This window comes from Bos grunniens, chromosome 14 (assembly GCF_055505025.1).
Source record: "Bos grunniens cultivar Pamir isolate PY7600 chromosome 14, Bosgru_T2T1.0, whole genome shotgun sequence".
In the NCBI taxonomy this organism is placed as follows: domain Eukaryota; kingdom Metazoa; phylum Chordata; class Mammalia; order Artiodactyla; family Bovidae; genus Bos; species Bos grunniens.
Window position 1 is genome coordinate 55903362 of NC_141178.1, and position 244705 is coordinate 56148066.

Below are 244705 nucleotides of genomic sequence, written 5' to 3' on the forward strand. Positions count from 1 at the left end.
TAACAGTGCGAAGCTCGGGAAAATATTCGCATCCAATCGTGGATCTGTCCAGGTCCTAGTGTGCCAGCCGTATTTCTCTCTCATGTCTCAGAGCCAGCAGCCTGGAAGCCTCACCCCCTGCCTGGACTGCCTCCTCCAGGCTCTGTACTATTCTCGCCTGATGAGAACGGACCAGTGTTTTCAGGACAGGCATCAGCCTCGTTTCTGTGGGACTTTCCTTGCAGACCAGTCACCCCAGCCACTTCCTCAGTGCTTTTCTTTTTTAAAAAAATAATTTTTATTTATTTTTGGCTGTGCTAGGTCTTCAGTGCTGTTTTCTCTAGTTGTTGTGAGCAGGGGCTACCCTCTAGTTGCGGTGCACAGGCTTCTCATTGCAGTGGCTTCTCCTGCTGCGGCTCCCGGGCCCTAGGGCTTCAGTAGTTGCAGCACAAGGGCTCCATAGTTGCGGCTGCTGGACTCTAGAGCACAGGCTCAATAGCTATGGCTTAGCTTAGCACGGGCTTCACTGCTCAGGGATTGAACCCACGTCTCCTGCATCGGCAGGCAGATTCTTCACCACTGAGCCCGCAGGGAAGCCGTCTCAGTGCGTTTCAACTGCACCTTCTGTGCCGCTTCGCTACATTTCTGAGGGTGGTCTTAAAGGCATCCTTTGCTGCTGCTGCTGCTGCTAAGTCGCTTCAGTCGTGTCCGACTCTGTGCGACCCCACAGACGGCAGCCCACCAGGCTCCGCCGTCCCTGGGATTCTCCAGGCAAGAACACTGGAGTGGGTTGCCATTTCCTTCTCCAATGCATGAAAGTGAAAAGTGAAAGTGAAGTCACTCAGTCGTGTCCGACTCTTCGCAACCCCATGGACTGCAGCCTACCAGGCTCCTCCATCCATGGGATTTTCTAGGCAAAAGTACTGGAGTGGGGTGCCATCCTTTATTGAGTGTCAATTCAATGACAGGCTCAAAAGACTCTGCACAGTCACCATTTCTAATCTTCACACAGCAGTACAAGGAAGGCATGATCGTTGTTGTTATTGTTTTTATTCCAGGTTTACAGATGAGGGTGGTAAGGCTCAGAGGGGAGCCGAGCTCTGGCTGAGCAGGGCGGCCACACTGTACAGAGTGGAGTTGCCTGTTGGCTGTCATAATGTGGTAGAAAGATCTCTGGGTTTACAGTCCAAACACTTGCCTGTAAGACCCAACTAAGCCACCTCCTACCTCTTGGGATGGCTGAGCCTTCATTTCAGTTCAGTTCAGCCACTCAGTCATGTCCAACTCTTTGCAACCCCATGGACTGCAGCATGCCAGGCTTCCCTGTCCATCACCAACTCCCAGAGCTTGCTCAAACTCATGTCCATCAAATCGGTGATGCCATCCAATCATCTCATCCTCCGTCATCCCCTTCTCCTCCTGCCTTCAGTCTTTCCCAGCATCAGGGTCTCTTCCCATCTCTAAAGTCACAACTAATTTGTGGTTTCAAAGTTTTCTCAGTTAAGATAATGCCTACATACATGCTTTAAAATCTGTAAGCTGCAAGCAGATATGTGCTATTTACACAAACTATATCAGCAACATGCTAAGGGCCCAGACAGCAAAGACCCTGACTACATTCTTTGTCCCTTGTCCCAACCTTAGGCATACCCTCCAGCTGCACATTAAATATTTTCCAACTGATGGCTCGTGCTCAGTCGCTAAGTCATGTCTTGCTCTTTGCAACCCCATGGACTGTAGCCCACAAGACTTTTCTATTCGTGGGATTTCGCAGGCAAGAATACTGGAGTGGGTGGCCATTTCCTTCTCTAACCGTAACTGACGGCTACTTAAGAACAAGAGTGATGCCTATTATTTCCTTTCTCTAGCAAGCTTTACATAAGTGTCTGACCTTCATACACAAAAAGACTCCATAACATTTGTCCTTGAGAGAGAGGAGGCTTCATATAGAAAGCCCAAGCACCGAATGGCTGCCTGAATCCATTGAACAGGGTGTCCAGGTCCAGGAAGAAGTCGGCTGTGGACACGGGCAGCAGGAATGTTGTTCTCAGCCTTGATTGCCATCACTTTCAGATCACTGCCAGTGTGCCAACAAGAGGATTGACATCATGACTGTGTTCATGCAGGAAGGGCTGATATGTGAGCCATTTAACTGAAGTCTCTATTTTTGGGTAGGGGGGGGGCACCTGATGCTTAGAAAGATTTAAGGCAGGAGGATAGCAAGGTGACAGAGGATGAGATGGTTGGATGGCATCATCGACTCAATGGACATGAGTTTGAGCAAACTCCAGGAGATAGTGAAGGACGGGGAAGCCTGGCGTGCTGTAGCCCATGGGGTTGCAAAGAGCTGGACATGACTGAGCAACTGAACAATAATAATTCAAAAGTCTAGATGGCCTTGCCTTCGAGTTAATCAAGATCAGCTTAAGCTGCTCATACTCTGGAAATGAGGTTGTCAGGTGCAGGGAGCTAAAACTAGCTGGAGCTGAGGACAACCCACCTTGTCACCTGCCTTACTCCAGGGTCTGTGGGCTTAGGCTCTCCTTAAATATTCAGTACACTTAAGAGTCAACACATTTACAGCTGTCAATCAACCAGCTAGAATATTTTGGCCTGGAACAGCTAGTAAAACTCTAAGTCCAGGACTTCCCTGGTGGTTCAGTGGTTAAGAATCCGCCTGCTAATGTAAGGGACACACGTTCGATGCCTGGTCCAGGAAGATTCCACATTCCACAGGGCAACTAAGCCCACATGCTCGAGGCCCATGGTCCTCAAAGAGAGAAGCCACCACCGCAAGAAGCCTGCACACCACACCTAGAGAGTAGCCCCCAGCAGCTGACACTGGAGGAAGCCCGAAAGCAGCAACAAAGACCCAGCACAGTAAAAAATAGACAAATAAAAATTTTAAAAAGCAAACGTAAGTCTGTCTAAACCCTCAACATACAGAGGATTCCCGTGTCTCCTTGAGGTCAGGGAGAGACGTTGGGCTCCTGTAACCCACGAGCCTCATCAGCAGCATTTTCGATGATGGGGGCAGGGCGATCAGCAGCGCACCCGCCTACCATGCACCCTGCTCCCTCGTGCCTCAGTGCTACAACATCTACAAAATAAAATCGTGCGCTTTCCAATGTACACAAATGTACATAGAGAAATAAGTTTGAGGATGTTGAGAACATGTCAATGGGGAGATGAGTTTTTGGTCATTTAGTCATTTGAGTTCCAAATACAAGGAGAAATTGGAGAAGGGCATGGCAACCTGCTCCAGTATTCTTGCCTGGAAACTTCCATGGACAGAGGAGCCTGGTGAGCTACGGACCAGGGGGTCGCAAGAGTCAGACGCGACTGACCACACAATAGCACAGAACAAGGAGACACACCGAATGAACTGCAAACTGCTTTCCCTCCTGAGTCTGTTTGTCTGTTTCACACCTTGGTCTGCCAGTGCCCTCTCACCTTTCACAGGTCAGAGCTGTTGTGCTCGGTTGGCCTGCTCCCAAACCACATTAAAGAAGCAACAAAAACATAAACACAGAAAGCTTTTATTTCCCTGACATCACAAATGGTATTCGGGGTTTTGCAGTGACTGTCCCCAGTAGGAAGATTTTAATGGTAATAAACAAGTAACACCTGAGCGTCTCCTAGCACTAGGCAGCTTTCCAGGTGAATGGTAAAGGCACCCTTTCTGCTTTAACTGCATCCAGCTGTCGTGATGCCAATGGTGTTTTTTCTCAAGAGCCGGTGGGAGGCCCAGGGGCAGAGCCCAGCACCTTGTCCTTGAATTGCTACTGCTATTCTACTCTCGGTTTTCTCGAAGAACACACAGGTGCTGCACAGAATGAGGCTCGAAAGAAAAAGGGTTTGGAGTTGGCCTGTAGCCTTACATTTTGGAGAGTGAGGGGGAAAGGGAGAATTTTCAATGGTTTTATGTAACTCTTTGGGCTCCTGAGTCACCCAGCAGCTCCCCAGGCTGAGGCAGCAGACACCTAGAGGCTGTGAAGCAGGCCAGCTCTGTCCAGGCAAGAACAATGCCTCTGCAGTCAGACACAGAGGCCGCTCTCATTTTCCAGGGACTCTTAAAATCATATGGAAAGGATCCTGGAGGTACCTCAAAGGGCTTCCAGCCTCGAGAGAGCGAGCAGGAGCTGGCAGCTATATTTATGCAAATCCATCCTGAGAGCCACAGTTGCCCAGAAAAGTCCTGTAAGTGGGGACTGGGGCCCGACCAAGCTGCTGGGGTCATATCCACCCTCACAGGGTCTGCAAGTCCTAGACTCAGCTGGGGCAGCTGGTTCTGGGCCATTCAGATACACGACTCACGATCCAAAATCTAGAGAAGCTTCAAGAATGCACAAAGATATGTAGCCTATCAGCTGCCTAGGTTATATTATCCAATCAGCAAGAATGTAAATAAAGCAAGCTTGCAATTGCACACTTTTTAAAACTTAAACACCTTTCAGTCCTGTCCTGGGGTACTTTTGTCTCGTAGCATGAGATTCTAGTACCTTCTGGCTTGTTCTTCAGATCATAGCATTAGTTGTTACTAAAAGAGTGTGTAGCTTATTCTACCTTAGGTTGGGGGATTTTGTTTAAGATTGTAGATGTGAATTAATGTGAATGTCAGGTTTATACATAAGATGGACACCCCACTGCTGGACACAGCTTACACTGGAGACGTCTGAATACTAATTCTTGTCACCACACTTGTTTCAGCTCTAGACTTGAGCAACTGATCCTATCTCACCCAGTAAACAGGTGGTGGCAAGAACTTGGAACTAACTAGGGTGTGGTGTGGATTAACTCACAAGTGCCTATTAACAAACAAAAATGCTGAATTCTAAAATGGTAAGCGCTTCCTGATTCCCAAAGAAACATGGGGAAACATGTTAAACCAGATGAATCTTCCATTCTCAAGTGTGATGTGTACTCCCCCAAACTGTTACATTTACAGCCAGGTTAGGTTTCAGTCATTTTCCTACATCTAAGTGGAAGTCTCTTTAACTGCAGCGGACAATTAGGAGATGGTTTGGGGCTGCAAAGGCTGCAAACGCTGCAATATCTGGCTTGAGTCACAGAAAAGAATCAGGTTTCTCTCATTGATTAACTTTGAAATTGAGCTTTCAGATCAAAATGCAGAGGCGGGCCAGGGACAATGAAAGAAGCCACCAAAAGTGGAGTATTAAGTGATTCCCAAACAATATTTTGACTTAGCGTTTCTCTTTATTATACCTTAGAAACCTATTATGCTGTCCTTCATCTATAACTCAAATTCACCCGTGATATATTTCTCTCAGAGCTCAGTAAAGAGTGAGGGAGAAAGATTCACAGGAAGAAACCTACCAGGAGATGCCACTACACTTAAATAACATGTCTGTAGTGCCTTTGGAGATGGGTTTTGCCATCTTTGTTCAACTGATGAACATTTATTTCAACTGGTTTTCGAGCTACACAAATGATAGGAGTCAGTTGTTCTGGAGAGAAAGATGTCAGATGAAACACTACTTGAAATTTTAATTGTCGTTACCCTATTCTTCAATTCCATTTAAATGACATAGTAACCATTCATTAAGAAGATGCAAATTAAAATTCAACCCTGCACTGGTAGACTCAGAATAAGATCTACCGACCAGCAAGCCCATAAGGAGGGTGGAGCTACATTGCCAAGGCATACACACAGACAGTGTTTTAGTTTTGGCTTAGAGACTCAAGAATGGGAGTATTAGGAAAGTTCAACAGAAACCTTAAACACAGAAATGACAGTCGTGTACAACTGTTTGCTACCCCATGGACCATACAGTCCATGGAATTCTCCAGGCCAGAATACTGGAGACGGTAGCCTTTCCCTTCTCCAGGGGATCTTCCCAACCCAGGGATTGAACTGGGGTCTCCTGCATTGCAGGTGGATCTTTATTAACTGAGCTAACAGGGAAGCCCCCAGAAATGACTGGGAGAGCCCCAAATACTTTGAAAGTCACCATTCTAACTCCTACAAGAAAAATCTCCAAATTAGGTAACTCTCCCAACAAAAAAATGCAACAATGAAATACTCCCACAGAAAGAAGTCTTACGTTAAATATTCCAAATGGTAATTTATTCATCTATTTTGTCAAATGTAGTTTACTTTGCCATAAAATGTCTATAAAACCATAGTAAATTTTACCTGTGCTAAGAAGATACATTAAATTGCTCATTAGAGAGCCAAATTGAATGAGTAAGATATATTTCTACTTTTAAGTGCTTGTTAGTAGAGGTCATTTACATTGTTTTGCTTCTTAATTTAAATTTATTGGTGGCTCTGGAGACACACTCATGTTCATTGCACACACACGTCACTTCAACAACACACACGTCCATACCTCCACTATCTGTTAGAAATCATTTCTAAAAACTTTTCTCAAAGATGATTAAATAATTTTCACTTAACTGAAAAGATAACTTTCTAAGAATATGAATGGGTTTCTGTTCTTTGGATCTTCTCTATTAACACTAATCCTGGAATTTAAAAACAAAAGCACTGTGTACATTCTTCATCTGTTGGTTTAACCTTTGGGTATAATCCAGTAGGAGCAATCCTGAAAAGTTAATTTGAGTTATTCATGTAACACAGATTGGAAGCTCTATTTCTTTAAAACATATCCCAAATCCATTTACTGCTTTCCATCCCCATGCTGGGCTTGTCAGGTGGCTCAGTGGTAAAGAACCTGCCTGCCCAGCAGGAGACATGGGTTCAGTCTCTGGGTCGGGAAGATCCCCTGGAGAAGGAAATGGCAACTCACTCCAGTATCCTTGCCTGGAGAATCCCATGGACAGAGGAGCCTGACAGGCTACAGTCCACCGGGTCACAAAGAGTCAGACATGACTTAACAACTAAACAATAGCATCTTCGTTGTTACTGACTGCCTTAACCCAAGGCTGCTCTAGTAGTCTCTCAGATGGAGTTCCTGATTCTTCTTTGCAAGCCATTTTTTTCCCACATTGCAGTCACAGTGATTATTAAAAACAAACAAAACAAAACATGAATATGATAGCACATCTCCGCATAAAACCTTCCAAGGACTTTCTACAGCACTTAGGAATCAAATCCTCCATGAAGATCGGTTTGGTCGCTCTCATCCATAACTTCCAGGCAGACAGCTCCCTGCCCCTGCTTCTTCCAAGCTGTCAACTGTGGACCTTTGCAGTGACTCTTTCATTTGCCTGGAACAGTCTCCAACCAGCTTTGGCCATGGCTTCTCATCGTCCAGCTGTAAACAGAGTCATCCCCTCCATAGTGAGCTCCTGCCTGACTATTTCCTATTTAACAGTATGCCTCCATCTACAAGATCAAACCAGTCACTCCTAAAGGAAATCAACCCTGAATACTCATTGGAAGGTCTGATGCTGAAGCTGAAACTCCAATACTTTGGCCACCAGATGTGAAGAACTGACTCACTGGAAAAGACCCTGATGCTAGGAAAGACTGAAGGCAAAAGGAGAATGGGGCAGCAGAGGATGAGATGGTTGGATGGCATCACTGACTCAATGGACATGAATTTGAGGAAATCTGGGAGACAGAGAAGGACAGTGAAGCCTGGAGTGCTGCAGTCTATGGGGTTGCAAAGAGTCAGACTTGACTTAGCGACTGAACAACTCCACCTACAAAAATTGTATTTGTATCTGTTTATCATCTTTCTTTTAGCATATTAGTGCAATGACAACACACCTCTAGTCTATTCTTATTCTGTTTTTCATTATATTCTTGCCACTAAAACAGTATCTAACAAACACCCAGTAAATGTTTGTGGATGAATGTTAATTACCCCAGCACACAGGTTAAGTGCTTGGGCTCTGGAGTTAGGTCAACCTGAGTTGAAATACCAGGTTTGCAATTTACTAGCTTTGATGCTCGGTCTTTTATAAAGACTTGATTTCTTCATAAAATAGAAATATTCACGGGGCAAGATAAATCCAAATTTAAGAGAGGTAACTGAGATTCAAGTTTCCCTAGTCAGAGCTCACAGTCTTCCAGGATCTGCTTCATACAGACTGTCTCTTAAATCCCAATCTGAGATTTAAGGTCCCTTATGAAGGGGCAGGGCTTCCCAGATGGCTCATCCAGTAAAGAATCTGCCTGAAATTCAGGAGATGCTGGTTCGATCCCTGGGTCAGGAAGATTCTCTGGAGAAGGGAATGGCTACCCACTCCAGTATTCTTGCCTGGAGAATCTCATGGACAGAGGAGCCTAGTGGGCTACAGTCCATGGGGTCACAGAGTCAGACACAACTGACCGACCAACACTTGCACTTCATGGAGGGGTAAGAGAGGGGATGTAAAAATACAAAGCCCTAAACACTTCATTTTCAGAAACCCGAATGTGGTATTTCAAGAAACTATTAAGGAGGCTCTACAATCGGCCTGCCTAGATTCAAACTCAGCTTCCTGTATTTACTGTTGGCCTGTTACTTAAAGAGTCTCCAGGTCTCATTTCCCTCATGGAAGAACAGGACTGCCTTCAGCAATGCCGTGGAAAACACTTAGCACCTTAGTTCTTAATTTATACAGGGCACCCAACCAACAGGAGTCATGAAGGATCAGACCAAATTTAAAATATTTCTTACTTAGATAAATTCGAGATCTCATATCAAGAATTCATTCCATTAAAGAGAGAGAGAGAAAAAAAAAAAAAGAAAGAAATGCATTTTTCCCAACATGGAACCTTGCATAACTTTAAGGTCACCTTCACAGATCAACCGCTGATGACTCAGAGCCAGCCGCTGACCTACCTATCATGGCAGGGTTTCTTCTGGCCACAAGCAGTTCATGCCTCTGCTTTGAAGATCATCACTGCTCTCAGCATCTTCCTACAACAGGACAGAGTCACATCGTGTGCTCTGTTTACCGGAGGTCATAGGAAAACTTCGAATGCTATAACGAATTTCCGAAGAAGACTCTTTGGGACTCATTTTATGAAACATTTTCTCCTTATCTAAGGGCCTAAGTTACAGCTTAAAAAATCTTCCAGTTAGTTAAGTATTTAAGTTCTCTATATTTAGTGCCGTTCTAGTCTTAGTATCCATGATTTAAGAACTCCGCTCCAGGAGCCATCCTCTTAGAGGCATTGATTGTCTTCCCGTGCACAACGCAGGCGCTTTCAAAAAAAACAGAAAAGTCCCAGTGATGGATGAAACCACCGTGGGGTCTCTAAGGTGGAGGCTTCACTAAGCTCTTTTTCCAGAATCATCACGGGAATATTTTCACCTTGGGATGAGAACCCACAGAACCTCATTGTCTAAAAAGAACTGGGACAGTCTGTCTCATTCCACGTGGGGCGGGGGATGAGCTGTGTGCGTCCTGCCGGAGGGCGTGGAGAGAAGCTACCCGCAGACAAACGCCACCCGCTCACCAACCCCACTCGCTCTTCCTCTGCTTTTTAATGGCAAGGACAAGGCGCTTTGCGTTTGCTCAAGTGACATAACAAGATGAAAACAGTGGATCTCAAACTTCGGTTTACCTGAAATATCAAAGGTCGTACAGAGGTGCACCAATCAGCAGCTCCCAGGCCCCGCGCGTGCGCCCGAGTGTGTGAGAGAATAGGCATGCGTGCGTGTACCTGTCAATATACCTGCGCACGCTCGCAGCACTTGCTGAAACGCGTCTGTGTTCATTCCACGTTGCCTCTCCACCGACCTGGCTCGCAGCCTGGGTCCGCGGGACACTGGGGAGCCTGCCTCTGCGTCCCTTGCTGATCCCACACCTTGTGTTTTTCCGCCCATTAACTGGGGATAAATGACCCAGATACCGTGCCTATTAAAAGCCTCATTTTTCTTTTGCCCTTTTGTTCCTCGGTGTACCACATTATCAGATGCTGCACACGTGTTTAAGTGTTCTCAGTCTTGGATGCCCTTTTGAGGACATAATGGGAGGTTTTTGCATGCGGTTCTATTGAGATATACGGAGTAGAATTATGTAAAGGCAACTGATGGTTTTTCTTCTCGTCTAGTCTGAAGACAATTACTAAGAGCTAATCTGGTATAGGAGGATATATCAAGAAACTATACAAAGGCCAGAATGCTGTATTTGCATCTATTGCGAATACAAAAAATAGAGTGACCAGTTCCCCTACCCTACTACATTCTATAATTACATCTCTGGATATCGTGGGTCACTTTTATTAAAAGCATCATTACTACAGTTGGCAGCAATTTACATTTTATCTTACATGATAGCAGTTTTCAAAGAAAAAAAAATAAAAGGACATCACAACAAAGAAAAACAATACATTTACAAAGTCATGTTTGTAAACTTCAAGGCTAGTTTAGAGCTGAGGTAACGCTGTTTTAGCTTTGTGGCTAAAGTAACAAAGTCCTTTAATTTAAAAAAGGTACCTGATTCTCTCTTCTTTCACTCTTTATTAATTTCATCTATTTATTTTGTTTATACCAGTGCATTACAAGACCACGAGACAATGGAACTGCAGTTCTGTCTGGCAAGAACCCTCCCAGTAGGTTAATTTCCAAAGGGACCCTTCACATTCAACAGCTGCCTTATTATTGCTGCGCCTCGGGACAGAGACGTTCACACTAAGGTGGAGATTGTCAGAGTGTATGGATGTGTGTGATGCGTGAGTGTGGGAACCCCCCCCCCCATCCCCGTACAGTCATAAAGGGAAACAAATGAGCAAGTATGATATGTATGGTAAATTTCATCTTGACCTTCACAGCAAAAAAAAAAAATTAAAATTAAAAAATTAAATATATAACTTCATACTTCCTTTGAGCAGCACTTCCTTCCATGAGTGCCACTCGGTTACAAATTGCTCTTTATTATAATACCAATGGTACCAAAAGAAAAAGTAGAGAACAAGGGAAGAAAAAAAAAAAAAAAAAAAGCAGAGCATTATGTAAGTTTCCTTAAAAAGACAGGATCACCTCTCAAATTTCATCTCTCCTAGGGATAATAAATAATGCACTGCACAATACTTAATGACCAAGATACCTTTTGACACACCTGTATAACATGACTTGAGACTTTTTTTTTTCTTTGCTACACTATGTTACAGAACAGCTTATAAAACTAGGTATGAACATTAACTGTGAGTGTAAACAGTAGGACTACCACTTGTCAAAAGTTTTTAAACACTTTAACTGGAAACTGGTACTGGTTATTCGTCATTTTCATTGTTTTCTATTTCGTCCCCGCCGTCGAGGGAGTCCAGCTCTTCGCCCTGGGCGATCTCGTCTTCCAGAACGGAGGACTCGGCCGTCTTGTCCAGGCTCTCCTCGGCGTCGCTGCCCTCGAGGGGCTCGTCTTCCTGAAATGCGGCCCCCTCGGCTTTGTCGGGGGCCTTGTCTTCGCCGGCACCCACGGCGCCCTGGAGCCCCGCAAGCGCGGGGAAGCCGGGCAGCGTCAATCCCCCCAGTCCTGGAGGTAGAAACATGGACGGGTAGAAGAGGCCGGGGGCCATGGTGGACAGCAGGAAGGGGTTGAAGGCCAGCGGGTTGGAGGGCAGGCCGGCCGGGCCGGTAGCAGCACCCACTGATCCGTTCGCGGAGTCTGGGCCCGGGGCGGCTTCTGTGCTTTTCTCCGGGTCCTTGCTCTCGTCCTCGTGCTCGCCACCCTTCTCCTCCGCCCTGGATGCACCGTCCTCAGGATCCGTGGGACCGGCCGTGGCCGCGGGGCTCCCGGCGGCAGCGGACAGCGGGGCATTGAGCAGCCCCCCGAGCCCGAACATGCTGGGCAGCCCGGCCACGCCCGGCAGCATCAGGGGCAGCACGGCCGCCGGGTTCTTGGCGTCGCCTCCGGCCGCCGCGGCCGTGGCCAGTCCCGGAGGGAAGCCCATGAGGCCCGCTAGCTGGAGCGACTGGAGGCTTTGGAGGTTCTGCAGGCTTGTCAGGTCCATCCCTGCGAACAGGCTGTTCACCAGCAGCGGGTTGATCCCCGACGTGGAGGCCACTGCTGCGGCTGCCGCGGCAGCCCGGGCGATTTCGCTCTTGGGCCTCCTTCCGCGCCGGCTCGCCCCTTCTCCCCGCACCACGGGTCCAGTGAGAAGCCGGTCAAACATTGACTCGGGAACGAAGCCCTGAAGGGAAGGGAGAGGCAAACAAGGGCTGTCAAAGTTGGGGGACAAAACCTCATTTCCACCTGGGCCTTTGTGATGAACTGAACACTGATGGTTCAGAATGGAAATACACAAGCAAATTATTCCCATTCAAAAAGCTCAAGGATAGAACCTATGAAAGCAAAGCTTCTCTCTTTTCGCATTATACAGCTCGTCAGATTATGCTGAATTGCAGGAAAAAAAAATGTGAAAGGGTACTCTATCAGTGGGGGTTTCCCTGGTGGCTCAGTGGTAAAGAATCCACCTGCCAATGCAGGAGACCTGGGTTTGACCCTTTGGGTGGGAAAAGGAAATGGCTACCTACTCCAGTATTCTTGCCTGGGAAATCCCATGGACAGAGAAGCCAGGTGGGCTATAGTCCATGGGGTCACAAAGAGCTGGACATGACTGAGTGACTAACACTTTTCACTTTCAAGTACTACTTTAGTATTTATCCTGGAGAAACAAAAACTCATCTTCACACCAAAATGTATACACAAGTGTTATACAGCAGTTCTGCTTGTAACTGTCACAGTCTGAAAACAGCCCAGAGTCCTTCCACGGGTGACAGGGAACCACACCCAGGGTTATATCCAAGCACAAGAGTGTATCAGCAGTGAAACTTCGGACACATGTAACCACTTGGATGAATTTCAGTATGATGAGTGAAGGAAGCCCTATCAAAAAGGTTATGTAGTTTACACTTCTGTATACCTGACATTCTCAAAAAGACAAAACTCTAGGAATGGAGAACAGATAAAGGAGTGAGTGCCCTGGGCTGGGGGTGGAGACAGAGAGCAATACAAGGAAATCTGGGGCAGTGATGCAACTGTCTATATTCTTCTGATTATGCTGGCTGTTTAAGAAACTATCCACGTGTGAAGATGAATAGAACTGTTCACCAAAAGAAAAATAAGCACTTTTACTGTATACTTTGGACAAATAAAAAGAATCAAGACTTTATTAACAAATTAATTGCAAAAAGAAATAGTGAAATAAATGTCTAGGCAGAATTGCTGTATTTTTCATTTATCTTAAAACCAGAAATCACAGTTAATCTCAAGGATCTTAACCACCATAAACTCCATTCCACCGATGCTGTTAACCAGGTTTACCTGGGGCCTTTCTCCCTGGAGTAAGTCTGCCTCTAATACCGTGAGTGTGTATTTCTATACAGTCCTTTAAATCACAGCTGTCAAATTAATCCACTTTGGATTAATGACATATGGATACAAGGAATGATGATGTATTAATTATCTATGGAAATGATGTACTGTATCAATTCTTTTAAGCCAAGAATAAATCATTGAATAAGTAATGACAAGCAGAAAATAAAGAAAAATTCAGGAAAACAATTTTGTACAGATACCTTCCTGGACAGAGAGGCAGAGTCTATACTTACAGACTGCTTGACTATGTCCGTCCAGTCTGGGGCCACTGCAAACTCGGGGTTTTCTTCCAGCCACCGGGGCAGATCCTTCATCGGAGGAGCCATAGCTCCACCCATCTGGGGAGAGGCATTTAGGAAAAGACTTAGAAACTGACAAGTTCTTCCCTTTTCCCCCCTCCCCATTTGTGTATCTACACAGATACATACACACATCACATGTATTCTGGAAGAAATATTAACTTATAAAAGAGGTTGGAATAAAACATTTCTTGCTGGGAAAAGACATTCCAGAGAGATCAATTCTCTTTCCCAGGGTTTACCTTCTTCCCATTTCGTTTGTTCACGACAGGCACCCTTTCTTCTCCTGTCAAAGTGTTTATATCCAATTTATTAGGGTTTCGACATCTGTGTCGTTTCTGTTTCGGTTTCTGAAATGAGGAAAACAGCACATCTGCGTTCTTCTGCAAAAAACACAAAAATACAAAAACAAATTGCATTTAGTAAAACCATAGTTAATACTTATTCTTTCCTATATGGATGATAAGCAGAACAGTCAGGCCATTTTTAACTACTATGGAAATTTCAACAATCATTTTAAGGATCAGAAACCCCAGTTTTCTTTGAAAGGAAAAACTATTCTCCTTCTCCTGTACTTAAAGAACAAACTTGAAAGCTGAGAATATGCTTTTCTTCTCATCTCCCAATAACCCGCTTCAAGTCTTGTCTTCAAACGTTTCACTGAGTCATGGTATTTTAAAAGAAAACTTTCTCTAGCTCCTTTGCTAATCTCTACTTGATGATGTGAACGGATACAGGGATGATCTCATGTCTACGCCATGAGACTGTGCACGAGGAGAAACAGCCCAAGGGATAAGAGAGTCTATGCAGGAGGGTGCATTCTGAGTGGCAGGAACTCACCAAAATGCAAACTCCCACACTTAAGTTTGAAAAAATTCAATCACATAAGTATAAGACATAAAACATGCACTGTTTAAAGCTAGCAGCAGCTTAAGTGACAAATCATCTAGGGTTCCTGTCTGATGTTTAATAAATGGCATTGAGTGTTAGTTGTTTAAGAAAGACGCCAATAAAGCCTCAGGCTGCGTTAGCTGCTCACATCTCTTCAGGAACAGCTTCCTAATATTCTGTGCTGGGCAGACTCAGTCCAGAGACCAATTAAAGTGTGTTGGCTGGGGGAGGGGTGTGTGTTTTTCTATTAATGGGACCACCTGGAAACCACACCATGTGAAGAGCAATGGAAAAAAATCACATCTATTTGGTGGGAGAAGGAAAAAACAAGGAAATGCGTCTTCAAATAGCTACAAGGCTGCTCTTCACACTGGACAGACCTGAAGTTAGTTTCTCTAATGTGGAATTTTTGATGTTTTTGTTTAGTCACTAAGCTGTGTCTGACTCTTTTGTGACCTCATGGAGTGCAACCTGCCAGGCTCCTCTGTCCATGGGATTTCCCAGGCAAGAATGCTGGAGTGGGTTGCCATTCCCTTCTCTAGAGGATCATCCCAACGATCCAGAGGATCGAATCCACGTCTCCCGAGTTGGCAGGTGGATTCTTTACCACTTGGGCCACCAGGAAAACCCCTAATGTAGAATACAGAGTGATGAAAGCTTGAAAACGTTCACACTGACAAGACAGACTGAGGGACCAGGGATTTCCATGTTGTACGGGAGAAGGAAAAGGACTGACTGGGCAAGAGTCCCCTGAAACAAGTCTCTACTCAGTGATACTCACTGGTACATAACTTGGCATATCAACAGTATAAGTGGGATGCAGCTTCAGCCATTCAACTAAATCCTTATTTTTAGGCGCCTCCTCCCCCACCAGCCTCGTCCCATCTTCGAGATTTATAACAGGGATCCGTGTGTCTGGGTCCAGGTGTCCAGGAGAAGGAATGTTTCTTGTAGGTGGGGTCTCTATATCCTCTTCAAAAGCTTTGGTCACTTCAGCATCCTCCTGCAGAAAGAAGACAATGTTCTCAATTCTTGAGTGGAGAGAGCGGTCCTGACTACGTCCTAGCCCAAGAAAACAGGAGCTTAGTGGGGTGGGTCTCAAAAGGGAAAAAGGCTACTTGAAACAGTGGCAGTTTGGGAACAGCAATTAAATCAGAAGATGTAACTTATTCTTCACACTGTATAATTAGTAATAAGGTAGAAAATTCAGTCCATCTCTGTTCCATGTTTGAGACCCACTAGGAACACGACACAGGCAGTGGAGTCTGAGCCTGGTATGCCCTCAAGGCGTGGGTAGCCTCTCAGTCTTTCTTGGGGATCCCTGGAGAGTGTCATTAAAGAAATGAAAATTAGGGGACTTCCCTACAGGTCCAGTGGTTAAGACTTCCAATGCAGGGGGCACAGGCTCAAATCCCTGGTTGGGAAACTAACATTCCACAGACGGCACAGTACAGCGGGAAAAAAAGAAATTATCGAAATTATAATTCACGGAATGTTCCAAAAGCCAGTTCATTGTAGCTTTTTGGCTTTCTGTGTTCAGTACAATTTTGTTGGTAGTACAATATTTCATATTAGGCATGTGTGGCAACACTGGAAAGATGAATTAGTTGAAGCCGAGACCTGACCATTGCCCAGCCACTGGTCCTCAAACTCTGCGTTTCAACCTGCAGACGTGGTTCACAGGCCCATCTGTCCAGCCATGCTCCTGCTTGGGTTCAGGTCTCCGTCACTGGCCCCTGCATCACTGAAGTACTCCTAAACGGGCCCTCTGATTCTACTTCCGCCCTCTTTAATCCAGTCTCCACTCTGTAAGGAGGCAATCTGCTGAAATGCACCCTTCCTAGTTCAAAGATTATGTTACATCACTTCCCCTAGTTAAGCTAATTTTGCAATTGAATTCCCATCACCTTCAGGATAAAATCCAAGTTCTTTAGGTCGCCTACCAAAGCCCTCTGTGGTTTACACCTCACCTTGTGCCCAAGCTCCTCTCTGCTGAAGCTGCCTCCTCATCAAACTCCCTGGCCAGTAACTTTCAGTTCATCGGACACAATGGGCTCTCCCTGGCCACGCTCCCTTTGCACATGCTCTCCCAGCCCCCTCTTTTCAAATGACTTACTCCCATACAACCTGCAAAATTTAACTGAGGTAAGACCACCCATAGGGAAACTTTCCCACTTGTTTCTGCCCACATTCTCCTCCTTCCATTCCCATTCTTCTTTTGGGTTCTCAAAATATCCCAGGGGCACCTCACGACAATGAGAGGTTGTTATTTATCTGTCGCCCATCTTAAACACTGAGTTCTCTGGTGTAAGCACCTGTCAGGCTTTTATTCTCTGCATCCCAGTACCTGGCACAGGGCATGGCTGACTCCCACTATGCTGCTGATTGCAGAACGGCTGCATCCTTACTTTTCACAACCGCACAGTGATCTCCAGCATGATGCCAACGTGAGATTTTAGGATTTGCCTCATTCCACACAAGTAACCTTGCTGACCTCTACAGCTCTTCACTACTCAGTTTATTTATAGATTCATTCTCCTCCTGTTTTATGTGCTCACACAAAACCCTCTATAACACCAAATGAGGAATGTGAAATTCCAACATTTAAAAGTAAAAAAAAATAATTAAAATAAACATACATTCTCTAATATCTGTTAAGAGTTTTGAGCTAGGTTGCTAATAGGATTTTAGGGGAAAAAAACTAATAAACTCTCAGAGATAGCTTAAAATACGTGAATGAATAAAGTCAGTCGTAAGTCTAATACGGGGTTTATAATTACAATAGGAAATTGTAATTGCTAATTCCTGATTCTGGGTCCACAAAATGAAATTCAAATGGAAAGATGATTTGTTGATGTTCCCGGAGAAAGGATTTTCAGTGAATAAAACCTATCAAAGCATTAGGGTGGTTCCCAGCAGGGGACCACACACCTAGCAATGGCCTTTCTTTAACTTGGGGAACAACTAGTCAAATTGATACACTGTACGGCGTATTTTTACAAGATGCTAAAAGTAAATCACATGATCCACAAAAATGACAGTTACTATGACTGGTACATTTACAATAAGTTTTGAAAATAAATTACCTTTTAACCACCTGGATGCTTCTGAAACTCAGACGCATGGCTAGCCCACTTCAGTGTGTCTACTCTTTGTGACCCTGTGGACTGCAGCCCGCCATGCTCTTCTGACAACAGGACTTCCCAGGGAATACTGGAGTGAGCTGGCATTTCCTGCTCCAGAACCAGACCCGACTAGGGGACAAGTTTCAATGGAAGCTTGTTTGTTGTCACTTCTAGACCCTAACTCCACCATGTCTCCCTACTCTTTTAGGTTATTACGCTTCCCTTAAAAATGGGGAAATAATAATAGGGATGAAATAAGGGAAACATATTTAAACAAACTTCTCCCCTTGGTGTTTCTTAAACTGTGTCTATCGCCTAGGGGATGGGCCCACCACCCGTGTGCCGGCTTATCAGGCACCTCTGTGCTGATTCGGGTTTTGAATCCACAGGCTCACTGTGGTGGTGTCGTTTAATCTCTTAAGTTGTGTCTGACTCTTATGTGACCCTATGGGCTGTATCCCGGTAGACTCCTCTGTCCATGGGACTTCCCAGACAAGAATATTGGAGCAGGTTGCTCTTTTGGTGCCTTGTACCAGTCTCAGTGCTTTAGAGGGGACTTCCTTCGTGTATTCTGGTTCCTGGGAGAAACTCTCTAATTCTTAATGGGGTGGCACAGTTTTAGGTGAGCAGTTGAGATGGACCAGGAAACAGAGATATTTTGATTACATTGCACTCATTTCCTTTGAATTGAAGAAATAAATGCCAAAATCCACTGACACATGTATTTCCTGCAAACCTAAACTAGCACAGACCTCAATTCAGTTGAGATTTTTAAAATATCCATTTACAGAGGTGGGAGAATTTGCAATCACTAGCTTTGCATATGAACACAAATCTTCAGTCTGAAGCTGAACAAATCTAATAAATGCTGGGCCCCAAACATATTGATACTTCTAAGAGCAGAAGTGTTTCCATTTCGAAGTTCACAGGTTATAGGCTCAGAAGAACACATGTTTGTTTGAGGCTAGTCTGCTGAGAGTAATCAATACATTAGGACCTTGGGAAGAATAAATCCTCAAGCTACATGTGGTTCAGGCTGAGTGATCTGTGCCAATGCTTAGCACAATATTCCGGCTCAGAACCACGGCTCTGTCCACTGTGGCTCCTTTGGTGGGAGGAGTGGCTTTCACACCACATCATGGAGGGGCACATGCCCCGGCCCGGGCAGCAGAGCCAGGCCTCGGCTGCCAGTATGAACACCTGGGTGGGGGTGGAGGGGCACCATCCCCTGGACTTACTGTACTCAGTGATGTCCGTTTGTGGCTCATAAACAGCAGGTCAAGGCCCTCCACGTTTTTCCTCCTTCCCCGCCTCCGCTTCATGGGGGGCTCTCCGTCCACGAGGGAGCCATTGAGCAGATGTCTGGTGGGCGTGCGGGACAGGCCGGCCTGGAGCAGTTCCATCTGAGTCTTAAAGGCATCAGACACCGGCGTGGAGACGTTGGGCAAGATCAACTTTGAAGTGAGAGATGAAAAGTTTGAGGTAGAGCTTGCTGCCTCTCTCGAGGCCTTTGATAAATCGACCACTTTCTCTTGTCCATTCTCTGAGACCACCTGAGACCCCCGCAGCTGCGCCACCATCTCCATGAGGTTTCGCCGCTTGGCAGCTCTCTCCGCCTCGATTTCGATCTTCCTCCTCCTCCTCCTCCGCTGGCGAGGCACGGAGAGGTTAAGGGCATCATCCTGTTGAAAAAATCCCCACAGAAACAGTGAGCCCAGCCTGCACCTGCCGCACAGCAGAAACCAGGGATGAGAAGTTTAAGGGATTAAACGTCTGAGGCCAGAGCAGCCTTCTTATTTCAAATGGGACCGGCCAACACGAGCTTCCGAACTGAGTCAGGAGAGCTTATCTCTAGGCTCCCCGGGTAGGGCGCTCTTACTGACCTTGGACAGCTGAGGGGAGGCGGTGAGTTCCTCGCTCCCGCTGATGCTGGCCTGGCCCACGGCAGACAGCTCGGCCAGGCTCCTCTTCTGCAGGGGACTGTCGGCGGTGGGGGGCGTGTAGCCGGGGATGAGGCCTTGGAAATCAAACATCTGGCGCCTATTTACCGGCCATTTGCCTTTCAATACTGCTTCACAGATGTTGTCTAATCGGTTTATCATTACTCGGTCCTAGAGAGAGAAGAAAAGTCACACGAAACCGTAACAAAGACCTGGTGAAAATGACGAGATGGATACATCCACCAAGATGCCAAAGAGTAGAAAAGGCTTAAAAGTAAGCAGAAAGCAAACAAGCGAGAGAAGAAACCAAACCCACCAGAACCGCTTTAGTCTGCTGCAAGGTTCGAAGGTGGCCACAACACAGACCACTCAGTATTTCTCAGTTATGAACACTGAGGCGCATAAATGAGAGGGCATTACATAACCACTACCTCTAAAACGTCCCCGAGCTTTACAAGTCACTGCTGTTCGGGCTACATATTGCTGGTGTGTGTCGGGAGGTGACCAGGGATGGAAGCCTGCACTCAGACTTCACCACGTGCTGGTGCTGCAGTCCTCGGGCTGGACCGCAGCCTCTCCCAGGAAGTGGGACATCATTAGCGTCACTATTAATAAAGTTCAGCATTACGAATGGGCACCAACCTAGGAACACCTAATGAGTGTCGATTTGCATCCTCTACCTATTATCACTTCAAGTTTCATTGAAGCGTGGACGTTAAAATTTTCTAATTACAGCTCTTAGACCCAGTTTCCACAGATTAAAAGGGCCTGCTACTAGGGGCCTTCTGGCTGATCTGGGAAGCTCTCTTCTAAACTCAGTAAGGGAGATGAGCAAAACAAGGGAGATAAGGGGAGTGGGGCCAGGGGACAGGGGGCAACGTCTCTGATAATACAGTCTTCAGTTAAAAATTTCACATTGTTTCTTTCCAACGGACACCATGTGAGACCAGCCTGGGGATGAGTCCATAGAGACCTTTTTTTGTGTTGTTTGTCTTAAACCAGACAGCCCTGTTATGGTGATTAGGAAGATTATTTCCCCACCCTGAAAAACAGACCCAAATTACACAGAGATTTATTATAAAATTATACTAGTTAGCCAAAAGAGTAATTTCCACTTTGCTTTTGGTTACAGATAACTACATTTGTGATTATCTCATAATGTATTTGAGCAAATGGGTCAGCAGCCCATCCTCTCCCCAGTTCCGAAGATTACAGGGTTCCAAATATATAGCAAGCTGTCTTAGATCTGAAAGTTCTGCTTCAGGATATTAAAAACAAAACAAAACACAGTTTTAAAAGTCCACACATATTCCCTTGTGCACTGTTGCTGGGATTGCAAAATGGTACATCTGCTGTGAAAAACAGTACAGAGGTTCCTCAAAAATTAAAAACAGAACTACCCTATGATCCAGCAATACTACTTGTATGTATATACCAAAAAAAAAAAAAAAAAGCAAGCCAGGTCTCAATGAGATATCAGTAATTCCCATTTATAGCAGCACCATGATAAGCTAAGAGAAGGAAGGAGGCCAAATGTCCCAACGATGGACAGATGCATAAGGAAAATATGGTACAGACACAATGGACTATTATTCAGCCTTAAAGAGGAAGGAAATTCTGTTACATGCTTTCCCAAAGATGGACCTTGAAGACATTATACTAAGTGAAACAGGCCAGTCACAAAAGAACAAGTACTGTATGATTCTACCTATGTGATTATGTCAAGTTCACAGAAACGGAGAGTAGTATAGTGGTTATCCAGGGGCAGAGAGGGAGGGGAGTTGGATAATGGGTATAGAGTCTCAATCCTATAAGATACAAAAGTCCTGGAGATCCTTTTACAGTGTGGAAAAAAAAAAAATATGTATATATATATGATGTGAATATATGAATGTATTTAACACTATCCAACTGCACACTTAAAGAATGGTGAAGACTGTAAATTTCATGGTGTGTTTTTTACCACAATAAAATTTTTTTCAAAAAATCCACACATTTCGTCAATGGGTGAGTCTTCTGAAGCAATAATCCATAGACTGTACTAGACAAATAACCTAAAAGACCTCAAGGAACCAAAGAGCCCTATAAACAGTTCTTTTTTCTTACTTTCTTTGCTTCTTGTCACCTTTCCTATCCTATATGAAAGCATTCTACAGAATTTTTTTCTTTGTGCTTTTCCAGATCATTCTTGTAAGAAAAAAAAAAAAATCTAGTATACAATCTTCATACACTATGTCAAAGTTCACCTGAAAATTATTTGAAAAATCAAGCTAGAATGATTTTCTTCACCCCATTTATTATTTTGGTCATCAAATAACAACAAAATCCCACCAACCTTAGGCCAAAATGAGAAGGCAAACGTCCTTTCATGAAGGAGCTGAGCTACAGATGGGTCACCATCCTCCATGTAGAATCCATCCCGGGTCTCATCCCTAGCAGTGCTCATAGAAGCATTGCTCTCTTCATCAAAATTCTTCCCTCTAGAGACAGCCCCTGCTGAGAAATGAGTTACTGTGCATCACCCACAACCAGAATCTTTCTGAAAAGAAGTGTAGAGGGGAATGGATTTAATGTCTGAATGCTGACGAGCTCCTCTGTATCTCGTATCTACTATGGCTAGAATGGTATCCGGGATTTTGCAAATTCTGTCACTCAAAGCTTGCAAGGGCCCTTGCACGTAGCTGGTGTTACTCCCGTTTAACAGATGAGGAAGCGGAGGCTTGGGGGGCTATGTCACTAGTCAGCAGGCATCCTGCTGCAGACAGGTCTCAGGGGACGGTGGTGACAGCCAAGCCTCTGACCCACAGGACCCTCTACTCCTCCATAAGAAAGAGGACTAACGTGTTGGCCACGATTCCGAGCTGAAGCTCAGGTAGAAAAGTGTAGCGCATGTTTAATTTTTGTTTCATGGCAGGTACGGCAACCTACCTGGGACTTAGGAAGACAACTGGTTCTTCCTAGATTCTACTCCCACTCTTTATTTCTGAATGGAAATTAAATTAAGCATCATCTGCCTTAAAATTGTTATTGACTGTAAAACCTGAGAAGCTGCTGAAGTAGTGCGTTCACAGGTCACAGCAGGGCAAAACACACATCTAAGCATTACCCGTTATCATCCTAATGAAAATGTACACTCATTACCCTTTAAAAACCCAAAGAGGACACGGATCACATGACATGAAGACAGCTGCTGGGGTGGGCCCAAGAGAGGCCTGAGGGTCAGTCAGGTCTTACCTTCAGGCTGGGAAGACTCTTCTGACTTGTCATCATCTTCCAGCTTTTCCTCTTCGTCCTCCTCAGAACCCTTCTCAGAAATGGACTTGGGCCCGGAGTCCACACCGACCTCCACCCCTCTGGGCTCGCTCTTCCCAGCCCCCAGCTCCGCCTCGCGGTCCTGCCTCTGGTCCTTCCCGCTGCCCTCGGCCTCCTCTTCCTCCTTCCCCTCGGGCTTCTCGGAGGCCTCCCTGGCCTTGGCCTCGGCTGCCCCGGCCTTGTCCTCCTGACCCGGGGCAGCTGGGGTGGCGGCGGGGGTCTGGCCAAAGCCCAGGGCCAGAGGGTTCAGGGCAGGGGCGCCGCCCGCCCCCCGGGCCTGGGCGAAGTTCTTGTGCGCGTCCAGGAAGGAGAGCTCGGGGTCGTTGAGGATGTGGTAGTCGGTGCGGCTGACGCCGTGCTTGGCGGCGCCCACCAGCAGGTCCCGGTCATGCCGGCCGCACTCCCACCACTCGGGCAGGTCCAGGCTGGGTTGGCAGAGCTTGAGCCGCTCAGCCAACTGTGGGTGGTGCAGCACCTGCTCGCGGATCCTGCGCAGCAGCTCGATGCGGTACAGCGTGCGGGAGGCGCGCTCCTCCGTGATGGGCTCGATGGCCGACGACAGGTCCGGTGGCTCTGCGCAGGAGGACCGCGTGTCATCGAGGGGAGCAGCGGGAGGTCCCCGAGCCCGCCCAGCCTCTCCCATCCCAGGCTGTCCACGCACGGCCTGCATCCCTGGGGAACCTTCCGCCCCTTCCGGTCCCCGCCACGCTCCCATCCCCACACCACCGGCATCCCTGGGGAACCTATGCCCGGCCCTCCCGCCTCTCTGCATCCCTGGGGACTTACCGTCATCCGGCTTGGCGGGCATGCGACACACCCGCCGGCACATGGCCACAAAGCAGCTGAAGTACTTCTCCAGACTCTCGTCGGACTTCTTGTCAAGCCTGGCAAAGGCTCGGAACTGGTTCCAGTCGAACTGCTGCTTCGCAGGGTCAAAAATGACCCCGAATGTGGACACCACTCGATAAAAGTCCGCCTCCTCCCGCCTCGTCCACCTGTCAGAGAGATCTTAGCTGTGGACTGGTACCCGAGTAAAAAGGCTTAAAGGTTACTGCTGCTTATCCTTTAAACTGAATCCATAGTGCTTTTTTCTGCTTTGTTTTGTTCTGGGGCGGGGGGGGGGGGGGGGGGGGGGGGGGGCGGGTTGGTGAGGGGGCTGGGTTTGATGGCCATCCTCTTGGATGTGATTCCTGCCTCTGCAGGCCAGGAAGAGTGGAGGAGAGAGGAAGGTACCAGGGACTAAGGAAACCCTAAGACGCTCACTTCTGCCGCTTCTCCGATATGATAGCCTCCCTTTCGGCTTCCAGGGCCCGCACTTCCTCGCGAGGCCGCCGCCTCCGCCGGTCTGTCTTCATCAGCGCCTCCTGCCGCATCTGCTGCCGCTTGTAGCTGCGCTGGTAGGCAGTGATGAGCCTGCGTAGCCGGGTGGTCAGCGTGGAGGTGCTGGGCCAGTACAGCTGGCCTAGCTCAGTGCTGCCCTCGCTGTGCTTGCCTGGGGAGGCGGGGAGAACATTCCTGAATGAGAGAACATTCCTGAATATGTAGCTATGACCTTTGCCATAGGCAGGGTTTCCCATCCAAACAGGATGACTTGCTAACATTCAAATGATAGCCTGGGAAAAATGATGGTGGTGCTCTCTTAATACTTTCCTGTAGCCCAGATGGTAAAGAATCTGCCTGCAATGCAGAAGACCTGGGTTCGATCCCTGGGTCAGGAAGATCCCCTGGAAAAGGGAATGGCAACCCACTCCAGTATTCTTGCCTGGAGAATTCCATGAACAGAGGAGCCTGGTGGGCTACAGTCTGGTATATGGTGCCCAAAGAGTCAGACAAAACTGAGTGACTAACACTACTACTAAGGAAGTATGGAAGTTTCATATTAGTATGAACTTATAAACCATTCTTTCTCAACTCCTTAGGGGGGAAAAAAAAAGCCAAGTTCATATATCAATCATACATAAAGAAACATACTTTGTGCCACAAACTACATGGTGATAATGCAATACAATAATCTTGAACATAAAAACCAATCATATAATTGTTACCTAATGATTTTATATCAGGGAAAAAGTAGGGTAGTAGTCTCAATAAACTGGCAGTTATTTCAGATATTTAACAAATTTCCTGCTTCCATGAGCTATGTTTCTATAGATGCTTAAGAGCTTTCATTAACTGGTATAAATCATAAATATATAAATTGTCTTTGTCCAAAAAAAGTTATTTTATCAAAGAGATTGAACATAATGATTAACCAAGAATCAGCAGGAGTTCTTCACATCAGAGAGCAGTAGATGAAATGGCATTTGGAGACACCACCCTGGTGAAGGAACTGCAGCCTGGCCATGGGGCCTGGCCTGAGTCCCACTCCTCAGCTCTGCTCCCCCCAGCTTTCAGAGTTGTACCTGGGGCGCGTATTTCCATGGGCTCTTCCTTATCTTCCGGAGGAGAATTTGCAAATTCCTCAAAAGCAAAGCAAGAAAGACAAGTTATTTTAATTTGGGGTTCTATTTTGCTTTGTCTTTTAAAGGAAAGGCCGTTATCTATAAAGTTTAATAAGTCTTATATGGGCATATAATATTTTACTGGGGCCATAAAACTGAATGTACTCAAGTTCTTACATCTATTTCATCCTTGAACGGCGTTCTGGTTGGTTTATATTCTGGGTCTTCATCTTCTCTATCAAATTCTCCCCTGTATGAAATGTTTTTAAAAAATGTTTAAATCACACTGATTATCAAGACACCGAAGGAGCCTGATAAAAAGGAACAGCTCGCCTCATGCTGCTTTGAATTCTGAGCCTGACATCCAAAGCGACTCTGTCGGTATTTAAAATGTGCAGCCATGAGGGGCGGAGGATGTGTGTGCACGCAGTGGGGTGTGTTCGGGCGGGGGGGGGGGGTCATGATCATTTGAAAAAGACAAGTTACAGATTATCTAGATCCTATATTGTGTTTAAATAGTCATCATGATACATAAACAGACTATACTGGTAAACACCGCTCAAGTCCAAATCAGATGCAGCACAGCGCGTGGTGTTGTGTAAGGACTGAACCCTGCCAGTGGATCTGACACTCTGACACTGACATAAAGTTTATTAAAATTTTAAAGTGTCCTTCTTACCCGTCACCGCCATCTGCTAGCATGTCTGTTCCTCTCTGCTCGGCAGCGATGGCCTTGGCATCGGGCATACCAACTCGTTCCAGGAAGCACAGCGCGGGGTCAGCTCGCATGGAGTTGTACTTCTCGTACCCTGCGCCGTCCCCCCAGCCCAGAGAGGACACACACAGAGACCACGAAGGCCCGTCACTCACAGAACCACAGCATGGCTGCCTCACACCAAGGTCGTCTCTTTATAAGATGATGGTTTATGCCCTATTTAAACTAACCAGGCTATAGTAGCCCATTCTTGGAATGCTCTTCCCGGGGCAGATTTGGGGGAGGGGGAAGGCAGATTACATTTTCACGGATATTATCAGAATGACCTTAGTAAATACTAATGAAAACATAGGCTCAGGGTAACTGCAAGATGCCCGGGAAGAGGTCTGACCCTGTTGTCCCCAAGATCTAATTTTGCTTGGCATTTAAAAGGCCGCATAATGTTCTTCGATGACCTCTGCAGTGGTCCATCCCACCCTCCCTGTGAGCGGCTTCGGTCCTGCAGGAAGTCCACTGCCGGCTGATACATCCCTGTCTACGTCAGGCCAACGAACCTGTCTGATCAGGTTTAGGATGATGCGTGTCAGTAAGATGACACTGTTCCCTCTATGGTTTTCAAACTGCAATTTGCTTTTTGACTGCCCAGGTTGACTAGATGGGAAATGGCAGATCCCAACAGTGCACTGCGGGAAGATGGTTTTTGAGGCTGAGCTCACAAAACACGGCTGCAGTACACAAGCAGAACGGCACAATTCAATTAGGGTGTGTACGACAACACCCCGGCTCCTAACTGCTGTAGAGCCGCCAGCCAAACTGTAATCATGAAAGGTTTTATAAGCCATCATTCTCCCCCTTAGTCAGGCTGGGCTGCCGAGAATACCTCAGCGACCTCCAGAGACTCGGGATTATAATCAGGAATCGTTCACTGTATATATCATGCCAGTTCTGCATCCCCGGCCTTTCAAAGTTAACAAGGCTGCGTCCCACTCAGGGGAGCCGCGGGTTCTCGGCACTGACATTTGTGAAATATTGCTTGGAACAAAGCCCAGGAGGCACTTGTACAGATTAATAGCAGAGGTTAAGCCCACCGTCCACTTTGACATGGGCTGGCAGAGCGCGCAAGGGGAGCCGTGCTGGAAGTAAAGTTTCCGAAGAGCTATAGGACAACTTGGCTATTATTAAAACAAATATGGTTTGGGTTCTATTTACAGCCAAGGAAGAAATGTTTTCTTCTCAAATACTCAACAAACATTCAAAAACAGCATCTGATATTTACAGTTCATATTAGATTTTTTGTGCGGGGAAACCGTAGACGCCAAGAGTCCTTTGGAACTAGCCTCATTAATATTATGACTTTGGAAAGAGTGTGCAGAGAGCTCTAAATAAAGACAAAGACACATGGTCAAGATGGGGTCTGATGCAGACGCCCCTTACCGTGCTTGAACACGCCAATGAGGAGGGACTTGTCTGCTTCCTTATCCCACCAGTCTGTGGGGACTTCCGCATGGAAAGGTTCAGGTATCCACACGTCAGCTTCACTGCAAAGACAACCCCTGACGTGATATTTACAATAGACCCCACTGTTGGAAAAGAATGCTAAGTGAGGAGCATGACACTCGCCCCCTTCCCACGACAAGCACCTGAGCATCGTGGAGTGGGGTGGGGATGCTGGGGCGGTGCGAGCCAAGGTTGCAGGAAAGGGCAGAAGTCGGCCGCCTTCTGCTGGGACCAGAAGTAAACTTTATTCCACAGGACCCTGTTTTAAAGGTCACCTCACAAACACGAGTCATTTAGTTCACACCTTTTTGTACGTCCACACAGACCTACAAACAGGCTTCTCCCGATTCTCCTCATGTCCCCAGGCTCGTAGGACAAACACTGCATTCGAGATGCAGAAAGAGAGATGTGCTGAGGATGCAGGAGGTTTGAAGCACGCCCCCCACCCGTGACGTGGACTCTGACTGCCTGGATGGTCACTGCGAGGAGGAACACAGGCGCGTACCCACCTGGAGTCGGCGCCCTCCAGGATCTTCTCTGCCTGGTCTCCTATCACTTCTTGTCTCAGGTAGTAGAGCATGCGGACACGCAGCAGGACCCTGGAGAGGGAGACGGGGGAGGTGGGGGGAAGTTCTTAACTTCGGGACTGTTTGCCAACAGTGGCTTTTGGCAGCTGCTGCTGTTCATCCATCATCCTGCCAAGGCTGATTAGCCATGCTGTATGGTAGGCTTGAAGCGTGACAGATGGTGCCACATAATCACCTCTGCGTGTGCTTTCTGCTGGCTTCCAACCGGCCTGCCTGGCAACCGCGCCCCCTGCACGGGAGGGCCGGCGCTCAGCCCGGCCCGGGCGCACTTCATTTAGTCCTACCTAGCGCAGCTTGTGAAGTTTAGACACGTAGCCCACCACTGCCTCTGAAGTATTGAAGCAAGTTTGTAAACAACTGAGCAGATGGCTTTCAGTAACTGTTCTGCTTCATTATCTCATAAAATTTCCTCAGCTGCTGCCTTAATACCATTTTTGGAAGCACATCACAAGTTGTAGGAATAAACGAGATATAAAATCTGGTTTTACTACCTGACAATAAACCCTCAATACAGAATGTCAGGTTTTCCAGATTATACAACTTTGCTTCCGAGGAAGGAAGATGGTGGTGGGGGTGGATCCTTGCCGGGCCACCCCTTAAGGGGCTGTACCCATGTTTTATTCCTTCTAGCTTACATAACCTGGAAGCCCAAGTTGTCACTTAACAAATAATAATACAACATCACAAAGGAGATTAAAGTGTGTCTGGTTTGCTGAAGTTCTGAGTCATTTTCAAGGAATTGGTTTTTAAAAACTCATGGAATTCTAGGAACCAAATTTTCAATCTCATGTGGATTTCTTCAATGGTGTAAACTAATTCTTTGGATAAAGCCCACCTGGTAAACACCCCAAGAACTCTCAAGCCTAGCGTCTCCTGGACCGGCCCTGGTGTGCATTCAGGACAGACACCTGAAGACCACCGCCTTGTCCACGAGTAGACAAAATCAAGTGCGATTCCCACCACACACTTGGAGAACACTTCTCAATCCGTGTGTCGCGTGTACTACCACTAGTTCATTTGATCCTCACAGTAACTCTAGGGCAAAGTAGGACAAGTTACGATTTCCATTTCCTAAGCTAACAGAAGACAAGCGACAGACTTCAAAGTCCCAGAGTCACTTTAAGCACGGATCACTCAGAATTAGGCCATCTGACTCCACCTCTTTGTACTGTCTCTAGGGATATGGACCCTGTCCTTGAACACATCAAAATGGCAAGTAGGGGTGGCTTCACCACGACAGACCACTCCTGATCACACACAGACATCCTGTGTACCACCTGCCCCTGATCGCACACAGACATCCCCTTTGTCACCCGCCCCCAGTCACACACAGACACCCCCTGTATCACCCACCGCCGATCACACAGACACCCCCTCTACCACCCGCCCCGATCACATACAGACACCTGGTGTACCACCTGCCCTGGATCACACACAGACACCCCATATACCACCTGCCCTGGATCACACACAGATACTCCCTGTATCACCCACCCTGGATCACACACTGACACCCCATGTACCACCTGCCCCTAATCACACAGAGACAACCCATGTACCACCCACCCCAGATCACACATAGACACCCCCTGTATCACCTGCCTGCCTGTCCAGCATGGGGGCTGCTCCTGGCCAGCCTGGGTTCTCAACAGGCAAAACACAAAGCTGTAAAGACCTGAATGTGCTCCAAGGTAAGAGATCTTTTTGGAAAACTGGTTTTTATTAAGATTTCTTTCTCTGGATAAGATTAAAAATTGACTGTGCCACACTGAACCTGCAGAAGCGAAGTCAACACTGTGGGCAGCCGTGCCCAGCATGAGCAGAGTCTGCAGCCCAGGTCTCCTCACAGAGGATGCTCAGCCAGGACGCACCTTCCACCTTTACCTGGATCTTCTTTTATGCACCAAACCTCAGTGCAGCATCAGTAACCCTAGCAGTTTCTCTCCCTTCAGGAGAAGACAAGGTTTTCTACCTCATGAGGAGTTTTAGTTTTGTGGATGGAGGCTTTAACGAATGATTGTAACTGTGAATGTCATCTTTCTTCTAGAGGAAAAAATTCAAACTCGTGTACAGGCAAGCTGAGTGCCCCTGAGGAATATATGGTGGGTCCTGGCAGGATAACGAGGTGATGGAAGGTGGCCTCGGACTCTAAGGGGTTTGCATGTGGTGAGTCAGGATGCCTCTCGAGTCCCCACTGTTAATCTTCATTCTGGTGGCTGGTCCCACTAGGGTCTGTTTTCTGGACGAGCATCCAGGTCAGGACCACAGGTGCACTGAACTGTCCCACCCCTTCCATCTCCTTCAACCCAAGACAGTTCCTGTCTTTGTCTCCTGAAACTTTTGAAGAGGACTGGCCGGATATTTTCCAGAAAATCTCACAATTTGGGTCTCGTTTTTCTCTCTGACTGCTCATCCCAGAGAGGAGGTGGAGACATGGCCAGTTCTCTCGAGACCCAGGTAAGATGTTAAGAGCATGAGTTATAGCTCACGTACTAACCAGGGAGGGTGCCCTATGGAAGTCTGTGATTGACGCGGGAAATTAAAAACTGCTGTCTCAGTGAGGCCTGGGAACAGAAGCCTGCCCCCACACTAAACCCCTTCGGTTACGGTTTGTCTGAATCCAGAACTCCTAAGGTTATGGACCCCAACTTCACAGAAACTACAAAGAAATAGAAGTTTTCTAATAGCTATGAGTGGGGCGGGACTTGAAGGAGGACCACTATGCTATGACAGTAACAGTGGTTTCTGAGGTGCTAAGATGGTTTGAGGTAATGGTTTTGAAGACTCAGAAAGGAAAATTTTTGTCAGTCAAAATTTAAGAATCGTGATCAAAGATGGTCCCTGAAAGTACCATTACATTTAAAAAGGGATGAAAACCATGAGTCAGGACAACCCAGGAGAAGCAGGTGTTCTCTGGGAAATTATTTCACTGAGGCTTTAGACAACTCTGAGGGAAGACAGGCTTCAGACATGGGCGGGGGTGGGAGGGTGGGGGGTGGTCGAGAGCAAGGGCGGTGTCCCTCGACTAGCTGAGGGACCCTGAGTATCCGAGACTTGGTTTCCTTGTCTGGTAAAGGGGGGATAAAAGAGCAAGATGACTCGTCTTAGACAATTCAAACAGAAAATCCATAGGAAGCGCTTGGCGTGCTGCCAGTAATAGGTACTCAGACTTTTGTTGCTGCGATATAGACAGACATTTATTGAAGTTCTATTTGACAAGTAAGGAAAGCGAGTCTGAGAGGATGAGAAGCTTGCCCCAGGTGGCCCCAATCAGGAAGGGTACAGATGTGCACTGGCTGTGCTGCTGAACCCCAGATACTGAAAACACACGCTCAGAGGAGGGGAAGCACCCACAGGTGGAGGTGCTCAGCAGCTCACAGAGCTCCGAGCAATGGAATTAATTCAGGTCCAGTTCCCTTCAGCTACGTATAATCAGGTTCTAGAAATAAAGGTGAGGAATAGGATTCTAAACCTCGCAGGTAAGAAAAAATGGACCCAACAACCGAGGAGTCGTGCGAGTGTGTGTGCACAGGTGCACATGTGCTAAGTCACTTCAGTCGCGTCAGACTCTTCACGAACCTACGGACTGTAGTCCACCAGGCGCCTCTGTTCATGGCATCACAAAGCAAAAAATATCATCTAAACTCCTCAGCCCCTTCATGGGAAGCAGTCAGTTGAAGGCAGGATTATATAAAGCTAACCACAATTCTCTAAACACGTTGGCTAAAACTCAGTTATCCACATGTCCACAGCACCATCATTCACAACAGCCAAAGACATCCATTAACCCAAGTGCCCATCGATGCATGGATGAATAAAATGTGGTCTATACACACAATGGAGTATTACACAGCCATAAAAGGGAACGAGCTTCTGTAGAAGCTACAACATGGATGAACCTTGAAAACATTATGTTCAGTAAAATAAACCAGCTACAACAAGGCAAATACTATAACAAGATACCTAGAATAAGCCAATTCTTAGAGACAGATGGTGGGACGGTGTTGTCAAGTGCCGAGGGCAGGAAGGGTGAGAAATCATTTAATAGGAACAGAAGTTATACTAAGGTCCATGAAAAGGTTTGGGTTCTAGACAGTGGTGATGGGCACACAGCAATCTGAATATAATTATTGCCAATGAACTGTATACTTACAAATAGTTAAAGTAGTAAAACTGTGTTTATGCATCTTTACTACTGCCCCCCTCCCCGCCAAAAATCAGCCCTCTAAAGTCAGGCTTCCACCTGACCTGACATCATGTTTCAAGAAAAAAAAACAGTAAAGCTGCGCCACAAGAGTGCACTAGTCTTACTGATGGATATCTGGTGTATACGCATACTTGAGTACACGTACAGTTAAGAACCAGAAGGGCTGCCCGCTCCCCGCACCCGCCCTCCCTGACGTACTTGTTGCAATGGTGCTTCAGGTGCTTCTTGTAACTGTCCTCCTGGAACAAGGCGTCCGGGTTGCAGCCAGCCAGCCAGTCGGCATCCTGCACCACTGGGTGTGAGCTCTGGGCTTTCACCTTCTTGCCCTTCCTCCCCCTGGGCACCGGGGCTGACAAACCTAGAACCAGAGCAGTCATGATGATAATAACAATAGACACTGTCCACGACCCCAGTGACCGTGTCAGGGTCAGGAGTCAGGGACACGCAGGGTCTGGGGTGCCTCCGAGCTCCCCGGAGGCTCCCAGGACCCCGAGAGGGAGGTGCAGACCCACCGGAATGGTTGACCAGGGCCCGCGTCTGGCCATCAGCCGTTGGTGTGATGAGATCCCAGATGAAGCTCTTGATGTTCTCGTCCCCCCGGTAGTGGTTGAGGCAGTACACAAGGATGGTCCTGCAGATGGTCTCCACGTCCTGCTCGCTGAGTGGGCGCTTGTAGCGACCATGGGAGAGGATGTCCGTCCACCGCCCCCAGCTGCAAAGCAAATGTCCACATGTGGACGGTGCCTCCGACCTGAGACCTGGGGCTCTGGTTTCAGAGGCAGGTGGCAGCCTTAGGAGGGCCTGGGTCAAAACTAGCGACAGCAACATCAGGCAGTGGAAAAGCAATCCAGGTGCAGTAGCTAAACACACACACACACACACACACAGCCGCAGGGTGGGAGCTGACACCGCGTTTCCAGCAGGGATCTGAAAGCCCTCTGCTTCCCCTCCTCGAGGGCGTGGTTTCCATGTTCTGATGCTGACCCGTCATCTGAGATGGAAGGTGACAAGTGGCAGGTGTGACCACCCCCACATCAGGAAGCTGGTGGCTGAGGGTGTGGCCACAGAAGCAGCTGAGCGTCGTCTCCCGATACCCAGACGTGAGGTGGTCTGCTGGCTCACATCGGACCCTCGGCCCGGAGTGAGGAAGATTAACGACCAACCACACAGGAAGTTATTAGAAGCATCATTCATTAGAAGCATCATCCATCAACTTGAAGAAAAAAGTTATATGTGATTTTCATTTTGGTAAGATGCTCTGTAATGTGTTAAAAGGAAATTATAAGCACACCTCAATAATTAATGGAAAGCCACAAAAGATCTCCCTCTGAAACCAAGTCCCAAATATAAGCACTTACGTGTCCTCCTGTGAAACAGGGAGAGAAAGGGCCGTGGACAGGCCCGCATATGCAGCCCACAGGCAGGTGCCATGTGAGCACACCTTCCCCAAACTGCAGGTGCTCAGGGCAGAAATCAGCCCAGGCGAGGGGCCCAGCCTCACCGGTGGCTTTGCCTCTGCCCCACCTGGTCCTCCAGCTTCCAGATTTGTTCTCCCAGTTCCATAAACCACAAGGTTGGCCCTAGCCTTTGGGCCTTCGGACACACAGCTCTTCTTGCCAGAAACTCTCTTCTCCCTGTCCAACACCCCACCCTTACTCCTACTCCAGCTAATTCAAGATGTTTGTTCATGCCACCTCTGTGAAATGCCTTCTTTGATTCCCCCACTTAGAAGTAGGAAACAGCACCCGAGCTGCCTCTTAAAGGAGAGAGGACCTGTCTTCCTGGGGTGGGGGTGGGGGTGGGGGTGCCATGACCATCCTGCTCACAGTCGAGGAGGGAAGGGCTCTACAGAAAGACAGATAAGCATATCTTCCAGCTTCGGCAGAAATTAATATGCTCTGTCGCTAAAGTCAGCAGCAAAATTCTCAACTTTGACGGCTTAGATCATGGAAACAGGTGAAGTAGCAAAAGGGTCAGGTGGAGGGTCTCCACCTAGTAAAGACGGCCAGGAGTGAACCGCCGGCACGTGGAGATGACGAGGAGAGGGGACCCAGCTACCAGGACATGGGACGGGCTACAGTGCATCTGCCTTTACTGTAAGCAACCACTGACCCAGCGTGCACTGTGCCTGCTGGCATCACACTCTGCCCTGAGGACAAAGAAGGAGCCCTAGGCCTCAAGGAGTCCTTCACTGGGGCTCCAGCAGGAAGGGACCATTAAGAGCAATCACCTGACGAGCTGAGTGTGACAGCACGTGCAGGAGACCCTTAGGGGTGGGAGGTGGGACAGGAAGCTGAGGTGATGCCCACTAGGAGGTCAAGTGCGGGAGGTGGTAGGCAGATCAAGTCTGGGCTGGCGGAGTCGGGGCAGGGCTGCTTGTGGAAACAGGGTGGAAAGAGCAGCCCTGAGTGCCCATGGGAAGACCCACAGGACCGACAAGGGCCAGGTAAGATCCCTGTCGGCCACGTTAGCAGCATGTCTGTGTTTCTTCTGAAACTAATGATGATCTATTAGAAGAAAAAAATCACAGAGCAGAAGTCATCCGATCTATAGAAACACTGTTTTCGTGGCAGGTTTTTCATTTGAGCGGTATTTGCTTACAGTCCCACCAGGTACGAGAGCATGCTTGTTTAGGAATTCTGATTTATGCCGAGCACACTGCCTTTGGAAGCCCTGTGCCATGGAGTTTCAGAGATGGATTCAATGTGGATCCTGAGATTGAGCAGGAGAAATACGACCCATTTAGATGGCTGAAATGGCCTCCACATTTCAGACAGGCAGGAAGAGCTTTACAAATGAGACCACTGCCTTTAACAAATTTTTATAACAGGAAAATGATGAAAGAGTACCGAAAGTGATGACAGAGCGGTAATTTTACGTGAAGGAGCCCTAGAAAGACTTCTGAGACTTCCTTCTGAGTCCCAGTGATCAGCAAGCGAATCTGAGCCTGACGTGACCCCTCAAAGGACACACCCCCTTCAAACCTCTGAGGATCTGCACAGCTTTGAGTTCTTTAACCACCTGGGTTGTGCCAAAAGCATTTGTGTCCTGGGCAGTCACAGAAACCCAAACATAAATTAGAGTTTTTCCTATACCACTTGGAATTCTAACCATTTTTTGAATGAAATTCCATTTCTCACGTGAGCTTGACTCACCCATAGACGAGCAGGTTCTTCTCAACTCGGAAGCACTCGCTCCTGGCATAGCCCTGGGACCTGTCTGGTGGCCGCCGCGGCTTTGTGCAGGGCTTCTCCTCTGAGTCGCTCTCCAGGTCTGAAAATTCCATCAGCTCGTCCTCCTTCACCGCGCTGTACAGCCTGGTTTGCTTCCTCACTCTTGGAGTGTCAATAACCAGGTTGTTCTGAAAGACAGCAGATAATGTGAAACTTCTGAAAAGGAAGCCCTGGGAGAGGTCAGACAGGGAGTCAATGAGACCGCTCACTCACCCTTCCGTTTAAGGCATCGATATCCAATTCTGCCTTCTTCGCCCACTTTTGCCAGAAATTTGGATCATCCAAGGAAATATCTGTCCTATTTCCAGATGCAACAAAGCTGGCCTAAAGGAAAAAAATGTTCATTACTTTGCGATGGTTTTCTCAGTGAAATGCAAAGCAGCTTTCACTTTCATTCACCCAAACACACAGTCATCCTTCCACTGTGTGCATGGCAGGTGTTATGGTCAGTGGGACTGGGACGAAGGACTGTCCCTTAGGCAGCTCACTGTCCAGGGGTTGAGACAGATCAGGAAATAAAAAATGGCAGCACAGCCTAATAAATGACAGGTGACAGAGGTGTGTACAGGTGCAGCCAACGTACGGAGGGGAGCCCCAGCCAGGCTTAGGTGGGGTGGGGGTTCCTGCTGGGAAGAGAGAATATGTCCTCCAGAACACAGTGCCCAAACCAACCACAGAACAGGGCTCCCCTGGTGGTCCAGTGGTTAAGAATCCACCTTGCAATGCAGGGGATATTGGTTTGATCCCTGGTCCACAGAGATTCCACATGCCAAGGGGGCAATGAGCCCTCTGCACCACAACTACCAAGCCTGTGCTCTAGAGCCTGGGAGCTGCAACTGCTGAGACTCTGAGTCACAACTGCTGAAGCCTGTGTGCCTAGAGCCCGTGCTCCACAAACAAGAGAAGCCACCACAATGAGAAGCCTGAGCACCGCAACTAGAGAGCAGCCCCTGCTCGCTGCAACTAGAGAAAGCTCAAGTACAGCAATGAAGACCCAGCAGAGCCAAAAATTAATTAATTAATTAAAAAAAAAAGGCCACAGAACAAGAAAGCAAGTGGAAATGTCCAGGATGGAGCATGTGCAAAGGCACAAGGGCGAAGAAAGGTGATTGTGTCACGTAGCCGTAGCCGGGGCTTCGGGTGGCCAGGGGGGTGTTGCCCAAGGTCAAGCTGGTGAGGCAGGCAGAAGGCGGGGCCGGCAGGGCCTTGTGTGTCCTGTTAGCAGAGTCCAAATTCCATCCTCAGGCAGCAGGAAACTCTTTGAAAATGGAAATAATCTCAAGAGGAATGAGACCATACGCAAAGTCACCTGTCAGAGGGACCACACCAGTGTCCTGGAGCAGGGGCTGGGGTCGGGGGAGTGCAGAACAGAACAGAACAAGCTGCAGCCAGGGTTTAGGGAGGGAATGGGGAAGATCTGCAGAAATGAAGAAAAGGAGACAGGCTAGAAGGTGGTCTTTAAAAGGTAAAATTAAAGGGGTTAGACTGTGAGGGCATGTAAAGGCTGAAGGAGGAGGAAGCCATGAAAACCCCAGCTTCAATTCTGGCATCTGAGAGGTGTGACTCAGGTGAAGAAAACAGGGGTGTGTGCACGTGCACACACGCATGCACAGAGGTGGAGGGGCAGAGATAATGACCCTGTTTTGGTACCGAATGAATCTTAAGTATCTGTGGGGACGGAGGAAAGAACCTGAAAAGAAGCTGAAAGATGTGAGGGAGAAGGTGTTGGGTCACTGAGCCCAGACAAGGAGAACCTTTCAAGACTGGAGTAGCTGTGCGAAGTGGAGCAGCTGAGACAAGTGGAGTAGTTTCAACAAGTGGAGCAGGTGGGACAAGTGCAGTAGCTGGGATAACTGGATATCCATATGCAAAAGAAGGGAGCTGGACCTCCATCTCATCACACACAAAAATTCACTCAAAAAGGGATCGGAGACATAGAAGTTAAGAGTGAAAACTGTAAAACTCTTAGAAGAACGAACAGGAGCAAACCTTTGCAATCATAGGTTAAACGATGTATCAGAAGCACACATGATAAAAGAAAAACATGGGTAACCTGGGCTTCTTAAAATTAAGCATTACTTTGCCAACAAAGGTCCGTCTAGTCAAGGCTATGGTTTTTCCTGTGGTCATGTATGGATGTGAGAGCTGGACTGTGAAGAAAGCTGAGCACCGAAGAACTCATGCTTTTGAACTGTGGTGTTGGAGAAGACTCTTGACAGTCCCTTGGACTGCAAGGAGATCCAACCAGTCCATTCTGAAGGAGATCAGCCCTGGGATTTCTTTGGAAGGAATGATGCTAAAGCTGAAACTCCAGTACTTTGGCCACCTCATGCAAAGAGTTGACTCATTGGAAAAGACTCTGATGCTGGGAGGGATTGGGGGCAGGTGGAGAAGGGGACGACAGAGGATGAGATGGCTGGATGGCATCACTGACTCGATGGATGTGAGTCTGAGTGAACTCCGGGAGTTGGTGATGGACAGGGAGGCCTGGCATGCTGTGATTCATGGGGTCACAAAGAGTTGGACACAACTGAGTGACTGAACCGAACTGAACTGAAGAAAGGACTATGAGAAATATTTGCAAATTACCTAATGAGAAACTTATATTTGGAATACTTAAAACTCAATTAAAAAAAAAAAAAAAACATAACTAAAAAAGGTTCAAAGCTGTTCAGAATATCTGAAGAGACATCTCCCCAAAGATTATATGTATCAATACTCGGCCAACAAGCACATGAATAGATGTTAAATAGTATCAGAGAAAGGCAAATCAAACCAGAGTGGGCTATCATGTCATACTCGGTAATAGGGTGGTCATTAAAAAAGACAGACAACCAAAAGTGTTGGTGAAGATGTGGACAAATTAAAACCCTAACCACTGCTGGTGGGAAGGGGAAATGGTACAGTCACTTTAGAGAAGAGTCTGGCAGTTCCTCAAAGGGTTAAACACAGAGTTACACAAGACCCAGCAATTCCATTCCTGGTATATAAGCACGCGAGATGAAAACAGACGTCCACACAAAAACTTGTACATAAATGTTCGGAACACCATTCGTCATAACCCAAAATTGGAAACAATCCAAATTTCAGCACCAGCTAGTGGATGGGTCAACAACAATCCAGGTCTATATTCAAGTGGTAAATAAGGTGGAGCCATAGAGTGGGATGTGGTTCAGCAATAAAAGGAAAGAAATTAGTGATAACGTGCTACAACATGGATGAGCCCCCAAAACAGGCTAAGGGAGTGAGGCCAGACACAAAAGGCCACATGTTGTATGATTCCATTTATATGAACTGTCCAGAGTAGGCAAACCTAGCGAGACAGAAAGCAGAGGAGTGGTTGCTGGGACTTAGATGGGGAGGGGGTGGGGGGAGAACTGTTAAAGGGTGATGGAAATGTTCTAGACTTAGATGGTGGGATACTTGTACACTTCTATATATGGTAAAGGTGCTGGATGGTACACTTAAAATAGGTGGTTTTTATGGTAAGTAAACTACATTTCCATAAAGTTGCTCAAAATGAAAGTGGAAAGTGTGGCACTAGGCTTGGAGGTGGGTGGGTGAAGCCTCAGAAGGGGCAAGGAGGGAGCCGGGGAGTGGGGGAGGGGTAGAAGCTGGAAGTTAGGAAATGAGTAGAGTAAGGCAGTACAGCAGCAGGGTCAATAACGCTGTGTGGGTTGCTGGTGTGGTTTTTAGCTACAAAAGAAGTTATGGGGTTGCAGCCAGAGACGAAAGCAGATGGGGGACTTTTTCAAGATAGAAGTGAGATGATTGTTCTCAAGGCTTGATCAGGAATCAAGATCCCAGGAAAGGAGGAAGGTGATGACAAAGCAGAGGCTCAAGAAGTGGAAGGGAGGGGGGCCAGGACACAGAGAGAGGACGAGGCTGGGGAGCCCAGAAGCAGGGACGGGAAATGTGAGGGTGACTCCGATGCCAGACACGCTGAACATAAAGCACGTTTTGTGTGTCAGGGGCCCCAGGGGGATTAAATCACTAATTTCTTAACATGCGACATAAAGCAGCTGTTATGTGTGCTTCTCACGAGCGCATTACACAGCCTCTGTTCCGCTTCCCCAGAAGACCTGCCTCCTGGGTGGGTGCGCACCTTAGCAAACGTGGAGCCTTTGCCCTCGGACTCGATGGTGATGGTGTGGGTCCGCCGGAGCAGGATCTGATCGATGTCTTCTTCGCAGAACTTGGAGCCCTCGTCCTCCTCATCCATGAGCGCACCGTAGGCCCCCTTCCGGAGAAGATCCTCTATTTCTTTCTTAGAAAGCTGTTGTACCTGTGTTAGAGAAGTATTTGAAGTGATTTAGATAAAGGAAACCAACCCTGAATATTCATTGGAAAGACTGACGCTGAAGTTGAAGTTCCAATACTTTGGCCACCTGATGTGAAAAGCTGACTCACTGGAAAAGACCCTGATGCTGGGGAAGACTGAAGGCAGGAGGAGAAGGGGATGACAGAGGATGAGATGGTTGGATGGCATCACTGACTTGCAAACTCCAGGAGATGGTGAAGGACAGGGAAGCCTGGCGTGCTGCAGTTCACGGGGTTGCAAAGAGTCAGACACAACTGAGCTACTGAACAGTAACAAAGAACTGAAATGTCTGGAGACTGAACAAACGCTTACTTTTTTCTCCAAGACAGTAAACCTCAATTATGACGAAGTAAATGTGACCAAATATGCTTAAAATATTGAGGCCAAAGGATAACCAGATGCGGATGGTTTCTCACTGGGAGCTAAACGAAGCAAGGAGCAGGAGTGAAGCAAGCAGGGCGAGGACAGCACAGCTTACCCCGTTGGGAGCATTCTCCCGTCCGCTCATGGACTGCAGGACTGCCTTGTCCAGACCCAGCTTCAGGCTGGCCTTGTCAAACATTTCCCTTTCATAAGAATTCCTGGTAATCAGCCTGTATATCTTCACAGATTTGCTTTGTCCTATTCTGTGACATCTAGCCTGAGCCTGAAAGAAAAAGGAAATGCATGGCCACCAGAGAAAGAGAACACACCACTGCCAGTTACAAGAGCATCTGTTCTGATAAACAGGGGTACCATTCAACACTGGAGGGTTAACACGCCAAGAAATGACTTTCACATTATCCATCAATTGATTACCGGTTGGTTCATTTGCCCCAATCATGGGACACTGCCTGAGCGACGGCAGGATTTCAATTTATTGGTCTGATGTAGCGGAACGACTTTCTAAAGTGGGGGAGGGGGGTACCAGGAAGGTTTTCTTGCATGTTTACCTGGAGATCATTTTGGGGATTCCAGTCAGAATCGAAGATGATGCAGGTATCAGCAGCAGTGAGATTAATGCCTAGGCCTCCTGCCCTCGTACACAGGAGGAACACAAACCTATCGGAGTCAGGCTTGGAGAACCTGTCGATAGCTGCCTGACGGAGGTTGCCTCTGACCCGGCCGTCGATTCTCTCATACGGGTACCTGGAAGATGTCAGTGTCAACAAGGAGGCCTGGCAGATGGCCACAGGACATGTGTTCCTTTCCTGGTGCTTTTAAAAACGTACTACAACATGGGATATAAATTTACAGGATCGGGCTTCCCTGATGGCACAGTGGTAAAGAATCTGCCTGCAATGCAGGAGACACAAGAGACTTAGGTTCCATCCCTGGGTCGGGGAAGATCCTCTGGGGAAGGAAATGGCAACCCACTCCAGTATTCTTGCTGGAGAAATCCCAGGGACAAAGGAGTCTGGTGGGCTATAGTCCATGGGGGTCACAAAAGTGTCAGATGCTACTTCAACATCAAGAAAGAGCTGTCCTCCTCTAGCCCAGAGAAAGAACTGGAAAAATAGAACTGCCTGCAAAAGCTTGCGTCATACGGGACAACTGCCGTGCCCATCCACAGCTTTCAAGAAGAGCTAAGACACAAGCCCCCACCCATCCCCTTTATCATACAGGCCACTTGGAGATGAAGCGCGTGGAGCCCAGTCCCACACCCCCCACCCCCGACCCCCAGGGCCTGGCCCTCACCGTCTCTGAATGAGGTAGTCTTCCAGGATGTCCAGGCAGCGCACCATCTGGGAGAAAATGAGCACCCTATGGCCACCGGCCTTCAGCTTCGGCAGCAGCTTGTCAATCAGCACTAGCTTGCCAGCAGCCTGGATCATCGCCTGGAGCTGAAAATCTGGAGAGTCGGCATTGTGTGTTTCTTTAAACTCTTCCAAAATTTTCTCTTCAGCACCTGCGGAGATTGGACAGCATAACAGGAATACTGTAAAAGGTTTTTTTCTTTTATTACTGAAAACAACGAACCTGCTTTCAACACCCACTGCAAACAGCAGGGCCCAGAACAACGCATTCGCGTTCACGCACACACATCCGTCCACCGGCTCAGAGTGCGGTCTGCAGGAAACCAGGGAGGTAGAAAAGGGATCAGAGTTTTAAGCACAACACATTTTCAAGCGTTTGGGGGGGGGACCCCCACATTTTCCAACAAACAAATGTTTGCTGTCTGTAGAAACTGAATTTCAACAACAGACTGTCAGAGCTAGAAGTGGCAGAAACAAGCCAAGGGCCGGATACCTACAGAAAATTTGGAACCTAAAATGCTAAAGAAATGAAGAGCTGTTTACTCACGGAAGATAAACACACATAACAAAATCTGTTCTGAAACCAAGAGGCAAGGGAACAGAGTTCTAACAATTGCTGTGCAGGGGCAGTCGTCTGTGTATCTAAACTGCCTATTAATATGGCCAAAAGCACTGCAGCAAAAGGGAGTCCCGCTTCGAGGATAATATTTAGAGATTTTTTCAGGAGATCTGAGCACACACTTTCACTGCAACCTCTCCATCTCCCTCTACATTCATTTTCATCTGATTAATTTCCTAAAGTACAAAAGTTCTATCTTGAGTTATCCAAAGCTTTAAACAACCAACCTGTTTCATGAAAGACATCGATACCTAACCCTCTTTTCTATTAGTCCCACAGAGACTTCTGCTTCCTGAGGGTGCATCAGAGAGACTGTCACCTTCCTAGAGACCGAAACTCTTCCCACCTCCGCCCCTGACCCCAGACACACTTGTCCAGGGAGTAGCCGGCTAAGCTTCCTGCAGCTGCTTAGGTGGCTTAACTAGAATTAGACAGCAGGGGTCCGGGGTGGGGTGGGGAGGTTAATCAGGGTCCGGCCACTGTGCTCCACCCTTGCCCTGGGGATGCAGGGTAGTCACTTCTTTGGGAAATACAGACAGACAAATCCATCTGATAGGATTACTTCCCAGCCTTAAACCACACCAGGAACCTGACTTCTTAACCACTGGTTTTTAAACACGAAGGCACTGTACTGATGGGGATACGAGACCCAGGTCAGGTCACCTGGGCCATCAGAGCTGCCAGGACGGAATGGGGGCATGCAGCCACAGGCAGGACGGCAGTGCCCCCACTTCCCTTTTCAGAGCACCTGTGGAAATGAAGTCATGACCTGGTCATATGCAGAAATACTGCCTGTTTGTTATTAATCAACAAAGAATCTTCCTGAGACCGGATTACAGTCACTAATGCCTGGGCCAGGCCTGGAGGTCTATGCATAGCAAGCCACTGCTGTTTCTCAGGAATGGCCCGGCAGAAAATGCCAGTGGGCTGGAAACTGCCACTTCTCACTCCCTCTCTCACATGAATAAAAGGCTAGTATTCAGGATTTCAATCTGAAGGGAATGAAAGGCAAAGGTTTCGCTAGGAAAAGGTAAAAACCAAACTGCTGTTGAAGAGCATCAGCACAAATACCCTTGAATGAAGCACGGTCTTGAATAAATGTTCTTGCATCCTACATACTTGCTAAGTCGCTTCAGTCGTGTCCAACATTTTGTGACCCCATGGACTGTAGCCCACCAGGCTCCTCTGTCCATGGGATTCTCCAGGCAAGAATACTGGAGTGGGTAGACATTTCCTTCTCCAGGGGATCTTCCTGACCCAGGGATCGAACCTGCATTTGTTATATCTCCTGTGTTGGCAAGCAAGCTCTTCACCAAACATCCCTGTATAAAGTCAAATAACGTTTTCCAAAACAAAAAATTTAGAAATCTAGGTTCTAGATTCAGGACAAGAAGGTCCTCAGGAGACAGGGGGAACTGATCATATCCACATATTACATTAGGTTTTTTAAAAACATTTCTTCTTGTTGGATAATATACTACAAGCAATTCAGAACCACACTTCACTTATAATATCTAGGTAGTTATTTTTTGTTAAAATTAAGATATTAATATCAATCCATAATCAAAATACACTATTTTAGATATTTTAGTGAATAGTTTTCAAAAATGAAATAATCATTTTGACAAAATTAACATGTTTGAACTATTTTAGCAAAAAATTTGAAAATATAAATTCAGTCAAATCAGTGGAGAAATTTTTTTCATTTTAAACTTATTTAGATGAGAAAAGTAACTTTCCTGCCTTTTCAATTCTACCAATAATACATCATCAAAAACTGTCAGAATTAAAATATATTATTTCTTATCTGACAAAAGTTCTTACTGAATTAATTCAGCTCTTTGCTGTGAATTCAGGCTCTTAAAGTGGCAGCCAGTTGTCACTAGTAATGCTTCCTTTAAATATATCAGCAAACATGTTTCTTATGTGATGCTTTTAGCTATAATTATACTTTGTCCGGGCTTCCCCGGTTGCTCAGCAGTCAAGAATCTGCCAGCAATGCAAATCATATAGGACATGCGGGTTCTATTCCTGGGTTGGGAAGATCCCCTGGAGGAGGGAATGGCTACCCACTGCAGTATTCTTGTCTGGAAAATACCATGGACAGAGGAGCCTGGCGGGCTACAGTCCATGGGGTCGCAAAGAGTTGGACATGACTGAAGTGACTGAGCACATATTTTCCAGAAAAGCTGAAGAAAGAAGGGCAGGGAAGATGTCCAGGAGGAAAACTAAACTGACCTCTAAGCCATTAGAGGGCCAAATTCTCAAGGTTATCAATTAAAGATTTACCTTGATGCTAGATCTGTAAACATCAATCAGAAAATTAAAAATTGGAAATAGGCTATAAAAAGCCCAAATACTCCAATAGTGTTAGTCACTTAGTTGTGTGCGACTCTTTTGTGACCCCATGGTCTGTAGCCCATCAGGCTCCTCTGTCCATGGGATTCTCCAGGCAAGAATACTGGAGTGGGCTGCCATTTCCTTCTCCAGGGGATCTTCCTGATCCAGGGATCGAACCTGGGTCTCCTGCATTGCAGGCAGACTCTTTACCAACTGAGCTGCCAGGGGAGCCCAAAAAATACTTCAATGGCACTGCCCTAAATTAAAGTCCTGCATTTACACTTAAAAGTGTGTTTGTGCGCACACGTGTGTGTGTATGTAGCAGAGACAACTTAAAGGAAGTACGGAAGTCTGTTCCCTTAAACAGATGGTCACTGTGAGGGCAGGAGCTGCAATGTTATCTAGTTATAGTAGCCGCAAACAAATAAATTATTTCTTTTGAAGATTACCCTTTTGCTCTCTGAAATTCATTCCATCACAAGCTCAGCCTTGTCTTCTTTCTGCCCACTGTTCTCCACATCCCTTCTCCCCAACAACAAGGAGGACTCATAAGTCAACCCAAACCATCGGGGACCCCACCAAGTCTTCAACATCACCTTCACTCTCACATGTGCACATGTGCTCAGTCGCTTCAGTCACATCTGACTCTTGCAACCCCAGGGACCATCATCTGCCAGGCTCCTCTGTCCATGAGATTCTCCAAGAATACTGGAATGGAGCCTCTTGGAGGCTACTGTTCTCTTGTCACAGACATCAAATGAAAAAACTTTGTGTGTGTGTGTGTGTGTGTCTCTCAAATTACACACACACACACACACCCACACACACACACAGCTTTACTCATACCATTGACCACCTTCGGCTCAGCTCCATCTCCTTAGCTCAGGACCAGGCTGCAGACACCACAACGGCCTCACGGGCTCTTACACACATAAGGATGAGCAAGCTGCAGCACTGAACATACAACAGTCACGTGTGAGTCTCACTTTGGAAGACCAACCTACAAGCAGAAAGTCTGAAGCAGAAATGCACCAAGGTCACAGCACAGCCATAACCTCAGGTGCTCCGGTGAGGCGGCTCCAGGCAGGGACCGCTCTGGCATTAGTAACTGCAGATTCCAGAGGTGAGCTGGCCCAAGGAGTATAGATGACAAAACGGGGAGAGACCGGGAACTCCTGACATCAGCTGCATTTGAACCTCACGGATTGTGATAGTGACAAAACAAACAAACGAACCTGGCTTGGTCCCTTCTCCCCTGGAAGCACCCTAACTGCACTGCTGGCCAATCATAATTGCATGCAAACACCCCAATTTAGACCGCCACCACTTTTCTTTAACCCATATTAACTCCCGCCTGGATGACAGCAGTAGCCTCCTAGTGGGGCTTTCTGTTTGTATATCTTTCCCTGCTCCCATCTGTTTATTCATATGACGTTTCCAGATCAATCATCTTGAATCCCATGTCTAATCATTTCTTAGCTCCATCAAGATCCCACAAGCTGGCATCTAGGCTTCCCATAACCAGGTTCCACTATGTCTACGGTTCACTGTCCCATTGTTTCACACACCTACTTTATATCCTGGGCAGGTTCCACTTTGTTCTGCCTCCTTCTCTTGTCTCCTGTGGTTACATCAGCCTAAATGCCCCTTCCTTTTGTAACTCTGATGGCAAAAGCCTGTCTCACTGTCATCGCTTTTGAATGGCTTTCCTGCTCTTATGTCTCCGGAGTATCTTACATGTCACAGGCATGAATTCCTCTAATGATTTCTGGAAGAGTACAATACAGGTTCTTACCCATATCAGTTACATAACACTATCAATTTAGTTAAGAAAACAGGAAGATCATGAACCATGATCTTGATTATCAATGCTCGAGATAACCTCTCGCTCTTAGAGAATAGATGCTGGAGGCCTCCAGACTGAGAGAAGTTCTTTCCCATCAAAGTTTTGAGGCATCCAACAGCTGCCTCTCACCCCAAAGGTGCTCTTTAACTTCTCTGATCTAAACACACACAAACACACACACACACCCCATTGGGGTCTAATTTTTCTTTAACTGTTAGCACGTTTGATGACTTCCAGCCAGTGGGCACCGACACCTCCTTTCAAGGACTGAGATGCAGATGCAGGACAGGTGATGTGAGGTCCTGCTTCAGGGACCATCGGGGAAAAGATGTTGCACCTACAGCTTCACAGAGGAGGCTTTGTGAAGAAGAGGAAGATGATGAAACTCACATTGGGGCAACTACAAACCATACAATAACACGAGTGAAGGGAGGCAAGGATTTCTGGGGCTTTGACAACGACTGAAACAAGGTGCCAGGCTTACCGTTGATAAGGTAGGGGTGGTTGCAGCACTTCCGTAATTCCATCATAGTGTTTAAAAGGTTGGGCACGTTAGCTTGCCCACCACCTTTGGAAAGAAACGCGAAATTCTTCTCAAGGATGGCTCGGTAATATTTCTTCTGAATGTTTGTTAGCTCCACTTCAATGATAGTTTCTTCTTTGGGGGCCAAGTTCTTTTCCACGTCCTCCTTGAGACGTCTCAACATCATTGGCTTTAGAATAGCCTGGAGTTTTTGCACCTAAAAAAGGATCTTAAGTAAATACTGGTGTTGGGACTTGCTAGCATGGTAAAACATAGTCTAACATAAAAAACCAGGAGTCTCTTATTTATCTACCTTTCACTTTCATTTGTCGAAGGGTACGAGGGAATTATCTTACAGCTCTCATAACAGGAGCACATGAGGGTTGAATGTCCAGTTTCTGATGGGCTAGTTCACCTGGCCAGAGAGTCCTGAACAGCCAGGAGGCTTGAACAGAACACAGCAGAAAATAACCCTATTCATTCTGTTAGTTTTCCCTTCTGTTTGTCTTAAGCCTTCGGGATGATGAGGAAGGAAGGGAGAAAGTCGTAGGAATGATTTGCTTCAGTTCTCTTCCTTTCTAGAAAGAGCTGATAGAATGTGTGAGTAAGCCAGGAGCTCTCTGGTCCCTCTCTGTTCTCATCTCTGTTGACTGGCAATAGGACACTGCACACCAGACAGCTCTGATTTACTCTATGAAGGGCAAAACAAAACAGACTTCACTTGAACTAAGAGAAGAGGTTTAGATGGTAAATTAGGGGAGGGGGCACGTGAAGACTAAGATTTCAAGTGTCATATTTTGTTTCAAATAGAGCTTAATAACCAACACCTACGTAACTTGAACGATCTATAAGATAACTGGCACTTTTCATACCGGATACTGTATTTATTTCTCATAGAAATCCTGCAAGGTAGTTAGGAACCATGTTTCTAAATGAAATATGTAGACTCAAGAAGAGTAAGCAATGTGAGCAAGCAGGAACTAAGACTAGAACTTCGGATCTCCAGGACGGACACAGCTTGCGAAATTTCAGCCTCTCCTGACACTACCCCCAAAAGCACACAATGAAAAACCACTGAACTCAACAGGACAGCAGCTGAAAAGTAGGTGGACAGGTACGGAAACTCTGTAAATCTCAACAGCCCTTCAGGAGGGCAAAGAGACCAACCAACCAGCCAGAACATCACCTTAATGAAGACTCAGAACATCCAAGCAAAGGAGGTGTAAATCTCTCTTGTCTACTAGGTGGGGGATAATTGACATAATTTACATTTTTAAAAACAATTATATCAACACTTTGGCCCTTTGGGAGTTAATCCTCAATTCAACGACTGAAACACAAAAGGAGCCGTGGTAAGTACCTGCTCTTCAGTTTTCAGATCACCAAATTCTTGCATAAAGGTGGTTTCCGAAGGAAAGCGAGTGGGTTCTAAGAAGTGAAGCAAGCTGAAGAGCTCTTCCACCGTGTTCTGGAGCGGGGTCCCCGTCAGCAGCACTTTGTGTTCCTATGGGGATGCGAAGATAACTGAGCAAATCATAACAAAATCATAGCCATGCCAAAGCCTCTCTTGGGATCAGCATTTCCCCAATTCCACTCGTGGTCGCTGAAATTCAGCATCCACCCAGCATAAAACACAGGAATAAGATCCGAAAGCACAGATACAAGAAATGTGGTCTCTGTCTTAGATTCCAAGACCCTGTAAACGTGGTCTGCTATTTTGATTTTTCCTGGGATGTTTAGGTCAATGTTTTGGTGGTGTGGTTCTGCACTCTCCTACGTCTTGTGGCATCTTTTCCCACCAAAGTTCAAGTTCTGCCTAAGATCCCTAGCTCAGATGAAGCTCACGTGCTCCTTTTCTGCTCTCTACAGGGCTATGCCCTCCCCATCTGCTTCCTGCATGACTCACTTAAGAGACAAAAGGTTTTCTACAGGCAACAGCACATGAAAAACTATTTTGTTCAGCAAACATTTCAATCTAGCAAAGAGGTCAGCTTGGTTTTAAATGCCATAATCATGTTTTGTTGTTTTTTTTCCCCAATAGATGCTATTTCTTACTTTGTCTCTTTGAACCAAGGTAGGTATTTTCTTTAAGGCACTTCTTCCTGTTAACGAGCTTTTTCTTCAGCTTTCTTTATGGATCCATACCCTTGTCCTCTTATTGCTATATATCCAACATGGTGACCAGTCTTAATGAATTTATTGATCTTAAAGGCCTTATTATGTTCTACTTTGGCCTTCTAGGACACCGCACAGTTAATAAAACTATTTCCAAAAGTGGCTACACCTTCAAGGAGGTTCAAAACAGATATTCTGACTTTACTGGAAGTCTGACAAGGCTTGGTTGCTGAGCAGAGTCTGTGCTCAGTAGATACTGGATGGCGATTCGCCTGAAGGCATGCTCATTTTTTCAACATCTGTTGAGTCTTATCTGTCAATGAAGCTCTTCGAAAACACGGTGAAGCAGTTAGATTTGCTTTTATTCTTCCTTTGGTTCCTTTTGAATAAAGAGGGTTCTGATTCAGGAATATACATAGATCACTGTCATCTTCTAACTCATTAAATTCATAAAGAGTAAGGAACTTGCAAACCAATGCAAGATTTTCTAATGTATAAGCATACTGGTGGGTAACATGGGCCAACGCCCCAATTTGTTCAAGTCCTGAATTACTTTACCCAAGAATTTTAAAAAATATTGCCATAGATTCAGGAAAACTGTTACTGAAGTGGAAGAGCTGTATCAATACTAAAGATCGTCTCTCAGTTTTTTAAATATCTTTTATGATCAACTGAAATACTGAGCTGCTAACCAAAATACTTCAGCAAAAGTCTTTTAAGTTATTAATTTTAAAATTAACTTATTTGAAAAATAGGAAAAGAACTTTTTTACGCTGCTTCCGTTCAAGTTCTTTTTAAAGCCAGTTCTATCAGTTACACAGAGGACCCTTTGGTAAGGTTGCACAGGTAGCGAAATTAAACCAGGTTTCCCTTTGAAAGTCATTATTAACATAAATACAAATAATATACAGGTGTCACAAAATGTCAAGTAAGAGACGGGCTATCAGGCTTATCACATCCAAGCTCAACTTTGCCAGCAGCTAAGTTTTCGGCTTGAAAATGTTACCATTCCTTTTAGCTCTGATGGAGTGACATTCACTTAATTTCATTTCAGCAGAGTCTTTAATTTGTGTGAGGCCTCTTGACAATGAATGATGAGCTAACAGAATCCATGAAGACCCTCCACCACTTTCAGAGGGTCCCCTCCTGTCCATAAGGGACAAGGAGATGGCCCTGCCTCCTGCGCTCCCATGGAGGGGGCAGAGAACACAAATGCCCCTCAGCCCAGCAGCTTCTCGAGCGTCTCCTTGGTGACGGGAGAGTTGAAGACACTGCCTGGTCCTTGCTTTCTGAGAATCTACCACTTTGATCATAAGCGCATCCAGTGCAGGTAACAGCCATTCTCTGTGACCTGCTCTGTGTTGGGGTAGAATTATTATTTGCCATTTTCACCATGATTTATTCCAGGAAAGATGAACAGAGACTGGTCAGTAGATAAGTTCTTGTGATGTATATTTGAAGTATGGATTTAAAGACTAGGCAAAGAGCAGACCCCATGGACTATAGCCTGCCAGGCTCCTCTGTCCATGGAATTCTCCAGGTCAGAATACTGGAGTGGGTAGCCATTCCTTTCTCCAGGGGATCTTCCAACTCAGGGACTGAACCCAGGTCTCCCACACTGCAGGTGGATTCTTTACCATCTGAGCTACAGGGAAGCCCAAGAATACTGCAGTGGGTAGCCCATCCCTTCTCCAGCTGATCTTCCCAACCCAAGAATCTAACGGGGGTCTCCTGCATTGCAGGCATTTTCTTTACCAGCTGAGCTACCAGGGAAGCCCCAGTGAGCAGTTCAGAAGTGGACAAATGTAATTATATTCTAACTCTGAACAATGATATTGCATTCTATCAACAACTCTTGATCGTTGGAAAAAACAATTATTCATTTGCTAATCAGAGCTTTCCGTGGTGAGACATGAATGAGTTATAGGTATGCCAGGTCCTTGGGGCAGCTGACAGGCTGAGAGTCAGGATCCCAGGACTGGTCACCTGTGGCAGTGGCCAGCCTTCGTGGCTTACCCCAGTATGATACACAATTATTATCATTTTCTATACGTGCCATTGTGTGAAAATGGTTAGGGAACACTACCGTATATAACAGAAAAACTATCTGGATAACAGATTCTAACCCATTAATAAAGTGTTGTATAAACAACAGAAAATCCTTTGGAATCTCCCAGTGACAATTCGATTACTGGATGTTGACAGTTAAACAAACTGTACTCACCAATGAAGGGCTATTTTGTAGTAAGAATCCACTATCTGGGAGCACAGAAACTAATAACAGACAACTCAGATGAACGCAGATGACTACACCTTCAGGAAACGGTGCCATAAATGTCTCTTATATGGACCACTGTGGAGATGGGTCCCTACTCAGAAGGCACAATTACGTTTCATAAGAAAATTAGTGTTCACCTAAACCTGAATGGGTTTCTGAAAGTGTGTTAGTCATGCAGTCAGTCCCACTCTGTGACCTCATGGACTGTAGCCCAGCAGGCTCCTCTATACATGGAATTCTCCAGGCAAGAATACTGGAGTGGGTTGCCATTCTCTTTCTCCAGGATCTTTCTGACCCAGGGACTGAACCCAGGTCTACTGCATTGCAGGCAGAGCCTTTATCGTCTGAGCCATTTCTTTAATTTAAGACTAAAACTACCATCTGGAGAGACTAGTTACAGCCATAGTGTTTCTCTTCCTCATGTTTTCAAGATTATTCTAAGTGTTCCAATTTGTTTTGTGGATTGAACACCAAAATAGTACAAACTGCTCTGAGAAAGGTCTTAGGGATGGAAAACTCCACCCTAAATAGGATAATTCAGTCAGACTTTTTCCTTTAAACAGAACTAGATTTTGTTTGTTTTTAATTAAAAGAATAGCTGGCTAATCCAATCCCATTAATTTAGGAATAAAAGAAGCTAATTCAAAGAACCAGCTGCAACAGAAAGCTTTTAAGTGCTCTTTTTGTTGGTACCAGTCTTCAGTAAAAAAATTTACAGCCATGAACGTACAGAATATTCTTTTCCATCTCAAACTCTCAATTAATAAGAGATCAAATTAATCTATAGAAGTCAACATTAAAGGATTTAAAAAATCTTTTTGTACCTTTGAAAAACTCATCTAAACACCCAAGACATGCTGAATAACAATATCTTTGCTTCTTAAATGTACATTAAAAATAAAAACAAGTGATCAAAACCCATCTTGTAAACTACAGAGTGAACAGAGGCCTGAGGGTGACAGAGTCACGTCATGTCTGCTAGGAAACCATACAGCACTGTGGAGAGGAAAGCCAACCAAACTCCAACCACTGCTACAGTATGTTATCCCAAGATACTCCTACTGGGGGAAAAAAAAAAAATCTAAAAAAAATCACAAAGTCCTGACCATCTCTTGGGAAGAGTATGTAATAGACCTGGTCTAAAACTCCAGATCAAATTCAAGGCCTTATCATGCACTAAACTTCTAAGTGTCTGCACAAATTGGGCCAATTCCAGATATCCACTTAACTTAGTGAGAAAAACTGCACCTACAAGCCCTTGGAGGCAAAAACCTACAAACCCTGGAATATAACTGGATCATCATCATGGAGCTAAAGTTTGGCCCAACGGCTTACAACACGGCAGTACTTACAAACAAAAGGGAAAAGCAAACACTTGAAACTCAGTGCAAGTATCATGAACGTACTCTGCTGTGATAACAAAGACACCAGCCAACAACAGAAGAGTCAGGAAGATAGCAGCAACTTTTAAGTAAACTCAGGAGCAAACATGTCACAGGATTTGACAGGCTTTGCAAACACCCTTTAAAGGGATCTGCTGGACTCAGAGCATCAGGAATACTGAGTCGGTTAACAATTTTATCCAGGTTCAAGGTAAGCACCAATATGATCACTGACCAAGTCCATCATCTTGAGTCCCTCCAAGAGCTTGCAGTTCCTGTTCTTCAGCCTGTGGGCTTCATCGATGACTACACATCGCCAGGGAATATTCCGCAGCTCAGGACAATCGGTCAGAATCATCTCAAATGTAGTGATGATGGCGTGGAACTTATATGACCCCTTTATCACTCGACCCTATAATAAGGACTCTGTGTTACTGTTTAGCATTGAAGATTACGTTAATAACTTTAAGGATGAATAAACAGCATAAGATAGATAGATAGATAGATATGTTTATCCTTTTGGGAACATATTTATACTTTGTTTTCAAGTTATTTTTGGAGATTTTAAGCTCTCACGGTACAAGAGAGTTTTAAAATCTTTCCTTTTTTTAAGGAAGTTTGCAATTTGTTGGTAAAATTTCCAATTGAGTTTTTTATAGATAAGATGCAGTAAGTGCGCCTATTCTGGTTACATCCTATAGACTTCAACAAGCGAAAGGCCAGAGGGACTATGTACTAAGGCAACGGTTTTAAAAATGCTTTTACTTTTTAAACTTTTTTTTTTTTTTTCATTTTGTGACTTAGTTTTCACTTTTAACGTGCTAACATGAAAAAAGGATTCAACTCAGGACAGAACTTTCAACAACTTTCCAAATGTAAAGATAAACACCAAAACACATTTTAATATTCTTCTCCTTTAAGTAATTGTAGGTCAGATTTTACAGTCAAAGCAAATAAATATAGAACACAAAACTCTGTCCTATTTCCAGTTATAGGACTTGCATTTCACCTATTGCTTAAAACTATTTTATTATAGCACATACTATTTATTCTTCTTTCTCTGTCACTTATAATGCTTCAGGGTCAACATCAAAGATAATTTCATACAGATAACTAGAATTAGTTAAAAGTCATAGCAACTGGTACTAAGAGCCACAGTATAAATTATTCCCTCTGGGTATATTCAATGCACCAGTTAATGTTAGGTGCCTAATATTTTTCACTTCTAGAAACAATAAAGAACACAATATTCTTCCCATTCCCATTTAATAACTCTTTTTTGGTTTCACTTTCTTTTAGGGTTTAAAAAATAAACCAAATTAGGCTATCAATGCATTGAATGATTTTCAGCAGTCATCCAAGGTAAAAAAAATTTCACGTGTTCTAATAATTAGAAAGACCAAGGCTATAAAAAGAAAGACCTGTCATCATAAGATAAGGAATTATAGTCCAAACATAAATTGAGTAAGAAATCTAAACAAAATTTCTCTAGTTCTGCAAAATCTAGACGTTCCCCTAAAAGGTCTGAAAAGCATTTGAACATTCAATGTGTTAAAGCGCCCCTATGTGTAAGGGCGGTGCGCCTGAGACACTTTACCTGGGGATCTTTGAAGTACATTTCATACAACTGAATGGTCCGACGACTAGCTTGACTCCCATGGTACACAACCACGTTCAATTCTGTCCAGGTCCGGAATTCCCTTTCCCAGTTGGGGATTGTGGACAATGGGGCAATTACTAAAAAAGGGCCATGGATTCCTTTCAAATATATCTCATAGAGAAATGTAATGGACTGGATAGTTTTTCCCAAACCCATTTCATCTGCTAAAATGCAGTTTCGCCTTTGGGAGGGAAATAAAACAAGGAAACTTTCATGAGTACACATACAAGACAGCACTTTCTCGTCACAAGGTAAGTGTATATATCCATTAAACTCATAAATGCATGCCTTAAATGCTTCTTTAAATACAATGAAATACATTTTCAAACAAAATGTTCGGAGACACAGAAAATTACTTCTACATACTTCAATCAGTCTCTACATTAGTACATGCTACTTAGACAAACATTAAGCATACGTCCAGTGTTTGCTTTTTTAAATAATTTTTATTAGCAAGTTAAAATGTTGCTATATTTGATCAGTATTCTCAATAACTGCAGAAGAGCTATTATAGGCTTTCTTTAAAAGGTGAAGAAAAATGCATTTTACATACATGTTGTACCAATTGAAAAGTAGCCAGTTTACTCCCTCCAACTGGTATTCCCTGAGTTTGTTATTGTTTTTATACTCCCTGGAACTCTCCGATTTCTTCCAGTCATCAGCAGGGGGTCGCTCCTGTTTCAAATACAGGAAATCCCGTTAGTGGTTTCTCACAGACCACACCACCTGGCTGTGTGCAAATGCGACCCTCCGCCACCCGCCAGTCCTCACCACACGCTCTGTCTCTGGCTCCCGGGACATGAGCTTTTCAAACTCTTCGATCTTGGCTTGGTCTATGTCCTGCCTCAGCTCCCACGTGCTGTCTTCATAAGGCAGTGAGCACCACTTCACCAGATAGTGAGTCACAGGCTGGGCCGGGTTTAAACACAGCAGAATGATGTATGAAAAACACGCACTCTACTTCACTTACGGACAGACACTATCCCAGCAACAGCAAGACGGAGCTGGGAGATGTTTTAAAACAGTGACCGCTGAATGAGGAGCCCTTGGTTAGTGTCTAAAGGAACTAAAAATACAGGTAAGTCCCCACATATGAACGAGCTCTATTCCAAGAGTGCATTCATAAGTCCAACAAAGTTAGCCCAAGTACCCAACTTGTGTGTGTGTGTGTGTGTGTGTGTGTGTGCATCTACTCCACTGGCAGGTGGATTCTTTACCACTGCGCCACCTGGGAAGTAGACTAATACAATAAGCTGTATATACCTCTGCTTTTACACTTGCTTCCAAACATCCTGGGTTTGAAATAAAGATACTGTACTCTATAACAGTACTGTACAAAAGGTCAACCATTTGTCGAGGATGCACACACATGACAACATATGCCAGACACATGAACTAACCTATGTGACTGGACATGCAAACACACGTCCACACCTTTGAAAATTTGCAACTTGAAGGTTCGTATGTAGGGGACTTACTGTAATATTATTAAATATTGTCAGAACAAATTCATTTTTATCTAAGCCACTGGTTAAGTCATGTTCAAAAGCCAAAAAGTATATAGAAATAGCTAGTAAATAACAAAGCTGAATCTGAACCTTATTATTATTTGTGTGATCATTAGGCAACTGATTCAGACTCACAGGGTAACTCATCTTGGTGTGTTTACATATTTACCTAACCGGCTACTTTCTTAAACAATGAGAAACAGGCTTGAACTTATTAGAATTTCTTCCTTTTTCTTAAAGGGATACTGTCTGCATGCAATTGCTTTAAAGTAATGTGTCTGAGCTCTAGAAAACTGGAGAGCAAAATACCTTGGGTAATGCAGACCAAGAAGATCTCCTTTGCCTTTCTTCTAGAAAACATTTGGGTTTTTGGATCTTCATTTTAGGACAGAGGTACTGATTATTAAGCCCTAAAACTAATAGTAAATTGATAAATCTCAGCTAAATTTAGACCAAGGCTGTGACCTGGCTGTGATGTTACAAACATTTGCTGTACTATATAAATATAATATGGGGGAAAAAATTTTTTTTTAAGTACAGCTAAGCAAAACAGAAAGGTAAACATCGTATTACAGATATGGTCTTTGAAACATCATGGACCCTGTGATACAGAATTTGGAGTAAAAATGGGACTTCACTGCAGACTCTCACTAGACAAGCAAGATTCAAACATCCAAACACTATGCAGTTTAATTTACAAGAAGAAGCTAAGTGACAGACCTCATGGTGGGTAGGCATATCCTTACTAAGACACAATGCTCAGAAGTCACTAGACGCGTGTTTATTCTTATGCGATGAGTAGGGTGCCTACCCTTTACTGCCCTTTACAACCTCTTTGGGTTCTTCAAAGAAAAACGGGCATGCTGAGACTCAGATCTCACAAAAAGAAGGATTCTATAGCATCCTCCATGTACCATGTTAAATGAGGCCCATCAACTTCATTAGTGATGTCTTCTGTTACTTAACACTGAACTGTGTTTTTGCTACAAGAACACTCTTACAAGGGGAATTCGTGCTACATAACAGATTTACACCAAAATATAGTAAATTCCTTATTGATTGTATCTGGAACTGTGCAAAGTGTCAGTGCTCTCTGCTTCACATTGAAAACTGATTTCTTTTAAAAAGCTCTCAGACTAAAACAAACAACATTTTTACTGTGATTATTAAGTCCCAAAACTAATAGTAAGTATATTTCAGTTTGGTTTAGACCAAGTGTGTCATAATACAAGGCTGTGAGCAGGACCAGATCTTGGGAGTTCATGATGGTTCTCCATAAACACACGTAAGCCGTCTGAGCCACTGCCCCCTAAGACAAACGGTCCTCTGTTACCTCTCCCCGGTCATCTGTGCTACGTGCAAAGTCCATTATCCGGTCAACCTCCACATAATCTGGATTAAAAAGCTCATCTTCAATCTACACCAACGGAGAGAGAAAAAAAAAAAGTTAAAATGTTTATTTAACTCCTGAGAATAAACACTATTTCACTTTTCATCAGGCAGTACTATTTGGGGTCACAGCAATACAAAATTTATATTTGGCAAAGGTCTGTTATATTAATTGAAATGCTATAATTTAGCAAAATCACTCCCCATGAGGAAATCAAGAGTTCTCAGACTTTGTTAACTGGGTCTTTTAATTACTGTGTGAAACCTTTTTACTGTGAGAGAATGTTTAAGAATATTTTAAATCAAGTGTGAAATTACAATTCACTAATGAGCAATCCAAAAGGCTTATGGCACGCAATGCATGTAGCATTCGAGACTGTAGTTTGCAAAAGAGATCAGAACTGTGCACAGTAAGTGCTACCAGAGTCTTGTAACTGTCTGATGCCTTACAGCATCATTTGCAGAATGTTATTCAAAAGCTAAAAACACTGAGACCAGTGAACTCCACATTTAAGCATGAACGGAGTTTATGTTGTTTGGTCACCTTTGCCAATCAGTATTAGTACCTTATTTGAATATAATCTTGGCGTACATCGAAGTGTTCTCACATGATTTATTTGTATTGAACACAGAGCATTTGGCTAAAAGTATTGAGGATAAAGAAATGAGGCTTTAAACATTGGGTTCTCTAGCTGAGACATTAACAATCTTTACAGAAGTCAAGTAACGCTGCTTGTCTGCAAACTGATCTCACGTAAAAGAAGAGAATTTGGCTCAAAGGGAAGTTACAGACTAAGCCATACTTTAAAGAAGTCAGAGTCAGATAATTTAGAAAAAAAAAAAAAAGACACATTACTATGTGTTCCCAAAGATTAATTTATCAGCAACATAACTTCATTAAAATGCTTTGCAAAAACATTAGATACTGTCCACATCCCCAGAGCTGCAGGTCAAAGAGCCGCCTGGTTACAGTCAACTTCAGGATAACAAACTTCCTCTGGGGTCCTGTGCCCACACACGCAATTTGGATGCTGTGAACTATGAATCATGAAACAAAACCCAGAAATACCAAGAGTGTGTTTCAACTGCCTCAGGTCTTTACCTGGAGTTCATGACTAAGGCAACAAAAACCTCTGAAACAGTTTGTTAATTTGAAGTGTTTATATATTAAATGCATTGGCTTGTCAAAGCTTCTAGATTTAGGTGCCCAATATCTACGTATTATTCATGTACAGCATAAACACTAAACCTTTCCACAAACTAGGATTTTATGATAAAAGCTCTAAGGCAACTTGTTCTTAAACAGAATCCTCTATTGAATCTGAATTAAAATCCTTAACTTTACTCCTAAACATATTTATCCTTCAAGCAAGTAATCAATGCCACCACACCTGTGATTTCCAGTCTTAATAATTTTTCTAAATAGAGAGTTATAGTTGCAGTGACTTAAAAGGAAGCCTAAGTAACCCCATGGATGGAGGAGCCTGGTGGGCTGCAGTCCATGGGGTCACTGAGAGTTGGACACGACTGAGCAATTTCACTTTCACTTTTCACTTTCATGCATTGGAGAAGGAAATAGCAACCCACTCCAGTGTTATTGCCTAGAGAATCCCAGGGACGGGGGAGCCTGGTGGGCTGTCGCCTATGGGGTCGCACAGAGTCGGACACAACTGAAGCGACTTAGCAGCAGCAGCAGCAAGGTGAATCAGAAAAGGCAAAAGTGGTCATGACTAAAAATCTCAAAGCAGCAGAACTGGTGCCTGAAGCCAGGACCATCTCTAGGACACGACAAACAGGTGAGTGAGTGAGTGAGTAAGTGAGTGAGTGTGTGTGTGTGTGTGTGTGTAAAGGATCCAGAATTGATATCCTTCTCTGTTAAACCTCAGATCCTCTTTTCAGACACAAGCTTATGCTCCTATTCAGGACAAAGCTTAAGATTTACCGTTACCAAGTTACCAGGAAGATAATATATTTCAACCTTGTAATTGTCCCGTCGCTAAATGTCTGATTATTTGCAACCCCAGGGACTGTAGCATACCAGGCTCCCCTGTCCTTCACTGTCTCTCGAGTTTGTGCAAACTCATGTCCATTGAGTCGGTGATACCATCCAACCATCTCATCCTCTGCTGCCCCCTTTTCCTCTTGCCCTCAATCTTTCCCAGCATCAGGGTCAGGTGGCCAAGTTTACACTACACCTTTGGGGGCATGGAGTTCAGATTCCAGGAGACCCCAGACTTGTCACCTGAGAGGATAAGTCTGGACTCTATGACGTAAAAGTACCGCACACTCATCTGTCTGTGACCCCCTCCCCCATCTCCAACAAGGGGTCAGGGTGTGAAGTTGGCCGTGAAACAGGTATGATTTTGCATCAAATTTCACACTTTTTTTTTAACAGTTTACATTCTGTTAAACTCCTTCATGGAGAGGAAAATGAATGAGTCAGCCAGGTTAGTCTTTCAATGTGAAGGTTTCTCTTTTTATCTGCTCGAGGCTATAAATGAAAGCAAACAGGTGATCATAGGTCTAGGGACCCCTGGAGGCAGCCCGCGAGAGTCTTGTTTATGTAACTGACTATGCTGGAAGAGAACCATGGCTCTTCCTAAACTATGCAGGCATTCTTTCCTGCCCTAGATATTAGTCAGCCAGTCAGTGTTCGTTGCTCAGTCGTATCCGACTCTTTCATGGGCTGTAGCCCTCCAGGCTCCTCTGTCCATGGGATTCTCCAGGCAAGAATACTGGAGTGGGTTGCCATTCTATTCTCCAGGGGATCCTCCTGACCCAGGGACTGAACCCGGGTCTCCCACACTGGGGGCAGATTCTTTACAGTCTGAGTTACCAGGGAAGCCCTAAGTATGGGTACCTTGTTATCTTAATTGATAATCTAGGATAAAGGGGAGGGAGGTAAAGATATTAGATATTGTATCAACTTCTGTACCACAGCGTATCATCTGTGAAAAGGTCAGCAAACTCTCTGACTTTAACAAGAGAAATGTCACACACCTTCCCCAATCGAAACAAACATTTACATCCTAGACCTTAATACTAATCGTAGAGTTTTTGAGTTTGTAATCTGCTAAACCTTTTTTTTTTTTTTTTAATTTTCTTCTGGATGTGGACCATTTTTAAAGTCTTTACTGAATTTGTCACCATATTGATTCTGTTGTTTATGTTCTGGTTTTTTCACCACAAGGCAGGTGGGATCTTAACTCCCTGACCAGGGATTGAACCTGTACCTCCCGCAGCAGAAAGCAAAGCCTTAACTGGACCGCTAAGGAAGCCCCTCACCTGCTACATCTTAGTAAGCCTTGTGTCTACTTATTTTTTCACTGTCTATTAAGTGTATTTTCATTACAAGATTGAATCATACCACCATATTTCCACATAATCTCAGAAGGACCAGTATCTTCTAGACTAAGCAACAGGAAGAATGAGAAATTTCCTGTTTACAAATTATTTTAGCAATAACCAGTTACCAATATGCAAGTAACAGCACCAAATGAGGCAAACTAGTTTCTCTTAATAATATGCTGACATGAAATTCAAAATTTAGAACACTTTAAAAATGTAAATATTTTAGGAAATTAACCAGGTTTTCCATACCTCTGACAGGAATTTGTTCTGGCCTTGCTTTGCCTTAAATCGCTTAATCTTTTGCTGAATTCTCTTATCTTTTTCCAGATCTTCTATGGACGCCCATTGACAATGAAGATAAGAGCTAAAAAAATAAAACGATATACTTGAAACAGAAAATAATTGATCTTTATGATACATGTTCATTATCATTCTCCCCACAAAATCAACTACATAAATGATTAACAGAATAACCTGTTTAATTACTTACTCATAGAGGCTGCTGAGGCACATTTCAATATAACTACTAATGGTTAAGAATAAGAGAAAATAATCAATAACAGATACTAAAATTTGCCTTCTGTGCTGGGTCTGCAGTTCTCTTACCCATTTCCCATTAAAAAGAAAGAAAGAAAGAAAAAGACCTAATAACAAGCTATTTTCATAAGTGAATGGATTTTACTCCAACACAAAACAATTAGCACTACAAGGTGGCTTTAATTATGGATTTGTTTTGAGCCTTTTATCATTAATTGAGAAATAAAAGGTTTCTGTCAAGTTTAAAGAATTCAAATTTAAAACAGCAAAGGTAAACCTCATTTCCTCCTTCTAAAACAACTGGGGAGAAAAGGACCCCCCAGCTCTAGAACACCAGTACCCCCAGCCCTCTCCTTGTTAGTCCTTCTGCCAGGACCTCTGAGATGATGCCCCTTGGGTCCCTTGTGAATTGTTCACTCTCCAGTGGCTACTCTCTTCTCTCACTGGTTAGTCTCCTCCTGTTCAGACTCACCACCAGCCTGCTCTGAGCAGGTGCTGGGTCTTCTCTAACCTGAACTTGAATACTCCCCACCCCACCTTTCCGTTTTCATCCCCAAGACTCACAGGTATACAGTTAATGTTGTATGGTACCTTTGACTTCTTTCATTTAGTTATTTCAATATCCTTTAGTACTATCATCCTCTCCCTACCCCACACCCCTATAACCTTGCCTGTCTCTTATTTCTCTTTTTAGTGATGACATTTTAAAAAATGAGGTGCTTTCAAAATCAAGATACTACTACTCTTAGAAATTATGTGGCCACTACAAAAGTCTTTCAAAAAATGATTAATGATATGGAAAAGGCTGATGACATTAAATATCATATCATTTTTATTTATATAACATCTAATATCCATTTTCATAGGTAGGACAGATTTAGTCCTACAGTGGACTGAGGGAGATAAGGATTTTAAATACATATGCCTTGTATAGATATGAATTGATAGACGCCCTGTATGCGTGCACACACACACACACACACACACTCAGGGAAAAGACTCAATGAAAATGCATCAAAATGCTAGTAATGATCATTCTGGGTGGTAAGATTGTAAATATTTTTTACTTTTGACTTGTATTTTCCAAATTTTCAATAAATAATATGCAATACTGTTATAACCAAAACTAAATATTATAAACATCACCTAGTCTAGTTTCCTAATTATTGGATAGAAAAAGGTATTTGAGCACTCAGCACCTTTGTCCTGGCTGAGGTGTACATGCCTTTAAAAGCGCTGCCAGGCCAGCCACGAGGGAGATGCAGGCCCTTCAATAGCTCGTCCAGCCCTGCTCCCCCTCCGGCAAACTAAGCTGAAATTTTGGGCAGTGAAATCAGCTCCCACTAAATGGAGAAAAACCACAGGCTTCTCCACCAGGATCACAAACAAGGCAAAGATACCTATATGTCCTCTACTGTACAATATCACATTCTAGGCATTGGCCAATGCTTTTAGATGAGAGAAAATAAGAGGAGTGGTAATTGGAAAATAAGAACTCTATTTGCAGACAATATGACTGCATAACTGGAAAACCCTAGAGGATCAATTAGGAAACTAATTCAAATAATAAAATAAAATAATTCAGTTACATAGCAGAATATAAAATTAACAGACAGAAGTCAAATGCCCCCATTTACACAAATAAAACAGAAGAAATAATGACAGTGAAAACCTCTTTTACAGTATCAACAGAGAAAAAATACTTAGTAATAAATTTAATAAGGAACATGTGAAACTTGTATAAGGAAGCATTTAAGATCCTCCTAAAAGACACAGAAAGCAAGTTGAGCCAAGAAAGACATACTTGCTTTCAGATAGCAAGACTCAATATCGTAAGTCATAAATTTGTTATTTAACACAATGTAAATAAAAATATAAACAACTATTTTAATGGAGTTAGACAAGTGAATGCTGCATTTATATATAAAAATCAACATGCTAAACATCCAGAAAAACCATAAAAAGGAACTGTCTTAGGGGAAACTCCAATAAACTGGATAACAAAATACTTATAAAGCCTCTGTAAGTAAAATAGTATGCTATAATGTGTGAAGAGACAGATCAAAGGATTAAAGACAGACATGGACCCAATAAATATGTATCTTTAGTCCATGATAAAGGTTGCATCTCAATCACCAGGGCAAAGACGGACTTTTTAATAATGAGGCTGAAACAACAATATTTGGAAAAGAATAAAATTAGAGTTATGCTTTACACCATGTACCAAGTGAATCAAGAAACTAAACAGAGAAGATAAAAACATGCAAATATTACAGAAAAACACAGAAAATTCCTCTTTAGCCAGGGGTAGGGAAAGGATTTCCAACTATGATTCAAAAGTAAGATCTAATAAAAAGAAAGATGAACAAATCTGAATATAAAAAACTTTTTTAAAAAAAGTACAACAACAAATAAAGTCAAATGACAACTGAAACTGGGAAAAGATAGCTGCAATATACAATATAGATTAAGGACTAATACCGCATACATATAAAGAACTGTTAAAAACTGAAGGAAGCACAACAGAAAACTGGGCAAAAGATCTGAACACATAACTGACAGGACAAGGTACAAAAATGGTCATTAAACTTACGAAAAGATGTTCTAAATCACTCACAATCAAAGAAACTGCTACTTAAAACCACACTGAAATACAATTTCCCACAAAAAGTAAACACACACAAACACACACACTCTACATTGGAAATGTTGTGCGGAAATGCGTGATCTCACACTTAAAACCACACTGAAATACAATTTCCCACAAAAAGTAAACACACACACACACACACACACGCTACACTGGAAACGTTGTGCGGAAATGCGTGATCTCACACAGTATTGGTAGGAATGCAAACAGAACTATTAGACATTGCAAAATTCCCTAGGAGAACTGCATTTATGTTTGCCTTTTGATCTAGCAATCCCAGTTCTAAAAATTCACCCTGAAGCTATGCCTCCAACAATTCAAAAATATGTAGGCATGAAAATATATATTGCAGCATTATCTGTAACTATTACATATCAGAAGCCATTTACAAGCCAGCACACATGGGAGATTGGCTGGGTAAGTTATCACGCAGATGTGCAGGGGAGTACTAGGCAGCTGTAACAAAGAATGAGGAAGACCCTATGAACTGATGTTGAGTAACGCAGTACTCGTAGTATTGTGAAAAAAGCAAAGTGCCAATGTGTACTGATGCTATTCTTTTGTGCTTAAGAAAGAAAGGGAAATAACATATAAAATAAACCAACCTATCGATTTGCCTATCTCCATATTCATGCCACAAATTACAGGAAAGATAAATCTGAGATTAATGAGAAGGTAAGTAGGAATGGGGTGGCAAGGAAGGGAAGACGGCACTTCTTTGGGTATCGTCTTGTGTACAATTCTGACTACTGAACCGTGTTAGTATTTCATGAACTTGAAAAAAAAAAAAAAATCAAAGGATGGCTGCTGCTGCTGCTGCTATGTCACTTCAGTCATGTCCGACTCTGTGTGACCCCACAGAGGGGGTGGAGCCTAAAATGGATTACAAATACAAACAGAAACTAAGGAGCCAAAAGTAGTGTTAGTCACTCAGGTGTGTCCAACTCTTTGTGACCTCATGGACTGTAGCCCGCCTGGTTCCTCTGCCCATGGGATTCCCCAAGCAAGAATACTGGAGTGGGTTACCATCCCCTCCTCCAGAAGATCTTCCCGACCCAGGGATCGAACCTGGGTCTCCTGCATTGCAGGCAGATTCTTTATCGTCTGAGCTACCAGGGAAGACCATAATGAGAAAAACTGAGTATCAAATAAATAACATCCCACTGAAGCAGGGCAGGAAGGAGAAGGACTAATCTGACCGAAAAGCACTTAGACAAAGCACTTAGACAACAAAAAATGCTAACAAATACTGAACGAAGCTGCTGCTGCTGCTGCCGCCAAGTCACTTCAGTCGTGTCCAACTCTGTGTGACCCCACAGACAACAGCCCACCAGGCTCCCCCGTCCCTGGGATTCTCCAGGCAAGAACACTGGAGTGGGTTGCCATTTCCTTCTCCAATGCATGAAAGTAAAAAGTGAAAGGGAAGTCACTCAGTCGTGTCTGACTCTTTGTGACCCCATGGACTGCAGCCTTCCAGGGTCCTCTGTCCATGGGATTTGCCAGGTAAGAGTACTGGAGTGGGATGCCATCGCCAAAGCTAGCAGGCTTCATTTTCACATAAATATGGTCTAATAATTCTGAATCCATTTCTTATATATTCCAGGATTAACAAATAAGAAAAGGTATTATGGATCCTATGTCTACTGTGACAGGTTTCTCACAGTAAAAAACAGAGAGCTATTAATATTAGAAGGGGAAAGAACAGAATGAATCCCGTGGTATTGAAATAAAATTGGAACTATCACTATAAAGACACTGTTCTTCCTTGTTGGCAGGTAGGCAGGTAGACAGAAATGTGTGGGTACATACAATGAACATTTATGTGTGTAACATGTTATGTGTATATGTCATACACACACACATTACCATATACACACGCACGTGGATGCCCTTCCTAAGCCCAGAAGCAATGACTCCCCAGCAGCAGTGAACACACCTAGTTAAACCTTGGTTTCTACATGCTCTTCTCCAGTAAAAACAACCAAGGCACCTAAGAGAAAGGACCAATTCCAGGACTTGAACAGGAAGTTTCGAGATGCGTCAGGAACATCCTCTGGTGCCAGAAACTAAGGAAGTGCTCGAAGAAGGACAGGGACAAGGTAAGAAGGACAGGGACAAGGTAAGCGAGGGAAGAGACAGCCCGATGGGCTTCCACCGGCCAGGTCTGGGATCAAGTGAGCAAAGGAAATAATGCTATGACAGTAAGGGATTATGATCCCCTGAATAACATAAGACTCCACACAGGAATTTTGTACTGCTGTTGCAATTTTTCTGTAAATCTATTTCAAAATTATGTCAAAATGAAAGGTTAACAAAAAGTTTTCATTTTATGGAAATTTTAACTTCCTTTAGAGCTCTATAACATCAGAGAGGAAAGCTATTTTTTAGCACCACGCTGCTTCATCTCACATGACTGATGACTCATCTCCCTGGCTGGCGGCCACGGCGGCACCTGGGTGAGGCCCTACAGGGGCCGGGGTTGGTTACAGGCTGGTTGAGAGGATTTCTGAGAGCCAAACACCACGGGCCTCGGCACTCCACACTGACAGGGATGGGTGTCTATCCAGTGGAGCTGTTTCTTGGCAAAAGATACTTAAACTTCTTGACTTGGAGTGCGATTTGATAAATCCACCAGAGCGCCTTCTCTCTGGCTTACTTGGTTGTCCCCTCCTTATCTAGTCTTTCCACCCACCTGATAAGACTATATGAAGCCATGTCATGTGCATCCCCGGCATGTGTGTGAGCTTCTCACGCTCTGAGTATAAAATGATGACGGCATCTGATGTTTACTGGGCATTTTTCATTTCACTGAACTTTTACAGTAACACTGATAAGAGACTCCTTCATCTTTTTACCTGGCGGAAGGTTCTGCTCACAAACGTCAGAAAGATATCCATCCATTAACACAGTGCCAAATGCGACAGGGGGTGATGACAGAAACCATGGGGCCTGATGCTTTTTTGAGAGTAGGGTAGATTTTCTTAGGCTGTTTTGACAGCTCCCTGAAGCCTCTCTTGAAACCCCGGAATTCACTAATATGACCCTTGAGTTCCTGGCCTTAAAAAGTTTAAAGTACATTTAACATTTACATTATCAATAAATATTTTTTTCTTTATTCTGTGATTGTTATTTGCGTTAGAGAATGGCTGCGGTCTTTCCTCGGCAGGATGCATACTGATGCTTCAAACTAGGCTGTCCCATCAGAGTGTGCTTGGTCCTAGCACCCTGCCTCCATCTATTAGAATCAGAACAACAACTCACAGTGGTTTGTGACTCAGTTTTTTAAAAGTTAAGCAATTCAAATTCACTAAACACAAATCAGAAATAACAACAGGTCATCGAAACCATAGCTCACTACATTTCAAAACGTGAGATGATGTCACGATTTTTCTAGCACTTTCACCCAGGAGCGGAGTTCTCATTTGGGCACAGATGAAGGCAGGGTACCTGGCTTCACAGAGCAAAATTCATCCTCAGAGGTCAAGCAGGTATCACTTTCTCTGTTATTATATGAGTTTTCATCTCCTCTAAAAAGAACTTGGTTATGCACAAAAGCTAGTCAACCTTTACACCAATTATACATTTTACAGAAAAATAAAACTTATCAACTATTCAAGATACAAAAGTTAGGAGGCAATGGCCGCCACAGCACTGAATAAATCATACCAAAATTTTCCCACTGCCAATTAAAAAAAAAAATTCCTGATTACTTTTTAATTTGGTACCTTGAAAATATACTCCCCCATTCAAAAAAAAAAAGTCACAATTTACTTACAAGTTTTTATATTTCACGTAGAACTCCTCAACTTCTACCTCCTCTCCGGATTCCTTCTGCAACAGAGGAAAATTTCAGGCATATACTTGAAAGCATCTACTAGAATGCTCCGAAAGTAATGATTTACTCCCGTGTGGACACACATAAGGCATCGCAGAAGTGGCATGGGACGTTCCTGGAAGGATGAGCACGTGGTGAGCTGGTGGGAGGCAGTCGGATGAGGACGGGCCAGGCGCTACCCGACCGGCTCCGGCTTCTCAGACATGAATCACTTTAACTCCTCCCTAACCACATGCAGCTTCATTCACAACAACCTGACCCCAAATCTGGCTTTCTGCCAAACCCACAGTGTTAAGTAGACGCCAAGTGTACCATTTTCGCAGGCAGCAGCCAATTAGCAACTGCTCTCCTGAATGCCATATGTATTATTTTTGGCTGCCTCATGGCAACTTTACATTGTGGGTTTTGTAATGTTTTAAAATATTTAAAAGACATTTATTCGTCCATATAGTTAATAACTCTAAACAAGAAACCATATAAAACTAAACCTTGTTCCTAGGCTGTAATTTCAGTGCATCACTATTGAGGGTTTTAGTTTGACTCGATGGTACAATTAAAATCTCTCAGACAAGATGTCTCACACACGTAGCAGCCAAATAAAATTAACACTCCAAATACGACGTTGAGGTAAGGTTAACGTGGTGACCCGTCAGCCAGACCGAGAGTGCAGTGGGCAGATTATCTAGAATCTCTCCCTTGATCCTGCCTACCGTCATGTCTGCAGAAGACACCACGTGGATGATATTTTAAGCATCTCTTTCAATATTTTTTTTTTCCTTTTGGTTTTAGGCTGTTAAACAAGTCGTAATATGTAATTTTCTTCTGGAACATTTGATCAGATAAATCAGGGATGTAAAACATAAACACCACTTACAGATGTTCGAAGATTGCTTTTTACACTGTTACGAGAGCACCTGCCTGGAGGGTCGCATTTGGCTGCTAGGCGGCCTCAGAGATGCCGCGGAGAAAACTAAGGCAAGTCAGAGCATGACAGACGATGAACAAAGGAAAAGACACATTTACTGGGTGACAGACTGGCACCAGGTCCATTCAAAGACACTGGGCTCGCCCTCAATCCTTAGCCGCCTTCTTCAAAACTCTTACAAGTATCAGTTAAACTTAAATACCAAGCAGCTTTTCCAGCTGCCAAGAGATCCCCAATAAGGACACTGAGAAGTACGGCCAAAAGCCATTTACACGTGGTCCTACCCTCCCTATAGACTGTCATACTAAGTGAAGTAAGTCAGACAGAGAAGGAGAAATACTGGGTGACATCCCTTATATGTGGAATCTAAAAAGAAATAATATGCATGAACTTATTTACAAAACAGAAAGAGACTCACAGACTTAGAAAATGAACTTATGGTTGCCCGGGGAAAGACTGGGGGAAGGGAGAGTTAGGGAGTTTGGGATGGGTATGTACACAGTGCTATATTTAAAATGGATAACCAACAAGCACCTACTGTACAGCACAGGGAACTCTGCTCAATGTTATGTGGCAGCCTGGATGGGAGGGAAGTTTGGGGGAGAATGGATACGTGTTGATATGGCTGAGTCCCTTTGCTGTTCACCTGAAACTATCACAACACTGTTAATCAGCTACATCCCAAAACAAAAAGTTTTAAAAATTAATTAAAAAATTTAAAAACATCTGGTCCTGCCCTATCATCATCCTAAAACATTTTCTTTTTTTTTAAGTATCACCAATTTTATTTATTTATTTTAAAGATTGTTTAAAATGCACACTTATTTTTTAAATTTCTATTGAATTTGTTACAATATTGCTTCTGTTTTAGGTTTTGGGTTTTTTGGCCTCAAGGCCAGTGGGTTCTCAGCTCCCCGGCCAGCATGAAACTCGCATCCCTCACACTGAAGTCTTAGCCACTGGACCACCAGGGAAGTCCCTACAGCAATGGCAGTTTCTTTTTTCTAAAAAAAATAATAATAACTTTGTTTATTTACTGTTGGCTGTGTTCAGTCTGCATTGCTGCATGAGCTGTTCTCTAGTTACGGTGAGCAGGGGCTACTCTCCAAGTGTGGTGTGCAGGCTTCTCGCTGCAGCGGCTTCTCTTGCTGCAGAACACAGGCTCCAGGGTGCGTGGGCTCAGCAGTTGCACAGGTTCAATGGTTGTGGTGCATGGGCTTAGTGGCTCTGAGGCATGTGGAATCTTCCAGGATCAGGGATCAAACCTGTGTTTCCTGTGCTGGCAGGCAGATTCTTTACCAGTGAGCCACCAAGGATGCCCCTAGAGCAACTTTTTAACCGATCTGCACAGAAAACCATCTGTGTCCCAGATTTTATTTACTTTTATTATTTTTATATCAATTTTTATTGGAGTATAGCTGATTTACAATGTTGTGACGTGTCCCAGACATTTTAGTTGTCCAAAATGAAATGTTTGCTAGATGCCTTCAGTATACACCAGCAACTACTGTATCGATAAATTCTGGTTGCTTCGAGTCCGACCGTCCCGGACTCATCTTACATTTTCCTAGCCCTAGTATTACCCGGTTCCACGCCCACATTTCAGCAATCATTTCAAGACACATTATCTTGGCATACAACCGGAGATTTCAGTAGAAAGCCAAAGATAAGACAGGGGCCATCCAAGGAGAATGAGAAGCCAGGAAGAGCCTAGATCTCATGGTGCTTCTCATAGCATATCATGAAATTTAAACCTCGAATGGAATTCAAATGTCTGGCCTGCTGTTTTAACCTTTTGATGTTAACTCTATTTCTTTCAATTCTGAAAAAGGTTTCCAAAATTACATACCTTGGAGGTAGTAAAAAGACAAGCTTTGTCCCTTCCATGCTATGTCATTTCCTGACTTCATTCTTTCAGAGTCTTCCTCCTGTATTGTCATTCCCATCTTACTCTTAAGCGGTCTCACCAACTGGAACTGCTAAGAGGGTCTCAAAGCCCACAGGATGATCTCTTGAACAAAGAGGTCATTTTCATTCTGCCTCAGTTCTGCTCCAGAAGGCTCAGACTCTTAAAGGTGTCAACACTGTGTCCCTGACTGTCACATAGACCCATTTTCTTCTTGGGATCAGCAATGCTTCAAGGGGGCGTGCTGTGAAGATCTCAACAAGAGGGTCTCGAGCTCTCTGGGAGCAGGTGATCGGGTTCCAGACCTCACTGAGCAGCAGCTGGAGCAGGTGCAGAACTGTTCCAGGTCCTAGTTCTTTGGGATGTTCTGAACTAGAACTCTGTGCTCTGTTCAGTGACCATTCATGTTGGATCATCTTCCTGCTCCCAAAACTGTAGGTAGATCCTCTTCCCGCTCCCAGAACTGTAGGTAGATCCTTTTCCTGTTCCCAAAACTGTAGATAGATCCTCTTCCCGCTCCAGAACTGTAGGTGGATCCTCTTCCTGCTCCCAGAAATGTGGGTGGATCCTCTTCCCTCTCCCAGAACTGTAGGTAGATCCCTTTCCTGTTCCCAAAACTGTAGGTAGATCCTCTTCCCGCTCCAGAACTGTAGGTGGATCCTCTTCCTGCTCCCAGAAATGTGGGTGGATCCTCTTCCCGCTCCCAGAACTGTAGGTGGATCCTCCTCCCGCTCCAAAACTGTAGGTAGATCCTCTTCCTGTTCCCAAAACTGTAGGTAGATCCTCTTCCCTCTCCCAGAACTGTAGGTAGATCCTTTTCCTGTTCCCAAAACTGTAGGTAGATCCTCTTCCCGCTCCAGAACTGTAGGTGGATCCTCTTCCTGCTCCTAGAACTGTAGGTGAATGGCCTTCCCGCTCCCAGAACTATAAGTGGATTGTCTCCCTGCTCCAGAACTGTAGGTGGAGAGCTAGAGAACTGTTTTGCCCTTCATATCATATAAATATAATTACACTGGCCTCTTCTGTTTTACTTACAGCAAAACAATGAACAAAAGTGTGTGAATTCATCAGCCCTAAGGGGCATCCTTTTAATTATTCACTAAGTGGCAGTCAGTTTGACCAGACTCCTAAGACAGTTGAAAACAGCCCAGTCCCCTATCTTCACTCCGCATGTTCAAAACTCCTTCTTCAATGGGCATATCCAATGAACAACTGAGTCCAGGCACCACCACTGTGCATGCACACACACACACACACAAAACACTCAAATTGACCGGGTGAGTCCAAAGGGCCTTTGGGGTTTTTCCATAGTCTTATGATGGAAAACCCCCACCAACTTTCTGGCCAACCCATTATCTCTAGGACAGTTACCAGTAAATTTGAGAGTGCTCTGAAGTAATTTTACATACTCAGTAGACTAGTTTTGAGAAATATGTTTATCCTTTTATTAGACGCCTAGAGTAGTCTATCAAAATCTTTATTATTCACTTGAAATTGAAAGTTCCAAATATATTAAGTTATACTTGTCCCACTGTTGCCATGAAACAGAACCTTAACCAGGCATAAATCAACTCCTCGGCCACCTGGATTCTAAAACTGCCATTCAGCAAATGATAATCCAAGCCTGAAAGACCTTTCCCAAGTACCCTATTACTAAATTAAGCAGTTGCATTGAGGAAATAAAGCTAAACTTTAGGGTGAAAAGGTGAAAATCTTATTAAATAATGCAGAAAAGAATGAGAAAGTGCCTGGATAAAAGTAACAATAAATCCATTCTTACTTCTGGCCCAACCTACTGTGTACTCTATCAGAGGTATCAAATCATGGTTTACTTAGGAAAAAAATAGGACATCATAAATACAGAATTCACTTTCAAAACTGTTTTTGACCTGATACAAAAAGGATATGAATTGTTTTCCCCCAAGGACAGATGGCTCAAGGCAGAAAGGGCTATACTATGACTCACTGTGCAAAGAGCATTAACCTTTACACAATCCAAAAGTCCATTCTTAAACCTATCTCAATATCCAAATACAAGTACCACCTATGTTCCTTCTACTGGGTCTCACGCTTGTGCATTTGGGTTTGCTGTTGTTGTTTAGTAGCTTAGTCATGTCTAACACTTTTGCAACCCTGGACTGAGGCCTGCCAGGCTCCCCTGTCCATGGGATTTCCCAGGAGAATACTAGAGTGGGTTGCCATTTTCTTCTCCAGGAGTCTTCTCCACCCAGGGATTGAACCGGTGTCTCCTGCTTTAGCAGGTGAGTTCTTTACCACTGAGTCATCAGGGAAAACCCAATGTGGGTCCAGAACAACATAAATGCCTGAGCCATCCCCATGTAACACGAGGTGCTGAACTAAGGAAGTTCTGCCAGATGAGTTCTGTGCGTTTGTATGGCTCCATCATAAGGGATGATCCTTCAGAAGCTACAGGGATGAGGTCAGCGGATTGTAAAAACCATTACCTTAGTCCCCACTACGTGTCAGCAGCGCCCAGGGGCAGCTCTGCAGCCCTCACAGCTTCCATAGTGCTGCCAGGGGGAGACAAAGGCACCTTCTCACAGCCACATCCTCAATTATTCAAGGTAATAGGAAACAGACTGGCCGGGCCAGCTAGAATCCACAGGAAAATCTCAAATTTCCTTTTGTTTCTATTTGCCACACTTTCCTCCACTGTTACTAAGGCTGATAACCAAAGTAACTATTTCGAGAACATCAGCAGTTTAAAAAGTGAGTACCTGCTAATGTTTACAATTTTCTGATGGTTTTTTATTGCCCTTTATGAAATACCAGTAATCTACAGGTAAGTCAATGAGCTCCATATTTCTTATTTTAAATCATACCTCAAGGCATGTCTCTCCTTCCAGAGAAAATTTCCCATTACTTTTCTTCATCCTAAAATTCACCAATTCAACAAACACTCTACTACCCTCAAATACAATTACAGTGATTTTTAATCTCTGGTGATAAGATGAGCCTGGTCATCTCTAAATGGTAGTAATACCTATTCCTAAACTGGGGGTAGCTTTCTTTTAAGGGTAGGAAAGAAGGAAAAAACTAGCCCTATAGTGCGCAAGACAGAAAGAAAAAGCAATGCCCTCCATCATGTATAGTCTAAGTAGCTCTGAGTAATAGAGCTGATTATAATTTGCAACCCCCAAACCTGCTGACTATGCCTACCAAAGCACTATCAATTGAATGAAAATTAATATATCCCATGCAAACCACAGGTTATTTACTCAAAACAAGTCACTTCCATTCAGTGAAGGGGATTATGCTTTATAGTATGTCAAGCATTTACATTCTGCCATATATCTACAATTCACAAATTAACAATTCTAGAGTTATTAGAAGGACTAAAACACAACCTTTCTAATTAGGTTAATAGTGCTCGTTTCTGCTTGAACAGGAGTGAAATTTGGTTGAGATCTTATATTCATCAGAGAGGAAATTCTCAAGGTCAAAGAGTCACCAGGTAGGTAATTCCATATATCTTCATTCTCTACACTCATTTCGAAAATATCTTTTGTTTTAACTTTTTATTTTGTATTGGGATATAGCCAATGAACAATGTCGTGACAGTTTCAGGTGAAGAGCGAAGAGACTCAGCCACACACACACATTCTGTGCATGGGATTTTGATCCGATGACACCCTCGGTTGGTAATAAAATATCCGTTCCATTTCACTGCAGTGAGCTGGGCTTGTGTCTCCCTGTCTGACTGAATACTCTGGCTCAGCATCACCCAGCAGAGCTCTCTGCACCATCCTGAAAATATCCTGACATGTTGCTTTTATTTTCATATGAACCAGAATGCTATCTTCTGATAAAAGTCTATGCCTTGAATAACACAATAGAACAGCAAAACAGTACTGGAGCAAAGGCAAAGAAGAATTTACCACTGGCACAATACCATTTCAAGGATCTCTAGAAAGTATCTGAAGAGTTGTTGTTAAGTCACTAAGCTGTGTCTGACTCTTTGTGACCTCCTGAACTGTAGCATACCAGGCTTCCCTGTCCTTCACTATCTCCCTGAGTTTGCTCAAACTCATGTCAATTGAGTTGGTGATGCCATCCAACCATCTCATCCTTTGTCGCTCCCTTTTTATCCTGTCCTCAATCTTTCCCAGCATCAGGGTCTTTTCCAAAGAATCAGCTCTTCACATCAGGTGGTCAAAGTACTGGAGCTTCAGCTTTAGCAACAGTCCTTCCAATGAGCATTCAGGCTTGATCTTTAGGATTGACTGGTTTGATCTCCTTGCTGTCCAAGGTATTCTCAAGAGTCTTCTCCAGCAACACAATTTGAAAGCATCACTTCTTTGGTGCTCAGCCTTCCTTATGGTCCAACTCTCACATCTGTACATGCTTCCTGGAAAAAGCACAGCTTTGACTATACAGACCTTTGTTGGCAAAGGGGTATCTCTGCCTTTCAATATATTATCTAGGTTTGTCATAGCTTTTCTTCCAAGGTGCAAGCATCTTTTAATTTTGTGGCTGCAGTCATCATCAGCAGTGATTTTGGAGTCCAAGAAAATAAAATCTATTACTGTTTCCGCTTTTTCCCTATCTGTTTACCATGGATGCCATGATCTTCCGTTTTTGAATGCTGAACGATTTTTTGAATGCTGAGTTTTAAGCCAACATTTTCAAAGATTTCACCTTCATCAAGAGGCTCTTAAATATTTCCTATCTGATAAACCCAGGAGTTCACTTTAAATCTTGTAATTCCTCCACTCCTCATCTCTCTCACTGGAAGTTACACTTTGTATACACTTTACATTTTTTTTCCCCCCAGGAAAAAAAAAAGGCTTATTTTACATGTCAAAACAATGAGGCTATACTTCCACACACCTTGAAAGCGAAGAAAAAGAAATAACTGTGCACTTGATGATGATTCAAGCCGGAAGACAGACACTTATACCTAAAGGAGACCATCTCTAGAGACAAACAAACCAAACACCGTTTGCTAGAACATGTAAATGACCTGGATGCCTATGTACTCCTTCAGACTAAAGCATTTTCTCAAACTGATGGAAAACGGGAAAGGTTGACAGGGAGTCTCCCTCAGTAACAGGCGCAGTGTTCCTGGAATTCATTGTCACAGTGTGTGTGCCCCTCAGGGACAAGGGCACCAGGCTAACAGAGGATACTTAGGGCTCGCCTTCAGGAATCAACATGAATTTCAAACAATTTGGAAGGATAAGGTATATTATCTTCAAAAATTATACTTAAAATATTTCAGTATTTCACTTCTGCAGTAACAAAAAAGAAATACTAGGGAATATTTCAATTGCATATGAAAGGACTTTCCTGGCAGTCCAGTGCTTAAGACTCTGCTCTTTCACTCTAGGTGGTACAGGTTCGATCCCTAGTTAGGGAAACTAGGATCCCACGCACTGCAAGGCACGACTGAAACAAACAAACAAAATCCCCCATCAAACAAACAAGCAAAAAAAGAAATTAGAATTCAACTGCACATGAAAAAATACTGTGAAAAGTATGAGAAAACAGCTACTTGCTAAAATGATAAAGAGAGCTTCCAGGGTTGGGGAGTGGGAGTAGGGACCTTCCTAAGAGAGATGACAGATTGATGTCTATGATTTTTTTTGAATAATATTTATGAAATAGGCAGCCTATGAGTCCTATACATTTCTTTTGAGATGTTTTGAGTTCCTGCCTATTCTAAATGCGGTAGTAAAGCACTGACTGATACATCTTAATTTCATTTGGGGTTAAATATCCCAAAGATTGATATTGGACTAATATCAATTAGACAGGATTAGAACCACCAGCAGAAGTTTTATTTTACAATAGTGAAATTTTTAAAAGGAAAATGTAAAACAAAAAATAATTTTGAGTCACACGCACACCACAAGTTTTGATGACTCCACATGGCGCTTACCTGTTTTTTTACTGAACGACTGCTCATAATTTTTTCTACCACTGGACCATCTGCATCAACAGATTCCTAAAAAATAAAGCAGAAGGAATGACTGCAAACAGAGAGCATGTCATTCTAAGCTATAAAAGTGAGAAACCATTCCCTTTTGCATCTCCCTCCAAACCCTTTAAATTCATACCCTTTAAATCACTGGGCAGGATCGCCAGTGGGAAACACGATTGAAAAGAACAAAAATCTCCCTCTATAGAAAGGCAAAATGGAAGATCTGTGTTTATTACTTCGCGATTATGTGGTTTAATTGCATGGACTAGCATGGGTCCCCAAAGCCAAGGAGCATTCAGAAACTCCAGCTGCCAAGAGAAATGATCTCTGCATGATGGCAAAGACCTGCCTTCTCCCTGTCTGGACCCATGGGGTAAATATACTCATCATTCTGTTATTGTAGGCAGCTTTGATCTACGGAGGTCACACAAAACGTTACAGAACAACCTGACAGAGTGCAAATTACCAAATGAATTACAAAACTGCATTTAATATATTTTTCAGTGGGTTACCAGTTTGTTAACTAAAGCACAGTGATGGTAGGAAGAGGACTTTGGGGGGGGGGGGCGGGAGATCTTCACAATAATCAATCCTCCATCACTACCCATATTTTACAAGCTCTTTTATCCATCATTTACATTGCATGGAGAATAAAGTATGCCCTGCTGGGTACTACATGGCAGTAATTTCATAAAGGGGTTCTTATGATGCTGAGCAGCAGGAGACAAGCCTGAGTGGCTTATTAAAGTCCCAGAAGCTATACAGCACTGAACTCTCGAAGGGAAATTCAGTCTCCCTGCAGCCCAGCTCTGACTCATCCTCAACAGGGACCATCAATTCTCCAAAGCGGTGTCAAATTGTGTATCACAGGCTCACACTAAAATAAATTTCAGTGAACAGAGTTTTTTAAAAAACCTACTTCTAAACCACTGATTTCCCAAAGTATGTTCACCAACACGAGACGGATGTCCAACACTTCAAATGAACTTCTCAGATACCAGCTATAAAATCTCCAGCCTATTCTTTGAAATGTACGCGGGAACCCCACACACCTGGTCGCTCACCTGTGGCTCTGACTGTGAGGTGGTGGAGGGGGAGTCTCTCCCAGCAGCATCTGCGTCATCGGCCTCCTCATCAGAGATCTTGAACTCCAAGTCCTCGGTGTATCGCTTTCTCTTCACTTGCCTGCTGGACCGTCGTTTCTAAAACAAAACCCACCCGGGAGGGCTTAGAAAGCTGATGCTTATTTCTGTTTCTTAGAATGGCAAGGGTATATTTATATTATAAAACAACAATGATCTTAAAGAAAAGTCAGTGACTATAACCTTGTAAATCACACAAGACATCACATTGGCAACAAATATGATGGGAAAGGGGTTAATCTGAAGTCAGACACCTGGCAGGTCAAGGTCCTGCCACTTCCGGCTACGTGGCCTTTAACTGCGCAACGGTAGTAACACCACATCTTCCTCCTCATTCAGGTGGTGAGTTGCTCAAAAGTGAAGGCAATACTGAAGCTGGGTGGTGGATATATAAGACTTCATTAGGCCATCCTATTTTTGTATATTTAAAAAAATTTTTTTTTCATGATAAAAAGTCTAAAAAAACTGAAGGCATTAGAAGATACTTTGTGAATTATAAAGTTCTATATAACTACAGTTAGGTTATTATCCAAGGTACCAATAAGATTTCAGAGGTCCATTTAAATAGAAGGTGTGCATTTTAATCTTGGTCCTAAAAGAACATTTCTGAAGAGATGAAGGACTGAATGGTAGAATTTATGAGCAACTATGATAAGGAACTTTACTTTTAAAAGTTTGGACTGCACTAATTAAAATGCAAAGGACTGTTAACAGTATTAGTAGGAACACTGGCAAGATGCTGTCTCATCCAGTGGTCAAAGTAGAACCTAATACACTTTTGCAGGACCAGTGTGGTCAAAATGTAAAATCTGCCCACTCATCCTGGCAAGCAAACTCCTAGGAAGCTACAGGATGCATCCAGAAGACAAATGATTAACTAAAAAGAAAAGCAAGTCACATAACAATTGGTTGCTTACAATTCTAAGATTAGAAAAACCTTGTGTATCTATCTGCATGTGTGGCCCATCAATATATTAACTCCTCCAGAGAAACACACTGCATATCTTGTTTACTTTCCTATGACCCAATGAATATTTGTTTAAAAAAAATTAATGTATATGTGCATGTTTTCAATAATAGGAAAAAAATCTGAAAAGACACAACACACTGTTAAAGCTATTAATTCTGGGGAGTGAAATAAATGCAGCAGAAGGAAAGATTCTGCACTTTTCGTTCAAAACAATTCTAGACTGCTTGACCTATTTGATATACAAATAGGTTTGTCTGTTAATTAAAAATGGAGATAAATAACTTTCTCATTAATGTGTGTATGTGATAAAATCTAAGCTAACTCTAAAATGACTTGTGTAAGTTTTAAATCACTGACCAAGACAAGACTATTACAGATGAGCTGGCAAAGCACACAGAATAAAAAGAATATGGAGAAAAGTAACACTGATACAAACTGCTTTCTAAGAGTTATGAAGAAAAACTTTCTGAAGAGCCTTGTAAGGTTTTTAAAGTTGGGACAGTAAGGCAGAGAGAAGCAAATCACCCCACCACATGGACCTCAGGAGGTATGGGCCAGAGACCGACAGGGCCCAAGTCGGGACCACCAAGCTCCAACACCCTGTACCATAGAATGGGACCCACTGCATTTTACTGTATTAAGTCTGTGATTCCCTTGCTCTCAAAAGAGGGTGGGAGGCCGCTCACAATACAACTGGTACAACAGGAGCAACAGATGGGTCATTGGAGACTGTGAACTTTTAGCTCTACATCTAGGTATTGGGGGGAGTTGGGGGGGGCATCCAAATTCTGACTTTCCCCTTTGACCTCCCTCTCCTCTCCGGAATAACCAATTCCATGTGGAGGTGACACAGAGGCCAGCGGGGGTCCTGCCACAGCCCATCCTGCCCCACGTCACCTTGTGAGTCCTGGCACTGTGTGTCCCCATGAGAATGAGCCTGGTCCCTCACTGTGTGACCTTAAGTGCATTGTTTTAGGGACCTCAGTTTCCCGATCTGTAGAATAGGGGTAATGGTAGTAGCTGCCTCATAAGTATGCTGTGACGATCACAGAAGGAAATTCACTGGAAGCATTCAAAATGGTGCATTCAAAACATGCTAATGCTACATGCAATCAGTAGCATTACGGTCATCAGCAACTAGCTCCACTTTTGCAAGGAAAGTCAGGAAGCAGTGAGGCTCTAAAGCCAGGCTGCATTACACAGCCTCCTTCCTCTCTTCCCACAGCTCATCTGAAGTAACTCCTCTTCTGCCTCATTTTATCACCTCCCACTTCTGGCTGTCAATTTCTTTAAGATGCAAGAGCCTATTATCAGGAACAACATTTTAATTTGGTGAGATTTAGCATAATCTCTGTATTTCATTTGATGTATCAATTTCGCTAAATGGAAACGGATTAATCTTTATTTTCATCTTTATGTCATTACTGTAAGGAGAATGTGCTACGAATGACACATCTGTGATGCTTTATCAGGTTTCCGTGGCTGGGGCCATTCTGCCCCAGGATTCTTTCAGTGCAAGTAACTAAACGTCCTTAGTTTAGTTAGAGTCTAAGACAGAGTCTAAGACAAATCCACTTTAAACCCCACTTTGATAATGAAGAAATGTTCCAGTGCAATAAGACAGGGACTTTTTTTTTATATAGAAATGTATGTATGGTGAATATAACTTTTATAATCAAAGTTTCTCCTCATATCAACTTTGTCTTACATAAGGGTAAAAAATATACAGTTAGAACTCAATTTTCTCAACTGTTTAAATGTTATATGGCTTCTCTACCTTTTAAATAATAACTGATCTTAAGTTCATTTATTTTGGGTATCAAGGTTCCTTTTCCAATTTCCCAACATAAAATAATTTATTACATAATAGGCTTCTTTAAGATCTCTTAGATTATTATTTAAAAGATTTGGGGAGTATGGATAATTCAGTTGATGTTTGAGAGAAAACAACAAAATTCTGTAAAGCAATTATCCTTCAATTAAAAAAGAAAAAAAAAGATTGAGAGGGGATCAAAATAAAATGTAAGAATTGCACTTAAAGCTCAAAACTTTTGAATTAACACAAAAATAACTTGTTAAACTTGGATTGTTTTAAGAATTTTCTTATAGCTAAAATAGGTATACTGAAGAGGAGATTTAAATGTGTTGTCACAATCTCACTATGGCAGTACTTTGTGACAATTTTCAGTTGGGTAAAAGAAAAAATAAGACATGGCATTTACTGGAGTTTAAACAAATCAATCATAAAACTCAAGAACTACACGCCCTTTACTGAAGCGTGTGCGACAGGAAGAAACACAACAAACCAGCAGGCAGCATCACTTCCTGTGCGGAGACACAGGAGGGACACTGAGAAAGAGTGACTTGTGTAGTTACTGACTTCAGCTGTGCAGCCCAGGACAGTTCAGCACCAGCCAATGAGAAAGGATGCATCGATGTCCCTTTGCATTGATTAGCATTTTCTATAAGTGAAATGCAGAAGGGGAAAAAAAAAAACACAAAACACTGGTATTTCATAAAGCCCATTTGGGTCTGCATTAATACAAATGGATTTTTAAGATTCAGTAGTGTTTGTGAAAGAACTACAGAATTTTCTTGACCTGTGTGAAAGTCTTCTTCATATTGTCCAAATACTACTACATGAAGGTCCTAGTTTAAGCAAAGACAATTCGGGGGGAAAAAAACTACCTGTGAGCATAAAAATTAAACTCAAAATCATTAAAAATAGCTTAAAACTCCCTAAACAATTAAAATATCTACTCACCTCCCCCATATCCTTTCACTGACACACATTCATTCATTCATTCATTCATTCATTCTCTCTTTCCCCCTTTCAGGTCCTCTTAGGTTAGGTCATTCTGTGACTTTATCGGTAACAGGGAGTTCTAGTTAAACACACACACACAAACAAAAGCTATCTGAAATTCTTTAGCACAGAGCTGTATATTGCAAGTACTTTGTTTCTAACTTTGAAGCAAATTAGTAGGTACAAGGAGTACTAAATATGCACCAAACCATTAGAAAAGGTCAAACTTGCTTCCAGGGGCTGCTTTCTATCCTGGCAGGATGCTCAGTAACTGCTCCTTGACAGCGGAGATGTCATTCACAGAAGCCACGTTCCCAGGCACCCCAGAGGACCACGCTGGCATGCTTCCAGGGAACGTAACAAGGAAATAATGTTCAACAGTCACGTGGAGGGATCCCTTACTTACAGTCCTCTCAGTGGAGGCAGTATGCTTTATACGCAAGAACCTGAATTCCTGATGTTTATTTCAGGGCCAGTCTTTCGACTGATTCCTATAACACTGTCCAAAAGTCAGAAGAACCTAACACTGGACAATTGTGCAGAGCTGCCATCCAGAAAGTCACTCAGTTGGTTCACAGAAACTTTAGTATTACACAAACACATCTCGACTCTGACCGTCGGATGTCAGAAACCTTAAGATGAGGTACAGATTACATCTTCAACTTTGTTCTGCAATATAATTGACAGGGAACCAAACTTAGGAGAAATTTAGAAATGTGGATGAAGCTCTTAATGAACCAATGTATTAAGAATACATTAACACTAACATATACATAAACATCAAAAGATACCTTCACAGAAATAAATGTAAAGAGCCTGTTTTATTTATCATAGAGTCAAAGATGGCAAAAACATGAAGTCAGGAGTTTAATTTCGGGCAGGCCGCCCAGATCTCATCACAATGGATATAATGTTCCAGACAACAAAAACCCATCTTTACAGCAGCTCTATAACAAAGACAGGTAGGTCCAGTGCACTTGATATGCAGCTACAGTTACCCACGCTCAACAACCATGGCTCAGGATCAGAATAAAGGTATTACCTGAACACCTGGGTCTTCATCGTCTTCGGGAGGAGGGGATGGTGGGGGTGTTTTGTCCAAGTCTGAATTTTCAGAACCTTCTGTTTTTCCCTTGTTGACCTTTTTCTTCAAAGCACTTGCTTCTGCATCAGGTTTCTTGTTACTAGAATTCAAAGTGGATCACTTAGTGTTCACTTTTTCATGAGGTATCCACACGCCCCATGCCTCTGTTTCCCACACAAACATCCCCGAAGTATCAATAACCGTGGATAAATCAATGCATGTTGGCCATCGAGAGTTACAGTACTTACTCTCAATTAATTTTTACAGCAAAACCCCATACCCATGACCTTCGGCAAATATCTGACCTAATTAAAAAGCAACGGCATGCAAAAACTGCTAATAGTCACACAGAGTACATTTGTTCATCGAGACAATGAACAGTCTCTGCCAATACAGCAAGCCCTGATGAAAAATCAGATTAAGAAGTTGTTTTGCTATCAAGTTTTTAAGGCACCAGACTATGTTTTTAAAACTTTCAAGGAAAGCTAGAACATAATGATCATTTCTTCGTATCTCCTGCGGATAGCTTTAAATACTCCTAAGTCCTTTTCTTGACCAGTAGTATTGCATGTCCTCTTTTACATCATTCAGCTACATTTTAATCCAAGTTATAATCTTTTAAAATATAACAAAATATATAACAATTTCCTCTTCTACACAGTTTTATTTAATGCTGTGTTCTTAAGTAAATATAAGCTTTATTTTGGTGCTAGGCGTTTTTTTTAAGGTGTCACAATAGCCTGTTTTTCAAAAGCTAGGTCTCCAAAATACAAAAACATAGCAGAGTGACCCCAATAATTCAAGTTCACGATCCATAGCATGTTTCCATCAAAGGTTAACAGGATTTGAATGTTACCAAAGTCAAAAGACAAGAATGAACTGTAAGAAAAAGAAAAAAAAGATTTTAAATTTAAGTCTAACATCACGTTTAGAACCTTTATTTGCCATTCTTTTAGAATGCACTCTGAGTGCCACCTTTCACAGCAATTTCCAAACCAGCCTCAAGGTTTCCTAACATTGTTTATTATCATTTATTATCCAACATTTAAAACAATCCAACCTCAGTAACTATTACTTTTTACCATTGAAAACAAAAGATACATTTCAAAAACCTTTAAAAAGTTTGAGCTTGTAAATTCCTAAAAAAAATATGCTGCCAGAATGCATTAAGTAGCATTTCTATTTCAGTCCCAACTATTACAAAAGGAAAAGAGGCCAGGATACCTACATGCTTTAATTTCAGTAAAGCACATGTCATGTAAAATATTTCAAAAGTATGTGTTAATATAATTGCACACCTAAAAGGGATTTTTGTAACGAATAAATAAGATATTTGATAATACTAAAGTAGTCATTTTCAAATCCTCAGAGCTTGTTTTTTATTTTGTGGTGTTAATATCTTAGCCTAGTAAATAGCCACATAAGGAAAAAACTTACAACGATTCAAGATTATAGCAAACAGCAGTTAGGTTTACAGACTTATTTTTAATTAAAAAAAAAAAAAGGCAGTGTCCTAAAAACTTTAGGCCCCCGAAAGATCCACAGAAAGCATAACATTTTTTAAATTAAAAAAAAAAAAATCCATACAAGAGTTCCTCATCCAACTATCCCAGTGTTTATGCTACACATGGACAGCAGTCTCCCCTACTATGAGGCTCCATTCCCAGCATTTATTTCCGCTCTAACTGCCACAAATTATACAATACTACAGCTGAACGCTGGGCCCCTTTCCTTTCATCTGCACGCCAAGAGCAATCAGATTACCCTGGTAACCAGCGGTCACATGACCAGCACCTGCTCTTTTGGCTGGATGCCACTGACTAAAGCCATCTGCTTCCCTCAATCAGCTTTCAAACATTCTCAACACCTGCGCTGCAGTGTTTTGTGGTTTCTTTTATCAAATCAGTGCAAAACTGCTTCCAAAACTTTACATATTTCTCAAATTTGTTTAATCAGAGGTAGGCCTGTCACGGAGTTGAACAGCTGCCAGGTAAAGCAAGTTGGCGGCTTGTCCTCTGCCCGTGCCCTCTCCACCCTGGAGTGCAGGACACCATTTGATTTACTGGGGTTACTGCACCCAGGGTGAACCATCCTCCAGGAGAGAAAGGCTCGCTGTTCCGGAGCCTGCTGGAGCCCAGGTCTGAGGAGATGTCAATCTGCCGAAGAAGAGACATGCGCATGCTTTTCCATCTGTCCTTGGCTGGGGACGCGCCCCATGGAAGCTCTGAGACCACCCGAGGTCGGACAGGACCCCTCCAAGCGCATGGACAGATCGCCAGCAGCACAGGGAAGTGCCCACCCCAGCTCCGATGACTGGAGGATTTCTAATCTCAGTAGATCCTGTGTTGTTCATGCTGCTCAGAGGCAGCTAAGCGTTTCCTTGCTAACATCTTCTCATGACATCAACATATAAACCAGGAACACACGAAGAAGTCAAATGCTACAAAGTCTTCATGTCACCCCAACACACGACAATCAAGGACCAGATTGCCTTTGCCACTATTTTGCAGTAAGCTCACTTGGACTTTCAACTGTTACATTAAAACTGCTTTGCCCCCAAAAAACCAGAATCAGAATTTTTTTTTCCCCAGCCAATGAGGGTAATCAGAGCACTGATTTCAGACAGCCCTCAGTTCACGTTCCAACTTTGTCACTGCTAACCTGTCTGTGATCCTGGATACATCTTTAAATTTCCCTATGTCTTTCCCTGAGCTTCAGTTTACTCATCTACGAAATGAAGTTACTAATTACACCCTGCTCCAAGACTTGATCTTTCCAGCGCCTGGCACCCACGGCTGAGAACTGTTCTCTGACTGTGGCAGAATAAGCAGAGGACACTTAAGGACAAGCCACACCACATTGTGACCGCTTCATCTAAGCCACTTGAAGAGAAGGAACATCCCGTATCAACAGAGCTCAACACCAGCTCAAAGGACAAACGAGCAGACCAGCCCAGCAGCCACTGCTATAGTATAGACACATATCACATCCCACCGTGACTATCACAACACCCAGACTCCTGGAAAAAGGACACAAATCCCAGGGCCACAGCCGGGACTCAGATGTGTGAGGTTCAAAACTGATCTTTCGTGATGTCAAAACCAAAACATACACATTCCTCTTCCAAGTTATAATCCAGAGAGTTTGAGCGCATGGAGAGGGCAGCTCTTCTGGTAGGGGAGAAGGGAATGGTATTAACAAGGATGTTACACCCCTTGACCAGACACTATGAGGTGGGGGAAGAGACCCCTGGGCTACTTGGCGCAGATCTACAACCTTACGGCGCCTCCAACAGCTGCAGTGCTGGCCTTGGCCCGGTGCCCCATCAGCAAGGATGGTGAGGAAAACTGGGCTGCATGGGGTCCCCCTGAGTGGCCTCCATGGAGAAGCCACATCTGTCCTCAGGCCTACCCTAGACCAGCTCTGCCCACCTCCTTCCCCGAGCTCTGAGCTGCGGTCCTGCCACCTGAACAATACCTGCAAACCCATCCTCCGGGCACCACCAGGGCAGCTGGCTCACAGGCAAACCTGACCGAGTCATTCTGCTGAAGTCCAGTCCCACATGTATTGACGTCTGAGATTCTGCACGCAGCTTTTACAGTTGGCGACGTCAACTTTCTTTTTCTACACTTTCCCACATCCTAAACCCCCCATCCTCCACCCTATGGATACACAGAAGCACTTTTGAAATCATACACATGTCTCCTCAACCTCCACTGCCCCTCGCTTACTCATCCACAAGGCTCAGGTGGACATCACTCACTCAGAGAACCATTTTCTGGCCACCAAAGTCTGGATTAGTCAGATCGCACACCCTCTACATGCCACACGACACATCCCACACACAAGGGATATTTAAAACACAACCCTGGGGGCTAACATGACTGCAATGCAGGGAAACCGAGGCACTATGTGGGTATGTTTTTCTCCAAATATCCTGTAAGCTTGAGAAGGAGCTGTGTCTTATTTATCTCTGTACTCCTCATGTCTGGTCAGGTGAGGTTAGCTGAGTGATTTAACTAAACAGTAAAAGTAACAGGGAAAACAACAAACACCTACACAGTCCGGACTATTTGCAGCTCAAGCTCTCTGGTTGCCAACGCATTTACGATAACCCCACACAGATTCTATCTTTACGAAGCTCAGTAAAGAGAGGCTAAAGTACTGCCCAAATAGAGTGAAACCTAGCAATGCCTCAAACCCTGTACATCTTTATACTTCCCCTCTGTACTCACACAAGTTCTTTCATTTCCTGATCCTTATCGCCCATCATTACTGGTGTGGCCGAGATGTAGGGCCGCCCCTTCGTCAAGTTGGGCGGGCCCCTGTATTCTTGGAAAGGGGACTTCTTTCTGGGGATGCTGCTGGCGGTTGGCAGGGCCACTGTCCCTCCACCAGCTTTACTCACATGTCACGTTTCACCATGAGAGGCAGGTCATGGTGGTGGGCAGAAGGAAGTGCTCAGGGTCGATGGCTGAGTGACACTTTGGTCACCTTGACAGACTGAGCTCTAAAGTTCTGTTCCCCGCCCCACGTGATCAAAGCCTGTACCACCCTGATGAGAACTCCGAGAAACAAGTGGTGGGTTCAGAGAGGAGGAATTTACAAAAGAGGATCAGCCCCTCAGAAGGATGGTATTCAGCATGTGGCTGTAAGAGTTCACAGCCATGGGCCAAGGGATGGTCCCTGGAAAGGGGCTGGACACATAAATCCCAGCTCAGATCAGCACATGAACAATGAAGACTGTCTTTGGTGAGAAACAGTACAGGTTTTTTAAACAAAACTTTTATGCAAAGGACCAGGACTTATAGGAAAGCCAGCTAGCTGCCCTGGTTTGTTACAGAGTGTAAACATCGATTAACATTAGCCTAAGGATCTAAGTCCTCCAAGGAAAGAAAGTTTGAAAAGGAACAATATTGTGGAACCAAATGGGATCAGAGGAAGACAGTCAGCTAGTGAAGCGGCTGAACAGCAGCGGGGATTCACCACACAGACCCTCAGACAGGACACGCTGGCAAAGGTTCTCCTCACACTGGGAAAAATCAACCATGAGGTTTGTGAACATTAAACAGGCCTGTTTTCAGGAAATCAAGCCAAAGTGTCACACTACTACTGTCTTTTAGGAGAACAAAGAGTATTGAAACATATCCTTATATTTTACAGACTCAAAAGGCTTTTCCGTAAGAAACCAAATGTCATAGATGAGAAGTGAGCAATGTTCGTGGCACAGGAAGTGTGTGACTTGTCATGATTCAGAAAGATCACATATGATACAATCCCTGAGCCACTAGGGTTGCAGGCTCAAGGCTGCTGGGAGGAAAGTGTCTCGCCTCTCAGCCTCACGTTTTCCTCTGAGTTTTTAAACAATAAAAAAGAAAATTAAAAGATAAAGAGGAAAACTAAAAAAGGCAAGATAAAGGACTGAAAGTTCAAAAGGATCAATGAGGGCAACATAAAATATGATGTATCATGAAGTAAGGCCAACTCAATAAAATAAAAATGTTAAACTCCTAAGACGTTTAAAATTTTTTAATTTAATAGCTAAACTGGGATGTGATAAAAATGCAAGTGACAGAATAAATTAATGAGGTTAAGCGTGAAGACAAATTCTGCACGACAGACAAGAAAACCATACATCACCACTTTCATAAGAAGGCAATCAGGGTTCCCTGGACCAAGGGCTCAGTGGCGGTCAGCAGCCAGTCCAAATGCTTGAGACTCCCCCCCAAGGAGAGTACCAGGGTGGGATGGGAGGACTGGAGCAAGGACCCCTTTGCCCACAACCTCCCAGCAATCGGCCCTCAGGTGCTGAGCCACCCCTGACTACTCCTCAATGCCACCCACAAATTCTTCATCCCATGCTCCTGTTTGAGAAAGAGAAAGTTAGGAGAGCTGAGACGTGAACGAGAGAGGGAATTAGAAAAAGGAATTCTGTTTTACTTCTGAACAACAAACTTCAATGACAATCATAAACTTTTTTAAGTTATTGATTACTTATTTATTAACTTATTACTTTAAGTAGCTTTTAGAGCATCAACTACCCCCTAAGTACCTTAACTGTGCTAAGTTTCTAGAAAAGGAATAGCAAAGGAGGATGGGAAAGATACAGAAACCTAACCTGCTTTCATTTAAAATGTCTGTTTCAGACTCAATACCACTCACCCTCATATCTTACTACCAAACTGTAACAGTCAAAGCAGATACACGCTCAGCCTAGTAAGCAGCCATCCCAGGACCCGCCTGGCTCCAGAGCCCAGGTTCTGGGGAAAACCTCTCCTGGTGAATATCTTCTGTTACTTGGAATCATCCCTGGGCAGGTTCCAATAACATCAGAACTCTGCCCTAAGGAGGGGCTTCCCTGGTGGCTCAGATGGTTAAGAATCTGCCTGCAATGCAGGAGACCCGTCCTGGGTCAGGAAGACCCCCTGAAGAAGGCAATGGCTACCTACTCCAGTATCCTTACTTGGAGAATCCCATGGACTGAGAAGCCTGGTGGGCTATAGTCCATGGGGTTGCAAAGAGTTGGACACAACTGAGTAACTAACACTGCACTGTCCTGAGGAGAGCTCCACCTGACCATTTTATAAAGAATGTTGCAAAAAAAAAAAAAAAGAAATGAAACAGAAAGTACAGCAGAAAGTCCTCCTGAAAGAGCTAAACCCGTTTTTAATGTTGAATAGATTCCAGGTGTTGGGGGAAAAAAAAAAGACATCATGCAGTCACAAATTATCACCAAAAGACTAAAGGCTATTGAATTTTATGGACTGAATCAATAAGGGCTTCCCTGGTGGCTCAGTTAGTAAAGAGATCGCCTGCAAGGCAGAAGACCCAGGTTCGATCCCTGGGTCAGCAATATCCCCTGGAGAAGGAAATGGCAACCCACTCCAGTATTCTTGCCTGGTAATAATCCCACAGACAGAAGAGCCTGGCGGGCTATAATCCATGGGGTTGCAAAGAGTCAGACACAACTGAGGGACTAAACCACCATCAGAAGTAAGACGGAAGCAAAGTCTAGTAAGCTAACGTGTCATCGGATCCCAGAAGCTCAGCAAACATCAGCATCAGCCTGCGGCTCTGCCTGGCACTGAGATACAGCGGAAAGGATTGGGCACACCACCCATCATACAACAAGGGCAGAAAGCAGGCCTTTCACTGCCCTTCTACCATGGGATATTCTTCCAAGAGCCAAACAGCAGGGCCGATATTTGGCACCTTGTGCCAAATCCTAAGATGCTTGTCTGTTTCATGAGCAGCATTACCATGACCAGGACGGGGACAGTGTGGGTGGTGGTAGCAGCCAGAGCCCAACTCCCCAGATTTAAGAGCATCTTCTTTGATGCGCCAGGGTGGCTAAAATCAACCCGGGAGATGGGCAGCCCACTCTCGATGTAACTGGGTGAGGTCCAGAGGTGGAGAATTCGGCTCAGTAAATTTAAGGCCCATGAGGAAAAAAAAATAAATCTCACCACCCACCCAGACAGGAGAGGCAGAACTCCCACGACATTACACTGTTCCTACAGGAATCAGGGTACACATAAAATTAGTCATCTAATGGAAGTTCAAGGGTGTTGTTTTTCTAAAATTAAAAGACAGAGAGTGAGAAACAGAGAAAGCAGTGTCTTTTTTCTTAATCCTGTACCCTCCAGCTCCCTATTCAACAGTGAGAGCTCAGTCACACGGGCATCTATGGGGAGGAGAGCTGATGCAAAGACTGGCCTCTCACGTGCCTGATGCTCTCACAGTGGCCGCTGGGCAGAAAACAACTAGCAGGGAGAGCTTTACATATCACGTGATTACATATCTGCATTAGTACAAAACTTCATACTTCTCAAGAACGTTTTCATAACCATAGAAACCTTTTAACAATAATTTTGGCGCTAGTGGTAAAGAACCCGCCTGCCAATGCAGGAGACTTAAGAGATACCAAGTTTGATCCCTGGGTTGGAAAGAGCTTCTGGAGGAGGAAAAGGCAACACACTCCGGAATTCCCGCCTGGAGAATACCCACGGACAGAGGAGCCTGGAGGGCTACAGTCCATGGGGTCGCCAAGAGTCTGACACGACTGAAGCGACTTAGCATGCATGCGTGATTCCTCCTGCTCCTCATCTTCCAACTCCGACGTCACCACCATGTCTCCTATGCTCCACCCTAAAACCCCACTTAGAAAAGACTTCAAAGGAATGCATCCCCAGGAAAACCACCCTTCACAGCCATCCCTCTGCCTTCTAGGGCCTCCTCACCTCTCCTCTGATGGGTGCAGTGGGACCTACTTCACCTCCCCCACACAGACCACAATGCCAGCAGGCCTCCACTCTGAATTCCGCTGCAGCTCCCTGGACAGTCAGGGCCAAACCCCCAGCAGGCCCAGTGCGGTCCATGCCTGCACCAGCTCAGAGCATGAGTCAGTGGAACTTCTGTTAAGGGTCAGTGTTGCAGGGCCTCCCCTGTCCCCAGGAAGTGTAAACGGACTGAGGTACTGTCAGACGTCCGTCTGTACTGAAAAGCAGCTGACCACTCTCCCTCCCTGCTTGTCTTCATTTAAGATAAACCAGAAGGGGGAAATGTCCTAATGTGGCCTGTCACTGGCACAGGAAAGGCTCCCAGATGGTTCTACTGAAGGAAAGAAGGATTTGGGATTAAGGAGACCCCATGGACATGTTTGCTCTCTTCTCACTTCTGAGTCCTTTTGGCTTCCCAGGAGGCCTTACTTGCCTGCCAATGCAGGAGACATGAGATATGGGTTTGATATCTGGGTCGGAAAGATCCCCTGGAGGAGGAAATGGCAACCCATTCCAGTATTCTTGTCTGGAGAATCCCATGGACAGAGGAGCCTGGCCGGCTACAGTCCATGGGGTTGCAAAGAGTCGGGCATGACTGAGCGACTGAGCACATACATGGCCCGTTTATCAAAGAGAAGACAATCTTTGAGATCAGCAGGTAAGGGGGTACCTGGCTACACCCCTGGCCCAGAGCTTGGATGTACTGACCAGGAGCAGACAGTGCAGGCCCGTGGGCAGGCAGATGGCATGACATTCATGAGAAGTTCTCAATCCTCACCAACACCGAAAGGCTCAACAGCCCCTTTGTGACCACATGCTAGAGAAACCTGTACACACTTGAGGCACAGCATCTAAAACACCTAATTCCGTCTGTACAACTATTCAGTGTCTTAGGTCAAAACCAAGTCACAGCACGTGAGTAGAAGATCAAATAAAAAGAAGAAGAAGAGCTGCTGGCTTAATTCAGTTTATCTGATGGGGAGATACCTACTGAGGAACTCTGTACTTATTAGTAAAATGAGTTTAATTGCTTGTTTTTGTGTGCAAGTAATTTTACATGTTTAAGAGCACATTATAAAATATGTATTAGTTGGTTGAAATACACCACCACTGGGCTTGCTGACTGAATGACTGAATAAAAGTATTTCTCAGGTAAATGCTGCTACTCTCTAGGATCATAATTGAGAAGACAGTATCTTAAAAACTACAGTTGTTAGAAGAAAGTCACAACATAAATTTTAATCAAAGTGTGGTATGCAAAAAAATACACTTTACCTGTTTACTTAATATATCTTTCTAAAACAAGAACAGTATGGTTGCTTTCCACTTTAAAATATCTTCACTCTTAATTGAGAAGTAGTATTTTTAGCTTCCTACTAACTTTAATACTTGGTGGTGGAGTGAGGGGGAGCGGGGGCAAGGAGTCAGATGAATTCCTAGAAACTGCACCAGAAGTGAATCTCCATGGCTTCTTTGAACTGAAGCTTCAACAGTCAAGTCACACTCTTTGGCCAAGTTCCCTTCTTTATGTACATTCAAAGAATCTTTATATAGCTAAATGTACCACTAAATCCTTCAAAGTCATTCAAAGGAAGCACTTCCTCCAAATTCTCTCATTGCACAAGGCCAGGCACACACAACAGAAAACGCATTGAAGGGAAGGCCACAGATCCTCCAATTTCAGCGTCGTGACCCCTTCCGTATGCAAAAAAGTATCCTTTCCAAGCCACAAATGTCTTAGCCCTTATTTTCAATATTAACTGACAACATTAGAAGGCTATAAAGACACCTGGAGAGCTCACAGGAAAAACATGTGGAAAAATATATATTTAAGGTAAAATGGAAAGGGGGAAAAAAGATATAGCTCTAATTAGAAAAGAGGAATATGGCCCGTACTTTTTTTTTCCTATCATTAAGATATTAAGTGACTCTTTCTGAAATGCTGACACCTTTTTCTGTTTCACTACCGTTCTATTATGCAGGGTTTCCCTGATGACTCAGCAGTAAAAGAATATGCCTGCAATGCAGGAGACGCAGTTTCGATCCCTGGGTCGGGAAGATCCCCTGGAGAAGGAAGTGACAACCCATTCCAGTATTTTGCCTGGGAAATCTCATGAATAGAGGAGCCCAACGGGCTAAATTCCATGAGGTTGCAAAGAGTCAGACATGACGACCAAATAGCGACCACCACCATTATATGTAACAGCTCCTGGACAGTTGTTTTAGGTTCTCCTGCATAGGCAAGACAGATTCAATCATATGTTGTTGCCAAAAGGGCCAGTTTGCTGGGAATGGCCACAAATTTAAACCTCAACAGACTCAAAGGAACGAAGTGGGATGATAGGTTGAGAGAATGAAGCCGTGGAAGCACGCAGGAAAACTGGTCCCACTGAAGACAACCATCCTTTCTCACGTGCTATGTTAGCACGAGTGTGTCAATGACGCAAAGCCCGTTCTCTGCTGCCTGGACACAATGCAGACCGCTAACGGGTCACTGCTGTCACCAGACGCTCAGAGCCTGAGTTTGTTACCAGAAATCTTGTGAGTGACCCAGTAGAGAGGGCCAAACGGGAGAGATGTGAGCAGTTCTACAGTAACTGTTTCCTTCCATTTCTGTTTATCCCTTCTGTTCCAGCCCTCTGTAGGAGAATTATTTTCTGTATAAACAAATTCATCAAGTTAACTTATTCAAGGATGGAAATAACTGGTATCACATAACGTTCTGCAAAACAAAATTGCCACTGCTGTATTCCAGGGCTTACAGCAACCTGCTCCAGCAATTCAACCCCAGCACTGACATAACCCAAACCTCCCATTACCTTCATCACTGCATATTCAATTTACATAATTATTCTGCTATGCTATTCAGAATTTACATGCAGTTGTGTGCAATCTGCTTATCCTTGCTTGGGGGACACTTTTTCCTTCCTAGCCTTAAACGAGACCACAACTCGAGTGTGTCTGTTCACCTGGCCAGCAGAAACACTGCAGCTCAGCAAAACAATGGGTTGGCTTGTTAATTAAGCCAATGACAATCTCTGTTCGGTTACCATATTCTCAGACAGCCACGCTCATCAGACCATCAACAACAGGAAAACCTCTCTCAGGCACGTCCTCACCACACTTCATCCTAAGTCGGCAAGTGGCCGGTTAAGAAGTCAAGTCACTGGGACCAGCAAAGGCACCACCGACGATCTTGGTGGCCCTCCTGGTGGCCACCCATACCTCCAGGGCATGGCCCTCCCCACTGGCAATCTCCAGACACTACAGAAGGGCCCCCGCATCAGTTACTGTCACACCACTTGGGGGAGAACAATTGTCACCTATGGCAGCCATTGACAGAAACTACTAGTCACAAGAAGAAAAAAAAAATACTAAGCTTTCTTCTTGGGAGAAGATAATCACACACCTTCCTCCTGCTAAAAGCGTGTGACTCTAGGGCACGGCTGCCACTCAGTCTCAACCATGCTGACCTCTCCCCACACACGGACACACACATCAGGCTGCGTGGCCAAGGCCACAGATGAGCATCACCGAAGGGTCTTCTGAGGATAAAGGCAGAGTCTGTACCTGCACCAAGGAGGTGGGGGAGGGGCCTGGAAAGACTGAATTTGATGCTCCAGGCTCCTGAAGGTTGTTTATGGCAACTAGGGATATTTCAACAAGTTTCACTGTTAAAACAGGATAATTTAGTACCTTCCCCAACCTTGGAGAAGGAAACAGCAACCCACTTCAATAATCTTGCCAGAAACATCCCATGGACAGAGGAGCCTGGCAGGCTACAGTCCACGGGTTCGCAAGAGAGTAGGATATGACTTAGCAACTAAACAATGTATCCTACATGGCCTAAGGATGTGCTAAAGTCCATTTTTAAAGACAGGGTCCGTCTGAGGTAGACTGAGAGCTTCAAAGAATACAGCTGGGAATTGATGACCAGTATCCAAGATACAGTGGGGTTTTTACATCAATTATTACCACTAGGTAATAAACTCAAAACACTAAGATAAAAATTGAAGACAGATATATTTTGAGGCTAGTTTTGGTGATATATTTTCTGAATTCCAGAAAACTTCTTGAGACTATACACTCTTTCACATTTTAAGTTAAAAAAAAAAAATCATTCTTTTTAGATTTTGCAGAAATAAAGCACATGCCTCTTCCTACCAAAAGCACAACACTCAGATTTAAGCAACTGTGTATTTTTAAAACCTCCTTCATAAATCAGACCGAAATTCTAACAGCATCCTCTTGGCTCACATCCCTGTCTTAACACAGTATCTGCAAATAGTAAGCCCCCAATAAAATATTTCCTAAGTAAATGAAAACGAAACTTATAATGGATTGTGAGTTTAGAAGAGTGTTCGTATGGAGAGAAAAAATAAAGGCTTTCAATTAAGAAACCGTTACCGAGGCATCAAAGAATGCTCGTAAGTAAATGCAAACATCAAGTTACCTATTAGACCCAATTACTGAATATATGGTTCTCCGTATCTACAAGGAAGTGGGCCCAGGATCCCAGCATATACCAGAATCCGAGGATACTCAAGTCCCTTGTGGAGGGCCAACTGTAACTCAGTTATTTGGGCACCATATAAAGTACTGACAACAAAAGGTTTTCTTTTAATTACTATGATTCAAATTTTCAAAACACTACAGAATAATGCATTGGGTTGTTTAGATATTTTCAGTGGGAAGTTGAAAATCCCAGTTTGTCCTTCCGCTTTGCAGCATCTCTCCAGCCACAGAAACCACACCCTCTTTGTGTTCCTGCTCTTGATACACAGGATCGCCCACAAGCCCAAGGCTGCCTGGCCCGTAAGCTCGCAATGAGGGGATCCAGCGCTATCAACCTCAGGGCTGACTACACATGAGCGCCACACACGTGCACATTCACACGTGGGGGGTTATGGGGGGTGCGTGCTTTCTACACGAGTTTTGCAAACAGGTTCGGAGTAACCAAGTCTGACCATACTTCCATCTGGAAACTATATTTTATAACATGAGCCATATTCTGAAAAATAGATTCAGATGTTTGGAACTGGTTCAGAACAGTTGTAAGAAATGTTCAGTACAAATGAAAAAAATTAGTCTTCAATGTCTTTTCCTCTCAGTTTTTCTTACTGAATAAATATGCCTCCTGGGGGGTCAGAGAGTCGGTGGGGGAAGTACGGAGGGGAAGGAGGGCATGTAGGAGGTTTTTCCCCTAGAACCTAAACTACATGGTCTTATCCAAGGCATATCTAATGGGTAACTGCTCTTTGATTTGTCCCACGTCGCCCGCTAGGATCTCTACCCTGCCCCTGGAAGGCTCACTCTGCCTGCCAAATGGGGAGAATTAATTCTCCTGTTTCAACTTCTGGGAAGCAGGACTGAAAAGCCTGCTGAAATATAGTGACTCCCCTGGCTTCTATAATCCTTCTTACCCGGTTTGGCATTGCCGCTGAAAATGAGGTTGGTGGTCTAAGCTTACAAACAATTATGCTGGTAACCTGGTTCTATTTGTTAAACGCCAGGTTTTCACAAAAATATAAGACAGTGATTTTAAATAAGAAACTATTCTTCACCCAGCAACATTTCTAAAAATCTACCACCCAAATCAACAACTCATAATAATGGGAGTCCTAAATTTTACAATGCGTTAACACCTTCACTTGCTAGTTTGGGTGTGAGAGAAAGAAGCTTAACAGTGAGGACAAAAATCAGAGTGACCCCCACCCTTGAGCTGCCCCTCTCCCCCCAATTCCATAGGTTGTAACTGTTTGGTGCTTGTGTCTCTACTATTTGGTGGCGGGTGTTTCTGCCCGCAGCCTACCTTGACTTTTTGCTGGATTTGGGTTTTGGCGTGGCAGTTTTTACTTTCTTTTCCTTTGGCTCTTTGGGAATCTTAGGGGCTTTCGGGGTCTTGGGTTCCTTGGGCTCTTTTTTCTCCTTGGGTTCTTTCGGTTCCTTGGGATCTTTTTTTGCCTTCGGCCTTTTCTTTTTCTTTTTCTCTTCTTGGGACCCGTCTAGTGAGTTCCTGTTTAGTTCTTGGTTATCAACCCCACCAGGGAAGTCATCTTTACCAAAGTTTTTACTGGGATCCTCTGCAACAATGTGGTTGTTCTTCTTTTTCTTCTTCTTTTGCTGTGGCTGCTGTTCTATCGACGGCAGGTAATCATCACTCTTCACTAGCTGAGCGTTCGGCCCACTAACCTGAGTCATATCCGGCACTGGTTTCTCTAGAAAGGGCTCCGATGGAGAATGCTAAGAGACACAAATAGGAATTGAAATTAGTTTATCATTCTTCGTAGTTTAGAAAGGAACTGAAAGTTAGTGCTGATAGTTCTCAAACTTACTCTATACTCAAGGTAGCAAACTTCACCCACTATACAGTTGTGAAACTTATCATTTTGTCTCATCCAAAAAAATAGATTTCTTCAACAAGAAAGCTTTTAAATGAATAGAGTTAAAGAGAGCAACTTAGTAATACAGTTAAAAAAAAAAAAATCTGTTCAGGAGAAAGAAAATTTCTCATTCAATTTAAAGACATCTTCCATGTCCTTAGCACCTGTGTAGGAACTGAGGAAGGATGAAACAGCAGCAAAAGCTAAGCCACAAAGATGGAATTCAAGTGGAATTTTCCCCATATAGGAACGGGAAATTAAAGATGGATAATCAAGTCACTTTTAAAAACAGCAGGCAAACTGAGCACTGTAAGAATCAAATACTGTGAAAGTTTGAAGTCCGAGTATAAACACACAAATCTTATACAGTACAAGTCATTTCTAATTTAAATGACACTCAAATGTCAAATTAAAAGCATATATGCCAGCCTATATGCGGACAGGGCTTCCCTCATAGTTCAGTTGGTAAAGAATCTGCCTTTGCAGGAGACCCAGGTTCAATTCCTGGTTTGGGAAGATCCCCTGGAGAAGGAAATGGCAACTCACTCCAGTATTCTTGCTTGGAGAAACCCATGGACAGAGGAGCCTGGCAGGCTACAGTCTATAGGGTCTCAAGAGTCGAACACAACTGAGCAACTAAGCACACACATACCAGCTTAATGACTTTGGGTTGGTTAGGTTTCTGGTACTGATAGGAAAGGCAGATAATGTTTTTATTAAGTTATTAAAGCTTTACATTTCCAAATCTCACACAGAGGAAGGGAGGGAAGAAGGGAGGCGGAGGCAGAAAGAAAGAGATCCCCCCCAAACAGTCAATCTGACATGACTTGAAGATTTTTGACATCCTCTAGGACCGTATCCTGGAGAAGGCGATGGCACCCCACTCCAGGACTCTTGCCTGGAAAACCCTATGGACAGAAGAGCCTGGTGGGCTGCAGTCCATGGGGTCGCGAAGAGTCCGACATGACTGAGTGACTTCACTTTCACTTTTCACTTTCATGCATTGGAGAAGGAAATGGCAACCCACTCCAGTGTTCTTGCCTAGAGAATCCCAGGGACGGTGGAGCCTGGTGGGCTGCCGTCTATGGGTTCGCGAAGAGTCAGACATGACTGACGCGACTTAGCAGCAGCAGCAGCAGCAGCAGAACCGTATCCAGAGATGGTCATAAATATGGTGGAGAATACCAACACCTGGGACAGGATGCTAACAACAGGGATAGAGGACAACCTGTCTCCACTGTGAACTATGACATCTAATGCGCCTTTACATTTCAACGCAATCCTTGAAAATGTTGCATCTGCAAGCGTCATTCATTTTCTACCTTTTTCATATGCTTCTCCAGACACTGGATAGTAACTATAATATAAAGAGCAACAGTAGTAACAGGCACAAGTGTGCACAGAAAACTCCTACCACACGGTGGGCCTGTGCTAGGTAAGCACTGTAGTCTGGGACACCGTTCGATCCCTGCGCCAGCCTGGAGAGCTCTCTGTGGACACAGAGGCACTCATGTGATGCATGTGTCCAACAGCTACAGAGGCAAGTGACAGAACTGGAGCCTGTGCCCGCCCACACGATCCCCAAGAGAGGAGCCACCAGAGAGGCCAGGTCTGCAGAGGATGTAAGAGGAGCTCAGACTGCAATTCAGATTCCAATACAACCAAAATATGATCATTTACCCCTGTTTTTCAGAAAAGAAGTAGAATTTGAGGAGGCCGGGTGGCTACCCGAGGCCACAAGGGTGGGGGGGCTCGAGGTGTCATCTGAATCTAGGTTTCCTACTAAATCCAGTGCTCTTCTGCCTGGCTCCTGAAACCTCACTCAGAGGCATCCTCCTCATAGGAAAGGTACTGCAAGCTTCACTTTCTTTCCAGTGTTCAGTGACCCTCCAAAAATTCAAAGAAAAGAAACCACTGCCAGGAAAGAAACTGGTTGTTCTGTTCCCACTCAAAGCTACTACAGTACTCGAAGAGCCTACATTCAGTTCTACAGCTGCGCTGGTGTAAGAGAAAGAGCCAGGGTTAGAGTTGTGAGATGAGAGAGAACATTCTAATCCGAACCCTGCCATGAGGTATATTATCTGGGGGGAATCATGCCACTTTTTCTTCCTCGGCAAAAGGAAGCATTTATCCCAAAGTCTCTTCCAACATCCTACGATACTAGAAAATCTTCAAATACATATTGCTGTTTCTTGGTCAGAGCTGAGAGGGGAAGACCCTGAAGGACAGAGGGGAAGACCCTGAAGGAGAGTGGGGAAACCCTGCAGGAGAGAGGGGAAGACCCTGAAGGATGCACAGGAGGAGAGTGGAGCCAGGGCAAAAGAGTGGGGATGCACGCAGCTGCAGGGCATGCCCAGCGGTGACAAAATGAGCACGTCCTGGGAAACATCACCCACCTGCCCTAACAAACAAATGCTTTCAGCAAACACCAACCGAGGACCTAACCAAACGGTCAATGGCTGGCATTCGCAGCAACACGGATGAACCTTGAGATCATCATACTGAGTGAAGTAAGTCAGACAGAGGAGAAATATTGTATGACATCCCTTATATGCAGGATCTAAAAAGAAATTATACAAATGAACTTATTTACAAAACACAAGAGAGACTCACAGACTTAGAGAATAAACTTACGGTTGATGGGGAGAAGAATGGGGAGAAGGAATAGTTCGGGAGTTTGGGGTGAAGATGTACACACTGTTATATTTTAAATGGTTAACCAACAAGGACTTACTATTTATTTAGCGCAGGGAACTCTGCTCAATGCTATGTGGCAGCCTGGATGGGACGGGAGTTTGGGAGAGAATGGTGTCTATGGCTGAGTCCCTTTGTTATTCACCTGAAACTCACAACATTGTTTGTTTATCACCTATACCCCAATACAAAATTAAAAGTCTTTTTTAAATTTTATTATCTGAGAATTAATGGGATCTGATTCAACAGTTTTACTATATGTAAGTTGCTGGAGTAGAACTAATTGTTAAATATTATTTCCTCATGTAAATACAATGGAAAAAGCCAGATCTTTTCCTAAGACACATGGAGATCAAACTTATTTGGAACAAGCTGTTTGTCCAGAAATGGAAGACAAGGCATTTCCTGGAAGGGGAAAGAAAGAGGAAAGTCTCTGAGTAAACAGTGCTTACAGCTTAGAATGGTGAATTAATTCCGGGTATGTATACCTTTTTCTAATCTGCATGGCATTAACTCGGGTAACAAGATGCCAGCTTCTGATGAGAGATACCTGTTCCACGGATGCGAGTCAGAAAAAGCATATAACACATAATACCAGAAGTCGGAAAATTCATCTGCACTTTAGCATACAAATCATTTTGGACGCTCCCTTCAGTAACAAATGAAGCCATAAATTAGTATCCCTTAAAAATTTAATCTTCTGTAAGAAGAGGTAGGGGGGAATGTAAAGACCAAATACAAAAAAGATATGAAGGCTGTTTGATAGGCAGCAGAATTCTGTTTGAACACTGCTTGAAGTCGGGTGGGAAAGGTGCTCGGAAATATTATAGTGTTTACCAGACCCACATCTCCTTAAATCTTTTAGAGAAAAGCTGTTTTTGTAAACATTTAACAAAGAACAGATGGCCTGCCTTAATCATGCAGGGGAAAAAACCTGGAGCTCAGAGTAATACCCTGACAAAGTCTCCCAGGTCCAGCCCCCTCACCACCCCCCCAACCCAAACGCATGGTACAGTCTTCTCTAATGCTATTTAATTTTACAGCAGACATTTTCCCATCATTTCCCACTGCCTGACAGGTAATCAATGCCATTAACATCTGATATCACCATATAGGGCATTCCTAAAACCTCTCATTTATTAGGGCAAATGCAGAGAATGTTAGATACCAAAGGTATTTTGAAATACACCCTTTAGGACTTCCTGCTTGACGCATTTTCTATCATAGTTCCATGTGCCTGTTGGAGAATTATGGAACTTGTGAGGACTGTGCCATGCGCTTTCGGAACTGAAACAGAGTGACTGATATTTGAACAATAAATAAAAATCATCCAAGGTGTGTGCTATCCAAAAAAATTACCATAAACTAAAGATGATCATTTTTATCAACTCTATGTTTCATAAACATATAAATTAGGCAAACACATTAACAAGTTTCCTCATGTAAAACAGCTGAACAGACTGTAAATTTAACCAAAGAAGAGATGGGTGAAGGAGGCAAGGCCAACCCCTCTGTTACCTTTAAGCAAAGGTGGCCCCAAAGGCTCAGGAACCTTCAATAGAATGTTAAAAAAATGCACAAGGGACTTCCCTGTCGGTACCGTGGTTAAGATTCTGAACTTCCCTGCAGGGAGCCTGGGTTCTGGGTTCAATCCCTGGTCGGGAAACCAAGATCCCACATGCCACTCAGTGTAGGCAAAAAAAAAAACCCCAAGAAGACACTTTACATCCAACTCCGCCGTGTTTTCCCTCCAACATGAACCACCATTTTTTGACTTCAAAGCCTATCTTATTTAACCATGTTTTTTCTTAATTATAGTCTTGAAGCCTCAACTTGCTCTCAAGGCCGATGACCATGAGTCAGTAAATAGCATGCAATGTTTCCAACACAGACGATCCCTGCAAACCCAACACCATTAGTAATATCGGACGTCTGTGGGCAAACATTCTACTCAGCGAGTGACACGATACATATAAAATCAAAATGCTACTTTATAATAAACAGAAGATACTACCAACTAGATGAGAAGACACAGCGCTTCCGGGGGAAACATCCCGCCCCACAAAGTAGGCTGAAGGCAGGCAGGCACTTGGGTGCTCAGAGAAACTGAGATCCATGGGGAGAAGTGGCAGGAAAACTGAGCTGCATGTGACAACAGGTGCAAGCTCAAAACATTCAACTATGATTGCAATGGCTTGTAAAAATACAAATATTAAGTAGCCATTTAAGACTAAAAAGTACAGGGACTTCCCTGGCAGTCCAGTGGTTAGGACTGTGCACTTCCACTGCAGGGGCACAGGTTTGATCCTTGGTCAGGGAACTGCGGTACTGCAAGCCACATGGAGTGGCCAAGAGGGGGAAGAAAAAAGACTGAAAAGTACAATTTGGTTGTTGGAGATTTTTTAAATGGCTTTGGAGACATGTTCCCATTACTGGTTTTCTTCACTTCTACTTTTCCAGTATTCCACAGGCTCTCAGTCCTTCCACACTCTTAAAAATGAATTCTGGTATGAACACTACAGCTCAATCTCCAGTCTAAATGTACCAGGATTCAACAGAGCATTTAGCAAAGGTTTCGTAAATTCCACTGAGATTTAAACATCTTTTTCTGGTCAATGACATTGACAGAAAGACCATCTCAGTGATACCTGGTGCTCAAATCACTTATTCATCCAACAAACATTTGAGGCTGTAACAGTGAACCAGGGAGCCTGGGTGCCTGCTGAGGGAAGGCAGAGCACATCACCCAGCAGACACCAAGGAGGCTTCCAGGTAAAAACATGGTTCAGGGAGGCAAACACTGGCCAGGGGCTCCTTCCTCAGTGGACCAGCTGGAGCAACAAACCACGCCTAGGATGTGGTGGACTAAAGACACAAAAATGCCTCACAGGGAGCTTTCAAAACTTTCCAACAGTTTTCAAAACTGTTGGAGAGGAGATCAAGATGAACAGGTATTAGTCTGAATGGTCACCTGAAATAATTTTTAACTTTCATCCTTTGATATAAAATTACAAGGACAGGAACAATCTTAAGAATCAAGGATCGGAATATTTTCTGTTGGACCAAATTTGCTATCAAGAGTCAGGGACTCAAGCTCAAGCCTTTCCTATACCAGTTAGTTTTATTCAGCTCATTTAAAAAGAACATTTCTAGGGAAAAAAATATCAAATGAACACTTTTATGAACACAGACACAAAAATGAATAGTGTCACACTTGTTGGTCATATGACTTGAGAAGGCAAAAAGTATAGAAAAATTTTTTTCTAAGTTTGGGATTTTAAAAAGTGTTCCGAGAAAAGAAGACTCTAGTCATGGGAGTTTTGAGAATTCTGGGTTAAACAATGTTAAGCATTTTTCTTTACTGCAAAACTCTTCAAACCCTTACTACACTCTGAAGAGGGACGGGATACAGTGTACCATACAGATATTTAACCATGGCATTCTTTGTCCAAGAATATCTTGAATAAAAATGTTCTTTAAAATGTACTCTGGATTTAAGCAGCTAAAGCAGAGCAAATCCATCACCTCTGTGGGAGGAATGTGAGAGAGAAAAAGGGCTTGTCTTAAAGCAGTGGTTACCAAATATTTTAAAAGCTAGTATATGACTCTATGAATAAATACAATTTTATATAAATGCACTGAAAACTGCTTACTCAATTATGGTCATATGTAGGAATAAAACAGGGACATTAGTATAATCATATAATCAACTGACTTATACAATTTCCATTATAATATATATATGCAGAGAAGATAAGTTAAATAAAATTAATTTTAAAATATAATAACTTATCTTAGTGTGTCCCTCAGAATCATTAATTTTAGACTTGAAAAAGAAATTTAGTTACTGTGATGTATCTCATTTAAAAATAATCCGAAGGCATTTTGACAGCATCTACACTGTAAGTGCATTTTGAATGAGAAGAGTCCAAAACAATGAAAATGTTGAACCAACTGGGCGTGTGAAATTCAGTGTTAAATAACTTCCCATCACTCAGTGAATCCTGACCACCCTGCAGTGCTAAGGGTGAAACTGCATCACAGGCAGCGTCACTGGCCTCTGTAACGCGTGACAGGCTGTGCTGTGGTGTTTCTACGGTCAACTGGACCTCAACAGCCCAGCGGAGAGACTCCATCCATGCTGACCCCCTTCCTAAGCGTCTGAGAAGTTCTGAGTGGCGTGCACTCCCTTCCAGTGCGGGAGAACAGGGCGTCTGGCCACTGTTCCTCCCTGTCGCCGCCCTCTCTCCGTGTCCATGCGACCAGACTGTCACGCTGGGCTGGGTGCCGCCCTGCGGCTGAGCGAGGTGCCAGCCGGAGGGTGCGGCTCTGTGGCCACCATGCCAGTTGGGTAACAGGTCAATTCTACTGCTTAGAAAAAGCACCAGACCAAGTAATCACCTTACATTTAAAAAGCATATAGTGAGACAACATGTTTGCCCCATCCAAATCACACACACACACACACTGAGGGCACAGAGTTAAAGTGATGTTAAAGTTTCAAACTTTTGTTTTGTTTTGTTGTTTCTCCATTGCTTCACAAGTGCCTGGGAAAATTAGCTTAGCTGTTTAGACAAGACTTGAATGTTGTGTTAACATGTGTCAGTTCACCAAAGAGCCAGTGCGCTCATCAGACCATGCCCCTAACCTTGAGAATCTCCTTCCCCAAAGCACTTGTAATAGAAGGGAGATGCAGAGGGGTTGAGAAGAGCCTCACTCCTCTGGGCAGGGGAGAGACAGAAACCAGCACAAACACAACACGATTCAAAGCCGTTGAGTGACTTCCTGGGTCGCCTGGACGGCACACAAGGGGACAGTCCCTGCAGGCAGCAGGCCCGCCCACCCACCCATAAGGATGACACCCACTCTCCTCCCACAGCTGCCGCACCATCCCCCCACCAAAAAGAAACAGGGTCTGCAACATCACAGTGTCTCTGACTTCCAGTAAGCAACCCAAACTCTGACCCCATTAGAGGAATCTGAGACAGGGCCAAACTTTCACCCTCTTGTTCCAAAGGTCTTGCTTCCTAAAAGCAGTAAATCCTCAAGTGTTATCTGTTACTGGACATTACTTCCTAGAAGTAAAAACAGGAAAGATAACTAATATGCTTGGGGTCCTTAACAAGGTCAACTCTACTGTCTCTCTTTTCCCTCCCGTTTCTTCCTTCACCACCTTACACAGGGCACCCTGCCCTTAACAGCCTCCACTCCACAATCACCAGAGAATGAGAATCTGTAGAACTAATCCTAGTTACAGGGGCGTTCCTCTTCCTTATTTCCAGTTATCTCTAAGGTCTGTAATGTTCTCAAAAGGCTGTCTGGATGCTTGAATTTGGCAGCAGACACCCAGAGCTGAAGCCACCAAGCTTACTAGGGCTCAGGCTCAGCAAAACACAGGACAACAGTGCTTCCGGGCTGGTGAACATGTTTTGCATAAATAGATCCTATTCAAGCCACTATGGACAAAGACCAAATTTACATACCAAAAATAGTTTAGTTCAATTCAATCGTTTGGTTTTTGTTTTTTTTTTTTACTGTACACTTTCATTGTTGTTTTCTTCTTCTTTTTTTTGGCTATCACTGGTATACCTAAAGTTAGTTGATCCTTGAGTTAGAAAGGGGGAATGTATGGAGTTTGGCTCTGGAAAAGCAATTCATTCCACACTTGCCCTTTATAGACTTCTACTAGCCTAAAAAGGTCAGTGTTAAAGGTAGCTTACAATGCTGCTCCTATGAACTTAAAAAGTCAAACCTCAATAGACTGAAAGGAGAGGGTGTCTTTACCCAACACAGAACAATCCCAGGGGTTTGTGTAGAAATGTGAATAGAACAGTCTTTAAGGGGGAAAAAAAATCCATTTGTAAGGAGCTCAGTAATAAAGCTAGTTTACACCCAGTAAGTTCTCCAGGACTCAGAGCTTGTGAGGCTAGCAAAAGATCTAGTTGGCAATAAATGCTTAATGATAGACTACTTTGGTTCTATTAAAAAAAAAATTGTTCACATCTTGTAGGAGGCAGAATTCTAAGGTGACCCCACAATCTCCACCTGCTAGCCACGAGGGAGACCCATGGCTGCTGGCCAGCAGACGTGGCCAAGCTGAGAGGGACTCGCAGGTACGATTAGAAACCCCAAATCAGTTGGCTTTGAGTTACTCAAAGGGGAGATGACTTCGGTGGGGCCTGACTTAATCAGAAAGCTTGTAAAGAGGGTATGGGTCCTCCCTTGAGGGCCAGACACTCCTTGCTGCCAGCTGGGAGGAACCCACCATGGTCAGGAGCCAAGGGCAGCCTCCAGGGGTCAAGGGCAACCCCAGGCTGAGGACCCGAGTCACACAGCTACCCAAAGTGAATTCGGCCCACAATCTCAGTGGACACAGAAGTCAATCCCTGCCCAGCCAAGACTCCAGATGTAAACACAATCCCGACTCCTGATGGTAGCCTGAAGAGGCCCCAAGCATAGGAGCCAGCTGAGCTGGGCTCAAATCCTGACTCACAGAAACAGGGGATAAGAACACAGTATTGTCTGAAGCCACAAAGTCTGTGGCGATTTGTTATGCAGCAACAATGCATACCTTAAAATCCCCAGCCACTCACATCTTTATTTTTTTTCAGTCTTTCCCCCTCCCCATCCCGGATCTCCCTTGCATGTAGACATCCTGCCGACCACAGGAGGACAGATAACACAACAGGACTTGTTCATCCCTTCGTGATGCTGCTCGGCTCCCATTGACACTGAGCTCTCCTGTGCCAAGCACCACTCCAGCCTCACAACCACCTGGGGAAATTATCTCCATTTGATAAATGGGAGGACTGAAGCACACAAAGAGGTGACTTTTGACTTGTCCAAAGTCACAAAAAGCTGGTTACAAGAGTCAAGATTCAAGCCAGGTCACCTCTCTGCAGAGCCCACATCTTAGCTACTACACCAACTGTCTAATCACTGCAGCTCACCCATTCCTGTGAAAATCGCTCAGTTGTATCTGACTCTGCGACCCCACAGACTGTAGCCCGCCAGGCTCCTGGAGTGGGTAGCCATTCCCTTCTCCAGCGATTGTCCCGATCCAGGGATCAAACCTGGACCTCCTGCACTGCAGGCAGATACTTTACCATCTGCGCCACCAGGGAAGCCCATTCCTGTTGATGTGTCTTCAGAGAGGAGGAAGGCGTAATGACACAGATAGCTGTGTGTGAGGTACCAGCTAGACAGAGGTGGGACCCACTCCGACAGGAAGAACCCAGATGAAATGAAAGGTGTAGGTGCTACAGGCAGGCTGGAGTCTGACACTCTGAGATAGTCAAGCAGCACTGAAACCATCACAGGGAGAAGTTTTTTTTTTTTTTTTAAATCGCTTTGTTCAAATTTTAAAAAAGAAGGGAAAAAAAGAAAAGAAACTGCATTACAAGCAATATTAAAGATTCCTGATGTGTATTTTAACAGAAAAGTTTCCTGCACCTTAGGAACAGTCGGTTTAACACTTAAAGGGGATTGTGTCCCCATGACTCCTTCCAGCTGGAATTACACATGAAACAGAAGATACCAAAGCAATTAAGTATTTTATAAACACTGCTGAGGGGTCAAAAAGAGGGAGGTTCATTCACTGACTAATAACGCAGTAATAAACAAACAGCAATGTTATGCAACTGAGAAAATTATTATAATTGAATCTACACAGCTGGGCAAGAAGAGAAGGCTGGTTATGTATATCAGCTCACAATTGCTTTGTGTGGGTAGGTTTTAGTTTTAGAGCTGGTTCAGAATGGAGACCCTTCTACAGTCAAGATCTTTTTTTTCTCTCAACCAAACACGATTCCACAATTACACCTGCAGGAGGGAAAAGAACTCAATGAATTGCCCACCAATTATTTGCTCCCATTTGTACTACAGAGGGGTCCCTATGTACAGAGTGGGCAGGAGGTGAAGCTTTCTCGTGATGTGCTCATTTCAGATCTCTTCCAGAGACATTTTACCTTGTTTGTGCACGGCTGTATGAATAATGAATGACTGTGACTGGGGGCCACATTGAGGGAAAGCAGCAGAACAAAGTCGCTTCTCACATTTTAACATTTGGCTCCCACTGTGTTCTTGGAGCTCCCTTTCCACCTTGATATCTGCCCCTTTGCAGAAGACAGGCAGAGAAACACCACCAATTACTGCACTTAAGTGTACACAGGTGTGTCTAACAGGGTCGGAAGAGCGACTGGTACATTTCCCTTGAATTGTTGAAGTTTTAGCATCAGAATCAGAAAAGCATCATTATTCTCTTGGGTTCAAGAATGAGCTGAGTAAAAATCCACCGTCCATCAGTTAAATGCATTTAAAACACAAACCAAAGCAAAAACAAGCTTCTTTTCTGAGGATATTTCTAACTAGATGTTACCCTTTATTACTACATGAATTCTTTTCTTAATTAAGTGACTCCATCTCAACAAATCTGTGATCTATGTCAGGTTCCCATCTGCCTAAAACCTAACTCGCCTGAAGCTCGGAAGGATGATTAGCTAACCACCAGGGCAGAGGTACCAATGTATTTTCGACAGGCACACATTTTACATCGATGATATCTATTTTTATGAGACAAAAGTACTAAAGCTTTAATGGTGGCAATTAAAACAGCCAAGAGTTTGAGCAGCTCGATGGCTGAGTCACAGACCTTTTACCTATAATGGGATCCATTATATCCCTGAGCTCAGTTTGAGGGAGTAAAAGAGGAACGGATTTTTAAATGTGGTGATAAAACAGCAGTACCCTCTGAACTAAGCAGCTTTAGTTTAAACTGCTGCGTGACCTACCCTGCGCCTAATGTCAACATCCAGTCGAGCAGCCTTCTTCAAAGTTCTCAGATACTTCTGCCTGTTTGAAACTATTTGAACACGCTACAAAGATGCTGTTACATCATGATGAACATCTGAGTGTATCTGTTTCTATTTTAACTTATCTGTATTTAAAAACATCACTTTTTTGAAAATGCGTAACTTCAGATGACTTATGACAAAATATCAGTTATGTCTAAAATAATAAATATTTATATTGATATTCCCTTTTAAAATGTAATTTAGGGGTGTGAATAAGAATGTAATTATTCACAAGGAGATGGTGTAAAGTTTGAGCAGTATTTATGGATGAACATCAGCAAACAAAGGAGTGGGGTGTTTTTCATGGCATTTTAACATTATTTGAAAGTATTAGGATCATAAGCTCTGTACTTGCAAAAATGTAATAATCGCCCAACATCCAGTCCAACACTGACCACTTCTCTAATTCAAGAACCCTAAAGATTTTCTCTTTTGCTATTATAGCACATTCGGAAACAGAAATGGAAATTATCTTGGGAACAATCTCACTCACAAGTGTTTGTATCTGTTACTATCTTGATCCCTAGAGAGAGCAGGCAAACAGGAAACAACATGCAGAAGGGATTTACCCCTGACCAGAAAGGATCCAGCTAAGGCTGGGGCAGCCATGGAGCCACCCTGGCCCAGGTGGCCTGAAGGCAGTCAGCCCCCTGGGGGCTGATGAGGATCTGTGCCCCCACCAAATACTCCGGCATTAGCCAGGTGCTCACCTGGCCGTGTTCCTCTGGGTGCTGGCAGCTCTTTCAAGATAAATCATCTGAAGGAAGAACAGTAGGGTGGACTAGTGGGTTCACTATTAGGCTTGGTTTTGAGCATTTTTCTCTGTGGGGGCTTTATCAAGTGTGAAGACCGATTGTCTCAAGATGCCTCAGCTTCCTGTCTACAAGACGAAGAAGTGGAGGAACTGGTCTGTAATGGCTTCCAACTCTAAGACTCTCTAGTCTGATATTCTCTACTGTTAAAATCTGGCGTCAGCCCTGTTTAAACTACCACCCCACCTGTCTAACAAGAAATGAGCACTCATAAAGTGAAATGGGAAGTGAAGATCGTTTCAGAGGGAAGTATTAAGGAAGTTTTGTAGATAAACACAAAAAACAAGTAAGACATTTAAAAACCTACAATAGAAAGCCCAAATTAAATACGATATACCGGAATTAGAGATGCAAATGAAATCTTAACATAAACAATTTACTTTCCCCATTTATAAAAACGAGAACTTTCAGAACTTCACTGCAATAATTCGTAACTTCATTTCATAGATACCTAATATCTACAAGGTTTTCTCCCAGTAAGTTTAGTCTCTGCTCAATATAATGTGTTGCAATATTTATTCAATATCTTGTGCACGCATGCAAGCTCAGTTGCTCAGTTGCGTCGACTCTTTTGCAACCCTATAAACTGTAGTCCACCAGGCTCCTCTGTCCATGGGATTCTCCAGGCAAGAATACTGGAGTGGGTTGCCATGCCCGACTCCAGGGGATCTTCCCAACCCAGGGATCAAACCTTCGTCTCAAGTCTCCTGCACTGACAGCTGGATTCTTTGCCACTGAGCCACCGGGGTATGCACAAATAATACTACTCAAGTATAAAAGAATCATTCACGTTTGTGAATCCCTGAAGTCATAGATCCACACCAAATAAACCACGGGCAGGTGACGGGAAGGGGAAGAACAAAGAGGAGGTGGGGAGGACAGAACGTGTCGTTCACAGCAGCCACAGGACCTGGAGAGGAACACACACGAGGAGCACTGGGCAGGGACCTCTCCCAGCCCTGGAAGGTCCGCTGAGAACTTCTGAGGGGAGCACTGTTGACTTCAGGGAGGTGGGGACCCCCAATTCCTCACAACACAGCTGACTGCAGCGTGTAGCACAGATGCTCCTCACCCAGGGCCAGGCCACACCAGGGCTCCGATCACCCGCAACGAGAAAGCCTGGGAGCGACCCTCTTTAAAATCATCATTTATAAGAAGCAGGCCTCAGGAACGATTTAAACAGCGGCAGCCTCCAAACCTCCGTCCCTCCCCACTCTGTCCCAGCCTCCTGCCTCCCACATTGGTCTCTCCACCTTGACACCCTCCACCCCTCACCCTTGCTCAGGTTCTCAGTGACCTATTGAACCTTTCTGGATCCTCGTTTCCTCCAGCTTTGCCGCCTCTCTTTGCTCCCCTTTATGACAGAATGCTCCAGGGAATGACAGCATTTGCTGCCTTCCCCTGGTAGGCAGAGTTCACACTCATATTCCACCTGAACAGCCAGCCTTCCTCACCGGGAACCCCCTCCCCATGCTCCTGAACTGTCAGCAGGAGCTGACAGCCTTACCCCCAGCTTCTTCAGGGACCTCACAGACCTCACAACAGCCTCCCCACCCCTCATGAGCTCCTTCAGTGCTGGTTTCCCATGAACCTCTCGGCCCATAACTCCCAAGGTGCTCTGGACCCTCACGTCTGGATCTGAGATCTCTGCCTTCTCCCTCAGCAGGGGTCACGGCTCGAAACACCACCCACCCGTGGCTGATGGCTCCCAAGGTTCCTTTGAGAGTCCGGGCCCCTCCCCTGAATTCCATACGGCCCCATGCAACTGGCAACCTGACCTGGCCACCTGCACGCCCCCGACAGGCATCTCACACTCCATGAATTCTAAACCAAACTCCTGATTTCTTTACTGACTCCAGCTCCACCAGCAGCAGAAGCCAGATATGGGGAGTCTCCCCTGACCTCTGCTTAGTCTCACCCTCCACTTTCACTCCACTATGTGGTTCCTCCTGGCTCCACCTGCAACACAGACAGGACACACCCTCTGACGACCACCCCCTCCCCCACTCTACCCTGCTAAGCACCAGGAGACCTGCCTGGACCACTGTTGCCACAACCTCTGTAACTGACCCCTATCTCCCAGGCTTGCCATCCAGCCCAGTCTATTTCCTACACAGTCCCAGTGATCCTTTAAAGATGTAAATAGGACCACAACACACCTCTATTCAAAACCACTAAGACCTTCTCCTCTCATTCACAGTGAAATGGCAAGTCCTCAGCATGGTCCACAAGGCCTCAAATGGACCCCTGCCACCTCCAAACCTCATCTCCTGCAGACCCACCCCCCAACCTGCTCTAACTACGCTGATCCATTGTCGCTGTTCAGTCACTCAGTCAAGCTAGACTCTCTTGCAACCCATGGACTGTAGCCCGCCAGGCTCCTCCGTTCATGGGATTTCCCAGGCAAGACGACTGGAGTGGGTTGTCATTTCCCTCTCCAGGGGATTTTCTTGACCCAGGGATCGAACCCGCGTCTCCTGCATTGGCAGGTGGTGGGTTCTTTACCACTGAGCCACCAGGGAAGCCCACGCTGATCCCTTGCTTACTGTCAAAGAACAAAGGGCAAAAGCTCTCCACCTCAGGATCTTTGCACAGGCGGCCTCTGTCCTCGGAGGACTGTGAGGCTCTGATAGACTGTTTGTCTATATACATGTTACCCTTGACAACGTGGATTTGAAAAGTGGGGGTCCACTTACTCGAGGACTTTTTTCCAGCAGTGCACATCACAGTACTACATACACACTTGGGGTTGGTTGAATGTGCAGGTACAGAACCATGGATACAGAGGACCCGTGGACACAGGGAGGACAAACGATAAGTTATATTCAGATTCTCAAGTGTGTGAAAGGTCAGTGCCCCAACCACCGAGTTGTTCAAGGGTCAACTGTATACATAGGCATATATACAAGAATGCGTGCCTGTCTGTCTCTCTCTCCAACACCTAAAGCAGGAACTGACACATACCATAGGCCTAGTATTTACTGATTATGAAACCTTCCCCAAATGTTAACACAGACGTCACACTTCCAGCCTCTGTCTTGATTACATACATGCTCTGTGGGAGCTCCTGGTGACTGCTGTACCGCCAAGGTGCCCACAAGGGTATCCTAGGACACTGTGGACTAATAAATGTGTGAGTGAGTGAGTGCACATTCTTCTGCCTGGTCTGAGGCAATGTTGAAACATTTGATGGCCTTTGAAAGCCGCACCATCTGCCTGCTGTCTGCACAAATTTCTCCTTCATTTCTCCTCTTTCCCTGACTTAAGTACCCCCTTTCTTCCTGACCCTGAAACAATTAAGTTGCATATCTGCTCCCATGCAAGTCTGCGCTTCTCTCTTCTCATTGCAGGGACACCACTATTTAACTAGACTTCTTTTAAGGAGAGAATACTTTCTTTTTATATCTCCATGACCTCACGGAGTGACTGGCACGTTACAAATGCTCCAAAACGCTGCCTGATGAATAAATGGAGAGTGGATGGATGGGTCGACAGATGTATGAGGTTCTCACCCTATCTTTAAATAATATCTTTAAAGAAGTCTCAACAGGCCCCAAATGCTGTCCCTCTGCTATGAAAGGATCACCATCCCTCAGCTCATTTCCAACAAAAGCACTCCTGGGGAACAGACCTAGAAAGAGTTCTCAGAATCTGGCCTCCAAAAATAACGTTAGTAAGTGCTGAACTACATTGATTGTTTATTTTTATCTAAGACAGCGTATCATTTTCCTCTATGTACATGTTTAAAATAAACTTTAAAATTCTAATGACTCTGAGCTGTGAAATATTTCAGTTGCTTTAGGTGGAAGGTTAAGGCATGGTTGCAAATTTTGACACACGCGTGCTTCTCTTTTTTGCTCTGACCACAGCCCATCTCCTGAGGGGGTGGGGGAATGATCATGTACCTTCTGCTGAAGCCCAGGAGGAGAAGCCAGGAGGCTGAAGGAGGCGTTTGAGTTGGCTGGAGGGATGAAGGACCCAGGGTCTGCACTGGGTTTAAGGAGCTCTGGTCTAGTCCCCAACCACAAGGTCATGAAGCTCTAGACCAGGCTGTGTCACCACGAAGCCCAATGACCCACCTGGCCACAAACTCCACAACTTCACTCACCATCTCACCTCCTCCCCCTCCACTGCTGAAGCAAGACATACCCAAAAACACTGTGCTCTCTTTGCTGACTTCTTCCACCAACCTGTGAGGCCACCACCCACCTGGTTAAGCAAGTGAGCAATGCGGGAGCCCAATTCTCCCTCCCTGACCCCAACACGCACACTGCCGCGGTCCTGTTTCCAGGACTACCTCCCACCCACCTTGTCCTGAGGCCTGGGGTGTCCGAGGCAGCGGCCACCAGACACACGCGGCCTTGGAGCACTGGAATCATGGCAGGTTTGAGCTGAAAGGGGCTCCACGTGTAAATCACACCAGAGCTCAAAGGCTTAGGAGGAAAATATGTGGATGATCCTGTTAATATTTTTGTATTAAATATTATTTGTTGAAAGGATATTCAATTATTATATGCTGAAACCATATTTTGGGTATCTTACATTAAATATGGGCTTCCCCAGTAGCACTAATGGTAAAGAACATGCCTGCCAATGCAGGAGACATAAGATACACAGGTTTCATCCCTGGGTCAGGAAGGTCCCCTGGAGGAAGGCATGGCAACCCACTCCAGTATTCCTTCCTGGAGAATTCCATGGACAGAGGGGCTGGTTGGACTATAGTCCATGGGGTAGAAAAGAATCACACAAGTGAACCGACTTAAACACACATGCACATTAAATATACAAAAATGAACGTCGCTGTTTCTTTGTTTCAATGTGATGAGGAGGCAATTTTACTCAACACCTGGGGCTCACATCCAATTCCCCCCTGGGCAGCACTGCCCAGGGAAGTCCTCAGTTTCTCTGCTGCCCGCTCCCCTCATTTCCCCACCCAGGGCATCTGCTCTTTCCTGCCTGATAGCCCTCCCCGGAGTCCTCAGGTGAGTGCTCCATGACCCTCGGATCTGGCTGCCCTCCACCCAGCAGGGACGACTCAGCCCAGAAGGCACCTCCTCCCACAGGACGCCCTCCAATAGCATTCTCCCCATGCCCCTCATGGCCCCGCAGTGCCCCTCTCTCCCAGGCTCTGCCTTGGGTACGGAGCACTGCATGGGCACCTGCAGAACGAATGTGCCCTGCCCTGGGGATACGGCACAGAAGGTGATGGACAGGAACCCTCAACTCACGCCACTTAGAACACAGAGTGGGATACAGAGTATTTTAGCAACAATACAGTCACGGAAGTAGTAATAATATAATAATGAGGCATTAATGGCAGCACTAATTTTGAACTGTGGTGTTGGAGAAGACTCTTGAGAGTCCCTTGGACTGCAAGGAGATCCAACCAGTCCATTATGAAGGAGATCAGCCCTGGGTGTTCTTTGGAAGGAATGATGGCTAAAGCTGAAACTCCAGTACTTTGGCCACCTCATGCGAAGAGTTGACTCATTGGAAAAGACTCTGATGCTGGGAGGGATTGGGGGCAGGAGGAGAAGGGGACGAGAGAGGACGAGATGGCTAGATGGCATCACCGACTCAATGGACGTGAGTCTGAGTGAACTCCGGGACTTGGTGATGGACAGGGAGGCCTGGCGTGCTGCAATTCATGGGATCACAAAGAGTCAGACATGACTGAGTGACTGAACTGAACTGAATTTACAAACAACGTATCATTGTTTGTAGGCACAGTTCTAAGCACACTAGTGTATGATCTCAGTCCCCCTAACAACAGTATTTGTTAATGTTGTTAAGTCACTAAGTTGTGTCCAACCCTTTTGTGAGTCCACAGACTGTAGCCTGCCAACCTGTTCTGTCCATAGGATTTCCCAGGCGAGAATACTGGAGTGGGTAGGCATTTCCTTCTCCAGGGGATCTTCCCAACCCAGGGACCAAACCTGTGTCTCCTGCATTGCACGCAGATTCTTTACTGCTGAGCCACTAGAGAAGCCCCAACAACAGCATTAAACAGATATGATTCCTACTGTATAGATGAGAAAACTGAGGCCCAGAGAAGCTATGTGGTTCACCCACAGTCACACAGCTGATTCCATAGTGATGAAACCAGCACTCCAAGGCCATGCTCTTCCACGCTGCGCCTGCTGCCTTCCAAGACGAGTGATTGCAACGTAGAGAGAAAAGACGTTACAGAGCAAGTGATCTCTAAAACTACAGGTGAACATTCTGGACACAAGTCCGGGGTGAGAGGGTCTGGGAGAACTAGGATCAATTCACCTTCTCTGGGGAGGTGAGAAGGAGAGAAGGCAGAGGAAGATGGGGCTCTGCTCACTTGCAGCTGCAGAAGGAACTTTTCTATGGGACCTGCACAGGATCCCTGAAGACACGAGACAGGATGACCCAGAAGCCTGGCCCCTTGCATCGCCCCTGGACACAAGAGCAGGGGGCCTGTAGTGCTCACTCCTTGTCTGATGAGTCAGCCTGGACCTACTGTCCTGACCAACGAGAAACCCAGTCGCCCTGGGAGGAATTCTCGAGGCCCTGCCTAAGGGCTTCTCAATATTGTACTATCTTCATCCAATGGACAGATACACTTACCTAGACATTAAGGAAATTTCTGATGACAAAGTTACAGAGTAGATATGTTACAAAACCACGAGCCTATGAGTTTACCCAAGCGTACATGGCAAGTAGCCAACAGGGATCCAAAGTAACCCCAAAAGCACTCCGTCCTTAAGAATCAGAATCGCTGCTTAAGGGGTTGTGGCCAAGGGCGAGTTAAATGATCAAACAGCCAAGCAGACATGACATACTTGAGTAGACTGCAAAGTTCACATTCATTGTAAAGATGAAATGTGAGATTTACAAGAAATGCTTATCTTGTCAATTCAAACAACATCAAAGGACTTCCCTCCACTCTTAGGTTCTCTTTTTTCTTTTTCCTTTTAGTGACAGCAGACAGCAGGAAAGTGGGATGAGCAATAAGCAAAGATTTCCACTGGTTACCTGGGAAGAACAGTGATTTTGTTTTTCAAGTGCAAGTCCTCCCATAAGTGTCTTTGTAAACTTCAACACTGGATACTTTTTACAGTGTGAAGATGGCTCTCGGCGGAGGAAGGAAAGTAGAGACTGTATGTCAGGTGATTCCGGTCTCAGCACCACCTCACTGATCTGTCACTAGCTCCTCCACGGCACTCAATCCAGCCCCGAACAGTTATCACACCAAGCACGGCACTAAGATGCTCAGGTACCTTCTCTCCTAAGATTGCAAGTCCGAGAAGTTTACAGGGGCTTCTCTTATCCACCTTCGACCTCAGGAGCCAACAACACAGCCTGGTACATGGTAGCTGCTAAGTGTTGTTACAACCATCTCTGGGTGCACTGCAACATCCTATTCAGAAGTCCACTAAAATTTCACAACTTAACAATAGGAGTTATGTAGGTGAGAATTATATAAGGGTATGAGAAGAGTTAACCTTTGAGACTGAAGCTGGTAGGACTCAGTCCTCATCTTATGGGACACCTCACAGTAAGACCGTGTGACCCCATCAAAGGTTCCCTGCTGGCCACTCTCTCCTCGCCTGGGATCTAGGACGAATGCCTGGTGGTGGTCTCTCCTCACTGCAGGTCCTGGGACCCTCTAGCCTAGAGTACCAACGATGGGCTGTACAGGGGCCCTGGCCTCACCTTCCTCTTCTAACCCTGTCAAGGCCTATGGCAGAATATTATCTACGCAGGGCTTCTCAAGTGGCGCAGTGGTAAAGAATCCACCTGCCAATGTAGGAGACACAGGTTCGATCCTTGAGTCAGGAAGATCCCCTGAAGAAGGAAACGGCAACCCACTCTAGTATACTTGCCAGGATAATTCCATGGACCGAGGAGCCTGGTGGGCTACAGTCCTTGGGGTCGCAAGAGAGTCAGACACAACTTAGCGACTAAACAACAACAACATCTATACAATTATAACTGTTAAACTCATCCCCAAATTCCCGTATCCAACTACCTATCTGAACTGGAATCTAGGAGCACCTCCACATTAACATGTCCAAACTAAACCTGAGTTTCTTGCACTAACCTGGATCCTCAGATCCCCCAACTGCTCCAGTCAGAACCATGATGGCTCTCATTCTCTCAAATCCCATTTCCAATCCACTGGCACAATCTGTCACTTCCTACCGCCAACCCCCTAGTCCAGGCCACCACTGCATCTTGCCTGATTGACAGCCTCTTTGTGCGACCGAATTTGCCCTTCTACCTATTTCTCCTATTTCTTAGAGACGCACAGAGAGAGCCTGCTAACATACATAACACCTCGTACCACTCTCAAGCTCAAACCCTTTGACAGCTTTGCCATCTCACTCGTGGTAAAACTCAGAACTCCTCACCATAGCTCACAATACCCTGCTTGATCGAAAACCACCCAGTCCCCTAAAACCACCCCAACCCCTGCTTTATTTACTCTTCTAACCAAAGTTCCTATCCCTCCCTCCCTCCACTCCAAACACACTGGCTTCTTTGCTGCCCTCAAGCGTTCTAAGCACACTCCTGCCCCAGGGCCTCTGCACAGGCTATACTGGCTTCCGCCAGGCGTGTATAAGACTTGCTGCCTTTACTCTACTGGGGTGTTCTGCTCAGTGTCACCTCCAGGGCAGGAGAGTCTTGGCAGCAAAGAGTTCCACTAACAAATATCAAAGCGGGCAGCGCCGGGGTAAACGTCTGCTTAGTGGTGACAGTCATGCAGGCAAACACTTTTTAATGTATTTATTTGAACTTTAAAAAAAAAAAAAACTAGAATTTTTGAAAGTTTTTTGTTTCAAAATTCTTGTAGGGAACAAAACATTTGAATACTTCTGTCTTATCAATTACGACTCTACAATTGCTCTGTTGGATGCAGTAGTCACCAGCCGAATGTGGCATTTAAATTACTTAAAGTCAGAGAAGGCAATGGCACCCCACTCCAGTACTCTTGCCTGGAAAATCCCATGGATGGAGGAGCCTGAAAGGCTGCAGTCCATGAGGTCGCTAAGGGTCAGACACAACTGAGCGACTTCACTTTCACTTTTCACTTTCATGCATTGGAGAAGGAAATGGCAACCCACTCCAGTGTTCTTGCCTGGAGAATCCCAGGGACGGGGGAGCCTGGTGGGCTGCTGTCTATGGGGTCGCACAGAGTCGGACACGACTGAGGCGACTTAGCAGCAGCAGCAGCAGCAGATAAAATTTAACTGTTCAGTCACACCAGCCACGGTTTAAGTGTTTGTAACCAACATGTCTACAGGCTACCATAATGGACAGTGCATAAAACACTTTCATCCACCAGAAAATTCCACTGGGCAAAGCTGCTCTGGAGTCTTGACTGCTTAACTGACTTTGTTTCTAGAGGAAATTCTGGATTTTCCCACAACCATTTTTATGCTCCCAAATGCCAGGAGCAGGTGAGAGATTTCCATCCAGGTGACAACGCCTACTAGGAACCCAACTTTCAAGACATAATGTTCATCGGATAACCCTCTTATCTGGTTTCTAAAGAATAGGGCTCTGGCTTTCCACCATTAAGATACAAATTGGTGCTTTGGACTCTTTTTTTAAAAATTGAGTTGAGACTCATGCATATAAAATTCACTATTTAAAAATGAATAATTCAGGGACTTCCCTTTCAGTCCAGTGGTTAAGAACCTGCCTGCCAATGCAGAAGACATAGGTTTGATCTCTGGTCCGGGAGGATCCCACATGCCATGTAGCAACTAAGGCCGTGAGCCACAACTACTGAGGCTGTGTCCCGGAACCCAGGAACTACAACTACTGAGCCCATGAGCCACAACTATTGAGCCTGTGGGCCTAGAGCCTCTGCTTCGCAATAAAAGAAGCCAATGCAATGAGAAGCCTGCGCACTGCAACTAGAGAACAGACCCTGCACGCCACTAGAGAAAGCCCGACTGCAGCAACAAAGACCCAGCACAGCCAAAAACAAATGAATATAAAACAAATAATTCAGTGGCACTGAAGATATTGATAATAATTTAGATTCTTGATTACCTAAACAACTTAACAATCTTCTGTCAAAATAATCTGTCAAAAGCCTATCCATGACCTAATTAACAGACCAGAAGTCTCGAAATGTGGAGATACCTCAGATGTGCAACCCATCACCTCAGGCATCCTTGGTCCGTGTACACCTCTGGGAGTGTCCCCTGGGCCACAGCACCCAGCCTGCGCCGTGTGGTCCTGAGCGCCACCCCCGCGGGCGGAACCATCCAGGGTAAAGGGAGGAACCATTTTGGAAGATGAAAAACAACCAGAAAAACCAAAACTATCTCCACACTTGTTATAAGACTACTCTTGTCAAGAAAGTATTTGTGATGCCTGTCAACACCTCCTATGTATAAAATACACCAAGCAAAAAGTTTCTCTCAGGATTTCATGCCACCCAAAAAAAAAAATCTCTGAGGAAAAAAAATTTCCTTCTTTCTGATGATGAGAGTGATCACCTCTCCGGCTTCCCTCTGTCCGCTCACCAGGATGCCCAGCCCAGCAGCTGAGGCTGTAATTAGCACGCTTCCTTGGTCTCCATTTCAGAACCCAATTTCCTGTTTCTATTTCTCACACACACACACACACACACACACACACACACACACACACACATTTTGTCAAAATGTCTCAAATCCTTTTTGGAGAAATACTAACTAAGGACTATAGCCTAGATTTCTATTGATTCCATTTACCCTCTGCCACTAACCATACATTAGAAAATTTGAGAACAACAATATTAATCTTAGGATAGAACTAATGCACCCTAAAGTAACATCTTAAAACAACTCAAGTTTCTCTGTTTGTCTTCAGTGCCAAATGAAGGCCTAGGGTCTCTTGGATCAAGAGATCCACGCAGGTACACATGCCCACCCCGAGGCGTGAGTTCATACACCCTTCAGGGCTGATGGTCAAGACACAGCCAGCAGTCACAGCCCTGGAGAAAGCATTCTGAAATTTCTTCTTCCAGGAACCAGGAGACTGAAATTTTACAGTTCAATAATCACATTTAACATAAAATTGTAAAAAACCTTTTTCAAGGGAAAAAAACAATTTTACCAACTGTAAGAACAGCTTTTCAACCAACAGAACAAGTAACAGCACACATTTTATACAAAGTACTTTCGACTGGAATGTTTTGGGGAAGAAAATTTAAACAACAGCTTTCTAAAAGATCACTTATACTTGAAAACAAGATGCTCTCCTCACATTACTAAAGAGACCACATCATGTTAAGCGACAATTGGCAAGTACGAAGCGAAGATTTACGCCAAGGATCACGAGGTGAACCTCGTCGGCATCGCCTTGCGTGCGTGGCTCTCTCTCACCGTATCATCTCACCATCTAGCCAGGCCCACGTGGTGAGAGGTGAGACAACAGCAGCAGAAATTCAAAGCTGACACCAGCTACACACCCAACAAAACACTGCCCTTTCTAGGTCTACGCACTACATCTAATTTTCCTGTGATTTAAATAATTTGTCTTGTTTGGTTATATACACTGAGCTGTCCAACATGCCTGTCACTAGCCACATATGGCTATCTAGATTTAAATTAAATAAAATTAAATTAAAATGTCCGTGCCTGACTCTCACTCGCCTCTTTTCAGATGCTCAGGAGCCCTACATGGCTGGTGGCTTCTGTACCAGACAGAGCAGAGAGTGACAATTCTCAGCATCAAATCAAGTCCACAGACAGCACTAGGCTAGACATTTTCTACCAAAAGGTTACCGTGAAACATCCAAAAACATGGCAAACTTTCTTGCAAAAATAATTTGGAAAATACTACTTTCTGACAAACTTCGGTACACAGCTAAATATACTTAGAGACACCCCCCGCCTTAAACAATGAATTAAATGAAAGAATATGACATGCCTGGATTGCAGCCACTCTACAGTAAATATTTCCACAATGTGAAGGGAGGGCTTCGCAGGTGGCTAGGTGGTAAAGAATCTGCCAGCCAATTCAGGAGACGCAAGAGAAGTAGGTTCGATCCCTGGATTGGGAAGATCCCCTGGAGTAGGAAATGGCAACTCACTCCATTATTTTTGTCTGGGAAATCCCATGGATGGAGGAGCCTGGCCGGCTACAGTCCAAGGGGTCGCAAAAGTCGGACACAACTTAGCAACTAAACAACAACAAACAAATGTGAAGGGAGCACATCATTTTACACACAAGTTGTAGAATATGGATCAAAAAAGTAATATGTATACACACCCTGCACATGATACTGTAGAAACACATTATATCTGGACATTAGGTAATAACCAACAGGTTTTACATTTACTTTTTTCCTATCTCATTTTTCAACCAATACTTTTATAAAATGTAAAAAACTGTGGTGCATAAAGCTTGAATATGATAAGCCAAGGGCTTCTTCTTTATCTTCAAATGGGAGCTAAGATGCAGCTGTGATCTTTCCTGAAGAACAAGACTGGGGCTCCAGCCTCTTCGGGGCTCTAAAGTTTCACAGCTCAAAATAGCAAACTTCAAAAAGTGGCTGCAGTGTTAGGAGTTCCATAAAAACCGTCGCCAAAGTTGCAGACCTTACATACTCTAAAATGTGAATTACCTTCTTAGGCAAAGCTTTTAAAATCCAGCTACTAAGTCAAACTACAACAAATTATTTTGTGACTGTTTCACTGTAAAACATGAAGTCACGTTCAGAGCTTCAGACGGTGCTCCTCCTCGGCGACTGGTACACACTCACCAAATAAACTCAACACTGCAGCTCAAGGTGGGTCAGAGCCTAAGGTGGAGACGCAGCAAGATATGGGCCAGGGTGACAGGGTGAAGAGGATCGCTTCAAGTATGGTTAACAGCTGTAAGTTTACATTTGTATTTAACCAGGTCAAGACTTACTATATATAGGTGTAAACAGAGGTCAGGGTTAACCGCTTGGATGCTGGAGGGAACACTAGTCAACTTCCCTCACAACACAAAACAGGATACTGGCTTCACCCCAGCAGCCTCAAGGTGCTGATCGCCAAGTGATGGCTTTCACCTTGGTTACAACGGAGAAGAAATTCAACACTGAGAAAGCAGTCAGTCTTTTATCTACAGTATCCAATTTCCTGGGCTTTCCCAGGAGGCTCAGTGGTAAAGACTCTGCCTGCCAATGCAGGAGATGAGGGCTTGATCCCTGGGTCAGGAAGATCCCCTGGAAAAGGACATGGCAACCCACTTCAGTACTCTTGCCTGGGAAATCCCATGGACAAAAGAGCCTGGTGGGCTATAGAGTCCATGGGGTTGCAAGAGTCAGGTGAATTAGTGACTAAATGGCAACAACAATCCCATTTCCCTGAGATTCAATTAAAAACTGTAATGTGGTAGCAATTTTTGCCCCCTCCCCTTAAAAATATTATCAATTTGCATTTGCTTTATGGAGAATCTGATATCTTGGGTGTTAAGACACTGACACACAATGTTCTATTTTACAAAATAAGGGAACGGTTTTCTACTTTAAGATGAAAGAGTAGACAATGGGAGGAAAAATTCCAAGAGCTCATTCCAATGACTACATTTACAAAAGTTATAATAAAATAGTTAACACTCCTTGGGGACTTAACTGCATGCTGTGTACTGTGCTAAAAAGTTTCAGTTCAGTTCAGTCGCTCAGTCGTGTCCGACTCTTTGGGACACCATGAATCGCAGCACGCCAGGCCTCTCTGTCCAGCACCAACTCCCGGAGTTCACTCAGACTCACGTCCATCGAGTCAGTGATGCCATCCAGCCATCTCATCCTCTGTCGTCCCCTTCTCCTCCTGCCCCCTATCCCTCCCAGCATCAGAGTCTTTTCCAATGAGTCAACTCTTCACATGAGGTGGCCAAAGTACTGGAGTTTCAGCTCTAGCATCATTCCTTCCAAAGAAATCCCAGGGCTGATCTCCTTCAGAATGGACCGGTTGGATCTTCTTGCAGTCCAAGGGACTCTCAAGAGTCTTCTCCAACACCACAGTTCAAAAGCATCAATTCTTCGGCACTCAGCCTTCTTCACAGTCCAACTCTCACATCCATACATGACCAGAGGAAAAACCATAGCCTTGACTAGACAGACCTTTGTTGGCAAAGTAATGTCTCTGCTTTTGAATATGCTATCTAGGTTGGTCATAACTTTTCTTCCAAGAAGTAAGCGTCTTTTAATTTCATGGCTGCAGTCACCATCTGCAGTGATTTTGGAGCCCAAAAAAACAAAGTCTGACACCGTTTCCACTGTTTCCCCATCTATTTCCCATGAAGTGATGGGACCGGATGCCATGATCTTCGTTTTCTGAATGTTGGGTTTTAAGCCAACTTTTTCACTCTCCTCTTTCACCTTCATCAAGAGGCTTTTTAGTTCCTCTTCACTTTCTGCCGTAAGGGTGGTGTCATCTGCATATCTGAGGTTATTGATATTTCTCCTGGCATTCTTGATTCCAGCTACAGCCATAATTTTCTTTAATCCTCACAATAATCTTATGCAATTGGTACAAATATTATCCTCAGGAAACTAATGTTTAGGGACGTGTCCAATTTTAGGCTAAGTCAAAATTTTACTAAGCAAAACACTGGAGAAGCAAGATTCAAATGCAACTCCTGTGTCCTGAAGCCCATGGTCTTCAGAGCTCCTCGTCCCTGTATGTCACCTTCCCCCCTCCGCAGCCCCCACCACCACCTCCTCCCACCCCAGCACCCTCTCCCCACCAGGTAGCCTGGTGGGGCCATGAGACCCAAGAGCAGGTGTGAAGCGTCTAAACAATGAGGAGGTAAACTCTGGATGAAACAAGTAAGCTGACGCCTCTTCCCATTAACTTAGTCTTGGAACTATATTTATGTTTAATATGAATTATTATTCTAGCAGCTAACGCGGCACAGCATGGAAAGGATGACCACTCAAGTCTGCAACAAAGGAAACACGAGGTTTGTCACATTTGGCTCATTTTTGCTCTATAAATGACTAGTTTCTTACTGGGTTTTTTGGTTATTTTTTCCTTCACCAATGACACCCTAGCTTAGAGACCTTATTTATGAGAAGTTATCAGTCATTCAGTCATATCTGACTCTTTGCGACCTCATGGACTGCAGCCCACCAGGCTCCTCTGTCCATGTGATTCCCCAGGCAAGAATACTGGAGTGGGTTGCTGTTTCCTTCTCTAGGGGACCTCCCCAATCCAGGGATCAAACAGGGCTCTCCCCAATTGCAGGCAGATTCTTTACCGTCTGAGCCACCAGGGAAGCACACTATTTGTAAGAAAGTACTGGTTTTCAAATTGCTTGCAAAAACTAAATCTGTGAGCTTTATGCTCAGCTCTACTAAGAACAGACCTTTTCCAAAATCAGACCCTGGGATGTTTCCTTCCCTAGGCTAGGTCTCCTACCATCATTTCCAAGGCAGACAGATGCCAGGCGGAGTCAGAGACTGAGTCTAAGACGCTGAGTATACCAACCACTGTGGCCTCTGACCCCAGCACGGAGGATGAGGGCGCCCTGTTAGCACCGTCAGAGTCTGAGGTAATGCGGTTACAGTGAAAAGGATCTCAGTCATTTGGAGGAATAGCTGATAAAGATAAAATGCTACCGAAGTTTTCACCAAATCACCACACTTTTTCCCTAAAGAACTCTTGCTTATCTCCTTTAATCCCTGGCACGCCTCCATGCATCTCATGGGTTCTCCTTCGTGAAAATGTCCTTGCAGCATGAGGAGAGCCAGAAACAGAGTGAGCTTAGCAAGGGGTCGATTTAAAGCAGCAGCAGCAGCAGCAGCACATTATAGCGGTAACTGTCCCAGAGCCCCTGCTGCCCACGGCCACTCCCAGGTCATCCGGAGGCTTACAGCCTGGAGCTGCAGAGGGGCACAGTAATGGCAAAATGCCAGGATGAAGGTAAATTCTCCATAAGTTCCCACCGTCCATTTCTAGCCACTTCTACAGTGCAACTCAAGTTTGGCCACTTCACACTGACATTTTGAGGGGTTTTTTTTGTTTGTTTGTTCTTTTTTTAAGATTTTTTGACGTGGACCACTTTTTAAGTGTTACAGTATTACTTCTATTTTATGTTTTGGGTTGTTTTTTTTTTTTTGCCAAAGGCACGTGGGATGTTAGCGCCCCCACCGGGGATTGAACCTGCGCCCTCTGCACTGGAAGGTGACATCTCAACCACTGGCCTGCCAGGGAAATCCCTTGAGGTGTTTTTTGCATTAACAGTGAAAACAGATACATCATGTGCTCAGTAATGTCTGACTTTGCGATCCTGTGGACTGTAGCCTCCCAGGTTCCTCTGTCCATGGGGATTCTCCAGGCAAGAATACTGGAATGAGTTGCTATGCCCTCCTCCAGGGGATCTTCCTAATGCAGGGATCGAACCCAGGTCTCCCACACTGCAGGCAGATTCTTTACCATCTGAACCACCAGGGAAGTGCACATCTGAATAATCTCACAATTTTATATAATTTTTTTCTTAAAGAGAATGTTCACATTGTACAAGTCCATCTAGGAGCCTGACCTAAAAAATGAACTTTAACTTCAAGTATTCCTATTTTCGATAAGAACTTTAAGTCTACATACCATCCCTTCATTAAAAAGTACATCCAGAAATACCATTTCCTTAACATCTGGGGAAAGGATGATCTGAAAAGTCACTGCCTATTCACTAGTAGGGAAGATCCCCTGGAGAAGAGCATGACAACTCACTCCAGTATTCTTGCCTGGAGAATCCCATGGACACAGGAGATTGGCAGGCCACAGTCCACGGGGTTGCAAAGTCTGAGATGACTGAAGCGACTTAACACACACACACACACACACACACACACACACACACACACACAGAGTCAGTCATAGGGAGATCCACCCTGCGATGCTCGTAACACTCTACAGTAAGCATGAGGCAGGGGCTTCATAGCCTATCTCAGGGAGAGAGGATGGGATTCTTTTTTTCTTTTCCCTGGGGGTGGGATTCTTATGCTAACGCTGCCCACCTGTCCAGCCAGACCATGGCCAGGGAGGCAAGCGTAAGTGAAAAGCATTAAAGGAACTCTTAACCAGGTTTTTCCACCACCACCACTTGCACCGCCTTCAATATTCTCCAGCACTTGATACCCATGGCCAAAGCAAACAAACAGAACAAAACAGCTCTCAAGATTAATACCTCTTCCTTACAACTTAAAACAACTGATTTTGCTTCCACCCGGTTAGCATTCAAGTCTAAGAATTCTCTTGCAATCAGTGGTACAAAATTGTCTAGAGTTAAACACAGTAGGCAACAAAGAGACCAAAAACACTATAAAAGCAGATCACGAACACCATGCTCTTCACAAATGGGCATCGACATGACGTGTTTCCTTCAAGTGACTGCCAGGGTGCTGATTTTAATTCAATCACTGAAAGAAGAATTAAGGATAGGGGGTCTCATAGAGTCGGACACGACTGAAGCGACTTTGCAGCAGCACCCAGTCTTACAAGATCATCATTCTCATCACTCAACCCAAACCAGAGCGCAAGCTAGTAGAACCATAGGCGCCTCTGTGCTGACTTTCAGCTTTTTAAAGTGCTGCTGACAGCTTAGCGTTTTGCCAACTTCCTTTAAGTTTGCCACCAGGACCTGGACCTAGTGCCATGGCCCAGGCCCTAGAAGGTCCTCTGTTTTTTTGTTTTTTGTTTTTAACAGTAAGTGAAGAAAAAAATGAAACCTCCCTCATGGTGATGCACCATCACCTACTAAGGTTTCGCAAGGCAAAAGCACAAGTTTGCTACTGACTTCCTTCGCTGATAAAGAGCTGCAGCCAGTAACAAGGGCAGAATAAGGGTCAGCTCCCTGTGGTTACCTAGAGATTATCTGCAGACTGACAGCTGTAACTGCAGAGGACAGAGACTGATATTGAGATGTCAAGATTAAGGTAAATTCTCCAAGTCAGGACCAGCAATGCTGTTTTCCTAATTGTCCCCCTGAGCCTTCTCCCAGCTCTCCTTCCCTGGCCAACTACCTCTCTGCAGTGCCAGAGACTGCCTTTCTGAACAAATGATAAAACGAAGAAGAAAGAGCAGCAGAGAAGAAAAGGTGAAAGGAAAAAAAGAGTGGGGGTAGAAGAGTGGCAGTGCATGCGTAATAGTGAAAACGAAGGACCAATTTCATAAAGAAACAAGCATTAGACACAGAGGGGCAAAGAAAAGTTAAAGGGGAAGGGAGGAGAGAATAACTATGAAAAGTATCCCCAAACCACTTGAAACTAAAATCTTAAAAATGGCTATAATTCATCTTTCTGAGAAAAAATGTTATTTTTACATTATTTTAAAATAAAGTAGAAAGATAGCTTTCTCTGAAGTCCAAATAAAGGAAATTTCACTTTGATAATCTATCTTTTTAGGAACTGATACTAATACTACACACAAACACATATACACACACACACACACCCCCCTGCAACAATAACACGTACTGTTTATACCTTTAAAAAAGTTACTAATTTCCCAACTTTACGAGGAGGGTGCTGACACCTGTACTGGAGGCTGACTCATTATTAGACTGAACAATTTTAAGTTTATTTATATGTGCATTAGTTTTTTACACTCTTGTTTTCCAAGATAACCGGAAGCAGCTGCTGTAGAAAGAATATAGTGCTGCAGTGTTCAATATGGCGGCTACCATCCACATGGACTACTGGTTTGCTTTATGCAGATACAAATGCAGATGGGCTCTGCCTGTAAATACATCCTAGATCTCAAATAGTCTGTAAAATACCCCGTTAGTAATTATTTATGCGTTGGAATAATATCCTGGATATATCTGGTTAATTAAATACATAATACTAATATATCATTTCTTTTTTTAATGTAGTGACTAGAAAATTTAAAATAACACATGTGGCTAGCATTCACTGCTCCTATTGTATTTCAGTTGGACAGCACTGGTCTAGAACATAGTAAGTACACAAAGAAATGATGGCCAGGAGATTGCACCTCAATGACAAAACTCCTATCCACCTCAGTGAAGGCCTTGGCCTTCTCCCTGCCTCCCGCCACACCACCAACCTTGTCCTTAAATAGGGCGTGGCACCTAAGAAGCACTCAATAAATATTTCTTTGATGGAGCTGAATGAAGGCAACCACGGTACATCGTAAAAAAGCAGTATCTAAAAGTGACTTCTTAAAAGTTAAGAAAATTCACTGGCTGCTTGGGACAGTTAGCAGATGGATCATATGCAGGCTGATCCATAAAGTCAATTTAAAAATGAACTTCTCGTTATCTATGATGGTTTTGAGAGTCGCAGAAAACAATACCCCTGTAGAAAATAAAAGCCGCTCAGAGGCAAGGCTACCTACCATTTAGAATTCGGCTCATTTCATGCTTTCAGAGTGTGGGGTAAAAGGACAGATGGGGTAGAATGTTTTCTTTGCTCTAAGTCTACACTTGGCATTTTCCATTTTAACCCCCTGAATCGCTGGCCTCTGGAATAAACCAGCTGTGCTCAGGGGAAATGCAGGCGGTGCTCACTGAGCAGTAAAATATACGGATAGGAGTGGTCAGAAGAGACACCTTCAGTCTTCATGAAAGACAGGGGGTTACCAGGAACAACTGGGGAGGGGATGGCTGCCCTAACCCCAGGTGTCTGAAGACCAGTGCCTGGGGGAGCGGGTGGGCTCCCTCTGAATTCCTCTGTGGGCTCAGCAGGGCCGCTACTCCAGCAGGCCTGACCCTGCGTGCCTCTCAGTGTGGACACACTGACCATAGCCCCCGGGCGCCACTCAGGTCAAATACACGTTTTCTTCGGAGCTGATCTGTTTCCCCATCTCCACCAGACGTCATTAGGGGTGTCAAAGTGTAAGTCTGTCCAGAGTGGTATTCACAGAGACACATCCACTCTCAATGAAAAAGGTCCTTTTCTCTACCCCTGACCACAATTTTCATAAATGAGGTAAAAGATGCAGGTTCACTTTTTCTATGACATGTATTTAGTAGTTGCCAATTACTCTGCTTGTGTCTGCAATTCTGTTATTTACCGGGTGAACTGAGAGGATTTCTCTATTTGACATTTACCAGGAAAAGGGTTTCCCAGAAAGGCTATTTTTTTTTTAAGCTATTCATAACACATCACGGAAAGACAGAATGGGAAAAGCTGCAACACTGATTCTTTTGGATCATTTTAAATCTCCCATGGGAAAATTAGGACACAGGAGTTATTATCCATCACCTCAATCTAAGTGGTCCTTTAAAGATGCATTCTGCTTCTGTCCTCCTTTACCATGACTGTATTTCAGGACAAATTAATGAGAGAAGCACAAACGCATCCAAAACATACTTGTTCTAAGGGCACAGTGGGGCTTCCTAGGTGGCACAGTGGTAAAGAACCCGCCTGCCAATGCAGAAGATGCAAGAGATACAGGTTCAATCAGTGGGTCAGGAAGATTCCCCTGGAGGAGGAAATGGCAACCCACTCTAGTACTCTTGCCTGGAGAATCTCATGGACAGAGGAGCCTGATGGGGTCACAGACTCAGACATGACTGAGCGTACACACACAAACACATAGGGATCCTAAAACTCTCACAAGGACTTGCCCACCTCAGAGTATAGTCAATGAATCTACACCTTTGTAGATTTGAGCAGGATGAGTCATTCAGAAACTCGGAAGTTCACCTGTGACCTGTAGGACAACCCACAAGCTCTTCAAGAGAAAAATGATATCCGGAGCTTTCCCTCTGGGTAGTTCTCACTGGCGTCCACCTGGCCCCATTCTCCGCTCTCTCCCTCCTCCCAAGGATGGTGCTGGGTCCCTCTGCACCTTCCCAGTGCACCCGTGGACACGGAGCCTGGTCTGAGGGTCATGCTGGAGAGAGGGGAGCCCCCTGGCCCTGGTCCCACCGTCCAGCAACACTGAGGGACATGCAGAGCCCTGGGCTCACTCTCTCTCTCTCTCTCTCTCTCTGCCCTCATGTCTCCTAGGCTTCCAACTCTCACCTTGCCTGCGTTTTCCCACCCTCCACTCAACTCAGTTGATGCTTCACAGCTCAGCAGACACAGCACCTGCCCAGAACACCCTCCCAGGCCCCTAGCTCGCCTCCTAAGACTGGGTGCCAAGCTGCCCCCCAGCACACAAGCTCACCACCGCAGCGTGCCTTCCAGAGGCAGCCCGCACCCCCCTCCACCCAACAAGCCCTTTTCCTCTTCCCCAGGGAGCAGCATGGGGAGCCTGGGCGTCTGTGAACTGCTCCAAGGAACCAAGGGAAGGGATCCAACAGTTCTGACCACACACAACCCTAGAATGAACGCTTGGCGTCATCCCCCAATTCCACAGCAAGCAATTCTAATGCCTGCCTGATGACAAAGGGTCACTTTTGAGTCCCTACCGTGCGTCTGACACCAGGTTAGATTCTAATGGATGCTACCACTCCTCTCCCTGTGCCTCTAACCAAGAGGGTGGGTCACCCCTCATTCTGGAGAGAAGGCAAGGGGCCCTGAGGTGGAGTCCCCTGGGGTCGTGGGGTCAGGAATCAGTTGGTAGTTCTCCTACCAAGAAACTGTAGACTCCAAGGTCTACACTCCCGCCTCCACACGGCTGGTTCTCAGAGCGGGGCTCCAGGAGCTCGGGGTGTTTTTTTAGGTGACACTGAGATGTCACCAAGCCTCTCACACTTGTTCTCTCCGAATGCACATGGACTTGGCCAGAGGCTCATGACTTGCCTGCAGACTGCACGAGGAAACAGCTGTTAGAACGCAACATCTCAGAAAAGGTAAAACAATGCCACTGAGGTTTTGTTCTCTTGGAACACAGCTGCTTCTCAGTTACAGATGTGATGAACATTAACACATAATGGTTTACTATTTTTACTCGTTTTACAAAGAAGTAACAAATATTTCAAACTGTCCTCGCTTTGAATTTCCAAAACAACAAATATTAACACATAAAACTCACGTAAAGAATCTTGAGAGTCAACTATATACGGCTGAGTCCCTTTGCTGCTGCTCACCTCAAACTATCACAACATTGTTAATTGGCTATATCCCAGTATAAAATGTTCTTGGTGTTAAAAACAATAAAAATAGAAAGAATCCTAGAGTCACCAACAATTTTAAGGAGCGTAAAAGGGACTGAGATGCAGAGAAAGACAAATCCTATATGATTTCACTTACATGTGAAATCTAAAAAAGCCAAACCAATGAACAAACACAACAAAACAGGAACAGAGTCACAGACACAGAGAACGCACAGGTGTCTGCTGGAATGAAGGGGGTGGAGGGGAAGAGAAATAGGTGAGGGTGACTGAGAGGGACAAACTCCCAGTTACAAAACAAATGAGCCACAGCTGTGAAACGTACAGTGTGGCGGATACAGCCCACGATTACCTAACATCTTTGCGTGGTGACATATTGTAACCGGACTTACTGTGGTGATCAGTTTGAAATGCACAGATATTTCAAAGCACCGTGTCGTGTAACAGAAACTAACACTACAGTGCTATAGGTCAATTACACTTGAAATACAAACAAAAATTCATAGAAAAAGAGATGAGATTTGTGGTTACCAGAGGCAGGGGCTAGAGGAGAAGGAATTGGAGGAAGGTGGTGAAAGGTACAAGCTTCCAGTTATAAGATAAATAAGTACCAGGGGTACAGTGTACAACATAATAAACATAATGAACACTGCTGTATATCATACGTAAAAGGTGATACGAGGGGAGAGCCTAAGAGGCCTCATCACAAGAAAAAAAATTTTTTTCTGTTTCTTTAATTTTGGACTTAGATGATGGGTGCTCACAAAATTTATTCTGACAATCACTTCATAACATATGTAAATCAAATCATTATACCATACTCCTTGTACACTTTATACAGGGCTGTAAGTCAACTATATCTCAACAAAACTGGAAGAAAAAAATTAAAATATAAATAAACTATTTAACGATTGATAGGAAGGAAGGAAGGAGGGAGTGTGGTCTGAGATGAAGAGGGAAACTACTGTCCTAAGCAGCTGTTGAAAAGAAAGAGAAGCTAGGTTTTCTCTTTCCCTCTAAGTTGTATCATCAAATCATCAAGCTAGTCTGGAGCTAACATTAAAGACTGCGTCCACACAATGAACATATGGCCCGATGAACTATGGTGTCTGTTCTAATATTCTCCTTTGCTGACTCTTCATTATAAAGTGACTTATCTTCAAAGATACTTAAACATGTGATAGAATTTTTAAAATATCTGTTCACTACCCATGAAACATCCAAAAAGCATAACTTCTATTAAAATGTAAAAAAAAAAAAAAAAAAAAACACTCAAGATAAAAAAGTCAATAATCCTATCTGAATGTGCTAATTCAGCAAATTACATCAATATTTCAACTTAATTTGGTAATTTCCCTGCTACACAGCACAGTTTTGAACGGCCATTGTGTCATATACGAAGTGTAAAATAATTTTAGTAGTTCTAAAGCAAAACATAATCAGACAGATGATTTGCTTGAAACGTGTGAGTCAGTCCCGGGGAGAGAGAGGTGTTGAGGTTACTGAACGATCCACTCCATTAAACTCACCACACCCAGAAACACGGGCTAAAAGGGGGGTGATATTTGCACAAGTCAAATTTAATGTTTCATAACTAAGGCCATATTTCATAACATGTAACCTGTTCCTTAAAAACAAAAGTGACTTTTTACTGTATTTAGTACACGTGAAATGACACGAATTACAAAGTAAGGTTCTCACTGCAGCAGATCAGAAAGTAGAACCTAGAAGAAAATTGACATGTACAGGTTTCCCTGATATATCGCTCAGATGGTAAAGAAGCCGCCTGCAATGCAGATGACCTGGGTTCAATCCCTGGGCTGGGAAGATTCCCTGGAGGAGGGCACGGCCACTCACTCCAGTGTTCTTGCCTGGAGAATCCCATGGACAGACGAGCCTGGAGGGCTAGTCCATGGAGTCACAAAGAGTCGGACACAACTGAGCAACTAAGCACAACAAGCATGCCCCATAAGCTAGAGATCACACTCTCACGATATGAGTATATTACCCTACTTGACCTCAAGGCCCTTTGAGATGGGCACTTTTTCCTCTCTTACTGATGATGAATCTGAGGTTCAGAGAGGGTAAGAAATTATCTCAGGTCACCAAGCAAATAAGGAGAGCTGTAATTCAAACACTCTTCTGATTTCAAAGTCCACGGTCATCTTGAGACTTTACGCCAGTATGATTTTCAGAACTGAGTGCTTCAAAAGCTGAAGAGGTTCTGTAAAGTTGAGGAGAAAGAAAGAAGCAAATACCATGCAAAAATGTTCAAAAAGGCAACTAAACTTAGATAATAAAAATACCTCAAATCTACTTGTTTAATATACCTCATAAACAGTTCCAGGTTAGTCTACGATGCTGTGCTCGAGAGGATGGAGCTGGAGATAAAGAGAAATGCATTTGGTGGCCACGGTTATCTACCAGGGCACAGACCCCAGGCACTAGGAGACTCAGAGCCCACATACTCATCTATGTCCTCTGAACCTCTGTTAAAACATCTGAGCTCTTAAAATGAGGGAAAGCTGGAGGAGATCAGCAGTTTCCACCCAGGGATGGGATTACTGTGCTTGTCCTCCAGGGAGGAGAGAAGATGCTGGGACCAGGAGGTGTCTAAGGGCCACTGCTCTCAGAAGATCCCATGTTCTGTAAGAAACTTTGGGGGAACAAGAAAGGACTACTCCCTGGAAACTAAGTCAAGCTCCTTTCTGCCCTAGGAGCCACCCAGGTGGGCCAAGGCCCCAGCAGCTGGTGGACAGCCCTCCTGCCCTCCCTCCATGCTGTCCACGGTCTCCGGAGCCCGTTGCCATCACTGCAGGTGAGGCTCCAGGATGGGAAGTGGCTCTCTCTGGGGGAGCACAGGTCAGGTAGCTGAGACCCTTGTGGCCCCCCAACCTCAGGACCCGTCCTGAGAATCCCCAAGTGCATCGGGCCTGTAAGCACAGCTTCCCCAAACCCCCACTGTGTCCTAAGGTCCCCCAGAGACTTCCTGATCTTCACTTCCCTAGTCCCACCAAGGCAGAAGCGTCTGAGTCTCTGATCTAAATGCCTCTCCACCCACAATGCCCCCTAAAAGGCTCTGTTTCCAGACCCCACCCTTTTACATGCATGTAGCTTCATTCTCTCCCATTCCCATTCCCCAATCCCTGGTCACACTGTCCTCACAAGGCCTGGGCTCCAGACTCACAGCTCATTTCCAGGTTCCCCCACCAGCCCAGGCACTGTCTAGTCCATTATCACTGGTGAAGTCCAAATTCTTTAAGCATAATATAGACCTCTATGCCCAGGCCCTGCCGGCAGCAAACTCAACAACCCATGCCCCCTCTGATGTACTTGCAATGCATCCTCAGTTCACACCCCTGGCTAAGTCCTAACCAGGTTCCAAGCACCCTCACCAACAGGCACTGCCTCTCTCTGGACACCTGTCACATAACCATGCATGGTCTTTCCCTCTGATTTATACTTTCACATATCAGTCATGGTTTCCCAAATTGATTACAAGTTCATTAGGAACGAGCATTGTGCCTTACAGCTCTAAAACCACATTGTGCCATCTACGCTCAGGGCTGCAATCACAGTGGAAGATCAATACATATTTCTGAACAGTACTCCAAATACTCTGTACGTACAGACATTAATTTATTTTTCCTAGACCCAGGGCACAAACACCAACACTGATAATGGAAAGATGTCTTTGGGAATACTAGAGCTTAAAACCTAAATCTGTCTGCTTATAAATTCTGTAAGATGAAATCCCAGCTGATAAAAAGGAAGACCTCTGCATTCAGTGCTAGGTATCCCAATCTGTTAAGAGACTGAACACTTTCTGTGGATTGTCGTTTCCTATGATTTTCTTCAGGGTGCAAGTTAAGTTCACACTAACATTCAACAACTGGTTCAGAAGACCACATGTTGTAAGGAAAATAACAATAAAATAAAATTTAATGTTTATTAAAAATATGATTTTTAATTTTTAATTAAATCATCACCAACTCAATGAACATGAGTCTGGGTAAACTCTGGGAGTTGGTGATGGACAGGGAGGCCTGGCCTGCTGCAGTCCATGGGGTTACAAAGAGTCTGACATGACTGAGCAACTGAACTGAAAATATGATTGATAAAAATTATTTTAAAATAATGATTTCCTAAGAGGTGGGAGGCACTACCACAAATACATGAAACATTGCTGGAAACCAAGGCTCAGTGTATTTTTAAATCGGAGAGAGGGGTAGAGAGAACAGCATAGAAAAATAAAGAGAAGGGAAAAACACTTGGGTCCAATATCCACCTCCCTGCTGGCAATGACAACAGAGCTCCTTGCAAGCAGGACCTGGGTTTGGCTTTTCTATGCACTCTTAGCTCCAGCACAAGTCCTCGGGCAGGGGAATTCAATATTTTTTATTTTTTTGAAAAAGTGGATAAATGCACAAGCAACTAAGTGAGAGAGTAAGTTAAGGAACTAATAGAAGGATGGTGACTGCAGCCATGAAATCAGAAAACGATTACTTCTTGGTAGGAAAGCGATAACAAACCTAGACAATATGTTGAAAAGCAGACACATTACTCTGCTGACAAAGGTCCGTATAGTCAAGGCTATGGTCTTCCCAGTGGTCACATACAGTTGTGATAGCTGGACCAGTAAAGAAGGCAGAACGCCAAAGAATTAATGCCTTCAAACTGGTGTTGGAGAAGACTCCTGAAAGTCCCTTGGACCATAAGATCAAACCAGTCAATCTTAAGGGAAATCAACTCTGAATATTCACTGGAAGGACTGATGCTGAAGCTGATGTTCCAATATTTTGGTCACCTGACGCAGACAGACAACTCATTGGAGAAGTCCCTTATGTTGGGAAAGATTGAGGGCAGAAAGTGAAGAGTGTGTCAGAGAATGAGACGTCTGGATGGCATCATTGATGCAATGAACATGAACTTGGGCAAACTCCAGGAGATGGTGTAGGGAAGCCTGACGTGCGACAGTCCATGGGGTCACAAAGAGTCGGATACGTCTGGGCTACGTACGTTCAGTCGGACACGACTGAACAACAAATAGTAGAGGGAAAAAAAAAGATTCCGGAGCAGGTTTCAAGAAAACAAAGGACCTGGAGTGAAGCAGCGTTCCCCCAAGTTAATGAGAAACCTCGCGAGAGCAGTGCATCACCGCGAGGCTGCAGGCCCCGCCCCCTCTTACCTGAGGCACAGGCACTTTCTGCGGGGTGCTCTGGGGCGAGGGGTGGAGCTGCGCCCAAGGCTGGTGGTGCGGGTGCGGGGGTGAAGACTGGTGGTGCAGGCCCGGGTGGGGCTGCAGCGGAGGGCAGCTGGGCAGCTGCTGGAAGGCCGGCTGCGGCCCGGGGTGCTGCTGGCCGGGGAGCAGGCGGTCCTGGACGGCCTGCGGGTCGGCGAGAGTCACACCGGGGCAGCCGTTGGGCCTCAGGTGAGGGGCCGGGGACATCCCCAGGAATGGGCGCGCCGGCGGCAGGCTCCGCGGGCCCAAGCTCCTCGGTCCGAGCCCCAGGGCGCCGCCGGGCGGCTGGTGAGCTGGCTGCGGGTGCGGCATGCTCGGGTAGCCGCCCACGTCCATGGGGGCGCTGCCGGGCCGCACCTGCGGGGGAGGCGTACCCGCCGCGCTGCTGCTCATCGCTTTCAGGGGTGACATGGGAGGCGGGGAGGCGTACGATCCCTGAGGCTGCGAAGGGTGCATAGTTTGCGCGTTCATTTGGTTCAGTGAGCCGCTGGGGTGGACGGGCTGCTGGTGCAGGAGTCCTGGGGCGCTGCCGGGCGGGAATCCCACCGCGCTGGGGTACCTCGGGACGGACTGGTTCAGGGGAGCGCTATTGGTAAGGCCTAGGTTCTGGTTCATCCCTGTACTGTTAACTAATCCCTGATTTAGGTTGCTGTAAGGATAGCGGGAGTACTGCCCTGAGTTGTTTATAGTGGGTGAGGGGACTGTCTGGCTCCGAGAACTAAAGGTGAGGGTCTGCGGCCTCACGGCCCCTTGCGGAGCAGGGTTGGGGGAGAACCGGGGGCTGTGGGCCACCGAGTCCCCGTGGAGAGCGGTGGGAGGGTGGTGGTGGAAGGGCTGCACCGCGTGGCGCAGGCTCGGGGCCACCCCGGGGCTCTGTGGGGGGCCGTGCGACAGGTGGCCCGGCCCGGGGCCAGCGATGAAAGGGTTTCCCTGACTCAGGCCCTCTTGGCCCGGGGGAAACTGGCCCATCCTCGGCTGTGGCTGGCCATGCTGCGGCATGGAGAAGTCCCCCCGGGCCAGGTAACCGCCTAGCTGCTGCAGGTGTGGGGGGTGGCCCTGCCCGGGGGGTCCCGATGGGGCCGGCTGGGGCTGCGGAGGAGGCGGCGGCGGCGGCGGCTGGTAGGGGGCTCGGATCTGCTCGGGCACCTGCACGGCCCGGGGGCCCCACATGGAGCCGCCGTCCACAAAGGACTGGCCCCCGTGCCTCTCGTTCTGCAGGCCCGGGTAGACGCCCATCTGGCCGCCGCCGCCGCCGCCCCCGCCGCCTCCATGAGGGACCTGGGGGACAGGAGGGGTGTGGTACTGCGAGTGAGGAGACGCCAGTCCGTTCCCGGGGGCATTGCTCAGCATTCTGTTGGGCTGGTCCATCAGGTGCATCTTCTGCGGCTCGTACTGGTTATAGTGATCGAAGTGGGTCAGCTTGCTTTGATTCTGGTTGGTGGAGGGATGGTGGAGGGAAGGCTGCAGGGAGGCGAAGCCTTGGTCTATAGGCATCTGCTGACCCATGGGGTTCACGGGGTTTTCAGGGTAACCACATTCGCCCAGGCCTTCCAGGCCCTCATTGAAAATATTCCCGTCCTCGCCAAAAAGACTCATCATTCCTGGATCCGCCATCTTCTCCCAGCACACGGCTGGCTCCTCCAGACCAGAGCGCGGGAGCTCGTCTGTGCTTCACTTCACTGAGGGCTTGTCCTCAGAGCCTATAATCCTGACTAATCTTCTTCATGTCACTCCATATTTCTTTAATTCTCTTGGACCCTGCAGTGTCAGGCAAAGTCTGGATCGAGGTCCTGGAAGGGATCGGGAGGTAGTGGGGAGGAAGGAAGAAAACAAAGAATTAGGGACAAATGATTAAAACAAAAACAAAAACCTGCCAGCATTTTACACGTTTGAATTTGGTCTCCACCAACAATACTAATCTAGCCCCCTCACTGAGCCATATTTTATAAATCTAGTTCACTTTAAGAGAAACTCATTAGCTTCTACCAAAAGCATTGTTATGATCGGTTACTTAGAAAGCAAGCAAAACACTAACCTTAACCTTAAATTAATCCATTCACTACACTTCCTCGCGTTCCATTCTTGGATGGAACAGAACAAAAGAACACAACATGAAGCAGCAGCAGCTGCCACAGCAGGCCAGCAGATGCATGACTATCGCCAAGCAGCCCATCTGCTGCACTAAAGCCCTGGAAATGCTCCGGTTACCAACAGCCCGCCCTTAACCTTATTCCCCTGAGCGGTGTAATCAGATGAGCAGCCGCTGCACCGAGGGCTGTGAAAAGCTCAACTTAGTTAAATTGACTAGAGGATTATACAAATACCAAAATCAGTCATTTCGTACAAATTGGATATTTACGGCCCACATACAACCAACAAGGAAATGGCAACAGGGGTGTCGAAGGAGACAGCAGCGGCAAAAATACTGGAAGGCCCACTTGCAAGTGGTGTGACCACTCATCACTTCCTTAAATCTGATGGCAGGAACAGACGAGGCCAGAGAGACCCTGGAAGGAAGACTTTCATTCTCCAGCATCCTCCACTCACCCCCACCAGAGGAAGACCTATCAGAGGTTCATCGCTCACCCACCAGCCCTGGGCTCTAGGAATGGGCCACTGTGTGACTGCTTGGACAAACTCTAGTTGGATGGACAGTTTCTAGATAATAACCGTTCTCCTTGGTAGAGACAGAAAACCTTTACCCAAACCGTTCAAAACTGAAACTTTTAACAGAATAAAGTTCAAAATGTCCCTGCAGCCCTCTCCCTCGCCCTGACCTCTTCTGGGACCAGGCAGGCCAGAGCAGGTGAGGGAACAGGGAGCAGGCCCACCCATCTGCATCCCAGGTTTACAGCACGTGATGGATACCAAGTAACACTCTGCTTTATGCAAACACTTCCTAAGGATTCTGTATCAGATGAAAATAACCAATTTAAACAATGTTTCCACAATCAAAACAGGAAAGTTTTTTTTTTCAATGCTAATTAAATCAACAGGCCTAATAAAGAACTAATTCACATAGGAAAAATGTCCAAAATCTTAAACATCTTTGGAATTTAACTCATTTTTTCCCCTCTTTCATAAGCACACGAAGCATTGTGTGATACTGCCCAACTTGAAAAAACAGTATCTTCTTGAAGAATTTCAAAAAGGATGTTATAAACAGGCCCGGCCATAAATCCTACTGACACCCGTCCACATAAGCATGGGAAAGGGGCCGGCTGGAGGGCTGGCCAGCACCTCCAGCACCGTTGAGAACTCACCCCAAGACAGATCGAAATTCAGATTCCACCCGTCCTATTCTAACACACCCCCAACAAGGGGGCGATCTTTGCCTACAGAAAATGTAAACAGCATTCCTGCTTGCTGTCAGAGCTATAGACAGAACACCTGAGAGGGTCTCCGGGTCGGCTGTGCTCAGGTGACAGCTGTCAGCTGAAGCCAAAGGTCTCTTCACTTGGCCGCTAACTGCCGTGAATTTTCTGATCTACTTTCTCCAAAAACAGGGGTCAGACGGGTGGAAATAAGGTGAGCGTGAAAGCCATTTTATTTACAGACACGCTGCTTCACTACACAGCTGCTTTAAAATTCAAACTCAGGAGCAGTCGAAATCTCCAGTGCCAAATGAAACAAATATTTATAAATTGAATTTACTCCTAAAAAGCCTACGCAGTCAGTCTTCATTTATTCAAGGCTCATTCTGGCTTTCAAGGAAATAAATACAGGGATGGACTTGATAATAGCTTAAACCAGCCGTGCAGACTAACCACTTACCAAAATAACCTTTCAAATTAGCTTAAGGAAGGTAGCATCTAAGTTGCATGTCCTGGATGGCCTTATTTTATAGGATAATGGCTTCATCCTCCCAGGCCCTCCACGTGTCACAGGAGGGCTATATGGGGTTCTCAGCCAGCCTCTAGGGAAAAACAGTCCCGAGGAGTGGATGACCTGGGACACCACACTCGAAGCACTGCTGGCCTGGAGAGGCAGCCGGGAGCTGGCATTCACTTTAGAAGGCTAAGGAGAAAGGGAAAGAGAACTTGCCTCCAGGCCAGGGAAGCGACAAAACAGAACACACACTGCGAGTAATCCTAGCCAACACTTGGGTCTCCGGTTCCCTGAGCCTCCCACCCAGGGGCCACCTCCCAGCAGTAGGGAAAACGGCAGTTACGGGACACAGTGAATGTGCCACCTACCAGAGCTGCGGCCCCAGGAAGGTGAAGTCCAGGCAGGGGAGCCCAAACACTAGGCTCCAGTCTGCCGCTGGTAACCACTCGCGCTTGCTGGGGCAGCCACCACCCAGCCTGCCCCTTTCCTGACCTCGAGACTCACTCTGCTGGCGACTATGCGAGGAATCCATCTGGTAGCTGGACTTCATATTTCTGATCTGAGCTAATCTAATTAATTTATTTTGGTCTTTTTTTTTTTTTTTTAATTTGATCAAGACCATTTGAATGCCCACTTTTCCCAAGTCACAGCTGCAACACTTAATTTTGTTCCTATCAAAGATATTCATATAAGCTTCCTTTCCGGAGGGCTGGCCCTTGTCTCCATTCACAGTCAAGTTTTCTGTGTCTACACCGGCACTGTCCAACGAAGCCACATAGGTGATTTTGAATTTTATAGTACTCACATTTAAAAAGTAGCCCCCAAAAGAGTGAAATTAATTTTAATAATTTTTATTTATCCCAACATATGCAAAATATGATCACTTCAACATGTAACTGATATGAATGAGAGGGTTTATATTTTCAGTACTGAGTCCTTGAAACCCAATATGTACTTCACACATACAGTATATCTTAATTCCTACTAGAGCCACATTTCAAGTCAGAAAGGTACATGTGGGAGCAATAGCTACCCTATAAGATGGCACAGGTATAGATTATTAAAAATAAGAAACAGAAATACAAGTTATCAGTGTTATCAAATAATTCTCATCATTATCACTTCGGAAGTAAATTTTCAAGTTGTATTTACATTTCATTTGGCTTTAAGTAAATATCAAGCTAAATCTCAAATCGCGTTTATGTATTCGAAACAGATTTACTGAGTCCCTACTGTGATCCAGGCAACTCATCACAATTGCCAGAGATGTATCAGTGAATAAAAACAAAGTTCCAGGACTTCCTTGGTGGTCCAGTGGCTAAGACTCCGTTCCGTGCTCCCAGTGCTGGGGGCTAGGGTTCGATGCCTGGTCAGGAGAACTGGATACCACATGCTGCAACTAACAGTTTGCCCACTGCAACTAAAAGACCTTGCACACTGCAACTAAGACCTGAAGCTGTCAAATAATAATAATAATTTTTTTTTAAAGTTCCCTTTTGTCCTCTTGGAGGTTACATTCATCTGTAGTTTAAAAGTTTATTTAAAACTTTTTAAATAAAAATTAAGATTCATGGGTTATGGTATAAAATTTAGGATACCATTTTACAAAATATTTCTTGGTAATTCATGATGACAAGTGCTTTAACTGTCTGATAGTTATTTACATTTTAGTACAGACACCTATAATGACACAATTACGTCCTTCTGCTCAGCACTCTACTTGCAAGTATTTCTGAGTTCAGAAGGCATCTGGAGGTGTGTTTGGAGTAAAGAGAGGCACAAGGAGACAGCCCTGCTGAGGGCGTCACAGACACCGGACCAGAGGCTCGCTGTGCAGCCAGCAATGAAAAGTTAGAGCTGGCCAGTGCTTTGCAGACCTCCTAATCCAAGCCCCTCTTCATTTTACAGATGAAGAACACTTCTATGGACTGAGAAGAGTAAACCTCTGATACAAAATATTTTAATGACAAACAGTTCCCAAAGACCAAAGAGAAATGTACAGATGAAATGTCAACTCGCCAGTGAGGGCAAAAGATTAAAGGTCTTAGACAGGGTCCTATTTATTCAGAGATTGGTCACTAAAATAACTGCTGAAACCACTAAACAGAAGAGAGTTTCCTCTCAAGAAAATTTTCACTTATACTCTCTGTTACGTTTAGGAAGCAAGCCCATACTAGCACTGTATTGAGGCTATTGGTTAATATTTTGGGGAGTAAGTAGGATGCAAACTAGCAACTCCAAAAAGCAAGTAAACAGCACCCAGAAAAGAGGGGTGGGCAAAAGCAGGGAGTAAGACACACCAGAATGAAAGAAACAAGCTGTCTGAAAATACACATTAATATTTTGAAGGGAATCTCTGACTTTCCAAAGCTTACATAAGCAACAATTTACTGCCATGCTCTGGTTCAAGGAGGATGGCGTCTGTGTCGTCAGGTGTTAATTTGGTGTCTCAGTGACCTGGAAAGCCAGACAGGAGAGAGGTGAACACAGAACACCTTTCATTTCCCCGGACAAAATACTCACTGCAGCTCAACCACTCTGTATCCGGCTGTGGCAGTCAAATGCCATCCGGGTGCCACCCACTTTTTCATAAAAATCCAACCCATGGGGCAAGTGTGAAGTCAGAGGCAGCTGCCCTGTAGAGGCCAGCGACCACCTTAGTGTAATGTGGCTTGATTCGCTTCCTTCTCTCTGCATTTCTCTCCCCCACCTCTCAGGAGCCTGGGGTTTGCAACATAACTTGATTGCTGTTCTCAGGACTCGGGCAAGCATGTGCCAGCATTTCCAAGGGAGTGTGGAGCAGCAGGAAAAAAGGCACCTCCCCACCCTCAGCACAGCCAGGGAGATACCTCAGACCACCAAGGCCACAGATCACACCAGAGGAGGGAAGGACCCCCGGCCAACAGCAGGGATGCACAGAAGAGAAAAGGCTCCAAATGGCTGGGCTGCTCCTCACAGAGAATCCTTCCAGCTCCATCACCAGGTCTGTGGATGGTGATCCCTGCACCCCACTATGGGCCCCCAACAACCACCAGGGAAAGCAGGGGCCTGCCCAGGCCGCCACTCGATGTGGGAGGAGGCACTGAGCCCACACACAGAGACCCAGAGGGAGCGGCAGGAAGACCTCTAAGTGACCAGCATCAGCTCCCCGCCAGTCAGCTCCAGGTTTGCCTCCTGGCTGGACCAAAGGATACCGTTCCTGGAGCCCCCACCCCCGTGGCAAGACCACATTTTCTCCCTTATTCGTGTGTCCAGGCCATGACTGTGCTGAGCCACACGGCAGCTACTGGCCACATGTTGCTATTTAAATGAATAAAAACTAAAGAAAATTCTAAATTCAGCTACTCGGTTGCACAAGCTGCCTTTCAAGTGCTCAACAGGCCGGCGTGGCTGGTGGCTGCAGTACACACGTGGAACGTTTATATCAGGGCAAAAAATTCTATGGGCGGCAATGCTACAGAGTTTTCTTCCTAGAGGTAATGTTCTTAGACGAAGACCATATTAAATAGTAGCAAATCTCTTTGATGAAAAAATATTTTCTACTGCTCAGAGATTAGTGTTCTTTCAAAGGTCCATACCTATCCCTTGTGATGAAATTCATAGTATTCTTTCCATATATCATATTCTATGCTAATTAACTCTTTTAACTATACAATTTACCCTTTCTGTAATATATACCAACATATATTTCTATTTCTTAATAACTCGGCTACACAAAATTCATACACTTAGGAATAATTAATTTCAAAGCCCTTTTCACTTATAGCTGTGCTTACATAAAGTATTTGCAAGCTTAATTTTAACAACCAAAAATCTAAGCCACTCCCTTTCTTTGTGTATTATGTATTGTGTATTATTTCATGAACTATTGTAAGAAAAAGATGCAGAAAGAATGAAAAAGGATGTGAAGTCTATGTTAGTCCAAGAACCACATGAAAAATAAAACCAAAACCAGGAAATAAGAGCTGTGTTTAGATCCATTTATATCACTAGGTAGCCTCCAACACTGCTGATAATAGCTGAAGAGACACATTTTTCGTTGTGTGGCTCAGCTCCCTCCACCCACCTCTTCCACCCCGCCAGATGATGGAAATCCACCCTCGATCCTTCCCAGCATTCATTCATTTAAAAAATATCTAATGAGGACCTACTTTGAATAAACATTTAATAGACACTGGGTAACAGAGTTGAATGAGCAGACGTGGCCCCTGTTCCAGGTAGCCTGCTGTTCTAATAAAAGCCCCGTGGACACCCTGCCCATCCATCCCCATCCAGCCTGGGGATGCTCCTCTCAAACACCGGACAGTCTACTGCCTCCTCCGGTTCACTGTCTCTGATGTAATCAGGCATGGTGGTTTGGTGAAGGATAAAACCTTAAAGGCTGAGGGTTCTCTGGAGTCAGGTCTCAATACGCTCACATGCCTGACTGAAGGATCTTCGAGGCCACGCCATGAGTCCTCTCTCGCCCCGGTTAAAATCCTTAAAGCAGTTCCCCAGCTCCCGGGATGGAACCCAAAGGCTCCAGCAGATTGCATGGCACTCTGTGATCAGACCCCATTGGCCTCCCCGTCCTCTGCTCCCCAGTTCCCTTCCCTTCGCCCCTGAAACCTTCACCAGCACCCAGGCCGGGTCCCTCAAAGCACTGCCAGTGCTGTGTTTTACTTTACTGGCCACCTCCTCACACCTGCCTCACCTCCACACCTGCCTCCTCACCCACCGGCTGTGACCGCCTACCTGGGAAGTGTCCTGCCCTTCAGCCCTCCCTAGAACTCCCACCACACTGGGGCAGGAGCTACAAAAGCACCAAACACACCTTGCTCTGGTTTCTCTACCTGCCTCTCTCCCTGCAGACTGCAGCCTTGCCATTGAAGCAGGGTGCTGAGACATGTGGAATCCTGAGCCCACTCTGACCTCCTGCCCCAGGGTCTGCATGTTATTAAGTGATTTCTGCACTTGTGGAAGTTTGGTAAGTCCGGCTCACAGACCCTGAGTGCCTCTTGAGCTACAGCTGTGATTCTCCTCAATTAACATAAGAAGGAACCACAAACAGGTTGTTGTTGTTTAGTCACTAAGTCATGTCTGACTCTTTGGCTACCCCGTGGACTGTAGCCAGGCTCCTCTGTCCATGGGATTCTCCAGGCAAGAATATTGGACTGGGTTGCCACTTCCTTCTCCAGAGGATCTTCCAGACTGTGCTGATGGAATCTGCATCTCCTGCATTGGCAGGTGGATTCTTTACCACTGAGCCACCTGGGAAGCCCTCAACAACAGGTAACAGGTCTCAAAGAATTACCACGCAAGTAAAACAAAGACATGCCGTCTTACATTTAAGGGAAGCATGTCCTGGCATTCATGACACACCAAGAAGCAAGACTGACCTCACCCAAAGGACTAGGAACAACCCTTAGTGACAAGTCTTAATCTGTAAGGGTTTACAAACAGTGGACACCCAAAAGTGGTTTAATTTTCAAGATATATCCATCCACCTGGTTGACAATCATTTTTGCAAGACAAAGAAAAAGTGCAGTTAACATTAATATCTAATGCTATGTTACATAACACACTATTTCACAGGTTTCTTGCAGAAATACTTCAGTTATTTCTACATAACTTTGAGGAGTCTGGACATTCTGAGCTGCCTTTCAGATAAAGGTAGGTTTTTTTCTATGTAAGAGTCCTGGGGCTAATAAATTTTCTTTCAAGGCAAGTAATTAAATAGCACTCATCTCACAGTTTATACTAAGTGCCCGGTCTCAGCACTTTTTTTTTTCTTTTCTAAATTGGTCAAAAGATGCACAGTATCCTATACGTAAGCTGCCCACTAAAGCACAAGAATCAGTGTCCTTTAGAGAGCAACCTTTACTACCTGTGATTCAACATTGAAACATCACCCCCTGAAATTAATCCCTTCCAAGACTAAGGCCACTGAGAAGACAGCTGAGCTGCTTGTCTCGCTGCAGACACTAGAACACATTCAGCGTGATCTTCCCACATACAGCTCAGAGTGCCCCGAGACAGAGCAGTTCACATTCCAGTAACACTTCAGATAAGCAGCATTATATGCAGACAAGGGGTGAGGACAGTGCTCAAACACAGAGCTGCACACTCCATGTCCACACAGGCAGACATCCATGTGAAAGAAGTATGTCGATCCATCCCTTATCTTTTTAATGCTACCTTAATTGTATTGTAGATAAAGGGGAAAACAAGAGAAGAGAAACCAGGTCCAGAAATAAGAAAATGGAAGTTCTGTGTGTGATTTATTTGGGATGGGGAAAAGGTCAACTTCAGAAACGTACTTCAACCCATTTGGCAAGGATGTGCGTGGGGCAGACTAGGGAAAGAGTAACACAAATTTTATGAAATGTGGTGACCGCTTACTGTGCCTTGCTGAATACTGTAAAAGAACCTGGGATAGTTTAGACAAAATCTGACTGGTGTATAAAGGTAATGATGCCATGTGCTTATTAAATTATTAACCCACTTTAAAAAAAATGGCATTTGAAAATGTATCTCCCCACTCACTCTAGACCTATTTCAAGCTACTGACTTGGCACGCACAGGTGTGCACACACAGACACACACATCTGGGTGGGGCCAAGCCTACAAGGAGTGAGAATAGGAGAGAAGGAAGGAAGGAAGGGGCTCCCGGGGACCACCTGATCCAGGGTTGCCCCAGTAAAGAGACCCTGAGTCACAGGAGGACGCCAAAGGCAACATGCTGAGCGGCTGGCTGAGAGGACAGTGCACGCCAACTGCTCTTGGAAGAATATTCGTGTATTCTTCCTGCAGTTGCCACTGATTAACTAACTGACCTGGCAATTCCCTGCATGCTTTTGCATTTTAAAAAGTTCTGGAAAGCTGTAAGGGGGATCCTGTTTCAGAGAGTTTAAAACTGTACCCCAGTTCAGCCTGGTTGAAAGGTAGGGAGACAGAGTGTGGTTAAACAACCTCCTCTGACACACACCTCCAACGTTCTTTTCCTTCAAGGAAAAGAAGGAAAAAAAAAAAAAAACTTCAGCAATACCGCAGCTGAAAATAATTTTTCTATTTTCCTGCGAGAACAGAGCACATGTGATGAGCAGGGAGTCTTATCCATCAACCTGAGCTCAGAGCCAGGCCGGGCTTCCTGGTGGCTCAGAGGGTAAAGAATGCAGGAGACACAAATTTGATCCCTGGGTTGGGAAGATCTCCTGGAGAAGGAAATGGCAACGCACTCCAGTATTCTTGCCTGAGAAATCCCACAGACATGGAATCTCAAAGAGTCGGACATAACTGAGCAACTAAACAACACAGCCAGGCCAACTGTCACAGGACACTAAGGGCAGAGGTCTCAGGGTAGCCTGGAGGGCGCCCTAAGGTGCCAAATTGAAACGGAGCAGCGCCATATAGTCCTTGCCCCTCAACCATGTCCTCTGCGTGCCTTTCGCCTGTGAAAAACTTTAGTCAAAGAGGAAGTTTAATCAGAAAAATGAAAAATGTGGGAACAAAAAAAAAACTGTCTAAGGACTAAATAATAATAATATAGGCATCAAGCATAGTCAAGGACCTTTAGTTCTTTCTCAAGGGCTATAGATAATATTCTGAGCCATATCCTGTGAGTTGTCTTGTAGAAATTAAAGTACCAGAAGTTAACTACATGATGACCAGACTGTACCCAGGACATGAGCTGCCACAATTCCAAGAACTGACCCCCCCCCCAAAAAATGGAAACAAGTGCATCCCAGAACTGAAAATTAACTGAACCTAAAACAACCAAGATGATGCTAGTCACACAACTCACGGCCAATCGAAGATGGTTAGAGATGACTGTACTATTTCTGCATGGACCCCCCACCCCCACCCCATTATGTCTATAAAAGCTCTCATACCCTGCTTGTCAGGGCAGGAGTAGGCCTTCGGACAATGTCCACCACCCTCCCCCCAGTTGACAGCATCTGAAATAAAGCAATCTTTCCTTTCCACCAACCTAGCCTGTTTATTGGCTTTTGAACCAGAGGCCCTCCCCATTCCCCGCTGTGCCCCGCCACACACACACACACCTCCTTTTGGTAACAATATTACAAACAAAAGAGAAATACAAAGGAATTACATAAATTCAAATTTCCATCTTGGAAATGAACAATATTAAAGGGAAACAGAACTGTTAAGGTTGAGAAGGGCTTTGGAAGAGCATTACAGAGAGTATTTGGGGAAACTACACATTGTTTCAAAAAGGTAAATCTACAGACAGAAAAATGGGACCAAACAAACTTTACTTACTCCGTGACTACAGTATTAAATTACTCTTTTAACAGATTATATGTGATGAAGGAAATGGAATTAAGGCTGGAATATACAGCAAACAGTTTGCATTCATTATTTCATAATTATTCTGACTTACATAACAAAGTTGGAAACTTTTTTCCATAAGTACACTTATGAATACAGATTCTATCAACACAATGCTACCATAAAACTATTTGCCAATCAAAACTATTATCAAAAACTATTACAATAAAATAACTATTGTTTATGGAGAAGGAAATGGCAACCCACTCCATTATTCTTGCCTGGAGAATCACATGGATGGAGGAGACGCGGGCAATACCCCATGGGGTCACAAAGAGGCAGACACAACTGAGCAACTAACACACACAACTACTGTTTAAACTATCCACTGTGTACAGCTAAATAAAGCTAATACCTCTTCTAGCCAATTAAATGTCTTCACTCATATTTGCATATAATAAAAGATGAAAGCTTTATCCATAAACTCTGCATGTGTGTATCTCCCGCACTCAGAGCAAAGGCTCAGCCCTAACTTGACCCCTCTCCTCATTACCCTGAAACCTTCTGAGCCTTTTCCCCAGTGAGCTGTGTGCCATGGGGAAAACTCACTTTCTGAAATACTTTTCATATTATTCTTAGTAAATTAATTCACACCTTATATCTGTTTACAAAAAGATTACAATATGCTCATAGCACATTCCTTTTATGGTCTGACTGTACCACCAAACTCTTCAGTGTCATTGACAGCCACCTGTAAAGATCTGCCTCACATATTTCCCCCCCCAGAAAATCAAAATCAATCAAAAGTACTAGCTTTAAGTACTTCTTACCTGAGCTTCCCTGGTGGCTCAATGGTCAAGATTATCTGCCTGCAATGCAGGAGACCCAGGTGCAATCCCTGGGTTGAGAAGATCCCCTGGGGAAAGGAATGGCTACCCACATCCAGCATTCTTGCCTGGAGAATCCCATGCACAGAGGAGCCTTGCAGGCCACAGTCCATGGGGTCGCAAAGAGTCAGACACAATTGAGTGACTACCTGAGTACTCTTTCACTTTCACACTTTCACTACCTCAGTGTGCAAGATCCCTCACAAGAGGACCTCATTCTAACTTGCAGGTAAACCTTACATTTCAGTTTGAAAGGGGATCCTATTATATAGTTATAAATTTCAAAACTGTGTCCACTTCGATCACAGATCGATAATAAGTTCACCCCAAACCAGCAAGCAGACTGTAATGGGCAAAGTGGGAAAATGAGCTACGACCAGGTGTGACGTTTGTTTCACATAATGAGGACAACTGAGATAATTTAAGGCTACCGATGACGCCTTATAACTGAATTTTGTAGATGGTTTAATCCAAGAATACAAAAACGACCAGACACCTACCCTGCTTTAAAAAGAGTCTACTGAAGCATCCACCTATCTGTACGGCTTTCATGAGCTTAACTCCTCGACATCAGTTGCTAATAAAATGATGATTCCGATGAGGAATCTGCGTGATTACGTTTCATGATGGTGTTCAGATCCATGGAGCCCACCCTGCACTGCTCAGGCTTCTGTCCCATGTCTAGGAGGCCTCCAAACACACCAAATTCTCTACTCATGCCTAGTTCTCAGAGATGGTTTGAAAATCTTCAAAATTTTTCCTATAAAATAATTCTGAAGAATAAGAAAGGTTTTAAACTATGCTACCACCGAGAATTTAGTGTCTTTAAAGATCAGCGGCTATGACAAAAAAGACGGCAGATTTTCTAAAACAGCCTTCTAGATTCTGAATGTAAATCTGAGTGCCCCATTAAATTGAAAACTGCCTACACTGTACTTTGCAGACTGCACCGCACACCTAGAAAGAGCAGAAAATGTTCTGACAGACCACATACCTCTTGCTTCTACTTCAGAACTACCCTCACAAGCCCTCGGTGCTCTGGTCTGGTCACTTGTCAAGTGCTCTGCACGTTCAGTTGCCAAGGATGCTTTGTCCTGGAACAGTGAGGACAAAGGGATTTTCTGACCACAGTAAAGGAGAAAATCTTCACCGACAATAAACTGCTTAGATCATCAATATCCAGTTAATTTTTATGGGTTGCCTATCAATTTGGTAGTTAAGTTTTTAACCTACCGGAATCATTTATCTCTTTTTTTATATTTTACCTTTTTTTGTGAAATGAATTTAAATGCTGCTACTTTACCATTAGAAGAATTCTTTCTGCTTTTCCCTATTTTTCTCTGAATAAACAGTGTCCTGCTGAGCGCCTTCACTTTCACTTTTCACTTTCATGCATTGGAGAAGGAAATGGCAACCCACTCCAGTGTTTTTGCCTGGAGAATCCCAGGGACGGGGGAGCCTGGTGGGCTGCCGTCTATGGGGTCACACAGAGTCGGAGACTACTGAAGCGACTTAGTAGCAGCAGCAGCTAAAAGGTTAACTCATGAATACAGACTGTATTTCAGTGTTTCTTTCATCATAAAACATCTAACTGTTGCCCTGTTGACTATAAATATGCCCAGCAATGCCCACAGAGGTGAGTGCCTCAAACAGGACTCTGCATTTTACATCTGTCATTTTACACCCCCAATGCCACACCAGGTGCCCCCAAAGTGTTTAAGGAATTAGCTCTTATGTGTAACATCCCAGTATATTCCTAACACCCCCTCCTCCCCACAAACTTTATAGGGAGAAGTCACCACGCAGCACTGCTTCCCAAGGTTCTGTTCACACAAGGGAGGCTAGAGGCTTGGGCTGGGGCAGGAAATGAGAGCACCTTCCGTCTCTCCACGGATGCTGTGCCATTTAAAAGGAGAACCACAAGCTACTGACAACTGTCTAGCTTTACAACTCCCCGTTTGTGTAAGGACCTGCTGCAGCCTTCAGACTGACCCTCCCAGAGCAACGTGACCTGGTGTGTTTCCCATCAACAGAGCCCAGAGGACCCACAGTTTCTTCCCCCTGCTTTAGGTGCTACCTGTGTGCTGTGCGCCCAAGAAAGGAGTGCATTAACCGCTGCTGTAGTGCTTATCGTAGGTGAAACACCTTTTCTCCAAAAGTCCAAAGTCCACACACTGCCTTCTCACCCATTTTAAGTTCCATCGATATATGCTAACAATCCACTATCAAGTACCATTAAAACCTATAATGTTACCTGGCACCCCAAAGCAAAATGTTTGAAAGAAATTATGATTATTTATTTCACCTGGCCTCTTTGGTCCGCAGCTTCTGTATAAGCAGTTCAGATGTAAATCTAGTATTTAAAAAGTAACCACGGGGACTTCCCTGGTGGTCCAGTGGCTAAGACTCTGTGCTCCCAGTGCAGGGGGCCTGGGTTTGATCCCTGGTCAGGGAATTAGAGCCCACATGCCTCAACTAAGAGTTTGCATGCCTCAAGGAAGACCCAGCACAGCCAAATAAATATTTTTTCTTTAAGTAACCCTGTGAACATGCTAAAAATAACTGGTACTGGATAAATCACTTTTCATAAAATTATTTTGCTGCATTATAATATTCTTGTGTGCTCATACAAATACTTTGGATTCTTGAGCCTGTTTTCAGTGAGTTTCTTCCAACCCCTCCAAGACTATCAGCAATTGTGCTGCTGCTGGAGAGGTGTTTTGGTGGAGATGAGCAGGAAGATCAAATACCACTCAGCTGCCCCTCCTAATGGTCCCTGTATTTCCAGTATAGGAGCCAGAAGCCCCATGTACCTGTGTAAATTTAAACTAAAATTACATAAAATTTAAAATCCAGCTCCTCTGTCACCCCAGTCACATTCAACTGCTCAGCAACCACGTGGGGAGCTACATGGAACTGGGCACAGCAAACACGGAGCTCGGGGGACTTGTCATCATGCCAGAAAAGTGACAGGAACTGAGACTGAGACCTAAAGGGCAAATGGGAGGGTGACAAGTGGAGGATCTGGCAAGAGGGAGGCAGAGAGGCCCAGAGGGTCCATGCCCGAGGCTCAGGGAAGAGAACACACACGGAGGTGTCTGCAAGTACCTCGATGTGGCTCAAGTGGAGGCCAGATTGTGAAGGGTCTTGTAATCATTCTGAGTTTGTGGAGAAGTCAGTCTAATGTTTTAAGCAATACTGTTTAGAAAGATGCACATTTTTTTAATTGAAATATAATGTATAATACTGTTAGTTTCTGTTATGCAGCAGTGATTCAGTTATATAAATGTGCGTGTGTGTGTGTGTGTGTGTGTGTGCGCGCGCGCGCGCATGCACTACTCAGTCATGTCCTACTCTTTGAGACCCCATGGACTATAGTCCACCAGGCTCCTCTGTCCATGGGATTCTCCAGGCAAGAATACTCACATGGGTAGCCATTTCCTTCTCCAGGGGATCTTCCTAATCCAGGGACTGAACCCAAGTCTCCTGCACTGCAGGCAGATTCTTTACCATCTGAGCCACCAGGGACGCTCCATACAGGAGGTACAGTTGTTGCTTATTTTACATACAGCAGTGTATGTCTATTAACTCCCAAATCCTAATCTGTCCCTCCTCCACTTCCTTTCCCCTTTGGTAACTATAAGTCTGTTTCCTTCCTGTGCCTGTGAGTCTGTTTCTACTTTATATATACATTTGTGTGTATTATTTTTTAGATTCCACATGTAAGTGATAGAATATTTGTCTTTCTCTGACATACTTCACTTAGTATGATAAACTCTAGGTCCATCCATGTTACTGCAAATGGCATTATTCCAGTTCTTTTTTACAGTTGAACAATATTCCGCTCTGTGTGTGTGTGCGCGTGCACACATCACATCTTCTTTACCCATTCAAAAAAATGTACATTTTAGAGAAAGAAAAAAAAAAACCTTACTAAAATACGGATCACATATTGGGAAGGTGGGACTAGGGCCAAGAGGACCAGTTCGAAGGCTCTTACAGGAACTGAGGTAAGAGTTGCTGCTACAGAAAAGAGGGAGATGGAGCTACCTGAGATAGGACTACCCATCAGCCAGCTGACCTGGCTTCTGCCTGGATGCTGGAGGATGAACAAGAGTCTGGGAGGACAGCTCTGACCTGGGTACCTGAGCAGACGGTAATACCGTGCACTGACATGTAGGGGACAGAAGAGAAAGAGAGTTTTGTATAGGGTGGGGGCAGGTGGAGAAAGTCCACCAGGAGCTGCGCAGTTAGCAACTCAATAAATATGAGTGCAAAGAGCACCCTAGGGAGAAAGCAGAGCCAAGGATATGACAACTCAAGTCACTGACAGACAGAAGAAAGGCAAAGTCTAGGAGCAGATGAGATTCCCCGGAAAGAATGACCAGAAACATTCTAAAGGAACCAGAGAAAAGACCCATGGCAAAATCCTGCAGAACACCAACACCAATAGAGCGGAGAGAAGAGCCAGCTAGTGAGATGGAAGCAGACACCCTGAAAAAGCTGCAAGGAGGAAGTGACGACAAAGTTCAAATGCTACAGAGAAAGAAGTGGCCACCAGACTCTATCAGTAGGAGGTTAGTCACTGTTAAGAGTGTTTCTACGAAATAGTGGAGGCAGAAGCTCAAGCACTCGGTCACAGCGATGACGGGAGGAGGGAACCAGTGCAGAGGCTCCCAGCTGTGGACTGAGAAGCTGGAGACCAAGTCAGGCAGTTGTGGAAGTGGACGGATCAAGGACGAGAATCTGTCTCCCTGGTGTGAGAAAAATGGTGCTGTGTTCCATCACAGGTCAGGTAACCCTTAGTCTCTCTGTGCCTCAGTATGGAAGAGGGATAATAAGGGTATTTATGTGATGGTGGGGGGTGCGGGGGGGGGTGTCTTAGAATTAAGTACATGAATATTTGCAAAGCACGTAGAACAGTGCCTGCTGCTCAGTAAAACACAAATGCTAACAGGAGGCGGCATGGAGAGTAAAGGGGCTGAGGAGAAGCACACGGAAGGGGAGATGCTAGGGCGAGGTCCAGAGCACCGGAGACAAGACCTGCCTCCTCTGCCAGGACAGTGAGGGGAGGGTGTGAGGCTGAGAAGTAAACGAGACAACGTGGTCTCATCCCCGTGGCCTCAACTGGCTTGAGTTCGGAGGGAGGCAGTGGTTGTGAAAAAAGAAACTGAAGAAGACACAATAAATGGGAAGCCAATCTGTGCTCATGGATCGGATGTATAGCTGAGATCCTTTGCTGTTCACCTGAAACTATCACAACATTGTTGACTGGCTAAACCCCAATATAAATAAAAAGTTAAAAAATAAAACAGATAACCAAAAGGACCTACTGTACAGCTCAGGGAACTCTGCTCAAGGTCATACGGCAGCCTGGATAGGAGGAGAGTTTTGGAGAATGGATACATGTATATGTATGGTTGAGTCCCTTCACTGTTCACCTGAAACATCACAACATAGTTAATCAGCTCTTCAGTTCAGTCCTCAGTCGCGTCTGACTCTTCGCGACCTCACGGACTGCAGCACGCCAGGCTTCCCTGTCCATCACCAACTCCCAGAGCTTGCTCAAACTCATGTCCATCGAGTCAGTGATGGCATCCAACCATCTCATCCTCTGTCACCCCTTCTCCTGTCTTCAGTATTTCCCAGCATCAGGGTCTTTTCCAATGAGTCTGTTCTTCACATCAGGTGGCCAAATTGTTGGAGCATCAGCTTCAGCATCAATCCTTCCAATGAATATTCAGAACTGATTTCTTTTAGGATTGACTGGTTTGATCTCCCTGCAGTCCAAGGGACTCTCAAGTGTCTTCTCCAACACCACAGTTCAAAAGCATCAATTCTTCAATTCAGCTATAATTGAATAGCTGATTCTATTATCAGCTACACCCCAATACAAAATAGAAAGCTCAAAAGAAAAAAAATACTGTTAAACTGTTCAGTTTGCCCAAAGCAATCTACAAATTACACAGTCCTTCTCAAAATTCCAATGGCAGTTTTCAAAGAAACAAACAACCCTAAAATCCGTATGGAACCATAGGAAACCCCAAGAATTGACAGAACCAAGGGGCAGGGTCAGAGGGCACTGTGAACCTGAGGTCTGAAGCCAGCTGTGAAATGACATCCTGTTCTCGAGCTTCCTTTTCTCATCTGTAAAGCACAGATGAGACCACCAACTCTAATTCATCAAGACTGGAGTGTATACGTAAAGCGCCTGGCACTGCATCTGGCACACAATACATTATGCACATGAGAAATTTCAGATACACAGACTATGTTGACCAGGCTGAGTGACCTTGACCCAGTTACTCAGCCTCTCTGTTCCGGTTTCTCACCTGTGGGGGCGGGGTGGAAAGGGGGCCCTCCATTCGAAGACACTAACCTACGTAGCTTTGCAATGAGACTCATGTCTGTACTTAGAGTTAGCTATGCTTAAAGTACAGCCGTCCTCTTCTGAAACTCACACTTTTAATGGGAGAAAAACAATCAAAATTTCAAGAAGCACAGATAATTGATAAAAAGCGATTACAAAGATAAATCAAACACACATATACTATGTAAATAATTCAGTGAAGCTTCAGTTCTCAATGTGAAATTGCCTGGACTCACTAGTAATCCTAAAGCAACTGCTCCCCAAAGATAAACCAGCACCAGTTTACACGGGACTGTAAATTTCTCAGAACATGCTCACTCGTCATGCCATGCAGGGGCATCACAGGCAATCCCTCAGCCTCAGCCCCCCTGGAGAAAGGCAGCGGGGGCTGCAGGGCACCAGCCGGCACCACCTCCACGAGAACAACCTCAGACAACCCCTGGATCTTTCCTAAATGTGAGGAGCCCCCGCAGCCACTGGAAGTGAATTTTCTAGAAGAAGGAAACCTTGCACTTCCTCTTCTCCACAGGACCAGAGGCGCACTCTCCAGGCTGAGCACCACCACCAGACAAAACTGCCCACACAACTGCAGCCTTCCCACTGAATTACCAACCCAAGGGCCCAGAACACAGCTTCGAGGCACCAGAGAGCTCTGATCTAAGAACCGGGCGCTGGAATATTGTATTTCCCATTCATCTGCTGAACAAACCAATACGAAGTGAACTAAACTTCTTTAAAAACCTCCTTTTCCAGTAACAAGGCACATTACCGTCAAATGTCTTCTTCAGGGATGCCATGAGGGTGACTTAGCCAATAACACATTTCATTGTACAGAAACTGTACTAAAATGCTTATTCTCCACTCGGATTCATCTCAGAGGTCTAACCTGGGATGCTTCTTTCCTCTGATGCCCTGACCACGCAGGTGGGAAGCCTCCCTCGTCAAGAAGCCATAGGAGATGAGATGTCAACTTCAAACCATCCTTGACCTCAGCTTCCACTCTTGTAACACAGAAGAGATCACAGAACATTTCTTTAGAGCATCTCCTTCCCTAATGACCCACGATGACCAGATGTTTCCCCAAGTCTAGAGTCCAGAGCAGGTCACCTCTGCTTGATGGGTCCCTGCATGGATCAACCCCTCCCAAGGAGCTGGGAGACCCCGGGCATGGCCCCCAGAGCCCCGCACAAGACTTGTCTCCAAGCTCATACTCAGTTTTCTGTGTCTAATCATCCTGGGTGGACCCCATTTCAGCACAAACTAAGTCATGTACAGATGTAAGAGTTGGACCATAAAGAAAGCTAAGCACGGAACAATTGATGCTTTCGAACTGTGGTGTTGGAGAAGACTCTTTAAGAGTCCCTTGGACTGCGAGGAAATCAAACCAGTCAATCCTAAAGGAAATCAACCCTGAATGTTCATTGGAAAGACTGCTGCTAAAGCTGAGGCACCAATACTTTAGCCACCTGATGCGAAGAGCTGCCTCACTGGAAAAGACCCTGATGGTGGGAAAGATTGAGGGCAGGAGAAGGTGGTGCCAAAAGAAGATGAGATGGCTAGATGGCATCAATGACTCAATGCAAATGAGTTTGAGCAACTCCTAGAGACAGTACAGGACAGGGAAGCCTGATGCACTGCAGTTTATGGGGTCGCAGAGTCAGACACGACTTAGCAACTGAACAACAACGGGTTCACACAAACATTTACCATCTTTAACTTCTACTGACTATTCTCAAACTTAAAGGTCGTTTGTAAAATTACCACCTCTCATCAAAGATGAACGATGCCCAATAGTGACATCTCTCTACACGTTAGAAAAGCCAAGAGAAACAGTCACAGAGAAATGAAGGAAGAAACGTTGGGGCCAAGGTGGGGAGGCAGAAAAGCAGCATCAAGAAATCTGGGGAAAACCAGCTTCCTCCGGCCCCCGACACTCTCTCTGCCCCAGGTAACTTAAAGCAGCTCTCTGGACCTCAGCTTCCTCCTCCAGGAGAGCATGACCATAACCATGCCCTCACTGCCGTCAAAGGGCTGCTTAAACATGATCTTGTTTACCTGCCGCAAGTGGCTCTTCGCAGACTGCCTGGCATGCGCTGGACGGACACTGACACCGGCTGTCCCCCAAACACAGGCACCCACCTTAACCTGCAACTTCCAGGAGGCAGACACAGGGCTGGCGGGAAGGGACAGGAGGGCTGCAGACGAGCCCCGCAACAGGCCACTTTCCCAGAAAGGCGAGGGGATGGAAATCTTGCTTTCACGTCTCCAGAACCTGGGAAACCCCAAATGGGAGCACTGAAAGACTGGAGCCCTAGTCCGATTGCTTGACCCTACACAGCAGCGGTGAGGAGGCACCTGCTTTGTTCAAGGTCACCCAGCTAGTCAAGGTCAGAATGAAGACTCGGCCTAGTGCTCAGACCCCTAGACTGGGTCTGGTGCTGTTGTAATGTATACCCCATAGGGCAGAAGAGCGAGCCCCCCATTCTCAGACTAGACAAGCAGTATTTGTAACACCATCGGGCCAATGTTAACAGGCAGGGGAAGCAATCCGGTTTTAAAACAGGACATCCAGACACAACCTGTGGCGTGAGCGCTACTTATAACTTGCAGCAACTCCAAATAAGGCGGCTTCTCAACGTCCTGGCCATCCTGTTATCACTGACCGCAGCGTTCTCTCTCCAAGGTCACTAAGCTGAAGGAAGGAACGTTCATTTGCATAATGTCTGGTGTATTGAGTCAACTGTGTTAGGAGGATTTTTTTCTTTTAACCAGCAGCGTATACTTGCTTCTCCAGAATGCTTCTGGGAAGCCCTTTATACACACACAGACACCTGCTCTCTGCACCACCGCTCCTGAACCCCTGCACCCCTCCAGAGGGTGCCCGGAACCACCAAAGCTTCCCTGGTGGCCCAGATAATAAAGAAAACATCTAATTCAGGGCAGATACAGAAAGAGGTCGTACAACCAAGTTGCAAGCTTTTTTTCAAAGAGCACCATTTTGACTTGGAGTGGAAAGGAAACTGTCAAACTATAGCTATTCAGGCATTTGGCAGGCGTTCTTCTCAAAAGTGAACAAAATAAGTCTGTCACTTCAAGGAAAACAATTGACAGTTTTGTTGCCAATGATAAAATCTGAGCTTCCAAAGCAAAAGCCATAATTTTGGAAAATCTCTATCTACCATGATGAACTTGACAGCCTCCCAGAACTTAAAAGACTTTCCTGATTAAATGGGTACTGATATTAACAAATGTGATTTTTAAAAAATACTGTCTAATAAAATGTGTTGACATATGAAAGATTTGTGTAATTCACTGAACCAATATTTTCCAAATTACCAACACATGATGTTACAAAACCACGCACAGATAAAAGGCCCATTCAAAGCGCAAAACACACCAACGAATTTTAATGAAACCAGAAACAAAAATTTCACTCATATGATTTCCGAGTCCACACTGCAACTAACCTTTAAGAAACTACTCCTTTTGGTTTTAGTGTAGTATCAAATTATCTGAAAAGGCTATTCAAATATTCCTCCCTTTTCAATTACAAATCTGCATACCAGATTTTCTTCATGTTCTTCAACCAAAACAGCATATTACAACAGATGGAATGTACAGCAGCTATCAGACTCTGTCTTGTCTTGAACCAGACATTAAAAGAGATTTACAAAAATATAAAGTAATTGGGGTAGGGGCAACATACCAGGCAGAGGACTAAGAGGTGTAAACCATTAGGTATAAGATAAGCTACAAGGATATACTGTACACTGAGCCATAAAGAAAAAAGGAAATAATGTCATTTGCAGAAACACGGATGAACCTAGAAATGACCATTCTAAGCACAGTGAGCCAGACAGAGAAAGATAAATATCATACGATATCTGTTATATGTGGAATCAAAAAAAACCACCACCAGAAAACAGGAACAAACTTATGGCTACCAAAGGGGAAAGTGGGTGGGGGAAGGATAAATTAGGAAGTTGCAATTAACATATCACACTACTGTATATAAAATAGATAATCAACAAGGGCTTACTGTATAGCACAGGAAACTATATTCAACATTTTCTAATAACCTATAAAGAAAGAAAACCTGAAGAAATATATATGTGTGTTGGTGTTGTCTAGTCACCAAGTCACACCCGACTCTCTTGTGATCCCATGAACTGTAGCCCACCAGGCTTTTCTGTCCACGGGATTTCCCAGGCAAGAATACCAGAGTGGGTTGCCATTTCCTTCTCTCTATATGTATAAACAATTTCTGTGCTATACACCTGAAGCTAACATACTAGTAAGATATGTAAAGCAAAACTATATACTTCAATTAAAAATAAAGGATTTTTTATAGAGGATATAACATACAACATAGGGAATATAGCCAACATTTTATAATAACTATAAATGGAGAATAATCTAAAAATTGTGAATCACTCTATTGTACACCTGTGACTTATACTGTACAGCAACTATACTTCAATTTAAAATATATTTAAGTAAATATAAAGTAAAGCCCTTCATTCTCACTAAACTTCTGTTTGGGAAAATAATTATTTTTCATAAAAATTATGTTGTTTATATTAACATGCCATGGATTTAATGTTATTTTAAATTAAATAAAATGTTTAAGCAGTTTTCATTTCAAATACAGTAACTACCAATAGATATAACCTACGTAAACAGCAGCTCTTTGGGGTTCTCAATAAGAGTGTAAAGTGGCCGCAAAACCACAAAACTTGAGAACCACAGCTCTAACTTGATGATGGAGACCCTCATCACTAGTCACTGCTCAAAATGCCACATACCAATAACCATATACACACCTGAAACTTTTATACCATGACACATTTTAAACATGGCAAAACAAAAAACACCTTTCAAATACAATACCTGGCCATGGAAAGCAAGACTTCTCCGTGGAGAACTAGAAACTCAGTAGTTTCCGATGCTATAATTGCCAAAAGGACCAGACGTCCTCAACAAGAGAGAATCAGACTGTCTGACCCAAGCCGCTTGCTTGGCTGGGCTGCCTGGCTGTCAAGGGAGGTTGGGTGAGAGATGCACAGAAGAGAAGTGGGAGAAGAGACAGTCCCCACAGCCAGCAAAGCAAATGCCAGGGCGGTGTCCAGGGTGTAAAAGGAGAGTTTACTATTAACATCCTCAGGCCTCCATCCACCTGCTCTTCTCTTTTTACAGGAATGTGACACTTCCTGCTCCCACCTTCTTGTCTGAAAATCGGGAGGACCCGAAGCTCTGATTCATGTGTCTTAGCATCCGTAGGCCTATGAGATGAGTGATGTAAATATTATCCCCATTTCACAAACAGCAGAACTGAGTTTAAAAGGACTTCTGTAACTGGGTGGGAGCACCCACACCCCAACCTCAAGTCTCTTGGGGTCTTGTCTGAAAGCCTTCCACACACTGCTTAATGGTTCTCAAGTGTGGTTCTACTCCAGAAGCCCCAACACCACTGGGAACTTATAGAAACTTGACCTCCCAGACCAACCAAACCTATTCAGTTCTAAGTTCTCAGCAGAGCCCAGGAGTCCGGGTTTCACCAAGCCCTCCAGGTGGTTCCAACGTCTGGACTAAAGGCCAAGAAACCACGATGCCACAGGCAGACACCCACTGGCCAGGACAGTGATCTCAGGTGTTAGAACTGCTACCGTCAAGTATCAATGCCACAGGCTGGGGGCCGGCACTCCAGGCAGACGGCTCACAGCTCTGAGGGCCAGAAGCCCAAGACTGGGGAACTGGCAAGGCAGGCTGCATCCTCAGGCTTCTTCCCTGGGCCTGTAAGCGGGTGTCATCACGTTGTGTGCTCACGTGACCTCTTTGTGCAAAAGAAGGGAGAGGGAGAAATAGTTCTTCTTATGAACCACTGATTCTACTGGATTAAGGCCCCAGCCTTGTGACTTCATTTAACTCTAACTACCGTCATGAAGGCCCATCTCCAGTCACACTGGGATTGGGGGTGGCCCTCAGCACACTGATGTGGAGGGACACAATGCAGTCTGGGGCTGACTTCAGAAGGAAGAATGCTCAGGCCCCAAGTGAGGCTGGTACTGCTGATCCAGGCCCTTGGCCTCAGAGCCTGCAACATGCCAGGACGAGGAGAAAGGGGTCACTTGCAGCTGCAGCACCTGCCGAGGGAACCCCAGCCCTGCGGGGACCCAGAGTGGCTGAGCAGGACACGGCTCCCCCGGGAGGCGACGAGGGAAGGAAAGGCACCCCTACACTGGTTCCTGATGCTGACGGTGGGCATCCACTCAGGTGCCAGGCCCTGTGGGAAGGCCAAGATGCCCTCGCTTGTTTCATCCTTGTCACCCCGTTACAGGAAGGAAATGGGTGGCTTAGAGATCAAGCAGCCTGCCAAGGCCACTGTAGAGGCACCAGCAGTGTCAACAATCGTGAGGCTGCTCTCAGAGCCACGGCCTTAACCTCTGTCTCCCCTAGAAGGGAGAAAAGGGTTCCAGCTCACTGATGATCTTCAATCAGAGAGGGCCTCTAGGCACCAGAGGCCACACAGCACAGGGTGCCAGGGACAGGCGCTAAGGCAACACAAAAGACCGAGCCACACAAGGAAAATACCTGACTTCACTGACAATGGAAGAAGTGCACCAAACTGGCAAAGGACAAGAAGTCCCACGATGGCAAAGGCAGAAACAATGGACAACCCCACACCACGGAAAGGACTGAGCTTGGAGGCCAGGCACCCTGCAGAAAACTGGCAGCCTGGGACCCCCCTCCAAGAATATGCCCTAAAGGGACATGGAGGTGGACGAGAAGGGCGCATCCTCACAGCCGCATGATTTCAACAGGGAACACGGGAAATGACCTAGATGTCTGTTAAAGGAGGATGGGCAGGTGAAGCGGCATGGCACAGGATGCCGCTGTCTGAGCTCTTTGAAAAGATGAAATAGAGCTGTATGTGTTGATATGAAAAGATCAGCCACCGTACTGTGAGAAAAGGGAGTTACAATGTGTCTGCACTGTGATAACCTTCCTCCCGCTAAAAACCAGAGGAATAATTTGTGGACCGGAGTTTACTGGGGTGGGGGCTTTCACCTTCTACCTTATACATGTTTTATGGTGTGAATATTTTGGAATGAGCACACTTACAATTAGGCAGATGGTAGAAAAATAGTTTATTAAAATTCTTTTTCCTATGTCAAATTGATCTAGCTTCCCTCCAAGTTCTTCAAACTAGTGATGATGTTGGCTAAACCTCACAAAGCCCTGTAGTCCTCACAGGTCAGCAGGGGCACCTGTGCTCTGCACTCAGCGCCCCCTGCTTCCCTTCACTGCACTTACACGCTGTGCAGGGTGACGAAGGTCTGTGGGCAGGGAGTCCCCTGAGCGCAGACCTGAGTATACAGTGGGTGTTAGTCGCTCAGTCCTGTCCGACTCTATGCAACCCTATGGACTGAAGTTTGCCAGGCTCCTCTGTCCATGGAATTCTTCAGGCAAGAATACTAGAGTGGGTTGCCATTCCTTTCTCCAGGGGATCTTCCCGACCCAGGGATCAAACCTGGGTCTCTCGCATCACAGGCAGGTTCTTTACCATCTGAGCCACCAGGGAAGCCCAGTGCCCCTCTGTTATCCCAGGGCTCCCTGAGTGCCTAGCACAAAAAGTTGATCAAGTGAACAAGGCAATCTACAGCTAGCATATCAAATCAATACTAGTGATATAAGAACATGTCAATCCAAGGCAGAAACACATTTCACTTTCAAGGGAATTTTGGAGAAAAAGGTTTATGAATCTCTGAAATGGCCACACACACTCCAAACATTCTAAAGGTACAAAACCGATCCATCTGTCTAAATTTCTTAACAACAAATGATAGATGTCCAAATTTTCTACATTCCTGCTCTGGAAACTTAGAAAATATTTTCAGTCTACTCATCTGAAATCATAAATCAGGCTTAATTGAATCAAAAAAGAAGTCCATCAACTCCAAAGCTTCCTACCGTGACTAATTCTTTCCCAAATACAAAGTGTTACGCATTTCTCGAGGGATGGTCCAGAATGTGAGGCATTGTCCGTGAACCTATAATCAGACTTCCAACTCATACAGTTAGTCAATTCTCACTTTGCAAGTCCTCCCACCCACCCAGCCCTGCACAGCTAAGGTCTAATTGCAGAAGCAGTCACATGACAGTGAGACCAGAGACAAGTGCCAGGGAGGACACTGCAGCCACTTACTGAACCATCACTAAGGCCTCATCCACATCAAGACCCCAGCCGCTCTCTCTCCAGATGAACCAAACATACAGTGAAATAACAAATGCAAAATTCTTTTGAGTTTTTAGAGGAGAGGTTCTCCACAAAGGCATCAGTCACCAAGTCCAGGAACTAACCAAAGTGTTTATATTATAACCAACAGCAAGTAACTAAATGAAAACACTACAAGGACACACTTGCCTTCATTTTCAAGCAGGCAAATCACTATAATTCTAATTTGACCATAAACTAAGGCTGTGTATGGAATTCTAATAACCTTCTTTTCAAGGCAGAGTGATCAAATGATCAAATCAAACATCAGCAGTAAATGGGACAAGAGATATCATGTTCCCTGACACAATGCCCTGAAGACCGACACACCATTGCTCAAAGGTTACTCTGACCAAAAAAAAGCCTTAACCTAAGTCTAAACAGGGTGGGTGTGTGTTCCCAAAGTGTGTTAGTTGCTCAGTCGTGTCCAACTCTTTGCAACCCCATAGACTGTAGCCTGCCAGGCTCCTCAGTCCACGAAATTCTCCAGGCAAGAATACTGGAGTGGGTAGACATTCCCTTCTCCAGGGAATCTTCCCGACCCAGGGACTGAACCTGGGCCTCCTGCATTGCAGGTGGATTCTTTACCATCTGAGCCACCAGGGAAGTTCCAATGTCAGGAGTATAATTTGTTAATCAGGTTGCTATTAATAAGTTGACTTATCACAAAGAGAAGAAATTCCTGATTTCTGAAAGTCACCACATCGTAACTTCCATGAAGTTTCACCTGCTGCACATGCCAAAAACATGACCCACAGAGCGGCACACTGATGACCTCGTTCCCTCCAGTGATGAACTCCCGTGAACTTTTATGCAGAGCCATGTCCAGAGTGCCTGCCCCAGGCGTAGCACTGTCCCTAGCGCTGGAAGACAGCAACTTCCTTCGTGGAGCTCAGCTGCAGTCCAGCAAGGAGTCAGAGTCAACTAGTAAAATACAAGTAAAATAAGTGAAAAGAAAAACAAGAGAATAACTACAGCACCAGAAGGGAGACAGGCAATTTGGAGGAAAGGGCACGATCTTAAAGTGGGGATGGGGAAGCCCCCAGAAGAGGACTCTGAAGGTCTGAAGTAGAATGAGGGGTGGGGGGTCAGTGGGCAGAGGGTGCAGGGACTGAAAGCTAGGTCCTCTGCAGTTTCAAAACAGTCCAGAGGAGGCAGGCGGATGCGGAGTCCAGGCAGGGAGCTGCTGCAGGAATTCCTGCAGGAAGAACAGCCACGTGGGCTGGTGGCAGAAGAAGAGCCAGGCGGTGTCGGACTCTGCACATAGTTCTGACGGCAGAGCCGAAAGGCTCTGAGGACACATCTGATGCAGTGAGAGAAGGGGGAGCAGGGGAGGAGTCAAAGAGCATCCCCAGGCTTCCATCTCAGACAGCTACTGCCTCCGAGAGCAGCCCAGCTCTGGCCGCACACAGGACGCACAGTCTCGGGAAGCAGGCTGTGAGGGTGGTGTTCCCTCCCTTTATCACCGCAGGGAAGAAGCCTGAACTGGGAAAGGTTTTGTCTGTATAAGGTAGTGCTGGAAACAAAACAGGAGCCTGGATTTCCTTCCCAAGTGTAGGGTTTTTTCCACTATGTCATGTGGCTTTTTTTGGTCTTCCGTTTGTTTCTTTAAGGTAGAGTGTTACCATATATGGAAGATGGAGAAGCCTTGTTCCGAGGCATCTCCGAAGCTGGCCTGGACCCACAAGCCGCCTCACCTGAGCTCACCTGCAGCTGGCTCTCAGGCAGCTCCCTGTACTGGGCACAGGTGGGCCCTCTGTATGCTCGCCTCGCGCAGGGGAGGACCGGCGATTCTGAAAGGGAGCCACATAACTAGGAGGACAACGACGGCCCATCCAGCCCTGGGAACCGGAACACGCTCCAGGGCTGAGACTCGGGCATCGGCTCCCAGCTCTGCGCTCCCTGAGGAGGCCGGTCTTTCTCACCATCACCTATGAAATCCTCACATCCTTCCCCAGACACGTTTCTCACCCCAGGAGACATGCACTCAGCTAATCCGTAAACTCGAAAAGCAAATGTTTCAGACAGGATGTTTCTCTTTCTCATTTGCTGCTGCCAGAAGGGTGTCCTTCCTTCTCCCTCCCTTCTGTGTCACCTGCACCCTCCACGCTCCACCACCGCCCTGCTGGGCTGGTCAGTCCCTCAGTCCATCTGCTCACCCGGACAGAGAGGCCAGTTCTGCCTAGCGCTAAGCCACTCTAGTCACTGGTATGTCCATCTCCATGTGGGTAATTAGAGCACAATGGTGGCTAGGAAGGCAGATTAGGGTACTGAGGCCAAGAGGAGGGGGCCTAAGCAGGGCGACAGACAGCCAGGGTAGGTCTCAGGAGCAAAGACTGTGGCTGGAGGCAAAGGAGGGGCAGAACCAGCAGGGAAGCCAAGGCAGGTGGGCGGGGCTCCGGTAGAGGGCGTGGCCTGCACAGCAGCTGGAGCAGAAAGCAGGCAGAGGGTTCAAGGCCAAGGCAGAAAAACCAGGGTCCTGGAGGGGCTGAAGGATGAGAAAGTCTTAAGAATCACGCCCGAAGCCCTGGCCTGTGTGAAGACAATGAGAAGCCAATAGAGGGTATTCAGCAAAGAAGTGACAAGATGGGGCTTTGCAGGGAAAGGTCACTTTGAGCGCAGTGCGAGGCTTACTCCTGATTCCTTCTCTGGGAACCTCTGCTGTGGTTGCCCCCGAGAGAGCAACTGCTGCAGAAAAGGTCTCATCAGCTGTGCCCAGCTCCCTCAAAGCCTCTGGGCTCCAAACGGTCTTGACACCCTTGTAAACAAAACAGCATTCTGATCCCATTGTTCTCATTTCAGACAGAATTGCGGCAGCTCCTGAAATCAAACGAAACCTACTGCTCCTAATGGTGTCACAACTGCCAGTCACCCACTCTGTTCCAGTACAAGGAAAAAAAAAAGGTGTTTGTACACTCTTCCTGAAGTGCAGGATGGTCTTTGAATTAAAATGAGAAAAACTTTCTTAAAATGTCCACACGAGCTTCTACAGTAATTTAGAAAGAATTATTTCCTTTCAGTGATGCATACTGAAATACTTTAAAATAAAATACTGTGCTGTCTGGGATCTGTTTCTAAATAATACAGAGCACAGGGCAAGCTGGTGAGTGTGAATGAAATAAGACCAGCCTCGAGTTAATAATGAAGCTGGCGGAGGGTCTGTGATGGCTCACATGAGCCTTCTGTCTACTTTCATGTGTTAGAAAGGCTCTACTGCTTAGGCGTCCCAAAGTGTTCAGACTTCATACAAATCCGTCTTCATTTGTTCTGTTACTTTTCCCTATAAAAGATGATGACACCAAACATTACCCTCAGAGGTTAAGCTACAGTGATACACCAACACATGCTTCAAAAAGGAAAACTGACTTTAGAGCAAGTTGCTCAATGGTGTTTTTGTATCTTCAACACCGAAAAGAAACTATTTCAGTCAAACAGTTCTACTCAGCACTGCCAGGTGTGCAAAGCTAGAGGTGATTGTATTAACACGTATTACAGCGTCTCCAAACCACCTCCTTACATTCAGAATACATCTTCTGCTTCATTTGTTAACTCCCAACTCTACATAGGAAACATGTTCAGTAAACGTGACGCTATGACTTTCAGAGTCATTACTTTCAAGGTTGCAAAGGACACTGGAGGTTCAAGTCAGTCAGCCATTTGAGGTTTTTGTCTCTAGATAAATGTGCATGTGTAACCTGCCAGGATTTAGATGGTAATCTAGTGGCTCAGAAGGTAAAGACTCCAGCTGCAATGCAAGAGGCCAGGGTTCAATCCCTGGGTGGGGAAGATCCCCTGGAGAAGGAAATGGCTACCTACTCCTTATTCTTGCCTGGAGAATCCCATGGACCGAGGAGCCTGGCAGGCTACTGGGAGGGGTTGTAAACAGTCAGACATAACTGAGTGACTTTCACTTTTCATTGCTGCCTATACCACACACAGTAGAAAATGGGAAGACCCTTCCTAGTATCACTCTGAAGAAGCATCACTTTAGAAATTAAAACATTAGTATCTCCATGTTGTGTTAGAGCTTCTATCATAGACAATCACAGAATGCAACAAAATTCTGTGCGCAACACTTTTCGAAAAGCAAACTTCCCCATTTTGCACTTCCCCACGATGCGTGTGCAGTGTTACTCCTCACTCAATGTTTAAAGTCAAAGTCATCAAATAACGAGAGATTTCATTACCACCCTGCACTGACAGAGACCAATATTAATTATTGTTTGAATTAACCTCTGAGCCGTGGTTTTCATCAGCACTCAGAAAAGACAGGGACGATTTCTAATTACACGCCACCCTCATTATAAGTCACCAGGCCGCAAAGCTGTATCTGATGAGGCTGCCACACTTTTGCCTTGAGACTGCTTTGGACTCCATTATAACCTTCTCCCTGAAATGGAATTTGAAATGGGATTTGGCGAGCCTCAGAGATGCTCTCCCCAGGGGTGACCATGTTCGTCCCTTAGGACTGGGATGTGGGACTGCATGGGAGTCTATGAGTAAAAGTCCTATGCTGTGCTAAGTCGCTTCAGTCACGTCTGACTCTTTGAGACCCCACGGACTGTAGCCCGCCAGGCTGCTCTGTCCATGGGATCCTCCAGGCAAGAATACTGGAGTGGGTTGCCATGCCCTCCTCCAACTCACGTTTACACTTTGCCATAAAGATGGGCAGCAGTGTCTTCTCATAGCACCACGTGGACAAGACTTTGTGGGTCCAATAAGTGGAACAGAACTGAAGGGACCATTGCTGTATCACACTGATTGTTTCTCCAAATGTTAACTGGCTCTGGTTGATTTTGTGTGAAAATAACCTGACGTGACAAGGGAAAAAAATCCAACAAGAGAGAAGATATGTGGTGTGTGCACTCACATCTGGTGCATGCACATACATACATCAGAAGAGTATGACCTAATTTATTTTTTGGCTACACCGAGTGGCATATAGGATCTTAGTTCCCAGATCAGGGATCGAACCTGTGGCCCCTGCAATGGAAGTGTGGAGTCTTAACTGCCAGACCACCAAGGAAGTCCCAAGAGGAATAAAAATTGAAAAATGAGTTTCAGTTCTCTCTCCCACCGCCAACCCTGATCTCATCCCCCAAAGACAATTCAGTTTCTTGTGTACCCTTTCCTGCCTATGTGAGCACACAGATGTGAGTGCACACACCACATATCTTTCTAGCCTTTTCTCAGGTGGGAATCTGGGAGGCAGACATCCAAGCTGCCGGTCAGCATGCCAGCTGCAGCCACTCCACAAGGCAGATTCAGTGCTGCCTCTGGCAACCATGCCGCTCTCTGAGGGACACATTTCATTCCATTCTCAGAAAACTGCATCGTCTTTAAATCCTAAAGGTGTCAGGCTCGTCATCCATGACATAGATATGCACACCTAGAACACCTGGAGATTAACGACTCAGGTACGGCCTTGTACGATTGCTAAGACGAGGTCAAGAGCAGTAGAGGGCAGATAAAAACAGACCTGCGAGCTCAACCCAAGAAGACATCGAGTTTCCTAATCTTGATTAGAACTGGATTTTAAATTTGATGAAGTCAACGCTCCGTTAGCATGGCAGTTTACCAGCAGTAGCACAGGTGGCCCATTAGAGACACACAGAATGTTATCTCCCACAAGGCAGGCGGAGAGAGCTGAACGGCATGCACACCACTCGGCCGTCCACATGGTGGTCACAGAATCTGTCCCCCATCAGGCATGCATTCGGGGTTTTGTTACTGAAAAGAACACTGCTGCTGGGACTGCCATCGTCAGGGAGATAGTGACAAGGTTTTTAAAACTGAAAAGCCTACACGAGAATCACAATGAATTAAGAACATGTATTTTGGGACTTTCCTGGTGGTCCAGTGGCTAAGACTCTGAGCTCCCAGTGCAGGGGGCCCAGGTTCGATCCCTGGTCAGGGAGCTAGATCCCACATGCTACAACTAAGACCCAGAGCAGCCAAATAAATAAATAAAATTAAAAAAAAAAAAAAACATGTATTTTGATATCTCAAATGTATTCAAATTTTGAAACACTGTAAGAGAACCCTTCAGGGACTTCCCTGGAGAAACAGCAGGTAAGACTCTGCACTTCCAACACAAGGGGTTCGGGTTCGATCCCTGGGCGGGGAACTAAGATCCCACATGCTGCACGGCCAAAAACAACAACATGAGAACCTTTCATCTACACAAAATATAAAGAAGAAACTGGTATCTGGAGAATTCTTTCCCCAAAACTAAGAGTGAATTTTTTAAAGCCTTTAAGAACAACAAGCATGAACAATATTACTAAGGGAATTAAGACTGCACATTTAAAAGAATTTCTCAAACTACTCCTACCAACCTGGATGTGTGAATCTCCAGTCTTAAATACTCCAATGCTAATAACAAATTTAAAATATTTGAGTTGATGCAAAGTATTACTAAAAGACACTTTTAAACTCCTCTATAAGAAAATTCTTATCTTTAGATGTCAATCTCTATATTGCTGCTATTAGAACTAAAGTTTCCTTTCACCCTTAAACACAGTTTCAATTTCTATTTAGAAACCTAATAGTGTACAGGATGTGAGAGACATCATGCTTGGTCCTGGGAATAAAAAGTAAACAAGAAATTCCTGATGAACCCTAACAGGACACAAGACGATTTGGCACTCTAATAACTCAGTTACAAAATAACAGCGTTTACCTGAGTTGTTGTTTCTGTTTTGTTTTGTTTTTTTTTTTCAATTAAATCAAAACCTGTAAACCTACTCCTATAGGTTGTCTGCTATGGGATACAAAAATAAGATGAAGATGAAACTTACTGATTTCAACTTATTGATGATGAATGCTTTTTATACTATACTTATCTTCGCCACCTTCTTCTAACTTCACGCTGAATTCTATCAATTCTAGACACAGGACTGACCCCTCTAAAGGAATCCACCATTTCACAAAGTTAATCAAAATATCGCAAGCTATACAAAAACATCTTGGTTGCATCTTAGGGAATGTACAATTCAACTACCTATTTTAGAAATCAAACCTAACCCTTAATAGGCACAATCAGGAAAGTATTAATAAAAAAATACTAAAATAGACGTAGACCGTCTTCAAAGAACTTATAAAACAGGACTCTAGATCTATCAGGGCAATGTCATCTTAAAAACTGTGCAAAAGCAGCATGCTGCAGGCAGAGCCCAGCACCAAGGAGAGAGAGGTGGTCCTCCAGGGGAAGGATCAGGCAGCGAGGACCCCATGGGGGCCTTTCGAGCGACTAGAAGGCAAGATGATGCTACGTCTCACCTGTGTGTTTACTGACTGAGTCATCTACAAGTGGACGTGAGCACCAACAACTAGATAGAAGATGATATAAGGGAAGGACACTGGATTCTTTTGCTAAGAATCAGAAATGGCTTTACAGAAGTAGCACTTGAAACAGAACCTGAAGACAAACAGGATTTTGACAGGCGAAGGGGGAGGGGCGGTGGAATGGATGCAGGGCAAAAGAGCACAGAGGCACGGAGGCCAGAAGCTGCTGGGTGTTCATGGACCAGGCGAGCCTGGTCACAAGACCTGTTTAAGAACAGCAAATACCACACCCACAAAGCCAGGCTGGCATTAAGAACGAAAGACCTGAGTCTCCTGAGGGCAGTCTCCTGAGTCTCCTGGGTGGCCTCCTGAGACTTCACATCTCCTCTAAATTCACCCACACCACTCTCTTCCTACTTCCCAAATTCACAGCTTTGTTTTACTCCCTCCCCTCTCTCGGACCACTCTACTTCAATCCTGCGTGAAAACTATTGCCTCCAGGAACTCTCCAGATCTTAATGGTAAACAATGTTTAAAAGAACTTCCCTCTTCTTCACATATGAAAATTAACTTTCAGCATGTTCACTTTTTCTCACGACAAAATATCTTCACTGACAGATTTAAGATATCTTAAATCAGCAAAGCATAATGAAATTACTATACTTTTGTCCTCGTAATGTAAAGATACATGTGTGACTCTCTAATTCATCTTTTTGTGTGTTACAACTCTAATTCTTACTTTTTAAATGACTCTTCAAAAGTTAGAGCAAGACCCGCCATGAACAAGGCCTGTAACATGCGATTACGTAACACGTGGCCCAGGATAACCCACGCGGTCCTTCCATCACCCAGGCTGCTCAGACCCGGTTTCGGCGTATGGTTTACATTGTTCCTACTTAACCAGAAGTGGAATTCCAGTCAAGCATAAAAATACTCCCTGGCCTCATAAAATTCACTATTTTATCAAATGTTTAAAAATATTATGTACTGTAAATAAGTGCCATACTAAATTATTCCCGTCTACTTCATGAATGTCACACCAACTTAAGCAATTCAAAATGACTCAACTACCTAATCCACATTCAAATTTGAACCATTTTAAATAATTCTGCACAGAGGTAATTAGAAAACAAATAAAAGATTAATCAGAAAACTTGCTACATCACCCAACAACAATCAGATGGAATGAGTATAATCACCACATAAAAGTCTGTGGGTTTGTATTAAATACTCTGCTCTGTTTGGAACTGCAGAGCTGGAGTCTGCTGACAAAATGGGATTCATCCTTTCAGGATGCTCACAGTGAGGAGGCACCTGACTGTTTTGGAGTCAAGAATGTCTCCTTAGGACTTCTCTCCTGGTCCAGTGGCTAAGACTGCGCTCCCAATGCAGGGGGCCTGGGTTTGATCCCTGGTCAGGGAAAAAAAGGGGTGAGGGGGAGAGCTCACGCGCCACAAGGAAGATGGAAAGTCCGTGTGCCAAACAAAACTAAGACCCGGTATCGCCAAAACAATAAAAATAAATATTAAAAAAAAGTCTCATCTACCCACTGTGTGTGTGGCTCTGGGTAAGTCCTAAATTTCTTCATCTATAAAATGTCATATGGATCACAATGCCAGTGTTAAGGCGCCTGATAAGCAATAAAACACAGTACAAATGTGACTCACTCTATTACATTAACGCTGATCAATGCACACGAGTTGACGTAAAGAACCATGTGGTTTTCCTCCCTGTTTCCTACGCGTGTCATCTTCGTCCTTGTACTTTAGCTCGACACCTCAGTGAGGGGGTGGCGTGCATTTCTCTGAAGCCCATGGATCAAACCATTAGGAAGAATCCTGCCATTTTCACTCCATGAGGTTTATTTATGGATACCTCACCATAAATTAAGTCGGTAACACTCAGGAAGTAGTTAGGAATAATGGAGTATGGCTTACATTAACAGCACTTAATATTTTTTGCAAACTTGGTAAAACAGCAAGTTATCCTGAACATGTAAATTTTGTGTGTAAGCCCAAGTCTAAACTTTCAATGAGCCCAATTTCTCAATGAAGCCCAGCAATTCAGTAACCATCGATCTAGAGCTATGAAAGAAACAAATAAGCATGTTTACACCTATACACCTCTTCGTCCCCAGTGAATTTATGCTCTGGTTGAATGGGCAAGGCCTAAACAGGTAACCTCACTTCCTACTCTGTGGGGCAAACAGACGCCCCCTCCCATCTGCCCCCATCCACTGCTCCTGCCCGCCTGTCACCACAGGATGGCTGGGCAGGGCCCAGGTCGGGCTGGTCCCCCACTCCTGGCCTGCGTCCCTTCCCCACTCTCGGGAATCTTGCCCTTTGCTCTCCCATACTGTCCTATACAATCTCACAAATGGATCTTTCCCAACTGTTAAGTCTCTGCCATCTGATTCTAGAAAAAGGAGAGAGAAACGTCGCCTGGTTTGGAAGCAAAGGGAGAACACACTGGTGAGCCTGCCCCACGGTGACTGCTACAGCCAGTGTGTGACTGTGCGGACCCTTCACAACCCAGGCGGCTGCAGGAACAAGTGGGCCTGGACATCAAGCCGGTACTCCACCAGCCCAGGCATGCACCCTAGAGAAAAGGCCTCTCGTTAACATCACAGGCACCCCAGGTGCCCGGGTGGCCCCAAGGCTGTCAGTCCCCAAGTAAGTTGGCCAGGCCCAGAAGCTGGACCAGATGGACCAGAAGCCCGGGAGTCACCCAAGACACCTTCCTCTGACATCTCCCACCCAACTACCAAGGTAACCTGTGAAATCCACCTCAGCCCACCCACCTCTGTCCACATCCACACCCACCACTCGAGGCGGGATCACCACTTCCTCTCATGACTAGGCAGTGGTTTCCCCAGCCCCTCGAACCCTGCCAACCTGTGTGCAGCAGAGTGACTGTGGGCTCAGGCCAAGCAGGAGGACCCCAGCTCATGCTCAGCTTCCTCAGGTGAGCCAGTCATGCATCTCACTCAAGCACCCACTACCTGCCCCGCAGCACCATGCACTCCTCTTTTTTTTTTTAAACAATTGTTACAGTTGCAGTGTTACATGTGTGTGCCGCTATCTGCTTAATATCCATCCATTCCACTGGCTGTGGGCACCTGGTATACTTCTGCCCACCTCTGTATGCCCAGCATTTGGCACGGAGCCCTGACAACAAACAGTGTAACTACTCTTCTGTATCAGTCAATGAAACAACTAAAAGAAACAACTAATTCTATGGCCAATACTTTAGGGAGGGTGAGATAAAATACATGATCAAGCATATGAGCACTGTGGAAACTCAAACAAGGGAAAAACTTCACAATGAGTGGTGTAATAAGTTTTAAAAAGCGGAGGGGACCTACACTATTGGTGGGAATGTAAGCTGCTGCAGCCACTGTGGAAAACAGTATGGGGAGGTTCCTCAGAAAACTAGACACAGAATCACCACACGATCCAGCAATCCCACTCCGAAGCATATATACAGACAAAACCATAATTCAAAAGATATCTGCACCCCCATGTTCTTAAGAGTACTAGTCACAACAGCCAAGACAAGGAAGCAATCTAAATGTCCAACAGATGAATGAATAAAGATGTGATACATATACACAATGGAATACTACTCAGCCACAGGAAAAAGGAAGAATGCTATTTGCAGCAACATGGACACAACTAGAGATTATCATACTAAGTGAAATAAATCAGAAAGAGAAAGACAAATACCATAGGATATCATTTATATACGGAATCTAAAATATTACACAAATGAACCTATTTATGAAACAGAAATACAACTGGGGACACCGAGAACAGACTGACAGTTGCTAACGGGGAGGAGCAGGGGAGAGGACTGGATTGGGATTTGGGGATTAGGAAATGCAAACCGGTATATACAGAATGGAAAAAAAACAAGGTCCTGATGTAAGCACAGCAAACTATATTCAATATCCTGTAATAAACCACTATGGAAAAGAATATAAAAAAGAATGTATATATTTATGTATAACTGGGACTTCCCTGATGGCTCAGATGGTAAAGAATCTGCCTGCAATGTGGGAGACCTGGGTTCGACCCCTGAATTGGGAAGGGCCCCTGGAAGAGGGCATGGCAGGCCACTCCAGTATTCTTACCTGGAGAATCCCCAGGGACACAGGAGCCTAGCAGGCTACAGTCCATGGGGTCACAGAGTTGGACACGACTGAGCACAGCACATATGTATAACTGAGTCACTTCGCTGTACAGTAATCCTTAACACAACATTGTAATTCAACTATACTTCAATTTTAAAAAAAGCAGAGGGGAGAACCAGGAGGAAAGCGGGCCTAAGACTACACCAATCAGAGAGCAGCAGGAGATCAGTAGTGGTGATGAGCTCATGCGAGCGGAGGAGAGTCAGGTAAGGGGAGGGTGGGTGGCGAGAGTCTTCAAAGGTAAGTGGAAATTTCACACTGTCGACCCAGGAGCTGAGACAGACTGAGATCAAGATGAATCTGGCAGAATGAAGTCAGATGCAGGAAGAGGCAGGGGTCATGGGCTGTTTCAGAGAGGAGACAGAGCAGGAGCTGGAGAACTGACTCAATGCGGGGGAGGAGGAGGGTCTGGGAGACTGCAACCAAGGTGGCACCAGGTGGCAGGAACACAGGCAGGACGGCCCTTCCAGGAGGGGCCAGCAAGGCAGGCTTCAGCTCGCGGAAGACAGGAACACAGAGTGAGCTTGACGATGCAGCTAAACAAACACCACAAGGGCCAAGGCCCTGCTTCAGTCACTGGGGCGTCCTGAGTCTGTCTCTGACCTGGGGTGATGCCAACGGGGTAGAGACTGTCATTTCAATGGTCAGAGTTTTAACCAAATAGGATTTCAAAAACTTATCCTGAAACGGTATCCAAGATTCAAGTACTATAATGGGGAAACTGAAAGCACAAATTTTTGTTTTTATTTCCTTGTCTTCTTTTGTTTCTTACCCATAACCCCACCTTGATCAATGGGAGAGGAAGGGAAGCGTCCTGGAGTTTCAGCACCATCACCAGTCCACTGGCCAAAGACATTTCACAGCAGAATTAGGGGACAGCACATCCTCTGCGGAAACTGCAGTATACCCCCGTCTCACCTGAGCACCCCTGTCCATCACCGGCCAGGTGAGCAGGTAACTGGACTCACCATGAAGCTCCAGGTCCTAAGAGAACGAGCTGATCTCTGGCAACTGCAAAGCTGTGATGGGGAGGGGCTGGGGTGAGAGACTTTGTTTTTAAGTTTACACTGAAACCACAGTCTCCTCCTCCCCATGTGCTTGTCACTGGGAGATCTTAATATAAAAAGCTTTATTTAGTTAGTGGACTCAATAGATTCCAGTTGGTCTAAGAAGTTGGAAGGGACAGCTAAGTTGAAGAGGAAACCACAATTAGAGCTAAAAGAGGCAAGGTGTGATGTGAATACAGCAACCTATGGTGGACACCACAGGGGAGACCCAGTTTAAAGTGTAATATTTGGAAAAAGAAAATCCCGTATCTTTGAGATTATATACCCAACACATACAGAAAATTAGCATTAAAACGGGAAGAGTAACTAACATTTTACAAAGTGCTCACTATAGACTGAGCACTGGGCTTTTCACACACACACAATCCCCACAACAATCCCTGAGGCAGTACCTGCCCACATTTTGTAGATGAGGAAGAGGACATTAAAGCCATCGAGCAACTCTCTGAATCACAAAAGTGGTAAGTGGAGGAGCTGGGTTTTTCTTTTTCTTTTGGCCTGGTCTCCAAAACCCAACACTGTAAGGGAGAAAACATAGGCCTCCTCCCACCAACCCTGCACAGAGCCCGACCAGGGGCGGAAGGATTTGCTCAAGAGGCAGAAACAGCCTCTGCCTGCAGCAGGTAGCCATCCTCTGCAGAGAAATCAAACAACCCTCGGTGGTGATGCTGCCTGCCCCAAGAAAGAGTGGGGGAGACGCTTGTAAAAATCCCCAGGAAGGTTAAAAATATCTTCTAAATTCACATACAGCTGTTACCTAACCAGATACCTTTCAAACAATAAGAGGTGTTTTGTGTGTGTCTTTTTTTTCCCTCACCAAATCCACCTCTCCTAATAAAGTTCTTTTTAAAAATTGCAATTACTTGATAAAAAGCTATTCCCAGTGAGTCATATTAAGATATACTCCCATTATACAGTATAGACATCTATGCCAGGAAGAACCCTGGTACAATCAGACAGTCAGTGCTTTGTGGAGAAGCCACAGTGTCACCTTTGAGTAAGAAACACCCTCTCCATTACAACGAGTAAGCCCCATCCACTCCCAAATACAGGGCCAAGTTTATGTAGAAAAAGGGGAGGAGGAACAAGGACCTGCTTCGCCTGAAGGGACTCACACTTCTTTGGAGAAATGAAGATGCTGAGGATGGAACGTCAGACTTCCTGCAGGTGACACCCACGACTGAAGGCCTACTCTATGTCCGTGATCTTGTCTGTCACGACAACCCTTCACTGGCACTTCCTCACACTCAGGGCTGTCTCACAAGACGGAGACTAACCCTGTACCACTGCTGCTGCGCATAAAGACATGTGCACCACGACTCTACATCTGACTCTTGGTCTGCAGACCCAGCCAAGATGCAGTCACCTGCCTGTTCCACCACGCGGGACGCCCTGAACCACCTTGGGGTGATGACTGCATGCGGCCTTACTTTCCATCAGATTATTTTCTGGCCCAAAAAGACATCATCCACCAACCTCACTCAGCTCACAAGTCACATGAACACCCTGTTCCAAACTGAGGCCAGCCCCCTGCTTCTGGAAGGTCCTCGCCACCCTCCCCGCCCCCAGGCCTCAGGTTCTGCTTGGTGCGCCCCGGCACTGGCTCCCTCGGGAACCGAGCCTGCAGAGTTCAAGGCACTTTCCCAGGGCCACGTGAGAACCAGGTTCTGACTCCAGAACCCACGCCCCCACCTGTAAGGTGACACTGCCTCCAATGGTCACCATCAGCAGAGCTGGCGGTGGCTGCACCTCCCCTGTGTGTAGACCCCTTCCATTGGGTTAAGCAGGACCTCGTCACTAACCCCGGAGCCGACCACGTGCTAAGTCTCCATAACTATTTCACCACCCGATGTGGTGTAATCTCATCTTGTGACGTCATGCACAGCGGTCTCCTCATTCTGTGGTCCTTATTCCTTTGGGTTTCCGCTGGTTTTCATCCAGGTTGGGTTGAGACACACACAATCTGTGGTTTCCATCAGGTCAATGCACTGTGTCAGCCAAGCATCAAAGGACAAGGCCCGTGTACCTCCTACAGCACAGCGGTGCTGTCATTGCTGTGACGTGGTAAGCTTCTAGAAACGTCCTAGACACAGTCTGTGAAGGTGAAAGCTGCCAATACAGTTGGAAAGAGCCTAAGGCCAGCAATCACCAAATATCAATTCAGTCTTTAGTTTTACTCCTAATGACATAGCTACAGCATGTGGGATCTAGTTCCCTGACCAGGGATCAAAACCTGGCCCCCAGCACTGGGAGCACAAGAGTCATAGCCACTGGACCACCAGGGAAGTCCCCCGAATGATATTTTGTAACTTGGATGTTTGGAATCTAAAATAATTCTAAGGCTTCCCTGATGGCTCAGTGGTAAAGAATCTGCCTGCCATCCCAGGAGACACAGGTTCAACCCTGGTCTGTGAAGATCCCACATGCCTTGGAACAACTAAGCCCATGCACCCCAACTGCTGAGTCTGTGCTCTAGAGCCCAGGAGCCGCAAATACTGAGCCCACGTGCTGCAACGAGAATCCACACACTTGAGGGCCTGTGCTCCACAACAAGAGAAACCACTGCAAGGAGAAGCCCATGCATTGCAACTGGAGAGGAGCCCCCGCTCACCACAACTAGAGAAAAGCCTGCAGCAACGAAGACCCAGCACAGGAAATAAATAAATAAAATTATAAAATAATTTCACAAAAACAAGCTCTGTGAAACAATAACAACAATAAACAATGGGGGAGGGGTGGAGAACCCAGTTCAACTAACACGATGCACTAAGAGCAGAAAGTGAAGGACGACCCTAGAAGATGACGCTGCCTTACAGTCCTGCCCGAGTTCCTATGCCCCCACCCCTACCCCATCCAACAGCAGAGAGAGGGCTCTCAGGAAGGAAGCAGGGAAGTGGGACATACTTCATAGCCATGAGGGAGATGCAAGGCCAGCTGCAGCTGAACAGGTTATCCTAGTTTTTTTTTTTTTTTTTTTAAGGTAACATGTAATAAAACAGATCTCTCACATGCCCCTGACTCTCCTCTGGGTGACCAGCAACAAACCAGTTAAAATATCAACATTTGGCAATTACGAAATCATCTCAGTCCTTCTTGGTCATCATTCTTTGGTGACATTAAAGTAATTGTTCGTATCACCCAAGAGAGAAGAATCTATGGTGTAAGACAGAGCCCTGTCCTGTTGCCCTCTTCGTTATAACCCAAGTCCACACTGCCTTGTTAAAACCACTCCTTATTCAACCACAAGACACGGGGGAAATCCAGAAAACCCCGACCGAGTATCAGAAGAAAATGCTCTACAGGTAAGTCACCACAATCGTACCCTTAGTGTTTCCTTCATAACTAGCTGCTCTCAAGTTGTCTGCTGCTCGCTGCAGCACCCAGAAGGGCGTTATCTCTCACCTTCATCTGAAACCTCTACAGTCATACTAATAGACGCCGAGGCTCTTAAATCTTTACACCTCTCACTTTCACATTCTCTTTCCTAAGAAGCAAAGCAAGCCATGACAGTGTAAATAACTGCTGGTCTTAATCAGTGGCCGGTATTGAAGCAGGGGCTATTCTAACCCATCTCATCAACAGGAAACTGACGCTGGGGGTTAAGCAACTTGCCCAAAGTTCCAAAGGTAGTTAAACCCAGGCTGACTCCAGAGCTTTGACCTTTCCATCATATTGCTTATCTGACCTCCAATTAGGCATTTAAAGAATCTGTACATTGTGATAAATTCCTTGGAGATCTTTGTTTCTTATGACTGGTGGACAGCAAATCTCTGACTTTGTCATACTGGGTCCCCTTTAGGATCTATATTCATTCTCTTCATTCTAGCTTCACACCACCTGATGCAAAATCCTCTCAAATTATCCTAGATACAAAAAAAGAAGAAAGAGGCCCTTCCCTTGCTTTGTATCACTGAATAATTAGATTTTTAAACTCATAAGCAAAATCCATTCATTCTACATTTGCAGCACGTGGGCACTAACCCAGCACTAAACACGGAATCTATACCCAAATACTTGATTGTTTGTCAAGGCAGGCTTTCAGTGGTTAAGCAGCACATTTCTTGTTTTACTGGGAGTTTTAATAGATTTTGGCATCACCCTTGTGGAATAGCCTTGGTGACTCTGTTTTATGGTACCCAATGTGTTGACAGCAGTCTGGCAGATTAACGCTATAAAAAGTGGCCCACTGTCTGCTTACATTAGGTCCGGTAGCCAAGCAGGTTCATGTTGAAATGCCTGATTCATGAGCCCATCTAGGCTGTGCCGTACGTGCCGTTCACAAGGAGCACAGCAAGGTGTGCAGAGGATGGCTCCAGGTGTGATTAAAGTGACTGGCGGCTATGAAATCTTTCTGCTAAAGATTAGAGGCTTAAGTTTCTACTCCTGATGCATTCAGGTGACTTTCCTTTTTGTTCAGTAAACAAAATTGAAAAGTACGAGTGACTGCAAAGTGGACGTGTCCTCATTTTTCACTCATTACTATATTTCACTGATTCTAACTCCTACTTCTATTTCACATTCCCATAGGTCAGAAATAGGACCTGTCTTACAACCGGTACCATCTTAGCGTGATGAAACACAATAATACAATGTGGTTGTGTGTATTTCGGATTCTATTGTTTAAGTCTTACCATCAACCCATTTATTCATAATTAAGTTAGGAGACAGTGTTAAAAATCTGGTTTTGTTTTTCTTATTCCTCTCTTTCCCATAGAAGATATAATAAAGAATGTTTGAGATAAATGAAAGGTAACATAACTTCAAGGAAATGAAAGCTTTGAAGCTATTTTATTATAAGCGCAAAGCTGTTACCCTCCTTCGAAGATAATAGAGCCTGAAGGCTTCTCCTGGTTGCATGCAACCTCAATGTGCTTCTTTAGTGAGAAAGACACAGTTCCAAGGTAGAAGGGTTCCAGATGCTTAAGACTTCCCACCTGCACACATCGACTCACTCCAAGACACAGCAAGCCTTTTAACTCAAGCTCAAGCACTTTCAGAAGGTTGGTTTCTCCTCCACCTCCTCAATATCAAAATCATGCTCACATATTTAAACAATTAGGTGAGATGTTCAGAAGCTAGCACTGTAATCCGAATGCTAAAGGCACAGTAAATACTAACCAAACTCAGATCTCATCTACAGGAGTTTTTTTTTTCAAAGATGATTCTTGTTTTCCTGGATTTCAGAAAACTTAAAAAAAAAAAAAAAAAAAGAGGCAAGGGTCTCTTAAATTCAACTTACTACAGAACAAAATTTCTTTGAGATAGAAAAAAATAATTCAAATACTACTCAGAGCTTCCCTGGTGGCTCAGACAGTAAAGCGTCTGCCTGCAATGCGGGAGACCCGGGTTAGATTCCTCGGTCGGAAGATCCCCTGAAGAAGGAAATAGCAATCCACTCCAGCACTCTTGCCTGGAAAATCCCATGGACGGAGGAGCCTGATAGGCTACAGTCCATGGGGTCGAAAAGAGTCGGACACGACTGAGCGACTTCAAGGGGAAGAGGCAAATTTGGGGGTAATCATTTCAGAAAAACAAGTAGTTGAAATTACTTCATAAAGATTTTCCTGTCTATACCAGAAAACACTGAGAACTGTCGGGCTTCCTGGTTCCCCCTCAGGAGTAAGAGATGCTCCCCGGGATGGTGACGGCTGTTTTTCTTGATTATGCAAAGTGCCTTTCAGTACAAAATTAAGAAAATATTTAAGAATGTAAAGATGAATCAAAATATATTTAAAATAAATTTTAAATGCAAATTAAAATAAACACAACCCTCAATCGACATTCATGGAGAACAAACAACGCAGTAACCACCGTGTGAGGTAGTTCAGACATCACTGCATGAATAAAAACAGGCCAACCCACTCCAGTGTTCTTGCCTGGAGAATCCCAGGGACAAGGGAGCCTGGTGGGCTGCAGTCTATGGGGTCGCACAGAGTCAGACACGACTGAAGCGACTTAGCAGCAGCAGCAGGAGCAGGAGCTGAGCACTGCCGCCACCCCTCCCAGCCTCAGCTGCAGGAACTGAGGCTCAGGTAAGTTTAAACTTGCCTGTGGTCACTGAGCTACGAATCCACCTATTCAAGTTCATACAGCCAGTAAACGGCCAGGCAAGGATTCAAACCTGACCTGTGTAACTCTGCAATCGGAGCTTTTAACTAAGTGAAACTGTCAATCCCTGAAACTACTCATTTTTTAAAACTGATGTATTTTCCCTAGTTTTTTTTTTTTTTTTTTTCCTTAGGCTTGTGGTAATAATTTGCATCAAGCTGGAGCCAGACTTAATATATTATTTTGTGCTCTACTCTTTGAGGCTCTATGGTTTTCAAAAACACGATCTGTAACGCATGCATCACACTTAAGCTTATGAACACAGTGCCAATCTAACCATTCCCGACTTCTCACTGTCAGAACAAAATGCTGTGACCTCTTACTTATCACAGCTGATTGGGCTGCAGATCTTTCCTTCGGATGGACGACGGATATGACTGGCATGGCTGTTCCTAAAGGTCTGGAAACATGGAATCTCCAGCTACTTTCCAAAATGTTTGTACTCACCGAACCCCAGACAGCGGTGAGCCTGCAAGTCTCACCAGATTCTGTCAACATCAAGACTGTTTTTTAAATCCTTGCTAATTTGATAAGGAGGGAAAGTTATCTCACTTTAATTTGCATTTTTATTACTCCATAACTGGGAAAATTTTCGTGTTTTTGGCAGTTAAATTTTCTATGAATTATCTGCTACATACTTTACTGCTTTCCTATGGGCTAGAGCAGTTTCTCTACTGTATTTGCTGATGTGTCTTTTTAATAGATCCACACGCACCCATCAGAGCAGGTGAAGTACACACGGTGAGGCAGGTCTTCCAAATGTCAGAACGCACACTCAGAAGAAAGCATGACCCAGTGAACAGATCAACATCCGTGTGTAACAACTAGGTAGACTTTTACAAATTCCCTAACTACCAACGTGCCATTTTGATTCTGAAAGAGCAATATGAACAATCCTACAGAACTCTTTCACCTTATGCTGTGCCCAAGCAGTAAGGACATTTAAAGAAATAAAGTCAAACTACATGTGAAAACAGTTCCAAAATCATTTTCATAAGACACTGACTTTAATTAAAAAATCCGGGGAGGGGGGTTACTATTTTGATTTTTTTTTGGCTTGCTGGTTGCACAACTTCACGAGCGATGTAGCTTTATTTTTGGAAGCTTTCTAAAGTGATCTTTTTATCTTTTCATACATCTCACCCTCCTCAAATGTTTCCTATTTCTGGGTCTAATCTAAGTTCAAAACATCAAACCTTGGTTCTCCTGAAAAGAGGCTTCCAAGCTATTCTCAGGTGGGCGCTGGCCCCTGGCAGGACCAGTCCTCTCCTCACTTCCCACTGGTTTCACCCCCCTCCACCTCTTCAATCCCCCTGCCCTGGTGGAGCTCCATGCTGACTTTTCCCCTCCAGTCCCTCTTCAACCACCAACCCTAACACATTGCCAAACTAACCATGCCATTTCCATCACTTAGTGCAAATGCACGTCACCAATTTCACCACAATTTCAATTTCACCAATTTCACCACAGCCCACCCTCAACCCTGTCTGTCCACCCCCTGCCCTCTCCTCCCAGCAACCTCTGACCCTCTCTGAGCGTGGGAGGAGGACGGGTGTGCAGCAGGGTGCCCCTCTCCCTGGGGGTGCAATCCCTGCCCAGCCCTGCAGCGTGCTCTGGGGGCCTGGCCTCGCCGTGTCTCCGTGATTCTGCTCCTGTCATTTCTCAGTCCTCCCAGCCTATCACGAGGCAGCACGGGTCACATCTGCTGATGTCCTCCTCCACTATCAGCCCTCCACTGAGAGCACCACACCTCCTCAGCGCCTGACTACACACGGTGCTGACCTGCTCCACGTCCCAGGTGCGCGACTCGGCATCTCGGAGCCACGGTCGGCATTTTTAGATCTCCTGCAGAACTCGGCACAGTTACAATTTTCCATGAGCACCACTTCGCAAACATTAGTGTCATCCCCAAAAGTCAGCAAGAATATTAAATTTGCGTGCTTGTAATTCTTACCGATCTTTTGAAAGGTGTTAATAAAAGAACAGCTTTTACCAGACACATCCACGTTTCCAAAACCCAAGAAGACCTCACAGTCAACCTCACACAGAAATCACCGTTTACCCTATAGAGGTGGGAACTGGAAACACCGCTGAATATTCCCTGCCCTTACAGGCCATGTCTTTGCATTCACTAAAGTCCTTCCTACAGCCGACTTGGGGAAGGCCTGTATGGTAAGTTCACTGTCATGAACTTGGTGGTCCATTTCTGAAAGCCCCCAGTCCCTCAGGCCATGCTCAAGCACAGCTGACTCCCCATAAAAGGATTTCAGTTGCCAGTTTAATAGTTTTTCCTCAACACAAGATTATATCTTATGGACATTCCTGGGCTAACCTAAAGATCATGAGACAGACCAAAGGGCATCTTAAGTACCTAATCAGAACACAGCAACCAGGGAAGAGGCCCTCCGATTGGACACCAGGGACATGGGAATGGGGTCTGAGGAGGAATTCTCACCTCCTCTTCCCACTCACGTTCTGAACCTGCTGGGGGACAGCCAGGTACGGCTGGAACCGCTTGTCACTGGGGAGGGGGCAGCGGGGACAGGAACAGGGAAACCTCACCCGCCCACACACAATAGTCTTGACTTTAAACCCATCAGGCCCACTGAACTCGAAGGTGATGAGCAGGACCCTTCTGCGGGAGCCTGGGAGCTTCCAGACCCGCAACCAGGGCGCCCGCTACCCCGGGAATGAATGAAGGAGAACGCTGGGAGCAGAGAGGGCAGGTGGCAGTCTCCTCCAGTGCAAAGGACAAGGACAAGGACGGCCAGGGCTCAGCAGGCCTGGCGCTGTGTGCTAACAGGCAGGCGAGTGTCGTGAGGATGCAATGCGGTCAAAGAAACCAGGACGTCAGGACCCAAGGGTGTGGAGGCCCCTGAACTCGGAGGAGACTGCAGAGGTTGAGAGGTGGCTGGGATGTGGGGTGGCACAGAGCGCAACGTGAGGCTGAGAGGCCAGGGCTTCATGCAGGAAGGAGGCGGTGTTGGGAAGACTTCGGGTTCAGACAGGTTGGGAAGATGAAGAACAGAAGCTTGGGGGAAGACACTGGGAATAAAAATAAAGTTTTAGGACCTAATCACCTGGAAACAGGATCTGGAGCTGTGGGTCTGAGCTGGGCCCTAGAGGAGCCGAGATGGGCGCTTTCAGGACAGTGGCTGTGTTCAGGGAGCAGCAGGAGGAGCAAGGAGCCGGGGGAGGCCCAGGACCCTGACGGAGCCTCCCACCCAGGTCCAGGGAGATGGTGGGGCAAGAAGATGGGGCAGGCAGTGAGGAAGAAATCGGAAAGGAAGGGAGGAGAAGGGCTGAGAAAAAAGCCGGGAGCCGCTTCCCATCACCTCCCGTAGGAGTACCGGGGTCCCACAGAGATGGACGCTGCCAAGTCCAGCCGCCAGACGACCTGCCACCCGACTCTCACCGTTCACGTCTGAGCTGCTCTTGGAAATAACACCATCTTGGAACGGGCTGCCCCCAAATAGTGATAATCCATTCACTTTTTTTGTTAATACTTTTTTAATTTAATTTTTTTTTTTTTGGCCATGCCACATGCAGGATCTTAGTTCCCCAGCCAGGGACTGAACCCAACCCCCTCTGCATTGGAAAGGCAGAGTCATAACCACTGGACCGCTGGTGAAGTCCCCTAAATCCACCCACTAATCATACCATGTAAGCTGGAACTACACATAAAACAAGTTTTTAATTATTCTGTGGCAGAAATGAAAATACAATTTAATGAGTAAACACAACACATGTTGTTCTCCATCCCTTTTACTGCCTTTAAGGTAGACTATGCTCCCAAGCTCAACCATGTGTCCATCTTTGCCCTTTATATAGTTGGAATCCCACACAGCAGCTACATTTCACTCACTCACATATAAGAGAATAACATTACCTGCAAAGCTCCAAAAAATACTGTAAAAATATATGCTACCATTTTTCTGAATTGTTCTGTATTTCCATGGTACGTTCACTGTATAACTAACATACTGGTCTAAACGTGAGGCCTTTTAGAGTATTTCAAAAGCACCGAGATAAAAATTCAGATTCTAGATGGCCCATAGAGATTTTAATCCAGGAATAAAACCAATGTAGGGTTGAAGAATCTGCATTTTGCTGTTGTTATTGTTGTTGCTGTAACATGCCACAAGGCTTGTGGGATCTTAGTTCCCTGACCAGGGATCGAACCTGAGACCTGGCAGTGAAAGTGAAGAGGGCTAATCACTGGACTCCCAGAACCTGCATCTTTAACAAGCAGCACAGGTGACTGTGGGGCTTTCCAGGTGGCTCAGTGGTAAAGGGTCCGCCTGCCAATGCAGGAAATGTGGGTTTGATCCCTGGGTGGCGAAGATCCCCTGGAGAAGTAAATGGCAGCCTACTCTAGTATTCTTGCCTGGAAAATCCCATGGACAGAGAAGCCTGGCAGGCTACAGTCCAAGGAGTCGCAAAGAGTCGGACACGACTGAGCAACTAATTACGCACATACCACCAGGTAACTGTGTTCATTCTAAGGCCCAATAGATATCTACTGTGCCCGTCACTTTTTACCAGATGAACTTTTGAAATAATTATATAAGAGCCTCAAGATCATGTGAACAGACCCATTCTACAGGTCACTTGGAGAAAACAGATGAAAAAGCGACCTCAGTCCCGCTCATCACCTCCTCTTCCTTAAAGACCAATGGATATATTATTTCTGCAAAACCACCTTGTACCTGTGAATCCTGGAGGGTAGAAGGGAGGGGAGGACATTGCTGAGAAGGTGCAAGATGGAGCAGCATGCCACTGCTCCCTCCTCCCTAAAATCCACCACGTACTTTGTTAGCTTTTCTGCCTGGGAATGAGGGACCTGAGTCTTCTATGCACCTGTCTCACAACGGTAAGGAAAGGAAAAGCGGGGGTTCCTTTCACACAACAGAATATTGGAAGAGTTAAGAGACACACAAGAAAATCTCATAAGGATATGAGTGAATGCTATAATGCTTTGAATAAACAGACCCATTTTCTCACCCCTAGCCTGGAGCTGCTGGGTGACACAAATCAGATTACGTTCCAAATTCAACAGCTGGCTCAAGCCGTCTTGTTTAGAGAAGGCACAGGTAGTCGAGTCATTTTCAGGTTTGCCCAGTGAGGATATTCTTCTTCTTAATGTTATTATTACGGTGGTAGTGATCCGTAAAGGATAACACCGGTGATATGGGCATTTCTTCAAGTTCTGAAAAGCCTGAGCTACATACAGTCAGAGACTGACCGTCGGTCCCCAATGTCACCATGCCATCAGCAAAAGCCAGGCTTCTGTGAGGATCTTCAGGCAGTACATCTCCTTCTGTTCACACGGAGACAAACACCGGATTTCTCAGCTAGTCTATGATGACAATGCGTGCCTGCTAGCAATCCAGGCACAGCTGTGTCACCACCCACAGGGTGAACCATGTGGGAAATTACCTGACTGCGTCACAGCGGTGCATCCCTACTAAGCATCTGACGGACATCAGACAGTTCTCCTTTCCTGCCAGACCTCGGCAGCTAAACAGAATGGCTCTCACCGGCCCACAGTAGCCACGAAGTTCCTTATGAGCGTGAAATCTGCTTCCAATACCAACTTGGATTTTGTTCAAGTGTCTTCTAATGAGAGGGGGAAATGGAAACCTTAAAATGCTAATTCTGGTGATAAACCTAGCTCTATAAAACAAAACACAATTAAAAAAAAAAAAAACCCAAAACTGAATTTTTAAGTGCACCAAAAATAGTAAAACTTCCCAAGTTTTAACTGGAGGTTTGTGGTAAAGAACCTGCCTGCCAACGCAGGAGACATGAGATAAGGGTTCAATCCCTGGGTCAGAAAGATCCCCTAGACGAGGGCATGGTAATCCACTTCACTGTCCTTGCTTGAAGAATCCCATGGACAGAGGAGCCTGGTGGGCTACAGTCTACAGGGTGGCAAAGAATCAGAAATGACTGAAGCAACTTAGCACGCGTGCACACATGCATGTCTCTTTGTGACCAGATGGACCACGTGGACCACCAGGCTCCTCTGTCCATGAAGTTTCCCAGGCAAGAATACTGGAGTGAGTTGCCATTTCTTCTTCCAGGAGATCGTCCCAACACAGGGATGGAACCTGTGTTTCTAAAATCTCCTGGATTGGCAAGTGGGTTCTCTACCACTGCGCCACCTGGGAAGTCCATGTGAATGAATACATCTTGGATAAACACTGGAAAAAAACAGCCAGTTCTGTAGCAAGCTGAATACTCTGTGGTTGGTCACGTTTTGGACCGATAAACAAAAACAGGGTGGAATACTAGTGAGTCTCACAATAAGTGAGTGTCTTTTAGGTGGAAAGTGTTCGCAATTGATAAGATATGACTTGTGAGGAGGAAAAGACAACCCCCTGACTATAAGCCATTCATGCGCAGCTCTGGGCCTCTTAGTGTGGCTCGGGGAGCTGGGCCTCGAAAGCACAGGTGTGCTCATCTTGATAGATGTTGGTCCTGCCCTTCTCAGGCTGAGGTCATTCCATTGTGACCACCCATCCCAAGCACTTTCTGCAGAGAGGTTCACACTACAGGCTCTTAAATGAACCTGTCCTGATTTGAGTCCCAACTGCACCATGTATTAAACAAATACATGTTTAATTCTCTAAGTCTCCATTTTGTAACCTACAAAATGACAATTACTGTTCCCACCTCACCGTTTTGATTAATCCTACTTCCATCATTGGGGACAACAGTTCAGGTAAGTACACAGGTTGTTAGCAAAATGCAAACTCACATGAAGCCCACGCTCCATAGATGGTAGCTGTGGAGGTCGAGCTCTTAAAAGGCCATGTGACTCAAGAGGCTTCTACAAGTTTTCAACCCTGTAGTAGGGACCAAAGAATACAGGAAACTTCCACACACCCATGTCTGCCAACTCTTTCCACTCTGCCCCATTTCATTTTCCCTTAAGAGTCACTTTTAAGTGAAAATAAAATGGAATAAAGTAAAACGAAAGCCGTCGATGCACCACCTCACCCACCGTCGTGCCAGTCCTGACAGCAGTGGGATACCAAGGAAGCCGCCTCCAGGGGCCTCATGTTTCCAGAGGCAAGGAACCTTCTCATTTTCTGTTAACAGTGGCTACTCTTCTCCCAGACCCCACCGCAAATCTACTCTCAGTTTAGATCCTTTCTTGTCTCCTTCTTAAGCAAGAGACGGAATCTGAGGCAGGGGAGGGCTAACTCCAACGTTCAGAGACTCAAGGATCTAGAGTTACAGATTCTGAGAACACCCTGTGCCTCTCTGGTCTACACTGGAAGGTTCGTCCACACCAGAGCCGATGGAATATGCCCACCACTGGTGACATCCCCACTGTCTTTGGAGAACTGCAGGTTTGGGGAAAAGAAGAAATGACTGGTTCTCTGGCGAGACAGCCAAGGCTCAGCCAGCAAAAGGAATCCCCAGGGCTAGGAAGAGACTGCTCCCTCAAAGGCAGCATCGTTAGCACCTGGGATATCCAAGTCCCCTCTGTGTAGGGGAACAATAACTAGTTCTGTACCTGGACACAGGCACACACCTGTGAAATCTGATGTCGACTCCTGAGGCAAACCAGGCAGCTGGACTCCACAGTGGGCTTCTCATGACTCAGGATTATGGGGACTTTTTTAAGTGAAAAATAAAACCAAGGCACATGGTTTGATAAATTCAATGACCAAGAGTCAGCTAATGCTACCAGTAACTCCTCAATAAATATGCCATAAGCTATACTGAGTGCCTGAAGCTGAAGCATCTCATGCCACCTTCCGCCCTAACCCTGGCTGGTGGAGAGTATTATTATTCCCAGTTTCATGATTCACTTAGCTGATCTGTCTGATGCCACAACTCAAGTTCTCAGCCACCACAGAATAAAACTTGCTGGAGAACAACTCCTCTCGGTGTCTTCATGGGACAGGAAGGGTATGATGCTGAAAGGCATAGAACCCAGTCATCTTGGGAGTCAAGACATCCCAAGATATTAACATACGGCGCCGCCCGCCCCCACCCCCCACCCCAAGTACAGCAGGCACAAAAAGAGCAAATGTGACCGGAAAAGCCTGAGCAGACAGGAGACACAGGATTACAGGGCGTTGCTGGCATTTCTAATGCACTTTTACCTATTAAGGCAGCAGTGGTACGAACCTGGTGATGGATCACGAATACAGATTCTGGAGACTGGTGAACTTCAAAATCCTCCTCCAGGGACTTCCCTGGAGGTCCAGTGGCCAAGTCTCCATGCTCCCAAAATAGGGATCCTGGGTTCGACCCCTGGTCAGGGAACTTGATCCCACATGCTGCAACTGAGAGTTTGCAAGCTGTAACTAAAGATCCCGCGTGTGGCAATGAGGTTCAAAGATCCATGTACTGCGACGAAGACCCAGCATGGCCAAATAAAAATAAATATATAAAAACAAAATCCTCCTCCAGCATGCACTAGAGTTATGTGTGGTCCTGGACACTTTAACCCCTCAGTCCAAGTCTCTGAATCTGTAAAACGGGAGTAAACACTCTATTTCCTAGAGCAGTGGTCCCCAGCCTTTTTGGCACCAGGGACTGGTTCCATAGAGGATAGTTTTTCCACGGACCTTGGGCGGAGAGTGAGGGTGATGGCTCAGCAGCAATGCAGGTGATGGAGAGCAACATGTTAAGCTTTGCTGGCTGGCCCACTACTCACTTCCCGCTATGTGGCCCGGATCCTAACAAGCCAAGGACCAGAGGGGTTGGGGACCCCTGTCCTAGAGTTGTTCTAATGAGTAACCAAAACACTTAGCAAATGCCTATCTGACATGCACGTTCAGTCGCATCCAACTCTGTGACCCCATGGACTACAGCCCACCAGGCTTCTCCGTCTGGGGATTTCCCAGGCAAGAGTACTGGAGTGGGTTGCCACTTGCTCCTCCAGCGGATCTTCTTGATCCAGGAGTCGAATTCATGTCTCCTGCATTGGCAGGAGGATTCTTTACCACTGTGCCACCGGGGAAGCCCTACGTGATTGGAAATGCTCAAAAATCAACTGCTAGTTAGTTGTTATGGTGATTAATGATATCTTTAATGCTGCTGGGTTATTTCTGCACTATTTCAGTTGATCACACAGCTAACAGAGAAAATAGACAGTTTCCTAATTTAATCAAAATTTTTACATTCTCCAGATGAGTCTGCATGATTTTTCTGACAAGATCAATACACCTGCAATTGGCCAAAGCAAAATCCCAAGCACAAACAAGGTCAAGAATACAAGAACATAAAACACAGTGAGAGAGATGTTTAAAACAGAAAAGTTCACCTTGAAGATCCAGGCTTAACAGTTACAATCCATTATTAGTCCTATCCATAAATAAAGTAATTTCTAGACCCACAGGCTTTAAAATACATCACAACTAAGGCATACGCTGATTGCACACCTGTGTTCCCATTGATTTTATTCTTCACCTAGTGCCAGGACAGGCCTGGCTTGGAAAACAAGGGAGGCTTGTAATTCTGTAAGAAGCTTCTTGCTACTTGCTGGCTTAGAATCATGGTAGAGAGGATCATTCTTTTTACGTGTGTTAAAATAATATGTACTTTTGCTAATTATGTTTTAAATATCAAGAGGACCAACTCTGAAGTGTTTATGGCTTCTTTCAGAAGGACAAAAAGAGAACAAAGTGGACTCTTTAATCATTTAAAGCAGTCTCTAACTTGCCAAAGAACGAGGGGAAAATTAATTACTGAGGAACCATGTACCGTTTTATCAGATGAACCACAAATACGGTGTAGAGATCTCTGACGTGTGAGTGGAGGATCCCAGGGAGAGTCCCTGACATGTCAGAACTGCACACATGTTATCTCCCTGCCTTTCCCTGCACAAAGGCTTGGTGTGGCTGCCCAGGCCCCGTGCAGTGGCTGCAGCTCTCTGCCCGCCCCATGCTGAGGACAGACAGGCTAAAGCTGGGGTGGGGGTTGGGAGTGGGGAATAACGTCCCCTTTATTCCTCCACTGGAGGCCACATGGCACAACCCTACATTCAGTGTCACGGATGCACCTCTAGAAAGGCCAACAGTTTCTTAAACCAATATACCATTGATGGGAACAAGCCAGACAATGTATTTTTAAAGGTTTTTTGAAATGTTTGAAACTAACCAGGGGAAGAACTAGGGTTAGAAATAAAAACTGTTGTAGGGTCGCCAGCCAAGTCTACCTGAAGTCAGCATGCCCAGCATTTCTATATTATTTCACCACGTGGGAACATTACTGCCCCTGAAGTTTAAACGTATCCTAACAATCCCTAAAGACTGCTAGAGGAGAGAGCAAAACCTGCAGATGGAGCAGCCCCTACAGCTAAGGCAAGCCCCTGAAAATCCTGCAAAGGACAATCATGCCCACCCCAGAGGAGGCGGGGCGGGCCCTGGTGAAGCTGGGATGGAGTCACAATGGTACCAAAAGGCTTGTGAGGACCAGCGTCAGGCAGAGCATCTTTGAAATGAACCCCAACCAAAGACAACGAGGCCCAGGAAGGACCTCTTTCCACATCAAGACCAAAGCTGGACCTGTAACAGAAATAAACGGGTGACACTGGACTTGCAGGAGACTCGGGTTTGATCCCTGGTCAGGAAGATCCCCTGGAGAAGAGAATGGCAATCCACTCCAGTATTCTTGCCTGGAAAATCCCATGGACAGAGGAGCCTGGTGGGCTACAGTCCATGGGGTCACAAAAGAGTCAGACACAACTTAAGAGACTAAACAACAATATCACTACTCTATAAACTGGTGTGCACACACACATATAAAATACAAACAATCCCCTCAAAAAAAAAATAAAAAAACTGTTTCAAGATAAATGTTCAGGCTTTTCATACTTTTTCCCAGAAACTTCAAAACATGTCTGGATTTATTAATTAGTACCTCTTTCCTGGTGGCTCAGATGGTAAAGAATCTGCCTGTAATGCAGGAGGCCCAGTATCAATCCCTGGGTTGGGAAGATCCCCTGGAGAAGGAAATGGCCTTCTCACTTGCTACCAATCATGCTAGTTTGAGCAAACTCCGGGAAACGCTAAAGAACAGGGAAGCCCGGCAAGCTGCAGTCCACAGGATCGCGAAGACTTAGACACAATTGAGAGACTGAACAACAACTTTTTATAATAATTGAGCAAAGTGACTTTTAAGATACATTAAACTAGTTTATGTATACTCCTTCCTTCCCCACCCAGAGCAGGTTAAGGGTTCAGACCAAGGATGGTATTTCCCTCCACAATTATCTGAGCAATGTATTCATTTCTACCACACCCATGTGTGGCTGCAACCAGCTCCTAAAATTCAACCAGAGCTAACTATGAGACCCACCAGCTACTGCTGGGAGACCAAGGACCTCATCCCAAGACATAACTAGCAACACAAAGCAGCCACCGGAATGTGGAGACAGAAGAACAAAATGCGGCAAAGTCTGCTTACTGGAGGGTTCTCCTCTCTGAATAAGCAAAGTCCTTTTCAACAAGGAACAAGCAGAGTGCCATACAGGAGGCAAGTAACAAAGTTCCCCTTCTCTGTCAGGTCTCCTGGTGGGCTCACCGTGTACCTCCATCTTTGGGGGGAAGCTAGCAGACTGCTTTGGAAAGTTTTAGAATGCCGCTAGCAATGGAAAGAAGGCTGAGACGGCGGTTTCATGGTCCATTATTGGCCACCTCAGTCACACGCTATGAGAACCCATGAACTTCCTCCTCAGACCTGGCCCCACCAGGTGCCCCCCACCTCAGTGAGCAGCATCACCAGCCAGCCAGCCACGCCTGGAACACACCAGAAAACCTACATTCCCTGACCCGTTCCTCTGCCTGAGAACAAATCTACCTTCACGTCCAATCCAGCGAGCCTCCTAAATAGTTCTCCCGCCTCTCCGCTTCCCCCTCCCTACGGTCACCAGTCCAGTCCAAACCACTGCTCCTTCACCACCAGGGGAATATCCTGAGTCTCCCTCCAGCGCCGCACCCGCCAATTCGGTGTGCAGAACACAAGCCTGCTCATGTCAAGCACTGCTCTGCGCTCATCAGTGGCTCTGTTGCTTTTTTTTCTTCCTAATCCCAAATTCCAGATCCCATAAGCCCCACCCAAGATGGCCTCTGCCTACCTCTTAGGCGTCATCTGGCCGCTCTCCGTAGACCTCAGACATGCTGCCACCCTCCAGGTGAGCCCCCTTCGTCTACCACCACTTGGACAGCAGTGCTGAGGCCACTCCTAAGAGCTAACAAGTGATCTTCCCTCCTACCGGTATCCAGCACATAGCACCTATGACACCGCGGCAGTTCTATTTCTTTTTCACATGGGTCTCCTATGTCTTCTTGTGTATTATATTCCTAACTCAGGTACAGCCCAGTGCCTTGTAGGTAACAGGTACCCAATAAATACTTCAATCGATGAACAAGAAAACAGATGAAACAGAAAACCGATCACAGTCCCAGCCACCAGCCACTCGAGCCAAGCCTGGCGCAGTACAGCCTACAGCAGTAGTGAGAGGCCAAAAGGCCCATGGAAGACAGCAAGCATCTCTGATTCCACGTGGTCACAAGCAAACGGGCCAAGGGACCAGTCAGCCTCCTCCTACCCAGTAATCCTTCTTCATTACTGTTCTATGCTATTTTCATTTTTAACAAGATAGTTTTTACTTTTCGAAGTAAAAACAAGACAAAATCCTCCAAAAATACTTCACTAAGAAAAACACAATCATGTTTGCAGTCACCTAACATGAGTTAAAAGGTATAGGAATCTAATTATGATAAGGAATACATGCTTCTTAAGGGAAAACAGTAATCAAATCTTGGGATAATTTTTCTGTACCTTTCTCTAGATACGTAATCATACCTCCCCCCACCCAACACCCCAAAAACCTCCAAATCACTACACAATAGAGACAAACACAACATTGACGATATAGGAACACCTTTAAAGGCTACTGTAGCGTGGGTTACAGGGTTAAGCCAAAAGGTGCTTCTGAGTCAGATCTAAGTAGGAAGAGAGCTAGACCCTTCTAGAACCAGCTCTGTTATCCAGCAAGGACCAACCCAGCATCCCCCTGCAGCAGCACCCAGCTAGGCGCCAGCAAGACAACCGTGACCGAGACTGCCCGGCAGTAAGCGGGTGGCCAGCCAGAGGCGGCTCCTTTAATTAATCTCTCTGGGCTTCAGTTTCTTAATCTGTAAAATGAGAAAGTTCGACTAGCTCTCCAAGGTCCTCATGCTCTAAATATCCAAAGATTCACTAATGATCACAAGATGAATTTCTACTTGACAATATCATTGTGCTTTCCTGTTTATTATTTTTATCACACAGGTGTGGTTTCATTTAAGAGTTTTAATATACTGATAGAATTTAAATATAAAAGAATGGCAGTAGTGTTTTTAATTACTTTCCCCACTCTTAACTACCACCAAGATCAGCTATGGGCTTCTGCCATAATTGCAACCCAATCTGAGTAATACCCAGATTAAATCACTACATCGTCATTTTTTTTTTTTTGGTAGAAAAATTAAGTGATCATTTATTCCCAATTTCTTTTATATTTTAACATCATCCATTATCTTTGAAAATCAGATTTTAAAAAAAAAACAAAAAACAAAAAACTAAGAATAATAAAGTTTTCCAGAGAAAAAGGAAAATTTTATCTTCCAGACTGCTAAAACCATAATGGTTTGAGAAACCTGGTAAGATACAACGCAAAATTCTCAGTTTCTAAAAAGGCATAAAAAGAATACCCTTTTAAAGATATACAAATGTTTCCTTGTGAATGAAAAAGACGATTAAAGAATCACATATGGCCAGTACGTTCCTAACATCATCCCCAAATGTCCCTTCCTACCTCCAGTGAATTTAGCTATGTGATCTATCCAAGTGATAGTTTGTTTACATCACAAACCATCTGAATACTGGAATCATTTTATTTCAAAGCTGAAATCTTAAGGGTCATTTTTTGAAGTCAGTCATTTTTGAAATGCTCAGCCCTGACTAAGCATTTTTATTCTTGTGATGCCTTATTTAGATGTTTATAAGATGGCCATGTATGGATAATAAAAGATGAATAACTATTACCTCCAAAGTTGACCTTAAAAGTTAAATGTGAGTATCTGTGTACCTTTAAAAGGCTCTCTCCTACTAAATGGTGAACCCTCTGAGAAAGCATTGCCTTTTATTTGTCTTTTTACACACTGAAAACTCACTAGTGATTGCTGAATCCAAAGTAACCAAACGAATGGTGGCCGTATGACAAGCCAACTTTCTTAAGCACAGGGAATAAAATGCTTTCCATCAAGGTTTGAAATGCCTACTCTAACCTTGGCACTGAGATTGCTCTCACGGGTTACATGGCATGTATACCTAAATACTCTGACTATATTTTCTCATAGATGAAAATGCGTTTTTTTCTTTTGACCTAATGGCTTAAAAAATATACTATAGGTAATAAATTATTGACTGCATCTGTATGAAGAAAAACTTGTAACATTTCTTTGATACAGTTTTATACACATACTCCCCATGGTATTCATTTTAACTCAATACTCTGCTGGAAAAGTTTTGGAAATAGTCCTGTAAGCCAAAATGATTAACAACTAGACCAAGTACAGGAGAATCTATGAAAGTACTGTTTTAAAACCAAGTTACAAGATCTGCTATTTTAAACTCAACTTATATATTCTCAACTTGGAGAAAAAGTGTTATTTTTTTCCTCGAAAGAGGAAAATAATGTTTGAGTTTTTAACTATCACCATCACCTATAAATGACTTCTCTATCCTTACTTCCATCTTAAGACATAGAAAAGGAAGCAATTATTTTAACTGACTTAAAAATAATTTCACTGATTAAACCAATATAATTAGAGTTTAAAATTCATATACTAGTCCCTTTATTATTATTCTTTTCTTACCAAGAAACTCATTTGAATCCTGAAAAACCTAGAATTCACCAAGCTTCAATTTACTGACTTGCGCAGAGGGAGAAAAAAAAAAAAGAAAATATCAGCAGACTATAAATAATGAAGTCTAAAGTACTAGAAAACAATTCTTGGGTGTTATAGTGATGAAATTCACCTGTTACAAGCCTCACAAAAATTCATTACCTCCCTTGATCTGGTTACCAAGGGGTAAGGGAGGATGTCATAATTTCACCATTTGGTGAAACAAGAAAACTTAAGTTCCTAAAATTTGCTACAAGTCCCTTTCTACTTCCATTTGTAACTTTTTTCCACAGTCCAGATTTTTCAGGAAAAAGAAACTTTTCCTGAGCAAATCTGGAAGACATAAAATGTCTCCCACTTACTAGCACCTAGAAAGGCAAACCCAGTCCTGCTCCGTGCCCCAAGCATCTAGCTTTCAGCCTCTTTATTATCATTGTCAATGAATGGGCCCCAGTCGAATGAAAGCTGCCATTTTAGGGTAAAGACTGGAGGGCTTCTGTTGTGCAACAGCAAGACAAAAACACTCCGCGACAGATGTCGCACTCCGGGGGCTGGGAGGAGGGTTCAACTTCGGAGAATCACTGCTCGAGTTATCTCTGAAATAAGAATTACATACGATCATACGTTGCTACTACCTAAATGGAATTTTAACAGGAATAAATCGGGTTCCCATGCTGCTAAGATCACAGTCACTACGATTTTTATTTTTTATTTATTTTTTGCCATCGTCAGAATAGATCTGTGAGGAAATAAAGAGAAGTTTGTTTGGTTTTGCCTTTTTTTTTTTTTTTTTTAAACTATTTGATTACTACGTTTAGGGAGTACTCCCCCCTCCCCTTACCGGGAGAGAATTGGGGGGATGGTGTGTGTGTGTGGCGGGGGGGAGCACACACTCCACCTCTTTGAAAGGTGCTGCCCACTGCAAAGACAGCGTGAATTACAATTTTCTGAAAATAAAAATCAGGGCCTTCACATAATCCTTTAGAAATAAATGAAAACATTTAATATAGCTGAGAAATCAAGCCCAGAGGATGGACACATTTCAAGATGAGTTCTTTAAATCGACGGCGAGGTAATATACAATGGGAAACTAGAAAGTATACTTAGCAAGTGGCGAGCTGGATAGTGTATCTAATTCTAGCAATTCAAAAGGAAACTCTCTCCATGTGGGTTGCCACTTTTCTTTTGTCCATTGTCTGTTCAGAAGAGGGGGGAAAAAAAAACTAGTTTAAAATCGAGGCGTGAATAGTCTCTAAAAGTGACCTCCGGGAAAACCGGCCGCCGGGTAGCAGAGGCACTCCCCGCCCGGCCGCTCCCCGGGGGCGCTCACAAAGCGGGCGGCCGGCCGGGAGTTCGGGGTGCGCTCCCACGGCGCGGGGCTCCTCGAGGCGCAGCCATCCGGAGAAAGGCGGCTCGGTAATGATGGCTGCTCGGGGCCGGCGGCTCCTTCCCCGGAGCCTCCCGACCTCCCCCCCCTCCACCCCCGCGCCCGGGATCGCCGCCCTCCCCCCTCCCCCGGGCGGCGCTCGCCCCGCGCCGACGCGGCCGCCCCGCACGGCAGCCCACCGGGTGCCCGCGCCCCTGCACCCCCGGCGAGCCCCGTCCCCGGTGCCGACCAAACAAACAACGCGTCCCCCGCCGCCCTCCTTCCTCTCCCCGCTGACCGCTTGGCCTCCAGCCACCTCGACCATTCACGCTCCGAGCCGCGGATCTCTGCGGGGGCAGAGGCACCCGAGCCACCTCGGGGGCCACCTAGTGACCCCCCCCCCCGCGGGCGCTGACCCCCGGAGGCTCAGGGGTGGGGGAGCCGAGTTGCCTCCGGGGGCTTAAAGTCGCTATTATGCAGCCGCCGCCGCCGCCGTTGGCCCGGCCAGCTCGGCAAGGTGGGGTCCCCTCCTCGCCGCGCCGCCCCGCGCCCGCCCCAGCCCCGCTCCCTTTCTTCTCCTCCTCGCGAACTTGGGGAGCCCCGGGAGCCCCCCGGCTCCGGGCTCGCAACTCCGCGCCCGCGGGCGGCACGGGCCGGGCTCGGGACGCCCCCCGAGCCGCGTGTTCGCGCCGCCCCCGCCCCACGCGGCGCCCCGCGCACTTTCCCCGCCGCCGACCCACCTCGCCCGGTGGCCGTCCCCGCGCGGGCCGGCGCCGCCGCCGCCGGGAGGGACGCACTTTGTTCGCACCGGTGCGGCCGCCGCTCCCGGCGAGCGCGGCGTGGTCGGTCCCGGGCGGGGGGCGGGGGTCGCCGCCGTCCCCGAGCCGCCGCCGCTCAGCCGCCCCGCGCCCGCGCGCCCATCGCCCACTCGCACTGGAGTTGCAGCCCAACTTTTCCTCCTTCCTTTTTCTTCCGAATGGAGCCGGCAACTCGTGCTCGGCGCCGGCGGGAGGAAACGCGCTCGCGCTCCCCCGCGCGCAGACACGCTCCCTCCTGTCCCCCGTCCCCCCCCCACGGCCGGCAGCACAACAAAAAGCCATTTACATGCGAGGAAGTGACCCTCGGCCGGACCGCGCGCCCCCGCCGCCGCCAGCCCCGCGGACGCAGGCAAAAGTTGGGGCGCCGGGCGGCGCTCGGGGCGCGGGTTCGGGCCCCGCGGCGGCGGCGCTGCGCTCCTGCGCCCGGCCCCGGCCCCCGCCCGCCCTCGCCCCTCGCCCCGCACACGCCCAACTCCTCGCTCCCAACTCCTCGCGCGGCCCCGGCCCCCGCCCGGAGCGATTTCCTGCCGCTGCCGCCCCTCCCGGAGGCGCCCGGCGAACTCTCGCGCTTACCGGGGCGGGCGGGCGGGCTCCTCCGCCGCCCGGTGCCGAGGGGGGGACAAAACGCAGAGCGGGCTCCGGAGTTGGCTCGGCGGCCGCGGCCAGGGGGCTGGATCCTCGGGCGCGGAGTTGGCCGGGGGCGAACGGGGCTCTGGCGAGTTTCAGGGTCTCCGGGTCCCCGGGCCGCCTCCTCCGCGGCGCTCCTTTGTGTAATTTCACTCGATTCAAGTTTAATCCGATAGTTCCCGAGCACGAGCGCGTCCGCACTACCGCGGCTCAACCCCCGCGCCGCCGCCGCCGCCACCGCTGCCGCCGCCGCCGCCGCCGCCGCGGCCCCAGCACGCCAGCGCCTGCGCGCGCCCGGCACGCCGCGCGCGCCCGAGGCCGCGGGGCCGCGCGCGCCCGCCGCCGGCTCCCTCCGCGCCGCGCCGGGCCCGCGCGCCGCCACCTGACGTCAGGCGCGCCTGGCATAATTTATGCAAGAATTCGGCCGGGGTGGCGGAGGCCGAGGGAGAGGCCGAGAGAAAGGGGGCGGCGCGGGGCTGCGGGGCCGCGGGCCGCGAGGGCGGGCCGGGCGCCACTTCCCGTCCCCGGGCGGGCGCCGGCGCTCCGGGCGGCTTTCCCCGCGGGCCCGTGCGCGGCTGCCGTGCAGCCCTCCCGGCCGGGCTCCCCGAGCGGTCGCTCCGCGCTGTGCGGCAGCGCCGGGGACGCGGGCTGGAGACGGTGCCACGTTTCCCCGCGCGGCACCTTCCCGGAGTTCGGGTGCGCCGCCCGCGGCAGGAAGGGCGGCCCGGCGGCGGCGGGGCCGCGGGGAAGGCTTGCGACGCTGCGCGGACGGACCGCAGCGACTCGGAGGGTTGGGACGTCTCTCCTGTAATTATCCTTCAACTTGGAACGATTTTCCCACAGGAAATTATTTAGAATGGGCACGTTTCTGTCCATTTCAGATAAATTTCTCTTGCCTCTGCACACTGCTTGTTTTACCTCCTCGTTGACAAGACAGCCGGATCCACCGCTAAATCAAAAAGTTTAACTACATGGCGTTGATTTTGTTGAATTTGTTGCTTTGCCAAAAATAGGGAGAGAGCGCGCAATGGTTATGAAACAAAGAAATAGGTTGTGTGCCCATTATTAAACGTGTCAGGACTAGAGTGTTTTAATCATTCTTTGGCCAAAATGGCACTTTTATATGATCGCCTAGCCTTAAATACCCAATTCTCTTATTGTTTCCCTTCCGGGTACAAAATGAATATTAAACCAGGAGAAATTTATCTTTTACTAATTTTCCTTTCAGGAAATAGATCTACCAACCTTTATCAAGTACCTTTAATCTGCAAAATACCAAGCAATTATAAATGTTTTAAACCGTCAACACTTGTACACATTAAGAGGACTTTATTGGGTTAAAATTACATTTATTTTCACATCAAGAAAGGAACTTATATCAACCAAATAGGGACCTGTAACAGATACAGAGGAAAGCCAGTTGCTATTAATGACTCCAAAACAAACTCAGAAAATATAATTTCTCTTCATTCAGATCCTGTAGTGCTAAGGCTATCCTTTGAAGCAAGGATTAATCAAAACTCTTTTGTTACATTACTACTACAACTCTTCAATAACTTAAGTTTGATTATCCTAGATGTAATCACTCAAACATTTCCTAACAGTAATGATTTTCTAAATATGTGTTATACTGCCATTTATTGAAATGCACTGGTTTGGGCTTTTTTCTATCACACATTTAAATGGTCTTTTGAAAGAGGTAAATGTTTCATTCAAGAAAATTCTGATGTTAAAAAATTAGGAAACACTAACGTCAACTTCTGTCTTTTTTTATAGTTCATTTCATAAACCAAGAATCAGAATTCTGAGGTCAGGTTTACATTTCCATTATGTTTGCATCTCTCAGAGAAAGCATATGGGGGATGCTTGGGGTGTGGTGGGTGGGTAAGGGTGGGGGTGGGGTTAAAGACAGGACACATGTCTGCAGAGAAATCACTAGTAACAGATCATGTTAGAGGACTCAAAACTGGCATAAAAGGGTTTATCTCTATCCTTTACAGTATACCCAGCTCTCTGTCAGATGTGGGTATATTTCAAGTCAATTTACCAACTTAAAAAAAAATGATATCTACATAAAGTAAAAGTATACTGTGCTGTGCTTAGTCCTATACAACTCTTTGCAGCTCCATGGACTGTAGCCCACCAGGCTCCCCTGTCCATGGAATTCTCCAGGCAAGAAAATTGGAACAGGTTGCCATTTTGTACTCCAGCGGGTCTTCCAGACCCAGGGACTGAACCTGTGTCTCCTGTGTCTCCAGCATTGGCAGGTGGGTTCTTTACCACTAGCACCACCTGGGAAGCCCAAAAAATATATTAGTTAACCTTTAATTAACAAATAGGTTTGACTGGGAGGAGGTCCCCCGTGCCCTTGTATATTTAACCAGAAAATGAGGACACTTCCCTTTGAAATATATGAGAGACTGTAATATAGTACAACCAAAGCTCAAGGTGGAGACCAGCAGCCCTACAGCCCCTCCCTGTTTAATCTCCCTCCTGGTTCCCACAGGACAGAGGAGTCTCTAAGTTCTCCCAAGTGATTAACAGTGCAGAGCTGTTGGGCCTTGGAAAGCGAAAGGCCTCAGGGTCAGACTCCTAGGCAGCCCTCGTTGGGAGTCATAACCTCTCCACCCCCTCCCCAGCCCTACCCTTTACCCTCCAATGTTTTCTCTCCATTTGCTTCACTATTGAAGTTTTCCCATTGAGAATAATTTGAATTCACAAGCTTTCCCTTTGAGTATGCAAATACCTTAGGGACAGATAAGGGACTCCTGGTCATTCACAGATGAGTGCAAATTAGTTCAATGGGTTGTTCTCCCAACACCTAGCTGGGACTAACAAATTTAGAGATTTCTTCCTTCATTCAGCATTGAGTGTCTGAGAAGTTCCAGGCCTTGTGCTAGGCGCTGGAGATACAGTAAGAACAGAGCGGACCAAGGTTCCTGCCGTCTTGGAGTGTAGGATCTAATGGGCTGGTGGTTTTGATTTAGTGCTAAGAGAAAATGGTAACTTCAGAGTCTCAGCGCCTAGGGAATAGGACAGGCTTGAGTTCACTGTAGCCACAGGGCAGTGGAAAGGTACAAGAGGCCTGGAGGTGGGCCCCCAGAAAACTGTTGAGAAAAATTCCAGGGACAACTTGACCTGTTACAAAAAGGTTTTCTAGGCCCCATGAAATGAATGAAAACAGTCTCTTCCAAGAACTCAAACTAATGCTACCTGACCTACAGTTTGTCTGCCTTACTGCTTAGACAAATAAATATTTGTCTCTGGGAACATAATCATAATGTAACAATCTCTAATACCCAAATTTTATTTAGAACACACTCAGTTGAAAGCTGTCTGCTTTTCCCTATCCGTTCTTCTGAATTGTTAAAATCAATTACACTAATCAATTACACCAATCCCAGTGCTGAGGACTTACTCTGATGCACTTTTGGAACTCATCTGTTGAAACTGTGTTCAGAGCCAATTAGTAGGTCATAGAAAATAACTCTTTTTAGTGCCCAATTTCTTTTTTCCACTAAAAAGTTTATTATTCTACTTTATCATTGATCAAATTTGGTTCCAAATGATTTTGGCAAGCTCCAGAAGGATATTTTGTCATTAAATAATGATTTACTGTCATTGGAACTATATAGAATTTAAATAGTATATATGATAGCTATTCACAAAGTTTTAAAAACTTGACTATAATAAATTCTGACTGAATATGTTTAATCCATTAAATGTTTTAAAAAGAAAAGATAGAGAAAAATAAAGCTATAGGTATCTAGAGGGCTATAAATGCTGAAGAAAGCACCAAAAAGAGAAGTCTGAAAAGCATTTCCTGCATCACTGGAAGGACAGCATAACCTTCCTAGCTGATGCTTTTTATGGGGGAAAGAATCTGGTTGGATGTGTAAGTTCAGCCTCCATATTCCACTGGTCATGGGCCTGGCTGCTACTGCCTTTGCTAGCAACCATCAAGATTGGAATGGTGAAGAGACCAGGCGAAAAGAAGCCACCAGGGCTGCAATCAGGCCACTGCTGGCTCCCTAATAGAATCATCAGTAGTTTTAGCTAACGCTGATCCAATGCCTACTATGTGGCAGTACTGGAGGTCACAGCGAGCTCCCTGTTGACATGGAGTTCATGCTCGGTGGCAGCAGAAAGAAGGGAGTGGTTCTGGCTGCTGGGACAGCAGAACAGGCTTCCTAGAAGAAATGGGGCTTGAGGATTTCCTTGGAACAAAGAGAGCAGGATGGATGACCACAAGGTTCAGAGGTTTCAAAGCCTGGTGAGCACAGGTCACTACAAGTGGTTCCATACGAAGTGGCACATGGAGGGCAGGTCCTGCTTGGTCTTCTCTGAGCCCCCAAGATGGCTGGCTGTCCTCTCATCCATTTAATACTTGTCCCCATTAATATTGGTTTACATTAAATTACAATTCATTCTTGTCTTATCTCCTCACTGGATTGTGAGCTACTTGGGGACAATGGCTATGCTTTGTCCTTTGGCATCCCCAAGTGGCACAGAGCCTTCACACAAAGGTACCCAGTGAGTGCTTACCTGCTTACAGAAATGGTAGAGTCAGGGGATGGCAGATTAGACTGGAGAAGTAGGCAGGACCAAGGAGAGCCCTTGATTGAACCCCAAAAGCACTGGGGGTAGGTGGGGCTCACTGAAGACTTCAGACAGTCACAAGTCAGATCTTTCCTTTGAAAGACCTCTGTGATGGGGTGCAGACGGTGGGAAATGGTACCTGAAGCAGGGAGAAAAAGAGAAGAAACCCTCATAAGACAAGAAAAGGGAAGAAATAAAATCAATTCCACACTTCCTGTGTTATTGTTCAGACTCAAGGTGTTCCTAAATGCTTGTCACATGGGCCGTCATCCCACAGGAAAACAGAGCAGCATGATGGACCACTCCCCCTGTGATGGAAGAAGGTGGTCTCAGTCTGAAAGGAACACTGCTGGGGGTGTGGAGGCAGTGGTTCCAACATAGCCCCACCGCCCACCTGGAACAAGGCATTTGCCTCTTCTCCCCTCAGTTACCAGCTCCAACTTCTGTGACTTATCACCAGACTTATCCTAAGTCACGTTCAAAAACACTTAAAGTCTCCCATCTCTATTTCGAGACTAATAAATGGAAATCCAAGGTGCTAACTTAGCCAATTACAAGGCACTTTAACAAAACGTTACAAGTGGGAAAATACAGTGTCTTATTTATTCAGGAATTATTGAACGCTTGCCACATATCAGACACTGTGCTGGGCACTATGAAAACAAAAATAAAGCCACTCCTACCCCAGAGGAGCTCTCTGACTCTATCAGGGGTGATAGATATTCAAGCGCATCACCACAATTTAAAAAATGTATACAGTCATAGAACTACTGGGTACTTGATTGCTCAGAAGAGATGCCTCATTTTGCTTCTGCCCAGAGAGGCAGGGAGGCTTCACAGAGGATGTGACATTTAATCTGAGTCTTCAAGGACTCTGCAGATGGCAGGGGAGGGGAGGTACCAGGCAGGAAAACTGTCTGAGACATCCATGGGGCAGATGGCTAGTGTCGGCACTGTGAGTAATTTGGCTCAGATCACAGTATACACAGGGAAAGAGCAGAAAATGACAGTGGAAATGTGAGGAAGGCCAGGTCAGAAAGGGTTTAGTAGCATATTAAGAAATATTTACCTTATTCCATAGGTGAAGTGAAGTGAAGTGAAGTGAGGTTGCTCATTTGTGTCCGACTCTTTGCGACCCCATGGACTGTAGCCTATCAGGCTCTTCCGTCCATGGGATTTTCCAGGCAAGAGTGCTGGAGTGGATTGCCATTTCCTTCTCCAGGGGATCTTCCCAACACAGGAATCGAACCTGGGTCTCCCGTATTGCAGGCAGACACTTTACCAAGCCACAAAAGGATTGTCAGCTGGAAAATGATCAGAACAAACCTCAGAGCAGGGAGACAGTAGAGGTTTTTGATAAAGTACAACATGTTGAGGTCCTAGACCAGGGAGGCATTCGAGGTGTTGGAGATAAAGGGATAAATGTGAGAGAGAGTTAGGTGACATACTTGATAAGATTTGGTGAACAACTGATTGTTGATAAGTGAATGAAAGGGAGGGGTTGAAGATTCACTTCTAAGTTCTCTCCTTGAGTGACTGGTAAGTAGATGTATCACTAACCAAGATAAGTAATAAGCGGGAAGAAGTTTGTGGAAGAACCTGATGCTTTGGTGTGGGAATTCAGAGTGGTCTGTGGAATATTCAAGTGGGGATGTCCAGGAAGTAAGAGATAGGAATTTAGAAGACTGACCTGGTCTAGAAACATAAGTTTAAGAATTATGACACATGAATGGTACCATTGGAATGGATGTCCGGAAAAATATGCAACATTAGAGGAATGCAGGACAACAATAGGAATCATTAAAACACCAGGTCTTCTCGGTTGTTTATTACTGTATATCAAGCCATCCCAGACCTTAGTGGCTTGAACCAAAAAAAAGGTATGATTCATCTGGTGGGTGAGCTGGCTTTGGACTCAGTTGGAAATATCTGGTATTTTTGACATTCCCTCTCTCCTTTCTTCTTGGCCTTTCATCTTAGTCATCCAGAAGACACGGAAGTTTCTGAGGAGTGTTTCAAGAAGGCAAGTGCCAAGACACAAGTCCTTGTCAAGACTCTGCTGACTTCATGTTCACTGATGTTTCATTGACCAAAGCAAGTCATGTGGTCCCGGATTCAACACCAGGCGAGCCCAGAGTGGGGAGTGATTCATTGGGAACATTACTTATCCACGTAAAACACATGCTAAGAGATAGGCAGGAAAAGAGAAGCCACTGGAGAAAGACACATGAATCACTGTCCGAAAGAAACAGTAAGACATCAAGGAAGCAGAGTTTCCAGAAGGGAAGGGGCAACAGTGCCAAGTGTCACAGAGAGAACAAGAATGGAAGGAATAACAAGTGTTCATGAACTTGGTCTTTGTTAACCTTTGCAGTTTCAAGAGTTGAGAGTAAAAACTGAATCACAGAGGGGAGAGACAGTGAATGGGTGTTGAGGAAGTGTAGGCAGATGGTGCAGATTTCTTTTCTTAGAAAGTCAGAAACAAAATGAAGAGATGGAGTAGCATCTACAGGAGAACTCCCACTAAAGGGGGAGTAATAGTTGTTTTTTTTTTTTTTTTAAATGACAGTGATGTGCATTACGTTAGAGTAAGAGACAAGAGCCAGGAGGTAGAGGGGAAATGACATAGGAGAGTCAGGCCCATTGAGAGGAAGAAGCGTCCAGCAGAGGGTTGATGGGAAGAGCAACACCGGGCTTTTTCAAACCAAAGAAAGGCTGGCAGCAATGGCAGTATGTTTACAGGCTGGGGTAGAGAGAGATGTCAGAAAGTTAAGCAAATTCATTTATAAAAGCTTCTTCCCCGCCCCCTCAATTCAGCGGTTAATCATCTCCTGAGATTCAAATGTTCACGGAGGGTCAGGAGATTTGAGACAAGGATTCAAGTCTTGGAACAGTCTCTACGGGGAAAAAAGAAGCTGTGAAAACGAAGTGAAAGGACCTTCCTGGAATCCTAGGACTCCCCGAGTCCTGAGCTGGGACTGCAAAGGCATCAGGTTGTTGCAACTTCCTTGAGTGATGTTCAACCCTGGGGAAAAGGAGTCGGACTGGAGAACTGCCCGGTTCACACGGGGGAGTCATTGCCATCTGCAGAGACCAAAGAGGATAGTTGGTCACATCACCAGAGCAGGTTCCCAGGGACCAGGCAAGATCACCTTCTATGGTTCATGAAGTAGCCACAATCACGTGTGCTTTCTTTGAATCACACACATATCATCACACACAACTCGTGACTGTATGTGATTATATTATGCAGAGATTACTGGCCATCTCAAATCCCCTTTGGGGAAAGAAAGATGTTAACAACAACAGAGAAATAACTGAGTATGTCTCCTCTTCCTTCTATTCCCTTAAGTTCCAGGGTGGCTGGTTGGCTCATCTGGTTGGATTCCAATGATAACCAGGTCAAGGCCATGGGTGCTGTTTTTGTTCCAGTGATCTCAGCAGTGTCAGTATCATACAGGGGACATAAAAGGACATAATATTATCATTGCAAGTTCTTGGACAGTTCTAGGCTGAACTGTGTCAAACTCAAAGTTGTACTCTGATACGTAAAATGAGAACAGGTCATAATTTAAGGTTGCCTAATTCCATACCGCGTGTGTCAGACCTCATGATGCACCTACATTTAACTCTGGTTTAGGTATTTGCCAATAACTCTTGCTAGCACATCGTGCACCAGCCCTCTTCCTCCTTGGTCAAAATATTCCCAGTAGAAAAAAATATTAGATTTGGCTTTTGCAGATCATGCTCATACAACAGATGAGGCATCTGCATCGTGAGAGACTGCCCTGCTGTGAATGAAAAAGCGGGATCCAAACCCAGGTCTTCTCAACGCCAAAGAGAAATCCAGTAACGGTGGAAAGACGCCATGCCTTCCTCACGATCCGCTGTGAACTGAACTCCTTTACGTCCATTTGTGTACACTCACCTCTGCTCTAAAAGGGAAAAAGACATTTGACAGATGAGTCCGCACCCTGATTTTCACAGGATCTTCTTCAGGTTGCAGCTCTGGGTAAGACGGACTTGAGAATGATGCTATGAATCATGCCTCTCCTGGATGGAGACACAAACACCTCTCTGCTCACTGCTGCACGGTGAAATATGGTTGTGGGAATGCACGCATCCAGTACCACACTCAGATCTGTGAAAGCTTAGTTCAAGACCAGCACCTAGCAGGGTGCCTGACAGAGAGGAGGCACGTGACAAATGTTTATGGAATGAGCGTTGCATTTAAGGCGCGAGGATGGCTGGATACAGAAAGGAATCATTTTAAAACTATACATATCCTGTGCACTTGAATCTGAAAGGAGAAGTATTCCTAATTTTATCTTAATTTGTAATTTAACAGAGTTAACTTCCTCCAAAGTAATTACTTGTTAATACGTTTCTAATGTGTTTCTAATGTGGTGGAGCTACTATGCTGGGGCTTTTCATTTAGAAAGCTAGCAAGACTCCGAATTAACCTGTCTCCTAAGCCTTCCTCTTGGTAGTTTCCCTGAATGTCATTCTGCGGGCTGACTCTGGTTCCTGGGAAAGCACAGCTTCCTGAGATGTCAGCAGTGGGAGTTGAGTGGACCCAGGGCTCTGTCCCACCCACTGGGTCCCCGTCCTGTCCTCCCAGAGCTGCGGTGGGGCCACTGCCCTCAGGTCACATCTAAGTTACCTAGGTTGAAAGTCGCAGAAGCACAGCTACCCGTACTTCCCCCCAAACCTGTTTCTTGATTACCTCTCTCAAGAAGAGAAAATGTAATATTAGCACATGTCTCCCACCAAGAGTCAAATAGTACATGTGGGCTCAGAGAGGGTACAGATCAAGACAGTGGAATGAGAATAAATTGGGGGAAATGATACCATGTTCTATAATCACATGCATTTCCTTTGCCTCAAACCTTGATTTATTTATTTTGGCTATGCTGGGTCTTCATTGCTGCAAGGGCTTTTCTCTAGTTGCAGAGAGCAGGGGCTACTCTCTTCTTGCGGTGCTCAGGCTTCTCATTGCAGTGGCTTCTCTTGTATAGCACAGGTTCTAGGGCACTTGGGCTTCAGTGGTTGCAGCTCCTGGGCTCGAGAACACAAGCTCAGTAGTTGTGGCACCCAGGCTTAGTTGCTCCGAGGCATGAGGGATCTTCCCAGATCAGGGATGGAACCTGTGTCTCCTGCGTTGGCTGGAGGATTCTTTACCACTGAGCCACCAGGGAAGCTCGGACTGCTTCTCTCAGTCCTGCAGATTCCGTGCTCCTGACGCTGAAGGCGGGAACTTGGCTGGACCCAGTGCGTCCCCTGGGAGCCCTGCCCCAGGCTTGGGCCCCCTCAGCGCTCTCTTCATGAGCTGAGATACAGTACACCTCAAGGTCAAGCCCAGACCACAGACAATATCACTGAAAGATAGCCATAGTTGAAAGGCTGATGTTGTAAGACTTTCTCAAGTTACTCCTAAAACATTTGTATAAAGTAGAATTACTTTCTGTTTGACTATTTACTGATAAAAGTTGACCATCAGTTATTTATTAAGCTTTTCCTATGTGGAAGATACCATACCCTGGATTTGTGGAGGACAATACTAGTTGTGGTTATATTCGCTGCATTGCCCTCAGAAAGAGTACATTAAGCCAGAAAGAGACCAACCATGATGTATAACTAATCAAATAAATTAAGGTTTATCTTTTCAACAGAAGCTGCACAGGTATCATAGAGAATGAGGTGGATATTTGCGCACTGATGTGCTGTCATCGCCAAGTCATACTGTTGTATTGATAAAAAAATGTCTAGGGACCTCCTTGGTGGTCCAGCAGTTGGGACTCTGTGCTTCCACTTCAAGGGTGCACGTTCCATCTCTGGTGGGGGAACTAAAATCCCACAAACTGCACAGTGCAGCCAAAAAAAAGTCGAGATGCAGAAGAATGTATGTGTTATGTTCATAGCTGTGGGAAAAAGGACAGAGGAATTTGTAAGAAAACGTATGTTTTCTTACACACATATATACATATATGTACATATATGTATGCATATGCCTATATCCATATGTTTGTAAATGCATAGATGTGTCTGGAATGATACAAAAAGGACTAGCAATAGTGACTGCCTCTAAGGCAGTTGTGGATGGCAGATACTTTTTCCTGTGCAAGCTGTCTCGTACAGTTTCAATTTTCTACTATATGTACAAATTACTTTTAATTTAAAAAATAGCTTATAAAACTAACAATAAAAGATAGTGCATGGGAAGTGGTGGACGAATAGTGTACAAACAACGTGAAAGGCCCTCAGAGGAGGGCAAGCTTGCTCCAGGCTGGGGGGTCAGGATGGCTCATGGAGAGATGAGGACATCTGAACTGAGGTACCTGGGGTGGGTGGGCTTTGGGGTGCTGCTGGGGACCATAGAACAGGGCAGTGTCCCCATCAGAAGGTACAGAATAGGTAAACTTGGAGTCAGATGAGGTAAATCAATGAACCTTTGCCTGGGTGGAGGAATGCAGTGGCATTTTATTCACTTAATGCACGCACGGGATCATTCTAAAATGCATTTTAAGATGCTTATGAGATAACAACAGAAAATTATTAAAGGAGAAATACAAATGGAAGTCAGGACCTTGGAGAAAATATAAAATTTCTAATGAAAAGGATTAAGCCAATACTGGACTTTGCAATTTTATCTGAGCCTCTTGATAACCAGCATAAAAAGGGAAACTATAAACTCATAGCTTTTTCTATGGAAAGGATGGTATACCAGCTCTGTGAATACCAGTTCTTTCTGTTGAATTTTACAAGAAAGTGTCACATGGGAATTCTCACAGATGGTGAGTTGTGGGCAGGAGCAGTATCAGCAGGATAATGTTCAAAGTCTCTTGGTTGAAGGGCATCCAGGATGCAGAGGGTCACTGGTTAACTCAATGAAGTTCTTGGAAGAGTGGACAGATAGCATGTCTCTGAGGGAGTTTTCTCTGAACGTCCCTCTCTGGGCTGGGAGTTCTTTGTGTTGTTGGGTGTTTGTGTGCTTGGCTTGTAATTAGAGCCAGCCAGCGGGTGACGTGAGAGCAGGGCCGAGGTGGCTGCCAATCTGTATTACTGGTCGACAGCCAGGCACATGTTTTAGGACCAGACAAACACAAGTGTTTGAAACTCTTGAGAGTCCCTGGACAGCAAGGAGATCAAACCAGTCAATCCTAAAGGAAATCAACCCTGAATATTCATTGGAAGGACTGATGCTGAATCTGCAATACTTTTGTCAGCTGATGCGAAGAGCCGGCTCATTGGAAAAGACCCTGCTGTTTAGAAAGATTGAAGGCAGGAGGAGAAGGGGGTGACAGAGGATGAGATGGTTTGATGGCATCACTGACTCAATGGATATAAGTTTGAGCAAACTCTGGGAGATAGTGGACAGGGAAGCCTGGCGTGCTGCAGTCCACGGGGTTGCCAAGAGTCAGACACAACTTAGTGACTGAACAACAACAAACAGAAGTGTGAACGTCCTACCAGGAAAGCAGAGAAAGCTGCTAACAAGTAGAGTTTCACCAGGATGACAGGCAACTCTGCCTTTCCCCTAGTGTGGGGCCACGGGTGTCCCTTGAGACAAATCCAGGATTATCCTCAGAGAGAAGCTTTGCCTATTCCAGAGCTCGAGTAATTGTTTATCTGATGCTCCAATATTCAACACTGAAGGAAGATGTCAGGTATGACCTTGGTCCAATGGCAGTTTATGGAATGGAACTGAGGAAAGAGAGACCAGTGGGGTGGGGGGCAGGTATTATAATAGTTTGAAAGCCTGGACAAGGGCAATGGGTGTGAGATGCAAGGGGAAAGGGTTCTAACGCCCTAGAGAGAGAGAGAACTGGCAGGTCTTTGCGACTGAATATGGGAGCCAAGGGAGAGTGAAGTTTGGCCCTGAGACTGGGAGCCCAAGACATTTACAAGGACAGCAGAAATGGCAGAAACAGAGAAGGTGTCAAGAGGGAAAGCTTGTGTGGGGGAAGATACATTTGTTTTTAGACATGCTGATTTTGAGATAATGGCGAATATCAGTTAGCCTAAGATAAAGGAATGAAGCTGGATTCACACTTGGAAGCCACCTAAATAAAGAAGATTCCTGATGGAAGTACATCGTTTCACCTACAGAATCATCTTGCTGAAAAATAAACTTGAATCAGCTCACACCTCTCCATCTGACCATAGTTTAGTGGAAATTTGGATGGGTGGAGGGATCGATGTGTTAAACAACCCTAGGGGGATGTGATCAGCAAAATTCACAGGGTGGATTTTGGGCACCAAGGAATGGGTGTTTTCTACAAATAAATTGTGGGAGCTGGGGGTGTAGGAAAAGAAAAAAGAGGAATCAAATGATTAAGGGAGATTTATTAAAGAGTGACGTGTGTGGACCTTATTTGGATCCCGATCTGAACAAAGAACAAACCAACTCTTTAAAAACTTTATGAGACAACTGAGGAAATGTGACTGCTTGGATATTTGCTGATATTATGGGATTCTTCTTCATTTTTAGACATATTAATGTTTTCATGGTTAAGGCTTTTTAAAGGGCCCTTACATTTTAAAAGGGCTGCTCTGGTGGCTCAGTGGTAAAGAAACTGCCTGCTAGCGCAGGAGACATGGATTCAATCCCTGGGATGGGAAGATCCCCTGGAGAAGGGAATGGCAACCCACTCCAGTATTCTTGCCTGGAAAATCTCACAGACAGAAGGAGCATGGTGGGCTACAGTCCATGGGGTCACAAAAAAGTCGAACATGACTTGGAGACCAAACAACAACAACATTTTAAAAATACACTGGAATATTTACAGATGAACTGATATGATTTCTGAGATTTGCTGCAAAATAATCTGGTGGGGGGCATGGGGAATGGTGGGGTACAGACAAAACAAGAGTGGCCATCAGTGAATGACTGTTGGACTTGGGTGGTGTTACCTGGGGACAGGGTAAGGGGTCATTACACCATTCTGTCTCTCTCTGTGTTTAAACATTCCATAATAATAGGGTAAAAACAAATGGAGTGCTCACTCTGTGGAAGTACATTTCCTTTTAAAAGTAAGTGTCTATACCCAGGGGAGCAGGTAACCCAGAACAGAAAAGCCTGGGAAAGTCTCATATTTAAGGTGAAATCAGGAAATGAGGGACAATAGGTGGAACAGAACCAGAGCGTCCTCCTGGTTTGGAATTCAGCAAACTAGGGTTTGAGTTTAGCTCTAACTCTTACTAACTTTGTCATTGTGAGCACATCGTTGACCTTTGTAGGCCTATGAGCCTCAGTTTCCTTATCTGTAAAGTGGGGGTAATAACTGCATCTCCTCCACAGAGTCAATACAAGCTTTAGAGGAAATGATGTGTGTAAACCATCTGACCTGCCTGACACAAAATAAGTGCTCATAAACATTAGTTGTTAGCACTGATGTTTTATCACTGATCAGTGTGGTCAGAAAACTGGAAGTGTTACTGTCATGTCCGACTCTTTGCCACCCCATGGACTGTAGCCCACCAGGCTCCTCTGTCCATGGGGATTCTCCAGGCAAGAATACTGGAGTGGGTTGTCATGCCCTCCTCCAGGGGATCATCCCGACCCAAGGATCAAACCCAGGTCTCCCACATTGCAGGCAGATTATTTACCATCCAAGCCACCAAGGAAGCAGTGATGTTTTACCACTGATCAGAACGGTCATGAAATGTGAGAAAACAGCCAGAGCATGTAGTGTGATGGAAGGCAAGAGAAAATTGTAATGAAAGGGCAGTGATGTTAGTGTCATGTTACAATCAAGGAATCTGTTACTTTCATTGGATGATGTAATTTGGAGCTCACCGGGGACCACAAAGAGGTGGCGTGTGCCACCTGATGACAAGGAACTGGGTTAGGAGAGGTGATGAATCACTGGGAGCAATGGCTAAGTGAAGTGTTTTTCCTTATTTGGCGATGAAAGAAAGAAAACGGATGGAGCAGCAAAAAAAGGGGGGCTTTTCTCACAGTAAAAGGGGCTCTCGGGGAGAGGAAGAAGCCTGTGGAAAAGGAGGGAGGAGGATGCTGAGCCTGGAGCAGAGTCCTCAGCTACAGAGAAGAGATGGAGGTTAGAGATTCAGGGGAGGAGACTGACAGTGAGTTAGGTGGAGAATGAAAGCCGGACAAAGCCATGAGAGCAATCAGGGTTTCTGAGGACCCCGAAAGGCACTGGGAGGGAGGAAAAATAATGGAAGGGAAAAGATCAGAAGGAGACGCTTGGAGAGTGACAGTGAGAACAGGGAGTGGGGGCATGCCATCAGGGCTGGTGGCTGAGGCTATGAGGCTGGTGACAAGCGAGAGCAGGTTTGTGGTGCAGACTGGGGTCCCCTGCAGGCAACATCTGCACCTGGCCTGGTGGCAGAGACTGTGGCCTCCGATGACTCATCTAGGGTGACTGGAGCATCCACAGTGGCCCGTGGAGGAGCAGAGACCTCCAGCTTCCCGGGGTGGAACTGCAGGTGCTGGAGGTCGGGAATTGCTGGGAACACATCCTGGAGAGCCGAGCCAGGGAAAAACAGGACAAAGCCAAGCCGGCCTGGGAGACACAGGGGCCAGACCAGACGTGTTGAAACGTGACATCCTGCCTTTGTTACTACTGCGCCCTTTCTCCACTGGTAGTCCTCAGCTCCACCTCCCTCTGCCCCATCTCTGAGCCCCATATGAAGGACAAGAGGACAGCATATTACCTGGTAAAAGGAGAAAACCTGGAAATTTAGGGCTTTGCTTAGTGTGAAAACTCCCGAGTCTAAATGTTATGACCTTTCAACAAAGGAGATTAGGAGCTGGGAAGAATATATCTGAAATCTAGATTAAACTGGATTATGGTATTGACATGTTTGTATCTTTTTTATACTCAGGTCTGGCCTCCCCTTCTTTTTGTCCCCCGATATTCATTGCTCCTCTTCCACACCAGTGGTATTTTAGCTGGGGACATGTCTGCTCGGAATACAGACTGTGTATCTCAGCCTCCCTTGCAGCTACGTGTGATTAAGCTGCCCGGCAGTATGTGAGCAAGAATGCTGTATGTGAGCATCTGAGGAGCTTCCAGAAAGATAGCTGCTGTACACCCTACACCCTTTCTTGATTCCTTCCTGGAATTCCAGCCCGGCCTCCGTCTTGAAGCACAAAGACAGCCTCAGGATGGCCAAGTGAAGCTGAAAGAGAATTAATCCCTGAAGATTTGGAGTGAAATGGGTATCAGCCCAACACTGTCTGTACTTGAACTTCTGCAGAATTGGGATCAAACTTGTATTTTGTTTATGCTAATGTTATCTGAGAATTTTTTGTTATGTGCTGCCAAGCCTGACTCTACTGACATGTCAAGTATTAAAATTAGTAGGTAAAAAAAAAGATAACATAAAAGATAAAGACATGATATTTATAAGAAGAGAATAAAATTACAGAAATAAAATTATAAGCCAAATTGTCATCGATTAGACCAACCTATAACAATGAGTACTTTTTTTTTTTTAAACAATGTGTTCTTAAGAATATTCAGGGGGAGACTTCCCTTCTGGTCCAGTGGCTAAGACTCTGCTCTCTCCATGCAGGGGACCCAGGTTTGATCCCTGATCAGGGGACGCAAAGCCACATGTCACAGCTAAGGATCCTGCATGCCAAAACAAAGACCTGGCACAGCCAAATAAAGCAATAAATCAAAAATAAGGATGAGATGGTTGGATGGCATCACCAACTTGACGGACATGAGTTTGAGTAAGCTCTGGGAGTTGGTGATGGACAGGCAAGCCTGGTGTGCTGCAATCCATGGGGTCGCAAAGAGTTGGACATGACTGAGCAACTGAACTGAAGCATTTTTTAAAAGTATATTCAGTGACTTATTCAACAGGTTTATTGTGTCAGGCCTGCATCAGATTGGGAGCATGCCATAAAGAGGCCAAAATCCCTGACCTTTTGTGGGAAAATCATAATACACATATGATGGGAGGAATAAGCAGGGGGTGCCATGGGCACATAGGCTCCTCCTACAGCCTGAGGGAGGGGTCAGCACCAGCTTTCTCAGAGCTGAGCCCTTAGGAACACGTAGGATCTGTTAGACAAAGAAGAGGGAAGAAGTAGGGTGCCAGGCAGCAGGATCTGCTGTGCAAACACTTGGACTTGAGGGAGTATAGCGCTTTTGGAGGGCTGCAAAAACAGCAGTTAAAAATGAGGTTTGTTCATGCAGAACAAGGCTGAGACATGACAAAACAGAGCCCCAAAACATGCATTAGCAGAGGCCTCCAGTGAAATGGAATGAGACATTACTCAGCATAATGTCTTCAAGTTTCATCTATGCGGTAGCACGGGTCAGAATTTCCTTCCTCTTTAAGGCTGAGTAATATTCCATTGTATGTAGAGACCACATTTGTTCATCCACACATCCCCGGACATTCGGGTTGTTTCCACCTTTTAGGAGCTACCACATTTGTTTTGTTTTGTTTGTTACCACCTGTGGTGGAGGCTTAGTTACAGTAAAAAGAGTTGGGAGAGAAGTCTGCAGGGAGAGGATGAAACCCAGAGCAGAATAGGAACAGAATCCATTCCTTCTTTTTTGCAAATGTGGCAACTGAAGTCTGAATAGCTCAAAGTCCCAAAGAACTAGGGTCTTCTGACCTTCAGACTGCTTTTTCTTCTAGTGCCATTTTTACCACAAAGCTAATCTGAATCCAGCTGAACCTCATGACAGTCGAGAGCTATGGGTACTGCCAGATGCAGAGATCTGAAAGCTTGAGGGCAGAGGTCGGAACCCCATGGCAGGATGTCACACCTGCACAGAAACAGAGCTGGAGGGACTGTCCCAGTAAAACTGTCAGCGTGCTTCGGTCTCCTCTCTGTGGGACCTTCCTCTCCACCTTGGCTGTTCACATGCTCTCATGTGTCCATCTTCTTCCCTTCCTTGCTCTCAGCAGGATAAGAACCATCTCTGCTGAGCAGGTAAAAGATTATGTAGGTGTTAGCTCCCAGTTCCAGTGACACCCCTCTCAGGGAGATTTATATTTTAACAGGCAACTTCAGAAAATGGATAGTGTTAGGACCCAAGAGAATGAGACTCTGAGGGTGGAACAATACAGGGCGAGTGTAGGGTATTCATGTAGGAGATGCCTCCTCTGCTTGGTCGGGGCGGGGGGTGGGGGGGGTGGGGGGGTGGGGTGGGGAGCTCCGTTAGAAGCAGCGGGAAGTTGCCCACCCAGCCTCCTTCCCAGGCAGAGTGCAGGCTCATTCACAAACATCTTAGGTCTCTGTTTCTTTTCTTTCTCAGAATTCTTCCTTGAGAGAAAATACATCTTGTGTTTATTTAACCACCCACATCACGTGCACTATAGCTTTCTGCATGAAAGTTTTCAGTCAAACCTAGGATAATTAACCACTGGCCAAATATTTCAAACTTGGGTGAAGGAGTCAAGGATATAGAAGTGTTTTGGTTGCCATTTTGCTACTTTATTCTCCAGGTTTATCATGGGTAAATAATAATAAATAAATACTGTCATTGAAGAATATCTTCCTTCTCTAGCCTTTGACAGTGAACACCAGACAAGATATAGCTTCACTGGGGCTTCCCTGGTTGTCCAGTGGTTAAGACTTCATGCTTCCATTGCAGTGACCCTGGGTTCAATCCCTGGTCAGGGAACTAGAACTCACATGAGACAACTAAGACCCAGTGCAGCCAAATAAATACTTTTTTTTTTTTTTCAAAAGAAAAAAAAAAGAGAGAGAGATAAAATCAGTCCTGAATATTCATTAGAAGGACTGATGCTGAAGCTGAAGCTCCGATATTTTGGCCACCTGATGTGAAGAACTGATTCATTAGAAAAGACCTGATGCTGGGAAAGAGTGAAGGCAGAAGAAGAAGGGGACGACAGAGAATGAGATGGTTGGATGGCATCACTAATTCGATGAACGTGAGTTTGAGCAAGCTCCAGGAGTTGGTGAAGGACAGGGAAGCCTGGCATGCTGCAATCCATGGGGTCACAGAGAGTCAGACACGACTGAGGAAGTGAGCTGAACTGAACTTAATTAATAATCTGCCTTATTTTCCTTTGTCCATTTTTATTAGTTTCACACACACGTATCACCTTGCTCCTGCATTCTACATAGAGTACCACAAATTCTAGACACACCAGCATCCTCTGTACCTTACTACAAGGATTGTTTTTTATACAGGGTATCCCAATTGTCTCTGATATCAGCTATTACCCACAGATAAATGCAAGCATATACAAATCCTCCTTGAGGAGTCATAGTTTATGAAAAAGTAACTTATTTCCTTTATATATATATATACATATATATGTATATACATGCATTATATATATATATAGATAGAGAGAGAGACAGAGAGAGAGGGGCTTCCCAGGTAGCGCTAGCAGTAAAGAACCTGCCTGTCAATGCAAGAGCCATAAGAGATATGGGTTCAATCCCTGGGTCGGGAAGATCCCCTGGAGGAAGGCATGGCAACCCACTCCAGTATTCTTGCCTAGAGAATCCCATGGATAGAGGAGCCTGGTGGGCTACTGTCCACTGTCACAAAGTCAGACACGACTGGAGTGACTTAACATGCAACATATATATATAGGCTTCCCTGGTGGCTCAGATGGTAAAAAATCTGCCTGCAACATGGGAGACCCGGGTTCAGTCCCTGAGTTGGAAAGATCCCCTGGAGGAGGAAATGGCAACCCACTCCAGCATTCTTGCCTGGAGAATCCAATGGACAGAGGAGCCTGGTGGGCTACAGTCCATGAGGTTGTTCCATGGACTAACATTTTCACTTTCATACACACACATACATAATTCATATATAATTTTATTATTTCCGTGAAAATCAAATGTCTCCAATGACAAAACAGAATGTATAGGACAGTAGCAGGAACTATGAGTTATCTAGTACTTCAAGGCTGGCAGGATACATTATCCTCACATGATCCTCACAGACACAGTGGTCAAAATGACAAATAGTTGCTTAATTTATAAATGTAGACCCTTGGTCTCAGATGTAACTTGCAGAAGGTACAAGGCTATCTGATTTAGACCTGAGTCTTTTCATTCCAAATCCCACCCTCTCTCCTCTTTGCTACCTGTTGGTCATCACTGTCTGCATATCTCTGCTGAGCTGACTGCCCAATCAGCTTGAAATCTCTGCTAAAACCAACAAATGTAGCAAATGGCAATCTTAGATCTCAGCCTCAATGTGTGATTCTCTCAAGGCGTCACTTAATCAGGCTTGACATTTTTAAATAAGGCTGAAATGTATGTTGTTGTAGATATGTTCTTTATATTTATTTATTTACTTTTGTTAGGTCATGCTGTGCAGGTTTCAGGATCTTAGTTCCCCAACCAGGGATTGAACCCTCACCCTCAGCAGTGAAAATGCAGAACCTTTAACCACTGGACCACTGCAGGGAATCCCCTCTTAAAAGTAGCTATTTGTAAAAAATGTTTCACTATAAACCGTTTCTTAATAATCCTTTACCATTCTATAGTTTGGAAATAAGATTTTTTTTTAAGGTTTAAAAACTGAAAAACAGAACTAAAATGTAAGTAAAATATAGGATTTTTACTAAATCACAGTAAATAAAATGTTTTCTAAACTCAAAATTACCCAAGCTGACATATGCAAAAGAAGCCATTTCTCTCACATTTTTTAAACCCTTATCATTTGTTTATAATAATTATTTGGTGAGTCCCATAAACAGATCTGATACATGCTGAGAGAATACTTTTGTGTAGAAATAGTAAATAATTATAATACATGTTTTTTCTCCTTTAAATACTTTAAATACATTACTTTTATTTTTATATAATTTCATTGATTTTTTGTTATTTTATTAAAGAAATAAGCTTACCCTCCCTTCTTTTGAAAAATGTTTATTTCTTACTGAACGCCCCTCCCTCTCACCAAGGTGTAACAGAATCAACAGACTAGTTGTACAGTAATGAGAAAACCAACAAGGATCTCCTTCAGAGTAAGGCTGCAGGGAAACAATCTGCAGTACTTAAGATTTATTCCCCTATCCTCCCCTCCAAATATTACATCTCTCAACAAAGAATTCTTGTTGAGCTTTATTGGAAAGTGTGTGGCAGGGCGGGGTTCAGAAATACTACATATCTAAACATACATATGTTAGTATTGTGAGCTTCAAGCACAAGGAAATGAGAATTTCAGTTTCTTATGAGGACATTTCTTGTAAGCAAAAGAAAAATATTAGGTGTATCGGGAGTTGTTTTTTTTAAAGTCAGTATCAGTAATTTCTTAATATATGGCTAATGGTATTTTTTTTAATTAATAATAATAAACAAGGAACCAAAACTCTCAGCTTAATACTCTTTCTTTCCATGCCTTCCCTCAATCATTACTGGGGCATTACTTTCAGCTTAGATTCAGAGTCTGAGTGTAAAATGAGTCCATTTAACCCATTTCTGCCTATTTGCATTGAACGGCAGCCACTGGCCATGAATTTCATTTCATAAACCACACACACTATTTCTGCTGAAAGAGATTTATTGTTGTGACAAAAAAATCACGGTTTAAGTAAAATCTATTGTTTTTTTAAAATGTTACTCTTATAAAGAAACCTTTAACTAAGAGAAGAGGAATTCAAAACTGAAAAACTCAGCAATATAAAATGAATCAGTCAGTAGACACCTAAGGCTATCGGCTTCCTGTGCCCCTCACTGTGTGTTCTAAAAGGGTCACTGGCTCCGACCACTACTGCCAGGATCTTCCTAGGAACTGGAAACAGTGTTGAGCACCACACAGCCCCTGCTCTGAAGGGCAGGACGACAAGCCACCACAGGAAAGGGCTATAGTTTGTTGCAGAGACAGGGGTGCAGTGGGCGCCCCTAATTATTTCACACTTTGGGGAAGGAGGTGAGGGAAAGGCAGGAAGCCAGCTCTCAGAAAAGAAGGAAACTAGGGAGGGCTGCAGAAACCAGAGCAGACTGGGCACATTTAGAGAATTTGAAAGCAGTTCAGGTAGGCTGGAACTGGGGACGGGTGGGAAGAGTGGCCGGTGGTGAGAGATCTAGCAGGAGACAGGATTAGGAGGGCCTTATAAAGAGAAGTTAAGGAGATAGGACTTTATCCTGAGGGTGACAAACATCCCCTAAGAGATTACACGTGGCACTTTACAATAAAACATCTATGTGGCTGCAATATCGAGATGTGGGTGGGGCAAAACCACCGGACAGGAAAATGAGTGAGCAGGTAACTACGGTAACCCAGGTGGGAGACGCCGGTGGCCTGCGTGGAGGAAGCCAGAGCAGGGCAGCAGCGACAAACAGGCGTCAAGAAGTACGGAAGTAAAGCGGGCCCAGGGGTTTAATGACTCGCCGATGGGGTGAGGGGCTGACGACCGAGCTGCAGCGATGCAGCTGCTGAGATGGGAGACGCGGCATGTTTGGAGGGGAGATGCCGAGTTCTTTGTAGGACACCCAGATGACGTTTCTGAGGCTCCCAGATTACCCACACCTGGACCTCAGGACGAGGTGGGCTGGAGCAGGACGACGCTCTGCGAGGGGACGAGACCATCTGGGGGGAGAAGGTGGCCTGGGACAGCTGCCCAGGGCGGTCCCTCCAGTGCGACCGGACAAAATTCCACTTTTCCTCGATCGCATCGAACGACAAAACATCTACGAGATTAAGTAGAGGTCATGGCTTTCATTTTGCAGGTGAGGAAAATGAGACTTCGAGGTGTGGGTTTGTTCATGTCGGCATACACCCCCTATTTTACCCTAAAAACTAACTCAGTGTGTCTTGACTGCAGAAACATACATTCTTTCTCAAATTTTCGGTAGAAGAGATTGCAGAAATTAGTTTTAAAATGCCTTTTGTTCTTTTTCCCCGCCCCCAACTCCCATGATAAAATAGTGATCAACTTTCAATTTTAATAAACTTTACCAGATATCAAAAATCTGTACCCACTTTAGAAAAACGCGGACAGAGGAAAATCTTAGGACGCATCTCACCAGTGAGTGCACAACTTCTTCAAGTTCTCCGTGCTGCATAAATAAGCCCTGACAGATTCTGGCTTCACGCTCATTAACTCTGCACGTCCATCCCTAGTTCTCTATCTCTGGGACTTGCTTGCTCGCCCCCGCGCCCGCCCTCTCCTCCCCCGCCTCCGGCTGCACCACCTGCTCCCGGCACCGCCCCCCTCCTCCCGCCCGCGCCGGTTCTCACGCGCCGCCCGCGCCCCTCCCCGCCGCTCCCTCCCTTTCACTTCCGCGGAGCTGCCGAGTTGGAGCCGGTAGGCTCGGTGTCCGGCTCCTCCGCCAGACCGCACTCCCGGGTCGCCCGCCAGCCGCCCCGCGCCGCGCCCCCCATGAAGTTCTGCCTCCCGCACCGCCCCCCGCGAGGACTCCAGGGGCGGTCCCGGGTCGGCCGCCGCTGATTGGCTGACTTCTCGGCGCCCCGCCCCCCGTGCACGCGCAGGAGGTGGGGCGGGCCCGACGTGGGCGCGCGAAGCGCGGCCCCGAGGGCGAAGCGTCCGTGACCCGCGTGCCGGGCCCCGGCGTCCAAGCTCCGGCGACCGCGAGGTGGGGGCGGGCGGCGGCGAGGCTCACCCGGGCCGGGGCCTTACGTGGCGCTGAAGCCCGCCCCTCCCTCCCCGGCAGCGCCCCCCCCCCCCAGCCGCGGCAAGCCGGGCGTCCCGCAGAGGCTGGGAGCTGCTCGAGGGGCCGTCGTCGTCGCCAACCCGGTAGCCCGGATGTCGCTGCCCCCCGCGGCAGGGCCGCAGACGCGCTCCTCGGCCCGGGAGGAGGCTCGTCTTAAAGGGACAGCACCGCGTTCGAGCCGGAGGGGGAGGCGCGTCCTGCGCTCCGAGTGCGACCCCTGCCCCGGGGTCCGCCGCCCCGGGCCCGCTGCTCCAGGCCCGGGCGCAGGCGGGGCACGGCGTCCGGCCCCAGGATGGCCGCAGATGGCCGCCCGGAGGCCAGGTTTTCCTCCGGCCCGAGCGTGGCCGGTGGCGCCGCGCGGGGCCGGGAGGCGCCGGCCTGTGATTGGCCGAGGCCGCCGTGAATGCAGGACATTGTCTGGTCGCGGCGGTCGCTGTCCCCGCCGCCGCCCGGGCACTGGGCAAGATGGGTGCGAGCGGGGCCTGGGCGGCCCGCAGTCCCCGCCCGGGGGGGAACTCGGGTGGGAAACCGAACTTATACGAGGTCACGGCATCTGAATCTGGAGTAAAGGCGCTGTTTCAAAACACAAAATCATCTCCTCTAGGAAATAAAATCATTTGTGTTGCCATAAAGATTTCCTTTAAGATTAAAAATATTAATTGAAAAGGGCCAAATGTTATAAAAAAAAACCGCTTAGTTTTGTCTTCAAGATCCCCTTAATTAGTATCTATGACGATTCATGTGATATTCTTTATAAAAATGTAAGCAGTATAGATGATATATACACATATATTTGTGAAATAATTCTTTTCTACGCAGTACAACTTCTCTGGGTCTTAGTTTCCTTACACGTTAAAAAGAGGATATGGGGCTGGTAGATTTCCAAGTTTGCTTCCATTGTTAAAATAACTGATTTCAGGCGTAAAATCCTGATATATTCTATGTACTGGAACATATTTTAAGGCCTGGGAATAGACTAGACCTTTTGAAGAATCCTTGAGAAGATTATAGTTCTCCTCGGACTGTCTATGAAAATAAGTGGGAGTTATTTAAGTGGAGCTGTAATCTTTTAGTGTGTAATTTTGACATCAAGGAAAATGAGCAGTAGAGAAATGTATGGAGATGAGTCAGTTATTAGCCAACGTGAAGAGCAGGGTTTCCTTTCATTCTCCGTAAGTTTTCTGGGCAATGAATATTATAGTAGGGAACAACCATCTTTCCTATTTTGTTTTCAGTATCAAAACAGTCAGAAGAAGGCAAAAGAAAGAAGACACACATGAAAAAATCAATGCAGAAAAGAAAACATTTGGAGAGTTTTGAATAAAATCAGTATTTGCTTTTAAAAAAAACTGGATAGGAAATACTATTGCAGAGTTAAAAGCAGATACGTTGATACAAATAATATTTTGTAGCTTGAGTTTCATGCCCTTTTCAAAACTAAAAAAAAAAAAAAAATCAGTGCTTCCATTTAATTGAGCAATCAACAAGAATTAGAGACTTGGAAATAACAAAATGAAGAAAGGAAGGTATCCAGAAAAGAAGATAAATTTAATGGGCATGATTCATTGCAAGAGACATGACCTCATTCCTTAATAGAGGGATTTCCACTAAACCAGATTTGATGTTAAATAAATTTAGTTTACAGACTTTCCTCAAAATTATATTAATTTGATATTGCCCTCCCTTTTGGTATGGAAAAGGGAAGAAATATTAAGAAAGGAAGAAATAAAAGCAAGATATTGAAACATTGTTGCAGCTTCCTCAAATGACAATTATTGCAGGCTCCTCACCCTCACCCATGGTAAAAAAGAAATGAAAAAGCAAAAATCATCAGTATAAAGACTCTAGCTGTCTCTAGAAGTTAAACATGAATAACTGTGTGGATGTCTGTCAGTGAAGCAAATTTACATTTGATCATTTAAACTTCTAGCATTTGTTGATTTTTCTAATTAAATGAATTTTACTTAACAGTTACTAAATTTTACTAGATATTATCATACAGATTGTAGTAAGTTAGAAAAGAGGAAAACAAATATATATTAATGCATATATGTGGAATCTAGAAAAATGGTATAGATGATCTTATTTGCAAAGCAGACACAGAGATACAGGCGTGGAGAGAACAAATGTATGGATACCAAGGGGGAAGAGGTGGCTGGAAGAACTGGGGGACTGGGATTGACATACACTATTGATACTAGGAATAAAACATAACCAATGAGAACATACTGTGTAGCACAGGGACCTCTGCTCTGTGGTGAGTTAAATGGGAAGGAAAACTAAAAAAGAGGGGAGATATATACATATGCATAGCTGATTTATTTTGCTGCATTGCAGAAACTAACATTATAAAGCAACTACACTCCAATAATTTTTAAAAGTTATTAAAATTTAAAGGTTAAACTGAGTGCAACACAAGCAGCAAATAATATGATACAGTCTATAAGGCATGAAATGTTTTACCAAAGATGTTTGAGACTCTTCCAGCAAGTTTCTTCCTTCAGAGTTTTGCTTTGATATTTGATGTGTAACTATAGGCTCGTCTGTATAGAGCGGTAATGTTTATGGAACACTTGGTCTATGCCAAACCTGTCCTAAATATCTTCTTTCCTCTTCACAAAAACCTTGGGAGCAGGTATAATTACCCCCATTTTAAAGATTTGGAAACTGAAGCTCTAGAGGTAGGGTAGCTTGTCCAAAGTCAGGTAGTTGGTGGGTGTAGAGCTGGGACTCAGGCCTAAAATCCTGAGTCTGCTCAAAGCTGCTGGCTCTGTCACTCACTAGATAGGCTTAATTATTTCTATGAATATTATTATTCATTTTTTATCAGTTCTTTTTGACAGTTATACATTTAAATACTTTTTCTTTAGCCCTTTCATTCATCTTTTGGGTGGCCATGTAGATACAACATTGCCACCCGTATTTACTTTGCTACCGAAAGTCAAGCATCCCTGTCATTTTTAAAGAGAAAACTTCACTCAGATTTCCATCTCCTGTTCTCTTACAGACAGACACGGACATAGCACATGAGCAAGCCCCCTCACCCTCTTGCTTTTCTGTCTTTTGCTTTTTCTTCTCTCTTTCTTCTTTCAGACATACTGCTTCTCATGCTGTGTGCTAAATGGCTTCAGTCATGTCTGACTCTTTGCAACCCCATGGACTATAGCCCACCAGGCTCCTCTGTCCATTGGATTCTCCAGGCAAGAATACTGGAGTGGGTTGCCATTTTCTCCTCCAGGGGATATTCCCAACCCAGGGATCGAACTGGCATCTCCTGCATCTCCTGCATTGGCAGGTGAATTCTTTGAGGACCCCCTTAATACCTATTGGCTGTGTTAGCTACATCTAACTGGTCAGTCTCAGAATAGATCTAGGGTGTTCAGTCATTCAGTTAGTGTCTGAATGCTTACAAATCAGCCAGTCCTTCAGAAGATAGTGAAGGGAGAAGGAATCAAGAATGCAACACAGGGACTTCCCTGGTGGTCCAGCGAAGAGTCCACCTTCCAATACAGGGGATGCAGGTTCGATTCCTGGTCGGGGAACTGAGAGCCACATGCCACGGGACAACTAAGCCCCTGTGCTGTGATGAAGAGCCTGAGTGCTGCAACTTACACTCGATGCAGCCAAAAGTAAGAAGTAGAAACATATTTTAAATAAAAAGAATGCAAGACAGGAATGTGGGGGATTCAGTAGCATAAAGCTGAAGCAAAGGGCTGTACCTTTAAGACTTTTTTTCCCTGCCTTTTTTCTTCAGTCTGTACCTTTAGCTGAAAAGTGGCATATCCTTAATGACAATCAAGGATGCAGAAGACAATCAAATGTCCTCACATTTACCTTGCTCTGTGGAGGCACTGGTTCCATGGTTAGTGGCCATTGCTATCTTCAGCTGTAGCTCTGCCCAGGACGGGGAGAGTGGGCAGCCTGCCTCAATTCTGGCCATCACTCCTTCCAAGGGCTTGTATCAGGAGGGTTAAGAAATTAGCAATAAAATTATTCTGAAGGGGATCATTTGTGGTTCATTAATCCATGTGATTTCTGATGCTCATTATCACAGGAAATTGAGTTGGCTAAGTCTGTTTAACTTTTGTGATGAAGGATCAGTGTTAGGATTTGATGTACCTGGGGGCTGAGCGGCATAAAAAAGATTGCATTCAGCTGTCCTCCACTCCCCCCCAGCACCCGTGGCAGCACTCCCCACTCTTCGTCCTTGGTCACCAGGCCTCCTTTGTCTCCAGCGAAATGCTGGCAGGGAAGCCCCCCAAGTGAGCAGCATGCAGGGCAGCACAGTGCCCGACAAGCCCAACCCACTGAGTCTCACTGCCACCAGCGGGTGACAGGCACGGCCACCATCAGTGTCTCAACAGCTCAGGTGCCCAGAGAGGCAGGGGAGACCCTCTGCAGGCCCCACAGAGATCATCTGGCTTCTTATTAGCCAGTGCTTGTCTTTTTATTTACGTTTTTTTTTTTTTTAACAAACGTCCATAATTAAGCTATTACTGTCTGATATTTCTCAAATCCAAGTATTAAGAAAAATATTTTACACATTACAATTGTTGTTAGATAACTAACAAGTCCCTGTGCTGTGCTTAGTCGTGTCCAACTCTTTGCAGCCCTATTGACGGCAGACTGCCAGGCTCCTTTGTCCGTGGGGATTCTCCAGGCAAGAATACTGGAGTGGGTTGCCATGCCCTCCTCCAGGGGATCTTCCCAACCCAGGGATCCAACCCAGGTCTCCAGCATTGCAGGCAGATCCTTCACTGTCTGAGCTGCCAAGGCAGCCCAAGAATACTGGAGTAGGTAACCTATTCCTTCTACAGGGATAGAAGGAATTTCCCTACGGAGGAACTTCCTGACCCAGGAATCGAACCGGGCTTTCCTTCATTGCAGCAGGATACTTTACCAGCTGAGCTACCAGGGAAGCCCTACCTACTTTCTCATTTCTTCCTGTCCTAGTACTTCTTAGCATTCCACATATGGCCACTGTCTCTTCCTGGGCTCCAGCGCACAGCCAGATTCTGGAAATGCCGCCTTCTCCCTGGGACCCGCAGCCTACACGGGGATGCTAGTCCCCGGGTGCCTTTCCTTGTCGGCAAGTCCTTTCAGTCAGCCCACACTTCTTTTTATTTGTTTATTTATTTATTCTTGGCTGTGCTGGGTCTTCATTCCTGCATGCAGGCTTTCTCTAGTTGGAGTGAGAGGAGGCTACTCTTTAGTTGCGGTGCACGGGCTTCTCTTTGCGGTGACTTCTCTTGTTGCGGAGTGTGGGGTCTAGACGGTGTGGGCGCAACAGTTGTGGCACACAGGCTTAGTTGCTCCACAGCATGAAGGGTCTTCCCGGATCAGGGATTGAACCCGTGTCCCTCGCATTGCAAGGCGGCTTTTTAACTGTTGGACCACCAGGGAAGCCCCCTGCACGTACTTCTTAAAAGTCTTTCCAAAAAGCCCAAATGAGTGTGCTTCTTTTTCCCTCCATTCTCTCCCGCCTCCCACATCCATCAGGACCTGGCCCCAACCCACTCCTCCAGTGTAGCCTGTACCTGGCCCTTTCTGTATCCTTTCTCTCTCCCACAGTAAACTCCTCCTCCTCCTCTTCCCCACATACTTGGACCCTCAAGTCCACCGCTCTGTCCCAAAGACACTATGAATACATTCTGGGTGCCTTCCACATGGGCTGTCTCTCCTGTTCACTGACTGCATCACGTTTGAATTAATGTCCTACCATTCCAAGATGGAGGTTCCCTGAAATCAAGAGACCACGTTTTATTCACCTGTGTACCTTGGAGCTTAGCAGAGTGTGGAACGCATGAAGAACATCAAGAAACTGCTGCTAGATCCCAGATGAAAAGGTTTTGTCTCCTTGATTGATCCATTCGGGATATTAGCTTTCTAGCTCTTCAAATTTTAATCAATTCAAAATTGAAGAATCATTTATTTCAAGTATAAGTATGTGTGCATGCGTACTAAGTCGCTTCAGTCGTGTCTGACTCTGTGTGACCCCATGGGCTGCCAGATTCCTCTGTCCATGAGATTCTCCAGGCAAGAATCCTGGAGCGGGTTGCCATGCCTTCCTCCAGGGGATCTTCCCCACCCAGGGATTGATCCCGCATCTCTTTTGTCTCCTACATTGGCAGGTGGGTTCTTTACCACTAGCGCCACCTGGGAAGCCCAATTATATCTTACAATTAATATTCACATGATAGCATGCTCACACTGTATACAACAGACATGCTCTCAAAACTTGAGTAAATTAATATTTCTAATTCAAACGTTTAAAATTTAAGATAATTTGATTTATTAGTGGTGAGGCTTTTTATTTTTCTTTTGTAGAGCAAATAGTCATACTCTAGTTATTTATTTCAGAAACACTACTTCTCTTACATCAGATTTACCTTAAGAAAAGTAACTGTATGTGATACTCTACAACACTACAAGTAGATTGAACTGAGAAGTGTCATTTTACTGTAAATGTAAAAGTAAAGGCAACGACATAACAGTTGTATTTTCTCTCAAGACACCGCATCATCTGTGTGTGTTGAGCAGTTGGAGAAGGGCGGGGGCACGTGTTCCTCTGTCCCTCCCTGTGCTTCTCCATCTCCAGCAGAGACGTTTTCTGTAATTGGTTTTCCACATTTGCCAAGAGTCTGTTTCCTCTTAACATTTAACATGTTTAACAGAAGTCTTGTAATAGTTCCAAAAACAATAAAACCGGTCCCAGCCATACAAATGATACACATACACAACACATTGGGTTGTTTTTTTTTTTCATCATGGCTTTGGTTTTGTTCTTTTCAATAATTTTCAGTGTCAAATCATGCGACAGAAGTAAAAAGGCTTCCTTCACAGTAACAAAAGCCCCAAAAGAAATGCCATCCGAGGGCTGTCTGCACAGAGGCCGTCCGGGACAGAAGGGCCTCTCACTGTTCTGCCCTTCTTCGTAATGATGAAGCGGGGTTACGGTTCAATTTAATGCTGTGTCATCAGAAGGAACTAAAACTTGTTTGAGATGCATGCTTCTGATGCATTGGTAAGGCAGTCCTTAATTTGACAAAGTCCATTTCTCACACTGTCAAATGTTAACATAAAAAAGCAACGCTGTCTTCTATTTGATCCCACCCACCATCACTCCTAAGAAGGGAGTTCAAACGTCCCTACAACAAGTAGATGTTGGACAGGTGAAAACAATGTAGATTTCTTTATCAATTATGACTTGATTGAAATATTGCAAGTTGTATTATTATTAAAGCATCTTTATTTTAAGTGCTCCAAGGAGCTGGATTTAGGAAGGGCTTTGAAATCCCAGAGAGGAATCAGAGGTAATGACAAGCTGGAAACTGTGGTGCTGATAACAAAATCTCCTCCATCTCATGCAAGGGATTCTAACTCTGTCTTCATCAGTAAACTGGAATCTAAAAGATAAGACTGGCAATAAAGATAAATAACCCTGGAGAAGGGACGTTGTCCCCTGTCACTGAGGCAGGGAGTGTCCCAGAGCTGGCAGGGTACTGTACCCCCTGACCCAATGCATGTCAGGGAAGCCTGTTCATACATTCCTCCATCCAGCCTGGCTGTTCTCAAAGGAGCCCAAAGTTTCCTGTTTGACCCCAATGGGCCACGAACTAAAAGCCCTCTGGTACTCCAGGCCTGTTGGGAGTGACCAACAGTAGAGCATCGGGGTGATCAGTGACCTCACTGGAAATGCAGAGGCTCAGGTGCCCCGACCTGCGGAATCCGAGCCTGCATCTGAACCTGGTCTGCGGGGTACCCCCCACCTCCCAGTTGAAGACCAAGAAAGAGCTGGTCAATTGGGAACCACCCCACCCCCACCCCCGCCTTAGATCCTGTGGGTGTCATGTGAGCAGCCGTGGCCCAGGAGTGGGAGATTTCAGAGGGAATAATAAAGCATAGCAATAAAGGGATACTTACCTCACAGCGCCCCATCAATACATGGAGTTCACATTATATCATCACCCGCAAGGTCAAAAATAAGACAAAACAAAGAATTGGCAGGCTCGCTTGTCAGCCAGTGGAGAAATCTAACATTTCAAACCTGCACCCATTTCTTAGAGTTGCTGTTTTAACAAAGAACTGGGTGACCCAGCAAGCCCAGCTTCTTTCCTGAAGCCGAGGCGCTGGTGGGCGGGGCCGCTCCGCCCTGGGCCCTGGGCGCATGCGCGCGGCCTGGCCCAGCACAGTGGTGCCGGCGGTCCTTGGCTCGCTGCCCCAGCGCTCACCGCTCGGTCCTGGCTGGCACGTAGCCTCTCCTGGGGGTGTGCTTCTTCACAGGGTGTTTTCATCCTCTGGAAAAAAACAGTCGTGTTGGATTAAGCTCCCCTCCCGACCCCCCAACCCTAGTGTGACCTCAAGTGAAAATATGTCATTTCTAAATAAGGTCACCCTCTGCCAGCCTCGGGGATGCGTAGGTGAGAATACAGGGGAGGGGGTTGTGGGGGAGAGGGCAGAGCAGCCTGAAAGTCTCGCAGAATGTCTTTCCAGCCGGACTCTATGATACCCCCCCAACCCCAACTTCAATCCCGTGGCCCTGGAACAAGCCCCAAGCGACCCTGACGCAGACACAGCCTCACTTGCCACCCAGCGCCATGGGCTCCAGGATCCTGGCAGGGGGCCCACCTTGCCAGCCAGCACTGCCCCCCAGCTGGGGAGGCCCCAGGGGTGCAGGGGCACTGCCTCGTGGGGAATCATTAGAGTATAGCGCCAGCGACAAGGTTGCTTAACCGCATCACGACGCACATTTTCATTGTTCTGAGGTCCCTACACCAACCTCAGGAGTTTCAAGCTAGAGGCTATTCACTCACTCATCAAATATTTTTCTTTTTCTTGGCCTCTCCATGTCACATGTGGGATGTATTTTCCCGACCAGAGATGGAACCCGTGACCCTGCATTGGGATTGCACTGGACCGCCAGGAATTCCCACACTCATCAAATATTTGATGCCGAGTTGGTGCAAAGCCTTGTATTCAGTGCTGCGGGATTCGAGGGTTTTGCTATTAAAAACAAACATCAAATTACATAAATTTGGGAAATTAATCCAAGGTTGCAAATAATTTTTTTAATTTTGGCAATTATATTTAAAAATTGCCATCATAAAAGCAAGGACTTCAATTACTTTATTTTTATTTAAAATTTGCATTTCTTTGAACAGTTCAGTTCAGTTCAGTTCAGTCCTTCAGTTGTGTCCGACTCTTTTCGACCCCATGAATCGCAGCACACCAGGCCTCCCTGTCCATCACCAACTCCCGGAGTTCACTCACACTCATGTCCATCGAGTCAGTGATGCCATCCAGCCATCTCATCCTCTGTCGTCCCCTTCTCCTCCTGCCTCCAATCTCTTTGAACAGGTGATAGGAAAAAGTACTAAGGATGATCATGAAAAATAAATGTACCTCCCCACAGGGGCAAACACTATTTCTTGAAAAAAGCCATTTCAACAGCAAAGAGATAGGAAGAAAATAATCTTAGAGAAAAAGAGATTTTTCAAAAAAGAAACAGTTGGAAAAAATATATGGATGAATAAAAATATAAGTGGATGAATAAAAAAGGGAAAAATATATTTTCAATATATATTTATTTTTACAATATATTTGTGAATTATTATTTTTACAACATACTTGTATATATACAAAATATATATTTCAATACATGTTTTTACAATAGGTATATGTATACATATATATTTTTTCCTTTTTTCTTCATCCATTTTTTTTTACAAATATTTTTTACACTCCTCTTATGAATGAGGCATTGTTTTAGATGCAGGAGATACATCAGGGATTAAAACAGTTAAAATAGCATTCCCTGCCCTCTTGGACTTTATGTTTTGGTGAAAACTGAATCTGAAATTGAGACACAGAAGTTCAGGTAGATGAGGCTATAGAAAGAGTGTGTCTTTGTGGCCAAAAGCTGCCTGGTGTCCTGCGGGCCCACGTGACATGAGGACGGTGCGAGTGTAGAAGTGGCCCCCCTGCCTTGCCCAGAACGGGTCAGCGCCGGGCCAGGTGGGCCAGCTGAGGGTCTTCATGTGTGGTGCTGAACAGACTCGAGGAACAGCGTCTGGCAATAGCATCGGTCCAGGTGAGTGAAGATGCAGGGTGTCGAGGCGGGGGTTGGAGTGATATTATGGGGCCGAGAAGAAAGTGATGTTTAATGTTTTGATGGGGTTTCTGCTCATGCAAAGAAACCAGCTAAATCTGTCTGCCATTTGCATGCTTCCTTCTTCCTTCTTCAAGCATCTGGGTGGGGCTCTAATCTAGGGAGCATTTGAACTGTGATGATTACTAGGCTCTGCCTGTGATTCTTCCATCAGGAGATCTGGTGAGAAGCATGCACCTCACTCTCCACATTTAAAAAAAATTAATAGACTTAAAAATATTTTGATTGGAGGCTAATTATAATATTACAGTGGTTTTTGCCATACATTGACATGAATCAGCCATGGGTGTACATGTGTTCCCCATCCTGAACCCCCCTCCCACCTCCCTCCCCATCCATCCCTCAGGGTCATCCCAGTGCACCAGCCCTGAGCGCCCTGTCTCATGCATCGAACCTGGACTGGCGATCTGTTTCACATATGATAATAAACATGTTTCAGTGCTGTTCTCTCAAATCATCCCACCCTTGCCTTCTCCCACAGAGTCCAAAAGTCTGTTCTTTACATCTGTGTCTCTTTTGCTGTCTCACATATAGGGTCATCATTACCATCCTTCTAAATTCTGTATATATGCGTTAATATACTGTATTGGTGTTTTTCTTTCTGTCTTACTTCGCTCTGTATAATAGGCTCCAGTTTCATCCACCTCATTAGAACTGATTCAAATGCATTCTTTTTAATAGCTGAGTAACATTCCATTGTGTATATGTACCACAGCTTTCTTATCCATTCGTCTGCTGATGGACATCTAGGTTGCTTCCATGTCCTGGCTATTATAAACAGTGCTGTGATGAACATTGGGATACCTGTGTCTCTTTCAATTCTGGTTTCCTCGGTGTGTATGCCTAGCAGTGGGATTGCTGGGTCATATGGCAGTTCTATTTCCATTTTTTAAAGGAAATAGACTTTTTTTTTTAAATAGCAATTTTAGGTTTATAGAGAAGTTTCCATGTACTTCCTCAGCCATCTCCATATACCCTATTAGCATCTTGCATTAGTGTGGTAAGTTGTTACAACTGAAAAATGCATACTGATATATTTATCATTAACTAAAGTCAGTGTATTGGGGGCTTCCCTGGTGGCTCAGATAGTAAAGAGTCTGCCTGCAATGTGGGAGACACAAGCTCGATCCTTGGATTGGGAAGATCCCCTGGAAAAGGGAATGGAAACCCACTTCAGTATTCTTGTCTGGAGAATTCCATGGACAGAGGAGTGTGGCAGGCTACAGTCCATGGGGTCAAAAAGAATTGGACATGACTGAGTAACTACTGCTACTTCAAAGTCAGTGGATTACATCAGGGTTCACTCTTTGTATTGTACATTCTATGGGTTCTGATGAATGTGTAACATGTATCCAACATGGTAGTGTCATACAGAATAATTTTCCTGCCCTAAAAATCCCCTGTGCTCCACCCATTCATCCTTCCCTCCCCAAACCGCTGGCAATCAGTGATCTTTCCACTGGCTCTGTAGTTTTTGCTTTTTCCGTAATGTCTTATAGTTGGGACCATCCAGATATGTGGCTTTGCAGATTGTCTTCTTGCACTTAGCAATACGCATTGAAAATTCTTCCAGTGTTTCCCATGCTTAATAGCTCATTTCTTTTTAGCATTGAATAGTCTTCCATTGTCTGGATGTCTCATGGTTTGCATTTCCATTAATCTATTAAAGGACATGTTGGTTGCTTCTGTGTGTGTGTGTGTGTGTGTGTGTGTGTAGGTCACTCAGCTGTATCCAACTCTTTGCGACCCCATGGACTGTGGTTCACCAGGCTTCTCTGTGCAGAGGATTTCCCAGGCAAGAATACTGGAGTGGGTTGCTATTTCCTTTTCCAGGGGATCTTCCCAACCCAGGGAGCGAACCCTGCATTGGCAGGCCAGCTTTTTACCCGCTTTGCAGGCAGATTCTTTACTGTCTGAGCCACCAGGGAAGCCTGGTTGCTTCTAAGTTCATGCATTTATGAATAAAGCTGCTCTGAATATTTGTGTAGGGTATTTGTATGAACGTAAGTTTTCAACTTATATGGGTAAATACTAAGGAGAGTTATTGCAGGATCATATGATCAGGTTATGTTTCACCATTATGTTTTTCTTTCAAGAAATTTTTTCCTTTATATAAAATTTCAAATGCCCAAAAAAAGCAGCATCACATTTTTATCTTAAAATATTATGTTGCATGCAATCTCTTCCTTGATATGAGTGTGTCAGTATTTGATATCACAACATAAAGCTAGAAATAAAATTTCCTCCTTCATCATTTTATGAACAAGTAAATCTTTAATTGTAGATGTTACTAAGAAATTAAATTTGTATTTAATTTCTGCTGCACCATGCATCATTCAGGATCTTAGTTCCCTGACCAGGGATCGAACCTATGCCCCTGCAGTGGGAGCATGGAGTCTTAACCACTGGACTGCGAGGGAAGTCCCAAGAGAACCCATCTTTACATTGTCTCTAAGGTAGAAGGATGGGCCATGGAACCAATCAGTGCAATTTGTCTTGGTGACAGAACTAAAAAAGCCCACCTGCTGGGCAGGACACCATGTGGAAAACTCAATTAGGCCATAAGCAAGGACTCCCATAGTCATTATTTTTCAATGATTTGGATGCTAAATATGAAAGAATATCTCATTATATTATCTAGTAGCACATTCATATGATTCACTCTATTTACTTGGCAAATACCCAGTATTTGCTGCATGTTCATTTACATTGAATTGAATCAGGTGCACACTGAGTGAATATCTGCTGTTTATTCCTGGATGACATTTCATAGCTAAAAAAAAAATGAAAGGCTGTTTTTTAGGATCATGAACCAAAAGAAGAATAGAAGAGAAAACAAATAGTCAAAAAATAAACATAAATGAGAAATGATTAAAATAAGTGGAAATCATAAAATGCCTAAGATTTGGTCAAATAAAAAGCAAAATGAGCAGAAATTTCCTCCCTAAAATGCACTGAATTAAAAAATGCAGAAGTCAGATTAATTTTAGATTTTTGAAAACAAACTGAGCTCCTTAAACTTCTGTTTCTGGAATGAATGTCATTATCATAAAAGTCGTTGCTGCACAGATAGACATATCTTGTTCCCGGATGACAGCATTTAATATCATAACAATGTGGATTTCTCCCCAAATTAAACTGTACATTTAAAATAATTTAAAAAAAATTAAAAATTCCCCATAGAATTTTGGGAGGTTTTGAGAGATGGTGCAAACACAGAAATGTAGTCATCTGTGACATGATAAAAATGTCAGAAACAAGTCAAATATGCACATAAAAACTTTTGTCTGAAGTCAAAGCAGTTAAATGGAGTGAGAGAAAGAAGAACTGCTTAATAAATAACACTGAAACTAGAGATTTTAAGTTGCCAAAAGTGTATTTTTTAAATGAAAGTTCCCACTGTCAGTAACTGAGTTCAGGAAACAGAGAGCTCTCATGGTCTGGTGGGAATACGAATTGGTACATTTCTGGAAGGAAATTATTTATAGAAAAGCTTTAACAAAATCTATACTATTGTTGAGTCAATGGGCAAGAGTTTGAGCAAACTCCCGGAGACAGTGAAGGACAAGGAAACCTGGTGTGCTGCAGTCCATGGGGTCACAAATAGTCGGACACGACTGAGCAACTGAACAACGAGAATTTCTGCCTAAGGGACGAGAGTGTGCCTCGTCCAGGGCAGTCCTGGGAGCTGAGGTCCTGGGAGCAGTGCTCATCTGTGAAGGAGGGGCCCTTGGATGGGGCGTGTGCTTCTGTTTCTCAGAGGGTCCCGGGTGGGCAACAAGCCTGGGGCACCTACAGCAGCAACACCTCTGATATCGCTGCCCATCGCAGGCATGGTGTCCTCTCCCCTTCGATTCTGCAGGTCTTCACTGTACTCCTGACATCCTCTTCCTTAAAACTCTCTTGTACCCAAATCTCTTCTTTGTGGGGTATCCAAACTTGGAGAATAGTTTCACAATTTTCTTCTTTTGTTTACATTCTCTGCAGCAAATAGATTGCACTTTAACAAGTTATAAAGGAAGGCAAAGGTTTTTGAAAAAAAGGAATTCACTGGGGACTTCCCTGGTGGTCCAGGTGTTAAGGACTTCACCTTCCAGGAATGCAGGGGGTGTGGGTTTGATCCTTAGTTGGGAAACTGAGATCCCACATACCTCGAGGTCAAAAAACAACCTGTAACACATTCAATAAAGACTTGGTCCACATCAAAAAAAAAAAAATCTTAAAAGGAATTCACTGGACTTCTAGTCAAATGAGATAGACTGAATATATGCATTTACCTCCTCCCCAGTTAGTTAAGTCGCTCAGTCATGTCTGACTCTTTGCAACCCCGTGGACTGTAGCCCACCAAGAATCCATGGGATTCTCCAGGCAAGAATACTGGAGTGGGTTGCATTTCCTTCTCCGGGGGATCTTCCCGACCCAGGGATCGAACCCAGGTCTCTGGCATTGCAGGCAGACGCTTTAACCTCTGAGCCACCAGGGAAGCCTTACCTCCTCCCCAAGGTCTCAGCAAATCGCATTAAAGATAAATGGACAAGCACACAGGGCAAAGAGGAAAGGAGAGGAAATTGGCCGTGTACAAAAAATGTCCATAGTACTCTCACTGAGTAGAGGGAATGTCTGTGAGCAGGGAGCCAGTCACTGGGGAAGGGGAGCTGGAGGCACGAGGCTGGCTCCCATCATCTCCCACTGATGCTGAGCCAGGGTGCCCATCTCCATCCCTCTGAGCACAGGACCTGGAGATTGACAGGGATGCCAGGCACCACAGAGCAGGCGAGGAGCAGGGCTGCGAGCTCCAGGGAGGGGATTATCAGAAGGGGACGGGTGGGATGAAGGATGGTTGTTTTTACCTTACGCCTTCTAATACTATTCGTCTTCCTTTTTAATTAATTTATTTTTGGCTGTGTTGGGTCTTCATTGCTGCACGGGCTTTTCTCTAGCTGCAGCAAGTGGGGGCTGCTCCAGCTGCGGTGCTCAGGCTTCTCATTGCAGTGGCTTCTCTTTTTGCGGAGCACAAGTCCTAGGCATGTGGGCTTCAGTGGTTGCGGCACATGTGCTCAGTAGCTGTGGCTTTCCGGTTCTAGAGCACAGACTCAGTAGCTGTGGTTCATGGCTTAGTTGCTCTGCAGCATATGAAATCTTCCCAGACCAGGGATCAAACCCGTGTCCCCTGAATTGGCAGGCGGATTCTTATCCACTGAGCCACCAGGGTAGTCTGACTATTCATCTTTTTAAAAATCTATATGCAAGCATCATTTTAATACTTAATAAAATGTTGAAGCCATGTTTTTGTTATTTAAATGCAGGAAAATCAGAACCAGGTTGGCGCCAAGGACTATCAGATCATCAGACTGATTCACACACACACTTGTCCATCGTAGATGTCGTCACAACAGCCACAAGGTGGAAACCGGCCAAATGCCTACCAGTGACTGAATGGACAAGCAAACTGTGGTTGAGCCACTCGATGGAACAGTATTCAATCACAACCAGGAATGAAGTACTGATGCATATTACAACATGTGTGAACCTCAAAAACACGCTTAGTGAAAAAATTGGACACAGATGGCCACATATCATATGATTCCGTTTATATGAACTGTCCAGAATAGGTAGATCCACAGCCATAGGACACAGATTAAACGGTCACCAGGGGATGGGTGGAGAGGTAAGGGAGAATAACAGATGAATAGGTATAGGGTATCCTTTGGGGATCGTACTGGCCTGTTCACGCCCCATGTGACGGTCAAAGCCTAGCTTCATCATAAACACAGGCGAGGCTTATTAAAGGGCCAATTGGCTCCCTTTCTTATTATCTAAAATTCACAATCCAAAACCACATTGGTTATGGACTTAATTGTGTAGCTCCCCTCCCAAATTCGTGTTGAAATCTTAAACCCCAGTGTTTTAAGATTGGGTGTGACCTCATTTGGAGATACAATCTTTACAGAAGCCATCCAGTTACAATGAGGTCATTAGGGTGGGCCTCAATCCATAAGACTGGTGTGTCTTATGGACTCCTTGTGCAAGGAGGAAGTTTGGATTCGAAGAAAAACACAACGCAATGATGATGCGAAGAGATACAGGGATGACAAGGCCATCTACAAGCCAAGGAGAGAGGCCTAGAACAACCTTCCCTCACAATCCTCAAAGGGGACTAGCTCTGCTGACACCTTGACGTTGGATTTTTAAGCCTCCAGAACTGTGAGATAATACATTTCTGTCATTTAAGCCCCCCAGTTTACAATACTTTGTTATGGCAGCCCTAGCAAACTAACAAAACATTGTATAATAATCCTTTTTACCTTAAAAGGCACATTAGTTGCATAAATATGTCACCTATCATGTAATGGCTGGTTGCATGGAATAAACTCATGGTCCCCTGAGACAGTAAGTTTCCAGTGGACAGGTCCCATGAACAGGTAGCTTTGTGGCTAAAGCCCCTGACAGAACCGTCTCTGACTGCAGTCCTTAGCAAAGGCTTTCATAATTCTGATTGCAAAGATGCTGCTGCATTTCAGTGCTTTAATATAAACCACCACCAGCTTGAAAGCCAGGTATGACACGAGGTATGTATATTTGTATTGGCCACTCCCAACACACACACAGGTGCATGAAAAGACACAGCCAAGGGCTCACTCTGCGGCCAGTTTCCACGTTCTTATGTGAATTCGGTATAGTAGCTCCTGGGGACTGGAACATGGCAATTTGAATGCAAAATCGATTGTCAAATACAAGACTGCAGCGGTCTTCTCCCTAGTGACCACCTCGCCCTCCAGCTAGCTGTCTTCACTCTTGCTCTGGATGCCCTGTATCTTGTTGGCAATATTCAAATGGTCAAAACTGATTCCAGAATCTCAAACAACCCCTCTTGATCGGCTTGCACCCCCCTTTTAATTTGTTCTCCCTTGCTTATTTTCACAACAGGAAGGATGTCATTGCTGAACTTGTTTTATCTCCACTTCCAGCGTCAGCATCACACTCGTAAGATCACTCTTATACACATTTGACACCTACTTCAATTTTAAACTGAATTCTGGGCTTAAGTAACATTAAAAACTGTATCTTTAACACTGTATCAAGGAAGTCCTGCGTTGTATCTGATTTTTCATGCAATCTCTATGTACAAATGTTTCATATTTTGAATGAAGCTGGATGCGTAAATTATTCCAAAGCAGCAAAATGTAAAAATATTCTGGTTCTCTCAGGATGACTTCCACATGTGCCACACAGTGAAGCAGGTGGTACATTTCCATGAATCCAAAGCCTCAACATCAACTTTCACCGAAGGGACACAGACAACCCGTCAAAAAATGTCTTTATTCATCGGATATAAGGGATGTATTAATTTCCTAGGGCAGCCGTAACAGAGTGCCGCTGAGTGACTTGAAATAGCAGGAACTTATTCCTTCACAACTGTGGAGGCTCAACCCCTGAAGTCAGGAGTGGACAGGGCTGTAACCCCTCTGAAGCCACAGGGGACTCATCTGGGCTGCCAGTGGCTTGGTGGCCATCTCTCGGGCTCCTGGGTTTGAGGCTGTCTCATCACACAGCCTTCTCCCTGTGTCTTCACATGGCCACAGTTCTGCTTTAGTATGACTTCATGTTAACTCATCAGATCTACAGCCATCCCATTTCCAGAAAAAGACAAATTCTGAGGGACTAGGGGCTAGAACTTCAGTATATTATGCGGGCAGGGATAGGGAGCATGATTCAACCCATTGAAAGGGGATAGAGTAAACTTCACATATGTAACTTTTGAGGGCAACTCATAAGGCAGCATGTTTGTTTGATGGATACAAATTCTTATCGACAAGAAAGGGCACCCTGCACACTGTTGTTTAGTCGCTAAGTCGTGCCTGACTCCTTGCGACCCCATGGACTGCAGCCCGCCAGGCTCCTCTGTCCATGGGATTCTCCAGGCAAGAATACTGGAGTGGGTTGCCATTTCCTTCTCCAGGGGGTCTTTCTGACCCAGGAATCGAACCTATGTCTCCTGCATTGCAGGTGGATTCTTTACCACTGAGCAACCAGGTCAGCCCATACTGCACACAGGCACAAAGAATTATAAACCAAGTACCCCTGTAACTCCCTTTCAGGCCAAGAAACAGAACACTGCTACACCAGAGATGCCCCGCACACCCCTCCTTCATCAACATCCCGTCTAGGACTCATCCGGCACCCCACACTGCATCTAGTTGTCATGTTCGTCTCCTCCAATCTGTGACTGTTTCTTATCTTTCACAGCCCTGAATTTCTTTGGCTATGCCACATGGCATGTGGGATCTTCCTAGACCAGGGATCAAACCTGCACCCCCTGAAGCACAAGTATGGAGTTTTATAAATCAGTGTACCACAAGGAAAGTCCACAGCCTTGATAGTTTTGAAGCGTATTGGCCACTTACTTTGTAAGGTTTTCCTCAATTTGGGTTTGTCTGAGGTTTCCCCATGGCTGAGGTTATACATTTTGGGAAAGGATTCCACAGCATTGCACCGGTGGTCATGTCACTTTTTCATACTATAGAGAGGTCCAATCATTACTTTTTATTTCGGGTTCCTGGTACATTATGCTTGATTTTGGTTATTTTCAGAGTATGCAAAATATTACTATAGTTTTGAGTCAAACAAAAATGTATATTGAAAGGTGCTACTTGTCCCAAATACCCCATTCCCATTCCTCCTTACTTTTTACTCTGAACTCAGCCATTCTCCAGTCTCTCTAGTTTTGAGTTTATCCTTGTATTTCTTCTGCACAGACGAGCAAGTACATACGTATTTTCTTCTACTGCCTTTCTTATTAAAGGATGGCAAACTGCAGACATGCATACATGTTGCTTTTCTCACTTAACAATATATCCTGGGAATGACGACGTGAGTGCGTACAGCTCTCCCACACACTTTATACAGCTGAGGACTGTATCGTGTGATGTTCCAGTTCACTGAATCACTATGTGTAGACATTTAGGTCATTTTCAATTATCTTGTCATTACAGCCAATGCTGCATTGAGCAACCTTGTGCACATGGGCTTTTGCACTGCTGGAAGGTATCATCCAGTATTTTCCTAGAAGTGCGAAGGCCAGGTCAACAGCTAAGTTTCTCCTGGTTCCATAGGGATTGCCAAGTTCCTCTCCAGAAAGGGAACGTTAAGTCTGCACTTTAACCAGGAACACGACATTTCACTGACAAAATGTGTTGTCATACTTGTATATTAAACTTCTTCCAATCTCATAGGAGAGAAATGGTATGTTTTAATTTGCATTTCTCTAATTGTTTGAAGTTTATTTTTTGGCAGCACCATGCAGCATGTGGGACCTTAGTTCTCTGACCAGGGGTCAAGCCTGTGTCCCCTACAGTGGAAGCGTGGTCTTTTTTAATTTGGCTACGATGCTTCGACACAATGGGTCTTCACTGAGGCACATGGGATTTAGTTCCCTGACCAGGGATCAAACCCGGGCCCCCTGTGTTGGGAGCAGAGTCTTAACCAACGACCACCAAGGAAGTTATAAGTTGTTTTAATTTTGAAATACATTTTAGGGGCACTTCTGTTTATCTTTTTTTAGTGCACTTTTCCTAGCAGGTTTTTGCCTCTTGTCTTTCAGTTTTTAAGAGCTGCCTGATGATTTTTCCAAAGCTAATGAATGAACACTAAGTATATACACTGGCACCTTGTTCCCTATCCTGACTCCAAGCCAGTGAGCCCTGTTGTCTAGTATATGCCAACACAACATGATAAACTCTGCTTCTGGGGTTAGGCTCTATTCTCTTTGAACACCAAAGCAAATGTGAACGCTTTCTAAGAAACACAGGGAGGTATAGTCAATTACATATCATGGAAGAGGGTCATCTTTTCCATTATTACGGTTTCCTTTTTGTATTATTTTTTAGTTCACAAACCTTGGGCTGCCAACCTTAGTACTGTGCTTAGATGAGGCTTCACTAGCTACGAGAAAATAAATGTTTAATGTTTTCCAAAGCCAAACAGAATTTTTGGAGTGATTAGATATTTTAGTATCATATACATTCCTACTCTATTAGAAGAAAATTATGGACTATTTTCCTGTGACTACTAAGCTACTTTAAAAAGTATATATACACACGTATATATAACCAAATCATTTTGCTGCACACCTGAAACTAAAACGATATTCTAAATCAACTATACATCAATAAAAAATTAGTAAGGGAATGAAGATATACTTTTGCTTTCACGTATTGTTTGAATTGTGTATCTAATTATATGCTACTCTTTCAAAACTTTGGTCTTAATTCAGTTTTGTTAAATCCAGAAGGCAAATTATAATGCTGTCTTTATGAAGATTCCCACTTTGTGATGTTACATGTTGAGACATTAAAAGTTATATTTTTTAGCGATTTATTTTCTAGCACTTAAAACATGTCCATGGATGCTACAAAAATTGATCAAAGATCATTTGAAGACTCAAAGTTTTAAAAGGTTCGGTTCCAGGCATCAGGATTACATTATTTGTGAAACAGGAGAGCAGAAGCCAGACAGGAATGCTGCTTTGTCAATTGAAGTAAAGGATTCACCACACGTTTCTTAATGGCAGGTGAGGTGTGCAGACAAAGTGGTGTTAACTACAGAGAAGCCCCTATATGCCCCTGCTGCCCAAGTCCCGAGGCAGGGAAGGCTGTGCATAGGGGTTGCATTTGAGGGCTCCAGCTCTTCTTAGGGCTTTCCTGGTGGCTCAGATGGTAAAGAACTCGCGTGTA

At 45.1% G+C, this 244705-nt stretch overlaps 1 protein-coding gene and 2 long non-coding RNA genes across 7 annotated transcripts; 1 reads left to right on the forward strand and 2 right to left on the reverse strand.

Annotated features, from left to right (window-relative positions):
* Nucleotides 1-10108: 10108 nt before the first annotated feature.
* Nucleotides 10109-200910, reverse strand: CHD7 (chromodomain helicase DNA binding protein 7). Of its 5 annotated transcripts, XM_086336876.1 has the most exons (39): nucleotides 200551-200861; nucleotides 150568-150667; nucleotides 136534-138377; nucleotides 96427-96857; nucleotides 82294-82435; nucleotides 77398-77535; nucleotides 76292-76357; nucleotides 67499-67554; nucleotides 60786-60900; nucleotides 57130-57213; nucleotides 55060-55197; nucleotides 54842-54963; nucleotides 54226-54469; nucleotides 52864-53040; nucleotides 48214-48357; nucleotides 46815-47070; nucleotides 41467-41677; nucleotides 40722-40917; nucleotides 40268-40435; nucleotides 39574-39753; nucleotides 35682-35792; nucleotides 35391-35596; nucleotides 32748-32947; nucleotides 32434-32593; nucleotides 27951-28040; nucleotides 27379-27482; nucleotides 25909-26038; nucleotides 25407-25479; nucleotides 25191-25248; nucleotides 24052-24280; nucleotides 23575-23783; nucleotides 22711-23361; nucleotides 21812-21972; nucleotides 19420-19647; nucleotides 18775-19218; nucleotides 15193-15414; nucleotides 13763-13903; nucleotides 13455-13559; nucleotides 10109-12034 (listed from the first exon to the last, which is right to left on the reverse strand). In XM_086336876.1, the coding sequence occupies exons 3-39, from the start codon at nucleotides 138199-138201 to the stop codon at nucleotides 11117-11119; spliced, it is 8976 nt and encodes a 2991-aa protein (XP_086193002.1). In that variant the 5' UTR covers nucleotides 138202-138377; nucleotides 150568-150667; nucleotides 200551-200861; the 3' UTR covers nucleotides 10109-11116. The 5 variants fall into 5 exon arrangements, with proteins under 5 accessions (XP_086193002.1, XP_086193004.1, XP_086193001.1 ...); XM_086336878.1 differs by lacking the exon at nucleotides 150568-150667 and having other exon boundaries at nucleotides 21812-21969; nucleotides 200551-200910; XM_086336875.1 differs by lacking the exon at nucleotides 150568-150667 and having other exon boundaries at nucleotides 200551-200910.
* A 10681-nt stretch (nucleotides 200911-211591) lies between these two features.
* On the forward strand, nucleotides 211592-216614 carry LOC147359457 (uncharacterized). Its single transcript, XR_015140826.1, has 2 exons — nucleotides 211592-212870; nucleotides 216055-216614. It is a non-coding gene; the product is annotated as an uncharacterized LOC147359457 (long non-coding RNA).
* Nucleotides 216615-231038: 14424 nt separating this feature from the next.
* Nucleotides 231039-231942, reverse strand: LOC147359458 (uncharacterized). The gene is made up of 2 exons (XR_015141345.1): nucleotides 231728-231942; nucleotides 231039-231223 (listed from the first exon to the last, which is right to left on the reverse strand). It is a non-coding gene; the product is annotated as an uncharacterized LOC147359458 (long non-coding RNA).
* Between the last annotated feature and the right edge of the window lie 12763 nt (nucleotides 231943-244705).

What these genes read in the sequence shown, in the direction of transcription:
- CHD7 (XM_086336875.1), bottom strand. Translation starts at nt 138,201, where the DNA reads ATGGCGGATCCAGGAATGATGAGTCTTTTTGGCGAGGACGGGAATATT. An exon ending in GTCGTTCAGTAAAAAAACAG is followed by an intron (nt 67,555 to 76,291) that starts GTAAGCGCCATG and finishes CCTCTGTTGCAG; the next exon opens with AAGGAATCCGGAGAGGAGGT. An exon ending in ATATGCCAAGTTATGTACCA is followed by an intron (nt 13,904 to 15,192) that starts GTGAGTATCACT and finishes TGTTTTTTGCAG; the next exon opens with AAGAACGCAGATGTGCTGTT.